Here is a 243,761-nt window from a genome sequence, read left to right as displayed (position 1 = left end):
ACCAAAGTCAGCCACACAGAAGCGTGAAATGACCCTTATCGACTCGCAGACCCGGCGCTCTCGGCCCGCCTGACCGGCCACGGAAAGAACGTTCGGCTCTCGTTCTACTAAACAAACGTCATATTTGTCAGTTTAACTGTCCACATCGCTATTAAAGTTATTCAGGATACTTGTGAAGAAAATTCATTGTTCTACTTGATTTACAACATGCTTTAATTTACATTTTTCTTATACAAGTTTTGTTCCATCCAGCTGCGCTCAGTCCCCGCGCAAGGGAAGTGAGCGGGGTTTCACTGTCAGAGGCTGTACTGGTGACAGCTGCTCGGCCGTGCGACCGGTCAAAGGTTACCCTGCCCCACCGGGCGCTACCCCCACTCCACCCGAGCTGAGGCCGGTACAACCTCTGACATTTCAGCGCGGCCAATTTTCCTTATATGGGCATGATACCAAGCACAATTGAGCAAAGAAGACATGAACAAATGTAAATTAATGCATGATGTGAAGATGACAGAGCAATGAATTTTCTTCACAGGTATCCTGAATACATTTAATAGCGATGTGGACAGTTACACTGACAAATATGACATTTGTTTAGTAGAACGAGAGCCGAACGTTCATTCCGTGGCCGGTCAGGCGGGCCGAGAGCGCCGGGTCTGCGAGTCGATAAGGGTCATTTCACGCTTCTGTGTGGCTGACTTTGGTCCATCGTGACACTGAGCTGTGTAATTGCGCCTTATTGTCGGCTGTGGGAGACGCATATTAATGTTTGGAAATATTGCTCCGCTAGATATTGTTCTTTTGGCATTCAGCTTTCACTGGAACTCAAAAATACATGTTTATATTTTCAAGAATGTCTGGGACAGCCCGTTGAATAAAAAATTATTAAGTTTTTACAAAAACGCAATTTTCAAAAAAGGCCATCGATCGATTTTGATAAAAATTACATTTTCGGATTCAGCGCATCGTCAGCTTTCGAATGGTATAAATCGTTTCTTTTGAGCCTGAGATGACCTTCCGACGAACCGTGGTAGCTAAGAAAAACCTCAGGGGGGGGGGGTTGCACCAACCCCCCCCCCACATGGGCGAGGGTTAAACGATAATTTTAGTTTCAAAACATATTTTCACATGTTTGTGCATTTCCATAGTCATTTCTCACTGCAGTGTGCACTAAGACAGTGCCTTCAGATGACTTCAACTGAATGGACCCAACCCATACAGAGCCAATCGTCTGTTTCTCTCCAGTCTTCCATCCCCAAACGCCCAGTCACACCCACCCTTTCCCGTCCGCACACGCAGTAGGCACTGTACATATGTATGCTGAGGACTCGTGTCTGGACGCTCGGCTCCCTGGGGTGCTGAGTGATCCATTAGGCACGACCTCCCTGTGTTCGACGGGCCGTCCGATCCCTCCTACACAGATCCGGTGCCGACGACAATGTGTGGGATATCCCCTCAGGGCATTGATGCATAGGTAGGTAGAGCTGCTTCGGACATAGGTTACACGGGAGTGTTAGTTAGCTGCTAAGCAAGGAAAAATTCGGCTGCAGAGATGTGGACAATGTTCCAACAAGTAACAACTGAAGCTGATAGGTACAACACAGACACTTACGAAAGCCCTTAGGCGTATCAAAGCTTTTTCTTTTTATAACCCTGGCATATAGTTTTGTTTGCTCCATTGCCTTTGTTGTTGAAAACATGTGGTGTACGATATAAGGCAAATTTGCAGTCACTTTTTGGGCTCTAAAGGCTAAATATCAGCCTGGCTGGACCATTGTTGAAACTCATGATCCCATTCTCTAATTGGAGCAATTTTCCGCATTAGGGGAGAGTGGGGTAAGATGCCCAGGGTGGGAAAGACGCCCCACCCCCTCTAGCGGCGAAACAAAGAATCGGACCTGGAAATTAATGTTCTTAGCGTAAAGCGGAAGCCTGCCTTGTTAACTGCACAAAAAATTGCGAAGCTCAGTTGGGCAACGGCTGGCTGATGATTGTATGTTTTTTATTTGCTGCTTTCAAAAAATATTTTGGTGTCAGAACATTGTAAATATCAAATAAGGTAAATAATTTTTGCGTCCCTTGCTATAGTCGTGATACATTAGCATGCGTGTACTGTGTCCCAAACAGTTTGTTTCAGGGTGTAGTTTTATGGCTAACAAATTGTACTGATTTAATGTTACTTCGGTACCTTGGGGTAAGATGCCCCCTGACCTGATGGGGAAAGACGCCCCCCTAAATCCGTAGGCTGTCCTTCAAACAGCCCGTCAAATAATTTATTACGTACTTGTGATGTAGACAAAAGCCGACCTGGGACTATTGAGAGTCCAGTACGGTCGGGTGCTCCCCATGCCGGTCTCTCGGCCCACATAGCGACTTTTTGGGCGGCATGTGACTCTGAGAGCCCTCACGACGGCCTCTGTGGGCCCCTCACGACATCCTTTGAGGGCTCCCACGTTGGCCCCACGGGCCGCGCTGGCATCGGAGGTCCCCACAATGGGCTCGAGGGCCCTCAAGCATCATGAAGACCTATAAGAGCCCCACAGTGGTCTCCGAACGCCACCACGGAGGCTTGTTTGGCCGCGCTGGACTATGATGGCCCTAACGATGACCTCTGAAGCCCCTTACGACTACTTTTGAGGGCCCTTATGATGACGTTTGGTGTCTACTGCAGGCTCGAAGGGACTACTGATTCGTTCAGGCGATTCACTTGCCCATTTATGTCACTTATAGTGCAGGGGGCATCTTTCCCAACGTCAGGGGGCGTCTTTCCCACCCTGTGGGGTAAGATGCCCCCTTTCACTTCTTCAAGAAAATGCTTAATAGCAAAAAAAGTTATAATATTTCAGGCACGAAAGTGTGATATGTTTGGAGAAAAATGATGTCGGCTTCTGTTGAAACTCCAAGTTTTTGCTTTCCCATCGTCATTTTCGAATAATACATGACATAGCAAAACCCTGGGCATCTTTCCCCACTCTCCCCTATTTGGTGATTGACCTCGATTCCATTGTGGATGATGGCTAACCTAATTCAGTTCCCTAGATTGAGATAATGGTGCGCCACTGATCCATTGGCATAGGCGACCGGAAACAATTATCTTTATTCTTATCATTATGTATCTGCAGTCTATAAAACTGTTCACTGTTAACGATGTTTTCTGAAAACGTTAATGTATTAGCCTGCATTACTATTCTTAATTATGTTTCTCACAAGAACACAAACATGTAATACCAACAACACTTATACAGGTACGAATAAACAAACAAACAATGTCATTAAAGTTTACTAATAACTCAATAGCAACAAAACAAACATGCAAACATTCAGTTAATCATCATTGTAATTTTGTTTTTAAATTTCCGATTCATCATGATTTCTACCTCCCTATAGGGGTGAAGAAATTAAACCCTATTAGTGGCAGGCCCTGGCTACACAGCTGTTCCGGTAGAGTTGTTTTGCGCCTTTGCGGTTTTTCCTTGGCGAGAAAAATAAATTACAAGTATTTTTGCATCAGCGGTCTGTTGGCACCTCATGAACACATAAACAGCCATCCCTAGCGTGTAATTTTTTGTTTCGTCTAGCCGCCACACCTGCCGGTAAACTTGGATCAGCTAAACCATGGTGCCGGAACAGGGCGGTCCTTTGAGAATGGGTCTGGTGTGAAAGGTGGGAGGGGTGGGGTGGGGAGGTGGGAGGGTGAGTCGTCTGACGACACCTCAACAGCCCTTTGTTAGTGATTGTTTATGTGCTGTGAGTCAGGTTAGTAAGTCAGTGTGAGTTGATGCAAAACAAAATATAAATTTAAAAAAAATGCTGGCTGGCGATTATGATTTATGGTAATTTGGTTAACATTAACCCGCGCACCGACGGGGGTCTGCTCCAACTTCGTACCGACGGGGGGCGGATGACCCCCCCCCCCCCCCCAACTGAGATCTCGAGAGCGAAGCAAGATAAGCGACAAGCGGTATACGGGATCAGATAGGTACGGACGGACAAGGTCTACAATTTTTACTAGGGTCATTTTCAGGTCAGGTCAAAGATGACGTCACAGGGGTCAAAAAAGTCAAAATGGCGGCGCTAGCTATGGAGAGTTTTTCTCGAATAACTTTCGAACTAGTCAATATAGGAACAAACTAAGGGCATCATCGTGACCCTCTCGTCAATCCACATCGCATGATATATATGTTGACCTCGAAAGGTCAAGGTCAAATGTTGACCTCAGGTCACGTGACCTTGAGGTCATCATGCATATCATTCGATGTGCCTTGACGAGCTGAACACAATGAGACCATCCGCTCGGCTGTATCTTATTCATGTACGGATTTATTGGCAAAAAACCTTTGGTGACCTTTGATGACGTCACATGACCTTACAGTTACAGCTGCCCAACAGCAAAAAAGACCTCAAGATAGTGAAGGTTGATCGTATATGAAGTCATGTATGGTTTATGGGGCCATGCCGACCCGTTTTAGTGGTAAGAACAGGGAGTTGATTTTTCCCCCATTGACTTATACCTAATATGGGAGGTCGAGAAATTGACCTGACCTTAGGTCATCGATATCAAAATTCCGAGATATACGAATTGTAGCTATAATTGACTTTATAGCATTCTGCGACTTTCAAAGGCCTCCGACATCTACTGTAGCTCTGGCAAGGTGACAAATTTGTTAAAAAGTGACTTGAGGTTGCGTCATTCAAAGTGACCTGGTGAACTGACCTTTAAAGTTAGGAGGTTTAAACTTGCACACCATGTGTAAAATTGATGAGAGAATAGTCGTACAAAATTTCGCGGCGCTACGCGCCGCGGTTTTTCCGCCATCTACGAAAAACCTCAGGGGGGGGGGGCGGATATTCGCCCCCGTCGGTGCGCAGGTTAAGTACTCTACGATTATAACACAGAACTCACATTTTTCGTTATTTTTGCTGTTACTTTTTACTGAGTTTAATTTTAAGGAAATTCCAAAGAAACACTTAAACAGGAAAGCCATTTACATTCGTAAAATGTAGTCAGTTAAGATGGCAAAAATTCGTTAGAATGCGTAGCTTTAACGAAACCGAATATACCATACCGGTATTAATTAAAAATTATATACCATATCGGTATAATAATTATATACCATAAAAATTATATAATTATATAATTATATAATTATATAATTTTATGGTATAAAATTATATACCATAAAAATTATATACCATACCGGTATTTATAAATCTGTGAGATCCTAGCATCATGGTATTATTCACTAAGATATCCCTAACGAGTTATTTTAATTAAGAATTGTTTCGCTTTCCAACCAAAGCCCACAATTTTGTTCACTCATATACCTGACCTCTCGACGGGGCACCAGCTTCCCTGTTACAGCAAAAATATTACACGTATCTTTCCTTGACCCTGTCCATCAGTCTGCAGCTCACCTGTCAGCGAATAAATCACCCTAACTGCTCAGTTCCCCAAACACCCCTCCCGTACACACCTCAAACAAACCTGCGTTGGACTCCGTTCTTGCTCCAGACGTCAGGCCTCCCTTACGTCACCAGTGTCAGGAGCCACCCGGTTCGCGTGTCACGACGTACCGCCTCGGGGCACGGGTCAGGTCACCGTCCCGCGGGGCCCGTTCGCCGACTGCGGCGAGCCGTCCGTCGGCGTCGACGAGGCTCGCCTTAGTGCGTCATCGATTGCGCGTGCCCGGTGCCGCGCACGGGCGTTCATGGATACCCATTGTGTAGCTCCGGCGATATTACATACCGAGATGAGGGTTCAGCGTATAATACCCGGTGTTTTATACATTTACATGTTATTGCATTTTTATTTATCATTGACGGATGCCGTATATGAGGATGTGGCAATATGTATTCCCATAATGGCTAGTGACCCTTCGACACATCGATGACAATGAATGAAACAAGGTTGTCTAATGAAAAGCCGGAGCTTTCTATTCTCAGAGCATATGTTATCAAACCTAGGTTTTAACATTTTCCACCAAGAAACTCCCGGCTAAAATCGGTGGCCATGCTAGATCTTCGGCTAAAGTCAGAGGTCATACTGAATCTTCATTCACCACAATAGCTCCGCGGTGGCCATATTGTCAGTGATGGTGCCGAGATCTGGGACAGGCCACCCTGGCCAGATTGTCCATGGTGAAGCGCTGATGGCTATCTCGGATTGCCTCGGAGCTCTGCTGATTGTCAGCACAGATTGCTTTCCAGAACCGGTACCGTTTTGTTAGAGCGTTCTAGGACGCAAAGGCATATAGTCATATTGGTCAATAAACATATGATTTAGAAGAGCGTAGCAGTTCTGATGCATGATCATGATGTTCCTCTTCGTGAGGAAGCATGCACATAAGAGATTGTTTGTCGTTTGACTGAGAACGACCATAGCTTACCTTACCGGATGGCTGGTGTTATATCTGCGGAGTTCTGTTGGCATTTGCCTCAAATGCAGATTTCAAATAAAACTTTTGATTTGTTTCATCTTTCTTTGGGAAAAAATCAGAAACCAACGACATTCGTAAGAAAGCAACGTTTTTTTTTTTACATTTGTCTCAGCCTTTCCCCTCCCAATGACCTTAGGTGACCTGGGGTCAAAAATTGTACACACGATGCTAATTTGGTGTCTGATAAAGTAAGAGTTGCGGCGTTGTGCGCGGCGTATTTTACCACTAAACGGAAAACGGAAGAGTGTGGCAAAAGGGGGGGGGGGCATCTACGCCAGGGCGAAGGGTAAGAAAATGTTCGAGTAAACGTCAGTCCAGTTTTTTTTCTGTTTAACGCTCATCGTGCTCGTATTTTCATAAACCGGATACGACCACCCGTCTCGCTCGCCTCATCTCACGACTGTGTGATTATGTACCTAAGTTGAATAGCACAATGTAGTCTCGTATTGCTCAGAAGGACAGCACCCAATGTCTCCCAATAATTTCTCTCTGGCATGCGTGACAGTGTGACACCTAACCTGACGCAATAAGCACGCACCAACGGATCTGGGAATACCGCACGTGCGTATAGGTAATTAGCCCACGGAGAATGCTTATAAGGCTCTTACTGTGAGAACATATTGATGCATGCAAGCTTAGCACACAATAGGCATATGAGAGGGGACTCGTTCCACTTCGTTGCGTTTTCTTTTCCGACCAAAGATCTAAAAAATTGATTATAATCATTGCGTCTCATAGCATTGCATGTGCTTGTTTCTTTTTTAGCAAGTTTCGAGCCCAGGAGCCTGCCACTAATAGGGTTAACTAATGAGAAAAACGGCAAGTGGTGCTGCTATTCCCGCATAAGTGAGAAATTTCACCACCTTGCTGTGCGAGACTTTCCTATGAGGGCACTGAAGACGATGTCGGCAATAGTTTTAGCAATCGGCGCTGAATTGCGGGTAAAACAGCAAATGAGCAGTAAGGTTGTTTATTTCATTTCCGCTCGAAAATGTAAGTGCGCATTAGTGTCAATTGGCTAGGTAACTTTTCATGAATTCCAAGGGCAAACAAATGTTCACGTGTGATGCATTCACCTCAAATGCTCCATTTTCTTAGCAATGAGTTATCCAGCAAAACCTACATTATCATCAACTACAGTGCTCACGAAGAAATACCTCTCTACATGACGTCGGGCACTGGCTTCCACAACCCACACTGTCTTCACGCGTCAGTGCGGCCATATCGCAGCACGCTGCTTCACAAGTGACAACTTCAATGGAAAACGTGAGCTTGTGTCGACAGTGGGCTGACAAATACACCACATAATGGGCAGAGAAGTTGAAGGAAACAGACGCCATATTTGAACAGCCTAAGTGGTGTCGTTCTCGGTCGCAGACTTCTTTTGACTTCTGTTTGTGAAGTTTTCTGAGGTGTGTCGATCAAATTAGCCCGTAAACTTGTGAAGTCGTGCACTTATTAGTTATTACCCTCATTGACAAGTTCCAATGTGAGAAATGTTGGCCAATAATTGGATTAGTGATATTATAAAGAAATCCGACACAAACTGTTCGAGTTGCTTCTTCAGGACATTCTGTAGGGCATTGAACCCTGTTCATTCTTCAAAAAAGGAATTAGTGACTAGTGAGAGAAGGTACTAGGACGAATATCAAGCGAAAGACATCGACGAAATGAAATAAAGCGTGTCAATTTAACCCGGCAGGCGTTGGGCCTCCCGGCCACCTTCCGTGCGGTGGAGGGGGAGGGAGATTTTTTGCCCCCCCCCCCCTCTCGTATCTCCAAAGCTTCTGGACGGATCCGGAAAATTCAAATGGCGTTCGATAGCCCTGTCAGATTTGTTGACGAAACTCTAATTTCATTGACCTCGGGGTCACCGATGACGTCAAAGGTCAGGTCAAAGGTAAAATGTTTCGCCGTTCACGAGTCTTCTAGGGAATGCGCTATAACATAGAGTAAAACGCATTTTGTGGAAAATCAGCGATAGGGCGCACGCTGCCTAGTACATATTTTGCTATTGGAAGTCACTGATAGTACCAGGTCAGGTCACAGGTCAGGTCACACAACACATGAATCCAACTTTACTAGGGCTGTGCGATGCATGTTTTATGGCCAATTTTTCATTTCCAGCTCAAAGGTACTGGTTATAAGACCATCAGGTACGGTTAAGGTCACTTTGTGGTGGAAGTCAGGTCAATGTCAGGTCAAAAAAGGTCAAATTTCAAAGTTGATAGTTTTGCATAAAATGAGCATTGATTCGATACAGCTCGTCACGGGGGTCTAATGATGGTCTTTGTTTTGCGATACAGGGTCAAGAATTGCTAAAAAATTGAGTTTGAAAATTTGACGTCATCAATTTTGAACAGTTTTTTTTTTCGCTATAACTTCGCCAAAAAAAGAGGTATCGATGTCAAATTTGGTATGTGAACAGAAGGTGGTAGGGACTATCACATATAATCCGTTGTTTTTCCAAATTCTAAAACCTTTTGGTATTTTTTGCTTATAATGTTTATTTTTTTTTTTAATTTTTAGGGCAAAATCTAAAAATTTCAAAACCGTGAGATAGCAATTTTGTGGCCCTGCCAATTCTACATGTCCTATTTCTAAAGCATTTTTCTGCACCTCTAAAGCTGTAGACCTGGGATGCTGTAGCTGTAGCTGTCGATGGGAGCGGGTGGAGCGGCTGGTCGAGATGAAGGACGCCATCAAACTTCACAAGTTCCGGGTCAGCTCGGACCACCAGCAGTCCGATCTATGTTCGTGGACCGATCGGCTGTCTCCCACCGCTCTACCCGTTCCACCGAGGCGTCCCGCCTTGAGCTGCCGCGGTGCCGGCTGGTCGGCACCCAGCGCGGATTTCGATATCGTGCCGCGGCAACGTGGAACATGTTGTCACCAACGGTCACCAACATCAGATCTGCCCGAGAGTTCAAACGCGCTATTCGATAGAAAGTGCCATAGAACTGTCGCTACTACTCGTCACACAGTGCATTCATTTTGTGTTTAAATTTCATGCAACACATTGTGCGAAGTCTTCGCTTTTAGCCTCACATCTTAAACCTTCACCTTTTTATGTATTTTATGAATATGGCGAGTGTCTGCTCTAATGCCTCGTTTTATTCCGTCGTTCCATGAGTGTGCTATCTTGTATTGACGCAAATCCCGAAAAGCCATCATGTGGACGGATTTTAGATGAATACATACATACATACATACATACATACATACATACATACCTGACAGCTCTTCCCGCGAAACCTTTTTTAGGTCGAAAATGGCAGAAGTGACGTCACTCCGACGTCATTAGTGGCCAATCTATCATAGTCTTTGGAAAAATTGTTTGGTCAGAATGTGTAAAAGCTATTCCCAGGAGGGTACTGAGTGTTTGGTGACGATCGCCGTAGCGATTCTGGAGATATACCGGAAAAAAAAACTAAGGGGGCACCCCCACCACCTTGAAGGTTAAGGCTTAGCAATGCAGCGCTCAAAACAGGCTGCTTCCATTGCCAAGTTTATTTCTTTTATAGGAAAGCAAATTAACTCGTCTTTCGTCTAAGTGAGGTAACCAAAAGGAAGAAAATATTCTAAGCAATCGATTGGTACTAATCGCAGTTCGAATAAAAGCGAGATGTGCTTCACTCTGGTTATCCGTGCTCACTGCCTAGCGACCATTTCCTGTTAGGCAGTCATAGTCACCGAGGTTGTCACTGAACAGTTACGCTACAGACTACACAAATAACCTCGGCAGAGTGAATGACGACGAATGCCAGTAGTGACAGTATAGGGGATAAAAATAACCTAGAAAATTAAGAAACCTTAGTCAGAATTATCGTCTTGGAACTGTGGCTTCCTCACGTTACCTGAGGACCATATACCTACCTACCTCTGTCAGGCAGGAATGTGGCAAGAAAGGGGGGTCATGGAGGGAGGGGTCACCACCACACCGCACCGGTCCCAATCAGCGTAATGCCTGCTCACGTGAGCCGGCGTCACCCACTCAGTGCTCGCCCAGGGTGTGACCCAGCCGTAGCCTGGGGCGGTCACGGCCGGTTCGTGTCTGTCGGCACTCAATACAGGTGTCCGAGGGCAGAGCCAGGGGCGGCAGGCAGTCTGTTTACGAGGATGATGGGACGCAGCCGCCGGTAGAGCGGCTGGGGTGAGCTGGGAGCAGTCAGTCACTGGTTTGTGGTGGCGGTTTCCGGTGTCAAGAAGATGCGGATGGGAAGAAGAACACTGTGGCATTCACACTTTTGGCAAAAAAGAAGAAGAAAAACACTGAATCTAGCAGCCAGCTCAGCCAGCTGGGTTCTGCTAGGTGCGGAATAGATATGCTATACTTTATAATGCAATCACGGTTGAACTGGGATATCTTTTGTATCTATCAAGAAATATTTTATATGACACATTTTTTGCTCCGGTAATGCTGTATTATGCGCTGGTTTTGTGATGCCGTCTGTTGAAAATCAGATATGCGACATAAATTTGAACCGGCGGCGTCATCCAGTGAATCACGCCAGAAGTGTCCACTCTTCACGAAGTACTGATCGTCGCCGAGGCCCTACCCGCGCCTCTTTTGGAACTCCTAACAACTCTCCAGTTGGAAAAAAGCTGCCACATTTGTTCTGGAAGCACCGTTTACAATGATTATTTCAGCTCGGGATTTCAAATCCTTTCAACAGCCCATGACCAAAGTGTACTCAGACGTTGCATCTTATGAAATCGGATCATGGCATGCCGTGCCATTTTCCTTCGTTTATCCAATGTAGAAAGTGCAATGGTCTGACCTTTCAAAATGGCGCCTGCCGAGAACGATAAGACGGTGTACGGAAGTCGCTCTCAGATTCGCCATTTTCAACACGATCAAACGAGGGAGCTCCCATGCTATCCCGGATAAATGCAGCGCCCGTTTCTCTAGTCTTAAACGCATAAAGATAAAAATGTTTTTTTTGCAGAAGCTTATTCATACTTTTCCGATACTTTTTAGAAGAAGGAAATAACGCAGAGCAGACGTACGCACAGGACAGCCAACGACGGGAGTTACATGGCATCATCAGTGCTACTGGCCACTGTTATCCTTCCATTCCATCGCTGTGGGAAACCGCCAGTCGCGGCCCTATCGCGTGTCCCCTCTGTCCTCCGACCGACGATGAGCGAATGGTGAGTCGGAGTCGGAGTCAGAGTCGGGGTCGAAGCAGCTCGTAGTCGTGATAACAAGCGGCGAATCAAAGACGGAGTTGGCAGTTGGTCGAACATCATTCTCTTGACTCTTCGACTCCACATCGCTTGAAAATGTAATCGTTTCCGAATCGCCGTTTCCAGGCTCATGTTGTAATTGTTGTAGTGTCGAGCGATTTGGATAAAACGACATACACACTGATTAACCCTCGCGGGCCCGGGGGGGGGGCGTTTTTCGCCCCCCCTGGCGAATATTTGCGATAGCTCCCGAACGCTTAGGCATAGGAAAGCGAAACTTTCAGTACCTTTTCTCCCATCAATTTGACATCTTCTGAAGTAAAAAAATTGGACCTAGCCCCATTGATGACGTCACAAGGTCTATTTTTCTAGACCCCTGCACGGCAAACTTCGGCGTCACAGACGCAAACTTCAAATAACTGCTAAAAATAGAGTTTTAGAGATAAAGACAAATTACGAGCACGGTTGTGTAGCGTTTGACCTAGAGAAAAATAGAAAAATAGTTTTGGTGACCTGAGGTCAGAGGTCAGGTCAACGACCCCGAAATGTGGTTTTAGTTTTTCGAATAACTTCGACAGAAATGGTCCTAGAGCTACGGCAGTGGTACCATCGCATTCGCCTTGTCAAGCCGCGTCGAATGATATATATTTTGTTCGGAAAAGGTCAAGTTTTATGTTGACCTCATGTGACCTCGAATGACCTCTGGTTGACCTTGACACATGAAAGGTCGTTAATGATGGATTTGTACCCGCTGATCACGAATCTGGCATCTATTTTCCTCTTAGCCTTCATTTAGAGCTTCCGGATGGCAAAATTGTCTTATTTATTATTACTAACTTGAATTAGTGAAATAGCCTCTAGCAGGGATACTCTTCAGTGACCTTGACCTTTGAGCAGCCTTGTATCGTAAGATGAACCACAAATAGGAAACTGATAAACCTCAAAACATTTCAAAACATCTTGGAAGTTAGCACGCAAGATGTGCGAAAAAGTGCCAAGTTTGAGGTCAATTTTGAGCGTGACCTTGACCTTGACCTTTCTTTTTGAGCACATTTTCAGAATCCTCAGATTCTCTTCTTTCGTTTGACACCCAATTTTGCCGGTTTGATGCCGCCTACCGTCTTCTAGAAGGCTTACTTTGAGATCACTACACATGTGCCGGTTTTTGCCTTTGACCTTGACCTCTGACCTTGAAAATTGACCTGAGGTCAAAAATTTTAGGTGCTTTAGAATCGTCTCGTAAGGACCTTTCGTTTGGTATCGCTTTTGTTTCCGTAGCTCCCTTATTTACGGAGTTAGACAGGGGGGGGGGCGAAAAACGCCCCCCCCGGGCTGCGGTGGTTGGGATTACCCCCCGGGCCCGGCCGGGTTAACCCTCGCATGTGTGCGCGTTTGCCAGCTTCTAATGTGTAGGGGGGGGGGGTCGGTTGGACCCCCCTTGCCGTTTGGCCCCTGATCGAGCTAGAGCTTCGCGGAAAAAACGAGCGTGTTGCCCGTGACAAGAGGAAGCCGATGATACCCAATTTTAAGGTCCTAGGTCATTGGTTGACCTTCCAGGTCAGGTCAATGACCCAAAGTCGGGAAAATTGGGACCTATTAGAAAGTCGTGAAGTGTGGCTGCTAAGGGGTTTTTCGGGGTGCTGATCACGAATATCGTGTTAGTTTTGATCACAGATGATGTCTTTAAGCATTTAGACCAGGTCGGGTCAGGTCAGGTCAGGTCAACCAGTAGGCGTCGTGACGGGTATTCGTAGTACGTGTCAACCGCCTCTGACAGCTCCGTAACATGTTACGAAGGCACCAAAACTGCTTCGTAAATGTTCAAATGGTTGCTAAATTCGAATTCAGCTCCAAAAACTAGCCTAGAAACATGTAAAACTCGAAAAAGTGAACCGAGGTCACCCGAGGTCACCAAAGGTAAATGACATGACCTGACCTTCAGGTGACCTTGACACCCACCCTAATGCATGGGAGTAACATCAAATCACATGTTTGAACGTTTGAAACCACGAAAAGCTTGCAAACGCGCGGCTAATGCGTGCCGACGTACGCGGAATCGCGATTCCGGCCAAACATGGTCTCGGAAAAGAGGTCACAGGTCAAAGGTCATTTGGGTCAGGGTCATGAAATTTTCAGGGTCGGTGTAAAATTGATCAATGCGAAGGTACTGAAAGTTTCGTCGCGATCGGCTGCTTTTTACGCGAGTTATTCGCGAAAAACCATGGGGGGTCCATCCGACCCCCCCACCCATGCGAGGGTTAAGATGTGGTATGACTTTTCAGATAAGGTCATACCGTAACCATATCGCCAAATTTTCAAACTGATCTTTGCAAAATTCTTCGGCCTGGTATATTGTGGCAAAATGCTTTTTTGCCACAATATACATGTTTACCAATGTAGAGAAAATCACGATTGGAAAGCGACGCGAAACTTGATATATTTTGTCTCACGCATCAATGCTTGCATTGTGTATAAAAATTGTTAATTAATCTCGGGCTATCAAAGATCAGGTCACTGGGCATTGCCAAGTAGCATGCCTCTAAAATTCGAGTTTTACGATCCTGTTATGCCTATAGCTTATCTCTTACCTAGAACTTAGAAGTTTGAAACTCTATGCATTGAGAAAAGTCAATAGCCGTTTTCAGGACGGGCTATCTCGTGAAAATACCGAACTTGACCAAATCTTACCAAATGTAATTTACAGTAAATAATAAATTTCTTCATATAATGAATTTATTTCAACATTTTCATCGAAAATAAGGTCTGATAATTTAGTTGATAATAGGTACCTTACTCAGGAATATAAGCATCTAGGGTGAACCAAGCTGGAAATTAATAAGAATCAACAACTATGAGCTTAAATTGACCAAATTGCACCATATGTGACCAAATTTGTACCAGTTATTAGTCGTGAAACAGAGCATGCCAACAAATCGAATATCTCGAATTTTATAAGCTTTTGACCTGACCTCAGGTGAGACTTGTGACCTCACGAATAAAAACAATGAGGGGACAGTGCAAATAGTTCATGCATTTATAAGTACGTCCAACGATCACTAACATATCCACCCATATTCCATGAATAGGGTGCAGCTGGTTACGGTCAGGTCAGTCTTCACGGTAAGCGCCCGACGGTCAGTTCTGACGACAAATACGGCTTTTGACAGCTGGACCCCTGGACGTTGAGCCCCTGGACCCCTTTGATCGAACGTTGTTGTCTCTGGACTGGCCTAGGAATGGCAAAGGCCGGAAGTATTTTAGTCATGGTTTCGACGCTTTTCGCAAATCGCACACCGACACCGACACGGAGACAGGAGATGAGTTATAGAGCGGAACACGAGACAGCCCGTTCCCCAGCCAAAGTTCACTGGCGTGACCGGTGCTACATTCCGTAAAAAAAACATCGAATACCTACCTACCTACCGCATAGATAATTTCCGAGATGAGCAATGCCACCCGTTCTTTATTGGTTTACCGATGCAACACTACAGCGCTTCCCTTACCAGATGGGAGAATCTCGAACCACTAGTTATGCCACCCGTCACTAGATGGCACTGTATGACCCCCCAGCTGGCCGTAGTAGTTCTTTACTTTCACCGACCGTAGTAAACGCAGAAGGTCATTGATCGGTGCCGGCCGGCCGGCATTTAAACCGATGTAAACAATCAGTATTTTCTGAAACCCATTGAAATTTTCAACTGAAACTTACAGTAAAACGTAGTCTATTCGTTAGTTTTCTCATGTCGTCTTAAAAATCTTATCAAAAGGCATAAAATACCTTGGTTTTCTTTGTTCCTAGATGCCCCTACCGGCCGGCCGGGCGTCAGCCAATGAGAAAAATGGGTCAGCTGAGCGGCGGCCAATGAGCGGCCGGCGCGCGGTCACGTGGTTTTGTTATTGTTGGTCAGCTGATCGGGCCGGTGCGCCGGCTCTCAGCTGATCGGGGGCGGGGACGCCAGGCGCCGGCTGCGTGCCCAGCAGACAGCCGGTGACCGTCGTGCGGTGAGGGCGTGTGTGGGAGCTCCGGGGTGGCGCACACGGCCTGTGACCGGCGTGGCATGTGAGAGCGGTCCGTGACGCGGCCAGCAGCACCTCATCGTGTAGAGAGAGACAGATCCGCCAGCATGTCGACCGGTAAACGTATCGCCAAGCGCTCGATTCTCGGCACGCGCGTGGCCGCCTGCCGTGTGGATGGACTTTACCACACGGGTGTGATCTGCGGCACAAAGGTGGTCGACGGCTTCTCGTCACCCCGCTACTCGGTGCGTTTTGACGGCACGCGCTACGTGGCCGAGTTCGGGCCGGACGATCTGGTGGGGCCGGGCTTTTTGTCCGTGTGCGATATTGAGCTGCTGCCCGAACAGAAGGTCCACGTGACGCACAATGGACGGGAGACGGACGGCGTGGTCATCAGCCACAGACCGGACCTGGACGAGGTCTGGGTCGAAATCAAACAGGGATTCGGAAAGGTATGTCAAATTCGTGGCTACCCGTGTCTTCATAATGCAATTGGTTGAGTGGCAATTGACCATTGTCCTGCAACTAGTGTAATGTGTATCATCGCATCATCTTGCCCTGTATTGTTCCCACCTCGAATAAATCACTTTTTTCTTGGCTGTCGCATGCGTTAAAAATCCAGTGTTTTTCAGAACCGTAGGTACTCTTCTTTGTTTGGCACCTCATTCCCCACCATTTATGGGGTGACTTACGTTGGTAATGAACGTGAACTGACCATTTGAGCTTGATTTATTTATATTTAGAATCTGCTTTTCATGAGGGATTTAGATAAATATATTGCATTTGGCGCATTCGTCACCTCGTGTCACAATCTTCTATTCTGCTATTTACATTGTCATGATACCTATGTTCATGTGTTACTAATATTGGGCTGCCCCGTGTCCGTCTGTGTTCTGGGTGTTCAGTTCAGTAGCCAGCTGCAGGTATATCGACCGCAGCCCAAGTAGCCGCCGCCTTATCAGCCCCCCCGACTCCCCCCCCCCCCCCCCGCGGCGTGTCACAGACCCAGCTGTGGCGTCATGAGAGCTCTATCTAGGTCGTCCTGTCGTGGTTAGGGACCGTTAGTTATACCATACCCTGACCAAGCAGTTCCCGACTGTACCACGTAAACAAAACAATCACATAAAGGACCAAACGTTCAGCCGGCAGACAGGCTAAAAAGTGACTGTTCGGTGTTCATTCTTTATCGCTCACGAAACTACTGCCAAGGCCGCGCGAGCGCAACAAGTTGCAATCGAATGCTCCTGACCCAGTCATAACGCCCGTCTGACCTAGCCAATTCATGTCCGAAACGAGCCTCATGGCCGTCTCTGGTGAGCCCACTGGGGAGTGGTAGTGCGAGCTGCGGTCGCGTCTGACCACTAAGTTACGCTAGCTCCGGTACCGCCGCGGGCCATGCGAATCGGGGTCACGCCGACTCTCTACTACGTAGTAAGATCGTATCCCATGAGCTGCGCCAGCCCAGTGAAAGTTCGACCGCCGGCGGATGGACGAGTCGAGCGGTTGGACGGCGCGCGGCCTCTGAGGGCCCCTCCTTGAGTCGTGCTGTGACCGAGCGGCGGGCGACCCTGACCTGGTCAGGTCACTGGGTTAGCCGGCCGCCGCTCGGGCCGCCAGGAAATGGAGCACGCCTCTCACTCTCAGTGGGAGATAAGGTGCACGGGCCCGGCAGTGACCCCGGGTAGATCGTGCTGGAGGTGATTCAAGTCAGAACTCGCCGTCTGATTCAAGTCGGATCGCGTCGGACGGGGTCAGTTGGGACGTGAGCGGACACGCGCCGGCCTTTGCACGCGCGCCGCGGAGCCGGTTCGAGCTTGATGACGAAACTGAGCCGCTGTGCACCGTTATCCGATCGGTAGCCGACCCGGCCGGGCTGCCTGCCCGGCGACCGTCTCTGGGGGAGACGCGTGACACCGACTGTTGCCACTGCTGAGTGCTTGGGCAGTCAGGGGTTTGGATTTGATATTACCCGACACCCGACGCCTGACAACTGCCCGGTGATCTAGCGTCCGCTGCGCTGTCTAATGTGTGCTGATCAATGAGCAGCGAGGAGCACATTGATCAGTGATCAGTGTTCATTGATGTAGGTACCCTCGGTGACAGTCGATTGCTAACTATTTAACGTCCTACAATCTACAGTAAAACGTTCGTGTTTCGTTACGCGCTGTCCAATTCCATTGTCCGTCATCTATGCTGCATACAGCGCTCGTTTTCCAATGTCTCCTGTTGCTATGCGTTCTCCGTATTCATTGCACACTTTCCTCCCCGTTGTCTGATTTTCACCTCTGCACCGTCCACCGCTTTGGACGCCAGAGACACGCAATTCAGACTGGATATGCGTGTCGCAAAGCCAGGGACAGCTAACGGACGCCGTGCAGCGAGTCGAACAATTCATGCATGCACGCGCCGCCCAGTGCAGTGGAGTGACGGCTTAGCGGCGCCGGGTCAGTTCGAGGTCACCCTCAGGTCACGGGATGTTGAATTAGACACGTGACGGGAGAGCGTCACAGGGCGTGGACCGTCACGGACCGAGGAAGTGACGGCGAGCGTAACGCGAGGCACTATAGCGTTACTACGCGTGCGTTACGAAACGCCACTTTCTCGGTGGAGATGTAGTTGAATGCGTAATGACGCCTGCTGCTGACATGAAGCATTGTCTGTTTTCTCGTTTTGGTCCTGTTGGGTTAGATTTTTTGTGGACTTCAACCGTTGGGAAACTTTTAGGATAAGATAAAGTATAATATTGATGTGATGTTCGTTGATAACGTAACCACGCCCAAGCTGTTTTATCGATTGCGTATCTCCTTTGTTTCTCAACAACTGGGCCGGTCTCAAACCATGGGACTGTCCCTGCATCCTTCCTCAGAAAGCCCTGCCCTGAATTCCCGCTCCCAGCAGCCATGACGCCGAACCGGCGACGGTGCAGGTTCCGTTTTCGTCCTTGCAGTTTGCATCACCCGCTATCCGCCTGGCCCTCGCTCCTGTCCTTGCCCCGGCCCTGGCTATCGCCTCGCCCTCGCTCTCGCCGCCTCGCGCCGCCGTCTGCGTGTGTCAGCCTTCTCTGGCGTTACGCAACCGTCCCACATGTGCGTGCGGCGACCGGCTCGAGCTCTCGCTGCTGGGACTCGACAGCGAGCTGTCGCTCTCCGTGGAGAAACCGGTGCCGGCCGGCCGGCGGCCGCGCGTGGCTGACAGCGGCCGCGGCTGCTGCGGCTGCGCCGTCGGCTCCGCAGCTGGTGCAGCCCCGTATAGCTGCCAGCATGTAGGTCATGTGCGCGCCTGGTGCGTGCGCCCCGGCCTCTGCGCCGGGCCGGGGCCGGGGCCGGGCCGACCATCGATCGCATGGCTCCTCTCGTCGAGGCCACGGCGACCGCCTCGGCCTCACGCACAAAGAGACGTGGCGCCGGTGGGCCGACACAAAGACGGAAAAAGATTGGGAGCTCGGCCTGAGTGATGGCTGGGCGAGGCGGGATGCGGTGAGAGAAGAGAGGAGGGGCCGCCGGGGTGGGGCCAGGGATAGGTCGGGGAGGAAGAGATTGATGGAATGGAGTTAATGAATAAGGCGGTGACGCTTGTCGCGCCTTTCTTTATCCGCCTCTTTGACTACTGAGTTTGGAATTCAGATAACATCATTGCCAAAATAAAAAATGTCCCTTAGTTTGCCTAAAGTGCGTTGCTTCAGCCGACAAATCTCACGTAGCTTCGCGACAAATAAACACCTGAGCTGAGCCTTGATGGGTCGTTGTGCCGCTGCCCCTGATGCCATCGCCACAGCTGGGTTCACTGAAGTCGTGAGAGAGGTGCAGGAACGGCCTCAGCCTCGTCCCTGGGTGAAGGTGCACGGCAGGTAGGGATGCCGTGCAGTTGAGGGAAAGGGCCGGACTAGGACGGGTTGGTTGCCGTAGTTCGATCCTAAGCCCCAGCAGGTATCCTCTGCCAAACCTGATACGCAAAAGCCGCACTTTGTCTTGTTCCGATCACCATTCACCTTTACATCTCGAGAAGCCACTTAGAAGAAGTCAGTGCTCTGTGCTCTCACCCACTTGGGTGCAATGAACCCTTCTCTTTCTCCGGGTGTACCCTGTAAGTCGACTCCTTGCCCTTTTGTGACGTAAATTCTTATCAGAAGCGATTGCATGCGGCGTGCTCCAATCGCCAGTCACCCCGGCAGTATCAACAGTAGACCGTTATCCACAAGACCGCTGATGCTTATATAATAGGTAATCGGTGTCTGTCAGAACCGCTAATACTAATTGGCTCTACACAGGATCAACGGTCATTCGACAGATGAGGTCAGAAATCCCAACAGACCACCGAAGCAAGATCTGCAGAAAAAAAATTGTTTTCTGTGCCGCTGACGATTTGCAGGGGTTCGCATTTTTACCGGCTTTCGAGCGGCCGGCCGGCACGTGCCGCGTCCTTCGTGACGTCACTGGGAGAGTTGGTGACGTCACGACACCTGTCTGTTCCGGTTGGTCGGCAGTGGGTGGAGTCAGCCTCGCGACCTTCGCTGGATCCAGTGATAGGCGGTCACTATCGGCTGGGCGCAGCACTGCGGGTGGTGGCTGATTACTGAACCGCCCGCGGGCGGGGCGGGGGCGACTGACGATCATACTTAACGGGCCAGGTGCGAGTGCGGGTCTCCGCTCCCTTCCCCCTGTAATCTATCTCTAACGTTCTTCCCATGCCCAGGTGGTACCTCGTCATTGAATACCTTGGTAACGCCCATACCATTTTCAGTCGCCGATACCTTATCAATGAAGAGCAAACCGTCACCGGCCTAACCTGCCTGATTATGAGGCCTTCGCTGCCTGATTTTAGTCGTGTTGATCCGATAGTAAAGCGGCCGATTAGCGCGATGCGGCTGATTGCGACCCACGCTTCCAAGTTCAACTGCTCATGCACCACCCTGATATAGTATGACGCGGGCCTATTTTAGGACATTTTTTCAATAGTTTGTCATAATGTGTGTCTAATTTGCTCCAATCGGGTTACAAAAACCGTCGAGTTGGACATTTTAACCCAGTTTATGCTACTATTGAGACATCTGTCTAACAAACTTGGAAACATGGAGCTGCGAAACATGCATGAAGACTTGCAAACTTGAGGTAGCCGCAGTAACAAGAGGAGGTCGCAATGAACAATTTGTGTTCCACGCGCGTTCATTCCATGTTTAGCAGCAATTACGGTACACGGTCTCGCAGCGGCTGTGTCAGTTAGCTTTGGGCACACGGCTGTTAAATGTAAATATGTGATTTAGTCGCCATTCTCTTGTCCCGTTGCGGGTCCGCCGAGGTCCGGTAGTGCCACTCCCTTTCCTTCAATTTTCACCTGGGCACGGGGAGGGGCCAGGTTTGGGAAGGAGCAAGGGAAGATGGTGAGGGGAGGGTCTGAGGACACACGGACTGCGGCCTCTCGGATGGGCGCAGCCGGGCGGCCTTGTCAGTGACCAGAGGGCCTTGAGAGCTGCGGCAGCTCGCAGCCGCAGTGAGCTCTCAGCCGCAGCCATAGCCTTGGGGGGAACCAGCTGGTCACCTCCGTCCCTTCCCTGCCCGTCCCGTCCCCATAGACGGCCTTCATCTCCCGTGCAGACTGGTTTTGCTCGGACCGGACACCGACGATATACCGGGATCATGTCAGATATGAGGTATGACCTGGAAGCGGCCGTCCCACCTGCCTCCAAAGCAACCGTCCAAATTGGATTTAGATGAGCAGGTTATGACGTTATTTATATTTAACTTTCACGCACAGCTGCATTTTGCGCACGGTTTCTTTCATGAAAGTACGCAGAGGAGCTCAATGCAATTTTCCTGCAGCCCCAATTACCTTTGTATTACCAAGAGACCGTTCGGGAGAGGTTTTTAAATTCCGGGTAGCGCGCCTGCCTGGCTCCCAGGTGCATTGCGCTCACTGGTGAGGAAAATTGACGCCAGCCAATCACCGGACGGCGCACGTCGACCCGAAGTAGGTCAGCTTCCGCAGCCGCCGGCAAAGCTGCGGAGCTCTCGTACCCACTTCCCTTGAGCTCTCTCTCTCTCTCTCTCTCTCTCTCTCTCTCTCTCTCTCTCTCTCTCTCTCTCTCTCTCTCTCTCTCTCTCTCTCTCTCTCTCTCTCTCTCTCTCTCTCTCTCTCTCTCTCTCTCTCTCTCTCTCTCTCTCTCTCTCTCTCTCTCTCTCTCTCTCTCTCTCTCTCTCTCTCTCTCTCTCTCTCTCTCTCTCTCTCTCTCTCTCTCTCTCTCTCTCTCTCTTCGTCTCTTTCTTTCTTTCTCCCATCCCATCCTCCTCTTCCGCCGTCTTCTTGCGCGCCCCAGTGCTCGTGTCGTTCACAGTTGGGGAATATTGCGTTTGGTAATCTCGACGGGCCCCATGCGGTTCGGTCATTTGTCACAGCGTTCGATTAGTGCTGCTGGCTCTGTTTAAATTCCTGTGACGTAATTATCCCCGAAGCGGACGGATTTTCGGATCATTAGCTCTCGGGATTGTTGTGAGGATCCAAGGCCGGCGCTTTGTTTACTTTTTACGTAGTAGTCGTCAGTGCCATTACCACTACTGTTATTTTGAGTTATCGGGATATAATGTCCTTCGCAGTAATGTTTGATGGTTTGTTGCAACAGAGCATCGTGATATTTTGACAAAACACTTCTAATCACGACAAAATACAACATATGATTGTGTTGAGTGATTTGCACAGCTCAGGAAGGACATCTTATGGTCTTTCCCACTCAAAGTTTGACGTTCGTTGACTGCAGTGACCACACAGAGCTTCCTCAGTAACCCTCAGTGACACCTCGTGACCGTTGTGTCCCTGTCTCCCCAGTTTGAGGTGAAGAAGCGCCTGGACGAGGTCCGTCTCTGGGAAAGCCGCAAGTCGCCGCGACTGATCGACTCCGACACAGACTTCGCCCGGCTCGCCGACGTCGGCGTCGAGAAACGACGATCCCCGGGCGTCGATATCCCGTCGGCTTCGACAAGGTGAGTAACTTCACCTCTTGGGGGTTGCCTGGTGGAGGTCAATGGTCCCAGGTTGAGGTCAGCCCTTAGTTGGCCTCTGTTGATATCTGCTGATGACATCATCTTTATTGGTATGTAAATTTTGTGTTGACTCTTTCAGCATTTTATTACGCGGTTATGCGGGATCTCGTTACCTTCCTGACTGATTCATGCATCCTCACTGTCTTTGATCTTGTGTTCCCTCAACCTACTGATCTATGTTACTGCAACTCCGTACGCCGCGGGTTGCATCACGTACATGGCGGCCTGCAGTGGAAATATTGCATACGCAACTTGATATCTGTGGTCGCAGACCGGCGTAGTGCGGAGCGTGGGACCGTCTGATGCAACGGTTACACCACTATAGCGAACTATTATCACTGCCACCATCGCCGCTGTGGTTACTCGCTGCTGTTATTTGCCACTGTCACTGCTGCTTCTGCTACCGTGCAGTGACCAGGCAAGTTTGAATGGACGGCGCACAAGTGCTCATCTTTCATAATGACATACTTTGCAGGCAATGAGCAGTCAGTTAGTTCAACTTCATACACTCGAGGAGTCACGCTCTCTCAATACGCGCACACTGAAGATTGGCCGAATTATTTCGTCATAACTCTTCTGGAGAGATGGTTAGACTGAACGAAGGATCTCTGTTCCATCATTCACCACTGCTGTAGCCCCATCATCACTAACAAATATGACTAGACGAGAGTCTCTGTTTCCATAGCGACTCGCCACCATTTCCGTCACCATCACTGACATATATGTATCAACTATATGGTCACTGGGTCACCGGTCACACACGTGACCAAGCACCGGTCAGTCTCGGGGCCGCGCGCCGCGAACCACTCTCGCCGTGAGTTGCAGTGTGCAAATCAGTGACCTGGCCAGCCACTGTGACGGGGCCGTCACGTTCAGAATTTCAATCGGACTTTCGAATGGTGTTGAATACTTTGACTGACCGTGTCAGATTTGAGAGTGAAGAGAAAAGTACTCACATAAGCATGTGGTAGACATTAGTCGAGACCGTGGCTGATAACCAACGAAATCAGAAAAAGTGGACAGCTGACTGACATCAGAACAAATAGCTGCGTGAAGCTTCCGCTGGCACAAGTGTGGCAAGAAGCACAATTTTAGGTCAGCTGGCGGCACTTGCGCCATAATTTTGAGATGGGGGGATTTGGGGGGTTGGTTTGAACATTGGGCCCACATGCTTTATTTTGTCAGCTTTTACTAACAGTGGCGGATCCAGGGGGGGGGGCAAAATGGGCATTTGCCCCTCCCAAACGGCATAATTTTAACATTAGGCCTATGGACGAGGCATGGAAAGAATCGATAAATTGTTATGATTTGCCCCCCCCCCCCCCCCCCCAAAAAAAAAAAAACTTTGAGCTGGATCCGCCTCTGTTTACTAAGTCCTGATGGAGTCATGGACACAGTTACTGTTCTCCTAGCAGTTGCTCCCCTGTTGCCGTACAAAAAAAACGTCATCAGTTATGCCAGCTGACGCTGCTCCCACGTCTGATGACGTGCTTTGTCATTATTATTGGCCTGACGTCGACATCAATTTCAAATATGTCTCCTGATCAGATCCTGCTCGTTGTCGTTGTCAAAGTTAGATGTAGCAATATTGACTGTAGCAAGCATAGCAATAAATACACCTCCTCTCCTCTCCTCTCGTCTCCTTTCCTCTCGTCTCGTCTCGTCTCCTCTCCTCTCCTCTCCTCTCCTCTCCTCTCCTCTCCTCTCCTCTCCTCTCCTCTCCTCTCCTCTCCTCTCCTCTCCTCTCCTCTCCTCTTCACTCGTCATTGAACCTGACCCCTGCACCGAGCGACGCTGACCTCCGCTATAGGCTCCGGCAAATAGATCCCGTTTGCCCTCTCCCCTCCCCTCCCTCGTTGCACAGTGCACTGCACGAAGAAGCGGACCTTCACCCCCCCCCCCCCTCCCCGCACCCTTGAAACCACCGACAACACAGCCGTAAACAAACACCGTCATTGTGCAGCAAAAACTCAGCGGTGTGCATAGGCGCGGGAGCCGGGGGGGCAGTGGGGGCAGCTTGCCCCCCCAACTCTGGGGCCGTGGGGGCGGTGCCCCCACAGCTTTGAGACGGAATACCACACTTTTTTTGCAAATGTTTTCTTTTTTTGTTGAAAAAGCCGAGGGGTGAAAAATAAGTGGCCTAAAACCGGTGAGAAAACTAGATTTGGGGGTACCCTAGGTTAATCTCTATTATGGTGTGCCCCCCCAGTCGGAAAGTAGTTCCCGCGCCCTTGGCGGTGTGTGTGCGTGTGTGGTGTGGGATAGATTGGGCGTAGGGGGTGGGGGATGGGGGGAATAGCCGCGGTCCGGCACCACTAACGCACGCGGAGTCGTGATCAGGGAAGGGTGAAAGGGCTCGGTGAGTGTGTGCCGCTGCTCTGTGAGCTTGGTGAGTTGTCGGTGAGTTTGAGGTTGCCCGATGAGAGGCGGCGGAGGCTAATCAGAGAGACTCACTCGGTGAGCGTCCGTTAGCACCTGGTGAGAGCTTGGCCGGCGCTCGACGGCGCCTCAGGGCCATATGCGTGGTCTGTATGTCTGTGTGTGTGCGTGCGGGGTGCATGTTGCGCAACCTTCTACCCCGGGGCGGTTCTGAACGCACGGAGCACACGCATAAAGACCTGCCTCAACAAAGGCTGGCGTGGCGGCAGGGGATGTGTGCTGGTAAAATACGGCCCGTGCAGCCGCCCCGTCCAATTCCGCCGAGCGGAGGGGCGCGGACGTCTGCGCGGAGCTGGGCCGGAGCGGTCGGAACGGCTGAATGTTTGCGACCCTCCTCGGTGAGACTCATTTAGCTAAGGGCTCTTGGCGGAAGGAGCCTACTAAGATGGTTATCGCTGGAGTGATGTGGCATGGGAGGATCGTACAAAACGGCTGAGATGTTTTTTAGGGAAGTAAGAGCTAATTTACTTATGTTGGAAATGATACAAGATGTATGTTACCTGTTAATGATAGGCATGCGCATATATGTGCTTTATACATTTTCACTAGAAATACTCTTCATGAGCGTGGCACAATTATAGCAAAAATGGTCAGATCTCTTTGGCTCGTTTGATTTCCACTCGCTTCTTCTAATTGTTTCATCGCAGTGGATACATTTTTGATAGTTATATAATTGATAAGCACCAGTATAGCGCCTTTTGGGGCGACTAACGGAGCGAGCGAGGGGGTGAGTCTTGCACGTGCGAAATTTCGAGGGGGTACCTCCAACTGACTTGTGCACGGCACCCTACTAACCGGTCTCTAGCGATGTGCCAAATTTGAGCACAATCGGCCCAGCCATTCTCGAGATCTGGAAGCGGCACCCTGCACGTGCGCACGTGCAAAATGGGTCCCGACTGGCTTTTGCACGGCACCCTACTAACCGGTCCCTAACTGTGTACCAAATTTGAGCGCAATCGGTCCAGCCGTTCTCGAGATCTGGAAACGACCCCTGCACGTGCGCACGTGCAGCAGCACCCCAACTCTGGCACATGGATATGCAGTGCCTAGTGGGTGCCTACCTACTTGCCAACTTTCAGCGCAATCGGCCAAGTAGTTACCGAAATATTGCAACAATTGCAAAACTGACACCTCTTCGTTTTGCACGTGGCACGTGCATAAGGGGTCACTCACATGCATCGGGAATAGTCCAATACTTGGTAGAAGGAATGAAGCTACCCTATAAAAATTACCGCGTGTAAATCGGTCAAGTGGTTGCTGAGATATAAGCCTCGCAAAAGCGTCCGCACGGCCGGCCGGCCGGCCGGCCGGCCGGCCGGCCGGCCGCTCATACTCAGAAATTTCCGTTATTCTACGTAAGACTCCGCTCGCTTCGCTCGCTCCGTAACAATATTGTTTCGGTATGGATCTTGCATCGATAATTCAAAGTTGTAGATCAAATCGAAAATAATGCTGTAAGAGTGAATATTCAGTTAAAAACTAGGCAATGTAAAATAGCCTACCTATTTGTCAAATGCCCCCAAAGCATATTTTTTATCCCCGTCCCATGAACGGATGTCGACGCTGCTGTCGGTTACGGCGTTTGTACAAAAACGTCCACCTGTCGTGGAAAACACCTGTGATATGTAGCCTCCCACCCCTCCATGTTCCACCTGCCCCCCCCCCCCCCCCCCACCTTCGCTCAGGCGGCAGGGAGGGGGCTGGGTCACGGCCCATCGTTTCCGCGTGCCGCTGCGGCCTGCAGAGGCCGACCGATTGTGAAACCGGCCAATCTGGGTAACTGGGCTGCGGCCATGAACGAACAGTCGTCCGTCCGCCTGCCTGTTGCTCAAAGCTCCGGACTTTTACTTTTCCGAGCTGCGCCGTCGGCGGCGCGGCGGCGGCGGCAGTGGGAGGAACGTCATTGGTGGAGGCGGTGATGGCGTCACTCTGACGTCATTTTGCTGTGACGCCGCACTGGCGGTGACGTTGTACGTGCGTTGAAGGCGGCGGGGAGGGAGGAGGCATAGGTCATTGTCACCCTGCGGCGGGGTGGGGGGAGCAGGGGAGGCGACAATATCTACGCATTGGTATAGTTCTAGGTATGTGTGGTGCAAAAAAGATCTGGGTGGAAGCTAACGACAAGTGTCAGCATAGTAAATACTCTACGTTAAATATAAATCAATAACACGTTATAAAATAAATTATATAAAACGACGAGCTTCCCCGAAGCCTGGCTCAGTAGACGTTCCTTTTGTCACACAATTCGACGACCTTACTTTCCATATCTGCTTCACGGGTTTTACGCCAATTGTCTCGATTCAGTGATGTTGGGGACCTTACATAATGTTTTCTGACGACGTCGCGGTGTGTCTGGCTTCCGACGTACTACGGAATTCCGGCGTAGTCGGCCGGCTGACGTCATTGGTGACGTCACTGCCGCCAGGTTTTCCAGTCGGTAGATCCTCGGCTGGTATCAGTGAACGGAGATGGTGGAATATCTCGTGACTGCAGTTGACGAAACAGACAACAAGCCGGACAACGGGGTATTTAAAAAGACATTACACCCATCATTTTTCGTAGATGCCAACGCATGCTCGATTGGAATGAATCTGAATCGTATGTAAATATTTTCCTGATTGAAATGCTAGGAAATATTCATGAATTAGAACGCCTTTCCTATCATCTTTCCGTCCCAAACGCCCCTCGAATTATCCCTTATAATGACCGCACTCCAAAGAGCCAACATCATCTCCTGGTGCACCATCAGAGCTGTGCACTGCAGCTGGCGGCACTCCGTGCAACTGCACACGTGCAATGCGCATCTCACACAGATACTGGCCTTGCTGCAGGGCCTTCGGGTCCTACGCAGTCCTAACGCCGCACTTCTGCGGTCTGATACGTTGGAGGGCCAATACGTTGGAGGGACGGTCGGCTGGTTTTTACGCATCGATGTCTGGAAAGATCCCTTTGCGTAAGACCAATCTACGTAGCTGCAAAATTCGTGCACGTCTTGCGAACGGTGCCAAACGAATATTTGGCTTGGTGAGCGTCATGTATTTACCCCAATGCGTTTCCTATAAGAGAGGTAAAAACAACGAATTGGGCTTCATGCTTATGTCTTTAATTACCTATTAAATGTAGGTCATTTACCTAGCATGAGTGATTTTTACGAGCGAGCGAGCGCAGCGAGCGAAGTAAGTCTTTTCAATATAACGGAAAAATCTCAGTATGAGCGGCCCGGCCCGGCCTGTAACGCTTTTGAGAGGCTTATATCTCAGCAACCGCTGGACCGATTGGCCTGCGGTCTTTTTTGTTGGGTAGCCCCATCCCTTCTACCCCGTAATTGACTACTTTTGATACATCTCAGTGACCGTCGTGGCACGTGCCACGTGAAAAGTCAAGGGTGTTCAAGCTGTTTTGCAAAAGTAGTGATTTTGAGAGGCTCATATCTCAGCATCCGCTTGGGCGATTGACTTGCGGTAATTTTTGTAGGGTAGCAGCATCCCTTCTACCCAAAATAGGATACTGTCGATGCATGTGGGTCACCCCCAGTGCACGTGCAAAATACAACAATAAGAGGTGAAAAATTTGTTCCCATTTCAGTAACTCGGTAATTACTGGGGCGATTTCGCTGAAACTTGGCATACAGGTAGGCACCCACCAGGCAATGCATTCCCATGGTTGCGGTTAGGGTGCTGCTGCACGTGCGCACGTGCAGGGGGCGTTTCCAGATCTCGAGAACGGCTGGGCCGATTGCGCTCAAATTTGGTACACGGTTGGGGACCAGTTAGTAGGGTGCCGTGCAAAAGTCATTTTGGACCCCGTTTGCACGTGCGCACGTGCAGAATGCCGCTTCCAGATCTCAGGAACGGCTGGGCCGATTGCGTTTAAATTTGGCACACCGCTAGCGACCGTTTAGAAGGGTGCTTTGCGCAAGCCCGTTGGAAGCACCCTCTCGCCCTTCCGCACGTGCAGGGCTCACTATCTCGCTCGCTCGTTCTTCGCCCAAAAGGCGTTTTACTGGTTTTACGATTTTCAAACAAGTCGTAATACCTGTTGGCCCTTCCTGAAAGCTGACAAGACTCGAAGCTCAATCACTTATCATTCCGAGCTCTATGAGTTGACGGGTTAGAAGACCCTCGGCCCCCCTCAGTCTCTTATGGCCATCAGCTGCCCCTCCCAGCCCCGTCCTAACTTAGGCGGCCGACCCACCCTGCCTCGCGCTGACTAGTATACTGCGCAGTTAGACCGAGGGACGCGCAGGACCGCCACGCGCGCGCTCAGGCAACGGTCCAAGGTCGGCAGCGGCGCCAACGAGGATTTTTACACAAAGAGACCATGGGCCGGTCATGAATAGGGAGGGTATCGGGCATCCACATCCACGAAAAATGATGGGTGTTGTCTTCCACCAAATCACCAAATTTGGTGATTTGGTGGTTAATTGTTGGGCTTTTCAGGTAACCCCACCGCCCACATAGGTGTACGGATGAAGATCTATGCAATTGCTGTGGAGAAATGGTAGCCGGCTGTTTTGGCGGGACAGCGATTGGGCTGAAGCTGAGCGACCAGGCCCAGCATTTCTGGTCTCAGTGCAGCGAAGTAGTGGCACCGTTTATCAGTGGCGGCGGAAGGTATTCTAGGATAGGGGTGCAAACGATATTGAAGCGCCCCTTCCCGCTGGGCGCCCCTTACCATTGCCGGGCGCCCCAGGAGAATGAATGTTACACATCAACACCAATATGCCTCCCAGTGAAATGAATTATGAATGTCGCCTTTCGACGCCGGTAGGCGCCCCAGACACCAGTGGATTTACTGCCGCCTTAACCCTCGCATGTGTGCGGCGTTTGCCAGCTTCTAATGTGTAGGGGGGGGGGTCGGTTGGACCCCCCCCTTGCCGTTTGGCCCCTGATCGAGCTAGAGCTTCGCGGAAAAAACTAGCGTGTTGCCCGTGACGAGAGGAAGCCGATGATACCCAATTTTAAGGTCCTAGGTCATTGGTTGACCTTCCAGGTCAGGTCAATGACCCAAAGTCGGGAAAATCGGGACCTGTTAGAAAGTCGTAAAGTGTGGCTGCTAAGGGGTTTTTCGGGGTGCTGATCACGAATATCGTGTTAGTTTTGATCACAGATGATGTCTTGAAGCATTTAGACCAGGTCGGGTCAGGTCAGGTCAGGTCAACCAGTAGGCGTCGTGACGGGTATTCGTAGTACGTGTCAACCGCCTCTGACAGCTTCGTATCATGTTACGAAGTCACCAAAACTACTTCGTAAATGTTCAAATGGTTGCTAAATTCGAATTCAGCTCTAAAAACTAGCCTAGAAACATGTAAAACTCGAAAAAGTGACCCGAGGTCACCCGAGGTCACCAAAGGTCAATGACCTGACCTGACCTTCAGGTGACCTTGACACACACGGGAGTAACATCAAATCACATGTTTGAACGTTTGAAACCACGAAAAGCTTGCAAACACGCGGCTAGTGCGAGCCGACATACGCGAAATCGCGATTCCGGCCAAACATGGTCTCGGAAAAGAGGTCACAGGTCAAAGGTCATTTGGGTCAGGGTCATGAAATTTTCAGGGTAGGTGTAAAATTGATCAATGCGAGGGTACTGAAAGTTTCGTCGCGATCGGCCGCTTTTTACGCGAGTTATTCGCGAAAAACCATGGGGGGGGGGTCCATCCGACCCCCCCCTACACATGCGAGGGTTAAAACACCGATAGGCACCTCAGTGAAGCGAATGCCGGCCTATACCACCGATCAGCGCCCCGGATGAATAAATACCACCCGTCAACGCCGATAGGCGCCTCAGTGAAATTAATGCCGCCCCCATCTCCGATAGGCGCCCCAGGTGATACATGTCGCCCATCAACACCAACGGGCGCCCCATTGAAATGAATACCGCCCTTCAACACTGGCAGACGCCCCAGTGGAATGAATGCAGCCCCACAATGCCGATGGCCGTCCCTGCACTGGAAAATCAGTTTCGCCCCTATACAGGCGCCCATAGAAGTTTGCAGAGTGCTATTCCTGGTCATAATCATCTCCCCAGTAAAAAAAAAACGAAAAATACGCCCTAGCACTAGGGGTGTAACCGCCCATACGGACAGTGCAATTTTACAGGCCCCAATCTCGGACCTCCCTTAACATTCATATGTTGTAAACGGCAAACCGCCCCCAATAAATGTTACACAAACTAATTTCCTCTCACATATCGGCCATCAGGCGCCCCTTTTTGTCGCATGGAGCCTGCAACGCTATAAGCTCTCATATGTTCGTGTTGGCGTTCGGAGGCTATCGCCTTCAAAGACGTCTCCATAAATGTTTCTTTTTCGTCCCACACACAGGCGCCCCTCTTTCGCATGCAGGCGCCCCTCTTCCGCATGGCGCGCTTCTCGAGTGGCTGCGCCCTCCTAGCCTTTATCGCCTGGCAAGATTATATTCGACAGGGTCGGCAGCATCTGCCTTTGTTTCAGATATGCCCTCCACTCTTCAGCATATCAAAAGATACTTTTCCCACGTCATTGCCACCCTCTTCGTGTCACAAGTGCCTTTATCAGTTGCGGTGTCGCACTGCTCAGCTTTATGGCTGCCGCACCTCTTAACTTCCTGTCTTCTCTACAGATTTTCGAGGCGCCCCTTTCCATAGCTTTAGGGTGCAGCTGCCCCCCTTGCCCCCTGCTTCCGCCGCCACTGCCGTTTATAGCAGCTGTCAGCGGTGGTCAGTCTTCAGGACCCACTCAAATGCAGATCAGCCTGTATTCCAAGGCCGTAGCTGACAGGTTTTCAGCAGCGGACAGGCTGTCCGCCCACCAGCACCAGGCGTGAAGGCTGGGTCTATCAGATGCCCCCGTTAAAGCCCCGAAACTAGTTCACCGCTGCGCAAATTTCGACTTTGATAGAAACGAGGACACGCACATTGCAGTTGCAGTGGCTTGAATTTTGCTTCGTAAGTTACTCTCGAACCTTGGAGATAGCAAGAAATGAATAAAGTCGCCACTTGCAAGTTCCATTTGCCTTTATTAATTATTGGAATACAATCAGCAGCTCTCTGCAGTTGTTCTTTATTGGAAATCGGTAGATCATTTAAACTTTTGCACGGATCAGCATTTAGCTTGCTAAAGTCGAACGAAAACATCAAAATAATTAGCAACCGTTCATAACTGCCCACCTTTAATTATTACCGTGCTGGGCTCTGTTTCAGTGTACCGTTACCCCACTGATATATTCGTTCCGACAGTAATTGCCATTTATTTACAGTTACCTTCCCAGCTCAACCACCCGTAAAATAATCAATAAATTAGCACGCGCCCTTGGTCTATCCCCGTCCTCAAAGCGCAGGCCGTCACACTTATGTGCTCTACGTTCCGAGAAGGTCCAGATAGTCACCGTCTTTAATCACTGACAATCTACTGACCCGCGGTCGTGATCGGGGCACCTGATGTACTCGAAACGGCTCACTCCCTCATCACTGCCCCGATTTCCTCGACACCGTGAGAGATTCGCTATAATGATACCACCAATCGACCACTGATATTCTATTTAAATCCATTAGCGGGTCATCCCACGTCTCCATGTGTGATGCTTTGCGTCGACTTTCGCCGCACCTGTGCCTTTTTCTTTGTAAATGATGGGGTCAACACCCTTGTCAAAAGGTCTTGCTCGCTGCTGAAACAGCGAGCAAGGCAGTAGGTGTGATGGACCTCGCCGGCTGCCCCGGGCCCCAGCACCGTTAACGAAGTGCGTTGCACTCGTTGGGCCCTGGAGGGGTCCAGCAGTGGTCAGCCGTGCCAGCGGGACAAGATCAGTCCAAAAGACCAGCTCCGGTCAGCTGGGGATCGCCTTTGTGCTTTCCGCTGCCGTTTTGATTTATTATATTCAATTACATACATTCTCGCTCAGGTGATGGTTTGTAGGTATCTAGATTGTTCCAGTTCTCCAGTTGCATTCGATTATCTCATTTATTGGCAATGTTTCATGCATATGTATGCTTTGGATCAACTTCGACACAGTTTTATAAGCGCGGCTGGATTTGATCTAATTTGCTGTATTCACTTATTGATCAGGAATCAGGATGTTTTGACTACCCCGGCTTGTCTCGTTTCTGTTTAACTCTTTTTCACCATTTTTGGAGACTGCAAACAGAGCTATTTACGTATACAGCAACATCCCCGGAACGATGAATCATTTTCATCATCCACCACGCGCAATTTCCCGACCCACTGCGTCTCAACTGCGCCGAATATTGCGTCGCCGTCGACGCAGAATAGAGGGGGCCAGCGCTCGACGGCGACTGAGGGGGGGGGGATAGTGCGTCGGCCGACTTTCCCGGGTCGCTCCCGAAGCTGCGACGACCTTGAAGCGCCGATCGATGGGCTGAGTTCACTCACCGGGGCGCCGTCGACCGTTGGCCGTCGGCTCCGACGCAGCTCGACGCCAACTCTACGCACATCGGTCGTCGCCGCCCGGTCACCGCCGGTCAAGGTCGTCCGACGCCGGCGGCCGCGGCGGGCAAGGCCGTTCGACGCCCGAGGCGACGACGGAAGGCCGGCCGTCGGCGGAGGACAGCGGTGGTGATACGTTGGGAGCTCACTGCTGATGATGACAAAGAATGATAGAAAGTAAGACAGAAACAACGAGAGACCCAGGAAGACATGATAACAGTAAAAGGTAGGGGAAGGAGGTAGAAAATGGAAAGGGAGGGATGTCCTCCGCCCTCCGCACCGCGAGTGGGAGACAGAGAGGGGCGATTTTTCTTCATTCCTCCCCTTAGTGCCAGTGCCTGCGGCGATGACTGTGGGAGGGTCCAAAGACCTCCGCTCACCGGGTTATTTATGGGCTCCTGGCGCGATGGGCATTCAGCGGGGCCAGCTGTAAACGCAGCGGCGGCGGCGCCGAGGAACTGGGGTCGGAGGACAAAGGCGGGCGTTCCATAGACGTGGTCGGAAGGTCGCTGGAGCTTGAGGTGCAGCGACTCAGGTAGTCGTGTGATGGAAACCTGCAGCTGGAGTTGAATCACAGGGGTACCGTGCTATACAGCACCCTGCTAGCTGACCTGGCTAACCATGGTGTTAAAACTGGGCGATGGCCGATGCCACAAGATAATGCTTTTAATGCTGCATTTGCTGATCCTCACAAAGGCAGTGTTTTGCCGGCTGGGTCATAAAGCAGCGCATTGCGGAGCATTGTGTGCTCCAATAGCCTTCATTGTTCTCTTGTTTCTGGATAGCCCCCATATACGCATAACAACCAGTTTGGTATGCTGCAGCCAGCATGGAATGAAAACAACGCCATTAACTGTAGTTGGAAGCACAATGGTAATCCAATTAGTGCTCGTTAAGTACATCAACACATAAGCTTGTTTTTGGTCAAGCGTGATTTTCATGTGTAAGATTAGTGTAGCGGCGCCGAGGCGCCGAAGATGCGCACGACTCCGGGCTGCAAGCGCCATCATTGACAAGCATGTGCATTTTGCATTTATTATGTCATTTAACAGAAAGTTGTTTTTGTTGTTCTGCTAAAAATGAGCAAAAGTTGTTTTCATCAAGTTTGCATTGTATATTGTAATTTCTGGCCTCATTTCACTTAAAATGTTGACAAAACAAGTACCGTAAATATGTTCGTTTTTGGCCGATTCATTGTTTGGCGGTATCACCACCTGTCTGCGCTGTGATTGCGATACAGTCGGTAAGGACTTGTTTTTATTTACTAAAATTATTCATGTGTATTCATGCTGTATCACTGCATTGACCGACTCTTGTTTGATTTACTCTCGGTCTGTTTGATTTGTCGGACATTTCATTTATATCTTTTCGTAACGATTGTCGTAACGATTGTCTTTTCCAGAAATCATTGCATTGCATAACATTGCATTGCCACATCGCATTACAAGAGAATATAAATTGGCATCACGAACAGGCAGCGATGCGTTTGAGACGACGCGAGGAGCGCAGGCGGGAACAGTTTCGACTCTGTCGACAGTTTGGACTGTCGTGCACTGTATCGACAGTTTCGACCACCGCGCATTGAAGTGACTGTCATCTGAAGTGACAGTGTCGACTGATCGTACGTCGAAATCACTTTCGACTGTCGAACCCGGGACCCGTTCGACTTCATTCGTCTCGGCGCCAGTGGATCGTCGTACCGGCGGCTGTGTGATATCGGTATGGAATCGCCGCCGCTGCAGCGTCGAGTCAGGGAGTGAAAGACGTTAGTCTCGACTTGCCGGTACGTTGGCTCTCGAGCAGAGAGCTGAATGGGGTCAGTGACCCTGTTGTGCTTGATTAACTTGTGTTTTGTCATGTAGTGTGCCGGCATTGCCAATCGTATTGGTGTTTGAAATACGCGTATTCCTGGTACTGATTACCGTTAGAACCATGAACTTGTCGCGGCTGACAGTGCCATTGTTAAAGGCACAGCTTTTGGCTAGAGATCGTGATATTAAAGGCGCTAAGGCTGTACTTGTAAAAAGGTTAGAGGAGGCTCTTCGAGATGAAGGTATTGATATTACCCTATTTGTTGCTCGTCTCATCGGTAACTCTGTGACCGGGGAGGGCCAGAATGATGAACGTCAGGTAGGTCAGTCAGCTGCTTCGGCTACCAGTCCTGTCGTGGCCAGTCTCGTCGACGGAGGCTCGAGACCCAACCAACCAGATATAGCTATTGACGCTTCAGCTCCTGAGGTTTGCTGCATTGAGACATCTGGTGCTGGTGCTCGTTTGCGGGCCTCCGCTGCTGGTCAGGACGTTGTTCGGGACCCGGTAAATCAGCCGGCTGTCTGTCCTGATGAAGATGTGCAGCCAGCTGACAGTGCTTCCCAGGCCGGTGTGTCCGTCTTGTCTCGGGGAAGTACAAGATCATCGCTGGCTTCTAAGAAGGCCCAGGAGTCAGCTAGACGAGCTGCTTTGAAAGTGAAAATGAAGTTTCTTAAGGAAAAGCAGAAGTTGGAGCTTCGTGAGCAGGAGCTGAAGATGAAAAGGGAGGAGTTGAAGCTGCGTGAAGCCATCGAAGAATCCGAAGCCTTTGAGATCGCGCTTTCAGAGAGCGAGCCCAACTCGACTGTTTCAAGGACTGCGACCGGCAACAAGAGCCACGAAAGGATCCCGTCCGCTTCGAGGCCGGTCACTCTCCCGCCGGCACCAGAAGCTAGACTTACCGGGAACGAGGATCCTCAGGCGAGTTTGATGAAGAAGCTGCTCACCTCGTGTATTCTCCCGAAGCCTGACATTCCCGTGTTCGCAGGCGATTTTACCAGATTCCACCAGTTCCTGAGAGCGTTTGATGGACGAGTCGCTAGCGTGGTCGTTGATGAGGAAGAGAAGCTTCGCTATCTGGAGCAGTTTACTTCTGGTACACCAAGAGACATCGTACGGGGGTGCATGTTTATGAAGGCTGGTGGCTATGAGGAAGCGAAGAGGCTGTTGATGAAGAGGTATGGTAACCCTGATCGGATGGCCGAGTCATTCATCGACCGTCTAGTGAACTGGCCACTTGTGAAGGCTGATGATGTCACCGGACTCGACAAGCTCGCGGTGGAGATGAGGACCTGTCAGAACGCGGTGGACAGTCTGATGGGAGCCAGCCATGAGCTGAACCATCCAAAAACAATGAAAATGGTTTTGGAGAAGCTTCCCTATGCGATTCAAGAGAGATGGCGAAGAGAAGTTGACAATCTAGCAGAAAAAGAAAAAAGGTCAGCTCTGTTCTCCGACCTGGTCACCCTGATTGAAGTGGAGGCTAGAATCGCTTCAAATGCTGCCTTTGGTCGTCAGGTATACACCAAGAATGACGCGCCAAGAACTGGGAAGCCTCTTAGGGCTGAGAAGCCTCACGAGAACAACAAGGCCAGGTGCAACTACGTTGCTAGCAAGAACACGGAAGCAAGGAAAAAGACATGTGTTCTCTGCAAGAGGGATCATGATCTGGATGTATGTCCAGTGTTTGCTCAGACGCCACTACCAGAAAGAGAGGCGTTTGTTCGCCATCAAAAACTCTGCTTTGGATGTTTAAAGGCGGGTCATCGGTCAAAGTGGTGTAAATCCCGTCTGACCTGCGCCGTGTGTGAGAAGGGCCATCCGTCTGTGCTACACAGGTACCAAGTGGCAGCCAATCATCCCAGCGAGCCGTCGATGTCCATGACCTCTGCTGAACAAACACCACAAGCAGCGGTTAACGTTGTTTCCGCAGGAACTGGAGAACAAGTGGCAATGAAGATGCCGATTGTTCCTGTAAAGGTCAAGTACCGGGATGGGCCGTCCGTAGAGACATACGCTTTCTTGGACAGTGGGAGTTCATCGACATTCTGCTCTCAGTCTCTGTTAGATAGTTTAGGAGTTTCTACACCTCTGAAAACCAAACTATCTGTCGCGACCATGGCCAAGGACCCCCTGAACATTCAGACGGCGGCAGTCGAGGGCTTGTCAGTATGTGACATCGACGAAAATAATGACGTTCGTCTGCCAGTTGTATTTTCGTTGGACAGTATTCCAGCCAGCAGCGAGGAGGTATGCAGAGTTGAAGACCTCTCAGACTGGCCGCACCTGCAAGACGTGATTCCGCCAGAAATAGACGCTGAGGTTGGACTATTGATTGGAGTAAACGTGCCCGCCGCTTTGGAGCCTATCGATATTATCCAGAGTCGTGACGGTGGCCCGTTCGCGGTGAAGACTAGGCTAGGTTGGGTGATCAATGGCCCAGTTCGTTACCTGAAATGGACGCAGATGAGGAACACCGCGAACCGCATCAAAGTGGAGCTCCAACAGCTTCAGCTGAATGAGAACCTGGCTTCGGAAGAGCGAGGGTGGTCAGTTGAAGACCATCGCTGGCTGGAAAAGGTGGAAGCCGGGCTGAGAAGGTCAAGTGGTCATTACGAGCTACCACTGCCGCTCAAAACTGAAGCTTCACTGCCCGATAACAGCGAAGTCGCTCTCAGAAGGCTTCAAGGTCTGAGGAAAAGATTCACTAACGAGTCCTTCAAAGATAAGTACTCGGAGTTCATGACAGACATGTTCGTTAAGGGATACGCCGAAAAGGTCCCGGACCAAGATTTGAGACGATGTGATGGCAAGGTCTCATACATTCCACATCATGGAGTGCACGGGCAGAAATCGGACAAAATGCGAGTTGTTTTCGACTGCTCCAGCTCGTTCCGGGGAGAATCACTGAATGACTCGCTCCTACAAGGACCCGACCTAACGACACCTCTAGTGGACGTTTTGGTGCGGTTCAGACAGGACCAAGTCGCTTTCATTGGCGACATTGAGTCCATGTTCTATCAGGTGCGTGTCCCTCAAGGCGACAGAGACATGCTACGATTCTTTTGGTGGCCGGACGGTGACACGGCTAGGCCGCCAGACATGTATCGCATGACAGTCCATCCCTTCGGTGCTAAGTCATCGCCCAGTATCGCCAATTACGCTCTGAGACGAACTGCTGAGGACTATGGTGACAGATACACAGCCGAAGCGAGACGATCAGTAGAAGAAAACTTCTATGTAGACGACTGTCTGAAATCGGTTGGTTCTGTGGAGAAGGCCGTCGAAATCGCACGAGAACTTCGAGAGCTGTGTCGGGAAGGTGGGTTCCGTCTCACTAAGTTTGTGTCAAACAGCAGGAAGGTTTTGGACTCCGTCCCAACCGACGAGAGAGGGAAACAGGTTCGTGACTTAGTGCTTGATGCAGACCTTCCCTCAGAGAAAGCTCTAGGAGTGCGATGGCAGGTTGAGCCTGATGTACTCAGCTTTGCAGCGCTACCACTTCCAGAGAAACCATGCACCCGCAGAGGAATGCTGGCAGTGATCGGGTCTCTGTATGATCCTCTTGGAATGGGCGCTCCGTTCGTGCTTCACGGCAGACTGGTTCTTCAAGAGATGACACGTCGACAGCTTCGTTGGGACGACGTAGCTCCAGGCGACTTGGCTGCCAGGTGGTCGGAGTGGCTGAAGGGCATTCCACTTTTGTCCGAGATCAGTCTTCCAAGATGCCTGAAACCACACGGATTCGGAACCGTGAAGTCGAGTCAACTGCATCACTTCTCAGACGCGAGTAGCATTGGCTATGGTGTTGTCACTTACTTACGCTTGACGAGCGACGAAGGCAGAATTCATTGCTCGTTCATTTTCGGCAAGTCCAGGGTGGCTTCACTGAAGGGGATGACGATACCTCGTCTTGAACTGACTGCAGCTGTGCTGGCGGCTCGAGTGGACGTCATGCTACGACGTGCTCTGCAGATCCCTATCGACAGATCAGTGTTTTGGACTGATAGCACAACAGTCCTTCGGTACGTGCGAAACGAACACACACGCTTCCACACTTTTGTGGCCAACAGGATTGCTGTCATCCGAGACACATCCTCGCCAGAACAGTGGCGATACGTCGAGTCGGCCAGAAATCCGGCAGACGACGCTTCAAGAGGTCAAAATGGACCATCTTTCGTGTCCAACAGTCGGTGGTTCGATGGACCGAGCTTTCTATGGAAAGAAAAGACCAGTTGGCCAGCGTTTCCCCAGGGACTTGATGGTGGACCAGAAGAGGATCCAGAGGTGAAGAAGACGGTGAGGGCTGTGTTGGTATCGGATGATCGCGATCCACTGATCACGCTGTTCCAGCACTTCTCTTCTTGGTATCGTCTGCGTCGAGCCGTCGCATGGATCCTCCGAGTCAAGCAGAAACTGAAAGAGAGGGCAACAACTAAGGCATCATCCGCTGATAATCATCCCGGGGTCGCTGCTGAAGGCAAGACTGAGAAACTGCGACTCTCCGTAGCCGACTTAAGAGACGCAGAAGAAGCAGTTGTGAGACACGTCCAAAGAACGGCTTTCTCAACAGAGTACAAGGCTCTGCAGGCAGCGGGGAGAGAGAAAATGCCAGCGAGCAGTCGCTTGGCTCGTTTGGATCCGTTCATTAACGATGATCTCATCAGAGTGGGGGGACGACTCACCAACGCCATATCTCTCCGAGGACGCAAGGCACCCTCTTGTACTACCAAAGCGCCACCACGTGGTTGACCTGATCATTCAGCATATACACGAGAAAGTTGGGCATGCTGGACGAGAGCACGTGTTGGCGGAGCTCCGTACTTGTTTCTGGGTCTTGAACAGTAGCTCAGCGGTGCGTCGTGTCCTGAGTCGTTGTCTGAGATGTCGGCGCCGTCGAGGGCCACTCCTAGTACAGAAGATGGCTGATCTGCCTCCCGATCGGGTTACACCAGAACCTCCCTTCACGAACACTGGCATTGACTTCTTTGGGCCTTTTTTCGTGAAGCGTGGTCGTGGACAGGAGAAGAGATATGGCGTCATTTTCACTTGCCTGGTGATCAGAGCCGTGCACATAGAAGTAGCAGACTCTTTGTCCACAGATTCATTCTTGTGTGCGCTCAGGAGGTTTCTGTCAAGGAGAGGTCACGTCAAAATGATTCGCACAGACAGAGGGACAAACTTCACGGGCAGTGAGAGGGAGCTGGCATCAGAAGTAGATCGCCTGCTGAAAAACGAATCAGTGTGCCACGACGCCATGCTCAGGAGAAACATTGAATGGGTCCTGAACACACCGAGCGCGTCCCACCATGGGGGTGTTTGGGAGCGCATGGTTCGCTCCATCCGCAAGACTTTGAACAGTTTGTTAACGCAACAGACTTTGACAGATGAGACGCTGCGGACTTTGCTTTGCGAGGTAGAGGCAATACTGAACAGTAGACCTCTGACCTTCGTTTCTCTCGACCACCGAGATCCACTGCCACTCAGCCCTAACGATTTGTTGCTGCTCAACGGTGTCGCTTCACCTCCAGCTGGATTGTTTGGACCTGACGATCTGTATGCTCGGAGAAGGTGGCGTCAGGTACAGTACCTGGCAGACATATTCTGGTCCAGATGGACCAAGGAGTACATTCCACTACTACAAAGCCGACAGAAGTGGCTCAAGCCAGAGAAATCACTGGAGGTTGGAGATGTTGTAGTGATCGCCGACAGTGGCCTTCCAAGAATCCAGTGGCCACTGGGTCGCGTGGTAGAAAGGCGTGCTAGCCAGGACGGACTGGTGAGAAGTGTTAAGGTGAAAACGAAAGGAAGGGAGATGTGGCGCCCAGTCACGAAGCTGGTGTCATTGTGCTAGGCGCCAGCTGAGCGAGGACGCTGTGCCAGATGGTCTCTGTGCCAGTTCGATTGAGGCAATCTTAGCGTTGCGCAATTAGGTACTTGTTGATTTGGGGAAATGCAAACGTGCGCACTGCCTCGACATGTTCCCCTTGTGTTCTCGTTTTGCATGTTCGGCCTTGAAGACCGAACGGGGAGGGTGTAGCGGCGCCGAGGCGCCGAAGATGCGCACGACTCCGGGCTGCAAGCGCCATCATTGACAAGCATGTGCATTTTGCATTTATTATGTCATTTAACAGAAAGTTGTTTTTGTTGTTCTGCTAAAAATGAGCAAAAGTTGTTTTCATCAAGTTTGCATTGTATATTGTAATTTCTGGCCTCATTTCACTTAAAATGTTGACAAAACAAGTACCGTAAATATGTTCGTTTTTGGCCGATTCATTGTTTGGCGGTATCACCACCTGTCTGCGCTGTGATTGCGATACAGTCGGTAAGGACTTGTTTTTATTTACTAAAATTATTCATGTGTATTCATGCTGTATCACTGCATTGACCGACTCTTGTTTGATTTACTCTCGGTCTGTTTGATTTGTCGGACATTTCATTTATATCTTTTCGTAACGATTGTCGTAACGATTGTCTTTTCCAGAAATCATTGCATTGCATAACATTGCATTGCCACATCGCATTACAAGAGAATATAAATTGGCATCACGAACAGGCAGCGATGCGTTTGAGACGACGCGAGGAGCGCAGGCGGGAACAATTAGATCATTCAAAGTAAATCCAATATTATGCATCCACTTTACAACAACGCTTGAGCACTTTTACAAACAAATTCATCATAAAAACACGAAATCACTTGCCAACCTCTATCTGCAATTCTAGCCGACCGAGCTTGAGCGTGTGTGCGTGTTTGTGTGTTTGCGTGCGTCTAATGCGTTTCTGGCTCCGGCGCCACTCTCTAATTGACCCGCCGTGACCGGGCCCCGTGCGCCGACATGTTTGCTTTGGCCAGTGCCGGCAACCACCGAGCTCTAATAAAAACGGGCCCGCCTCGGGCCGGTCAGGAGAGGGCATCGGGAGCTCACGGCTGGCTCAGGCGGGGTATTCAACAATATCCGAGGATTTGTCCACGGTCCCTGATGTCAGCCAGTACTGATGATATGATGGGCGGTCAGTGCGTGCGTCACAGGCTATGTGACCTTGTGACAGGTAGCCGTCAGAGCTGCCAACTGAGCTGCCAACTGAGCTGCCAACTGAGCTGCCAACTGAGCTGCCAACTGAGCTGCCATCGGGTGACGGTCGGTCAGCGGTGGTTGGCAAAAACTGACGGCCTGAAAGATGAACTAGCCGATGACGGTCAGTGAGTCTAAAAACGCGACGTAATGTGACAGCGCTGGAATTGACGTCAGAAGGAATATTTTTTTGTCGTTTATCTTCCCATTTGCCAGTGACGAGAGTTTAAAGGGACTATCTCGCATCGAAACAAATGCCTATCGACATCGCGCGGCGGTTCAATGGTGCTCGGTAACGATATTTTAGCTCCTAGATGGCGTTAGTGGTATACGCCTGCGCGCATACTGCACCGCATAGCATGGATGACGTCTCGGCTCTTGTTCTCCGGGCGAATCGGTGACAATAGCGCTGGGGACAACGACATTCGCACGATCTAGCGAAGGTGGGGGTGGTTTTCGGCACTTATTGGAAATTACCTAACACCTTATTAGAAGGTTCATTGCAAGGCCATGTACCGGTGCTTAGCGCAGTCACCGGCAGTGGGCAGCGCGCGGCCTTCACATAAGCTGCAGCCCGCCCCCGCCGCCGCCCCCGTCCGCCGCCGCTCGCCGGCCGGGCCGTGCAACTGGGTCACTCGAGCGGCCAAGGACGTGGTGCCGGCCGGCCGGTGCCGTGAAAAATTGTCACGCGGCGGCTGCAGAGACGCACAGCTCCGGCGCCGGCGCAGGTCGCCAGGGCTAACTGCGGGGAGTTCCAGGAAACACCGGGTCACGTGCCAGATCACGTGATTGATTGGTTAACCGGCCGGTCTGCGTCGCCGATGGCTTGGATATCGTGGTATCGGCTGGAAAAGAGAGCTGGGAAGGCCATCAGCATCCTATCTGCGCAGCCGCCGGGTATTTTTAGACTAGGTTCCTGCAAATCTCTCTAGCTGGCTGCTCCTTTTTGCAGTCTTTGGCTAGTGCTCCATGGCCTAAAGTTGAATGGCAAGGCCATGACCTTTTACGGTATTATGAATAAGATAAAATGATGCTAGCTGTTGATTCGTATTCCAGCGGAACACGGCACGGCAGATATAGCTGAAAGGAAAGTAAATAGGAGGCGAGCCAGATATTATACTTTTACTCAATTATAGACTTAACGTTATCGACCTTCCGTCATCCGTGACTGACAGATGCTTGAGACAGCAATACCATCACATAACTACATGGAAGGCTTTTCAAAATTCGCGTATTGTGGTGAAGGATACTTATAAACGTAGCAACTGGCAATTCCTCATTGCAAAATGACCTCGTCAATGGTAAAAGGCGTTTGAGCCTTTCGTCACGACGCTGCAAAACTTTTGCAGAATAAGCCCAGAATTACGACATTTGCTGGCCACGCCCGGTTGTTCGTTTTTTTTTTTCATGCAGAAAACTTAAACGCCTGATGAGTAGCCGCAAGTTTCTAAATCTTCCCTGCCGTCCCTACCCCTCTAGCTTTCTTAGTCCCCTGTCGGCCCCTGACCACCCCTCCCGCGCTCCGGCCGCTCCTTTGGCTATGACCTCGCAGGGACGACGGTCAAACCTGTTTGCCTTGGACAGACGGACAGGGACAGGCCGCTAAGCTGCCTGCCGCGAGCGGCGGCGCTTTAAATTTCAATACCGGCTCGAAAGCGGCTCGTGCGCTATCACCTACGCATCTAGATACCGGGCGAATGGTGCGACGCTTGAGTCTCCGCTAGAGAAGAAAACAAACGCCCAGGGGGTGAGGAGGAATGTCCGAGAAGTGAAACGGCTCCTGCAGATCTGGTTTGTGGCTTTCTGGGCCCGGTGTGCGCTGCACTTCCGCGTTAAGCTCATCAGCTTAGAAATACCGTGCTCACGTAGCCGGATGCTCTAGTTATGCTTTACTCTGTAGGTATTTCGCTTGCTGAATTTCATGATGTTTTTGCCTTATTTTTAGGTTTGTCCAACAATTGGAACAATGCCACCTCTCGCCTAGGTGTAGTTTGCAGCGTAATTAGTGAGCTGGTTATCAATATCATAGCCTTTGAGGACATGGTCTTACGTCAAGGCCTAGCGCATTATAATCCGAGCAGCTGCGCCATAATCCGTCATCTTGATCCGACTGCTTTTACCATGCCTCAGAGAGCCCCAGCCCGGAACTGTACTGCGCGCACACTGCAGTCCATAACGGCTGCACTGGCAGTGCCATGGCGGAGCTTTGCAACTGACTGCGTAGAGAAACCGCTTCTGAACTGAATGTAGTAAGTGCAGTACTCTACCCGCTGCGGCAGGATTGATGGAGGCGCAGGCAGTCTTAGCTACGCGATTCAGAGCCGATTGGTGGCGCAGTTCGGCGTTTCATGGCGCAGCGAAAGTGGATCGCAGCAGGCGCCGGAGGGTGGCGTCTAGACGCGCCACTAACGCCGCACGCGCCCGCCGCTGCATCACTCTGACGCCGTGCAACATTGCAACAACTCTGCAAGGCGCGCCGCCGCCGACTGCGATAAGCCGACATGGACTCGAGGTCGCCGCCGCCCGCCGCCCGCAGCCCACCGCCCATCGCCTGGCCACCACCCACCACCCGCCGATGGCCGCCGATTGGCAGCCCGACGTCGGCTTTGATTTGGCAGCTGGACCTGCGCGTGTGTAAACTGGTGCACCTTGCACGAGCTGCCCTGAGCTGCCCACGCGCGGACGGTGAACACACCTCCACCTGACAGCCGACAGTGCCGGCAGGACGGGAGCAGTGGTCGGGGGGGGGGGGGGGGTCGGCACGTGCTGCTGATCCCCTCTCCCCTCCCTTGCTGGACGCTTTCCCCACCGCGACCGCAGCCGTGGAGCTGGTTTCGGGTGTCACAGCGCTGGGAGTTTAGTTTGCGCAACAGTCGGACATCCCTGAAGGCAGCGGCAGTGGACGGCAGAAGAGCGAATACAGCGGCGCCGGGATTTTGCAAAAAAAAAAATCGTTCAAACTATTTAAGTTTCTTTTTTGACCGACTTACGGCTCAATGATACGATAATTACGAGTCCGCATGTAACTCCTCCTTTATCAATGCTTGAGTTATTCAGTTTATGAGACTTGTATATCATTTCACTCCTCTCTCACCACTAAGCTCTGGCCTAAGTCACTCCATTCTAATTCTGAAGTCGTGTCGTCCAACTCCGACAGTCTTCCTGACTATGGACCGTTAGCTCGGCGCTGGCTGGCCCTGACACTCCCGAGGCCCCCATTAGCTGGTGAGGGCGGGGCCGCGGCGGCTGCCCCAGGGTCCCGCAGCGCCTCACGATTGCCGGGGCTTGGGTAACGCCGCGCCGGCCCCAGGGCGGCTGTTGCACCACCGCGTGTAAGGAAGGTCCGACGCAGTGACGGCGGCGGTGGACGGTATTAGTTAGTCGGCCTGCCGCTGCCGCTGTGACACGCTTTGACGGGCGTCGTCGTCACACTGGTTTCACCACAAGTTGAAATATTCAACAAGCTTCAGTCTGAGAGTGTCCAGACTTGATTTATTCTGCCAAATCGTTTGTTTGACTTCTAGTTTAATGATGATATGTATCAGACATGGAGTTGCAGTTTTCACAGCTGTGTTTGGGTAAGACGCTGTCGTCCCCCGCTGCACCGGTCTCTGTATCCGCCCTTGCGCCGCGCCGGCGCCTCGCCGAGCTGCGCCAGCCTTTCACCGCGCAGCTGGCGCAGCTCATGGACAGCTGGCTGGTGACGTCAGTGGCGGATCCAGGGGGGGGGGCAAAATGGGCATTTGCCCCCCCCCCCCAAACGGCATGATTTTAACATTACGCCTATGGACGATGCATGGAAAGAATCGATAAATTTTTATGGTTTGCCCCCCCCCCCCAAACCTCTGAGCTGGATCCGCCTCTGGGTGACGTCATACACATAGATGACGTCACGGTCGGAAGCGGCGGCGGAATGCAAGGCCGCTCGGTGCAGGAGTCCTTGAGCGGATAGATCCCGCCCGGACGGGCGGGCGGGGACGGGCGGGGCGTGGTGTAAAGCGGCCTTTAAATGCCGGGCGGGCGTGGCGTATGAGACGACCTTACGGTTACTTAGCATGGGTCGTGCACGGGACGGGCACTATCAATCAGACGTTGTGTAGGTGCTCTCCCAAGGTCTTATTGTTGTGGGTTGCGGTTTGGTATGATGGGCCGGTGAAACATCAGAAGGTTGCGTACCCGTGGCATATTGTTTCGGTACATTGCAACGGATTATATGGCGTGCAAATATTGGCATGCCATTTCTGATGTCTTTCTTATCTGAGAATGATTGATCTTCGTCTTGTCAATGTGATTTTTTTCAAGCCACGCTCATAAACATTTACATTGGGATTCCATGTGCCATGCATATTACTAATAGCAGGATCAAATAGCCATTTCTCAGGCTTATGTGTTTTTCCTCACGAACGTTTAATTTTAGCGGCAGCTAGGCATCATAAATCGATGAGACTTTGGTATACGTCAGTCAGGGTGCGATGATGGTTCGTTTCATAGAGCGATTCAGTGCACTGCTGGCTGTCCATTCATTTTGACGGCAGCGTTCGGCTGTTGTTGACAGCTGTTGACGCCGCCTGCCTCAGCCCAAGACTCCGCCGCCCTCTCTGTCGTCCTCGCGGGCTGAAAGTGCCGGCAATATTGTCGCTCTAGTGCGCCACAAAAAGACGTTTAAGACTCGTCGTAAACGTCCCTCTTTTGGGGACAGTTTTTGTGGAGTGTTCGGTAACGACCTGCGGCGCTGGCACCGTGCCCTCACCCGCATCCAGCCGGAAAACTGGCGTAAAGATCCGCACACGCACCCGCTCTGCGCACTCCAACGCAACGCCTACCTTTCACGCACCCGCGACCTCGCATTGGATTCTGAGTCGGAAGGGATAAGAGCGAGGCTAAGTAGCGTATTGAGGCAACCTCCTCACCGGAATGAAACGCATCGGCGCTGGCCTGGGTTTTCAGCAACATAAAGTGGTTTATCCCTAAACGTATTGCGTCGTTCCGGCGATAGTTATCACAGAGTCGAGAAGGTTACGATCGAGGTTGTTAGGGAGATAGATGGTGACTCATTGTCACTTGGTCTGGAAGGCTGGCGATCATTTTCTGGAAGGCGTCTCGCAAACTGGCGCTCCGTGCAGCCAAGGTGTTCGAGGTTTGGGGCTCATAATTCGAGCGCCTTTTGGAGCCAGGTGTTCGAAGGCGTGCAATAATGAAAGGCCTTGAGATATAAGGAAGCTAAATTTCTGCTCTCAATATGCTTTTCATCTATTTTTCAATAGCATGGACCTTTTATTAAATGCTCAGACAGACAGTGAACCAGTGCTTTAGGGATGAACCTTCCATTCGCTATACGAACTTCCCCACTTTGCAGGCAAAATCGAACACCAAATCGGGTCCCGGAACTAACTGCGATGACCAATGAGCGTGCTGTCCTTGGTCGGCTCGGTCAGCGCTGAGCACCCATCGTGCACGCGACGCCGGGTACAATCGTACCGTCCATCTGCTCAACATAGGAACGTGCAAATCACCCACCCCACCTCACCGGCCAGCCCGCAGTCTGACAGACAGACCATGGGCGAGCCGGAACGAAACCGGTTCTGCACGCATCCGCCTGTCAGGCCGGCGTGCGACCTGCGTGTCAGCCCAGGGGGGGGGGTGTCAGTGACCCCCTACACTGACACCCCTGGCCGGGCTGGGTGTCCTCGGGGGTTACGCGTTGTGCGTCGAGCACAGGGTGGCTTTGACGGGTTGTGTGTTCGTGTCATTTTGCAGCCGTGGGTTCGCGCTTTGACAAAGGAGGTTGAAAAGAAGTTTTTTTTCAAAAAAGACATGCGAAACCCGAGCTGTTCAGGTGTAGCATACTGGCACATCGTCCTGTGTTGTCCGGGAATATCGCCCTGTGTTGTCCGGGTGCACCGCGCTGTCGCCCGGCACCTGTCAGCTGCTTGCAGACGATGACCTTGGCAACCGCACAGAGTGGGTGTCCTCTGCGTGGGCCGCGCGTCGGCAGGTGACGTGACCCTGCGCGCGTGACCTTGACCCGGGACACGCCCGGTCGCTGGGGGGGGGGGGGGAGGAGCGTTCACTGCTCCCGTCTGATGTTCCTCTGATGTTGCCCAATCGGACGATAGCGTGACTGGAGTGAAACATGCGTCGCGCTCTGCGCTCATTGGAAGTGACGGCTGACTGAACTGAGCTACCACATCAAAACAACCCCGTCCCGATGGGATTGAAACGGATTAGACTGATCACAAACGCATGGAAAACAGGACCACCGGTTGAACGCCTCGCATGATTGTCGAGCGTGTTCTCGACGACATTCACCAAGGATGTCCCTTGTTTTAATCCCAAGCGTCAATAATCTAACAGTGACATTGTGTTTACTGACTTCGTGGATGTCTGATGCGGCACACCGACAAATTTCCCCGTGGCAGCTGTCGACTTCGGTGAACGACACGCGTCCTGATTATTACAGAGGTGAATCGAACCTCGGTGCTCAATATGCTCGGGCTATATTGACAGAAGCCCCGGCTATAAGGGACTTATCTATAAGCATCAACAGCTGATAAGAATGTCAGTGTTTGATCTACAAAGAAAAACTGAGCGGTTACACTGAAATATGAAGAGCCGATAACGCATGCTGTCTACAAAATAAGAATTCGAGTTTACCCTACCCTTTCTCCTTCCCCACGCATGACAACTGATGCAGGTTTTGTGTTAACCAAACTGGTTACTCCGTTCTTAATTGTGAATTTGTCTTTGGAATCAGTCTCACCAGGGCACGCGTCCATACTAAAACCAGAGTTCCTTCATTGAGAAAAGGGCTGATACTGCTCCCATTGCCGCCGCATAAGACTGCTGAGTCCGCGCGGAACGTCAGAGCCCGGAGCTCCTCAGGCAGTGTGACCCAGCGCATGCTGACGATAGGACCGCTGACAATAGGTAGTGCTGATCTCAGCGTCCGCACAGAAGGAGGTTGTTTGTGTGGTCAGCACTGACCTGTAATGGCATTCATTGAGCGCATTGATTTCTAATAACAATGACCTCATAGCACAGTGCAATACTAAGCAGACACTTGATCGCATGTCACCCTTTTACAGATGACGGTCATCAAACAGTTTAGACAACTGCGGAAGACTAAACCATTTTTTTTCTCCCCTTCGCCTGCCTATTTTTATTTCCCTCCTCTTAACCGATTTCTCTCTTTGTTTCAGTTCGCGCAAACGCCGCTCGTCGCCGGACGGGGCCGAGTCAGGTCAAGGTCACGGTCAAGGTCGCAAGAAGGGCGAGATGACCGAGTGCACTGCCGCCATGGTTCTGATGTCACTCTCCGCCAGCCCCAAGAGCCCAAAGTTCTCCTACGACAGTGAGTACCCAGTTATCCGAGAGGAGAGGGAGTGGATGTGGTTTAGGGCTGGATGCGTGGCTTTGATAACACGGTATAGTGTTTTGTTGCGTGCTCAATTACAGGTCTTTGCAGGCAGAATGACGCACGCAGAAGTGTACCAGGTGCACTCTGTTGCTACCTGGGGTCGCGATGAATAATAATGCACATTGCACATGGGGTCAGGGAAAGTTCATTGTTCACTGGAACAGTGCCCTTCGCTTAACTACCTGTCGAAGGTTAATTTCAACAGTGATGACATGCGAATGTAACTACACTGTATCACAATAACATAACAGTACATGCGCAGTGCAGTGTGCACCTTATAGCTGTTCCAGTAGACAGCATTGTTCTTGGCTTGCCTATATCAAGAATGATATAAATTAAAGGCAGTCACTGTTCGATATAAAATAACAATGTTTGATATAAAGTTATTACAAGTCGATGTTCATGTTTTGAATTTTCACGTCCATTTATTATCTTTAACTCAATGCAGTTATATACAATATCATCACACTACAACAATCTCCCCATCATACTTCAAAACCCAACCCACAATAACCACCGGGTGACCATGCCGAACTCATGACGTCATTTGGTACCATATTGCCGCTGCAATGCTCAGCCGGCCGCTGTTCCGAGGGTAGCTATTTTGGCCCGGGGGCAAGGCACGGAGCCAGATGGGCGGCCGGGTCGGACCCCCCCCCCCTCCCCGTGACCTTGATATTGAGCGTGCACCTCATTCCCTGTGGGCGGACTTGGCGCTCACAGACGTTGAACTGCAACAGCTAGACATGCCCCCTGCGGTACCGGCGCGGCCGCTGACACCCACACAAGGATTGAAATCACTGGCTGCGTGAGAGCGGCAAAAATGTATGTTCCGGATGTACTGCGTCGCATTACTGTATTGTCAGATCGTGTTCAATAACAACTGTGACAGGACAAATGCGTCGCGGATGGAAAAAGTCACGGCTGAGCCAAAACGAAACGGCGGAACAAAACGGAACGGAACGGTGCGAGTTCGTTGTCTGTGTCATTACCGACTGCCCCGCCCACCCCACTGACGTCATCACCGCTCGCCCAGTGACGTCACTAATGACGGCGATTGCGGCGCCGTTGATTGCCGTGTTGTTGTCGCTGCTCGGTGGTGGCGGGTACGTTTTTGTGGCTGCGTATGGCTGTGCCGGATGGTAGGGTTTTAGTGTGCCGCTGACAGCAGTCGGCCGGTAGTCAGAGATCCAAACACGGTGTAAACAACAGTCGCACATGCACAGTGTTCGACGCGGCACGTGAATGGTGCAAAAACTGACAGGCGACCGGTGAGGCGGGTGGCGAGCGAGCTGAGTGGTTTCATACCGGATGCGCAGAGAATGAATCATCCCGGGTGGAATGAACTAGCAAACCCAGCTCGGGATTCGCCCTGCCCGACACTTACCGACAGCACACCTGTTCAAAGTTTTCCAGAAATGTTGTGAAGAGCGGTTTGGAGGCTCGCTGTAGCCGTGGAGGCTGATGAACTTTACCAGCCTGAAAATGGACCGTGTTCAATGCATCTGCTGTATTTAGAAAATTGCCTGCATTCCGCATGCATGTTCTCAGTAAAACCCAGTAAATGCGCGGTTGATATTGCACGCGATCACTGAACCTTATTACGGCTCGATGCAAATGGCCACGGCCTAGGTAAATGACAAAATCAAGCGAAGGCCTTTGCTAATGTGGATGCTTTATTGACCGCTAAAAATTTGCAGTGGTACAGAAGTAAGCCCCTTGCGATAAGGTCAATTAACTTGAACAAAAGCAAAAAAAAATCGCTAATTTATTACAGGTTTATAATGGAACTGCGCTATTTCACATTTGTGCGTCGTTATATTTCCTTTTTTGTCATAATATGTTATGAGAGATATTTGAGTAGTACGCCATTTCCAAGAATGAAACTTTGCCGGCTGTGGAATTTACTGATACTGCATTCGTTCGGTAGAATCCAATTTTCCATAACCCGCTCCTCGGCTTTTACCACCGTCCATAAAACGAAAAACGGCCGGCCGTGCTGCCCCGGCACAACGCACAATGTCAGCAGTATCCGCGGTACGCACTGCCAGCGCTGCGCACTGTCAGCACTGTCAGCAGTATCAGCGCTGTTCACTGTCAGCACTGCCAGCAGCGCGCACTGTCAGCGTTCGCCGTTCGCCGCCGCTCTGAACAGGCGTCACGCCCACAGTCGAACCGGCACATAGAGGGCGTCCCACCCCCGCCACCGGTCACATTGGACCCAATGTGTCACGGCCCGCCCCGCTGCCACCAAACAGACACAGTGCTCTCTTGTTTGGCGCGTCATTATGGTCGCAGGTGAACCGCATCGGGTGTGGTGACCCCGCGCGGGAGGGAAGACTCGACCTCCGCTGCCGCCCTGTTTTACGCAGATATTTGTTGCTGATGAATGACCGGGAGAGGTTATGGGGTCTCAGAGACAGCTGGCGCACAGCTGTGGCCCAGCTGAGGGTGGTGTTCCGTTTCGTTGTGCCGGGCGACCGCTGAGGGGACGGGGCGAGGCGGGGGAGTAAGCGGCTGAAGGAGTTTACAGGTGGGTAGGCTGTGCCGCCGTGCACCGCTGCCGCGCGGCGCAGTCTGTCTCCAGGCAGACGTAGCAGCGCGCAAACGCGTCCTTTCCCAGTCCCCAGCCCACACTTTCACTGGCTGAAGAAGAAAATATAAGAGCTCATTATGTGCGTGTTGACTTAGGACAGCATTTAGTGATGTTCGTAGTAGTTTACGGTACTGGTGAAACAATCTCATCTTTGGTGTAAATTTCAGCGTAACCTTTCCTCACGCCCATTGCGCTGTCAGCCGCCGAGAACGGTAAAAAAATTGCAAATCCGCTCTTTGAACGTGCTACATACGCTTATTCTTATTCGGCTCGATTGAGCAGAACATGGCCGACTGGCGACTGCTTCTGCTGCGGCTGGTGTCCTTGAGGGGGCGGCCATATTGGATCTGCGTGTCGGCCTCACGCAGCCTCGCTGTGTCCTTGAGCTGCAAATTACAGATACGGATCTTCGCTGAATACGGACCGCGCCCGACCCATGCGATCTCGCGCCTGGATGCAGCTGTCAGGCCGCTGAACACTGAACAGTCGTAAATTGGGGGGGGGGGGCAGTGCGGGTCAGAGACCGGCTCGTTTTATCTGTCAGGACGGTTGACGCAGGTTCCGTGACAGCCGCGCCAATATATGAGAGGTTGGCAGTTTACCGTGATACTTGGAAATGCCGCTCCGGAGACAGCCAGCAGTGTTGCGGGAATGAGTTCCCATCGCGGTATTTTTTTTTTCAAGTTCTTAGCGATTCCGCTGTCAAACGGTAGTTTTTTCTTGCGTAATAAAAGTGATTGGTAATTAACCGTTGCTAAACTTGAACTTCACAAGGGCGTTCGTGCGTATTGTTCATTAGACATTATATTTTGGTCGTCTTGTTTATTGTTCCGCAGAACTGGTCTTACTCTTATCCTGGACTGGCCGTCTTTCCTGTCTCACCCATGCTCACGGTTGGACAACACAACGGTACCTTCAGGCAGACCGGCCGTAAAGACCCCCGACCGGCCAGTTGGCGCAAGGACAACCTTCGCACGCTCGGGTGGCGTTATTTATGAAAACCGTAGCGTCCGGGATCGGCGCGCTACGACCGCTGATTGGTCCACCGCGAGGCGCAGTAGTTCTGCTGTCCAAGGTCACTCGTGTTTACTCGCTGCCAGTCAGCTGAGCGGTAGAGCAGCGGGTACTATCGCACGTTCCGATCGCAGTGGCGGCGTCAGGGAGTGCCATGAGGGAGGTCAAGGAAACGCCGTGACGGTTTACCGAACAATGCCGGCGTCGTAAAACGATATTTTTTCCTATATTGCTTCGTGACTAGAATACAACTTTCGCCATAGCTTATTACTAAATAATTTGCTGAATTCCTTGACTTCAAAAATGATCGCCTTTTTGCGTTAAAGTTTACAAAAAAAACATCGCTACCTCCAGCCGACAAGCCATCAGCCGCCACTGTCAAACGGAGGTCATGTGCTCCACACAGATCTACGTGACAGAGCCCACGTGACCATGTGCACCTGACCCTCCTACGTAGCACGTGAAAAACCGGGTTCACGTGTGTGCCTCCCCCCCCCCCCCGTCCATGGATCCCGAGCAAGGCAAGGTCCGTTATGCGCAGTAGAATGTTTCCAAACACCAAGCCGTTTTTTAAATACTTTTTTCAAACCTAATCGATGCTATTTATAATAAGTTTCTTAGTGGTTATTTATAAATAAACGAGCTATGCTGTCTAAGCATTGTAATTCGCATCATCTTTGGTAGGTATACGTGCAGATAATGGTGTTTATTTCAAATGATATGCACTCGACATTTCGCAAAAACAAGTGAAACTGGTCCACCGCTCCCCTTTACAGTCGCCGATTTGCACCAAACGACGCTGTCGAACACAGACGTGTAGCCATTCGGGCTAACGTTTCAGTGTTCAGAAGCAGAGAACGGGCGGTCTCAAAAAATGCATTGGCTCATGGCTGCGGGTGGCATGCAGCTGTTGCAGCGGCACATCTTGTTCAAGCTGAAGCTGTGCTTAGTGTAGTCATCCTATTGCCCGCTGTCACTCTACGCCACCCACCGTCCACCGTAGTCCGTATACCGCCGCTGCCTACCGCCCGCCGCCACCGCCCATCGCCCGCACCCCGCCGCGACCACCACCCACCGCCGCTGCCTACCGCCCATCGCCCGCCGCCCATCGCCCATCGCCCATCGCCCGCGCCCCGCCGCGACCACCGCCCACCGCCGCTGCCGGTCTCGCCGGGGTTTGGCGTGCCAACGCTGCCGTGTCGGTCAGCCGGTCGGTCCACACGTGTCGGCCAGCGAACTGCGCGCTGGCCACTCTGACACCAGAGTCATGAGCGCCGCTGTGCGGCTGACAGTTGTGCGCAGCGGGCTGCTGTCGGCCTTGAAGGCCCGGCCCGACCGCGGGGGAGGGGGAGGGGAGCGGCCCCGACCCGTCGCTGCACCGCTGGGCTCGCAGCCAGCCGACGGGAAGCCGGATTCAAACAGTCATGGCCTGGGCGCGTCCCTCATGGACGCCCTGCACGATGCAAAGCCCATGAGTTGCGCACTGTTGTGGTCCGACGGCTGGAGAGGAGCATCAGTCTTGCTGCACCTTCGGCAGATTGTATGCAGCTCTGCGTGCAGGCGCCAGGGGCCTTATTTGGCAGCGCTTGTCTCATTCGAGCCCGTGAGTTTGCGAAATCGGGGTTGCGGGTCTTGCAGAGCGTGAACATATCTGTTGCACGCCGTAGATATTTTGTGAAGGTACCTACTAATAATCAATGCGTCACGTTTAAGTCCCGTATGAGTTTTTTACTACATGGGTGGGTTATACGTTCATTTGCCTTACATTCAAGTAGCCATCATTGTAGTTATTGTTGGTCAAGGAGAGGCGAACGGTTCCTTTGTCCACGGCCTTGACACAGGGTCCGCTCCATCGTTCATTGTTCGACAATCGACTTTCTGTTACCTGCAAATTCCTTCACGAAGCCATCAAGGGACACATTACTGTTAAAACGTTATTCATGCACCAGCTGTTGGACTGATTACTGCTAGCGCCTGCTTGGTGATAATTGCAGGACCTCATTTGGCGTGTTTAGATTGTGCTTCATCATTTATCGTGTAGGAAGCGTATGGAAACCAAACTGAGTTTATGGAGCACATGTCGAACAAATGTATGTACTAGGTAAAAACATTGATGCATCCTAGTGCGCTATCAAACTCTTGCGCCAAGCAGCAATATGCGACCGCTCTATTCCAATCTCAATAAAACGAGTAAAAACCAGAGCGAATGCTGCCATAAAAAGAAACACCCAACACCGGCACAGTAGAGACTGCCGCGAAGTAGTGGAACGATGCCACCCTAGCCAGATCCGGCGATAGCACACGATTGTTTACACACAGAGTGCTTTTTAGGGTGAACTGACTCGAATATCATCGGTGTGGCCTGACACAAAGAGGTCTGACGCTATTGGAGTCGCACGAAACGATATGAGCTGTTTGTTTCACGCGCGTTTTTGTCTGAACCTACTGAAAGGAGAAGCTTATGTGATAGGCATCATGGGAGCTCATGATTTATTATGGGCTAATGTGTTTGTGTACTAATAAGTAAAGAACTTCTGATGGGTGCTCTTGACAAGTATCGCAGCTAAACAACTACCTCTGGTACGGTCTTTGTTCCTCGGTCCCTTACCGCAAGCCCTCGTGCCCACACCATTTCCTGTTTGACCCAGGCGCTATTTTACCGCCGCCACCGCCCGTCGTGGTCGTGCCGGTGTGACAACGGCGGCCACAAGTGGCTCCTTCCTCGCTCTAGCACATCCGCGGCTGTTTCCCACGAGCAGGCCAGCAGCGGTCGTCCTCAAACGACTCCCATCAGCTCCGCCGCCCCGGGCGTCTAACGGTGGCAAGCCCGTGCAGCGGCGCCGCGCCTCCGTGTCGGACGCTCGGCGAGACGGCGTCACTCACATGAGCCTCCACTTCGTCAGGCAGATGTCCGATGCCGGGGAGGCGCCCGTTCCCACTGTGGTAATGCACCTGTCCGCTTATAGCGGGAGCACTGGTGACCGAGTTTTGCCCAACAGTGGTTGAGTTGCAGCTTCGAGTCGTCTGTCCGCTCGTGTGTCTATAATGAGACCCCGTCCACAAAGTCCATGAGAGCGAACGTTACTCGGCTATCTTGCGTCACGTTTCCCTCGAGGCTGATCTATTTCCGGAATGCTGCATGGTCGACATCAACTCACTATGGACAGCTTGAATTAATTGTTCGGCGTTACCGACGACACAACACGCTTTCTTTGCGCCGTTGTCGTTATGTTTCTACTGACCGAGTGCCGAAAGCCGCGGGCGCGAAAGCCGATTTCTCCGTGGCAGCGGTGGCGCGATGCGTCTCCTCTCCATGGATACGCCATACACGGCTGGTTACTCACGCGTGACGCGGAGGCGATCTCCGAGTACTGAATGGCGCAGGAGCAGATGCGGATGCCCATGATGACTGGAATTCGAGTAACGTAGAACGATGTAATGTGTAGAGGCGTGCGACGCAGTAATAGCTAAAATACGACACAGTTGACGTTACAAAAATGTGCGCACGTGCTATAGCGCCAAAGAACTGCGTCGTCGGTTGCGTTGGAGAAGTTCCATTCGAACAATCGGTCATGGATGCATGCGGTCGTTTTCTGTGGCAGCCGGCAGCTTTGTTTTGATTGTGGTCACATTTGTGGTCGTGGAAGCTTCTTTTTAGACCTTCCCCGTCCATTTGCGGAGGCGATGAGGTGTGTGGTTTCTCTGTTTTGCAGAGGGATTCGTACCGCTCGCCTTGTGTCGTGGTCAGATGTGCCTGGCCCTTGTGACCTCGTTGTGCAAAGCTTGCATTTTCCAGTCACGTCTGCATCCAATTGTCTGCCCTCGAGATCACTGCACCGCTATGTGAGGGGCTTCCAACGGTTCCACTTCCACACCATATGTATCTTTGTCACATTGTGATACATTGTCCGGGATCCCTGTTCAGCTCTGCAGGTCTACTGCAAATGCACCTCACTTAGCACTTATGTCAGCCAAGTCATGTGTGATTGATACATGTATATCATACTATGGCGCGTCTTTCGTCTCCGTTCCCAAACTCGCTGCGCTCCTATTCCTTCGGCGTGTGTATTCGGTGTTTTTTCTCCACTCAGTCTCGATCTGCCTGCGTCAGCGATGTCGTAGTGCAGTAGCGTCCCCTCCGACCGGGCGCGAGATGTCTTTGTCGTAGGATAGCGCAAACAGAGTCATCTCTCTGTCACCCAATTGGGCTCAGTTCCGTCGCCTCGAGCGGGTGTCAAAGGAAGACGCTGGTGCCTGAGTTATAGTCTGGAGGGCAACCAATTCAGTTCAGCGACACTCGAACGAAGAAAAACGAAGCAGCGTGTTCGAAAGTGACAAACAAATTGAAGATTCGACTCAAGACCGGCAATGATTACTTTCAATTATGCGACGACTACTTGGTTCATTTATCGTCCCTTCCATATTTACTTGAAGTTCAAGGCACAAATCTTTCCTCGCATTAGAAACGTCCCTGAGAAAAGATGTTACTCTTTCTTATGGTTGGTTTCGATGTCACTATGAGAGGCGCACTTGACGAGCCTCGTGTTTGCGTTACACGCTCTGTATCATGTCAACTTCGTGACGACGTTCACTGCAACAACATTGGTCGGTGCTATGCAACATGGCGGTGCTATGCAACATGACTCGCCTTCATGTGGTCCAGTTTCTGGTGATCTTCCGTACACTTGTCTTGCTCTTATGCTCATTATTTACTTTCATTTACCATTCCACCACATTCACAACAGCCCTGACCCCACGTTTACGATAATTAGGAGTTGTTCATTGTGCAAACGCTGCATTTTTCTTCCGAACAGCCTCCACCGTTTCGCCGATAAATCTGTGATACAGGGTGCAGGCGGCTACACCGGAGAAGTGCTCTGTTTTCTGGCGTTCGATCCGTATAATTACAGCGTTCTGTGGCTGTAATTATCGATTGAGAGGGCACCGGCCCTACGTCTCAGTGTCGATTGATGACGTGCTGTTCGAACGTCCCAAAGCCGGCAGTGTTTCGCAAGCGTGTTTGTCGCACAATCTAGTGAACGTTTGATGTTCGGTATTGCGCATAACTGAGGATTCGCGCAGCAATAAACACAGGTGACGTCTCCGGCAGTTCACTTGTTTGACGTGCACGCGATGTCATTGCCCGCTGATGCACAGAAGTGCGACGGTGTTAATATGATCAAGGTCAGTGCTGACAACCAAAGCAAAAACAGGCGCGGTGTGACTGTTTTGTATGTAGTAATTAGTTTGTCATTAAGCACTGTAAAAAGTGGTGCCACTGGGCTTTGTTGAGTGCCGACGCGTTGCCGGGTCAGAAAGCTTCGTGGAAGGTGTCGGTTCCGCCCAGTCCCGCTCACAGTTTGCGCACACAAAACAGACGAGCGCCTCGCACGGGACACGGTCCGCCCTGCGTCACCGATATTCGGGCGCCCTAACGTCGACCGTGAGGGCATTGACCCCGACCGTCGGCGACTGTGGCCGGGCGCGGCCCTCGCGAACTTACTGCGTCATTGCAGGCGGCCCTGCCCCGGCGGGGCCGGGGGCGGAGGGGGCCGGCTGCCAGTGCAGCGAACCGGTCGGGCAGGTCCGCCGTCGTCTGCGCCGACGCGGCCGCCGGGTCCGCGGCGGACCATGGGCCGAGGGCCGGGGCGAAACAGGTCCGTGCGCACTGACCGGTGCCGGGCCGATCTTACTGCGCAGTTACAGCGGTCAGTGGAGCAGCCGGCGACCCCGGGCGGCGGGCAACGAGGAACGCTGAACCTGCTCTCGGTTGGCAGTGATGGTGGTGTTTAACTGGAGCTTGTACCGGAAGAGGATACTTTGTCTCCTTAATTATTGTCAGTCGCTGATACGTTGTGAGGATGTCGGAAGGAAAAAAATCGATTATCAGAAATAATGATGAAGTTCCGAACATTCGCGAACATCTGTTGCATCTTCTTCCCCTTCCCGTAAATGTTTTATGTGTGTTGAGTCGTTTTGGCCAACAGCTTGGTTACATGTTGCGTAGGAACTCTGAGGAACTTTGAGGAAGGACGTTCACCGGCATAACCGTTTGCCTTGCCCCAAGCCGCCCACAATATACACATCAGTCCGACCCTTGGGCTCCTTTGATGGCGACTTGCCCCAAATCACGAACACCTGTGCTCTATCGCTTGTCACGTCGGTCCAACCGATCTCGGCGAACCGCTGTCAATTCTGAAACACCGCGCAGCTGGCTTCCTTTGACCGGCTCTGTTGCCCCTCCCCCGCCCTGACACCCCTACCCCGTGTGCCCGGGGCGTTCACCCCTGACCTTGATCGAGCGACCAGCCCATTCGAACGTAAACACGACAGCTGAGATTTCCTCCGGTGGCATCCCGCAGCCAAACTGTGTCTGCATTTGCTGACTAGTGCTGCCTTTCAAGAGGCGCGAAGACTGCTTAGAAGCTCGGCTCGCAATGTGTTTTGCGTCGTTCAGATTAAGTCAGCTACCTGGAAGTTCTCAATGCGGAGTGGTGGGGTGTTATGACGGCTAAATTTGATAAGAAGTAGCCGGACTCCAAACCCAAACAGAGATACGGTCTGAGCCTTCGGGGAAGACAGTCCTGGTTCATGGACTTATGGAACGATGACCTCAAGGATATGCTCGAACATGTAGGCGTGTTCATCTTGCGCATACGGCATATCATCAATCTGTTCTCATCACAGAAGGCCATTTGCGTTCATATTTGCTGAAACAATCTGGCCAATACCAATTTTGATGAATTCAAATCCCGATTTCTTACAGTAATCTTTTCTGGTCGTATTATTTCCGGTGACACTTCCCTTCACAGCCGAGCACTGGTGATCATCACCCCTGCTTATTGCTTACTATGCCTACTGACGCCTCTGCGACATGACCCACTGACCTGACCCGTGTCCCGGCAGGCGGAGGACCCAGCTGGAGCGACCAGATGTCCATAGGCTCCAGCGGCTCGGAGACACCCTCGCCGCCCCTCAGCGAGGTCACTGGACCTGTGGGCAGTGTGGATGAAGGCATCGACATGGATGACGAGGGTGACGACAGGAAACGACAGGTGAGGCTCGGGTCACGGAAGTGGCTGTGGCTTCACCAGATAACGAATATGAGATTCGCGGTACAAGTCGGCAGTCGCTTTGGAATTCAGCACAAATACATAGTGCAAACTTTAAACATGGTCATCGTAACAGCCTTCGAGCCTGGCGTTGTGAATCAGTGCATAACCTCCAGTTTTCGCCTGCTGCCATAATTGCGTTAAATATCCCACAGCTATTATCCCGGAAACGTAAGGGAAGGTCATGCCTGCCATATGTTTCTGGATTTGAACTCTCAGACATATGTCATTGAAACGAGTCACCTGCAGATAGGTCACGCCTGCAACCCCGAACCGCCCGGAAGTGGGGGTTTGTAGTTAGTCTGTACGGGTGTGGCCCGCCCAGCTCTAACGTTCCGGTCCGAGTTACCGCTACCTGGACACCCGGTGTTTTTGTTGTGTTGTTCTGATCAGAAGCAGCTACCAATACTAAGTGATCGAAGGACCCGCAAGTCCAGAGTTGGCGTCTTAGGAAGTGGCGGACAATTGATGGGCCGTTTGATCCTGCGCCCGTCCATCCGACTCATTTGGAGCCGGACAGTGTGATGGATGCCCGGAAACCATCGTCGCTGCGCCGGTATCGCCGCACCTGCTCCGTTAGTGCGCCAGGCTGGCCGCCAGCGAACAGGATGTAGCGCCGAGCAGCGCGCACTGAGTGTAGGTACTGGCTGCCAGGCATAACGGTGTCGCTCAGGTAATGCGCGCCGTTCGGTGTCCTGAGCTGAAAGTGACAAGAGACTGGCGCAGAACGGGCATGGAATTTCCGTACCGTTCAGAGGCGTGAGTCGCTGCTTAGCTCATACTCACGCATAGCTGCACAGGAGGAAAGTCTGGAGGTAGTTGAAATAGGAAAGTTGAGCTGACAATCACCGTTCCTCCATGATCTACGCCGAAGTTCTTTCGTTGTGTCCTCCCCTCCGACAAGTGTGACGATCTTCCCTTGCCGACGGGACCCCGGTGTGCCGGTCTCGCCCGCAGCGCGCAGCGTTCGGTGCAGCTTTGTCCGCGGCTCCCCGTAGCGGAAAGCCGCCGGTTGCTGCGCGCTGTCATTACGTGGGGTAATGGGCCATACCACCGCTGACCGGGCGGCGAGGGCCGGCGCGGCGCACCGTCGCACACGAGCCGCCGCCGTGCAGGGCGATGATGCACCGGCCCGTCAGAAGGCACGCCAGCGCCGTGTACCCTCTGTCCGTCGCCTGTGTGGGTTCGGTGGCGGACCACCTGTGGTTTGCCAGGCCCGCCGGCGGGGCGGTCCGAAGGTCGCGCCGCGCGCCGTGCCAACATATGTTCCTTTCGCACGATTGCCCCGAAAAACCGAGCACGCTCCGCGCTCCGGCGATTGGTGCGCGCGCTTTTTTGCACGTGCTAATGGGCACAAAAAGAGAGCTGCTTCGCGGTTGACGACACCCGGGGGCGCAATCGGTGGCAAAAACTCACGCAAAAACACGCCATGAATGCCTTAGGCGCGTCATCGCTCACTGCTGGTAATTTCTGCTCTCGACACAAAATGACAGAAGGCCGTCGAAATAAAACGACTGGGAGTCGTCAAGGATTCGACAGCATTTTCTCTTTTTTTTGTGACCCGGCTGTTGGCAATGCTGGTGACCTAGGCTGAGTCTGTGACCGCAGGCTTCTAATCGAGGACAGGAGACTTTTTTCGTCTGGCGGGTGGGCGGTGACTCGGGGCCGTGAGGGTTTCTGGTCTGTCTGGAGGCCGGCAAGTGAATGTTGTTCTGTAACGGCGGCCGGTTTTATCGTGCTGGGTCGGGCTCCGACGTGTGTTTGACCCGCGAAGAAAAGACGTTGGAGAGAGTTATATTTTCTTGTATTTTCTTGTCGACAGCAGAGCAGAGCGAAGATCAGGTTGAAGAGCAGTTAACAGTCACTGGGCCACTGGTCACAAGAGTTGAGTTTCACTGGAAGTGCACAGTTTGAGAGCCAGCCGGAGACTGCCTCTGCACTCCCGGGAATGTCCCGGGCTAGCCTCGGGCATCCTACGCACTGTGATCTTATTGGTTAGCGATGGACGGAAATAAAACGTTACAGTACGCTAGTGGCTAGAAAAAGGGGTACGGGGCGGAGTTTACACCGATGTACTGCCCGAGGCGCACCTGGCATTAGCTAAGTGTGACTAAACTATGATGGACAAGTGTGTAAACGGTAGATCTAAGGCTCTGTGCAGTAACCGCCGGAGTCGAGATAGTTGAATAGCGCGCGCCGCTAAATCCTCCTAAGATGGGCACGCGTGGCATCGTGACTGACGTGCCTTGGGCGGCGGCGCGTGCCGGCACGCGGGGTTGGCGCAGCTCAACCGGAGCTCGGGAGAGTCGGCAAAGTCGGCAAAGTCGGCCCCGCACGGCCGGCGCTGAACGAGAGACATGGCAATACGATATGAAAACGAAAAAGAGGCGGTAAAATAACATTGACATTACAAGCGGATGAAGACGGTAAAATTAAAGTGGGTGTTACAGTTCATGAGGTTGTCGGTTGTGCACGGTGGAGAGTCTTAGCTGTAGCGTGACGGTTATGCAGGTCATTGTCGGCTGTATGTGCCAAATTGCGCCTTGATTAGAGGAAAACGGCACACTGCGATGGTTTTTGTCCTTTGTGATAAGCGCTTGATTAGCTTCACATGTCCACGACTTTTATGAACAAGCTCTGTTACAAGGTTTGTTACTCAAATATTACAGAACAAAATATGATCGGACTGGCAATTCTATCAGTGATCTTGCCGCGTTCCCTGGGCCATGTATCATAGTCGAGGTATCAGTTGTCACTTGATCCGACCCAGTGACCTCCTGGCGGCCCGGAAGCCCCGCCAAAGCCCCGCTGTCGCTTCCGACTGAGCTGCCGCAGCTCACCCGAGGCCAAGGCTAACCACCGCGCCGGCAGCCGCCTGATCACCACTGAAAGTGCCGGGCCGCTGCGGAGTTGGGGCAGGCACTGCAGGGTGGACGAGGAAAGTAGAACTGGGTGTGGCTGAGGTGGAGCTGTGAGCAGCGAGCAAGGTCGTTGCAACGTCGGCCATGAGGCCCGAATATACATTGCAACATTGCAGCGGACATGTTTATGTCTCTTTTTGAGACTCTGTGACTTGCCAGAAGGTGCAAGCTAAGAAGCAGCGAGGTTGAATGAGGTCTTGAGACCAAGATGGGGCGATGACATCTTTGCGATGTTCGTCAGTTAATCAGCCTCTGCGTAGGCTGATCCATTACGGTGTATTATAGAACCGCAATGAGCAGAAACTGTTTGGAGACACAATGTTGTTTCTTTGTCGGCTGTCGCGTAATCAAAGCGGCAAGCGCGTTGATGTGTCACCAGCCGTCTCTGTGTCGGCAGTCGTTGACCATGGCTGTTGAAGTGGGGCGCTTATAAAGTGAAGCACCGCGATAATGACCCTTTGTGACGTTTCTGTCTCAACAGTCCGCCTGATCTCAAAGTCCAGCCTGACTCACATGACCCGTGTGGCAAGTTCAGTCGTGATCCGCTCGCTGCCCCGGTGACCGCGATCCTTGCCCACTAACCGCGACCTGCGGGCCCCCGCCGGTGTCCCTGTGACCTAGTGGGCCCCGCGCGGACAGCGGGACTCTGAGTCAGGTCATCCTGCGACGTGGTAGTGTCCGCAAGTAAACACGACACCCTGGCCTCCCTGGCTGCCTGCCAGGTATGCCGCGCTACCCGCGGTGTCATGGTCCTAGCCGACCCAAGCCGACCAGCTCCTGAACTAGCGGCCGTCGACGCAGGTGACGTCGGTGGCCCATCGCCCGGTGATCCGGTGCCAACGCCACGCCGTCCCTGCTTTACTGGCGGACTGTCGAATCGTCGGTTTCACCATATCATGCAACAGCACGGCGCGGCGACCGTGGTGGCGTGGCGTGACGTAATGTCAGACCGTACCCGACGACCCGAGGCATGGGGCAGCCGGCGGCGGACAGACGGCGGGTGCACCCTGCGCATCCCGCCCTGAACTGCTGCCGGCGGCGGCCTCGGTGCACTGTTCTCGGGTCATGCAGGGTTCAGGGAGCGCTGGGATGGTGAGATATGACTGTGAGTCGCTAAGGACGGCCGAGGCTGCAAGGAAGGTAACTGTGCTGGAAGGGCTTAGCAGCTGTGCTGCAAATACTGCGTGATGTTCCTAAGTGGTGATCCTGGTTGGAATACCCAAAGGCAAGTCTTGAACTTCCAGCTGACCTGTTGCTACGTGAGAGGTAACCCATGTGAACCGGCATGGTCATATAGAGAGGCGCATGCTTCATCCATTGGCCCTGACCGTCTGCGCTGTTCGACCGGTATGAGGTCAGAGGTCACCTGAACCGTGACACGGACCAGCTCTGGGACGATCGGGCTGCGAGGAAAGTGAGAGTGACCTGGTCCTAACTGTGGTGACGAGGCTGGCGTTCAGCCGTTATGAGTCCTGGACCGCTTTCGTGAGTGGGGATGCTTCTAAGTTCTCTGCGTCAATATAGCTTTTCGATGGAGAAGTGCAGGAAGCTGGATGCAACGATGCTATTTAGGTATTTTTATGCAACGAGTTTCAAAAGCCTAGCTGTGTAGAGGCTCAACCAGTATTGGATATGCCTCGAGACCTTGTATCGTCGGTCCATGAGAGGGCCAGCGCTGCAGTTCGCGACCAGGCCGATCGCGTATGGCTCCGACAGCCCGATGCCTCGCCCAGTTCATGCATAATGCAGCAGTGACCGGGCAGGCGGCGTCGCCCGCTATCTGTACCCCAGGTGTCTGGAGTTCATGTTAGCAGTGTTGGGCCGAGTCGTCCGCAGATATAGGCGTATGCGGCTCTGAGAGAGCTGCACTCAGGCGCACAGAGTTTGACATGAAGTCGGGACGAGGAGTCTTGTTCTGGCGAAAGTATGCGCAGCTGCGCTATACAGCCAAACACTTGTTGCTTCTAAGATAAAAATACATTTCGTTATATGATCTGGAGTCTATCATATATTTGTCAGGTGAGATGTCCTTGGCATAGCACCAACCTTCGGCTGACATGTTTGCTAAGGTCACGTAGGTAATTGTGAGTTTTTATTTACGTGTACGGTGTAAGTGGTAATTCAGTGAGTCGGTCTCGCCCGTCCGCCCTTGCCCCAGCCTGTACCCACTTACTGTTGCAGCTGGGGCGTCTCAATGTCAGGCCAATTACCACTGAATTATCGTTAATTTGCGTTGCATTCCGGTGGGGCAGCTTGAACTACGGAAGGTCCAAACCGGCGAGCAGAAAAGTTAGCTGTTGGCTTCTCAAAGGCGGACGTGCAAGTTGCCCCTGTGGTTCTCTGGGATGGGTTATGTCAATCATCATGGCTTTGACTTTGTATGAATTTGTACCTAAGTACAGCTAGGCAGCAGGAAGTTTTCCGTCCATGGCGGAAAAAGGGACATGCGTCCGCCCCTGAACAGCTTACTAAACGCATTGCTATATGTAGAATTGGAGGGCTTTATCTGAGATAATTTTGTGTATGCCGTTAGCGTCGATTCCTTTCAACAGGGACGATTTCTTCGCTTTTTTATTTCCGTGGCAAGTGCTTTTAGTGTTATTTTCGTTATCTGCATCGTTTCTGCATTGTGTCTGATTATGGCCCGACCACTCAGGGTGATTGCTTGGGGAACGTCCTGAGGCAAATCCTATCTTAGTGCCCCCCGGAGGATTCCATACATTCTATGTCGGAGTACCGGTTTTCATAACCCTGCAGACTGTTGAGTGGCATGGGAGCACGGGAGTAGTTCTTTACGCTCCCCGCCGCCCCTCGCGGTCGCGATGGTCCTGTGCCGGTCCGGACCGGGCACCGCCCCCTCCCCGCTCTGGAGGGGTGGGGGTGGGGGTGGGGGGGGTGGGGGCACGCACAGGCTCGGATCTGGCCGTCGGCCAGCGCACAGCGCCATCGACCACGGCGCGAATCTGTGTCAGTGGCTCCGAGTAGCCTGGGGCGTCCAATCAGGTCAGCGCCGGGACGGCCGACCGCTGCCGGCGCTCCGGACCGGCCCGCGGGGAAAGTTAGTGGGTCACCGGGCGAGTCATTACGCAAACGACGCGCGCCGCGGCGCCGCTTAGCGTCGCCGGCGATGCGTCGTTGATGACGCTGGCGCTGGCGATGGCTGTGCTGTGAGGGGTTTGGATAATGAGAGACCGTCACGGGTTGTTGGTTTTATTGAAGGAGCCAGCGTCGGCCCTCAGCACGGAGTAGCGGTTGGTAGTGGTGGTAGGCCGCTGGTGTGATGATGGGAGATGATTGAGGACCTTGCATCAGGCTTTTCCTGTCACCGACACTGGATTACTGGCACTGAACATGTCGCATAACAGCTCAGTAAAACGTTAATCGAATTATATAGTAAATAATCGTGGGCCCTGACCTGCCATGACATCTAATCCTCCCCCCCCCCCATCCAGCGGCTCCGATGGCCGCTGTCCTCGCCCGCCGCTGTCGGCGGCGACGCCCTGTCCTTGGCCGGCACCCCATGACGCCTGCGCAGCGATCTACGCACTTTGTCCGCCCGCCATGAGCGAGCCACGGCCGGCCGACCGACCGCGCAGCCACGGATCACCTAACGGATCGGCAACTCTCCCCGCTTCCCATTGTTATCGGTGTACCCGCGGAGCGGGCTGCCATCTAGCGGCGCGGATATCTTCACTAAGGAGGGGAGCCGGCCGCCCGCCGCAACCAGTGTTAAAAGGCACGGGGAAACGGGTGTGAACGCAACACCCGTCCGTCGTTTCCATCCTCAGGATGTTCAGATCAAGTTCAAATCCTTCTTCTCCACGCAGCTACTCTCGATCCGGGCTGGACAGGCAACTTTATCTCATGCGGGCTGCTCCCTTGAAGCGCACCACTGCTCTCAAGGGAGCACACCCGGAGCCGGGTGCAGAGAGTGCTTGGGGGGCTGGTCGGCCTGTCCATTCGGACGGGCTCAGCCCCGGTGACTCTCTAGGGTGCCTGTCCAGACCAATGTTTCCCCCAATTCCTATAATCCTTCCGGCTCTGCAATGGTCTCAATGGACCGAAAGGGCCTAACCCAACAAAACAAAAACAAACAAAGGTTGTGAACGGATTAAATTACAGAGTCTCTCTAACAGCTGGAATGTTACCATAGCATGGAAATGTTAACCCGCGCACCGACGGGGGTCTGCGCCAACTTCGCACCGACGGGGGGGGGGCGGATGACCGCCCCCCTGAGATCTCGAGAACGAAGCAAGATAGCGACAAGCGGTAAACGGCATCGGATACGCACGGCCAAGATCTACAATTTTTACTAAGGTCATTTTCAGGTCGGGTCAAAGATGACGTCACAGGGGTCGAAAAAGTCAAAATGGCGGCGCTAGATATGGAGAGTTTTTCTCGAATAACTTTCGAATTAGTCCAGATAGGAACAAACTAAGGGCAGCATCGTGATCCTCTCGTCAATCCGCATCGAATGATATATATGTTGACCTCGAAAGGTCAAGGTCAAAGGTTGACCTCAGGTCACGTGACCTCGAGGTCATCATGTATATCATTCGATGCGTCTTGACGAGCTGAACACAATGAGACCATCCACGCGTCTGTATCTTGTTCCTGTACGGAGTTATTGGCCAAAAACCTTTGGTGACCTTTGGTGACGTCACATGACCTCACAGCTGCCCAACAGCAAAACAGACCTCAAGGTAGTGAAGTTTGATCGTATATGAAGTCATGTATGGTATATGGGGCCATTCCGACCCGTTTAAGTGGTAAAAACAGGGAGTTGATTTTCCCCCCATTGACTTATAATGGGGAGGTCGCGAAATTGACCTGACCTTAGGTCACCGATATCAAAATTCCGAGATATACACATTGTAGCTACTAATGACCTAATAATATCCTGCGACTTTCAAAGGCCTCCGACATCTACTGTAGCTCTGGCACGGTGACAAAGTTGCAAAAAAGTGACTTGAGGTTGGGTCATTCAAAGTGACCTGGTGACCTGACCTTAAAAGGTAGGAGGTTCAAACTTGCACACCATGTGTAAAATTGATGAGGTTATAGTCATACTAAATTTCGCGGCGCTACGCGCCGCGGTTTTCCCGCTATTCGCGAAAAACCTCAGGGGGGGGGCGGATATCCGCCCCCCGTCGGTGCGAGGGTTAACATACTTTATTCCCTAATCAGCTGGAGCATGCATAATGATCCAAATGTTTCTAGTTATGCTTCAGTTGTTTGAGCAAGAAACACGTCCTCGCAACTTTAACGTCGTTTTTGGCCGTGCACGAAGACCTTTCCTCATCCGTCTGCCCATAGTACGAGTTCGTCCCCTGTTCCTATCTAGACGGTCACCGGCTACCAGTTGGAGTAGATAACATCGGAGCAAATCCAACGAGCTGGCCATTAACGTGACTATAGGTGGATCTCGGCCCCTGTTTCACGATACGACTCTCCCCGCCGCTACAAGGTATCGAAACTTAGCCGGTTTCCATAAAGACGTTGGTAACATTGTAAAGTTTGCTTACGTTTCCATAGGAACGGAGGCACCCATACCTGATGATGTGAGGTACTGGGTAGCAGCGTGCCGCTAAACAGTGACTATAGCTTTGGCCCCAAGGCTGGTTTAGCCACGTGTTACATCTCAAGATATCTGTGGCTAAGAGCCAGGTCAGGTCATTTTACACCCTATATTATGTATATTGCCTGTATATTGGCTCATACTCAATACTCAATACTCTCTCTATCTCTATATATAATGATATATAATACTAATGATAAGTCAATAAGAGAAAATTGAAAGTCGTCTCATTTGGTCTGGGCGGGTCATTCTTAACACCCTCAAACATCGGGTTACATGTAAACAGTGACATGAAAACGGTCACCACTTCACCAACAGATTTTTTACTATAACTTTTGATAGAGACGTGCTAGAGCGGTGAAAACACGTCAGATGTGTTCAGCTCGTGCTCGACGATACGGATCGACTGATATGCAGCATGACCTTTTCCGGTCAGGTCATGACCTCGACCTGACGTAAAATTTTCAAAATGACCTTTCAAGGTCAATCTATAGTTCATTCGACGCGTCTCGACGAGAGGAACACGATGCTGGCAAAAGTAATGTCGTGGCTCGTTTGAGGCAAAAGTTATTACCGAAAAAACGTCTTTCGTAAACACGGCTATTTTTGGAGTTTTTGCCCTCTGGAGGCTAAACCGTTGACCTGAGGTCAAATCTAAGAATAAAACTCAGAAAGACCTGTGAAAGAGCTATCGAATGCGCTTTTCCGCGGCGCTGTAGTTCTATTGGTTCCCAAGTTATGCGTCGGGTGTTTCGAAAGTTGTTGAAATAAACAAAATTTGTCTTTAATGACCTCTAGTGACCTGACCTTTGACCTGACCTAAAAATGACCTAAGTATATCCGCCATTAGTTTTTACGCTTTTTGGAATGTCGCTTACCCCGTGTGGCTACGTGGCCCAGAAGCCGAGTTTGGGGGGGGGGCGGTGGTTTCATACACTCTCGGCCCGGCGCGGTTGGTACCGTGTACCGTCCCGGCGTGGGTTTATACTTTATGCAAGTATATTTGTGAAAGTTACAGGTTTAATTTAATCGTCAGATGAATATTTATCAAAAATATACTCATGAAATATATGTAAGAGATGACAACGATCGGAAAATTACCAATTTCGCGATGGGCGCTAGGTCGCCCACGTGGGTATGAAAACAACGATTTTCATGACAAAGGATACAATCTCAAATACTTAACCTGTCTCTAACGATTCTTGCCATTCTCATTTATACCATAGATATCTTCTGAGCTAGCTGAGAAACCACGTTCCGCAGAAAAATCACTTAATTAGCTCCGACACGACGCCCTCAACACGCACGAGGCCGGCCGCGTCCTTAGTGAAGATAGTTCACCTAAATGCCCACCAGGTGGCAGGGGATACAGGTCGCGGGGGGAGTTGCCGATCCGTTATGTGATCCGTGGCGCAGCCGAGCCGAATATGGCCGCCCTCTGGCCGGCGCAGATTTGGCAGCACGCACCTGACACGGCCTGAGTGCGCCTGCCAGATCTGCCGGATCGAGATCGCTGAGGGATTGACCTTGTGACGTGTGGAGCAGCTCGGTACCTGTGTGGGTTGGAGATGATTGGGCTGATGTGTCATTACATAAGTGGGACTAGGGTGTAGGTGGCTTGAGATCAAATGTGATTTATGAAGTTCCGGGCAATATCTTCTGCATTACTTTTTGCTGATTGCAGAGTGGTGTGATTCAGAAGGTAGGAAACGAGGCATCAATGAGCCAGTGCGCAAAGTCCGAAGGAACTAGGAAGAAAGGCAGGGCCAGCTTCAGGTCAAGGAATCAGTCTTCGAAACGTTGCTTTGCGCTGCAAACAATGCCGTAATAACGGTGTTGGTGTTAGGCTGCGTGATGGTTATACTACAGCATAGGCTCGTCAATGTTTTTGTCATATCAATATCCAATGCTTGCTGCTGATACCGATGTATTTTAGGCGAAACGACGTCAGCTCAGCTAAATTACAGCATGGGTTTACTTCACATAACGCGTATTTCCGCTATCGTTGTCGACAGGATAATTTCGGTGCTGGCGAGTTCGTTCAACTGACGGTCACCTGAGCCCAATCACAGTCTGTATCTCATTATGGTCGGTTCGACGAGTGCTCGGGCCGCCCCGCCCCTCCGCTTCCCTCCCCTCCCCACCACGGCAGTTCTCTGTGCGCCGCAGCAGAGCGGCCAGCCGGAGAGAGCGGAGAGCAGGAGAGAGGACGGGAGGCAGCGCGCTCGATGCCGTCCACGCAGGATCTGTAGTTGCAGCGCACTCTCCCGTCCCTACTTCCCCTGCCCACCAAGGCCCACCCTCGGTTATAAGGCGACACCGCACGGGCACCCTCTCCGAGGGCCCGTCAACCTAGCTCTCCCCATGTCGTTAAATGCTCTCCCTTTGTTCAGATGTGTTGCCTAGCCATCTTAGCTCTGTCTCAGTGAAGCTTTGAGTGCTGACCTTAATTCGGAGCCCACAGCGACACGAGACGAGCTCATGATCATAGCTCATGGACGTGTTACTTCCTTTGTCGGCTTGTTGAGTTTGCCGCTGAATCGACTTTATTACGGGCGGCTAGCAACCAAGTAAGACTTGCCGCTTTGTTCGCGGCACGCGTCCAGGCTCTCCCCGCCTCCGGTCCCGCTCACTGCAGCGGAAATGCCAGCCCGTGGGAGCGGCGCCCGAACGCAGGTCCGGGTGGACCCGGTCCGGACCCGGACCGTCCGGAGCCGGGCCGGACCCGACCGTCCGGAGTGTGTACCGTTCGGTGGTCGACCGGCGGCGCGGCGGCGACCGGCTTTGTTTGGACCCAGAGCCCAGCCGAGGCGCCCTGCGTCGGCTGATGCGAAAATCGAACGGGGAAGGGTGTGCGGGAGGGGTGTGGCAGCCGGCAGGTTGGAAAGGCGGGGTAGGGATCCTAGGGAGCTCACTGACGCCTGACAGTCGGCTCCCAGCTTGGGTTGTACCGCCACCGACCCCGCTGCTGCCGCCTTTGGCACCGGCCGGCGGCAGTCCTTTGTTCCTAATCCTGTCTGCCGGCCGGCGCCTGGGCAGCAACCGGTCGGGAGGGCGGGGCAGGTGCTACGGGGTAGGTAGCATCAATAAGTCACTGAACCTACGAGATGAACCTGGTTCATGACGCGATAGGGTTTGCATTCAATAACACACCGCGGAAGAACGGAGTTTGTTTTGTTTTGAACAGCTGATCGCCGGCTCACAACAGACCGTATCGCCAAGGTCGCTAGTGGGCGGGGCTGTTGTGGCAACAAACGGATCTTATCCTACCATCTAGCGACAGGTTTGGTAACTACAGCTTCTCTCGCCCGCCGGTCATATCCTACACTAGCCGTTGTGCATAGCACGGCGTACAGAACAGCTCCCAGAGGGCGCTGCTGGCAGTACCGAGCGGCGCAGGACAAAGGCCTCGCCGAAGGGCGGGCCGAGCCGGGTTGGATGGCAGTGGGACCGATCTTTAGCCGGTACCCGGCGGTCACTGGCCTGATCAGGGAACGGGACATGATATGCGCAGTTGGTCAACTTTGGCCGTTGGCGGACACCGGCAGGTCACATCAACCATCATTTTATATTTGTAACCACCGTTATAGCGCAACAATAGAAGCCGCCAAGGGCATAGCACGCTTACGTCACTGCTCGCGCTGGCAGTGACCCAGGCGTCCTGACCTCGGTCTGACTGACAACGCGTGACCCTGACGCGTCCCTCGCGGCCGGCCGGTCAACAGCCTCCGTTTTTGTCAACCACCTCCGCCTGTTTGCAAGGTGGTTCTTGGCGAGCAGATATACGCAAAGCTGGCTTTGGCAGACCTTTGATGTGTTTTCATCGGCTGGGTTTCGCTGACGGTGTTCGGAATTTGGCCCGATGCCTCGAGGGGAGAAAGAATGACCGATAAAGACAGTAACTGATAGCCGTAACGGAGAATGGTTGGCATTCAAACTTTTGGCAGGCTGAAATTGTCGAGCAGGAATAGTGGAATATTGTAGGACTGTTGAAATGCAAACGCCTAATGAACCCTGCGTTGTAGACACTAGACAGTGCCTTTGACTTTACAGAGTTTTGATAACTTGCCGATTCGTGTACGACCGGTGACTATGCGAGGCCTTTCTCACTGGCCCCGGTCCGCTCAGGCAAGTGCAGACTGTGACCCTTACGCATATTTTACGTAACCCGAACACACCTTTGTCGGCAGGTTTCCACCCAGACTGTGTACAAATGCACCTGGCCCGGCTGCAGCATAATCACATCCACCTGCTCTGCCATCGAGAAACATGTGCGCAACGTCCACCTTGGGTGAGTGAGGGCCGACAATGGCCGGTTCAAACGCGAGCGTGATGTTAAAGTTGACGGCCACAAACGACAAATTAGCGTTGTTTTGAACGACTCATCATTGAGCATGTGTTGTATTGTGAGCATAGCGAAACATAAATGCCTTTTAAAATCGCAATGTAATAACGAACGTTTCTTGCCAGAGCTCTTGGCAATTGCAGAAAAGTCGCAGATCTAGGAACGTAGTCTATATAAGACATGCTTTATCATTTATATTTCTATCCCAGTGTCTGAAAGGAAAAGCACGGCGACACACTGAAGCGGCCAGCATCCGACTCGACTGAGCCGTCCCAGTCCCCTGACACCCCGTACCGTTCCGTTCTCTTCAGGCCGCCGCGCCAGCAGGACTCGGACCTCAGCGACCACGAGGAGGAGTTCTACTACACCGAGTGCGACGTTGCTCTGGAGACGATGGAGAGTATCAGCGACGGCCTGGCCGGCCTGTACGCCAGCTCGCCGCCCACGCTGTCACACATGGACATGGCGCGTCCACCGCACGAGGACCCGCAGTACCAGAGGGAGTTGGCGATGAGGGCTGCGGGAGGAGACCCCGCAGCGGCAGCGGCGGCGGCGGCAGCGCCCATCCCGATCCCCGGACCCAGACAGTCGTGGACGACGTCGCTGTGGAGCACGGTGAGTGAGCGGGAGGAACGAAGGCTGGGAGGATAGAGTAAGTGGGAGATGGCAGGCAAGAGGTGGAGGAGATGTGGCGCATTCCCAAAGTGATTGCACGAAATGAATAGAACGGTGCCATACATCAGGCCATCACATGTTGCGTTGTACCTACATGCTTTCATACACCTGCGTCTTCTTGCATGTAGCAACTTTGCTGTTCTTTATCTTCCCTGGTTTGCTTTGTATCGCCATTCACCACAGTTCATCGATACCGGTCCAATTCACATCGCATCCTGTCTCGTTTTGCCCAGTGCCCTCACCCTTGCGCGCCCACCCCGGCCCAGCACCTGTTCCCCTCTCCCAGTTCATGAACTGTAGCTGAAGGTGTGAGAGGCAGGCGCACCCGCCACGTAACGACTTGTAATGACTGCAGCACACCGAGAACTAATTACCCCGTCATTACACGGGGTGGGGACGGGTGACGGCACTGTCACTTCCGCCACATGAACTGGGTAGAGGTTACTGCCGCATAACGGACAGGCTCAGTGGGCGGGACATGGGTCAGGTGCGGGAAAGTGTGTGTAGAGGAAATCAGGGTGACTAGATGTTGTCCATGTTCATCCAGGGTATTTACAAGTTCTGTAATAACATCTCGACTTGAATGGAGCTTGGTGACTACTGACTGAGTTTTCTTCGCTTTGCACGTTACCTCTGCTTTTATTGTATCCACGGCTCCTTTTGTGCAGCATGTTCATTGTCTCGCCTTCTGTGCCCTCAGACTGGCTCCAGCAAGTACATCCGACTGGGCACCAAGGTGATGACCACCAGCCCCAAGACGTCGCCCCACCACCGGCGCATCCGCGGAGACGTCAAAAAGTGCCGTAAGGTGAGCAGTCGTGAGATGAATTCAGTGCAGTTGAATGATAATGAAAAGGGAACACACTTTGTGATGTTCCAAAGAACGATCCAGAGAGGAAGTGCCTGTAGTGCACAAGTGAGCTTCACATACGTAGCAAAGGCAGAAAGAAAGGTTTACCCACACGAGCTCAAACCGGTCAAACGATAACTTTGAAAGCTGAGGAGGCTTTTTCGTCTGTATGAAGCTCTGATAACAAAACGCAGACTCACATCCTGCTAGAGCTGATGATTTTCGTGACATCACTATGGTCGATGCCTCTTTGTCAGACTTTGAGACCTGGCTGCGTATATTTCAGGTGTACGGAATGGAACACCGCGAGCAGTGGTGCACTCAGTGCAAATGGAAGAAGGCCTGCACACGGTTTGCAATGGACTGAGGGCGCGCTGCACCGGCGACCGTGGCGCCGCCAAGCGGAGACATGCTGAACCACACTGCCTGCCTCCTGCCGCCGCCAAACGATCTTTCCCATCGGGCTGTTGGTCCGTGAGCAGCGCTTTCCAGTGAGCGACACTGGGACTGAAGCTTGGCGCCTCGCTCGTCAGAGTGGACGTCCGAGCGTCACAGCGAAGTGGACCTACCCCCGACCCCGGCTGCCAAATGCCGACAACGGCGTATCTCACAGACTCTCCAGTCACACTCGCGCAGTTTTGAAGCTTTATATGTTGTCTGGTGTGCCGAGTACAAATAACTGGAACCGTAGATGGCTATATTGGCGCGCTCGCGCCCCGCCCGCCGCGTCGCCCCACCCCACCCGCCACCTCCTCGCTCCCAGCTAGTTAGCCGTAGTCTCATCCACATCCCCAGTGTCGTGAGCGCCAGAGGTCGTCGTTTTTGCGACGCGCCCGTGCGTCGCGCACGTGCCGAGTTCTTTGATGTCTTTCAGTCGTGCAGTGCGCCTGCTAGAGGTCCCGTCGATCCGGTGTGCCTAGGTTAGCCGTGTCTATGGGACGCGCAGTGCCATCATCGCCCGAGTCTCAACGTCGAGTCACCGGAGACCGAGTCAACCACCGTGTCAGCTGAGTCAGCGGAGTCAGCCGCGGCAGAGTCGCGGACTGAGGGCAGAGGGCAGGGCCCGGCCGCCCGCCGAGAGGACGCTCTTCAGAGGTCCAGCAGTGTCCAGTGTTTGATCTTCAGTGGCTGGTCTCGTGTAGTGGTCAGTGAGACGGCGCCGGTCGCGGTCAAGGTCAAGGTCATTCGGACGAGGTCAAGGTCACGGTGCCGATGACTGTCCAAGGGACGATAGTACAAACTCCGACTGTAAATACCATATATATGCAGACGCGCGTGTGCCGGGCATCGCTTGGAGGAGAAAATCGGGTGTGCCGGCAGCCGGCTGCTGCCACATGCAAAGGCAGTGCCGCACTTGGACTTGAGCAGCTTGCTGCTGCGAAGATTTATCGATGACTTTTGTTGACGGCTTTGAGAGTTTATTTCGAATCTGATTACTATTTGCCGATGTCTGGTATTTGAACTTATTTGTGTGATTTTAGAGACTGACAGTAGCATTTTTGAGTGGTGGATGATATGTGTGGTGGAGTGTTTTGAGCGCTGGCGAAGTGTGTACTTGCGGTCGTGATGGGTGGTAGTTTACAGCACGTGCTGGCAAATTGCAGAATCAAACTCGTCCTATATCTTCCGAGCGATTTTATCATCATCAAATGAGCTCATATGAGAATATGTTCATTTACCTATCTCCAACTTGTCCAGTCATAGCAAGTGTCGCATCACTGCCAGTACTGTGATTCGACTCACAGTGAAAGCTCGCTCGTGATTGGTCCCTGGTTTGACCCCGTGTGGGTCACTCAGTCCGTTTGCCAGCGTGTCGCTGCCTGTATGGAGTGTGATGAGTGCACCAAGTACAAACTCCACATATTGTGCCAGAACAGGCGTCCCGATGAAGTCTCTTCATTTGAGGGGTCTTGACTCGCTTGTTGCGCGAGGACAGCATCAGATTAGCTGGTGATGTCGATAAGGACGATCTCCGCACTGAGCTGCGTGCAAATGTGGCCTTTGTTCATTTGAACTTGGAACTCTCATGTTGCAGGTTTATGTATGGAAGTATGGCTTGACGAAATGTTCACAATGCTGGCTTTAGTATTACGGGAACTGAATGTGTGCGTATAGCGACCATGGATGGCGAGAGAGAACGGTTGGAACTTGGAACAAGTGAGCTGTGCTTTAACGGTGATGCCGGTCGAGACTTCGAAGCGAGCATGATGGCTGGTCATGTGCTCCAGACCTCCGCAGTGGATTTAGGAGAGCGTGAGCCTGCGCTGAGTCTACATGAGTCGCCTGAGATGAGAGGCAATCGAGGTGAACCGCGCCGGTCATGAGCTGAGCGAGTTTTAGTTGAGGAGGGAGGAGAGGAAAGAGAGAGGAAGAGATATCGGATTTGCAGTGGTTGAAACCGCTCCGAGTTTCACCCAAGCATATGTATATACAGGTGTAAATTATATTTTTAAAATAAATTTTATGTGTCCGGTATTCTCGTGTTTAAAACCGCGCTGGATGGGAAATGATCTACACGGCCATATTCGCAACAAAAGGGGTGTAGCTATGTTTGCTCACCTCCAATTATCTCATTATGTGAGAGCTATGAAGAGTCGGACACTTCCATTTTGTAATGCTGCAATATTTTATTAAATAACACATTCACAAATCACATCACATCAATCAATCCCAATTCCCTAGTGGTGGAGCATTTCGGATTTGCTGCACATCAAGGCATCAAGAATTTCCAGACACTATTCGGACAAAACACAACAAATAAATACACACGAGCATATCATAAAACATCACATTCACATTAGGAACACACGTAGGCCATGTTTCTTTGAACGTTGTCAACAGAAAGAATGATTCTGCCCCAGTTTACTGGTAGCGGGGCCTGTAGCCGACGATGACGCGCTCATACTGGGGCTGGTAGTAGCCGGCGGGAGCTTCGTCATCATCGTCCTCCTCCTCAGGAGCCTCGTAACGCTCCTCCTCCTCAGCGTCATCATCATCAGACGCCTCCGGGGTCGGGTACTCGGTGGGCACCGGGGTGGGCAGGTGGGCGCCCTGCGGCTGGAAGCCGTCTCCGTCGGCCGTGTAGGTGACGGAGTAGGTGACCCCGTCGTCGCCGAGGTAGCTGAACTGGCCGCTGACGCTGTAGCTCTCCTCGTCATCGCCGTATCCCTCAACCGGCCGGCCCGACTCGGAGGCGTAGATGCCGTTCTCAGTCTCGAAACTGGAGGACAAGAAGACGCGAGACGTAAACGGCTTAGCATGAAGGTAGCGATGTTAGGTATCGATAAAGAATTAGGCAGGTAAACATTGACAGCGCGAAATGTCCGTTATGTTCCGTACCCTTTTTTGATTAGGGCTCGGCTATGAAAAGGAGTCGGATCCTACCAAAACCTATAGAAGGACACCCATCTATAGGTTTACTACTAGCGCGAGTCGAAAGTTAACCCTCGCCGGACCTATTGGTTTTCTACATACGCGCCGGCCGAGGGGGGGGGGCGGGTACGACCCCCCCCCTCGCCGTTTCGCCCCTGGTGGAGCTAGCGCGTCGCGGAAAAAACGAGCGTGTGCGCCGTTACGAGACGCAGAGATTGGTACCCGATTTTAAGGTCCTAGGTCAACCGGTGACCTCTGAGGTCAGGTCAAGTGCCCCAAGGTACGGTTCAGTTTTTGGTGAATAACTTCGCAAAAAACGGCCGCAGAGCGCCGATTTTGGCAGCATCGTGTTCGTCTCGCTCAGGCGCGTCGAATGATATACTTTTTGTCCGGGTCAGGTCAACTTGGGGTGTTGACCTCAGGTCAAGGTCAGGTCAGCACCCCCAAGTCACGAAGTTGGTCGAAAGAGGTCATGTCGCATATCATTCGATTCGGCAGGTCTTCCTGAGTCCATTGGTGGCTTTCCCGACTCGCTAGCTCAGTTTGATCGAGAGTTATTGACGAAAAACTAATATGACCTTGATGACGTCATAAATGACGTCACGGAAGGTCAACATTGCAAAAGTGACGCATCTAACCTTGCAAGGAGTGCATCAAATCACGATTCTGTGTGCTTGAGATAGTTGGAGATCGTTCCCGGCGCCAGAATAGCAGTTTGAATTTTTCCCCATTGACTTATAATGGTGAGGTCACGAAAATGACCTGACCTCATATGACCTTTAGGAAAAATCCGAGATATACAAGTTGTGAGACTCATAATGGATACTAGATCCTGCAAGTTTCATTTCCCTGTGACATCTCCTCTGGCAGTGAGGGCGTTGCGAAGTTGCGACATCTGAAGACCGTGCAGAGGTTCACTTATGACGTCATAGGTCAGTGACCTGACCTGACCCAAAAATGCGGTTGGTATCAAAAGATGCGGCTTGGATCAAAGGTCAGGTATGCCAAGTTTCAGCTCTCTATCGCCAGCGTGTTCGGAGCTATCGCGAAAAAACCCTATGGGGGGGGGCGGCACCCGCCCCCCCCCCCTCGGCCGGCGAGGGTTAAACTTTCACGGCTGCCACCAACGTCTACGATCTGCTACAAAGTTATAGAGCCGCAGAGCTACAGAGAGCCGAGTGGCCAGTACTTACTGCGAGTCGTAGGACTGGTCGTCGCGGAGCTCCGACTCCTGCTTCAGAATCTGGTACACCTTGGGGGCGTACGTGGGGGCCGGCGCCGAATAGCCGCGGTCCGGGGCCGGGGCGGCGGCGGCCACGGCCAGAACGGCGGCAAACACAAACTGAAACAGCAGACAGGGTGACGGTTATAGTGCTGGTAGTTATTGAATAGTGGGTTTTACTGCACAAATAGTTCCACTTATTAGTGCAGCTTAGGAAAAGGCAGCAGAGTAAATAAATTTTAGAATTGAGCAAATCTAGATGTTACAAGACAATCTGCAGCAAATCTAATAGTTTAGCAGGTATGATTCGCATTATGCTTGTATGCATATGTAGCATTATAGCATATGCTTCGCTGAAATTGCCAGGAACAAACGCCATAATAAGAGAAAATGCAAGTTTTCCAAGCAGTTCACTTTCCTTCACCAGCGTCTTACCAGCTTCATGGTGCTCTGAGTGTCTGTGGATGTTGTCTCGATGTGTGAGAGCTGTGAAGATCTGATGCCGGTCCGTCTGGGCCGGTCCGTTTTATACGGTCTCTGCGGACCGGTCTGGATCTGCGGTACCTCGTCACGGTCAGCCGGGGACAGTTGTTCTCTCGTCCTGCGAGGACAGTTGTCCTCTCGCTGCTGTCCTCTGGGGACGCTCCGTGCAGACCCGGCGTCCCTAATTGGGTCAAGACGATAATTTGGACCGGAACGACCAGCTCACTTGGTGTAGCAGATAGGGATTACCCGAGCCGTGCTGGGAGGCGTTTTTATCCCCCCGCCTCCTCAGGTAAATAAATATCTCAAAAACGGCTTGACACACCTTTATCATGCAACTTTTTAGTATACCTACATCTTGTTGCTGAATTGTCAGACCCGCGTCGTTCAAGGTCAGGTCACCAGATCACGTGAATTGGCCAAATCTCAGAACCATGGTGTGTCAAAAGTGGAAATAGCCGCCCGGCTTTAGTTCGCCAGCCTTGCCAATAGATGGCAGTACAACAATGTGGGCAGCGGATCGTGCAGTTGACGTCAAATCTTCGTTATCTGCTAAGAATTGAATGTCGGATCTTTTCATGCAAGAATCAAGTAAATCGGTCCACAACTTTTCTAGCAACATAGATATGAAGTCAAACACCCTGCCAGAGCGGCAGCGCGGCGGCCGGCGGCGCCCGGGGAGACTGGCGGCCCTGAACGGTTCCGACTTGACACTGCACTAAAACCTGTTAACTGCTTGGAATAGTTATTATAGCAAAATTTTCATTCAAGTGAGGGATAACCAAGGGCAGGAAGTATGTATGCTTGTGTGCGTACTGTGTAAGCCAAGAAACTGCATTAGCAGACACTCGCTAATATTAGATCCAGCCAAGTCCAAACGCATTCCAGGGGATGTGTTCCTGATGGGTCAACAATATTTATCGTTCGAGGGCGGATACAGTTTTAACAATACAAAAAATATTTTTGCACAGCTCTATTCCTTGAATAATTCTCTTCAACGCCTCATTCCTAGTTAAGCGAATTAGCCCACCCTGGTTGAATAAATAAGGCGATTTCGCCACAAGGTCGCGGAAAACCGACCGAAAACGGCCGCGCTCAACGTTAATTTGGGCATGCAGACTCTAAAAAACTCGCATTGGGCGGGTAGGGTTTCCCAGGTATTGGCTCCAAAATACCGTATTCGGCTCCCGAATACGTCCAAGTGACCCGCCTCGTTCCTAGTTAAACTCTAATTAGATCAAGTGACTCATAAGGAGCGAAAAAGCGACAAAAAGCATGAATTTCCCTATGGCGGCGGGCTGCAGGGTTGCCAGACGGCGCACCGGCTATTTCCACTTTTGACACACCATGCTAAGTTCCAATGCTCGATTAATTAGAGTAACAGAATGCAAAAAATAAAATATCAATCCCGGAATGCTGATATCGGTGACCGGTTTTTCTTATTTTTGGTCAGAGCATTTCACCGACCTGTCCATCATAATTTAATGGGAAGAGTTAAATGCGTCTCTTTTCGACATATGCCAAAATACGAGTAAACATTATCAACCCGCGCCCCAGTGTCAGTCTGGATTTTCCACGACCTGGGCCTCGTTTCATAAAGCTCTGCCGTAACTTACACCTTTCCGTAATTCACACCCTTTCAAACTACGGAGCGCAAATGAAGCCGTTTCACAAAGCCACAACTGGAATTGTTTACACCTCCGTAACTATAAGCACATTTGCGTAGTTACCGTAATTTATCAAGCGTCCTACAAATTACAATTTCATGTCAACACTTATTTTCTCACAAGACATTATAACACAATTATGTTGAATTTAAATAGTAAAAATTATTTATGAAAGAAACAACATCGATTTTGCTGACCATCCTTTATTAAATCAATCATTGAAAACAGCAGAAAGCCAGCTAAGCGGAGGTGCCTAACTACGAAAGTGGCGCGGTGCGCCGAATAAACAAAATTCCGACAGTGGCCACAAAAAGTGACTGGTACAGAAGATTTGCAGTTTCTTTTTCTCATTTTGGCTGTTCTTTCTTCATCACCGGGCTCAACATTATAAAAAAAGATAAAATTAGCTTCGAATCTTAACATTAATTCAAAATCACGCAACTTTTTTGTGCGTAGTTTACATCACTGATATCAAGAACTTGATAAAATATTTGGCGTTAATTACGTCGTTTTATGAAACCCAATTGGCATCAGCCCCCGTTCACGAGCTTCAGAATTCCTTTACCGTGACGTCATCACGGCGCATGAATTTTCCTTCACCCATAGAAATGCATGCAAAGCATGGTGTGTTTCAGGCGGGCTAAGGAGAAATCTAAGGCCTACATGTGTTCAAAAGACGTACCACTAAGCCAATGGATTCGTCTCATTACGATAAATGGGGTTGAAATCGAAACATTCGGCCTATATTTATCTAAAATGGGCCAATCAAATGGTCCCTGCAACTCATAATGAAGGATTTCCTCTGCGTTGAAAAATTTGCTTCAAGTGTTTTTTCATCAGCGACAGGGGAAATCCTTCATAATTGCTACCAGATTACTACCATATTCCCTCGCATTTCTGTTGCGCATTGCCTCACAAATAAGAGTTTTGTGAAGTTTATATTAATTAAATTGTCATATTTTGACTGATTTTGGCGATTTTCAATTATTTCAACGCAGCATGGATCAGATAGCTCTCATAGTTTGCTGAAGAATGTGGCTTTTGCTTGGTTATTTTCAAGTTATCTGTGATTTGGTGCGCCGTGATCGTAGCATTATACAAATTATATAAACTTTAAAAATTAATCAACTTTTGAAGTGAAGTTCACATGAAAAATCAAAAGTTCAAGCATAATAATTGTTTAGATATAATGATGCAACATGTGTCTCCCAGATGGAACTTATATTTCAATTGAAAACTGAAAATGGAAAACAGAAGATGGATCTGCGGAGTTACTGAGATCACAAGGTGCTCTTGATTGTTGGTAATTGAAGATGTTGAGAGAACTTGTGAATCTGCATAGGGGAGAGTGGGGCAAGTCGCCCCCGTTAAGGAAAAACTGTTTTCACGAATAAGTATGAAGGCACAGATCTCTAAGTAAAAGATTTTCTGGAAGCACATTCAATTTACCACTTAATGCATCGCACATAAGTCCAGTCTATTCTAAATGTGTTAAGCAATTAACGTTTTTCTCGAACAAGTCATTTCGAGCATCTTACCCCGTGGGCGGGTAAGATGCCCACTCTATAGGGGTAAGATGCACATAATGAGGGCGTCTTAACCCACAGTGGTGAAATTTATGTTTTGATGTGCTGGGGCAGGAAAACGTATTGTTACTGTGTGAAGTACGCAATTTGGCAGGTCTTTGATCATTTACCAACGACTGAAATGACATATTAAATCAGTTTATAGGCAATATATCTGCATATGGCGCTGATACATCGGACGATCTCGCAATAGATAGTTTTATAAACATCGTTCTTGTATTGAACAAATGTAAAAACAAACTGCGTTTGAGTCAAGTACCGGACCTCCCTGCTGAACATAAGCCCATGTCTTCAGCGTAAGAAACTCCATATGACATGCCATACTCAGGCATCAAAGCTGCAACTATAATGGGGCAAGCCCCGGTTTTGTGACCGGTTCGCGTCACGATACCCGTAGTCGCGCCGCTCAGTTGCGGCAGAAGTCACACGTGTAACTTTCCCTCATGTCATTTGCATCTGTGCAGGGCACACACGCCCATCCTGAGCACCTCCCGCACTGAATCCATTCCTCACACGACCTTACAAAACGCATCCCACAGATGATACAGTTGACATCACTGTCTTTATCTGCAGCCATGCTTCCGGAGTTTGCTTCTTTCTTAGCCTTTAGTCGCCCTGTGTTCTTCCCCTTTCTGGCCGTTTTTCTTTGTGTGCACTCGAGCATCCTTTTCAGTGGCGAAGAAGTTAAAACGGCTGCCCGCTCCGCCCTTCGCGACCTCTTCCTTTTCGGCCCGTGAGGAGTTGGGCATAGCGAGTTCAGCGTGCTACCGGCGCATACACCGGCAGCGGCAGCGGCCTCACCATCAGCGGGCGGCGCCGCCACGCCGCTGGGACCAGCTCCTCCACCATCAGTGCGCGGCGCCGCCACGCCGCTGGGCCCGGCTCCTCCACCATCAGTGGACGGCGCCGCCACGCCGCTGGGCCCGGCTCCTCCACCATCAGGGGGCGGCGCCGCCACGCCGCTGGGCCCGGCTCCTCCACCATCAGTGGACGGCGCCGCCACGCCGCTGGGCCCGGCTCCTCCACCATCAGTGCGCGGCGCCGCCACGCCGCTGGGCCCGGCTCCTCCACCACCAGCGGGCGGCGCCGCCACGCCGCTGGGCCCGGCTCCTCCACCATCAGGAGGCGGCGCCGCCACGCCGCTGGGACCGGCTCCTCCACCATCAGTGCGCGGCGCTGCCACGCCGCTGGGACCGGCTCCTCTACCGTCAGTGCGCGGCGCTGCCACGCCGCTGGGACCGGCTCCTCTACCGTCAGCGGACGGCACCGCCACGCCGCTGGGACCGGCTCCTCCATCGCGCTCGGGCGGCACTGTCGTGCGCTCCCCGCGGGGCCTGAAGCCATCCACCATTGGATTTTCATCTGGCTCTTCCTCTGTGAGACCCGCTGGTGCGAAATCCTCTTCTGTGAAGAGCATTTCGCACGGCCAGATACCAGACGCTCTGAAGCCATTGATAGCTCGCTCCATCGTCGCTGCCCTGGTGTAGGCGGTGCCAAAGATCTGTGCGACCTCGTACTCCGTCACGCGTCTGCCGGGATGGGCCCTCATCCAGCTGTCGGCGGCGCTGTTATAGCTGCTCTTAATAGCTTTGAACACCCCCACATCCAATGGCTGCATCCTGTGCGATGAATGTGGTGGGAGCGCGTTATGATCGTCACGCCGTGCTCTCGCGCCAGGTCGATCACCTCGATAGATTTGTGGCTATGGTGGCCGTCCAAAATGAGGATGTGCTTTTCCTCAACCCGTGGTTTCACTGACTTCAAGAAGTGCTGGAACCACTGGAGGAACACTTCTCGATCTGTCCAGCCTGATTTGGTGCAGGTTCCAACGGAGCCCGGTGGTGCCCCGTTCATGAGACTTCCGACCATCCTCGTTCGGCCGAAGACAAGGAGAGGGGGCAGGTAGCCTCCCGCGGCGTTTGCCGCGCACAGCACTGTGACCAACTTCTCCCGCTCTGCACTCGTGATCTTGCCCACCCGCTTCACTCCCTTCGAGGCTACGATCTTTACAGGTGTCTGCACTGTGGATATTCCCGTTTCATCCATGTTCCACACCTTCGCCGGACCGTAGTTATCCGCGTCGAGAACTTCCTTGTAGATGGTGAAGAACCGCTCAACTTGAGGCCGATTAAAACCGACGGCCCTGGCCATACTTGTGGCCTCCGGACTCCTGATAGAAAGATCAGGGTGTCTCTTCAAAAAACCCTGCAGCCAGTCCTTGCCAGCCATACGTGAGTCTTTGGAAAAGCGTGTCTTCAGGCCCATCTTCTTTGCGAACTCATACGCGATCATCCGGACATTCTCTGCCGTCAGGCCGAACAGGAGCCTCTCCATTTCCTTTATCTTCCCTACCAGGACATTTTCGAGGGACAGAGGTATATCCGTACCCCTCCCAAGGTGCCCAGGGATTTGAACTTTGCCGTCCCGGTGGCGTCGCAGAGTCTTTCTGGGCACGCCCCATTCCTTTGATGCCTTGTACAGCGTCATTCCTGATTGAACGGCTCTCAGCGCATTTCTGAGTGACACCTGCCCATACGAGGCTCGCGCAGTTGTCCTTTTCCTAGTCCTCATAGTAAGGAGCCTGTAATTAAAGTCAGAATACGATATTAGCAATGACGAAATGACAATTTCTTTAAAGGGCTAAGATGCCCACATGCATTGGGGTAAGACGCCCCGGGAGCCTCTTTCCCCGCACCCATTATGGGCATCTTACACACCAGCTTCCGGTGGCGCAAATGATCCGACTAAAAAATCCGGCGATCATGACGCACTGTTTTGCAGTGTTTTTTTTATGAGCGAAATGTACTAAATTTCGCCGGAAAATAACAAATTTCACGTACTCGCGGAATTATGGAAATAATTACCGTTTTTCAAAGGCACATTTAATCTAAAAAACAGCATAAAATGCAATAATGCTCACCCACGACGTGAATTCCAGCGGAGCGGCACGATTTTTTGGGGAGTAAACAATCCTGGCTTCTGCTTCAAACAAAAACTATAAAAAATACTTTACAACTGTTGGTGTTGCAGCTAAGGGGTAGTGGGCGTCTTACCCGAGGGGGCGTCTTGCCCCACTCTCCCCTACCAGTCCTGACTTGCTTGATTGTTTAAAATTATTTTAATTCTCATAATTGTGTAATGTGTAGTGACTGTGCACACTGCGCAGCACATGTGCGCAGAAATGTGCAGGTGGCTGGTGGTAGGTGGGTTAAACTTCGGAGATGCGAATTCGGATGTCAGTTATAAAATTAATGGTTATGCCTTGTAGAGTAAGCTCTGCTGTTTTTTTGGAATTGTCTTTTTTATAATTGTAACCTACAATGCTGTTAGTTTCATTTTTATTAAAATGCTCGACCAGAATTTGCACTTGTTCATGCATGAATGGCTAAGTTTTTGGGGTGTTTATTCAACCCTGACTGCTCAAGTTTTTCAAAGGCACATGACACAGCACGGCTAGATCAGCTGGTACCTACCTGTTGACTATTTTTGTTTTTGGCGGTGATGTGTTCGCTGTTTGTCTTTTGCAAGGTGGTCAATGAAATAAAATAATGCATTATTTTGGAATGTTTCCTTGACGGAAGCCAGGAACCGGATTGATGTGTGCTGGTGAATGAGATGGTTCAAAAGCATTATCTGATGTTTTTCAATGTGCATAAGCCATAACATCCCTTTCATACGCTGAAGTTTTAACCCGCGCCCTGGTGGGGTCTGTTTATAACGCGACCTGGTGGGGGGGGGCTATTTTTTGCCCCCCCTCGTATCTCCGAAACTACTGGACGGATCCACAAAATTCAAACGGCGTTCGAAAGGCCTGTCAAATTTGTCGACGGAAACCAAATTTCATTGACCTCAGGGTCACCGATGACGTCACAGGTCAGGTCAAAGATGAAATGTTTCACCGTTCACGGGTCTTCTAGGGAATGCGCTATAACACCGAGGAAAACGCATTTTGTCGAGAATCAGCGGTAGGGCGTCAGTTGCCTAGTAGATATGTTGCTATTAGAGGTCACTAGCAATACCAGGTCAGGTCACAGGTCAGGTCACCAAGGGTCACAGGTCAGGTCACATGAGCCCAACTTTACTAAGGTTGTGTGATACATGTTTTATGGCCAATTTTTCATTTCCAACTCAATGGTGTTGGTTATAAGACTATCAGGTACGGCTTAGATCACTTTCTGGTGAAGTTCAGGTCAAGGTCAGGTCAAGGTCAGGCCAAAAAAGGTCAAATTTTAAAGTTGATATTTTTGCATAAATTGGGTATTGATTCGATGCAGCTCGTCACGGGGAGTCTAATGGTGATCTTTGTTTTGCGCTACGGGGTCTAGAATTGCTAAAAATTGAGTTTGAAAATTTGACGTCATCAATTTTGAACAGTTTTTTCGCTATAACTTCGCCAAAAAAGGAGGTATCAATCTCAAATTTGGTATGTGGATGGAAGGCGGTAAGGACTATCACATATATTCCGGTTTTTGCGAAATTCAAAAAACTTTTTGGATTTTTCGATTAGTATATCCAAAAAATCTATTTTTTGATTTTTGGGGGTCAAAATCCAAAAATTTCAAAAATCCGAGATAGCAGTTTTGTAGCCCTGTCCAATCTACAGCTTTTATGTCCATATTATTTTTCTGTTTTTCCAAAGCTATAGGCCTGACAGCTCTTCCCGCGAAACCCTTTTTTGGGTCGAAAACGGCAGAACATGACGTCACTCTGACGTCATTTCCGGCCAACCTATCATAGCCTTTGGAAAAATTTTTGGTCACAATGTGTAAAATTGATGTCCGGGAGGGTACTGAAAGTTTGGTGACGATCAGCGCAGCGGTTCTGGAGATATATCGAAAAGTCTGGAGGGGGGGCAAAAAATAGCCCCCCCCCCACCAGGGCGCGGGTTAATAGCTTCTCAGTCTCTGTCATTTTCCTGAAATATTGGTGTAGATAAGAGATATCAGTACCTTCTCAGAGGTACATACCTGCCTTCTGCTGGATGAATATTTAATTGGTTGGACGAAATGGACAGGTAGCCTTATGATAATGTTATTGTTATGTGAAATCTTATTTCTATAAAACTTTGAAAATGAAGTTCTAATTATTCATATGTGCATACATTTTTGATGACTAAGAAAGTTTTCCACAAGAGTAGAAAATGTGGGAAAGTCTATCAAATAACACATTCTGAAGGCTCAATGCTGACAGAGTGCTGCCTCAAAGAATAACTGACTTGCTGGGTTACGAATATTTTTTTATTTTAATTTTCAAATGTAATGTACAATACATTGCAGTGAAATAACAAAATAGTGCAGTAAAATAGTATTGGCGACGATCAAACAACACCTGCGCCATTGATGTCTGCAAACATTGCTACCAGATTGCTACCAAATCCGTGACGTAGCTACGGCGCCTTTATTTCCCTAGTGAACCAACCTGAGTAGTAAAGTAATCTTGATTGGCATCACTTGGTCCGGAATCGAGCATTTGCCGTAAACGATGCTCCGTAATTTCGATGGCGTGAATTACTCCGGTCTTCGGCTTTGTGAAACCGAATTGGCATCAAATACGCCAAATCTGGCATTATTGACGGAACGCCGTAAGTAATTCCTTTTATGAAACGAGGCCCTGGTGTGGGGGGTGTTTGAACATCCCCTCTTCTAACTCGGCTCCTGGGCCACGTAGCGACACGCGGTAAGCGGCAATCGAAAGAACGTCAAAAACAAGGACGAAAACACTCAGTCATTTTTTGGGTCAGGTCAAAGGTCAGGTCACCAGAGGTCACCAAAGGTAAAATGTTGACTATTTCAACATTTTGGAAACTGCCAACGGCTATCTCGGGAACTGATAGAGCTACAGCGCCGCGGAAAAGCGCATTCGATAGCCCTTTTATAGGCCTTTCTGAATAATGTTCTCAGATTTGACCTCAGGCCAAAGGTTTAGCCTCCAGAGGGCAAAAACTCCGAAAATAGCCGTTTTTTACGAAAATCGGTTTTTCGGCGATAACTTTTGACTCAAAAGAGCAATGGCATTACTTTTGCCAGCATCGTGTTCCTCTCGTCGAGACGCGTCGAACGAACTGTAAGTTGACCTGGAAAGGTCAACTTGAAAATTTGACCTCAGGTCAAGGTCATGACCTGACCGGAAAAGGTCATGTTGCATATCAGTCGATCCGCAACGTCGAGGCAAACACATCTAAGGCGTCTTCAGCGCTCTAGCACGCTTCTATCAGAAGTTATTAGCGAAAAACTGTTAGATTCTTTTCGTGACCTGAGATGACCTCGGGGACATAACGAGGGGTCACAGTTGCCATTTTCCGGTTCAGTGTGTCAATTTTACCTACATATCGATGTTTGAGAGTGTCTAGAATAGCGTTCGTGCAAAACAGACGCTTTTCAATTTTCTCCCTTTGACATATAATGGAGAGGCCGCAAAATTGACCTGACCTTAGGTCACCGATATCAAAATTCCGAGGTAAACATTTTATAGATACTGTTACCCTCATCAATCGCTGAAAGTTTCAAAGTGATCGGTCACTCGGTGTAGCTATGGCAGACATTGAAACTTTTTATGAGGTGAGGTCACTTCAAGTGACCTGGTGACCTGACCTTGAATGACCTTGGTCTGAAATTTTGACAACATGTGTAGAATTGATGTTGAGATATCTGCGAAAAACCGGAGGGGGTGTTCAAACACCCCCCCCCCCACACACACACACACACACTTGGTCGCGGGTTAACCCTCGCCGGCACAGGCCATTTTGCGTCCTTCGGCGGCACAAGGGGGGGTTGGTACGACCCCCCCCTCGCGTTTGGCCCCTGATCGAGCTAGAGCTTCGCGGAAAAAACGAGCGTGCTGCCCGTCACGAGATGAAGCCGATAATACCCAATTTTAAGGTCCTAGGTCATCGGGTGACCTTCCAGGTCAGGTCAATGACCCGAAAACCGGGAAAATCGGGACCTGTTAGAAAGTCGTAAAGTGTGGCTGCTATGTGGTTTTCCGGGGTGCTGATCACGAATATCGTGTTAGTTTTGATCACAGATGATGTCTTTAACCCGGCAGGCGGTGGGCCTACCAGCCACCTTCCGCGCGGTGGGGGGGGGGGGCACTTTTTTGCCCCCCCCCCGTATCTCCGAAAGTACTGGACGGATCCGGAAAATTCAAACGGCGTTCGATAGCCCTGTCAAATTTGTCGAAGGGAACCAAATTTCATTGACCTCGGGGTCACCGATGACGTCACAGGTCAGGTCAAAGATAAAATGTTTCACCGTTCACGGGGCTTCTAGGGAAAGCGCTATAACACCGAGTAAAACGCATTTTGTCGAAAATCAGCGATAAGGCGTCAGTTGTCTAGTACATATGTTGCTATTAGAGGTCACTGGTCATACCAGGTCAGGTCACAGGTCAGGTCACCAAAGGTCACCAAGGGTCACCACATGAGCCCAACTTTACTAAGGTTATGCGATGCATGTTTTATGGCCAGTTTTTCATTTCCAACTCAATGGTGTTGGTTATAAGACCATCAGGTACGGTTTAGGTCACTTTCTGGTGGAGGTCAGGTCAAGGTCAGGTCAAAAAAGGTCAAATTTCAAAGTTGATATTTTTGCATAAAATGGGTATCGATTCGATGCAGCTCGTCACGGGGAGTCTAATGGTGCTCTTTGTTTTGCGCTACGAGGTCTAGAATTGCTAAAAATTGAGTTTGAAAATTTGACGTCATCAATTTTGAACAGTTTTTTTCACTTTAACTTGGCCAAAAAAAAAGAGGTATCGATCTCAAATTTGGTATGTAGATAGAAGACGGTAGGGGCTATCACATATATTCAGGTTTTTTCGAAATTCGAAAAACTTTTTGGATTTTTTGGCTATTTTATTCAAAAAATCTATTTTTTGATTTTTGGGGGTCAAAATCCAAGAAATTCGAAAAACCGAAATAGCAGTTTTGTAGCCCTTTTAATTCCACACCTTTTATGTATGAAACATTTTTCTGTATCTCTAAAGCTGTAGGCCTGACAGCTCTTCCCGCGAAACCTTTTTTTGGGTCGAAAATGGAAAAAATGACGTCACTCTGACGTCATTAGCGGCCAACCTATCATAGCCTTTGGAAAAAAATTTTGGTTACCATGTGCGCTAGCTGCTCCCGGGAGGGTGCTGAAAGTTTGGTGACGATCGGCGCAGCGGTTCTCGAGATATATCGAAAAAACTAAAGCATGGTGTGTCAAAAGTGGAAATAGCCGCCCGCGGCTTAAGTTCGCCAGCCTTGTCAATAGATGGCAGTACCACAATATGGGCAGCGGATCGTGCAATTGACGTCAAATTTTCGTTATCTGCTAAGAATTTAATGGCGGATCTTTTCATGCAAGAATCAAGTAAATCGGTCCACAACTTTTCTAGCGACAGAGATATGAAGTCAAACACCCTGCCAGAGCGGCGGCGCGGCGGCCGGCGGCGCCCGGGGAGACTGGCGGCCCTGAACGGTTCCGACTTGACACTGCACTAAAACCTGTTAACTGCTTGGAATAGTTATTATAGCAAAATTTTCATTCAAGTGAGGGATAACCAAGGGCAGGAAGTATGTATGCTTGTGTGCGTACTGTGTAAGCCAAGAAACTGCATTAGCAGACACTCGCTAATATTAGATCCAGCCAAGTCCAAACGCATTCCAGGGGATGTGTTCCTGATGGGTCAACAATATTTATCGTTCGAGGGCGGATATAGTTTTAACAATACAAAAAATATTTTTGCACAGCTCTATTCCTTGAATAATTCTCTTCAACGCCTCATTCCTAGTTAAGCGAATTAGCCCACCCTGGTTGAATAAATAAGGCGATTTCGCCACAAGGTCGCGGAAAACCGACCGAAAACGGCCGCGCTCAACGTTAATTTGGGCATGCAGACTCTAAAAAACTCGCATTGGGCGGGTAGGGTTTCCCAGGTATTGGCTCCAAAATACCGTATTCGGCTCCCGAATACGTCCAAGTGACCCGCCTCGTTCCTAGTTAAACTCTAATTAGATCAAGTGACTCATAAGGAGCGAAAAAGCGACAAAAAGCATGAATTTCCCTATGGCGGCGGGCTGCAGGGTTGCCAGACGGCGCACCGGCTATTTCCACTTTTGACACACCATGCTAAGTTCCAATGCTCGATTAATTAGAGTAACAGAATGCAAAAAATAAAATATCAATCCCGGAATGCTGATATCGGTGACCGGTTTTTCTTATTTTTGGTCAGAGCATTTCACCGACCTGTCCATCATAATTTAATGGGAAGAGTTAAATGCGTCTCTTTTCGACATATGCCAAAATACGAGTAAACATTATCAACCCGCGCCCCAGTGTCAGTCTGGATTTTCCACGACCTGGGCCTCGTTTCATAAAGCTCTGCCGTAACTTACACCTTTCCGTAATTCACACCCTTTCAAACTACGGAGCGCAAATGAAGCCGTTTCACAAAGCCACAACTGGAATTGTTTACACCTCCGTAACTATAAGCACATTTGCGTAGTTACCGTAATTTATCAAGCGTCCTACAAATTACAATTTCATGTCAACACTTATTTTCTCACAAGACATTATAACACAATTATGTTGAATTTAAATAGTAAAAATTATTTATGAAAGAAACAACATCGATTTTGCTGACCATCCTTTATTAAATCAATCATTGAAAACAGCAGAAAGCCAGCTAAGCGGAGGTGCCTAACTACGAAAGTGGCGCGGTGCGCCGAATAAACAAAATTCCGACAGTGGCCACAAAAAGTGACTGGTACAGAAGATTTGCAGTTTCTTTTTCTCATTTTGGCTGTTCTTTCTTCATCACCGGGCTCAACATTATAAAAAAAGATAAAATTAGCTTCGAATCTTAACATTAATTCAAAATCACGCAACTTTTTTGTGCGTAGTTTACATCACTGATATCAAGAACTTGATAAAATATTTGGCGTTAATTACGTCGTTTTATGAAACCCAATTGGCATCACTTGGTCCGGAATCGAGCATTTGCCGTAAACGATGCTCCGTAATTTCGATGGCGTGAATTACTCCGGTCTTCGGCTTTGTGAAACCGAATTGGCATCAAATACGCCAAATCTGGCATTATTGACGGAACGCCGTAAGTAATTCCTTTTATGAAACGAGGCCCTGGTGTGGGGGGTGTTTGAACATCCCCCCTTCTAACTCGGCTCCTGGGCCACGTAGCGACACGCGGTAAGCGGCAATCGAAAGAACGTCAAAAACAAGGACGAAAACACTCAGTCATTTTTTGGGTCAGGTCAAAGGTCAGGTCACCAGAGGTCACCAAAGGTAAAATGTTGACTATTTCAACATTTTGGAAACTGCCAACGGCTATCTCGGGAACCGATAGAGCTACAGCGCCGCGGAAAAGCGCATTCGATAGCCCTTTTATAGGCCTTTCTGAATAATGTTCTCAGATTTGACCTCAGGCCAAAGGCTTAGCCTCCAGAGGGCAAAAACTCCGAAAATAGCCGTTTTTACGAAAATCGGTTTTTCGGCGATAACTTTTGACTCAAAAGAGCAATGGCATTACTTTTGCCAGCATCGTGTTCCTCTCGTCGAGACGCGTCGAACGAACTGTAAGTTGACCTGGAAAGGTCAACTTGAAAATTTGACCTCAGGTCAAGGTCATGACCTGACCGGAAAAGGTCATGTTGCATATCAGTCGATCCGCAACGTCGAGGCAAACACATCTAAGGCGTCTTCAGCGCTCTAGCACGCTTCTATCAGAAGTTATTAGCGAAAAACTGTTAGATTCTTTTCGTGACCTGAGATGACCTCGGGGACATAACGAGGGGTCACAGTTGCCATTTTCCGGTTCAGTGTGTCAATTTTACCTACATATCGATGTTTGAGAGTGTCTAGAATAGCGTTCGTGCAAAACAGACGCTTTTCAATTTTCTCCCTTTGACATATAATGGAGAGGCCGCAAAATTGACCTGACCTTAGGTCACCGATATCAAAATTCCGAGGTAAACATTTTATAGATACTGTTACCCTCATCAATCGCTGAAAGTTTCAAAGTGATCGGTCACTCGGTGTAGCTATGGCAGACATTGAAACTTTTTATGAGGTGAGGTCACTTCAAGTGACCTGGTGACCTGACCTTGAATGACCTTGGTCTGAAATTTTGACAACATGTGTAGAATTGATGTTGAGATATCTGCGAAAAACCGGAGGGGGTGTTCAAACACCCCCCCCCCCCCCACACACACACACACTTGGTCGCGGGTTAACCCTCGCCGGCACAGGCCATTTTGCGTCCTTCGGCGGCACAAGGGGGGGTTGGTACGACCCCCCCTCGCGTTTGGCCCCTGATCGAGCTAGAGCTTCGCGGAAAAAACGAGCGTGCTGCCCGTCACGAGATGAAGCCGATAATACCCAATTTTAAGGTCCTAGGTCATCGGGTGACCTTCCAGGTCAGGTCAATGACCCGAAAACCGGGAAAATCGGGACCTGTTAGAAAGTCGTAAAGTGTGGCTGCTATGTGGTTTTCCGGGGTGCTGATCACCAATATCGTGTTAGTTTTGATCACAGATGATGTCTTTAACCCGGCAGGCGGTGGGCCTACCAGCCACCTTCCGCGCGGTGGGGGGGGGGGCACTTTTTTGCCCCCCCCGTATCTCCGAAAGTACTGGACGGATCCGGAAAATTCAAACGGCGTTCGATAGCCCTGTCAAATTTGTCGAAGGGAACCAAATTTCATTGACCTCGGGGTCACCGATGACGTCACAGGTCAGGTCAAAGATAAAATGTTTCACCGTTCACGGGGCTTCTAGGGAAAGCGCTATAACACCGAGTAAAACGCATTTTGTCGAAAATCAGCGATAAGGCGTCAGTTGTCTAGTACATATGTTGCTATTAGAGGTCACTGGTCATACCAGGTCAGGTCACAGGTCAGGTCACCAAAGGTCACCAAGGGTCACCACATGAGCCCAACTTTACTAAGGTTATGCGATGCATGTTTTATGGCCAGTTTTTCATTTCCAACTCAATGGTGTTGGTTATAAGACCATCAGGTACGGTTTAGGTCACTTTCTGGTGGAGGTCAGGTCAAGGTCAGGTCAAAAAGGTCAAATTTCAAAGTTGATATTTTTGCATAAAATGGGTATCGATTCGATGCAGCTCGTCACGGGGAGTCTAATGGTGGTCTTTGTTTTGCGCTACGAGGTCTAGAATTGCTAAAAATTGAGTTTGAAAATTTGACGTCATCAATTTTGAACAGTTTTTTTTTTTCACTATAACTTGGCCAAAAAAAAAAGAGGTATCGATCTCAAATTTGGTATGTAGATAGAAGACGGTAGGGGCTATCACATATATTCAGGTTTTTTTTCGAAATTCAAAAAACTTTTTGGATTTTTTGGCTATTTTATTCAAAAAATCTATTTTTTGATTTTTGGGGGTCAAAATCCAAGAAATTCGAAAAACCGAAATAGCAGTTTTGTAGCCCTTTTAATTCCACACCTTTTATGTATGAAACATTTTTCTGTATCTCTAAAGCTGTAGGCCTGACAGCTCTTCCCGCGAAACCTTTTTTTGGGTCGAAAATGGAAAAAATGACGTCACTCTGACGTCATTAGCGGCCAACCTATCATAGCCTTTGGAAAAAAAATTGGTTACCATGTGCGCTAGCTGCTCCCGGGAGGGTGCTGAAAGTTTGGTGACGATCGGCGCAGCGGTTCTCGAGATATATCGAAAAAACTAAAGCATGGTGTCAAAAGTGGAAATAGCCGCCCGCGGCTTAAGTTCGCCAGCCTTGTCAATAGATGGCAGTACCACAATATGGGCAGCGGATCGTGCAATTGACGTCAAATTTTCGTTATCTGCTAAGAATTTAATGGCGGATCTTTTCATGCAAGAATCAAGTAAATCGGTCCACAACTTTTCTAGCGACAGAGATATGAAGTCAAACACCCTGCCAGAGCGGCGGCGCGGCGGCCGGCGGCGCCCGGGGAGACTGGCGGCCCTGAACGGTTCCGACTTGACACTGCACTAAAACCTGTTAACTGCTTGGAATAGTTATTATAGCAAAATTTTCATTCAAGTGAGGAATAACCAAGGGCAGGAAGTATGTATGCTTGTGTGCGTACTGTGTAAGCCAAGAAACTGCATTAGCAGATACTCGCTAATATTAGATCCAGCCAAGTCCAAACGCATTCCAGGGGATATGTTTCTGATGGGTCAACAATATTTATCGTTCGAGGGCGGATACAGTTGTGACAATACAAAAAATATTTTTGCACAGCTCTGTTCCTTGAATAATTCTCTTCAACGCCTCATTCCTAGTTAAGCGAGTTAGCCCACCCTGGTTGAATAAATAAGGCGATTTCGCCACAGGGTCGCGGAAAACCGACCGAAAATGGCCGCGCTCAACGTTAATTTGGGCATGCAGACTCTTAGAAAATCGCATTGGGCGGGTAGGGTTTCCCAGGTATTGGCTCCAAAACACCGTATTCGGCTCCCGAATACGTCCAAGTGACCCGCCTCGTTCCTAGTTAAGCTCTAATTAGATCAAGTGACTCACAAGGAGCGAAAAAGCGACAAAAAGCATGAATTTCCCTATGGCGGCGGGCTGCCGGGTTGCCAGACGGCGCACCGGCTATTTCCACTTTTGACACACCATGAGGGGGCAAAAAATGCCCCCCCCCCCCACCGCCTGGAAGGTTAAGCATTTAGACCAGGTCGGGTCAGGTCAGGTCAGGTCAACCGGTAGGGGTTGTGACGGGTATTCGTAATACGTGTCAACCGCCTCGGATAGCTTCGTAACATGTTACGAAAGCACCAAAACTACTTCATAAATGTTCAAATGGTTGCCAAATTCGAATTCAGCTCCAAAAACTAGCCTAGAAACATGTAAAACTCGAAAAAGTGAACCGAGGTCACCCCAGGTCACCAAAAGTCAATGACCTGACCTGACCTTCAGGTGACCTTGACACCCACCCTAAATGTACCTAGTGCTTTTATGACTTCGCTGAAAGCTTAACCCGCGCCCCGTTGGGCTCTGCCGAGCAACGCGCCCGGTTGGGGGGGGGCCATTTTGGCCCCCCCCCCTAAGATCTCGAGAACCACGCAACATAGCGACAAGCGGTAAACGGCGTTGGATAGCCCCAACGGGGAACTACCTTGTGACCCAATTTTATTGACCTAGGTCAAACCGATGACGTCACAGGTCAGGTCAAAGGTCCAATTTTCACCGTTTACAGGCACTTCAAGAAATGCGTTGTAAAATCGAGTAAAATGCATTTCATTGAAAATCATCGATGGGGAAATGTCCTTCAAACACATATTTTGCTATTTGAGGTCACTGATACCAGGTCAGGTCACAGAGGTCAGGTCACGGGGGGGTCACAATATGAAAGTGTCGTGTGATACATGTTTTATGGGCCATTTTACATGACAAATGCGATTATATGGGTCAGGCAGCCTTTGGGGCCAGCTTAGATCACGTTTTGGTCAAGGTCAGGTCAAGGTCAGGTCAAGGTCAGGTCAAATTAGGTCAAATTTCAAAGTTAATATTTTTGCATAAAATGGGTATCGAATCGATGCAGCTCGTCACGGGGAGTTCAATGGTGGTCTTTGTTTTGCCGTGCGAGGTCTAGAATTGCTAAAAATTGAGTTCAAAAATTTGACGTCATCATTTTTGAACAGTTTTTTCGCTATAACTTGGCCAAAAAACGAGATATCGATCTGAAATTTGGTATGTATATAGAAGAGCGCTGGGACTATCACATATATTCCGGTTTTTCTGAAATTCGGAAAATTTTTGGATTTTTTCAAAGTTTTTCTAAAAAAATCAATTTTTTGATTTTTTTTGGGTCAAAAACCAAAAATTTTGAAAATCCGAGATAGCAGTTTTGTAGCGCCGCCTTTTGTCTACTAGACCATATAAAGAACTTTGAAATTGCTTGATAACTGTAGATTTGGTGAGCGTTTCAAGATTGCATGTTTTTTGCTCATTTTTGCTCGAACATGACCTCAGTTTGACCTCAATAACTCCTGACCTAAGGTGACCTAAGACTTGAAATTTGGTGTGAAGGTGTCAAATTGATGCCCGGGAAGGTACTGAAAATTTGGCGGCGCTGCGCGCCGCCGTTTTCTTGCTATTCAGGAAAAACCACAGGGGGGGGGCCAAAATGGCCCCCCCCAACGGGGCGAGGGTTAAGAGCGATCGGTCGCTCGGTGTAGCTATGGCAGGCATTAAAACTTATGGTGAAAGGGAAATATATGGGGAAAGGGGTGCTAAAACATCCCCAGCAGGGTGCGGGGCAATGCTTCTTCAACTAAGCTCAAGATGAAGTGTACACACTGCCTTCAAAGTAAGCATGAAAATATCCTTTAAAGAGGCATTGCAACTCTTGTCGATTGTTGTCTCAATGTGACTGTTTGTGACCTGACATGACGTAAGACGTCGACCTCAAACCTTGCTTGCTAAGTATGATACTTATGCTCACAGGGTGTCTTCACAAAGCATTGAGATCACTTAAGCGTAGTTTCGGGCAGAAGCTGATGATTCCGCCGTTCATAAGCCTCGTCATTATACAGATACCCCAGAACTTGACTTTTGACCTGATATTCACTCGAAAGCTGATCACCATCTTGAAATCTTAATTCCTGGGAACATCTCGTGGAGAGCTTTCAAAAGCCGCCTGGCTGGGCCCGATAAGGCCATTGGTTCTCGAGATAGCAAGGGGAGGGGTCGAATTCGAGCAAAACCCAGACAGTCATGGGTACGGAAATAGCCCAGGCGGTGCCGGGTTGAGCACCAGCTGGTCATCGCTTGGTTATCTAAGGCCAGATGTGAAGCGGTTTCATCACGAGGAAGCACGTCCAACAGCTGGCGGCTCTGCTATCTCCCCACGTCCGGGGCAGGGTTCGGTGACCTTGGCGATAGGCGCGATGACTCAGCGTCGGGTGCCGGCGCGCCGCCGCCCCGCCGCCGCGGCACGGACCACTGCAGTGGGAGAGGGGCTGGTGACGGGAGCGTCACACGCCCTGCTCATCTAACTATTGTGCAGAAGAGAGAAGTGCAGCGCTGTGTTCTTCGCCAGACCTGTCTGAAACTCGTGTGACCTGATCACGGTGTGTCAGCCATGTTGTCGACGGTTCTCGGCTGGCTCGGCTGGCTGGCATCCTTGGTGTTCAGCCCGGTTACGATAGGTCTCGTGGTGCTGCTCCTGACGCTGATCTACCGCTATCTGACGCGCCACAAGAACTTCTGGAAAGGGAAGGGTGTCGCCAACAAGCCGTACCGCTTCCCCATGGGAAATGTCGGATTCGACTTCTACAAGTTTCAGGAAGGCTGTCAAAACCTGTATGATGAGACAAAAAGCGCTGGAGGATGTATGGCCATGATTGACTGGCTTGGACCTGCGCTTTCGGTCAGCGATCCAGAAATGCTGAAGAACATTCTGGTCAAGGACTTCGAGACATTTCCAGTGAGACAGCCTACCTCGTTCAACTCAAGCCACGGGATTTTCTCGAGCATGATAACCAACCTGACGGGTCAGCAGTGGAAAGATGTCAGGAGTATTTCCACTCCCACCTTTTCCACAGGCAAAATTCGTGGCATGACAGCTATTTTGGAAGAGCTCTCAAACACCCTTGCGGACCAGATGTTCAAGGAGTCCCAGAAAGACGGAGAGATCAACGTCAAAGACGTGTTTGCGAGATACACCATGGATACCATAGCATCGGTAGCTTTCGGACTGGAAGCTGACTCAATCCGCAATCCAGAATCAGCCATCGCAAAGAAAGCTGTGCTGCTGAGGACCCCTCCATCCTTGTTCAGGATTATTCTTTTCATGAGCATCATGTACCTGCCGTCCTTTATAAAGAATCGGTTTGACCTCACCTCTATGATGCTGTCGAATGACGCCCTGGACTTCTTCGTCGACATCGCAAAGCGAGCAATCAAGGAGCGAGAAGAACACCCAGAACGTCGTCGCAATGACTACCTTCAGCTGCTTATCGACTCGCGCAGCGACAAAAGTCAGACACGGAAGCTCACCGACGACGAAATCACGGCTCAGTGTCTTCTGTTTTTCTTCGCCGGGAACGACACCACATCAAACTCTCTGACGTGGGCAGCGCGTGAGATCGCTTTTCACCCGGAGGTGCAGGAACGCATCCAGGCTGAGATAGACGAGGTGCTGACGTCCGACGACACCCCCATCGACTTTGACAAGGTCAACAGCGGCATGCCGTACCTTGAGAGCGTTGTCATGGAGACCCTAAGGATGTATCCGGGGATGCAGTTGACTCGCGCCTCGACTCGTGATTACACCATCCCTGGGACGGACGCGGTTCTGCCGGCCAACAGCATGGTGTACATGATGCCGTACGCCATGCAGCGCGACGCAGATCTCTACCCGAACCCGGATTCCTTCGACCCGGAGCGGTTCTTGTCTAATGGCAAAGAGCTGCGCAACTCGTACACCTACCTGGCCTTCGGTCAGGGACCGCGCAACTGCATCGGCATGCGGTTCGCGCTGCTGCAGGCAAAGGTGGCACTGGTGGCGCTGCTGAGGAAGTACTCGCTGGTGACGGGCCCCAAGTCCGGAGAGGTGAAACCGGTCCTGAACCCTGGGTTCGCGCAGACCCAGGAGAAGGATGGAACCTGGCTCAAGATCGTTCGTCGCTGATCAGTGGAAGCTATGAGGGGCTGTGGCCGTGGGTGAACATAACATCATGCACGGTCAATGGGCTGTGCAGAAAGTGATTCATAAAGTTTTCTGATTAGATGATAGCCCTGTCAGCTGGTATCATTTGCTAAGCTGTCTTTCTTGGGTAAAGGATTGGGGGTCATTATGGCGATATTCCTAATCAAGGAGTGGTTGACGTAAAATGTTTTTGGGATGATGCACATGTAGTGCATACTGCATATACAATGAGAGAATACAATGTATGTAAAAGAATGTTGGCTTCTTTTTAAGTGATGTTTTTGTTTCTTTCTTCACTGACCCTTGCCGGCATATGCTTTTCTGCATCCTTCGTCGTTGCCATGGGGACAAGACCTCGTCAGTTTGCGTTTGACCCCTCATCAAGCAGAATTTTGCAAAATAAATGGTTTGCTGCAGTGCACTAAGCCAAAGAAACCAACGTAATTGTCTCAGCTCCACAGGTGGCTCGAAATTCATTTTTATAACATCTGGAAGTGTTTTGTAACAAAGATACCTACTTGCACCAACATGGTTTCCGAGACGAAATCGGAGTCAGCATTTCCCGAAGTCGTGGCAATGAGCCAGAAGCGCTGTCGGAGTCCTAATCGATATGTATTACACGCGGTTTGTGACAATCTAACTTTGATGTGCTCCTAGCTTGCGTAACATCTTTATTCTAAGCAAGGTAAATAACCATAGTGACTATTTGACATTTCGATACACGCATTGCATCGGTGCTGTGCGCCCTGTCACCCCAACTCATCATAACCCGCGCCCTGGTGGGGGGGGGGGCTATTTTTTGCCCCCCCTCCAGACTTTTCGATATATCTCCAGAACCACTGCGCCGATCGTCACCAAACTTTCAGTACCCTCCCGGACATCAATTTTACACATTGTGACCAAAAATTTTTCCAAAGGCTATGATAGGCTGGCCGGAAATGACGTCAGAGTGACGTCATGTTCTGCCGTTTTCGACCCAAAAAAGGGTTTCGCGGGAAGAGCTGTCAGGCCTATAGCTTTGCAAACACAGAAAAATGATACAAACATAAAAGCTGTAGAATGGACAGGGCTACAAAACTGCTATCTCGGATTTTTGAAATTTTTGGATTTTGACCCCAAAAAATCAAAAAATAGATTTTTTGAATATAATAGCCAAAAAATCCAAAAAGTTTTTTGAATTTCGAAAAACCAGAATATATGTGATAGTCCTTACCGCCTTCTATCTACATACCAAATTTGAGATCGATACCTCTTTTTTTGGCCAAGTTATAGCGAAAAAACTGTTCAAAATTGATGACGTCAAATTTTCAAACTCGATTTTCAGCAATTCTAGACCTCGTAGCGCAAAACAAAGATCACCATTAGACTCCCCGTGACGAGCTGCATCGAATCAATACCCATTTTATGCAAAAATATCAACTTTGAAATTTGACCTTTTTTGACCTGACCTTGACCTGACCTCCACCAGAAAGTAACCTAAACCGTACCTGATGGTCTTATAACCAACACCATTAAGTTGGAAATGAAAAACTGGCCATAAAACATGCATCGCATAACCTTAGTAAAGTTGGGTTCATGTGGTGACCCTTGGTGACCTTTGGTGACCTGACCTGTGACCTGACCTGGTACGACCAGTGACCTCTAACAGCAACATATCTACTAGGCAACTGACGCCCTATCGCTGATTCCCGACAAAATGCGTTTTCCTCGGTGTTAAAGCGCATTCCCTAGAAGACCCGTGAACGGTGAAACATTTCATCTTTGACCTGACCTGTGACGTCATCGGTGACCCCGAGGTTAATAAAATTTGGTTTCCCTCAACAAATTTGACAGGCCTTTCGAACGCCGTTTGAATTTTTCGGATCCGTCCAGTAGTTTCGGAGATACGAGGGGGGGCAAAAAATAGCCCCCCCCCCACCAGGTCGCGTTATAAACAGACCCCACCAGGGCGCGGGTAACGTACGCATTGCAACATTTTCGGCTAAAATAGTACCTATGCGTTTCTTACGTGCGCTCTATATATACCTAACTTTTCATCAAGAAGATATTGTCAGATAAAAAAGACGGCTTTTAATCTTACACATTAGCTCCGACAGCTAGTGGTGCCATCGGTAAACATCCAGTTTGTGCTGACTAGTGTCGGTGTTGTGTCAACATTCACTATACTACTGGCGCACCGTAGCACACATGCATCTTACAGTACCAGTACTAACTCCAGAACAATCAGTCGGAGGAGGTTTGGTCAATCGTTGTCATTTGTAGCACATGCCATTTTTGGCAACCATGTGCCAAAAATGACAACGCTATCAGCTATTTTTTGGCAACGATGAAGCCGATTTCACTCCTCAGCGAGGAAATCACGATTTTGGAAATAGGAAGGTACAAGCAATGATTTTGGAAAAGAAGTGCTGCCACCTGGTGCAAGAAGAATAAACCAGCTTTAATATGGCCGTTGTTTGTATGGTAGTCCGACGTTGACGTAGGTATACCCTTTTTTGTAGCCTGAAGTTGGAACTTCAGTTTGCTGCATTCGAAAGTGATCAATATTGATTGAAAACATAATTTTGATGAAAAAAGAATATGTTAAGTTGAAAGATGAGGCGATTTCATCCAGAAGCGGTGGTTTACTTTTTGAAATTATTTTTGTTTATGACGACCGTCATGCAATGACGGATGATGCGCGGCCGTCAATTAGCAAAAATAATTTCAAGAAGTACCAAAACTACTGCATCTGGATAAAATGACCTACTCTCTCAACTAAACGCATTATTTTTCATCAACATCATGTTTTCGATCAATATCGATCATCTTCGGATGCTTCATTTTAAGTTTCAACTTCAGGCCACAAAACAAACTACCATACAAACAACGGGCATATTAAAGCTGACTTCTTCTTGCACCAGATGGCAGCACTTCTTTTCGAAAATCAGTGCTTATCTCTCCAAAATCGTGATTTCCTCGCTGAGGAGTGAAATCGGCTTCATCGTTGTCAGAAATAGCAGAATCGTTGCCATTTTTTGCACGTGCCACAAAAATAGCACGTGCTAAAAATGACAACGATTGACCAAACCTCCCTCGACTGCAATGCTGCATAAAAGCACTGGATCTGTTTGAGAGTCCCGCAGCGCAGCTGCGTCTCAGAACTGTTCGCGTACCTCAACGTTCACCACGAAGTCCTCGGGCTGCCGTGCGACTCCCGGCTTGAAGTTCATCGTCGGCATCCGTCCAGGAACAGGGGAGAACCGGAACCTCTGCAGCAGGCACGTGAACAGCATGAACGCCTCCATGCGCGCCAGCGTCTCCCCCAGGCAGAACCGCTTCCCGACACCGAAGGGGATGACACGCTCGTCGCGCCGGAAGGTGCCGTCAGCATTGATGAAGCGCTCTGGCCGGAAGGTGTACGGATCTCCCCAGTAGGTGGGGTCCATATGCACGGCGTCGAGGTGCGTGAGCACTATCGTGTCCTCAGGGAACGTGTGGCCGCGGAACGTAACCTGACGGGTGACCCGGCGCGGCACACCCAGCGGGAACACGGCCGTGCGTCGGTACAGCTCTGTCAGCGTGGCTTCCGTGTATGGCATCCGCACCCGGTCAGCGTATGACGGGCTGCGCCGGCCGACCACCGAGTCGATCTCACGCTGCACGCGCGCCTGCACGTCCGGGTGGAGGACCATGAGCAGCAGCGCCCAGGTCAGTGTGCTCGTGGTCGTCTCCACGCCGGCCACGAAGAAGTCCATGCCGATGATGGCCAGGTTGCGCTCGGTGAACTGCCGCGCCTCGGCGTCTGGTGATTCCATCTCGATGAGGAACTGGTCGATGAAGTCGCGCGGGCTGGAGCGCTCCAGGGTACGTCGATGCTCCTTGACCAGGGGACCGAACATTGCCGCCGTCGACTCCCGGTGACGGATGATAGTCGAGTAACCGCTCTTCTCCGGCAGGAAGTGCCTCAGCCACGGAGCCACGTTCAGTGGACAGCGAGGTCCGATCGCCTGAAAGAACTCGCTGACTGTGGCCACGTGATCCTGGGTCTTTGGGTCGTTCTGATCCAGTCGCTGATCAGCCACTAGTTTCCAAAGGATGTTCAGCACGTACACGCCAAAGCGCCCATTGACTTTCATCGGCGCCTTCATCTCTTGCGTAATCTCGTCGGCCAGTTCCTCGAACTCGTCCAGGACGGTCTCTTCCAGCGACTTTTTACCGAAGCCGAAGTCGCGCAGGTTGCGCAGAGCGAAGCGTCTGTGCTCTGCCCAGGAAGAGCCCTCGTTGAAAGCAATCCCCAGCTGTTGCTGGTAGCTCCGCAGTAGCGTGGCGAACGACTGAGGCCTGCCGGCGAACTCCGGCATAGCGCACGCGTCACGGATGTCCTCGTACTTGAAGAGGTGTGCAGCAGTCTGGCCGTTCGGGAGAACGAAGCCCAAGATATCTCCGTAGGTTTGGCGATATCTCTTGAGCTCAGTTTTCAGTTGGCCTCTGAGTGACTGGATCATGAACCAAACGTTTCCGAAGATCAGGAACGTCGGAGGACCTGTCAATCAGCGACCAGAGTAAGGTCTTAGTATGGATAGCAAAACTAAGCATGGCGTAGCCCTGCTATACCTACTTAGTCACCTAATAAAAATTGTCCGTATGAAATTGGAACACCACTTAAGTTTTCAATAGCCTGAGACGAGACATGCATGAATCCAGACATACGCACTTGAAGGGGATCGGACATAAAAGATTACTTTATTTACTGGTGCACGGATCACGGATGAGAAGCTCAACAAACTTTGTGGGAGCATAGGGCGGTCGTTAACTATTTCCCATAAGAATCGAAAGCTAAGCACCGTAAAGCGAAGCGGGAAACAAGATTGATGAGCTTTCACCAAAAACCTACTTTTCCAAATCCATGAACTATCCCTAATGAAACATACATAACCTATGATGGCACTAAGTCGTGGTCAACATGCCCATTATTGCTGTAAATTACCGAAAATGAATACCGTAACAGTATATTTAACGTTAGGTTTTACGCCGTAGGAATGCCGCCCTGAATCTGTTACGTAACCGCTTTGTCCTGTCTGTCTCACCTGGTGGCAATCCTGCCGGTCGCTGCGGCCTGCGAACCCATAAAAACACCAGCACAAGCACCACCAGCACCAGCACGAGCACCATGTCTGCACTGAGCACCAGCGAGCGAGGACTGTCGCCAGGAGCCTGTGACGCTCAGTACACAAACACCCGCCCGGCGCGGCGCAGCGGGGCTATCTGGCTGAACTGGCGTCGACCCACATACAGGACTGGGGAGGGGGAGGGAGGGGAGGGAATCTGCTGCGTCATGCGGCAAGTAGGTACTTTACGCATGCATACGTACACGCCCGCGCAGGGTGCGCTTCAAGCGATGGTAGCTGTCAGTTGAGGTAGTATGCTTCACTTGCTTTGAATATGAAAGCATTTGAATAACAGGAATTCAGGCGATTTATTCCACTCGTTTGAATGGTAAACCGCAAAAAAGAGACTTGCTTCAAGGGAGGTGTTGCTATGTTTTGTAATCTTTAGTAAAATATGATGGGTTTAACGAACATTGCGAGTGAAATCTAATGTTTTCTGAGTCATATCTTCTTAGTTCTTACAATTGCACATTGCACACCCATAAAAATGTCTCATTTTAGTTGCAAGATTCAAACCCTATGGGACGGTATTTATTACGGAGCGAGCGAAGCGAGCGGAGTCTTTCCTTAGATTAACGGAAATTTCTGAGTATGAGCGGCCGGCCGGCCGTGGGGACGCTCTTCAAAAGCTAATATCTTAGGAACGGGACATCCGATTGACAAGCGGTCTTCTTGACTGAATGTCACTTGGACGTAAAAGTTCTGTGGTGTGATGGCCACCATGCGTTCTTGCCAACCACCGCACGTGGCGCGTGGTAAAGTTGGACATTTTTTAACCCGCGCCCGGCTGGGGGTCCTGGATTTCCACGCCCTGTTGGGGGGGGGGGGGGTGTTTGAACACCCCCCCTTGTAACTCGGCTCCTGGGCCACGTAGCGATACGCGGAAGGCGGCGTTCGAAAGAGCGTCAAAAATAATGACGAAATCGCTTCGGTCAATTTTTTGGTCAGGTCAAAGGTCAGGTCACCAGAGGTCATTGAAGGCAAAATTTCGCCGATTTCCAGGTCGAATGTCGAAAATTTCCAAGAAGCCAACGCATAACACGAGAAGCAATAGAGCTACAGCGCCGCGGAAAAGCGCATTCGATAGCCCTAATAAAGCCCTTTCTGAGTAATTCTCTCAGATTTGACCTAACGTCAACGGTTTTGCCTGCAGGGGGCAAAAACTGCAGAAATAGCCGATTTTTTCGGAAACAGTTTTTCGGCAATAACTTTTGACCCAAGCCTTGTACGAGCTTACTTTTACCGGCATTGTGTTCCTCTCGTCAAGACGCATCGAATGAACTATAAGTTGACCTTGAAAGGTCAACTTGAAAATTTGACCTCAGGTCAAGGTCATGACCTGACCGGAAAGGGTCATGTTGCATATCAGTCGATCCGTATCGTCGAGCTGAACACATCTAAGACGTTTTCATCGCTCTAGCATGCCTCTATCAAAAGTTATTTGCGAAAAACTGTTAGATACCATTCGTGACCTAAGATGACCTCAGGGCATAAACAAGGGTCACTGACACCATTTTCATGCTCAGTGTGTCTAAACTACTTGTAATTCGGTGTTTGGGAGTGTTTATAATGTCTTTTGTCCAAAAGAGGCGCATTTCAATTTTCTCCCATTGACTTATAATGGGGAGGTCGCAAAATTGACCTGACCTTAGGTCATCGTTATCAAAATTCTGAGATATACATTTTGTACATGCTATTGCTCTTAGCAATCGCTGAAAGTTTCAAGGCGATCGGTCACTCGGTGTAGCTATGACAGACATTGAAACTTTTTATGAGGTGAGGTCACTTCAAGTGACCTGGTGACCTGACCTTGAATGACCTTGGTCTCAAATTTTCACAACATGTGTAGAATTGATGTATGATAAGGTGTACCAAAAACGGCGGCGCTCCGCGCCGCCGTTTTTGAGATATTCGCGAAAAACCACAAGGGGGGGTGTTCAAACACCCCCCCCCCCCAGCAGAGCGCGGGTTAAGAACCCCCAAAATTGCAACCTCAATAACGGCACAACGGTTGGGCCGATTGAATTGAAACTCGGTACACAGTTAGGTCTCCATCAGACAATTCATCTGCATGTGTTAATGTTGGGGTGCTGCTGCACGTGCGCACGTGCAGGGGTCGTTTCCAGATCTCGAGAACGGCTGGACCGATGGCGCTCAAATTTGGTACACGGTTAGGGACCAGTTAGTAGGGTGCCGTGCTTAAGTCAGTTGGGACCCATTTTGCACGTGCGCACGTGCAGGGTGCCGCTTCCAGATCTCGAGAACGGCTGGGCCGATTGTGCTCAAATTTGGCACATCGCTAGAGACCGGTTAGCAGGGTGCCGTGCACAAGTCAGTTGGAGGTACCCCCTCGAAATTTCGCACGTGCAAGGCCCACCCTCTCGCTCGCTCCGTTAGTCGCCCCATAAGGCGTTATACTGGTTGTAGCACTACACATAGTTAGGGATGAAATACGACTCTTTCTCAAATACCAAATCCATTCCATTGTATTCATTTGCGTTGGATCCGAGCCCCAAAGCCTCTCATACAAAGAGCGACTGCAGAGTCTGAAACTCCCGTCCCTCCAGGCTCCAGTAATGCAGCTGCCGAGGAAATACGGTAATGGCGTTGAGCATATGGTAATGAATGACGCACGGTCGCTCCGGCGCGGTCTCGATACGCGTTCGTCTTCACCCAGCCCGTGCAGCCCTGCAAGCCCTCAGCCCAGCAAGTCTCACCTTTAGTGCACACGCTCAGGCTCAGGCTTCCAGGCTCTACGTGTGGCGTAACAGTTGGTGTGTGGTGCAATCCCTCCCCTCTCCCCCTCTCTCCTGTAGTTGTTGGTATGCAGTATGCACCCAGGCACACAATGCCGCGCCGTACAGCGAGCGGCGATCGACTCAAGGACGTATAAGGAAGAACACCTTGGCATTTAGGCATGCCCTGAGCGGCGGAGGCGCCTGATGACGGTCTTCCTCGGTTGAGCCCGGTGAAAATAGGCATGTCTGTGCCGCGCTCCTATTTCAATGCGGTCGGGAGCTCTCGCAAATATTCGTTAGGAAAGCGGAATGAAACGCCCATTCCCTACGCCCGGGTCCGCTAGGTCTAGTGACTAGAGAGTATATGATACCGGACCTTCACGTGACATTACATCCGCCATAGTACATAAGACAAACATAGTTTTACATGTTATCTTATCACATTTCTTTCTTTTCACAACAGCATGAAAACGTAAGTGTGTACGGTATAGGTAATGTGCGCTGATATCCGTCTCGCAGCATTCTAGCGCAAAAACTGATATTCCATTTTGTTTTGAATGTATGTACCTATAGCGCATTAGATAACGCATTTATTTTACTATTAATTCTTATTGTAAATCGGGCTCCAATTTGAAGTGTGGTATATAAAATAACTAAGGCATATATTTATAAGATTTTAAATTAACATGACTTTGGGAAAATGCCGCAGTTCGAAAGTCGTGTAGGTGAATGTCATTAACCCTCGCCGGCACAGGCCATTTTGCGTCCTTCGACGGCACAAGTGGGGGTTGGTACGACCCCCCCTCGCGTTTGGCCCCTGATCGAGCTAGAGCTTCGCAGAAAAAACGAGCGTGTTGCCCGTCACAATAGGAAGCAGATGATACCCAATTTTAACCCGCGCACCGACGGGGGTCTGCGCCAACTTAGTACCGACGGGGGGGGGCGGATGACCGCCCCCCCCCCCCCCGAGATCTCGAGAACGAAGCAAGATAGCGACAAGCGGTAAACGGCATCGGATACGCACGGACAAGGTCTACAATTTTTACTAAGGTCATTTTCAGGTCAGGTCAAAGATGACGTCACAGGGGTCGAAAAAGTCAAAATGGCGGCGCTAGATATGGAGAGGGTTTTTCTCGAATAACTTTCGAAGTGGTCAAGATAGGAATAAACTAAGGGCATCATCGTGATCCTCTCGTCAATCCGCATCGAATGATATATATGTTGACCTCGAAAGGTCAAGGTCAAAGGTTGACCTCAGGTCACGTGACCTCGAGGTCATCATGCATATCATTCGATGCGTCTTGACGAGCTGAACACAATGAGACCATCCGCGCGGCTGTATCTTGTTCCTGTAAGGAGTTATTGGCAAAAAACCTTTGGTGACCTTTGATGACGTCACATGACCTTACAGCTGCCCAACAGCAAAACAGACCTCAAGGTAGTGAAGGTTGATCGTATGTGAAGTCATGTATGGTATATGGGGCCATTCCGACCCGTTTTAGTGGTAAAAACAGGGAGTTGATTTTTCCCCCATTGACTTATAATGGGGAGGTCGCGAAATTGACCTGACCTTAGGTCACCGACATCAAAATTCCGAGATAAACAAATTGTAGCTACTAATGACCTAATAACATCCTGCGACTTTCAAAGGCCTCCGACATCTACTGTAGCTCTGGCACGGTGACAAAGTTGCAAAAAAGTGACTTGAGGTTGGGTCATTCAAAGTGACCTGGTCATAGAGATCTTATATACATAGAGATGACATGCACTTAACCCGCGCCGTGCTGGGGGGGGGGGCGTTTTTACGCCCCCCCCCCCTCAGGTTTTTTGCGAATATCTCAAAAACGGCGGCGCGCAGCGCCGCCGTTTTTGGTACACGTGTTCCTACATCATTTCCGCACATGTGAAAATTTCAGACCTAGGCCGTTCAAGGTCAGGTCACCAGGTCACGTCAAGTGACCTTACCTCAGAAAAAGTTCAAAGGCTCGCTATAGCTACACCGACTGAACGATCACTTTGAAACTTTCAGCGATTGATATGAGTAACAGTATGTATAAAATGTATATCTCGGATTTTTGATATCTGTGACCTAAGGTCAGGTCAATTTTGCGACCTCTCCATTATAAGTCAATGGGAGAAAATTGAAATGCGCCTCTTTTGGACGAATATCGTTCAAAACGCTCTCAAACATCGGTTCATAGGTAAACATGACACACTGAATAGGAAAAATGCACCTGTGACCCCTCTGTGTGCCCCTGAGGTCATCTCAGGTCATGAACGGTCGCCAGCAGTTTTTTGGCTATAACTTTTGATAGAGACGTGCTAGAGCGGTGAAAACACGTCAGATGTGTTCAGCTCGACGATACGGATCGACTGATATGCAACATGACCCTTTTCGGTCAGGTCATGACCTTGACCTGAGGTCAAATTTTCAAAATGACCTTTCAAGGTCAACGAATAGTTCATTCGACGCGTCTCGACGAGAGGAACACGATGCTGGCAAAAGTAATGTCATGGCGCTTATGAGTCAAAAGTTATTGACGAAAAAACGTTTTTTCGTAAAAACGGCTATTTTTGGAGTTTTTGCCCTCTGGAGGCTAAACCGTTGACCTGAGGTCAAATCTGAGAACATTACTCAGTATTAGTTCCGGCATGTCTCCGTCCCAAAACAGGTGTAGTCAAATACAGGACCTTGTATTCATCTTGTCTATAGATCCGTTTCTGCAACACGTCAGAACAATCGTCACATATAGCAGCAGTGAGCTCTTCCCTAACACAACAACTGAGCCACACTCGATCTGACGATTAGACCTTGACATGACCCATACTCGTTCGTCCTTGACACATTTCGACTGCAAGTAGCACATACTAGGCACATACTATCATAAGACTGAAAACGACCAGTTCAATCGGTTAAACTTACTGACTGTGTGCACCTCATGCCGGACTAACTGGGGGGCTGATTCCCTCTGACACACGGTCGAAACAGTCTCTTCATATTATTCCTGCAGAAACAAAGTTATCAGTTTGGTACTCAAACACGGACAAACCTGAAACACCTTTGGCTTGGCTATTCACAGCCTTAAACAAAATAACATTCTCAAAATACTTTCTAGTTTCTAGGCCTTATCGCGGACCTTTAGCTCTACATACATGAAATGCGGCAAACAAATACAAATCCAGCGCAGAGTTCAAGTGCTGATATCAGACAGAGATCACGGTAAATCTGCTAGTTTCATATCACCATCAACAACGGGCATTTATCTGATTCAATCCACATAGAGTTATGCAAGATTTCACTTCCTAAACTCACTCATTAGCGCCAGGGAAATCAAACCATCCTCAGAAACAATCCTGAACAAGAATGTCGGCCGCACAAAACGGGCGTGGCAGGAACACGACAGTGCCCACCACTATCATACCGAAACTGCTGACACGTCACAATGTTTTAGGTTCTTAGATTCGAAAACGTGAAACACAAAACGCAGAATTATTTGTTTCGGAAAACGTTGTACAAAATATTGCTCATAGCATTCAAAGAAAACCGTGGAAATATTCATCAGAATGGTATTCGAGTATTTAAAGTACCTGCCACATTCGAGTACTTGTAAATACCCACGCGTAATCACACTCTGTCAATATAGATGTCGCGACGATCGAACGCCAAACTGCTGCTATAGCGTGACTATCGGCGCTTAACTAATATAGATGTCGCGACGATCGAACGCTAAACCGCTGCTATAGCGTGACTGCCGGCGCTAGACTGCTGCTATAGCTAGAGGGCAACTACACCCGCCCCCTTGAAGCCACCACGCAACACATGGCTTCAACCTTAGTCTACGACACGAACATGACGCACAGGAACATCTTCCATACAGAGTACACGATCTCGCCTACAGCTTGATCAGCTTAGTCACCGGTCGCTGAAGCGTGACGCCTCTGGTCTTAATCTCTACCGAGCGCACTAATCCGTCTGCTCCGACTCGTACTCGCTCCACTACTCCTAATGGCCACTGGCCTCGCGGCACAGCATCATCAACAACTAGAACCGCGTCTCCTACAACAAGGTTAGTCATTTTCCTTGTCACCCTATACGGTCGTTCCTGTAACAACGGTAAGTATTCTGCTCGCCACCGCTTCCAGAACAGATTCGCGAGATACCTCGCCTGCTTCCAACGTTTGACACTATCTGAGTCACTCTGGCCTACAACCCCGAACGGCATCACCACGCTGCCGGTACCAATCAGCAAATGGTTGGGAGTGAGTGGCTCGTGATCAACCGGATCTAAGGATACTGGGGTGAGTGGCCTACTGTTCAATATTGCCTCTACTTCACACAATAGAGTCAACAGAGTTTCTTCCGTGAACGTCTGCGAGTCCAGCAATGATCCCAGGATTCTTCGGATTGAGCGTATCTGTCGTTCCCAGACACCTCCGTGGTGGGACGCTGCGGCTGTGTTGAATTTCCATTCTACTCCTTGATTCAACAGCGTACGATGCAGCACATCTTCATTGGCTCGCAGTTTCTCCAACTCCTCTCGAAGCTCGCGACTGGCACCAACAAAATTTGTCCCCTTGTCTGATCTGAGCACCTTGACGTGACCTCTCCGTGCGACGAATCTACGTAAGGCGCACAGGAATGAATCTCCTGACAAATTTTCGGCGACCTCGATGTGGACGGCCCTCACCGCCAAACAAGTAAAAACGACTCCGTACCTCTTCACCTGCTTCCGTCCTTGTCGGACAAAAAACGGTCCGAAATAGTCGACTCCGGTTCGAGTGAATACAGGTTCTTCCGCTGTGACTCTGTCACTCGGCAGGTCCGCCATCTTCTGAGATTCTGGTGGGCGATGTCGTCGGCGGCATCCGAGGCAACGTCCAATCACTCGTCTGACGATCGAGTTCCCTTTCACGATCCAGAAACGTCTCCGTATCTCAGCTAACACATGTTGACGTCCAGAGTGTCCGACCTTCTCATGCACCTGTTGAACAGTTAGTTCGGCGAAATAGCAATCCGGGAGTACAATTGGGTGCTTCTGGTCCAGGGTGACATCAGCATTCTTCAAACGTCCGCCAACTCGGAGGATCCCATCACTCAGGAATGGATTCAGCTTACTGAGAGCTCCCTTCACTTCCTTCCCATTGCGGAGTGTCTCCAGCTCATCAGGAAAACTCTGCTCCTGTACCCACCTAACGACACAGTTCTCTGCTTCTTCGAGATCTATCAGCTGGAGTCGAGATGGACGCTCCGTTTCTCGACCCTGCGATTTTGTCGCTCTTTCCTGCAATCTCTTCTTCACCTTCAGCAGCCAAGCCACTGCCCTTAGAAGAGCCTGCTTCTTACTGTAATGACGAATGAGCACTTCGATTGGATCCTTCATCTTCTCTTCTGACACCTTCATTGCACAGACCTTCACCTTCTTCACTTCAGGGTCTTCTTCCGCTATCTTCACCTTGGTTGGAGGCATCATGGGCCACTGCTCCTCTGGAAGCCGAAGAAAAGCCGGTCCAGAAAGCCACCTCTCACTCTGAACACCTCGTGAACTGTCATCGGCCGGGTTTTCTTCACCTCTCACGAACCTCCAGTTCTCAGTCTTTGATCCATCGTGGATGATGGCCAACCTGTTGCTGACAAACGTGTGGAATCTAGTCGCAGTGTTCTGCACGTATGCGAGAACGGTAGTACTATCCGTCCAGAAGAAATGTTCTGTCTCCGAACCGAGCTCCATCGCGTCCTCTATCAGCAACCGAACACGTACCGCCGTCACTCCAGCCATCAACTCCAGACGAGGAATCGTTATTTTCTTCAGTGGAGCCAGATGTGATGTACCTTTCACGAAAGCGACATGGACATCTCCCTGCTGGTCAGTGAAGCGAGCATAGGTGACTGTACCATACGCCCACTCACTAGCGTCGCTGAAATGATGCATCTGGAGCGTCGCCATTCCACCGAATTCAGCTGGCTTCAGATGCCGTGGGACACACAGATCTTGAGTAGCATCCAGATGAGATAGCCATTTCATCCAGTCGCTGCGCTGTTGAGCTGGAATCTCCTTGTCCCAGATTTCTCTCGTCCTGCAGAGATCTTGTAGGATCTTCCTGCCACAGATTATCGTTGGCGAAACGAGACCGAGCGGGTCGTAGATAGAACTCACTGCTGAAAGGATGCCTCTGCGGGTCAACGGCTTCGCCCGCAGACTGGTCGCGTTGACAGATACCCTCAGCAGATCGTTCTCTGTATCCCAGACTACGCCCAGAGCGCGCTCTTCTGGTAGACTTTCACCGACTCCTGTACATGTCTGCATCGCCTTTGACCTGTCGCCTGTCTGGATCGAGGACATAAACGCCGAGCTGTTGCTGGTGAACTTCTTGAGACTGAACCCACCTTTCTCCAGCAGCGTCTTCAGGTCGTGAGCCAACGAGATGGCCATGTCAGCGTCGTCAGTGCTCTTCAACACATCATCGACGTAGAAGTTGCTGTTTACAGTCTTCACTGCTTCAGGTGATACCTCTTCTGCGAAGTCCGTCGCCGTCTCTCTCAAGGCGTAGCACGCCACACTTGGCGAAGACTTCGCTCCGAAGATATGGACAGTCATCCGATACTCTACCACACCAGAGTCGGGGCGCCCGTCTCTCCACCACAGAAATCTGAGGAGATCGCGCTCAGACTCTGGCACCCGAACCTGGTTGAACATACTTTCCACGTCAGCCATGAAGGCGACTCGTTCCATCCTGAAGCGCATCAGGACATCGAGTAGCGAGTTCGTCATGTCGGGGCCTTGCAGTAAGCAGTCATTCAGACTGACACCGCCGTACTTCATAGCACAGTCATAGACGACGCGGATGCGGTTCTTTGACGCGTGGCGCACTCCATGGTGCGCCAAGTAGTTCACTCTGCCGTCGTCACGATGAATGTCTGCTACTGGTACGGGCTCAGCGTATCCCTTGTCGATCATTTCTTCCACAGAATCTCGGTACTGCTCAGCGAACTCAACATCGTTCTTCATTCGGCGACCTAGACTAGTCAGTCTTCTCTCTGCCAGGACGCGGTTGTTCGGCAGTACGACGTCTTCATCCTTCAACGGAATGCTGAACTGGTAGTGTCCTCTGTCAACTTTCTTGGACGCCTCCATCACCGTGAGCCACTTCTTGTCCTCCTCAGACAGGCCTCTCTTCATTGAGTTGAGGTTCTCTTCGTATTCCCGATCATACATTCCTTGTATCATATCTTCGATGTCATTCACCGACGTTCTGTAGACCTTTGTTCCGCTGTCTGTGGCTGAGGAAGACGTCACCCCACTCAGGATCCAGCCGAACCTCGTGCGCACAGCATACGGGCTTCCGTTGCGACTGGGTATCACTTGCAGCGGCTCCATGCTGAGAAACGCGTTGGCGCCGAGGAGAAGTCCAACGCATGTGGCGTCTGCCTGCTCGAATTCTACTCCTGTGAGATGTTCCCACCTACTGACATCGAGCTGGTGGCTGGGGAACTCCTCTGGGTCCACCGGGATACGCTCCAATTCGAACAGCGGAGGCAGCCGGAGCGCGTGCCGCCCACGTAGGTCCGAAACCGTTACTCCCTCTACTACATGTGTTTCCACCTTCGTGCTTCTGTCGACTGTCGTCAGTGAAAGCTGTTTGCGTGGCATGTTGTCAATGTTGAGCTCTTTGATCAACGCTGAGGAGATGAAGGAATGTGTCGAGCCGCTATCGAGAAAAGCGTATGTTTGACACGTACTCGTACCAACACGAACAACAACAGGCACAACAGGGAGAACTGGCTTGCTAGCCTCAGACTCACCCGCTGTTTGACATGTTGTTACTCTGGCGGTGTCGGTAGGCCCCTCTCGTTGCTGCTGCTGGGTGTGATTCAGCTCATGTCCACGTCCATGCTGATGTTGGACAACATGTGATTGGTCATGCTGACGGCCCTGTTGTCCTTCTCGTGGCTGTTGTTCCTCCCTTTGATGCTGAGTGTCGTCTCGATCCGGGTGCTGTCCACTCTGTTGCTGATATTGCCGCACGTACTGTTCAGATCGTTCCCAGTGTAGTGAGGTTGGATGTCGCCTTCCACATGTCCTGCACGACGCTCTTCGCCTGCAGTCGCGACTTCGATGTCCTTGCTTCAGACAGCTCCAGCACAGAGCCTTCTCCCGGACGAAGTTTTGCTTCTGTTGACTCGTGACTGCGGAGAGACTCTCACACTCACACACATCATGACCTCGTCGGTTACAAAATACGCAGTGACTCTCCTCGGGACGCGGCGTGACATGAGTCGCCGTTACCACTGCTCGACCAGAGCTCATCCGTGGACTCGTTCGTGTCACCGGTGTCCTACTCATGGGGTTCCCGCCAAACATGTCCCTACCGTATGTGGGGTTAGACGCAACTCTCGCTTCCTTTGTTACAAACGCGACCAAATCGTCAAAGTTCGCTTCTCGACCTCCAATCTCTTCGATGTCATCAACTTTGTGTCTCCATTTGTTGATCAGTAGCCCAGGGAGCTTCCCCACGATTGTTCTCAGTGTCCTGGGGTCGCGAAGAGTCTCGTGTGTGCCGCAACTACTCAGAGCGTTCCTGCACTTGGTGAGCAAGATACCAAAAGAATCAAGTCCTTGTACATCATCCGCTCGAATCTGACTGTGATTTTCTAGACGAGCGATGAACGCCGCTGATACAGTACTAGGCCGTCCGTATCTACTATCTAGCAACCGTCGGGCTTCGTCATAGCCCTCCTGAAGATACATACAAGCAGACACGATGTGGTGCGGCTTTGTACCAGGAACCATGTACTGTTCTAAGTAGTACAACTTCTCATCAGGGTCGTCTAACTTGGACGCGATCTTCAAGTCGAATGCTCGGATGAACTGGGGATATTCAGTGACGTCACCTTCAAATCTCGCTATCTCCACTGATGGAAGACGCATGAACCCGGCGAGAGCACGCTGAGCGCTCTCCCCTGACGAGTGTGAAACTGTGTGTGCGCCGGCCGAGCGGACGACTCGTTCGCCGACCTGGTGATTCACTGGACGCGAGGTAGTTTGATGGATGCTCTGTTCATCTATCGGTGGGAAGTGTGGAATAGCACCATGTTGAACGACATGTTGACCTGCTAATTGTGATGCCTGTGAATATGCAGCATACTGATCCGGGATAGCGTCTGAAAACCTGTGCTGGAACACCAAAGACTGTCCTACTGAAGTGAGTGGTTCCTGACTGGCGACCTGACCGATAACTGGTCCTCTAGCGCTCACCGAAGTCGGAGCTCCTTGAGCTTCCACGAACTGTCTTCGCTCTCGCATCTGCGGCTGTAGTACTCCATGTGGAGGCTGGGTCGTCAGTACCTGCTGTTGTTGCTGACAGTGCACTCCGGACTGAGGTTGAGTGATGTTCGCCTCTGCTTGCACCTGTTGAGAGCGTTCAATCATTTTCACTTGTTCAGACAAGGCAACTTCTCGAGCTTTGGACACATCAAGGGCTTCATTTATCTCAAGCAGCTCCTTTTCTTCCTGCAATCTGGCTAACTCCCTGCTCAGCTTTTGCTTTTCTGTCACACGCTTGAGCTTGACCTCCAACTCAGCTCTGTTTGCTGCTTCTTTAGCTATCCTAGACCTGACCGAGGAGGTAGAGGAACGGGATGCTCTGGATACATTGGATGCACTATCCTGGGGATGCACAACCTGTTCGTGCGAAAGAACATCACTTCTCACACCTAATTCAACTCCTATACTCTGACCATCAACATCAGTGACAGATCTACCACTATCAACAGCAGCAGGACAACCATTGGTTTTAACACCTGAATCCTTATCAGTCATGTTTGAGTTTACATTGGCTGCCACTACGACATGAGCACCATCAGATTGCTGTACACCTTCCACATCACGAGCATCAGGGTCAGCACCAGCATCAACAAGTTCATCCCCAACTGCAGCTTCTAGTCTCTCACATAGTTCAGCTTTAGTCCCCTTAGTGTTAAGACCCCGCCTCTCCAGCTCAGCCTTCAACTCACTGGACTTCAGTTTATGCATTCTCAGTTCTTAGATGGCACTCACTGCGTTTCATTGAGTAGTCTCGTGGCAGGTGCACTCACTGCAGTCGGATGAGCAGTCTTGTGGTAGATGCACTCACTGCAGTCGGGTGAGCAGTCTCGTGGTAGATGCACTCCAGTTGCAGTCGGATGAGCAGTCTTGTAGCAGACAGTCAAAACTATTAGTTCTGGCATGTCTCCGTCCCAAAACAGGTGTAGTCAAATACAGGACCTTGTATTCATCTTGTCTATAGATCCGTTTCTGCAACACGTCAGAACAATCGTCACATATAGCAGCAGTGAGCTCTTCCCTAACACAACAACTGAGCCACACTCGATCTGACGATTAGACCTTGACATGACCCATACTCGTTCGTCCTTGACACATTTCGACTGCAAGTAGCACATACTAGGCACATACTATCATAAGACTGAAAACGACCAGTTCAATCGGTTAAACTTACTGACTGTGTGCACCTCATGCCGGACTAACTGGGGGGCTGATTCCCTCTGACACACGGTCGAAACAGTCTCTTCATATTATTCCTGCAGAAACAAAGTTATCAGTTTGGTACTCAAACACGGACAAACCTGAAACACCTTTGGCTTGGCTATTCACAGCCTTAAACAAAATAACATTCTCAAAATACTTTCTAGTTTCTAGGCCTTATCGCGGACCTTTAGCTCTACATACATGAAATGCGGCAAACAAATACAAATCCAGCGCAGAGTTCAAGTGCTGATATCAGACAGAGATCACGGTAAATCTGCTAGTTTCATATCACCATCAACAACGGGCATTTATCTGATTCAATCCACATAGAGTTATGCAAGATTTCACTTCCTAAACTCACTCATTAGCGCCAGGGAAATCAAACCATCCTCAGAAACAATCCTGAACAAGAATGTCGGCCGCACAAAACGGGCGTGGCAGGAACACGACAGTGCCCACCACTATCATACCGAAACTGCTGACACGTCACAATGTTTTAGGTTCTTAGATTCGAAAACGTGAAACACAAAACGCAGAATTATTTGTTTCGGAAAACGTTGTACAAAATATTGTTCATAGCATTCAAAGAAAACCGTGGAAATATTCATCAGAATGGTATTCGAGTATTTAAAGTACCTGCCACATTCGAGTACTTGTAAATACCCACGCGTAATCACACTCTGTCAATATAGATGTCGCGACGATCGAACGCCAAACTGCTGCTATAGCGTGACTATCGGCGCTTAACTAATATAGATGTCGCGACGATCGAACGCTAAACCGCTGCTATAGCGTGACTGCCGGCGCTAGACTGCTGCTATAGCTAGAGGGCAACTACACTCAGAAAGGTCTGTAAAAGGGCTATCGAATGCGCTTTTCCGCGGCGCTGTAGCTCTATTGGTTCCCGAGATAGCCGTTGGCAGTTTCCAAAATGTTGAAATAGTCAACATTTTACCTTTGGTGACCTCTGGTGACCTGACCTTTGACCTGACCCAAAAAATGACCGAAGTGTTTTCGTCTTTATTTTTGACGCTCTTTCGATTGTCGCTTACCGCGTGTCGCTACGTGGCCCAGGAGCCGAGTTAGACGGGGGGGCGTGAAAACGCCCCCCCCCCCCCAGCACTCGGCGGAAAGTTCAGGCCACCAGCACGGCGCGGGTTAAAATCGTGGCGATTCAGTGGGTCTTTTTAAGTAACTTATTTTCAGCCAGTAGCGTGCCAATATGGCTGAGGCATTGTTAGTCTGAAGAAATTATTACGTAGCAAGCGAAGCAAGCGTAGTCTTTCGTAGATTAACGGAAATTTCTGAGTATGAGCGGCCGGCCGGCCGTGGTTACGCTTTTGCGAGGCTTATATCTCAGCAACCACTTGACCGATTTACACGCGGTAATTTTTGTAGGGTAGCTTCATTCCTTCTACCAAGTATTGGACTATTCCCGATGCATGTGGTTGACCCCTTATGCACGTGCCACGTGCAAAACGAAGAGGTGTCACTTTTGTAATTGTTGCAATATCTCGGTAACTACTTGGCCGATGGCGCTGAAAGTTGGCTAGGCACCCACTAGGCAATGCATATCCATGTGCCAGAGTTGGGGTGCTGCTGCACGTGCGCACGTGCAGGGGTCGATTCCAGATCTCGAGAACGGCTGAACCGATTGTGCTGAAATTTGGTACATGGTTAGGGACCAGTTAGTAGGGCGGCGTGCAAAAGTCAGTTGTGACCCATTTTGCACGTGTGCACGTGCAGGGTGCCGCTTCCAGATCTCGAGAACGGCTAGGCCGATTGCGCTCAAATTTGGCACATCGCTAGGGACCGGTTAGTAGGGTGCCGTGCACAAGTTAGTTGGAGGTGTCCCTTGCAAATTCGCTTGTCCAAGGCCCACCCTCTCGCTCGCTCCGTTGGTCGCCCCAAAAGGCGTTTTACTGGTTAAAGATATTGCTGTTCTTTCCTGGCTGATTTCATTCCTGAGGTAAGCAATGGAATTTGTAGCATGATTTTATTTTGTGTTTTTATTGAATTCCTTAAAAGCTCGCCTAAAAACATTCTCTTTCAATCAGGCTCTCATCAACCCGGCAGGCGGTGGACCTCCCGGCCACCTTCCGCGCGGTGGGGGGGGCATTTTTTTGCCCCCCTCCCGTATCTCCGAAACTACTGGACGGATCCGTGACATTCAAACGATGTTCGATAGCCCTGTCAAATTTGTCGACGGAACTCCAATTTCATTGACCTCAGGGTCACCGATGACGTCACAGGTCAGGTCAAAGATAAAATGTTTCGCGTACGTTAAAAATAGGGCGTACGTTGCCTAGTATATATGTTGCTATTAGAGGTCACTGATAATACCATGTCAGGTCACAGGTCAGGTCACCAAGGGTCAGCACATGAACCAACTTTACTATTTACTACATAGGGCTGTGCGATGCATGTTTTATGGCCCCCTGACATGGTCCCCCCCCCAAAAAAAGGTTACAGGTCTAAGGTCATTTGGGTCAGGTTCATGGAATTTTCAGGGTAGGTTCCTTGAGATTTAGTCCAGTTTGGCGCTTTCGGTCAACCGTCGTGAAAACGGCTGTTCTGAACCTTTCTGAGCACGGTGCAAGCTCAAATATACATATGTTGCATGTTCCCATTCAATGATACATTAACCCTCGCCAGACCTATTGGTTTTGTACATACGCGCCGGCCGGGGGGGGGGGGTTGGTTGGTACGATTTCCCTCGCCGTTTCGCCCCTGATGAAGCTAGAGCGTCGCGGAAAAAACAAGCGTGTGCGCCGTTACAAGCTACGCAGGGACTGGTACCCGATTTTAAGGTCTCATGAGGTCAGGTCAAGTGACCAAGTACCAGGGTTCAGTTTTTCATAACTTCGCAAAAAAAAAAAACGGTCGGAGAGCCGCGATTTTGGCATCATCGTGTTCGCCTCGCTCAGGCGCGTCGAATGGTATACTTTTTGTTCGGGTGAGGTCAACTTGAGGTGTTGACCTCGGGTCAAGGGCAGGTCAGCTCCCCCAGATCACGAAGCTGGTCGAAAGAGGTCATGTTACATATTACTCGAATCGGCAGGTCTTCCTGAGTTTATTGGTGGTTTTCCCGACTCGCTAACTCAATTTGATAAGGAGTTATTGATGAAAAACTCTAATGACCCAAGTATATAACTGCAATGAAAACCGTAAGCCTCATGCTAATAATTATATTCAAAATAGGGCCAAGAAAATAAGACATGTTGGCCAAACTGACAAACTGACATTTGTCAAACCGTCTTACGGTTTTCATTGCAGTTTTATACGAGTATGTAATCATGAGCCTCAAAACTGCGCTTTCTTTAATCAATGACCCAAGTGACCATAAATGACGCCACGCAATGTCAACAATGCAAAAGTGAAGCATCTGACCTTGCAAGACGTGCTAGAAATCACGATTCCATGTGCTGGAGACAGTTTGAGATAGTTCTCGGGGCTAACATAGCAGTTTTCATTTTCCCCATTGACTTATAGGTACCTAATGGTGAGGTCACGTGGCCGACCTGACCTCATGTGATTTTTAGGAAAAATCCGAGATATATGTACAAGTTGTGAGACCCCTGGATGATACTACATCCTGTAAGTTTCATCTCCCTGTGAAAGCTCCTCTGGCACTGACGGCGTTGCGAAGTTGCGACATCTGAGGACTGTGCAGAGGTTCACTTATGACGTCACAGTTCAGTGACCTGACCTGACCTGAAAATGCGGTTGGTGTCACAAGATGCGGCTTGGATCAAAGGTCAGGTATGCCAAGTTTCAGCTCTCTATCGCCTGCGTGTTCGGAGCTATCGTGAAAACCCCTATAGGGAGGCGGCACCCCCCCCCCCCTTCCGTCGGACGGCGAGGGTTAATGATACATGCAGTACCTGATACGAGCATAAGGTTAAAACATGCCTAATTTCATTTCAATAATAATGCTCGAAAGCGTCACAGCTAGACAAAAAAGAAAAACTGTACTTAAAAATAAGCGGATGTGAACACAATCTCCTTGACCGAATCCTTACAAAATGCAAGTCACGGGCCATGGCACCCCAGAAAACCTTGCTTAAAAAGACCCACTGAATCGCCACGAAATCAAGTGCTTTAACATAGGCGTGTCATCTCTATGTATATAATATCTCTATGGACCTGGTGACCTGAGCTTAAAAGTTAGGAGGTTCAAACTTGCACACCATGTGTAAAATTGATGAGAGAATAGTCATCCCAAATTTCGCGGCGCTACGCGCCGCGGTGTAGCGCCGCGGTTTTCCCGCTATCCGCGAAAAACCTCAGGGGGGCGGATATCCGCCCCCCCCGTCGGTGCGCGGGTAAAGGTCCTAGGTCATCGGGTGACCTTCCAGGTCAGGTCAATGACCCGAAAACCGGGAAAATCGGGACCTGTTAGAAAGTCGTAAAGTGTGGCTGCTATGTGGTTTTCCGGGGTGCTGATCACGAATATCGTGTTAGTTTTGATCAGAGATGATGTCTTTAAGCATTTAGACCAGGTCGGGTCAGGTACCAGGTCAGGTCAACCGGTAGGGGTTGTGACGGGTATTCGTAATACGTGTCAACCGCCTCTGACAGCTTCGTAACATGTTACGAAGGCACCAAAACTACTTCGTAAATGTTCAAATGGTTGCTAAATTCGAATTCAGCTCCAAAAACTAGCCTAGAAACATGTAAAACTCGAAGGAGTGAACCGAGGTCACCGGAGGTCACCAAAGGTTAATGACCTGACCTGACCTTCAGGTGACCTTGACACCCACCCTAATGTATAGGAGCAACATCACATGTTTGAACGTTTGAAACTACGAAAACCTTGCAAACGAGCGGCTAATGCGAGCCGACATACGCTGAATCGTGATTCCGGCCAAACATGGTCTCTGAAAAGAGGTCACAGGTCAAAGGTCATTTGGGTCAGGGTCATGACATTTTCAGGGTAGGTGTAAAATTGATCAATGCGAGGGTACTGAAAGTTTCGTTGCGATCGGCCGCTTTCTCCGAAAAACCTTAGAGGATGCAGCATCAACCCCCCCCCCCCCCACAATCCCTGTGCCGGCAAGGGTTAACCCTCGCCGGCACAGGGGGGTTGATGCAACCCTCCCTAAGGTTTTTCGCGAAAAACTCGCATAAAAAGCGGCCGATCGCGACGAAATTTTCAGTACCCTCGCATTGATCAATTTTACACCTACCCTGAAAATTTCATGACCCTGACCCAAATGACCCTGTGACCTCTTTTCGGAGACCATGTTTGGCCGGAATCGCGATTCGGCGTATGTCGGCTCGCATTAGCCGCGCGTTTGCAAGCTTTTCGTGGTTTCAAACGTCCAAACATGTTATTTGATGCTGCTCCCACACATTAGGGTGGGTGTCAAGGTCACCTGAAGGTCAGGTCAGGTCATTGACCTTTGGTGACCTCGGGTGACCTCGGTTCACTTTTTCGAGTTTTACATGTTTCTGGGCTAGTTTTTGGAGCTGAATTCGAATTTAGAAACCATTTGAACATTTACGAAGTAGTTTTGGTGCCTTCGTAACATGTTACGAAGCTGTCAGAGGCGGTTGACACGTATTACGAATACTCGTCACAACCCCTACCGGTTGACCTGACCTGACCTGACCAGACCTGGTCTAAATGCTTAAAGACATCATCTCTGATCAAAACTAACACGATATTCGTGATCAGCACCCCGGAAAACCACATAGCAGCCACACTTTACGACTTTCTAACAAGTCCCGATTTTCCCGGTTTTTGGGTCATTGACCTGATCTGGAAGGTCACCCGATGACCTAGGACCTTAAAATTGGGTATCATCGGCTTCCTCTCGTGACGGGCAACAAGCTCGTTTTTTCCGCGAAGCTCTAGCTCTATCAGGAGCCAAACGCGAGGGGGGGGGGGTGTCATACCAACACCCCGGAACACCCCTTGTGCCGTCGAAGGACGCAAAATGGCCTGTGCCGGCGAAGGTTAAATTTTGAGGGTGGATGTAAAATAAACTAAAAACCTCTCGAGGATATTGAAAAGTTCCATCGCGTTGCAGCGCTTTTGCGCAGCCCGTTCGTGAAAAAAAAAAACGGAGAGGCCTATAGGTAATATCGATGGAGCGTCGCTTAGTGTTCGACGCTACGTGGTCCAAGACCGAAACTACATAGACGGTAAGGATTTATCCCCCGTCCCCCCGCCTTGCAGCTTGCAGTGTGGAAACCCAGAAGTCTCAGCTTGGCATGTGGTAGCACTAGGTGGCTTACAAGTACAAAAACGTTTCCTCCTACTAGATGGCTGAAAGTTTGTCAGCACGATTAATTGAACAACATCGTTGAATTTATATTTTTATTTTAGATTGGGCCCCAATGTGGAGTCTAAGAAATAATCAAACGACACCTTTATTCAAAAATTCACAATACATAAGCCGAATGAACTATAAAGTGAAGCAGGCCTAATCCTCGTCCAGTTCTCTTCATTTTACAAGCATCGGGTGTTCAGTTTTTCCTAACGCAGTTGGCACAGTGATGAGGGAGTGTTAGCGAACGATAGTGTATTTATTGGTCGATATATCGATAAGGCATTACAGCGAGGTTGGCCCACGCAGCGCACTGTCACAGCGTCCTATACATTCTCTCTCTCTCATCATCATTGGCTAGTTCCACTTCAGACATTCTGTAGCACAGCTACACTCTTTGTGAAAAGTTATCAAACGCACAGAAATCGTATAGGTACGATGAGTCAGCGCGCAGTAATCGGCGACTGACTCGTCCCAGCAATAGGTGGTTCGTTCAAAATCACGCCCCTACCATTTTCAGACTTGGGGCCTTATGGGGACGAATCAGACGCCAGATGACATTCTGGGTCGCGAGGCAGCGGCGGGGGATAATTCCTACAGCTGCCGCCAGGCGGCTTTGCAGGAGGCCCGCGGCTGCCTCGCGACTCAGAACGGTGGGCAAACTCCGCTGGAGTTCTATTCTACCATTAGCGGTGTTAGACGGACACGAGGGTTGACGACCAGGTGCCACTGCTGCCATCTGCCGGCGGGCTGAGCGGCAGGTAACTGTCGATGACCGCGTTAACCGGCTCTCAGCGCCGCCTGGCGATGACCTCAGCGGCACGCTGGCGTCCTCTTACCGAGATCATTAGTACACAGGCAGTCGGGTCCACTCGCGCCGACACTGACGCCGCAAAGGAGAGCTCATTTCAGGGCGCGATAATGACGCCATCTATCGCCTCAATCGTGACGTCATCTATCGCCGCAGTGGTGGCGCCATCTTTTCCACGCCAGTGGTGCCATCTCTCATTGACACAGACGCTCGTAGTTTCCACGCGTCCCGCGCGTTATCACAGTATTAGAAGCGGCGTGAGGCGGCCCCGCGGTCAGTCCGGCGCCGGTGCGCACGCGCGGGCCGCCACCACCAAACAACCTATCGAACACTCACATTCCAGCTTTCTACGCCAAGCACCGGGTTAAATTGCGATTAGTACGAGACGGCGAGTCACCGCCAGATGGCGTGGTTATAGTTGGTTTGCCCGTGCGCTGGGCAGCTCCGACCGGTTCCTGCCGGGTTCTCCCGACACTTCTTCCTTCTCCTCACTTTTTCCCATTTTTGCGGCAGTTCCTCAGCTGCGGTGAATGAACTCTAATTTCGCCTCGCTCCTCCTTCATCCGCCTCGAGGCTTCCAGCCTACCTCCTCTGCCAGTCGACGTCTGTCTCGGCCATCGAGTAGACCTCCTCGCGGTCGCCGATGGTGGACGGTGCGCCGCGGGCACTGACCTCCTGGTGGCTCTCGAAGTAGCGCCGCTGGCCGCCGCCCGGCAGGTCCACCTCCTGGTGGCTCTCGAAGTAAGTCCTCTGAGTGGCACCCTGCAGGGGCCCGCCGTCGGACGGGTCGATGGAGAGGGGCCTCGGAGCGGTGTCTGTCTCAGACCACTCGTCCGGCTGGTAGCGGTGGAAGGAGACCATCTCCTCTGTCATGGAACGAACGTCGCCGCCGTAGCTCGACCTGGGGAACCGGAGGGAGGAGGGTCAGACATAGCTCTCACCAGGTGAGGGTCATTTTGCTCTCACCAGGTGTGATGGCATAGCAATTCGGAAAATGACGTCAAATAGTGTCAATCATTTCATATTTGACAATGTATCAGCCATGAAGAAACAGTCGTCAAGTGATACTCAGCATGGCCGAGCCCTGGCCCCTGTGCAGTGTGCACCCTAACTGTCAGCGACCCATAGCTGCCCCTCCACTGACCTTGTGGTGACGTGAGAGCGGGTGCTGCCGGGTCCGGAGCGCGGAGGGCGACCAGGCCCAGTCTCGTACTCGTACACAGGCGGCAACTGCTGCAGCTGGTTAGATGTCTTGCGGTATCTGCGGAAACGCGGAGAGGACGTGATGATTGGTGTGCATGGAACACGTTTTAGACACAGCATGCTGATAACATTTACTGACAGCGTTTCCTCGCGCTGTGTTTAGCAAGGCATTGAAGTGGGATTTGTCTCTTGACTACGCAAGATCTGTTTGCTTTGAGAGACCTGCGATGCAAGTCAACTGCCATGCATGCGATCAAGCATCACTGCTATTTTGCTAATCCAAAGCATTTTCTCATACCCAATCAAGTGGCCTTTCCCTGTATATGGACTCCGCTCCCTTCTATCTAGCACCCAAGAATGATGAACTATGTGAACCTTGCAGAATCTGTATCCCTACTGACCTGTGGATCCTGGGCTCCGGTGGCGGCTCGGGAATGTCGGAGAAGTCGGTCACCTCGGACGGCGCGCGCGTCGTCTCAGAGAACTCGGACGGAGTCACTTCGAGAGGCGGCGGAGCCAGCACGCGAATGATGACGTCCCACTTCTGTGCCGACAGCACGCGCGCGAACCGCTCGTCCTGCCGGATGCGCTCAAAGTCCTGGTAGACGCGGGCCTCAGTCAGCATGGTGCGGAACGTCTCCTCGCGGGTGATGAGCTGACGCAGCGTCTCGCGGTCGTCATCAGTCAGCACGCTGAGGCGATCGTCGAACTCCTGCGGGGCCTCCAGCACGCGGATCAGCACGTCCATCGAGGGTGGGTTGCGTCGTGGCGGGGTGATCTCGCGGCGCAGTGGGCGGATCGGCTCCTCGGGTCCGTCAGCGCGCTCCAGAGCCGGCGGGCTCGGCGGCTGCGGCGGCGGCGGCAGCGGCGGAGCGGCCACGGACGTGGCCGAGCGCGTGACGTCCACACCGGTGCGCGAGGTGGTCGAAGTCATGAAGGTCTGGTCAGTGCTGGAGAAGTGGTGGTCGGTAGTCTCGAAGGCGGTACGGGCGGCGTGGAGTCCCGGAAGAGGGGGTACCTCTGTGCCCACCGACGAATCGTCCCAGTGGGAGGAGGCGGTGTCAGGGAAGTCACGCTCCGGCGGCGGGTACTGGCGGATCTCCACGTCCCAGTCGGGCGGCAGCGCCTGCTGCTTGCGCTCGTAATACTCCTTGACGGCGCGACGACGACGCTCGATGTCTTCGTACACCTGTGACGGGAAGGAGATAACAAGTGAGCGTTACCGGAAACTGCTGGGATGCGCTGAAACCCCGTAATTTATTAACTTCTGGTTTAAATGTCCCTTTCAAAGTGGATTCCTACCACAAGACATCTGTGGCCGGAGCTTAATACCACTGATGGTCATACAAAATCAGCTAATCACCTACCCGGACCCACGTGCCTGCAATACTTTGTTCATGTTCTTAAAGTCGACATATGACGATCAAGGTAAGATAGCCTTTTAATGAAAACAAAAGGAGGAAAACCGTCCAAGTAAGCCACATCCTGAGTAACCAGTTTTCCTGAATAACTTTTCGTCATAGTGAACTGTTTGAGTCCTTACAGCGGCGCAATGTCTAATTGAGGATAATTCCATTGTCGTTACTCATGTCGTTGCTCATAATGAGCGGTCGATAGATGTGAAGCTTTACAACGTAATTACAGGATTCCAACCTGCTGGGTCGAAGCAAAATCACTCTCCTATTAGTCACAGCCATTGGATGTGTCTGTCTGTGCTACATACTCGTGCTACATTATAAATGTCATTTGATCTACACGTCCTTAAGGACTTGCACGATTCCTACATGACCTCTCTAAGAAATATCAGCTGACCTCCCCGAAGACCCACCTTAGTCTCGGTGATGGTGGACAGGATGCGGTCGTCTACAGTCTGGGAGGTGAGCACCGGCTTGTGTGGCGGCGGAGGCGGCGGTGGCGGCATCTCCAGGGTCTCCAGCTCGGTGTGGTCGATGACGTCCTGTGAGGCCACCGTGTCCGGTTCGGAAGGCGGCGGCGGCGGCAGCGGCGGCTGGTGCACGCGGAACTCGCTGCTGATGGTCGGCGGCGGCGCGGTACGTGGCGGCGTGTGCAGCTCAGCCTGCACGTGGCGCACGTCGGCCCGCGCAGGAGGCTCCGGGGACTCGCTGTAGCGCCGGTCGGCTGTGGTCAGCATGGTGGTGAGCTGCTGTTCGGCGGCGTGCAGCGCCTCCGGGTCTGTGGAGAGGAGACAGAGACCGGTTAGAAACTGGGCAGCCGGGGACGCTGGAGCTTGAAGGATTTCTCCAGCTTTGCTTCATACGTTTTGAAGCTTCGCCTACCAATCATCTGAACATTTAGTAGCCCTGTTTCACGAAAAACACACGTTCGAACATTGAACAGACACCTAGCAATTGCATCTGACATATCCGTCGACAACACTGAAGGACAAGCTAAGCTATGATATTCAAGAATCAAGTTGTGCTGATCCTAGACGACAGGTGGCGTCTGGCGACCTCGTCATACGTACTCGGCTGTTTCTTCATCAGGTTGGGCTGCCGGTGGATGTCGACCTCCTCCCTGACCATTTTGTCCGTGTAGGTGGTGTTGAGCAGCTCCTCCGTCATCAGGTAGGCGTGGTTGGGCACCCCGGCGGGCGGCACGCCGGCCGGTACCAGCGTCTGCTGCGGCGGACCCACCGAAGGCGGAGGGATGATTTCCACATCGTCGATCATGGAGTGAGCTGTGCTCGGCGACTCGGACGGGTAGTCGGACGGCAGGGTCTCCGAGCTGGTGACCTGAGAACGAGGGTGGGAGGTCAGACAGTTGTAGTCGGAAGGCACCGTCTCAGAGCTGGTCACCTGAGAACAGGAGGCAGGAGGTGAGCCAAACGCGATGTGGGTACCCCAGCATGTGTCTCTTGAGAAGTTATCAGGGAAAGGTGTTAGGATCTAAATGTATGGCATTTTTAAAATATCCTATGTTGAGAATCGTTGACACGCTTCAGTAGCTCATAATAACAGAGAAATGCTAACTCTATGAATATGAACACTGCATCATTCGATGTTTCTGAACGTCCCGAAATCGCGCCATCACTTACGTCGTCCACGATGGGCACTGCGTGCGCACGCGGGATCTTGAGCCCGTCGAAGATGGGCATCACACTTCCCGGAGAGTAGATCGACGACTCGGAGGGCGGCGCCGTCTCCAGCGGCACGTTCTTGATGAGGCTGATGCGTCTCTTCTTGAGGCACGCATAGCCGAAGCCGAGTCCGAGCAGCAGCAGCGCCAGGAAGAGGATGGCGCAGATGATGAGGATGATGTCGGCCTCTCCGATCTTTTTGAGTGGCGTCAGTGGCGTCTCGGGCGGTCCAGCGACAAACGGCAGCCCGGCCACGGGAGGCGCGGCGATCGGCGGCGGGTAGCGACAGACGATCGTCACCACCTCGTCACCGGCCCACTCCAGGTGCGGGTGGAACCGCATGATGATGTTGTTGGTGAACACGCGGGCCGGGCCCTGATGGCACGAGAGGAGGGCTGTTAGCACGACGGAAGGAATTCGCTCGAGTGGCTAGTGAGCAGATAGCCCAAAGCGTGTGGTGATTACACCCAGCGGAGAAATCTACATTTACAGTGAATGACCGTAAGGCTGCGTTATCGTACTACGTGTAAAGTGTAGTCACTGTCGTGTATATCTCAAGCAAGGTGACCACGAACCTGTTTGGTGCCGCAGCCGCGAAGGGGCAGCTCCACGTGGTAGCTGGTCTCGCCGTCCCCCTGCCACGTGCACGGAGACGTGCGGTCGAAGTTGGCGTAGATGATGCCGTTGAAGGGCTCCTTGAAGTTGACGTCGATCTGCATCTTGCCCTCGGCGCAGTTGAGGTTGGCGCTGCTCCGGTTCAGGTAGATGATGTCACCCAGTTCGTCCAGTTCGACCACCTTGCCGTTTAGCCTGTTAAACGGATCGGTTGGCCATTAGGGTATGATTCATGCTCAAGTGTCAGCTGAAGGCAATGTTGAGGCTAATCTGAGGCTTATCTACCGATTAGGGTGAAAACAAGACACTAGACAGATAACCCTGATGTCATTCCAAGACATTGATCGAGTCTACTATCGGCACTTTTAGGGCTGTTATCACGATTCTGTACCCCTTCACTTTTCATGGGACCGATTGGGCACCATTGTTACATTTTGGACTACTGCGAACGTATACTCGTATGCAAACCTAAATATCGACCTTTTCGAGGTAGCAAACATTTTTTTTTTCTTGGGTTAGGCCATTTCGGTCCAATTAGACCATTTCAGAGCCGGAAGCATTATGAGGATTAGGGGGAGACATTGGTCTGGGCAGGCACAATAGTGAGTCATCGGGGCTGAGCCCGTCCAGAGGACAGGCCACCCAGCCCCAAAGTACTCCCTGCACTCGGCTACGGACCGGGGTGCGCTCCCTCGGGAGCAGCGGTGCCGCTCCAAGGGAGCAGCCCGCATGAGATAAAGTTGCCTGTCCAGCCCGGAGGGGGACTGCGTCGTGGAGGAGAAGGATTTTTGTATCCTGAGGATGGAAACAGGGAACGGTGATTTAGCGAACAATTTATCGAGACAAAATAGCTTTTTCGATGTAGCCAAGAATGGAAGGGGTGTGTCTAATTTCCCGAGAACATTGCCCATAGTTTTGTCAACTGAAGTGTGAAGCGGCGGTGATTTTGATGCCGCATCAGGTCACCTGTATCTAGGCTTACTCACAGTGCAGTCTCGGGCAGCGGCGGCTTGCCCTCCTCGCCGATGTAGTTGGGACCGAGCTCCTCGGTCTGGCCTGCCACCTGGTGGCAGAGCAGCAAAGCTGCAGCTGCCAGAAGGCGGACAGATGACGCCATCTGTAAAACAGAGACCCGACCGTCAGTTTCCCACCGGCCCGAGTTCAACGGAACGTCAATGACGTAAGTCGGGAACGACCTTAGTGCGGGGTGATGTGAAAGTACACCACCGGCAGTCATGATCGGAGCATTGATACCGTCATCGCTGGCGCCCGCGCATACCTACCAAGCGGGAAAATAGCATTTCATGACAAATTTTCCAAAGAAAGGGCATCATATTCGTACTTGCTCTGGTCTGGACGCATGTGCCTTCATCGACGCGCTACTTGCAGAAAACGAGGGAGATACCAAAAGAACGTTTGATCACTAGCAAGCAATCGTTCGTATAGGCTATAGTTATATTACCTGCGCAGAGCATAAGTGGCAATAGCCGTCTATATCGGCCATCGGGAAATGTACTTTTGCTAACGGCAACATAATCAATGTTGTGTTCACTTTAAAATGCCGTTTATTTATTATTGCGCCAATGAAATATAATTGGTCGGTAGGCTTTCTGTGCCGGTGAAATATCAATCCCGTTATCGACAGCGATTATTGGTGAAACCAGCCTGTCTGCTGCACCAGGAATGTCGCCGGTCTGCGAACGTTTGTCGATTTTCGATCACGACATTTTCACCCAAACCAGTCGACTCTGAACTCCGACCGGTAGTTGAGCATATTTTGAGGCCTATTGAGAACAGCAGCAACACATGCGTCAGGTGATTGTGCTAATTTGCACGTGTATGTAGATCGACTGTACCGCAAGCTAACGGGGTGGTACATCATACCGCCTATAAACATGAGTCGAACTGAGTGCAGAGACTGACCACCTGCCTGTGTGCTGCGCAGTGCACACCATGGTTACAGTTTGCAGTCAGACCGGCCTGAGCAGTGGACAAGGAAGTCTGAACGGGGAAGTTCGGCGCCAGGCCGGCAGCGCCGGTCTGCAGAGGCGGTATGTGGCAGCGCCATCGGCTGCTGGTGCGCTGCCAAATCCAGCCACTCCCCCAGCCGCCGGCTGCCGGGGCGGCTGCAGGTTCCAGGTAGGCTCGAATGACGAGATGATGGGCCGATACCGCGGAAATACCACTCGATCGGGGCAGCGAGCGAGCACCCTCTCCCTGGAACTCGCTACTGGGATGCAGATTGATCGACCCTCCCCGCCCGTATACACCTGGGGTGTTCGGAGCGGTCCCTGCATGCGGGCGAGGCTGAGGAATGATCACTCGCCCGACCAGTGCATGTAGGCGACCCTGGTCCAGGAACACGACAAGTCCGCCCTCGAAACCGTGTTCATGTCCGTCGACTCGGTGCAGCGTCGCCGGCGCCCTCGGGCCTTTCACCATCGCAGGGGCGGCGCCAGGCGAGCGACTACCTCTCCCACGCTCCGGTCCACCCTGCTGCCCTGGGTGACCCTGACCTCTGCCTACCACCTCGTGTCTTCCTCACCCCTCCTTCCTCCGCTTCTGCCTCCATACCGTGCCGTCGCCCTCCCTGTCGACCCGCCTGGCGCCGCCACTGGCGCGGCGAGGTCAGCGGCTGGCGGCCTTGGCGGCCCGCCGCCCGCTTGCACAGTCTAGCGGATTGCGTCGTGTCCGCTCACCGCCCGGCCGTCGAGGACCGGCGGCGGCGGTGGCGGCGACGGCGGCGGTGGCGGCGACGGCGGCGGCGGCTAGCGAAGGCGGTGGCGGCGTCTCAGGAGGGATGGATGGGCGGCTAAACCAAACGTCGTACAAATTGACAGTCGAGAGACTTAGGCAGCCGGTCGTTTGCAAACAGACCTGAAGGGCCGGAATGCCGGAGCGTTGGCGGTGGTTGGCAGGATTGACTGGTATGAGCGTGGGAGGCTGGTGACGCGAGGCTCCGATGCAGATGGCGGGGGTTGTTTGTGATTCAAGTCTGGTCACTCTTGGCGCACCTGTTGAGATCAACAGCTGCAGTCGACGCAGGTAACTTCCGACCGAAATTTGGCGACATATTTAGCTTATAGAATCAGGAAACAAACGTGCTCATGCGAGTGCGACAATAAATATTTTATCATCCTTTTGTGTTGCTCCAGGCGGCCAAACGCTGCTACAAAGACGCTGACAGCTGTATGGCGAACGAGATCATCTAGCGAAGGCAAGGCTAATTAATTGTTGGCGAAGGCCGAGCTCGACACTTATGATGTGGGGAACATAGAAAGCCATTAAACGTAACGCAGAAGCGATGCAAAGTCGCGTAGAAACTAATCAACATCAATAAACCAACCGTTCCTAAAACCGCACAGGCGATTGGGTAAAATACGGCTAATCTCACTCGTGTAAAGGGGAGGCCTTCGAGCGTGCAACCACGCGTTGCAAATGGATTTAGCTGTGAGATTGGCCTTCGATAGTGGCTGGAGCACGCCTTTTTCGCTCCTAGCCGGCCCGCGGACCGCTGTGGCTGACAGCTGAGGGGTGTAAAACACGCACACTGAGGGGGAGGGGAGGGGCGGCCGGCTGTCGCAGTGGCGCGAAAACGCCCATTCACCTCCACCGTGACACGATCCGTAGACATGACCGGAAGCAGAAGCGGATTTGTCGTGGGAAAAATCGACATTCATTCGTGCGTTTAGCATGAAAGAAAAGTGTGTGCGTTTTCACGGGCGTTTGAAGACAAGAGAGGAATTCAATAGAGACGAGAAAAGACTAGAAGCTAGTATTGCTCCGATACGTCAAATGATATAAGATGACCAATAAGCACTGTCATTAATCAAAGTAAAAAAGAAAATAATCATAGGTGGAAATGCAAGAAGAAAACGAATTCCAGGCCGTGCGTCATAGTCCAATGTATCACAGCTCTTCTTCTTAGTCCACATGCACGCACGCATGACTCAAAGCAACTCACCTTAGTTTTGAGGCCTTGTGTCACTATCTGATCGAAGACCCTCTGGGTGCTCCTTACATAATATGAAGGAGCCCTGTAACAGACAGAAAAGAGGAGTTAGCGGTAGAGCGCAGGAGGACGGCGGCCTTCGTACCGGCCGTGACGACACCCACACAGGGGAAGGGCCGCATCTAGCCGGGTCGTAGGGTCAAACTGGGGTCACCGGAGACGGACAGACAGAGACCGAAGATACGAGAACATGGGACTGACAGACTGACAGTAGTACAGGTATACTTAGTTAGACAGAAACGGAGTTAAGAGCATTCGATACAAAATTATATCACCTAATGGTCGGAGCGGAGCGAGAAGCTCTTTCTACCATTTCTGCTCCAGGAACCATTCAGAACAGGAGTGGCACCTCTCCTGAGGATGCCACTCGAAAGAGGAGCGTCTCGGCTCCAGAGGTGCCACTCGGAGCAGACAAGGTCATCTGCCTCTCACACCACGCCAGTCCCGCATTATGATAATACGGTGACGCCTCATCAATTCACCCCCGATGGATCAGAGATGGATGGCGGAGCGCTCGCCACGTCACGTCACGTCTAAACCACGTCACGTCAGGTAGCCAGGTCACGTCAGGCGAAGGGCGTGATGCGTCACAGCATGCCTTGGTTTGTGACGTAACGGCTCATGGCACGACACAGCAAGACGCTTTGAGCCGGAGCAAGATTAGAACGAAATGACAGGGATGAGATCGGAATATGACGGTTCGGGCTAATGGGAGCTGAAGAAGAAGCGTCGGACTGGTGACGTCATGATTGGTATCGATTTGTGGTTTGACACCTCATGGTCAAAGGAATATTGGATGAGAGTGTGCTCAAGAATGTGAAATATCCCGGCACCTCCACCGTCCACGCATACAAAATCCAATCGAGTCAGACGGTGCAAATCACTTATGAGTCGACTGCTGATTTCACGCCCTCGAGTCCCCTTCTTAGCAGGATTGCTATTGTTTGTTATTTTTCTTTGTTATTTTTGCCAATAAGTGCTTTATTTTCTTCTCATCAATTGACTAGTTTGCGTAATCATAAGCATGAGTTTGATATGGGTCATAAATAGGAGATTCTTGGGATAAAAAATAAAGGAGGATATAGAGATGGGAAAAGGAGTTTGAAGGAGGGCAAAGTCCCACAGATAGTCTGATACTCTTTCTGCTTGAAATGCGTACATGGCAATGCGTGTAAGCACAAAGGCAGTACATGAAAAAGGAAATGTTACGCAGTCTCTGTCATCCAATGCTTCATAGTATAAATCAGCGTAGAAGACATTGTGGCGTTGCCTTTTCTAAGAACAGCCGATGTTTCTCAGTCCTTCTCTCCCACTACCCTCCTCCTCCCCACACACACTCAGCCGACATTCCGCGGTTTTCAAACACGCGTCCCCCCCCCCCTTCCCTGACCGGAAGTCCTCGTCTCTGCCCTCCGGATACTCATCAGGGGTCAAAACTGTACCACCGGCCCAGTTCATGGTGGGGTCATTACCCCTGAGCACTCCCCCGGCCCACTGATGACCCGGGGCCGCGCAGGGGTGCGATATAATACCAGGTGAGACGAGTTTGCCGCCAATGACGTCACCAGAGCTGCGTCCGAACACTGGGTGACCGTGAGTTACCGGTCAGGGCCATATATGGAAGGTGGTTGGCGGACGGGCGCCGACGGCTAGGAGACGGCCGTTGGAGTGTGCCAGGTTACTCGCGTCTCAGCTGGGTCAGTCGCAGGGAATTTAAATTTAAACGGCTGCTAAGCAGAGTCGAACACTGGCAGGTCACCGTATTGTGAACAAAAGAGAGATTTGTTAACACCAAGAACCAAGAGCTGAAAGAGCAGTATGGCACACACTCCGTTTCGGCTATTTTGAGAAATGTTTGCATAATGTGTTTTTCATGATCATAACGGCTTCGCTTCAAACGTCACGCTAAGGACTGTTTTATAAAGTTATCTGAAGCGGCACTCCTTAACAACTGGTCTAAATTTAACCTGACGTTTAAAACCATTTTAATAACATACAAAGCTTCGTAATCTCGCGATTTGGTGGTGAAGTACACGATTTGGTGGGATTTGCGTTGCACTAGAACATTACCTGAAGACCACAGGTATTGTGTTAGCTGGTCAGACACAATTCAAACAGCGGAGCTCAGCCTTCTAGGCCGGAGACGGCGTTAATTGCTCTTTTCACAGCTGAGATCACCGTTGTCCCGTTCAAAGAAGTATAATACCTTGCTGTAAGTGTTCCACTTGCGACTCTTCTGAGCACAGTTTAGAAGCGCTAAAATACTTATTAAATCATTACCTTTATCATATAAGTCCTGCTTTTTGTTAATCTAACATCTTTAGAGTATAGATCAATATATTCAAAACCATTACAAGCATTGAAACAAAGTTATTACTTCGTTTTTTTTACGTAGGAGGCTCTGATATTAGTGCCCAAGAAATGTATGCATGCATCAGCAAGTAAATCGTTAAACCAAATGAATCGAATGAAGAAGTCTTCGGCTGCCAAATTCCACCTACATCGCAAAGCTGTCCATCGGTAAGCAATATTCTTATCAGCGTAGCAAACGGGCTCAATGTCAAAACCAACATCAGGATATGAGATGAACGTCAAGATCTTCATCAGGATCTTATTCTACCGTCTACCCAGCCAGCCGAGCTCATGGGAGAGCCCAAAGCGCCCACAAAGAGATTCCCGACCCGTCCCGTTCCGCACTCCTGCCTTAGCCCGCCCTCTGCACAGGAGAGACGCTGAACATTGAGTGAGCGTGACTGGGGATGGGGTGGGAGGTAGAGGGTGGGAAGGGTCGACCACCTGAGCAGCCGTGGGTGCATTCATACCGGGGGTCAGTCAGAGGTGAGCGGATACCGGTACTCTGACGAAGGACACACGGTCAGGCGGCGGACGCCGACGCAGGATGTTTGGTTTTGTTGTTTGGGGAGTGGTTAGCGGGTTCACAATTGAAGTAAGGCTGTTTGAGTTCAAGTGATGGTAAACTTTGTTTGGATAAGTGGAATAAATATTGGTCCTTAGAATATAAGGGACTAATTCGTGTAAAGCAATGTGTGATTGTATGAATGCCGCTATGTGCATGTGTCAAACTACGTGAACAGCTGTTCAACGCAATACGCATGGACGGTAGATGCATCACAGCCAATACCTTATCTATACATTATTGAGCCTTTACCTAAAATATTGCCAAGCTTGCGATTTGAAAGGAAATACTTTACTTCGGTGGCACTTTCAAATAAGCAGTGAGCTCTGTGCGTCGCCAGGAAAAGGAACAAACAAACGACCTCAAGACCAGAGTCCTTCCGCCTCCCAGCAGGAAGAAAGATGGCGGCCTGTCTGTGACGTCATCAGAACACACAGCGGCGGCGTGACGTCACATTTCCGTCATCTGTTCTCAGAATGCTCTCACGCGGCGAGGTAAACACTCGATTAAAACGCAAACTCAGTGGAAAAGCATACTAGAATAACAATGTTTCAGTGCCGGCTCCGATCAGTATGTATTGCAAATAGTGAATTTAGTATAGGTAGGTATATGCTGCATTATATCTGCATTGGCAGGCACCAACGATCAAGTTCGATCTAGTGCGTCATGGTCTCAGGCAGAAAAATGACTACCTAATCGGAGTCTATGAAGAGGCCACTGCACTGGCGCAAATTGGTCATGGGTTTGTCACCGAAAGAATGAATATGCCTCATGGTTCGAAGCATACCTGAAAACTATAAAATGTTTGATTTATCGAGAATTATCTTCCTCTTACCGTCCTTGCAGTTGCCAAATAAGATTATCCGTTCAATTTTCACAGAATGGAAGCCTAGTCAGTGAGCACTCGTAACAATGCATACGCAGTCGGCATATGAAGAGAATGAACCGCTGCTGCGATGACGCATTTCCTCTAGCCGTGACCGCATTCCGTATTCGATACTGCACTGGCCGACCGCGCCAGCTCACCACGGTGCGGGACACAGAGCTTTCCACGCAGGACACAGTTTGGTCCGCAAAGAACGAGGCGGTTTCCACGCAAGAGCAGTTGTGTCCCTCACGCCGCTGTGCCCACGCACGTCATTGCGGTTATTTCCGATCAAGATACAGCTTCTCAGGAAGCAAGTCTGACACATGCTCATTGAATTCGATTCGACTCATAGTTCGTCCGTACATGACACTGGAGTGTTTGGCCAGGACAAGAGGCCGCGCAGGGTACAGCTTCATCCATACGGGGGTCTCAGGGCCCAATCTTATCAGCCCAGGAGACAGGAGTGTCCGCCCAGGTCACCATTTCATCCGCCGGCAGGACACTACTGTGTTCGCGCTGGACCCAATATGTCCGCCCATGACCCAGCTATGTCCACCCAAGACGCACTGATGTCCGGCCAGGACACAGTCTTGTCCGCCCAGGACACTGCCGTTCTGTGCTGTCCTGATAACTACATGATGATATGATGATACGTCCTGGGCGGACGGCCGCTGCCGTTCCGTGCAGCCGGCTGCTGAGCCGGCCGGTCGTCCGGGACCATGATTGCACAAACCGATAGCCGTGGCAGGGCGGTAAAATGGCCGGCCAAGGCCAGGACGGCTCTGCAGAAAGATGGCCGGCGAATTCCTCGGCACGGACGGCGTCCGGCCACGGTTGTCATAGCAACCGCCGAGAGTCGTGACTCGTAATGGTGAGGATGGGTTTGGATAGCGGTGCAGTGAACAAACATGGATTTGGAGATGTTTGAGCCTTCACGCGAGGCTGGGTGCTGACTCAGAGGAATAAGACACTGAGACAGCCTCCTCGGTTGAGATCAGGCTGGCAGCCGGACCTCCTGTGGTGCTGATAATCACTCCTTCAGTGCTGTTGTACACATAAACAACCACTAACTACGGCTTCCGGGTCGACCGAGAGAGGAAAAACACAATCCCGGCTCAGCCGCACAATAACTGAAGGTCGGAATGGACCGTCGACTGATTCACATCAGTCTGGGGGAAGTCAGTGATATTTACCTAATGGCGGTCGATGGCCAGATAAAGAAACAGACAGAACTTAGAAAATGTCCAACAATTTCGTAGACTTAGTTTAGACATAGAGAAAACAGCACTAGATCGCGCGCAGCCACGTTTGAAATATCGGTTCAGCGGAGACTGCAACGTCAGATAAGAACATAGCACCAAAGGGCTGGGAGGCTGCAGTTAGACATAGCAGCATAGCACCAGAGACCGCGACGCCAAGACAGTAAACACCAGTCGCTGAGAAGAACCGCGCAGGTCATTCGCCGATCCAGAAAACTAGCTTATGGGAGTATTTGGCAATATTTCTCACCAAGTTGAAGGCAAATGAAAGTGGTAGAACTTGCGCTGGTTTGCAGTGCTATCCAAGCCTCAACTGTGGAATGTCTTTATCCTCTAGAAAATTTAGTATCTACTCACCTAAGTGACAGGACCACTACTAAACGGGTAAGAATTCGGATGGCAGGCATATTTTTCTCACCTATTCATCCTGCAAAGACGATTTATGTATTTTGACGCTGTAAAAATGCCTGTTAGAATTCATCCATTCACTCATGCGTGCAAACTACCAACGTAACAACTGCATGCGTCACGGCATCATCGGATAAAAGGAACGAATGTATTATCCCCACTTCAAATCATCCCCAGATAATATGCGTATTTGTTACTTTCTTGAGCACTGAACAGGCTTTCAAGATCAAGATCTTTCTTTCAAGATCTTTCCGCTTTATGATCTGAAAGAAAATACACTTTTTAATAGCTACTCCAGTCAATCATCTCGTCGTGACGACCCTCTGTGTGAACCACGCGCATCACTACCGCCCTGTGACGTCACTGTCGCAGTAAACCGGCCCTGGGGACGTCACTAGCCCGAGCTGCACGTGTGCGTGTGTGCCAGTGTCTCGTCCAGAACTGACGACTCCTGATCGGAGGATTAGAACTCTCCGGGGGATTGATGAGATAAGGTCAGACGGTCTGGAAATGCGGCAGTGTGGTAGCTGTCGCAGATGGAAGGGCAAGGTGCAGGGGAGTAGGAGAAATGGTATCTGATCTCAACGGTTGGCAAACAAATAAAATTGAGCGTCAAGGACTGGGGGTTGAGGGAGGGAAATCTTTTATCAGGAAGTAAATTTAGGCTTGGGGTGAGAGTTGCTGCAAAACAGAAGCTAATGGTAACGGAAAAATTTCAGGCCATCAAATTTGAGCCATTCTTGCACGCAAGCAGTATAGGTTTTATCTGGATTGAAAAATGAAAACACCGTAGTGGTTCTTGACTTTCATTTGAATAACAGCACGCTCAGGTACCTACTAAAGATGTGCAAAGACTAGTATTGCCAAACAGAGAACCCAGCAACTCAACGCCAAATGCATAACAAGATGTACAGGACGAGATAAGTGGTGTGTCGTGCAATCCTAAAGCAATGAATGACAGGATGTTTTCGGGCTAGGTGACTCATGTTTAGGTTATTTTTCTTTGAGTGAGTGACTGTCAAATCTCTCAGGGAGAGAAATGGGGAACGTCAAAACAATGACACAATAAAAAATTGCGAGAATTCGCCAGAGGATTTAGGATCACTACTCCTAGCAGCGCCAATTCGTGTTATCGTATCTATCCCTGCAGCGCATCCATTTAGGCGATGTTTCGATTCCGGGACGTTAAAAATCACCCGCCACCTCGCCCCTCCACTTCCGCCACTGAGCTGTCTCTACCGCGGTTGCAAGGAAAACTCGTTTGTAGTCTGACTGTATTCCGTCCGGCTGGCCATCCCATTCACACGATTCGAAGCCTAGAGATGCAGTTTTGCGGGTGCATTTGATAAGGCAAGTCACTTGGGAAAATTTACTCGATCTATTTGTGATGGTTATGCCTATCTCTGCGCTCTGAAGTACATAAATTTGTCCGGTCAAATGTTTTCGCCGACATTTTTCCTTCAAAATAGGTTCCAAATAACGTCAATGTAATTTGCACCTCTGTCGCTTAGACACGCGCTGCGACCGAAAACAAAGACGATGCCAATCGCCGGTCGTCCGTACACGTTCACTGACCATTGACCATTGTGTGGGAAACGGATTAAAAACTGCTGTCTCTATAGATACGCTGGAAAGTGAGACTATCGAAAACATAAAGAGGAAACTCCGGCCAAAGAGAGCCATTAGCAAATATACAATGCATATGCTGTAAGCTAACGGCAAAATATCGGCTTTGGCTGAAGGTTCAGCAAAAGAAGTGCTATCCTGATTCCTGACACCTGATTACATTCCTTTCGTAAGTGCTGATTCCTTTCTCGTCGGCCCCGTGATCGATGCAACACGTCACGGCAGAGTTTTTGCCCGAAATGGATTTGCAAGTCAAGCGTTGGGCTCAAGGGCGGCGCGAGGGACAAAGGCTCGTCCCCATCCCCAGCGGTAGCAGCCTGGCTGACGTGGCTAGCGACTGGAAGCTGGCAGTGAATTATTCAGAACGCATGCTATTTTCATGGGCTAGATGCCCCGGACAGCTTTTGTCGGATAGATAGAGAAATATGCTGCACAGAGTACCACGCAGCCCGCTACTCCGGAGGTTGACGTCCTCGGGTTTATAGCCGGCGGACATTATCAGAGTCTACCATCGCGATCAGTGCAGCTTCGGTCACGGCGCGCTAATTTTACAGACACCACCTGACACTGGGTGTCTGGATTTGGCCGGTCTGTTGCTGCCAGTCGAAAGACTGACGCCGTGAGACGGAAAACAGGCTCTGGACTGCAGACTAACGGTCCTGATCGGAGCTCTGTGCCATGTGGACCGCCGCGCGCGCCGGCCGGACCGGGCTGCGCTGTAATTCTAGACGGACATTAGGGGCTGATTATAAACACATTAGCTGGGCGAAGGACCAGCTGGGAAAGGCCCGAGGGTGGACGGAAGCGGGATGGACAGCTGACAGCAGTCGGCTTCTTCAGGGAGGTGGAACTATACAATACGTGAACGGTTGTTCAACTGGCTAATTGGTAAGTTTTCCTGAGCACAGACATAGTATTTCCGCACTGTTCGCTAAGGAAAGTCATAAGCCGCAGTTTCATTTTTTGCTGGCACGATGAAATGAATTGGTTCATTATTAGGTGATGTTTAAACCTTCTGAAAGATCAGTAGAACATCAGAGTTGTGTGATTTCTCTCTAAAACACACCGGTAATCTTCAGTAGAATGTTGCCAAATTACCCACCCTTAAGTCAGAATGCAGAATTCATGGCATCGAGCTTCTTTGTTCAGCTTTCAGTGCAAACCTATGACTATCAACATGCAATCGATTGACCGATCCCCGCAGTCCTTTTACAGACGCCAGTCGCAATTGATATCCAGGAACGCCTCTATTCTACCATGCAACAGTAAATGGAGAGTTCAGGAACACGGCGTCATGGGTTTCAGAAGACAAAGACTCTTGCGTCAGCACATGTGTGACTAGTTGACTTAAAATCACTGACATAGAGCACTGATAAGGCGCTTACGGAACTGTCCGATTCAAGTGATTTTGCAACACACATGCATGATTATTTATCTATTGCAGCGCCTAGAGTCAGACATTTTCTTAAATCTGACGGACTTCCGTGAATTGCTTTCGTAACCTTTTGTATGAGAATCTTTAGGCGTGGCATAAATTGCGGTAACATTTTCCTCATAACACCACTTTCGTTGGCGTGAATAGATTCGTCACGCGACAAAGAAAATCAATTTAACCTCAAGAGCCCCGCCAGAAAATAACCCTCCACGCTTTCGGCCCACGAGCATGCTTTGATCTCATCTTGCCACGCTGATCAGACCATGCCACAACCTTTGAACGCCGACCATTGCGCCACCAATTTCCTCCATCCGGCTTATCCAAACTATCCCCAGTCTACAGTCGACCACTAACACAGCCTAAAATCTCGGACAGAGCTGTTTTGAACCTGAACTGCTTCTCTTCTCTATCATCTGTCGTAGAGTCGGAACTGGACTGTCGTGTGCTATTGCAGACCCACTTGATCATCATGGTCAAGTCAGGGAACCAAGGGTCAGCCGGGGTTTTGAGCCAGTGCAGGAGCCAGGGCTAGAGGTAGGGTCTGCAGCGGGGCTGGGTTCGGAGCTGGGACAGGGGGCTGAAGGGCGTGCAGCGGGCGGCCAGCCGTTCCAAGCTGGGCCAGGGCCGTCGCGTGGGCCTCCGACATGGCTATCAGCCGGTCTCGTCGACAGCCAATGACCGCTCCTAGCTCCGTGTTGGGCGCGGGAACCGGCCCTGGGCGGCACGGCACGAAGCAGCCGCCCGGCCGCCCGGTCCGCCGCCCGCCGCCGCCCACTCGCCCCAGGCTGGAGCCAGCTGCACGCGAGCCCAGCAGCGGCCAGGGACCCAGCGAGCGACGGCCAGCGATCCAACAGACCAGCGAGCCAGCGACCAGCGGCCAGCGGTCAGGGACCAGCCCTCGCCAGCAGGGCGGCAGCGGTGATGGATACGATAACCCGCGGCAGCGACAGTGCATGGCGGCGCAGGGAAGACGCTGACGGCGCAGCGGAGACAGTAGCGCCCTATGACGTCACAAGGGTGGGAACATCTCCCACGTTCAGCGTCGCGAAAGTGTTCCCAGCTGGGTGCCGTTTGTCGCCCGGTGTGTGCAGAAAGTGTATCCGGGGTGTTATATTGAGGAGCGCATATCTGATTAGGGTGGCAGGCCGTGAAGGTTGTGTTAGATCAGGAAAGCAGTGTCACACCTTGTAGTACCTACTAGAGGCAACGTTTTTGATTAAATCACACTTGCTGCAATTGTGCTGAAATGTGCAAGCAAGCAACAAAAGGCATGTAACATTTTGTTAACAATATGGCGCACTGATTGGAATCTTAATGATTTTTCGCATTTCCCCAACCGAATATGAAAGATATGTACGTGTTGTTTTCTTGGTGTTGTTATTGACAATAAAACACGCGTTGCTATGGTACGATTTATCCACTGAATTTCTGCTGTCACAAAACAGCGTATGTTTGTTCAAATTATTTCTCACAGACTTCAGACGTGACCCCATGCTTAGTACTTTCCTCTAACATCTGTCGGCTCACGGCCCTCGTGACCAGCAAATCACGCGCGGGGTCACGGCCTGGATTCGCCCTCTGGTCTGCCCTCTGATCTGAAGGCTATGACCTCAGCAGGTCGGGACTGTCCAGATCCCCTGATCAGGCTCAGATCGTCTGGGACGCCCCGCCACTGAAGCTCTACCGCTTTGACCGCTAAGCAGTACCCTGCCCCGCCGCCTTGACCGCTTTGACCGCCGTTGCAGAGCCGCTCGACAGACGGCGATTATGCATACTGACCGCTGCAGAGAGGCCGCGCGGACTCCATGGCGCCGGTCCGACCCGGTCCGGTCCGGTCCGGGGACGCGGGTACCGGCCAGCGTCTGCATACCGGTCAGCGTGGAACCGCAGGAGACGCCGCCGCCCGGCCGGAGGAGCCAGCACAGCGCGGCGGTGGAGAGCGACCAGCAGGCGGCGGAGTCTGCACGGCTGACTCCAGGCGAGGACCGGCGAGTCGCCGGGGGAGGACGGTGAAGGTGCGGTGTTGGAGGTCACCATAGACAGCCGCCGGTGGAAATTCCACAGCGGTGCTCCGACCCACGCGAGGCGGCGAGGATCTGAGGTGAATGAGGAGATGCCGAGTACGATAAGTGTGGTAGATCATACCACAAGAAAGGTCATGCACCCTGAGATGACGCAGTGCAGTTGTTATGGCAACACATAAGCCGATTCTGCTTCATAAGTAAATAAAAGGATTAGCTTAGATAGCGTACCGAAGATTATACCGCAGTACAGGATTTATTTTTATTTCTCTGCCCTCCCCTCCTCTATTCTCCTCTCCTCTTCTCTCCTCTCTTTTCTTATCCTGTCCTCTCCTCTCCTCTCCTCTTCTCTCCTCTCCTCTCCTCTCCTCTCCTCTCCTCTCCTCTCCTCTCCTCTCCTCTCCTCTCCTCTCCTCTCCTCTCCTCTCCTCTCCTCTCCTCTCCTCTCCTCTCCTCTCCTCTCCTCTCCTCTCCTCTCCTCGACCCACACCGCTCGGTCGCCAGTGCCCGTCTCTTTAAGGAGGCCGAGGTCACTGGTTGGAGCGCCGCTCGGCAGTCCGGGAGGTCAGCTAGGGGAGGAAGGGATGGGAGGGGTGCGGCTCAGGGCGGACCGCTCCTGAAAGCTGCCGTGACTGTCCGATGGCGGCTGTGCCGAGTTTGGTGCGGCTGTGGGCGGCACAGAGGCTAAGCCGGTGGTGTTTCGTGACAGAGCTTCTGGCAGAGGCCCGAGAAGGGTGCGGTGGAGGGCAGACGAGGTCGGAAGGGGGACGGGGGCGGGCCGAGATGGGCGACGCCCAGATTTGAGGTCGGTTGCATGACTACTGTTGCCAGAAGTAGTCGGATTTGGTCCGATCCAGGGCGTGGCGCCATGATGGCTTGGATTGCTCAGATGGACTGAGTGAAAGAGATCCGCTTGGTTCTCCGCGGTTGATTTTTTACGTTTGACCTGCGGGGTAGCGAACATCCCTTGTAAATGAGAAGCGCCTTCAAAGCATTCTACAATTCAGAGTAATTGAGGAGCAAAACGGATTGGTGGGTCCCTGGTCGCCACAGTGTCCACCTGGCCACCTTCCCTATCTGCAAGTGTCACCTTGGCACCAATGGCATATGTTTTCCGGATCGAGTATGACCGGACAGCAGCGGCAGCAGCAGCAGCAGCAGCAGCGGCACCGGTCGGGGCGCGGTTCCAGCAGCACGCGAACCAGTCCTTTGTCCTCGGATTATCGGTGCAATCCGTCCTCGCCGTCCGTGCCTTTCGGAGGCGGCGCCAGGTGTCCCAGCCCCTGACGGGCTGCAGCCAGACATGTCTTTGTTCCGTATAAGACCATACGCCGCTGTACGGCGAGCAGTAGCTGAATGGACTACACAGAACAGCACAGGTGGATCATGCTAGGGATCGATATGGGTTATGGTAATTGGGCTTTGTCGCATGGAACACAATGCCGACGGAAAACCGTAACAACTGGATGAGATCATTCGCTCATGTCACCTTGATTTTCTTGGCAATACCTCGACTTATCATCACGCAAAGCATTTCATTTTACGTATCTGTGGGCGATTCAAACAGATGACAGTGGGGAGCGCATTCCTCTCCCGCCCACACAGCAGGATGCCTCCTGAGTGATCCGCAGAAATAAGCTAATGAGCCACTCTGCCTCTCTGATAGGGCTCCTCCCGTAATTACCGCCCGCAGAATCACAGCAGCAGATATCAGAGAGTACGCAAAGACGCTGATTTGTCCCTCAGCTGCCGACAACTCAGATGACGTCATCAAATTGCGTCACTGCTCGCTGGTCACCGAGGGCACCGCCGCGCTGGGAAACAATGAAGACAATGGCGACACGGCACCTGCAAGGTCAGACAGGTCCCACAGACCGGGTCTGTCTCTCGGTCTGTTACGCCTAAAGCCGCGCCCAGGAGGCAGCGACACACCAGCATGACACGGGGCGCCTAGGGGCGTGTGATGACGTCATCTAAACTGATGCGGGCTTGTGCGTAGTGGCTCTTCCCTCCCCTCCTCACCGCAGCAAGCAGAACATGCTCGGCCCGACTTTTGACCAGCATTGTCTAGCCAAAATCATTCATCAAAATCGTCAGCATCGCTGTCATCACCACTTTGCCACCACTTTAGTCGTCGCTGTTAATCGCTACCAGCATTTCCGATCTCCATTCGTTGTGACCCCTCTCCTATCCTAGCACCGACACCTCCCTTCCGTCGTCGTTTCCAGCGTCGCCGCCGCCGCGGGGCGTCTCCACGGTCCGTCGCCGGGTCATCGCTCTCGGTGCGTCATGTGCTCAGCGCAGACGCGCCACTCGGCCGGGCTCGTCTCGCGCTGTGACAGGAAGCGCGACGCTCATTGTCTGAGCGAGCGGCGATGATTAGTGCCGAACGGGCCGCGGAGAGGGGAGAGGACAGACGAACGGATAGACGGACGGACGAAACGAACTACATACATAGGTATAGGCGGAGGGACAGCACAGGAGGGCATACGGACGGAGAAACGGACGGATGGACCGATGGACGAAACGAACTACATAGGTAAGCGGAGGGATTGAACAGGACGGTATACGGACGAAGAAACGGACGGACTATGTACAAGAACGGACGGACAAGATGAATCAGGTAGACGAGGAGACAGAACAGAGGGAAACGATGGATTCCACGTCTGGAAAAGGAACTGATGGATTGGACGAAAGATCGACTCTTCATGCAAACTAAGTGCAGGATATGTGTTTAATGTGCCAATCTTGTGACATTGTGCTATACCATCTATAAGTAAGCTTTTAAGCTGTCAGTGCAAATAATCACTTGTGATGCGCACTGATTCAGATGATCTTGATTGGCACTTAGCGCAAACAACGATGCTGTTGTTAGCATTGTCTAATGCGATGCGAGCGGTCACTTATTCCATAATGCAGTACCAAAATTCTGAATTGTTATAGCCATCATACCACCTGACACTAAATAGGATCAGGACAGGGAAGATCGCTTTGCAAAACGAGCCTAGTTATAAATATTTATAACACGGCTTTAGACATCACTGATTTGGTAACGCATGCTACCGCATCAAATTTTAGGGCAATTTGGAATAGCATTGTAGAAGATTGTCTCCCCTTAATGCATATTTAACCACACTTAAAAGCAGGAAACACGAGATTATAAGCCCCCCGCAACAATCGGTCGTAAAAAGCACTGCGAAACAATGCTCTTGGAGCTGGTGTGTGGTCCGGCCCTCACACGTCAGAGCTGTAAATTTTCCGCCGAGACAGGTGTCACTCTACAGGCAGTAGATTAGTCTTTGCAAGGTTTGCCGCCGTTATCCGGAGGCATTCTATAGAAAAAAGAGCCGCATATAAACTGCAAATAAAGAATGATAGAAATTATCAAGAATATCTTAAACAAAACGTAGGTACCTATATTTGACTAGTCCTAAACCAAAATGCACTTTAGGTACACTTCACTGGTGCAATACATAGGTCGCCTAAAAGCTGTGGCCTTTCAAAACTTAGCCATTTTCAGAGTCCCATTTATTTCAACACACCAGTTTTGGCGGTGCCCGTCCTCCTGCCTATAGCCGCAGCTCATGGGGCTTATTATTCCCCCCCCCCACAGCTCCTTCCCGCGGGGGTGACACGCGCACATCCTGTGTGACACCGCCCTCAGACGAGGCCCGGGGCGGTACCCGGGGCGACGCCCCAGGCCCTGTCGCGGAGGGCCCGGCAGCTGCCAGCCTGCTCCGCCATGTGGGTACAGTTACGGTCAGGCTATTTGCTTGGTCGACGAACCGAGGCGGCGGCAGGGTCAACGCTTCGACGGCGGCGGCGGAGGCGGCGACGGCGGTGGCGGGGAGGACCGGGGGAGGCGGGGAGGCGAGGCGTGATGAGGGAGGGGAGCTAGAAATGGAAGAGAAGGAAGTGGTGAACCAAAACGGACGCTCAAAACTGGAGTTACGAAGCGGAAAAGACAATGGATGGATGAGCATTACGAGGAAATGCGACAGGTAATTCGTGGGGCTGTGTCTATGTATAGAGGGCGAAACGTAAATGATTGGGAAGGTCAATGTGCTAATAGCAGGATGCGAACAGCAGTGGCGGACGTCCCGTTTACGGTGTCGGACAAAACTGGTCCTTGCGGGTTTTCCAATGCACGCCATTTGCCACAAAATGGCCACTTTTTCATCGAGCGTACAGTTTATCCGGCATCATTCAATGTCACAGCTCCAATTGGCCCATTCATAAATCAATGCTGAAATTCACCAGCGCTGGTATCCATTCACCCCTTCCACCAATACGACAATAAGGGTCACTTCTCTTTTCAATCGACCAAAGCTGTCGACCTTCGTGAACGTGACGTGACGGGCCGACCGGCGACCAGCAATATCAGCCACCAACGCCCTAAAAATCCATCAGCGCCGCCCCCATCCACCCCTGTGCCGTGCTGCTGCTGCCTCCTACACTGCTTTCGCGGCCACCAACAGTGAGGCCAGGTCCGGTTTGGCGACGGCGAGCACTGACTGCGTCACCGGAGGTTTACACGGGCCATGATGCCAGGGACACGTACCGCTATACCTGGGTAGACGGACCGAGGGGCTCTGACCTCGAGTGTAATTGGCACTGTGGCTGGCAGGGAGTTGTAGAGCAGACATCAAGTCATAAATCTGGCCGGTGACTTCACAGTGCTGGTTGCGTGCTGGATAGGCATATCTTGACAGACAAGCATGCGTCACACAAGCGTGCCGCATGCTGCATCCAGGAATAGAGAGTCATCCTCGGCGAATGAACGCTACGAGAGAAGGAGTCATCCAAGTTCCGAATAAGTCACCCCTTCTCATGACTTGAATCACCGGAATAAAAATGGGAAATATTGCGTCAGGTTAGCATAAGACCTGTTAAATCCAGCAGGCATCCAAACTGAGAATGACTTTAGGCACTCATGCCACGTTTTTAGTTTTGCAGTTTGCTGTTCCAAATACAACAGCAAAGTTCGACTTCCCCTGTTTGTTCAATAATCCAGTGAAATGCAACACTAAAACACACAGAAATAGGAAGGCACAGCTATGAGACAGTAAAAAGCAGTAAAAAGGAAGTTGATGCCATGGACCGGCACCACATTGTCAGCAGCAGAGGTCCGAGACTTCATGCTCGGCTGCTTGTTTATACTCGTGTGATGAAAATATGCTAATGCAGTACAAACATGTCACAGCAGCAGGAAACGCTGCATACGACGGGAGGGCCCGGCTGTTTGTCGTTCACTAACATACAGCACAAAGCTCTGCTCTCTCCTCTTTTTATACGGGGATGTGGAGACATGAGCACATTATCTCGTACTTTTTGACAATTAAATGTATCTGACAAAAATAATTTAAATAAATTGTTAGGGTAAGAATGTACGCTTATGACATGGATTTCAGTGATCATGAAACACGGATAAGTATATCTCGTTATGACATCAATCCCGTGATCACGATCAATAAATCCTGCAGGACGGGCTGAAAGATCCTGCATGATCCCAAATATCATAGAAGCGGCTGATGTCTGTGCGCTTTCCAAGCCACCATGTCTAGCTCCCTGGCAGGTGTTTGACACTGGCTCACACACAGACAGACCAACATACCGTCGAGCCATGCCCCTACACCCAACTCCGACCGATCACACCACTGTTGCACAATCTCCCCATTCACATCACCACACACTCACACTCCCATCTCTCCAGGTGGCTCCCTGCCCCGCGGCGGTCTCCCCCACACCGCACAGGTCAAAGGTCACGTGACCCGCGGGTCGCGACCCCTGGGTCGTGCCCGGTTGGTACTCACCGAGAAGGACTCCGATTGAGAACCGCCTCGCGCGGGCGCACCACTCGCACTGACGGCCCCGCATAACCACGAGCGTCGCGCTTCGGTGAAAGTGAGCGGTAGGAGCCGGCCGCGAAACAGATCAGAGCGACGGTGGCGCCTCGAGCCGGGGGCGCGAGGTGCAAAACGGACTGGGTGTGATGCATGTAGAGGAAAAATTGTGAGCTTGCCAGTTGCTATTTGTAGGAGTAGTGTCATGCCGCGGATAATGATCATTATCTATTACAATGCGTAAGAGATATTGAAAATGAGCCCACCAACAGAAAAATCGTCATCAGGGTAGTTTTTATCCCCAAAATTTGCAAACAAATTTCACCAGGCGCGAGAAAATAACCGCTGACGTAGAAATAGGGCATAGGCTGCTGACTGATATTATGTGTCCTTTTACCGTTTTTTTTTTTTTTTGCCTGGCTGGCTTGGCTCGTAGGCAACTGCAGTACCTATATCTGCAGTTGTATTCGGTAAATAATTGCAGCCGGTGGTAACTGTTGGTAGCTCTGTTGGTAAAACTGGCTTTTAATCCATTTTATTTATGAAATACACGCAACATAGCCCATAGCCTGCCTTTTTATAGGTATCGCTCAAGAGATTAGACCACGTAGCATTCAGCTGTGATAATGTAGCAATTTTACGAAATGAACTTTGCACTTTGCATGAGCCTTATCAGTTTTTGATTAAACTCATCTGTATTTAGTTTTTCATGGCTCCGAGTGGAAGGTGTGGGTATCGTTTCCAAGTGGGTTACTGCCGGGGCAAGGGGTGAAGTTTACAACAAGCACGGAAACATATCCGAAACTGTTACCCCATCTGCAAACAGTCGGGGTTGTGAGGAAGTGGACGTGATACTTCGTAACTACGAAAACAACAACGAAAACAAGTTTTCGATTTCGAGCTCTTTACAGATTTGTTACCTAAACATTTGATTCAAAACTTTGGCATGCGTATAAACTACGGGCCTAAGATTGTATATACAATAAGCGTAGTTACTTCTAAGTAGTGTTCTACTTACCAAGAAGTTCCACTTAGCTTTTGCCTTCCATTTCTTTTACCTTCCATCCTATTTAACCCGCGCCCCACTGGGGTCTGCGTATAACACGCCCTACTGGGGGGGGGGGGGGCTATTCATAGCCCCCCTCCTAACTCCAAAACTACTGGGCCGATCGTCAAAATTCAAACGACGTCTGATAGCCTCGGAAAAACTGTCGAGCGAAACCTAATTTCATTGACCTCGAGGTCACCGATGACGTCACAGGTCAGGTCAAAGTAAAAATTATTAGCATTTTGGCTTCTTCACGTTTTGGGCTCTGGCCGCCGTCTTACAAGTCAGATCAGGCTCATTTTTGGTTCACACACTCGTGAACAGATGCTCTAGATACTCTGAGGGTACCAAACTTGTACTTTGATTTTCAGGTCAAGGTCAGGTCATCACAGGTCACGAAAATATGATATCATCCGTCGGTCACGTGACACATGTTTTATGGTCCATTTAGGTCAGAGATTTCGAATTTGATGTCGTTTGTGTCATTCGAGGTCATTTTGAGTCAAATTTAGCTCAGGTCAGGTCACTTTCAGGTCAAAAAAGGTCAAATTTTGAAGTTATCATTTTTCAACAAAAAAGGTGTCTATTAGATGCAGTTTGAGCTCAGGAACACGATGGTGCTATTTATATTGGCGTAAGATGTCAAATTCATGCTAAAAAATTGATTTGAAAAATTAATAATTGTTAATTTTTTGCAATAATGCGTATTACTTGGCCATTTTTGAAGATATTTAGCTAAAACTTCCTAGAGTTAGTCATAATAATGCGTGCTATTATGACATATATTCCGGTTTTTTCGAAAAGTCAAAAAAAAAAATAAAAAAAATGTAAAAATATAAATTTTGAGTTTTATTATATGAAATTTTCGAAATTTTCAAAATTTCGAAAATCCGAGATAGCAGTTTGATAGCGCAGTCTATTTTGAGTCCTCTCATGCAAAGAAATCGGATCTAGCTTAAAAACTGAGCTCTTGGGAGCGATTGCCGTGGTTCAATGTTTTGCGTCGAAATCGGCCGAACATGACGTCACTCTGACGTCATTTCCGGCCGACCTATGGTAGGTACGAAGTTCAAATTTTGACACAAGGTGTCAAATTGATGCAGCCGAAGGTAATAAAAGTTTGGCGTCGATACGTCAAGGGATTTGGAAGTTATTGCAGAAAAACGGGAGGGGGGCTATAAATAGCCCCCCCCCAGTGGGGCGCGGGTTAAGTTAATCACTGCTACAAGAATAAGCAGCACTAGGGGTCGGTGCATAAGATGCAATCAATTTTGCCTTTATTCACTACTTCGAGGCGTTAGGCGATATTCTAGCTTTTTCAGTTCTTATGCCGGTTTATTGTTTTCGTGTGTCCATTTTGATGATCTCATCGTTATCATATAGTCTGCAGGCGATCAGCCTCAGTCCGCAGCTTGCATGCTGCAGTGGGCCTGGGCCTCCCTTCAGTGGTAGCCGCCTTAGAATCGCCAATCGAAATTGGGTCGATTTACCGGCGACACGCGAATTTTGCAGTTGGAAGAGGCCGACCTGTCTGGATCAGATAGCTCCTCAGGTGGAGCGCTATGTTGCAGGCCAAAGGATTGTTACAGGGAACTACGTCACCATGCATGGAGCAGAGCTGCTCGAGTCATGCTGTTAGATCATGCTTTTCTGTATTGCTTTCAGGGTGGACACTGGACACTGGACAGCCAAGTTCCCTATAGCCTGTCGTCATGTTATGCTAGTCGACTTCCTTGTAGGCTGACGCCTGTTGTGACGAGTGATCGTACAGGCGAACAGACCCTTTCCTCCTCCTCTTTGTCAGCACGATAGAATCAATAGGATCGAACGATATTTGGTGTGATTTACATATGTGTAGAAACTTACACATTACATTTTCTTAGACAATAGGCATACCTAGGTTGCACAACTGAGCATGCTTATCAATCACTAAATATTTAGCAAAAAAAAAAAAAGATTTAAGACTGCCCACGTTGTCGCTGAGTAAATCCACCAATTGTCTGGCAGTCTCCAAAAAATATTGCATGGGAGAGCCGTGCTTCAACGCCCAACAAACCGCCTGATCTACTGCCATCTCTGACCGTTGTACGGGCCGTCGTTCCGTCTCATCAACCCGCTCTATCGTACGGCGTCACCGATAGTCCGGCCGGTCCGCCGGTCCGGGAGCCCGGCCGACGCCAGGTCACCGACCCTGACCTGCACGTGCATACAGACAGACATACAGACGGCCGGGCGGCGGCCGGCTCTGAAGATGTCGTCCCGATAAGGGACTGCTCGTGTAGATGGCTGCAGACTACTCTAGCGAACACGTGTTGTGTGGTGGCCAGTGGCCATCCAGATAAGGCTGCGCTGCAGGCAAAGCGCGTTCTGATGTCGGTTCGGTTTTATTGGGTGACGCGCGTGATTTGGAGATCGATCGGGAGGCGAGTGCGCGTGTGTGCGTCTGTGCTGCATGTTGCCAGTGAAGGGCTTGAGATTTATTGCCTGGGTGTGTGGGAATAATGGGTGTTGAGAGCTTCAAGTAAAATACTGTGAAAAGATGAGAAACAGCCACTGCTTTACATAGAGATAGGCAATAACTAATTGGTATTTATAAGCTTATATCTCTCCAACTAGTCCCAAGCTCGGGGATACAAAGTTCTTTTATTGGAATGCGGAAATTGTGTTTAGGCACTAATTAGACGGAATAACATCTGGATGTTGTTTACCCTCGAACAAAAGTCATAAGGCAAAACTGATGACAAAACGGGTCATTAGCAGCTGACTTGATGCATACCTACAGCCGCCTACGACTCAACGAAGCTATTGCAAGGAGTTGATGAGCATGCAACAATGAGGTCACATGAAGTGCTGTTTCATGTCCATACATTACATACCTCCCTAACAACAGAAGGCTTCTTATTTCAGGCTGGATATCCTCCCAGGTTCCGTGGATTGCAATGGGCTTTTGGTTGGTAGCCAAGCCGTGCAAGAATGCGCTTACTTGTTGTTCAGAAGCTGCTTACAGACAAGCTACTGTGGAATGCAAATCCAGCTTGCATGAGATTCTGTAAAACGCTGTAAGTTAGGTAGCGTAGCACCAAGCCTCATTGCATCTCTCACAGCAGACATCGTGTGCAAAGAGGTAACAAACAAAAAACTTCGTCTGCTGTTGAACTGCAAGGTTCTGCCGAACTAGCTGGTGGTGTTGAGGCGATTGCTACAGTTGGTGTGATATATTTGTGCATTTTTCAACGATGTTCAACATTCAAAAATTCTAGCAATAGCAAGTTACGATTTATTTCCATTTAACCCTATTCCTGGCGGGCTCCGCCGGGACAAGAAACTGGTGGGGGGGGGGCGATTCGGCCCCCCTTCAGATCTCAAAAACTACACATCGCAGCGACAAACGGCAAACGGCGTTTGATAGGTCGTTTAAAGATCTACAACTTTTACATGGAACATTTCCAGGTCAGGTCAATATTGAGGTCACCAGAGGTCATCAACGATAAAATGTTTTGGAATTAGGTACCTATATAACTTTTAAACAAGAAACATAGAGACATAAAACCAATACATTTTTTGTTGCTCTCGCCGAGGCGATGCGAAATAAGTATGTGATGACCTTCACAGGTCAATTTGAAATTTGACATGAGGTCAAGGTCAGGTCATTCATCAATGAGGTTGTGGGGTATGGTCATGCTGCATACCAAACGACGCGCCTTGACCAGGCGAGCAGTTTGGTACCACTTACAAGTCTTTAGCATAATCATGTCGTGATTTATTGACAGAAAAACGATTTATGACGTCACATGACCTCAGATGACCTTTGCCGGTGCCCCTGTCAATAAGCGGCACCAGGATCATCACCGATGAGATAATCTTCCATAATACTGAAAGAATTGGGTGGTTTTGACTCGTTTACACAAAGCAGGAGGCGTTTCAATATTTTGCCGTAGGCTTGCAATGTAAAGGTCACGAGTCTGGCCTGACCTCAGGTCACAGATATGAAAATTCTGAGATAAACAAATTGCACATACTGGTACCCTAACTAAAACCTGAAATTGATCGGTCAAAAACTCTAGCTCTGGCGTGATTGCAAACTTTTCTGAGGTGGGGTCACCAAACCGCCTCTGGTGACCTGACCTGACCTGACCCGGCAACTTTTTTTGTCAAAATGTGCGCAATGAATGTTTAGAAAAAGTCACCGAGTATGAGCTTTCAGTCTTGCGGCGTTTGGCAATGGCACAAGAAAAATCTGAAGGGGGGACCTTAAAGCCCCCCCCCCCCGCCAGGAATAGGGTTAAGTGTTCAGGCGTAACGGAATGATGTTTCGACTTGGGAACAACTTCCTTCTGACCTTCTTGACTTCTTGGCACTTACTGGAAATAGGCGCACCCTATATTTCCATGTAAAGTGTTTCACGCAATTCGTATCTGACACTTAGGTACTGATTGGGATTTATAGATTCATCAAAAGAAAGGTAGTATAACGGAACGATGCTAGCACGTGATGAGCAGTACAATTGGCTTTTGCAAAGTCCCATTTCTAGGAAAAGTCAAAGTTTGACATAGTAGGTAATTGACCCTGCTCAGTCATTGTTATCTTCCCCAAGGCATTGAAATGCAATGTGGCCATCTAAATCGTCCCTAAGCAGACTGCCACTCTGCATTCATCGTGCACCTTGACGCAGCAGGTGCTCTATCATAACCCTTTGACTCTCTTCATCCCCCAGCCAGCCGGGCTCTGCGGAGTTCCCTGGGCTTTCTGCAGAGATGAGCGGTCGGCGCAAAGTCAGCAGGTTGTTAACCCCTCGGAGTGGGGAGGGTGGATACCTTCACTGCAGTGGGGGAGGGGTGACTGTACGGAGAAGGAGGGTGCAGTCGCGCGGCCGGGCGCTACGGGTCGTAAAATGTCCGGCAAAGTGGCAGGGTGACGGCTCCCGATAGGAGACTGGCGTAGCGGTAAGATGCCGTCCGATGATCCCCGCGTCACTGCTTCGCTCGCAACCGTCGGACGACAGTACCGACTTTGAGCAGTAAATGTCGAGATATTAATCTGGTTTAGGTACTTTGTGAATACAACGGCAGATCGGGAGCTATTCGGTTAGCTTTACGTATAGAATGATGAATTTTATCGTTTGGAACCAACTCACATAAAATAAGGACCAAGAGGTGAATCTGTGGAGCAGTGAATGGTTAAACCTTACCTGTTACGCATAATTGCAGTAGTTTTCACACAAGCTAGACGAAACATGCCTCATTACCTTTCACAATTGTTCATATGACAGCTGTAAAACGCATCATTCAAACATTCTAACATTTCCCCTATGGAAAAACGAGTTCACTAGTCACAGAAATCACTGCCATCGAGCCGGTCATTACTCCTCCACTGACGGGCGATCACGTTCTCCCCAAGTACTCCCCCGCGCGACGGACCCTCCCAAATTAGCCCCGGTCGGCGGGTCTTTGTGTCCGGCCGAGCACAAAAAGTGCGGCGTCTCGCCTTTTGACTCGGTGGGGCGGCCGGGACCTGAGTTATGGTACACGAGGCGGTGCCTTTCTTCTTGTCCAACCGCCTCTGCGCAGAGGTACGATCGGCAGAAGTCCCACGGGGTGGTACTGAGACCAAGTGTGAAAGGCGGACGGACTGGAAATGGGGTGTCGATCAGCTATAATAGTGTCACCTTCCACGAAATACATAAAGCAGGACGTTAAAATTCATATGCATTGCATGCTCAAGTTTCGGGGAGCTCAGCAAACTCCAGCACCAAACTGATGGCTGTTATTGAATACATGATAAATTGAAGAAATTTGATCTCCAAGTCACGCACCTGCACATTGTTATCTGCACACCACAACACACTAACACACCAAAACAGGGCTTTTGGATTCCTGCTATCTCTTGATGAGCAAGATGGTAAGCCGATGGCTTAGCGACCTGACGGCTGACCTCGAGTGTTATATGTTGCATGTTTGTACATACTACATAGGCCTTCATCGTGCTTGTGGTTATTCCACTATGATTCCAACTTTCGTATTATTGTCAGAGCTATTACGGACTCACGAAACTGCAATTTTAGGTTCAGTTTTCTCAGCGCTTTGATATCAAACACATGTCATAAGCTCCGTAATGTTATTTAGCGATTCAATTATTTTTTGCTAGATTAGGCACGAGACTAGGCACGCTTACTAAATATAAGTAAGACGAGAAGAGATATAGGGAGAAAGTAAAAGAGTGAAAGATAAAGACAGAGACAGAAAAAGACGAAAAGATACGGAGAGGGAAAATAGAGGAGAGGAGAAAGAAGAGAGAAGAGGAAAAGGGATCGATGAGAGTGCAGAACTGAAAATGGTAGATATGTACGTAACTGATAGGGAGAAGGCAGACAGACAGACAAATACCGTGCACAACTGACCATTTCGGTGTGGCCGGCCTCACCAAAGCAGGGCGTGTCTGTAATTGTGTCGCCCCATCCCACCCGTTCCGCACCCACTCCTGAGGTTTGCAGAGGATAATACATATATTACAATGAGGCACGCCGTCCAATGCGGGCCGCCCGGACTGATAACGGTATCGGTCTTTATCACATGACTCATGGCGGTAGAGCTTTGTGCCAAGGGCGTAACCTGGTCGGAAGATAAACGGTGCCATATTCTGAAACTGTGGTGGTGGTAACGTCAGTCTTGTTAGTTAGAGACATACGCGGTGGGACGACGATAGCAGTGCCAGGACAGATGAAGACGGTCGTCGGTGGCAGTCAGAGGGAACGTCCCGTCTCCGTCCCGTCTCCATCCCGTCTCCGTCCCGTCTCCGTCTCCGTCTCCGTCCCGTCTCCGTCTCCGTCTCCGTCTCCGTCTCCGTCTCCGTCCCGTCTCCGTCCCGTCTCCGTCCCGTCCCCGTCTCCGTATCCGTCCCATCTCCGTCCCGTTTTCGACTCGTCTCCGTCCCATGTCCGTCCGCTTTCCGTTTCCGTCCCGTCTCCGTCCCGTCTCCGTCCCGTCTCCGTCACGTCTCCGACCTGTCTCGGCTATTCGGTCACTGAACGCTACGGTCCCCCTGTGCCCACACTGCGCATTGTTCAGTGGACCAACAACATCAGAGGCGCCTGTTAGTGTGGGTAACCACTGGGTAAGGACAGACTAAGAAGCGGGAAAATCAACAGCCTCAGGGTGCGTGAAGACAACCGCAGGGGACGGGGGGGGGGGGCAGAACCTGGAACGGTGGAGCTTGAATTGTCTCCATGACTAAAAAGCGTGGGCGAGTTTACAGGCGGATGTCATGCCGTGTATTGTGTCGCGGCTCGAGAAGCATTCGAAGCAGGTACTGCAGACTGGACCGAACGCGGCCATGGTCAAAGCGTGGGGCTTCAAAGGGTTAGAAAAACTGGGGCTATGTATGCTTCTGGTATGTTCGTAAGGTAAAGGAAAATTGACGACCTTTGACTGATTCTGAGACCTTGAACGGATTTTTGTTAAAAGATATACAATTGTCTGGATCACATTAATTGTGTTTTTACATTACATGCACTAGAAAGGTTGATCTGTCCTTCACCAAATCACAAATAATTTGTATCGCGATGGCCATTGTATTACCGGACAATGGGCATAAACCTTCACTCTTCGCTGCGTAAAATGAGCAATGATTTTTAGTGCAGAGGAAGACAAAAACCTATTTTCAATTATCGGCCGGCGCCGGGAAGTTGACTAACAAAGTACTTCTCACTAGAAAAGTAATGGCATTGTGTGCTGGTCAAACTTGAGTGGCCAGTGGTCACCCCGTGTCAACAAAATGGCCAGTGGTCAACTAGCTAGCAAGATGCATAATTCCTCATCCGTTATATAGCGTGGTGGTCTGATACAATTCAGGCGGAAGCGGATTCAAAGTGTTCATACACAACAGCTTCTATATCCATACATAAGGTAGATCTAGAAATATGTCATAGACCTACCTGCATCGAGGTTTTGCGGCCATCGTTTTGCAGAATAGTTTAGAATCATGTATGTAATCAAAATGAGCCCGATCCTTTACTACTCCAAAACAGCGATCAGGACATGCATTAGGATATCACTATGCTCTCAATGTGCAATATAAAAGATGTTGAACTTGAGCTGTGCCAGATATGTGAAACTGAATTAATAGGTAATTGACTAATTGACTAAATCACCCTCCACCAATATCGATTGCAAATTAATCCATATGAATGAGATATAATTCAGTGATAAATAAACAAGATGTTCACTGGCGTTTTTAGATTTCAGTTATTGTAAAGCATCTGAACTACCCTATGCTGGACATGGCCCTCAGTTCCACTCGTATTGACTGTCGGCTACCCATTCGATCCTATGAATTCCGGTCTGCGACCGTGGCAGCCATCCAAATCGGGTGGAGCTTCATGTCAAGAAAGGAGCGACCAAGGTCGATTTGGCCAGCTGCCGCCCCCGCCAGGCACCGCTCCGCCGCGTCCCGGGTCCGGCCCCTGGAACGGCCGTTTTCGTGTGGGCGGCGGCGGAGGTCAGCGTCACTGGTACCGGAGACATACGGACGGACGGACGGACGGACGGACGGACGGACAGACGGACAGACATACATATAGACAGACAGACAGATAGACAAAGATATCGAAGCGACAAGTTTCTTTTTAATGAGTTTGAAGTAATTTGAATGAATGCGTCCAATAAGAAATTACAGTGGGTACAGATAAATAACAGAAAGCAATTATTTTTTTATTTCAATCAACGCTGATATTCCACAAACATATTTCTGAAGAGAAAAGTATTAACCCGCGCACCGACGGGGGGGGGGGCGGATATCCGCCCCCCCCCCCTGAGGTTTTTCGCGAATAGCGGGAAAACCGCGGCGCGTAGCGCCGCGAAATTCGGTATGACTATAACCTCATCAATTTTACACATGGTGTGCAAGTTTGAACCTCCTACCTTTTAAGGTCAGGTCACCAGGTCACTTTGAATGACCCAACCTCAAGTCACTTTTTTGCAACTTTGTCACCGTGCCAGAGCTACAGTAGATGTCGGAGGCCTTTGAAAGTCGCAGGATATTATTAGGTCATTAGTAGCTACAATTTGTTTATCTCGGAATTTTGATATCGGTGACCTAAGGTCAGGTCAATTTCGCGACCTCCCCATTATAAGTCAATGGGGAAAAAATCAACTCCCTGTTTTTACCACTAAAGCGGGTCGGAATGGCCCCATATACCATACATGACTTCATATACGATCAACCTGCACTACCTTGAGGTCTGTTTTGCTGTTGGGCAGCTGTGAGGTCATGTGACGTCATCAAAGGTCACCAAAGGTTTTTGGCCAATAACTCCGTACAGGAACAAGATACAGACGCGTGGATGGTCTCATTGTGTTCAGCTCGTCAAGACGCATCGAATGATATACATGATGACCTCGGGGTCACGTGACCTGAGGTCAAACTTTGACCTTGACCTTTCGAGGTCAACATATATATCATTCGATGCGGATTGACGAGAGGATCACGATGATGCCCTTAGTTTATTCCTATCTTGACTAATTCGAAAGTTATTCGAGAAAAACTCTCTCCATATCTAGCGCCGCCATTTTGACTTTTTCGACCCCTATGACGTCATCTTTGACCTGACCTGAAAATGATCTTTGTAAAAATTGTAGATCTTGGCCGTGCGTATCCGATGCCGTTTACCGCTTGTCGCTATCTTGCTTCGTTTTCGAGATCTCAGGGGGGGCGGTCATCCGCCCCCCCCCCCCCCCCGTCGGTGCGAAGTTGGCGCAGACCCCCGTCGGTGCGCGGGTTAAGGGGAGACACCAAAAAACATATGTTTAATATTTACAAGAGCCAAGAGCCAAGAGGCCACAAATAAAACCACGTCCCAAGTTTCACTAGGATCGCTGGTTTTACCGGGCCCCCTCTGCCTCTCCCCGATTCCATCCGGGGCATTCCACGTCAAATCGAACAAAAATCGGCTGTTTTGCACCTTACCATCAGCGATTTCATTATAAATCTGTGAGCGAGTTCCTGTGTCGCCCCGGACATTACATTGATGTTTTTTGCACATTCTGACCACAGGTCTTCTAAATATAGGGCATCAAATTTTTACAAAATGTTGCATCTTTATATTTTTGAACGACCATAACTTTGGTTGTACTTGTTTGATTTGAATGAAATAAACCTTACTGTTTAGGTAATTTCTTAAGCATTTGTTTAGAATTGCATCGACTTAAATATATGACCTTGAAATTTGCTTAACTCTGTTCTTAAGCACAAAAATTGAAATAGCAAAAAACACGCCACCTTCGATTTGGCTCATTTTCATATATTTTATTGCCTACCATATTCTTAACAACCTGTGAAAAAATTAGAGTGGGCCATTCATAAGTTTTGAAGAAAATGGCACATATGCAAACGTATGTTAGCACGCGCAGTGGAGGGGGAAGAGTGAATTTCGCCCCACCCCTCCTGTTTTTCGCCAATATCTCATAATATTGATGCGAAATTACTTATGGCTACCTGTCCAGAATTGAATTGCACATCTCATCGTGCAAGCAATAAGAAAATCGGTTCACACTTGTTCTAGTAATAGCGGTGTAAAGTGAACATCCTGTCGCCGCGGCGACGCGGCGACTCGGCAGCCGGCGCCGACCGCTACGTTCCGCCTGAATTGTAGACTGTGCCGGGACGGAACGGAACGGTTCCGTCTTTACATCGCGCTCCTTACCGCTGATTACGTTCGATTCGCGTCAAATTTTGTGAGAAGACTAAGAAATGTACAGGCAATCTTATGGTGAAAGAATTCTGAAAATAGGTTGGTAAACAATTGAAATATGAACGTGTAAACACAAAATTGTGACTGCTGCGTTTCCCGCGTCGGCCGATCCCGCCTCAGCCGGCGACATGTTACTCTTAGCAGGACTCTAACTGCCATATTTATCATCGGATGAACTAGAAATTCCCCATACATACTCAAAAATGTATGTTCTTTCGTATAGTGAAGATCAAAAGACGTAAAGATATCGTTGCGTGATAATGTTTTCGTTGAATTTATTTCATGATGCATTTCCACACGGCTCAAAATTCACCGCAAAATACCGTTTGCCTGAGACACTTTTACAATGGAACGTGAATGCTTGACTACGATGACTATGCATTTCCATTCTCGCAGAGTTTGGGATATCACTAATCAGCAATCATTCATTTCAGAAAGTGTACACAAGCAAGCATGTCTTGACTCTGTCTTTCAAGGTCACGCGCGGTTGCGTGATGTTGATGCATGAAAACGGCGTTTGCCGCGAAAGTTATGAATGGCCCACTCCAATTTTTTCACAGATGGTTAGGAACATTGTGACGGACATAATATGTAAAAATTACTCAAATCTAAGGTGGCGTGTTTTTTGCTATTTAAATTTTTCTGTTTTAATTCAAGGTCAAATGCATTTCAAGGTCACTTCAATTTAATTTTATAATTAAAAATCAAAGCCTTATCAATTGCCTCCAAGACCCTGTTAATATCATTTTGATACCAGAAAAGGAACCAGAGTTATAAGCATTTAAAAAAATGATGTGTGGCATTTTGGGCTATATTCGATGACCTATATCTCGGCGATACGTTATCAAATTTCGAAAATATTACACGTACCTAACTCAGTTTTGAACCATGCCCAGTCTGCCTACAAATTTTCAGAAAAATCGAAGGGGATGACGGATTTCGGTGTTTGATTTGACGTGGAATGCCCCATCCGTGACCGGACCACTCACGGAAACCATCCACGTTCATAGGGTGCATTGAACCGGCCGTGAGCGTTCGTGACGTGTGTCGTCAGCCCAGCGCCTTACGGGTACTCATCGCCTGCTGCACACTGAACAGCCAGTGGTGGCACGTGCAACTCATCGTGGCACGTGCAACTCATGGTGGCACCTGCCGTGCTGCCTGTCCTTGCAGTGATGAGAGGCTGCGTCAACGTTTGATCACGCTAGTGCGTCTGAAGGTGCATATTAGCCGTTTTCACGACGGGCTATCCGGCGAATGCACCTGATTTGACCAAATCTGCACCTAATTTCTTTTACAGCAAATATCTTCATTTTAGCCGTTTTCACGACGGAACTTTCGCAGAGGAACTTATTTGATACCTGAAAAGTACCTACTCTTTGAGGCCTTAACATCCCTCAAACTGAAATATTTTATGTTCAAAATAATTTTAGAAGTTTAAATCCGGGCATTCTTTGCCCTCAAATCACTTATTTATTTACAAACACAGCAATTTTCGGTTCTAGTAGCCCACCTTTCGACTATGAGGTATCAAATCAGCGTGGCAACTTGCTCCCTCTTTGCTCCCTCGGGTATCTAATTCCGGAATTCTTAAAAACAATGAAAGTATTTATCGAGTTCTCTTTTATACCTATTCAGTTATGTTTTAATGGTGATTAAAATATGACAAATTTTTTAATTACATTTCACATAAGAAAAACACGCAAAACAATGAAACAAAAATAACTACGGTGGAAATAACCAATCAGCACCTCAGTAGGATATGACGTCATACAAGAATGGTGTTGAAGGCCGTTTGCAGTCCCGGCCGGTAGGTCACGTGACCGCCGGGAGCCTCGGGTCACGCGGCGGTCGGGAGTCGGACGCGGGATGTGGTCGCGGGTGGACGCGCGGGGCATCATGCTTTGCTTTGCTTGCTTTGTCAACTTAACCCTCGCATGTGTGCGGCGTTTTCCAGCTTCTAATGTGTAGGGGGGGGGGGGGTCGGTTGGACCCCCCCTTGCCGTTTGGCCCCTGATCGAGCTAGAGCTTCGCGGAAAAAACGAGCGTGTTGCCCGTGACGAGAGGAAGCCGATGATACCCAATTTTAAGGTCCTAGGTCATTGGTTGACCTTCCAGGTCAGGTCAATGACCCAAGGTCGGGAAAATCGGGACCTGTTAGAAAGTCGTAAAGTGTGGCTGCTAAGGGGTTTTTCGGGGTGCTGATCACGAATATCGTGTTAGTTTTGATCACAGATGATGTCTTTAAGCATTTAGACCAGGTCGGGTCAGGTCAGGTCAGGTCAACCAGTAGGCGTCGTGACGGGTATTAGTATTACGTGTCAACCGCCTCTGACAGCTTCATAACATGTTACGAAGTCACCAAAACTACTTCGTAAATGTTCAAATGGTTGCTAAATTCGAATTCAGCTCCAAAAACTAGCCTAGAAACATGTAAAACTCGAAAAAGTGAACCGAGGTCACCAAAGGTCAATGACCTGACCTGACCTTCAGGTGACCTTGACACCCACCCTAATGCATGGGAGCAACATCAAATCACATGTTTGAACGTTTGAAACCACGAAAAGCTTGCAAACGCGCGGCTAATGCGAGCCGACATACGCGGAATCGCGATTCCGGCCAAACATGGTCTCGGAAAAGAGGTCACAGGTCAAAGGTCATTGGGGTCAGGGTCATGAAATTTTCAGGGTAGGTTAAAATTGATCAATGCGAGGGTACTGAAAGTTTCGTCGCGATCGGCCGCTTTTTACGCGAGTTATTCGCGAAATACCATGGGGGGGTCCATCCGACCCCCCCCCCCCTACACATGCGAGGGTTAATATAACTTACGATCGCATACGTGTGAAACCCAAACACTGCTCAGTGCCCTTAGAAATTGAGTTTTGGAAAGCTCAAGTCCCTATAGCTCCTCAGGTCGGCAACAGTTGAAGCCTCATCTGGACTAGTGAAAAAAGCGAGGGTAAGGAACCTTGTGTTGCTTTTTCTTTTACCGTTATAATTATCTCAAACCATCACAATTTTGAGTTGCCACATTGTCTGGTTCACTACATTCGTGTAAAACTTGGTGAAGGCTGGTGGCTCAAAGAAAGGTGAAGATATTTCTTTAAGTGCCTAATCCGTGAAATATCCCGGCTTTACAAATCTACACTTTTCATTTTTTCCACGATATATTTTTTAAAATTGTTAAAATTTATTCAACATTTGTTAAAAGGGGCTTTGGTTTTGTGTAAACTAGATCATAAAGTTTACTATAGTTTTGTGCAAAACCTGGTGGCTGAAGAAAATAGTAATTTTGCTAAAATGATGTGCGGAAATTTGTTGCTTTCCAATTTCCAAATCAAATTACTCATACCTATATTTCATTCAAAATTAGGAGGCATTATTACTGTTTTTTTCTTGCAACATGAACTGAGTTTGGGTACAGTGCTCCGGAAACGTTGTGGAACTTTAAGCTAGCTAGAGCAGTTTCCATAAAAATTGTTTAGATAGTTGACATGGCATGTTGACAACGGTTTTGCTGTTTCTAAAAAAGTGAAAAATATTTTCCTGCATTAAACAGACAAGGCATGTTATTCTCATAAGCTATCGAATGTGTGTGCGTGTGTGTGTTTTTTTAAGCTGTCAATTGTAACTTCAGTTACTTCACTTTAGAACATATTGCCCAGAATGCGTCACTGATCATGAGCTGGTACCTATATCATATCATATGTAGCAAATACATAAATGGGAATAGTGTGTTATGAATTTTTGTGCATGCTTCTGGATCATCTGTAATTACATCAAAGGCTCGGCTCAAGAGTGTCCTGCCGACCAGCTTATGCCCAACCCTTTCTGTCCGCAGAACGTCTTCCGTCGCCTGCGACTCCCGCACGCCGTTTGCGCCCCGGCCGTCCGTACCGGTCTTCGCGCTGCGAGCCGCGCTGCTGGAGTTCGCGGCGGCGTCGTGGAGCTCCCATCGGGACAACGTGTGATGCCTGCGTCGAGCTTATAAGCCGTGAGCTTCGATTGGCGGCTCACGCGGTCACCAGCTGTATGTACAGCCTTGGCCCCGACGACCCCGCTAATGGCCGAGACCGGCATACCCCCTGCATGGGTCCGCTGTCCGGCGCAGCGCTGGCCGCCCGCATGCTATGCTACTTTTGGCTGTATCGCTGCCCAGCGGGAGCGCGCTCCACGCTGCGGTAGAGGTACACGTTGCGACCCGACTGAGGACCGCAACCGGATAGTGAGACGTCGGCCTCTGCGCCCTGGTCGGGGTAGGCGTGACCGACGTCACAGTGGAGGAACACCCAAACAAGACCAGCCCACCGTCGGAGCAGCATGGAAATATCATGTTCTGCCTGGACGTCGGACCCGGCGGCCGCAGAGCACCTGCACACGTGCGGAGAGGGGCGCTGGAGGCGCGGCTTCTGACATCCCGCGGCGCGGCTGCTGGCAATGCCTGACAACGGCGGCAATGGAGGCGGTTGGGAACAGCTGCAGCAATGGTGATGGCGGTGATGGCGACATGGCGGTTTGGGACTTCATCTCAGCGCGGCCGCCGCTGCGCCCGGCTGCTCAGCCACCTACCGGATGGCGGGGTGGCCCTTACGGCCCTCACGCCCGTTCGGTCTGCGACCACGTTCTGGGGTGGCGGTCGCGGGGTTAGCGGCGTTGGACTTCGTCCTTTATCCAGACTGCACCGTACCATCTGAACGGATGGATCTGCCAAGAAAGATGACATCCAAGGCGGCTATGAGGCGATCACAAAGCTTCAGCAAGAGCTTCTCCTTCATGGGGCCGGCCGGCCATTAAGTCACAACACCGGCTGCCGAGTGCCAACAGCTGCGTGCGCTGGCGCCGACGCGTTGTGGGCCGCGCTGCTGACGCTCAAGCTGCGATATCAACCATCTATGAATAAGGTGGCGGCTTGTCAGTTGTTAACGTGCCTTTGCAGACGTTGTGAATAGCCTGCGTTGGAATCGCATGGTTGGCAACACCACGCAAGCTAAAATGGGCTTCCTTGATGAACCTACTTTTTAAGCATTGTAGCCTTTGTAATTTTTTATGTTTTGCTGTAGGTATTATTTTCTACATATATACTATATAGGCACTCACGTGCTTTGAATCGCGCAATGCAATTGAACCATGGTAAAGACAATGATAAATGAACTGAGAGCTGACATGCCCCATGCTTTGTGTGTGTGTGTGTGTGTGTGTTTTTTTTTTTTTTTTTGGCGAGTCGATAAAAGTGGTTTTGGACACTGGATGAGTTTTTAGGGGTGTGGTGAGGGGGAATGTAATTCCACAGACCTTTTGTCAGATTCACCAATGCAGTAGGTCTGTGCGGTATTTAGATATCGGAGCATTCTTTGAAAGTCGTGAATAGGGCAACTGAGTACCTACCTATAGCCGTGATATCCCCTCACAAAAACTTCTTTTAAATAACCGGGGATAAGTACATAAGCAGAGTAATTGCTATTACGAACACCTAGGTATCACAATGCTGAGCGAATAGGAAAATCTATAGATGGAGAATTGTGCCGCGTTACGGGTGCTCGGGCGCAGCCAATCCAGCGTTACCCCAGCGGTGACCTTGACCCGCATCGTCTGTCTCGGCTCCAAAGCCAAACCGGCGTGGAATTGGGAGCGCTCGAGCACTCATGGTCCAGCGCAATTCTCCACCTGAATCCATTCCTGATACACATTTGCTTGCTCATAGTCATGTAACCCCGGTAAATTCATCTAACTTTCATATTGGTCGCTCCATAGACAGATGGCCACAGATATCAACTTAAAAGGCCATTGTTGCATTCATTTAGTGGAGATCATTAAAGAGCCGTGATAGGCCACAAGTCGCGTGACATCATACGTGTAACAACCAATAACGTCGGCCTGCAAACCCCAATGGAAGCGGCTAGCAGCGTGCAATAAAACAGGGCGCTGCTTTCTAAATGTCTGTCGTGCGCCATAAATGAATATATCTTTTGTAGTGTGGCAACTCAGTATCTTTTTTTAACTATTGTACTAGTATTTAATAATTTCATAATTTTATAATTGTGCTTACGCTTTATGTTGATGTTAGTGATAAATCCTTAGATAAAGTAAATCGATGTGATATTTAATAGAAAATAGCAAACTAACGCGCCATTCATTCGAAAGCTGGTAAACCTACTAAAAAGAACTACTAAAATTCCTGAGGAACCAAAGGATTATATTGGTATCAAATAGATGCCTGCTATTCCGTCGTGAAAACGGCCTTTATGAATTTATTTCAGTGCTTTAATCGATGATGCTCTCTGATAGTATGACAAAGCAGGCATATAAGCAATAAGTGCAACCCTAGCTGATAGCTGCTAAGAGACACACTGAACCTGATTTGACCAAATCTGCACCTGATCTGTATCAGATGTGCACCAAATGTGTACCAGATGGCCGTCGTGAAAACGGCTAGTACCCGCTCGGGTCACTTGCAAGCGACCTGAGCTTGGTAGGTTATCTGCAGATGAGTGCGTCACAGAAAATGAGGTAATTTATGTGAGCTGAGCGTGTGGTTAGTTGCCGAATTCGATGTGGTAAAAATGCTTCCATGCTACATAAACATAAAACACACTAGCGTGAACGTCATACCTACCTTTGCTTCCGCGTGAAGATATCCAGATTTAGGTAGGCATAAACATCACCGCTGCTAGAATCGACAGACAAGAATGTCGACGACGGCGGCGCCGTGACCTCCGCCTCCCTCTGAACGCTTATGAAGTCAAACATCGGGATGGGTTCATAGGAAGAGAGAAAGACGATGAGAGAAAGAGTGTGAGAGAATGCGAAGGAGGAAAAAAAGTAAAAAGCCTGCTCTTCTAAATGCAGCAACGGCATCTCCATCTTCAGCATTCTCCATCTCCATAACTAGCAAAATGAGTTTTTTTCCTCTAGCATAACAACCTATTAGCCAAAAAATTTGTAATCCTGCCACAAAAATGTTATACCTAATATGGGCGCTGAATCTGAGAAACGTGAACGATGTAGGTCGTATAGTTAGGAAACGGGAAACGTTTGAGATAGTGACACATATTTCAGCACCCTCTATTTGCTGGGCCAGCTGGCTGTTTTACCACTGGTTCTTTTATTTCCAAATCTAGGACCCAATTTCAACATTGATGTGCATCTGCTAGATCGCCATTATAAACAAAATGATATTTACACCAAAATCAGGGCATTTAATCAGAACCTTAACCCGCGCACCGACGGGGGTCTGCGCCAACTTAGAACCGACGGGGGGGGCGGATGACCGCCCCCCCTGCGATCTCGAGAACGAAGCAAGATAGCGACAAGCGGTAAACGGCATCGGATACGCACGGACTAGGTCTACCATTTTTGCAAGGGTCATTTTCAGGTCAGGTCAAAGATGACGTCACAGGGGTCAAAAAAGTCAAAATGGCGGCGCGAGATATGGAGTTTTCTCGAATAACTTTCGAATTAGTCAAGATAGGAACAAACTAAGGGCATCATCGTGATCCTCTCGTCAATCCGCATCGAATAGTATACATGTTGACCTCGAAAGGTCAAGGTCAAAGGTTGACCTCAGGTCACATGACCTCGAGGTCATCATGTATATCATTCGATGCGTCTTGACAAGCTGAACACAATGGAACCATCCGCGCGGCTGTTTTTGTTCCTGTACGGAGTTATTGGCAAAAAAAACCTTTGGTGACCTTTGATGACGTCACATGACCTTACAGCTGCCCAAAAGCGAAACAGACCTCAAGGTAGTGAAGGTTGATCGTAACTATATGAAGTTATGCATGGAATATGGGCCATTCCGACCCGTTTTAGTGGTAAAAACAGGGAGTTGATTTTCCCCCATTGACTTATAATGGGGAGGTCGAGAAATTAATCTGACCTTAGGTCATCGATATCAAAATTCCGAGATATACAAATTGTAGCTTCTAAAATCTAATGTTTCTTATTTGCTTCTTATTCTAACCAATAATTCTAATTTGGGAGTTTTGAACCAAGAATGACATATGTTTGAAAAATCATATGAAAGCACGAAACAAACGTACAGACAAGCGGTAAACGCCGTTAGAATCAACACCATACAATTGCCTGTCTTCGATTTTTGATTATCGTTCTAAGTTTTCCACAATCTTGATCTGAATCTTGGCCGTTTCTAGTAACTACTTCACAACCGACGCATGAAGGTTCAAAATTGATCTTTTTCGACCAAGCACGTACTCTTATGATAAAATGAATGTCACCATCGTGTTCTACGCCCAAAATTACCCAAAAACATATTATGTCACAGGCTGCGAATAAGTAGCTAAACGACATGTGTCATGTGCTGCGAATGCCAACTTCAATTTTAGGGGATATGTTCCTGCCTGGTTGACCTGACTTTGACCTTTACATATGCTTCACTTATCTCGATAGGGGTTTGACACTCGTGTAGCACTTTATGAAAGACTGTGCACAGTCTTGACATAGTTTTTGTCGAGAGACGCCCAGCACGAGGTTATAAAGTCCATGCTACTGAAAGTCCAAGTTCAGGCGTTTGACCTGACCTTGACCCGACCAGTGACCTCGAAATTAAGCTTTTAAGTGCTTATTAAAAGCGTCTCGTCGCGTTTTTTTTTTTTCGTTTGCCGCCTCACGCGTTTCGCTGCGCCTAATGGTTCTCGAGTTATCGGCTGGGGGCGTTCAACTCTCCCCCTTTCCAGCAAAATACCCCAGCAACTGCCGGGTCTCTTTCCCTGCTTTTGTGGTCCTTATATTGGACTTGCACCACGGAACTGATGCAATCACGATTAAATATTCAAGCAATTTCTACCATCATTCCGTTTGTATGTCGGGCGTCGGCATGAACTGCTCGTCATTTATCATTGGTATCCAGCTGGACACGGACTTCATTACACAGCAAAGTCCAGCGCTCCACATACCATTTGAAATTGTGGTGCTTTACGGTAGCCCTATTTTAGGAGCCACCAAGGAAATTCCGGGGAACGCCAGACATTACAAATCTGACGCTACCTGTCAGAACATAGTTTTAGGCTCACTCGCGTTATCGCATTCGCAATTGCAGCCATGGCCCGGCCGGGGGCGGTACTGCTGCTGCTCCTGTTGACTTCAGCGGCCGCGGCCCGGTACCGCTGGCTGGACCCGGTGTCCCTCCACGGTCCGGCTGTGCAGACCGTCTCAGCAGTCTCAGCAGTCGACTGCGGTCGCCGCTGTGAGGCGCAAACCCCTCAGGAATGTAGCGGTTTCATCTACGGACCAGATGACGGCACGTGCCGGCTGTTCTCCGGCGACTGCCGCGGTCCGGCCGCCAACAGCTCTCAACTGATCACCGAACGCTACATGGCTCGTTCCGGATGTCCCGGTGAGAAAACTATTCCATGCCTTGTATGCACAGTAATATCTAGCAGGTTGTCTTCTTTTATCAGAAGTGTGTAAAAAAAAAATGAGCGAACACATGCCCACTATCCAGTATCAAGATGCTTTCAGCGCATCGAACGCTCATTTCTCTAAACGTCATTCAGGTAGGAAAATATCTTACGGCTTTTTGCAGGTATAAATTCACCAACTCTCTGGCGGGACCGGGAGCAATGGGCAGTTGGGCGTAGACTAGTTGCCCCTTCCGCGAGAGAACTGTCGGTGAGGCTCCGTTACAAAATGCCCCCTTGTGAGATAGCTCGCTATACTTGAATGAACAAATCTGTTGAGATACGACTTAGTTATATCCTATCGCTCGCCCTGGCAAGGGAGTGATGCAACTCCCCAAGGTTTTTCAAAGATAGCGTAAAAACGTCGGCGCGCAGCGTCGCCAAATTTGGCACAGCCTATGGGGCAACCATTTTACATATAACTGGAAAATTTTGTATTGTATTGTATTGACGGAGGCAGACAACTCCACAGTACACCGTGGCTATTCCGTGTCTTAAGTCATGGCAAGTAAAAACGCGTACGTCGGGGTTAAATGGGAATAAAAAATGTCAGAAATCACACACCTACACACGACACGCACACAGACACACACACGCCACGCCATGCGCAACCAAACCATCGTCAATCACAGCCACTCGTTACTCCATCAGAAAAACGCCTTCACCGCTCTCTTAAAACTGCCCGGGCCGAGATCTAAAAAGGCAGTAGGCAGCTGGTTTAAAAGCGCGGTCGCTTGGTACGAAAAGGCACGCTGCCCAGCCGCAGTGCGCGTTACCGGTGGCCGTAGGCGACGGTCGTTCCTGGTTGTGCGGTCACCACCGGCCCGCGACCCCGCGTTCGTGGTGAACAGCGAGGCGAGGACGGTCGGCTCACCGCGCGCAATGGCACCGCGCGCGACAGTCACCGCTGCGACCCGGTACATATCAGAGGCCGATGTGAGGTGCAGGTCATCCCGCGCGCGAGACACGTGGTCGTACTTTTTGAGGCCGGTAATAACTCTTGTAGCGAAGTTAATAATTTTGAGAAGTTTGATGCAATTGTCGGCAGAACCGTTTCCGTAAACGGATATGCAGTATCTCACGCGCGAGATGACCAGCCCATCAACAATAGTTTTTAGGTCGTGCTGCGGGAGGAAATGTCTCAAGTGGCGGAGACCGATCAGGAGCAGGGGTGAAAAATTGTATCGTTTTGTCGTTGTCGACGACAACCGAAAAGACGATCTTATGGCGACCACGCGCAGCGCCTGAACTGATTCAGACCTCCCGCCTAGTGCGGTTTGAAGCGCGCAATCCATTCGTCTCTGCCCACCCAACCCAATCGCCTCTGTCCACGCAAACCATTCTCTGCCCCTCCCCCATCAAATCGACTCGCAGTTCTCGAGTCCGTTATCACCCTACGCGGCGGCATCTCAGTGGAAAATTTCCTGGTAGCTACAGACATATTCCAAATCCCCGTAGCTATTTAGTATATACTGCGTCGTTCGACCATCGTTCGGACGGCCGACCGGCGACCCTTATAAAGGCGACCAATGACATACCAAGTGGTCGCCGTGGTTGTCCGCTGGCAACACGTGTCTGGCAAATCTAGTACCTTCCAGGACTCGGCCGGCCCCTGCCCGCACCCTTCAGCGCCGCCCCCCGGCGGGCGGTCAGTTAGCGTCCCCTCCAATCCGCCGGGGCTCCTTTTGTGACGTCATACGCACCCCCGGCGGCGCCTGAGGGTAGGGCCACAGTGGGACCGCGTCAGTGCCGATAATATTTTGATGCGGGGAGGGCACGCCATGTCATGCCCACGAGGATACGGTGTCTCGGGACTTCCGAGGTCGAGGAATAAGGATCGTCGGACATTTGAGCCTCACAGCTGAGAGCCCTGCGCTTTCAAGGAGAGGAATAAGAATGTATTCGCACGCAGGGTCCGTGGCGTCTGCACGACCAAAGTGCATGTGCTAACTTGAGCACGTTTTGTTCAAAGGTGAGTGGAAGTCGACCAGGGACACCGTGAAAGGGTCACGGAAAGGGTCAAAAGAGCTATAAAATCTTTTCCGCGGCGCCGTAGCTCTATACCTAATTGATTCCCGAGTTGTGTGCCGGTGTTTCGAAAAAAGTTGAAATAGGCAATATTTTTCATTTAATGGCATCTGGACTCTGGTGACCTGACCTTTGACTTGACCTAAAAAATGAATGACATATTTTCGTCCTTATTTTGGACGTTCTTTCGAATGCCGTTTACTGCTTGTCACTACTTGTCCCAGGATCAGAGTTAAAAGAGCGGGGTGTTGGACCTCCTCCCCCCAGCAGGGCGTGGAAATCAAGGACCCTCAGCGGGCCGCGGCTTAGACCTCTTTAGTCGACAACCAAATAAGCCCGTGTTCCTTCGGACGACAACCACCGAAACACTTTTTCAGCCCTGATCAGGAGGCCGGTACAGTGGCGAACCACGGCACTGACGTGTGCGTCCCAACTCAAGTGACGGTCAAACTTTGTTTGTTTGTTTTGTTGGGTTAGGCCCTTTCGGTCGACAAGACCATTGCAGAGCCGGAAGGATGATAGGATTTAGGGGGAGACATTGGTCTGGGCAGGCACCCTAGTGAGTCGCCGGGGCTGAGCCCGTCCGAAGACAGGCCGCCCAGCCCCAAGGCACTCACTGCACCCGGCTACGGGGTGCGCTCCCTCGGGAGCAGCGGTGCCGCTCCAAGGGAGCAGCCCGCATGAGATAAAGTTGCCTGTCCAGCCCGGAAGGGGGTTGCGGTGTGGAGGAGAAGGATTTCAGTATCCTGAGGATAGAAGCACGGATAGGTGGACGGTCAAACAGCACGCCTAGGTTTTTAACTGTCCGGCTCTCCTGGACGGTCCCGCCACCGACCCGTACGCTGACAGGGGGGAGGTTACGGGTGTTCTGACGGGTGCCGCGGTGACAGCCGGCGCAGTGGGGTTCCGGATGGTAGCGACTCTAGTGTCGGGGCATGCCTATCTAAAACAGATAACAAACGATCCGTAAAGTAAGACCACATAAAAGAAACCGGATGACTGCTAAAAACGCATGACCAGTCTACGTTGTACAAATCACTAAACAATGCATCACGTGAAATACGTTTGAGCGGTCTCAAACGCAAACGAGACGGTTTTCTTACACGTTTAGGCAAAGATAAAAGCAAGCGGACGACATGATGAGGGCTAAAAGAGCACCTTGATACGGCTAAACGTCCAACGAGGTGTTCACAGTTACAAATCACTACGTCTAAAAGTGAACCGGTGTAAAAGGTGGGCTGCGTCACACTCTGGTGTAGGTCAAAAGTCTGTAGCATTTCACGGAGGCGGTCCCGGCCAGGGTTTGTCCCGTGTCCAACAGGTTGCAGTTCAGATCACCCATGATCAGGAAAATTTGAGGTCCGGGTGACGGCGCACACGCTCGTTTTTTTCCGCGACGCGCTAGCTCCACCAGGCACGAAACGGCGAGGGGGGTCATACCCGCCCCCTCCCCCTCGGCCGACGCGTATGTAGAAAACCAATAGGTCCGGCAAGGGTTAATCCTCGCCCGTGGTTGCCTTTTTACAGCGTGCAACGCAGGCGCTCATTCAGCCGTTTGGTCCCTGATCGAGCTTGAGCTTCGGGGAAAAAACGAGCGTGTTGTCCGTGACGAGAGAAAGCCGATGATAGGGGAGAGTGGGGCAAAGCGGCCACCCTAACGTTTCTAACGATGCCGACGCTTGATTTTAAACTTGGAAAGATTCTTTCTATACCAATGTGATCCCTATAAAATTGTCTTTTATTCCAACTGCGTTTCATTTCCAAAGGCGTTCACATATGGGAGATATTGACAAAACTTTAAACCTATAGCATATTGGCCACTTTGCCCCATCCCTGAGGCAAAGCGGCCACTGGCGACTTCTCAAGTCCCGATATGAGAAACAGAATAGTTGCCTCATGCACGACTAGGGTATTTGATGGTGACAATGTTTAAGGGAAGATGGATGTTTACTTTGTTATCTTCCCACCTATTGCTAAACAAAGAAAGAATTTTCTTGGAAAAACATTTAATTGCATAATTTGGTAACTCATGTAACCGAAAAGTGGCCAAGATGAATGCATGACGACACATTTGAATATAAATAATGTTTTTATCCAGATGGAAACAACTTATGGCCAATTGGGGGCTGGCCACTTTGCCCCGGCCGCTTTGCCCCGCGCATACCGTCCGAGACAAAAATATTCCAGCTTAGCTATTAGTGGGGTAAAAAAACATTAAAATTGGTAGAATACATGTACGATAACCATGTAATGCGTGGACAAAAACGCTTATAAAAATTCCAAACGGTTATGGAATAAAATAACATTTAAAAATTGTAAACATAATTGGTAACCTGGCAAGAAATGCTTTTCCGTGTTTCACAGAACAATGGCGATGGGCCTGAAACCCCGGTCTGGCTCATTCAAACGACCGCAAAGAGAAGTATAACTGGAAATCATAAATTGGAACTGACGCCAGCTGTGGAGGGCTAAAACGATGGATGGCCGCTTTGCCCCGGGTGGCCGCTTTGCCCCACTCTCCCCTACATGATTTTAACCCTCGCCCGCACATGCCATTTTCCCATCCTAGAACGCACATGGGGGGGGGGGGTTGCCACCCCCCCCCCGCGCCATTTCGTTCCTGTTGGAGATAGAGCTTAGCGGTAAAGACCAAAAAGATTCTTTGGGAAGAGACGAATCCAATGATACCCAGTTTTACCTTCTCAGGTCAGTCATTGACCTTCCAGGTCAGGTCAAACTAAAAAATGTTGCTGTTTTTTGGTCACCGTTGGATATCAAGTGCGCTGCTTATCATATACCGATGACGATGCCGTTTTCTGGTGCCAAGCCAGCTAGAACCTCTTTGTCACACTACCCGACCAGGTTTTTGCTGCTGAGGTCATTTCAGGTCAAGTTAGGTCAAGGTCAATGATATGTGGTTGTATGTCTGTGTGTGTCTGTGTGTATACTGATGTGTGCACCGATTGTTTATGTGTCCATATTACATGAAATCATGATCTGAGAAGATTTTACCAAAAATGCAGTCAAAAAACTTCAAAAAGTAAATTCCGCTTGCCTAAAACGCAATTATCTTAGATGACCTAGGTTGACCTTGACCTTGACCTTGACATCTGTACATCGTCGAACAACATGTTCCATGATAGGTGGGAGGTAAGACTGGCAAAAAAGGCCGAAATCAAGGTGTCAAAAGCTCACAAGGCCCATAGCCAACGCAAGATGTTGAGAATTGGCCATTTGGGTCATAACATGACCTGAAAAACAAGGTTATATCTCCGAAACCGAAAACCACAGAAACTTGAAATTTTCAGTGGACATCAAGAAAGAATAGAGGAGCAGCTATACGAAAAATCAGCCTTCTAGCTTTAAAAATGTTGAGTACAGAGCAGAAAGACTACCTGGGGGGGGGGGGTGGTGGCAACCACCCCCCATGTGCGGGCGAGGGTTAAAGCCGCACGTCACTGGTTGACCTTCCAGGTCATGAATTCATTTATCTAGAGTAGGTCGGGTCAGGTCACGTTAGGCCACGTTAACCAGTAGGTGTCCTGCCGGGTATTCATAGAAGGTGTCATTCACCACCGACGGCTTTGTAACATGTTAGGTACCTAGAGGAATCAAAACTACTTCTCAAATGTTCAAATGGTTCTTAAATTCGAAATCGGCACCAAAAACTACCCAAGAAACGTATAAAACTGGAAAAACACAACAAGGTTACCGATTACCGAAGATTATGACCTTGACCTGAACTTCACCTCTACGCCCACTATAATGCACGGAACAAACTTGATCTCATATGCTGGAACGCTTTCAAGGCATGATGAAAAGTGGAAACGCACGGATAATGTGCGCTACATGTCATACGCTGACACACGAATATTTATCATACGCCGCACTGCAATTCTGGCCTAAAATGGTCTCGAGAAACAGGTCACAGGTTAAAGGCCATTTGGGTCTGGGTTAACCCGCGCCCTGATGGGGGGGCCATTTTGGCCCCCCCTGTGGTTTTTCTTAAATAGCGAGAAGCGCCGCCAAATTTTGTGTACCTTACCGGACATCAATTTGACACCTTCACAACAAAATTTCAAGTCACAGGTCACCTCAGGTCAGGAGTTATTGAGGTCAAACTGAGGTCATGTTCGAGTAAAAATGAGCAAAAAACATGACATCTTGAAACGCTCACCAATTCTACAATTAACCCGCGCCCTGATGGGGGGGGCCATTTTGGCCCCCCCTGTGGTTTTTCTTGAATAGCGAGAAAACGGCGGCGCGCAGCGCCGCCAAATTTTGGGTACCTTACCGGGCATCAATTTGACACCTTCACACAAAATTTCAAGTCACAGGTCACCTCAGGTCAGGAGTTATTGAGGTCAAACTGAGGTCATGTTCGCGCAAAAATGAGCAAAAAACATGGCATCTTGAAACGCTCACCAATTCTACAGTTAACAAGCAATTTTAAAGTTCTTTATGTGGTTGTGTAGAGAAAAGACGGCGCTACAAAACTGCTATCTCGGATTTTCGAAATTTTGGGATTTTGACCCCCAAAAATCAAAAAAATTGATTTTTTTAGAAAAACTCAAAAAATTTCCAAAAATTTTTCGAATTTCAAAAAAACCGGAATATATGTGATAGTCACTGCGCTCTTCGATATACATACCAAATTTTAGATCGATACCTCTTTTTTTGGCCAAGTTATAGCGAAAAAACTGTTAAAAGTTGATGACGTCAAATTTTTGAACTCAATTTTAGCAATTCTAGACCTCGTAGCGCAAAACGGAGACCACCATTGAACTACCCGTGACGAGCTGCATCGAATCGATACCCATTTTATGCAAAAATATCAACTTTGAAATTTGACCTAATTTGACCTGACCTTGACCTGACCTTGACCTGATCTTGACCAAAACGTGACCTAAGCTGGCCCTAAAGTCTGTCTGACCCACATAATCGCATTTGTCATGTAAAATGGACCATAAAACATGTATCACACGACACTTTCATATTGTGACCCCCCAGTGACCTGACCTCTGTGACCTGACCTGGTATCAGTGACCTCAAATAGCAAAATATGTGTTTGAAGAACATTTCTCCATCGATGATTTTCAATTAAATGCATTTTACTCGATTTTACAACGCATTTCTTGAAATACCTGTAAACGGTGAAAATTCGACCTTTGACCTGACCTGTGACGTCATCGGTTTGACCGAGGTCAATGAAATTGGGTCACAAGGTAGTTCCCCGTTGGGGCTATCCAACACCGTTTACCGCTTGTCGCTATGTTGCGTGGTTCTCGAGATCTGAGGGGGGGCCAAAATGCCCCCCCCCCCATCAGACCGCGTTGCTCGGCAGACCCCATCTGGGCGCGGGTTAAAATTTTTTTGGGGGGGGGGGTAGATGTAAAATCAATAAACTCGAGGGTACTGGAGGTTTCGTTGCGATTTGCCGCTTTTGCGCGAGTTATTTGAGAAACACCGAGGGGGTCTGATCGCCCCTTCTTGCTCCACCTAAAAGTGCGATGGATAAAGTAAGAAAAAGATTGTGAGTCAGTTTCATATGGCGGTTATTTGATGTATTGCTCTTTTAATTGTTGCAGCTGTTTATTTTTTCAGGGAGTAGTTCGGACGCCTGCGCCTGTCCGCCTCCCTTCAAGCGCTGTGGTGGCCGCTGTCTGTGGCTCTACGACTCTTTTGTCGCCCCGACAGTCAACTACACCACAGCTGAGAGTAGGTGCACCGGGCTGCGCGCCCATCTGGCCGTGCCGCGCTCCCACGAGGAGCAGAGCTGCGCCCTCCAAATGATCGGCGACCAACTCGCCTGGCTGGGCCTCACCGACGTCGACAACGACGGCGTGTTCATCGGCGCCGACGGCTGCGGGGTGGCGACGGCGTCGTCACCGTACTGGGCGCCCGATGAGCCGGATTCGCTTCCCCTTCAGTACTACGCGGTGCTGGCGGCAGCGCCCTCCGGGTTCGGGGAAGGCTGGCACGATAACGTGCCCGACCAGCTGCGGTACCCGCTCTGTCAGCTGCCGGCCTGCTACCGGCCCGACTGCATGTGAGCCGGCGGGGCCCTGCAGCTGCCAGCGAGCCGAGTCGTCCCTGCAGCTGCCAGCGCGCCGACAGCCCCTGCAGCTGCCAAGGAGCCGACGCATTCTACTCCAGAACTGCATCGTCGCCATTAAAAGGGAGCCGACGTCACAACCTGCCAGATCAGACCGTTTAGATAAGAGATGTTAAAAGTCGCATTTTCACCGTGTACAGACACTCCAAGAAATGTGTTGTAAAATCAAGTAAAAGGTTATTGAAGATCATCGTTGGAGAATTGTTCGTCAAACACATATTTTGCTAGTTGAGGTCACTGATACCAGGTCAGGTCACAGAGGTGAGGTCACTGATGGTCACAATATGAATGTGTCGTGTGATACATGTTATATGGTCCATATCACATGTTAATCTGATAGGAATTTGGGTTATGCAACCTTAGGGGCCAGTTTAGGTTACGTTCTGGTGGAGGTCAGGTCAAGGTCAGGTCAAATTGGCACGAATTTTAAAATGGATGTTTTTGCAAAAAAAAAAAAATGGGTACCGATTCGATGCAGCTCGGCACCGGAAGTCTAATAGTGGTAACAGGTCCCGATTTTCCCGACTTTTGGGTCATTGACCTGACCTGGAAGGTCAACCAATGACCTAGGACCTTGAAATTGGGTATCATCGGCCTCGTCTCGTGACGGGCAACACGCTCGTTTTTTTCCGCGAAGGTCTATCTCGATCAGGGTCCAAAAGGCAAAGGGGTCCAACCGACCCCCCCCCCCCCCTACACGTTAGAAGCTGGCAAACGCCGCACACATGCGAAGGTTAAGACAGCAAGACTAGTGCTAAAGGTATTTGGTTTCTCCTAATATGCACGAGAGCTTAGGGGATCGCCATTCCCCCACCTTCTCCGACGAACATCTGCCTACGTCGGTTGATATGCAAATTGGTCCACCTACACATCTAACACAAAAACGCAGGACACACGTGTGGTGCTACAGCCGAACATAAAACGCAAAGCTGATACCATCACTCTCAGAACGAGAATAAACAATAAATGCCTTATTCATATCCGATACAGCGCCCGGCCCGGCACGGCGTTTCAAAGCGGCTATCCGGCGCGTATGGCCGCTGGACCAGAGCAGACGATGGTTTTTGTTCGCCTCCAGGTTGACTGCGGCAGGTACATACAGCAATCTGCAATGTCATCAGAGCAGGGAACAGGCGTGGTGGCGGACGGCAAACGCACCGTATCCGTGGGGAAGTATGATGTCTACACGGGGGGGGGGGGGCGATCTTCTCTTAGCGCTGTCGCGTAATATGTACCTAATACGTAGTACAGTACCTAATACGGAATACCTATATACCGTATGGCTAGTGTCCACTAACCACAGTTCGCTAGTGACCGATCGAAAGTTGTAACAATCAGTCATAAAACTGACAACTCTCCATTCCATCAAAGAAGGCCTTTAACCCGCGCGGGGCTGGGGTCTCCAGCCGAACGCGCGGGGCTGGGGGGGGGGGGTAAATTTTACCCCCCCCCCCCTGTTATCTCCCGAACTAATGGTCCGATTTGGAAAATTCAAACGCCAATCGAAAGATCTCATCACGAACAACTAAAAACATGTACTTAATTTCAAGTTTGAGGTCAAGGTCAAGGTCAGGTCAAGGGTACAAAATTGCAAGTTCCTACAGTATCGGCCTTGCACCGTAGTTGCCGAAGAATGGAGTCATGGACTGAGACTGATCGCCCAAAACGTGTTCTTAGACTACCAAGACAATATTCGTTGCATACAATAGTCATTCAGAGGTCAAGGTCAAGGTCAGGTCAGGTCAGGTCAGGTCACCAAAAACAAAATATAGAAAAGGGCATGTGCGACACATGTTTTATGGGTCATTTTACTCATAGAATTCAATAGGCACACTCAATAAGTGATATGGACCACCTCTGGATGAATTTCAGGTCGAGGTCAGGTCAAGGTCAGGTCAAGTGAGGTCAAATTTTGAAGTTGGTTGTTAAGGCCTAAAAAGGTGTCTATCTGATGCAGTTTTTCACGGCAAATCGAATGGTGCTATTTTTGTTTCCGTACGAGGTCTAGAACTTCCAAAAAAGTCATTTTTCAAAAAAATTGTGTGTCGTGACGTCATACAATTTTGAATAACTCCCACATTTTTGAACCGATTCTTCTAAAACTTGGTGTGTAGGTGCACATAGACCACTTCTCTGACATATATTCCGTTTTTTCGATACACTCAAAATTTTTGATTTTATAGCTATTTTCCCAGAAAAGTCAGTTTTTTGAAAAAATGGGCCAAAATCCAAAATTTCAAAAAACCGAGATAGCCATTTGATAGACAAAGTCGAATTACGTATATCCTTTTTTGTTACGTCTTGATTCCTTTAAAAATGAAGATGTTAGCGGCGTTTGAACTTTTGCCGTTTTTGAGGCGAAAATGGCGAACATGACGTCACTAAAACGTCAATTTCTCAAAAATTTTCCGACGGATTTCGCTCAAATTTTCAGGGAACGTGTCAAATTGATGTAAGAAAAGGTACTGAAAGTTTGGCGGCGGATATTGCAAAAATTCGCGAGGGGGGGGGGGGTAAAATTTACCCCTCCCCCCAGCCCCGCGCGGGTTAAGTGATGCAATCATGCAGCGACCACCATGCCCAAGCATTTAACTTTATAGCATTTGAATTCACCGTCAGTGGCTGTCAGGCTGATCGATAGGGCGTCGGTGTGAGTTGTGACGGTACCGTATTTACCTACTTCCCTGCAGCCTCTGCCCGACCAGCGAACAGTCAGAACCGTGCCGCATGACTCGAACTGACCAGCGCCTGAGATGCAACCCTGAATGGACATATCTACCAGCAGTGAGAGACCTGTGTCCCTCGCCAGACTTTTTGCTTTTCTACATACGAGGCGGCCGAGGGGAGGGGGCGAAGACAGACCTTTCTAAGCCCTTATTTTACCAGGGCCCTATGTTGTCAACGCTTCCAATATCGCATTCAAGTAGCGACTGCATTACATTTGTAATCCCAGCTGTCAATGCAGCACGTCCTATTCGGTATAGCACATGCCTCCGAGGTCCGAACGGGCGTCCCACCGGTCGATGGTCCCACCGGGATACCCTGTGCTCCGAAGGTCAGCCGGCGAGCGGACCGTTAGTGTAGAACACATCGCGTTCTGGCACTGGAACAACGGCATCGCCCTATCGGTTCCCCATTCATCGCCCTATCCATCCAACCAAAAACAGCGCACAACGCCCGCGCGCCGCTCCGTACGGTGTTGTAACTTGTAACCAGTGAGCTGGGCAGAATAGGGGGAGGGGAGAGTGGCACGCGTGACCCTGACCTCGGCACGGGCGATCCGGGTAGCTTTTGGCTAAAACTGGGGCGGACGAGAGGTGACGCTTGGTGACGACTGAGGTACGGGAGAGAAGAGAGGGAGAGAGAGGGAGGGAGAGAGAGAGAGAGAGAGAGAGAGAGAGGAGAGAGAGAGAGAGAGAGAGAGAGAAAGAGAGAAAGAGAGAAAGAGAGAAAGAGAGAAAGAGAGAAAGAGAGAAAGAGAGAAAGAGAGAAAGAGAGAAAGAGAGAAAGAGAGAAGAGAGAGAGAGAGAGAGAGAGAGAGAGAGAGAGAGAGAGAGAGAGAGAGAGAGAGAGAGAGAGAGAGAGAGAGAGAGAGAGAGAGAAAGAGAGAGAGAGAGAGAGAGAGAGAGAGAGAGAGGGAGGGAGAGAGAGAGAGAGAGAGAGAGAGAGAGAGAGAGAGAGAGAGAGAGAGAGAGAGAGAGAGAGAGAGAGAGAGAGAGAGAGAGAGAGAGAGAGAGAGAGAGAGAGAGAGAGAGAGAGAGAGAGAGAGAGAGAGAGAGAGAGAGAGAGAGAGAGAGAGAGAGAGAGAGAGAGAGAGAGAGAGAGAGAGAGAGAGAGAGAGAGAGAGAGAGAGAGAGAGAGAGAGAGAGAGAGAGAGAGAGAGAGAGAGAGAGAGAGAGAGAGAGAGAGAGAGAGAGAGAGAGAGAGAGAGAGAGAGAGAGAGAGAGAGAGAGAGAGAGAGAGAGAGAGAGAGAGAGAGAGAGAGAGAGAGAGAGAGAGAGAGAGAGAGAGAGAGAGAGAGAGAGAGAGAGAGAGAGAGAGAAAGGAGGAATAAACTAGGGAAAAAGGAGATGAAATAATGTAAGGCAAAAAACGGCCTATACAAATATTGAAAGACAAGGAAGAATAGTTATAAAAATGTTTGTTTATGGGAGCTTTAGGGCGCGCCGAAAGGTCCTTTTGCGCCCATGCGCCCCCCCCCCCCAACACCTAAAAAAAATGTAGAAAAAATAAACCTCGTGGGGTAATCAGCGTAAAAGAAAGGTCATTTAGGGAAGGAAGAGCAACCGAGCATCATGACAATGCTGCACATTACAAGGTCACAAAAGCTAGGCGCGATTATTTGTTTCAATCAATATCTGTTATGAATTCATATTTCATGGTAAATATAAAAAGTCGCGTCCAAGCAGAGCAGGATTCCAAAGAAATATTTTATTCACTACTTGGCACGTGATACAAACGTCAATGATGCTAAAGCTCATGGCACAGGAATGACGCCATTAGGGCGTTTTTTTCCGTAGGAACTACAAATCAAACTGGCCCTAACACAACACTAAACGAATTGGCGAGCGGTGTCACCGGAAATGGCTTATGGCAACATATCCTCCAAACAAGAAAAGTCAGTTGCTTGATACACAACATCGATGACATAATTTTGTGCAAACGATCTACACTTCTCTAGAAGACGTCTATAAAAATGGAATCATCGGCGCAACTGGAAGCATCTACAAACCTTGAGCAATACATCGAAACTACACAACATTGGAGGCTAAAAAACACCATTGAGAAAACACACGACGGTCAAAACGCCACATATGCACTTGTTTCATTACATACAGCTGATCCGTCGAAAAAAGAACATTAAAAGGTTCCACAAATAATCGCTAGACTACACGGCGTAGATGGCAGAAGTGAACAATGTCGTACCGTGTCCGTGATTATTCCAATACGGAAGGTCACAAAAGGTGCAGAGTACAACAGAATCGGCGGTCTCTGACTTCACAATGCCACGGATGGAATGGAACGGTTGAACAGCGATTCAACTAACCGGGTCACCCGCGAGGAACATCTCTCGATAGCAGGCAATGTGGAATCACACGATAGGCTGACCTGGGGTGGGGCTCCGTCCATTGACTGAACATGAAAACATCATCAAAACACACAAACACACGCACACACATCCACGCAAGAGTAGGAGCACACGGGGTGTCCACGGAGTCGAGGTCAGGTTGAAATGAGGTCGGTCGCCCGTCCCGCCCGCCAGAGTACAGTTGGGGCCGGGCCGGGCGATCGCAAGACAGCTGATGTAGGTACGACAAACTGGCGAGGTATGTTCCCAGTAAAAGAAGGGATACATTACAGACCCTCCTCGATCCTCATATATACACTGCTAGTAGAGTCATAGCAGGAGAGAGAATACTACGAGTGTGTAATACATACTGGAGAACGCGAAACCGACGAAAAGTGCGCAAATAATACTGATATTCCCCGAGCAGCACGGTCAACTACTACAGGACAATATGGCAAACGATATGGCAGAAATTGGAGATCTCAAAGAGGTTCACAAGACACAGAACATTTCACACGCAAAGAGCGATCATAGTGATAAGAACAACCACGCAACTGTGACATCGTGAAAAAGGATAAGGGAAACAGCAACTTTCGCAAACAAGTTGAGCTCAGCTAACGTCGGCACAAAGTATCCTTTGTGAGCCGAGTTAGAGGTTTACTTTGGCACATTAGGAAGTCTTATCACCCGCCACTGGCGACGAAAGCCGGCCAGATGGCAGTAGCTCGCATTGGCACGATCATAAAAAGACGATGAAACAATTTGGCACACGCAATACCACCGGCTGGTACCTTCGGATCTGATCCTGTAACACACACAAACTACCTCTGAGCGGCTAGGGATACTGCACATGGGTTAAAAAGGTCAATATGCATGCCTCCCGTCACAGAGCTAGAGATCAGAGCTTACAGGAGGCTAGAGTGCCACGGAACAGCCCATCTAAATGACACAGGTCGAGCATCACAGACAATTATGGCGACATCTGCAAACTGACGACAACGACATACAGCGGCTACCTCGACAAATTTGACATACAGGGTGTTCTCAGGAGTCAATGGAAGTCGATTGAAAACAGTTTTACACTTACATCGAAATAAGACCAGCTGGATAAAAATTCGTAACTTGTGGTAGCTTCATACAAGAGAAAACATTGTAATTATGAAAGTTATTCCTCCTGTATCAAAGAACAACAAACAGTAATTGAGAGTATTATACATGGGCGAATAAAAGTCAAATAAGCATGGCAAACATAAAACCTCAAAAATAGGTATAAAAACAAAGCGAAAAAAATATTCTGAACTGAGACTCAAAGAGATCACATTTGTAGATGAGAAAATATCAGTAAATTGTAAAATAATACTGATAACCAATGGCTAGCCGTACCAGGATGTTTCATAAGAGCACAACCTCGGGCTGTTCCGAACACTAAATAGAGTAAAAGGGTCTTCAGAGCCTACTTCCACGTCAGTACTTTTCCCATTCTAAAAACATGCCAGAAAAATCCACTGATGGAATGTGCTTGGCCAATAGGTCCCTGACAGATGGGGAAAAGAACACTTCTGAAAAGTGAACCAAACTAGCCACATGTTTTTAAAACTGTTAGGTCATCCACGACACATCAAATGCAAAGTGTGGTCTATGCAAAGTCATGGTCGTTCAGTCATGACTTTTACATCGCAGCCGCGCGAAAAAAAATCGCTCTTCATTGTTATAAGAAAACAATAACTTCCGAATAATCAAAACTCGTTAGTGCAAAAGCCTTGCACTGACAGACACCACTCTGTCCCACTTTAGAATTCTGGAGTTGTCATATGCCTCAAACACATGGGCAAGAAGCGCACATTTACTTTGCTGATGTGTCTGAGGTAATGGTCCTTCTCCAGTCCTCCTGCAGTGGTCCTGATGCTCTTTGTTCTCAGAGCTGTCCTAATCCTTCTTCTTGGGTTTCTTGGGGTTGCGGCTGCGCGATTTGGCCTTACAGAGCGGGCAGATGGGCGCGTTACGGTGAATCTGCTGGTGGCACGACAGACAAGACTTCATGGGCGGCGGCTGCTGCCTGTGAAACGGGAGAGAGGAAGTCAGTGTATGAGAGAGTGTCAGTGGGGGAGAGAGGGCGTCAGTGGGGAGAGTGGGGGAGGAGATAGGGGCGTCAGTGGGGGAGGGGCTGGTGCAGGGCGGGTTCAGGAGTAGTTGAGAAAGTGTCAAAGCAAGACAAAAATCGAAAAGTTAAGCTAAAACGTATATCGTCTAGCAAACGAGAACCAATAGCAGCTACCTCATATAAACCGATGCCATACAAGCATCGGTTTATCACATGTCATCGGTGTCACACAAGAAGCTGCGACCGCAACCACTCGTAACAAAATCAAGCAGAACACAACCAAGCACCAAACAACCAAATGTCCTTCACACCTATAGCTAGTAACCTCAGATAAATTTATCGCCATGTTCCCATACCAACCCTTCGTTTTATTCTCCCTCCGCGCACCAAGGCTTAATCACCTCTCCTCCATAGCTGGCACCCCCCCCCCCCCCCCACACACACACACACGGCACACACTCACCTGAACGGGGTGGGTGACGGTCCTCCGGCGACCATCTGCGAGGAGCGAGCCTCCGATTTGGCCAGTACCATCACCCTGTGCGGCTGACCGGCCGACAGGCCGCCGTACGAGCCGCCGGAGCCGGAGCCGGAGCCCACCACCGGGTGCAGTCCGGACTCCGGACGCTCGGCGGGCCCGGAGCGACCCGGAGCCGGCGGCTGCTCCGCCTGCTGACTGCCCTGCTCCAGCAGTCTGTCCGGGGAGAGGAGGGGTGTAATTAGTGACGGCGAAGGGTGGGTAAAGAGTCGGAGGGTAACAAAAAAAAATGAGGTCGTTTCGTATCAAAGGCTAAGAGACATTGACGCGTCACAACACATCGCTAGACTATCCAATTTTATGACCAATTCACATTACATGTGGAGAGAATATCACCATGACATTTCAACTTTTTGGCAGAAAAATAACAGCACAAAGGACATGGAAAGTAACTTGTTATCAGGTTCGGTAAAGTCTGGTTCAGTTAGTGATCAGAGCACACCCAGGCCAAAAGTGACAAAGAGATGCTCAAAGTTAGGAACAGTTGTCACCAGTCTCCGTATGCCGACTGACTTCCTATACGACCCCAGGGTAAGTCAGGTCGGATCAGGTCAGGTCAGGTCAGCTCAGCCCAGCCCACCACTGACTCATGAATGAGCAGGTCGGGTCAGGTCAGGTCAGGTCAGGTCAGGTCAGGTCAGGTCAGTTCTGCCCCAGCCCACCACTCACTCGTTGACGGGCAGGTCGGACTCGAGGTAAGGTAAGGTCAGGTCAGGTCAGTCCCCCCCCCCCACTCACTCGTTGACAGGCAGGCCAGGTCAGGTTAGGTCAGGTCAGCCCCGCTTCCCGGCCCCACTCACTCGTTAACGGGTAGGTCGGGCTCGAGGTCGGCAATGTCCACCAGCGGCGCCAGTCCGAGCTGCTGCCGCATTCGGTCCAGCTGTCCCTTCAGCGGCCGGTACTCGGCGTGTAGACGGCGCGCGGACTCCAGACTGCGACTGCGGGCCTCCTCAGACTGCTTCACCACCTCCTCAATCTACCGCAGACAGACACACAGACTCCAGACTGCGACTGCGGGCCTCTTCAGACTGCTTCACCACCTCCTCAATCTACCACAGACAGACACACAGACTCCAGACTGCGACTGCGGGCCTCTTCAGACTGCTTCACCAACTCCTCAATCTACCACAGACAGACAGACTAGAGACAGACAGACAGACAGACTGCGACTGCGGGCCTCCTCAGACTGCTTCACCACCCTCTCAATCTACCACAGACAGACAGACAGACTCCAGACTGCGACTGCGGGCCTCCTCAGACTGCTTCACCACCTCCTCAATCTACCACAGACAGACAGACTAGAGACAGACAGACACACAGACAGACAGACTGCGACTGCGGGCCTCCTCAGACTGCTTCACCACCTCCTCAATCTACCACAGACAGACACACAGACTCCAGACTGCGACTGCGGGCCTCCTCAGACTGCTTCACCACCTCCTCAATCTACCACAGGGGCGTTCCACGACAAATCGACAAGTGCCCTGCACCCTCATATTCTATTTTTTGCTTAAAATTGGTCTAATGGGTTGTGATGGGCGGGGAAGCCAGCTGTGGCAAGGATTTTGTTCTTCGAACAACGGTTTCCGAGATATAGCCTCGGGCAATTCCTGGAGTTTGCGCTGCAACCCTATGTTTGGCGGCTTATAACTCAGAAACTATTGGTTTTCTATGTTAAAAACTTTATATGGTTCAACTCACAATTAACCAACAAACATTTTGGCTATCTCGGATTTTCAATTTTTGAAAATTTTGATCACGTGACCTTTTGTCCTATTTTTCGAAGAGTGACCTTGATATTTTTCCCACTGAAAGTTGCAAATTTATCTGATGACGATTAAAGCGTTATCAATTGTCATTCATATGCGATAATAAAAAAGGTGGTTATCGCCCTGCGTTGACCTCAGGTCAGGTCATTTTTATGACCTGTCCATTATTACGAGCGGGAGCGACAGCGAGATCTCGAGAATAATGCAAGATAGCGACAAGCGGTAAACGGTACAGGGTACAAACGAATAAGGTCTAAATTTTTACTGAGGTCATTTTCAGGTCAGGTCAAAGATGACGTCACAGGAGCAAAAAGGAAGTCAAAATAGCGGCACTATACATATATATGAGGTTTTTCTCGAATAACTTTCAAGATATCCCAGCTAGGAACAAACTAATAGCACCATCGTGATCCTCTCGTCGATCCGCATCGAAACATATGTATGTTGACCTCGAAAGGTCGAAAGGTCAAAAGTTGACCTTAGGTCACGTGACCTAAGGTCAACTTTTTACCTTTCGACCTTTCGAGGTCAACATACATATGTTTCGATGCGGATCGACGAGAAGATCACGATGGTGCTTTTAGTTTGTTCCTAGCTGGGATACCTTGAAAGTTATTCGAGAAAAACTTCATATGTATGTAGTGCCACTATTTTGACTTCCTTTTTGCTCCTGTGACGTCATCTTTGACCTGACCTGAAAATGACCTCAGTAAAAATTATAGACCTTATCCGTGTGTACCCTGTACCGTTTACCGCTTGTTCGTATCTTGCTTTATTCTCGAGATCTCGCTGTCGCTCCCGCTCGTAATAATGGACAGGTCATAAAAATGACCTGACCTGAGGTCAACGCAGGGCGATAACCACTTTTTTATTATCGCATATGAATGACAATTGATAACGCTTTAATCGTCATCAGACAAAATTTTAACTTTCAGTGGGGTAAATATCGAGGTCACTCTTCGAAAAGTAGGTCAAAAGGTCACGTGATCAAAATTTTCAAAAGTTGAAAATATGAGATAGCCAAAATGTTTGTTGGTTGATTGTGAGTTGAACCATATACAAGTTTTATCATAGAAGACCAATAGTTTCTGAGTTATACGCCGCCAAACATAGGGTTGCAGCGTAAACTCCAGGAATTGCCCGAGGCTATATCTCGGAAACCGTTAATCGAAGAAAAAAATCCTTGCCACAGCTGGCTTCCCCGCCCATCACAACCCCTTACACCAGTTTTCAACGAAGAATAAAATATGAGGGTGCAAATTTAATTTTTTATTTGTCGATTTGTCGTGGAACGCCCCCACAGACAGACACACATACTCCAGACTGCGACTGCGGGCCTCCTCAGACTGCTTCACCACCTCCTCAATCTACCACAGACAGACACACAGACTCCAGACTGCGACTGCGGGCCTCCTCAGACTGCTTCACCACCTCCTCAATCTACCACAGACAGACAGACTAGAGACAGACAGACAGACAGACAGACTGCGGCTGCGGGCCTCTTCAGACTGCTTCACCACCTCCTCAATCACCTCCACCATCTCCTCAACTTGCCGGTCCCGTAGCTCAGTTGGTTAGAGCGTTAGACTCCGCGTGGTGAGAGCACGCGTTCCCGGTTCTGACAGTCCGGGTTCGAAGCGCGACGGGCGCTCGACATTTATGGGCCTCCTGACAGGTATGGTTGCGGTTGGTGGCAGGCCGTAGCCAGGCGAAGTCAGCGAGGGGACCGGCCGTGCGCGGCTTTGTGCGCACGTTAAACTTTGGACTCTAAATTCTGCCATAGAACTTGAATTGCGCGATCGGAGGGTAGAGGGCAGGGTCATCGCAACAAGCTTTGCTTTTTTTTGAACGCGAGGTTAGTGCGCTAACCACTACACCACGCAGCCAGATAACAAGCTTTGCTTAGCGGTGGGTCTGTCCTTGTGAATCCTTCCCATCAAAAGGTTCGGTCTAAATTTATAAAAAAAAATCCACCACAGACAGACAAATTAACTAGAGAAAGACAGACACACAGGCTCCAGACTGACTGAGGGATAGCTCAGCTTCACCAATGTCTCAATCTACCACAGACCACTTATCACAAAAACACGCGACTGTTTCAACCTAAATAGGCGCTGAAAACCACGAAATGCGTAAACCTCTCGGCTCTCACCAACACACATAATGAAGCTGTGAAGCGTATTATTTATATTTTATAGCGTATTATATTACATTTCCTGAAGCGTCTCCCTCCTTTACCCCTTCTCCCATCCTCCCTCTAAAGCAAACTCACGGCGTTCATATCAGCGTGGATCTGTCTCAGCTCCTCTACGTGTGCCATTTTCTCCTGGAGCAGCAGATCCATCTCACGGCGATACTCGAGCAGCGAGCGGCCCTCGGCGTCCGACACCTCGAGCTCGGTCAGCAGACGCTGGCGCACCCGCTCCAACTGCAGCTGGCCACGTCTAAGGGAGACGGAGGGAGGGGTCAGTGGCCGTTGTGTTACATACCCTGGTCAAGTCTGAGGGACGGAGGGAAAAAGGGAGGGGTCAACAAACACTGTCACGTACCCTGACTGCGTCTGGGGGTTGGAGGGAAAAGGGAGGGGTCAGCGCCAAACACTGTCACGTACCCTGACCCCACTCTGGGGGTTGGAGGGAAAAAGGGAGGGGTCAGCAAACACTGTCACGTACCCTGACCGCGTCTGTCTGGGGGTTGGAGGGAAAAAGGGAGGGGTCAGCAAACACTGTCACATACCCTGGCCCCGTCTGAGGGGCGGAGGGAGAGATCAGGAGTTCAGGACCCCACCGACGGAGGGAGAGATCAGGACCCGGCCGGAGACAGGCGAGTCCAGGCTCTGGTAAGACGAGGGTTCGGTGACGGTTAATACCATGCATAACAGATGTAGATACAGGAAATAATACGAATTAGAGCCATGCCAACAGTACACTCACATTGTAGGAGTAGTGAAACCACCCAACTTTGTCATTTCAATATACTATTCAAAAGATAATGTGAAATAATCTGACATCTGTACATATGCCAGTCATGGTAATTCCACTAACACAGTATCAGCAATTCTGAAGGACTCATTGAGTCTAGTATCAGGCAGAATATGGCCATTGCTCCTTTACTCACCTGATCTCATTAATTGTTTGCAACTTGCCAAAGGCGACTCGGTCATCCAGATCCAAATCCATGATTCTGCTGAGTGCTGATATAATTGGTGAACCTCAAACCTGAAACTCAAAATATGGATCAGCGTTGTGAGAGGTTGGAGAAAACCTTTGCTAATGTCCGCCCTCCACATCTGTTTTGATTTTCAAAATGGTTTCCATCTCTTCTTAACCCATGGGCCATGGCATTACCATTTTCCAATCCAGCCTTTCCTTATCAACCTGAGTGATGAACAAGTACCTACTCCCAATAAACAAAAAATGTTCAGACTAAACTGGCAGTCAGCATCAGCTTTTACTTTTTTGCTGAAGTTCACTTATGCATTTTTTCATTCCAAGCAGTTAGCGGCCTCCAGCTGTACAACCTTCACCAAAGTATAGTTGGTTTCACCAAACATGTGCATGGATCCGAGAAAATGGATCTGGGATCTGATCCCACGGATCCTGATCTCGGATCCGACGGGATCATAGATCCACCTCTATAATTTATCGAGAGATCCGTAGGGATCACAGATCCGAGTCTCATTTTTTTTTTTTTTTACTTGAGATCCAGTGAGATCATAGATCCTCACTTATTTTTTGTCAGCACATGTATCCCAAAAAGCACTTGTTTCAACTCACAAACGTTCTTTTTTTAGTGATTTTATGTGATCTCACGTCAGTATCCATAGTTTTGTGTCACTTATTGGCAAAGAAACCCTTTAAAACATGATTTCAATTTTTTTTTTTATAAATTTAGTCCGAACCTTTTGATGGGAAGGATTCACAAGGACAGAGCCACCGCTAAGCGAAGCTTGTTGCGATGACCCTGCCCTCTACCCTCCGATCGAGCAATTCCGATTCTATGGCAGAATTTAGAGTCCAAAGTTTAACGTGCGCTCAAAGCCGCGCACGGCCGGTCCCCTCGCTGACTTCGCCTGGCTACGGCCTGCCACCAACCGCAACCATACCTGTCAGGAGGCCCATAAATGTCGAGCGACCGTCGCGCTTCGAACCCGGACTGTCATAACCGGGAACGCGTGCTCTCACCACGCGGAGTCCAACGCTCTAACCAACTGAGCTACGGGACCGGCTGTGGTGCATGGTGGGATCCACTCAGATCATAGATCCATGTTCTTAATTTATCGTCAGATCATATGAGATCATAGATCCAAGATGTATTTTTCACGCCGGATCCGGTGGGATCATAGATCCCAACTTGTATTTTGCTTCGAGATCCACTGAGATCATAGATCAATCACTCGGATCCATGCACATGTCTGGGTTTCACCACATTGTCAGTAAGTACAAACACCAGGGCGCTGTTGGGTCGCAGTTTTTTAACAGCAGGCTGTGAGCATGCTGCTACTTCTTGGCTCCTCATTAGTCGAATTCAAGTGGTCTATTCGTTAGACCAGTGGTCGGCAGGTCCTCCGGGGTCGTGCCCCCTTTTTTGGCGCCAGGCAGGGCCATTACCCCCACCTACCACTTACTAGACCCCATTGGTGATACAACCAAGGTTACTGAAATTCCATACTTTTCCGTGACTCTTTGGGTACCATATCTGCGAGAAACCGCAGGCCCCTCCCCTGCGGTTCTCGCAAATATATCAAAAACGTTGGCACGGAGCGCCACCATTTTGGAACATTTTATCATACATCGTTTCTGCACATGTTGTGAATATTTCAGACCAGAGTCACTCGAGGTCAGGTCACCAGATCACGTCAAGTGACCTCACCTCAGTAAAGACTGCAACGCCTGCTTTAGCTGCATTGAGTGACAGATCTCTTTCAAGCTTTCAGGAATTGATAAAGGCAACAACATGTACAAAATTTGTATCTCGGAGATTTGATGTCGGTGACCAAAATTCAGGTCAATTTCACACCCTCTCCCATTATCAATGGGAGAGGGCGCAAAGTCAATGGTAGAAAATTGAAAGGCGCCTCTTTTGGTCCAGTGTCATTCCTAACACTGTGACACTCTTATTTACAAGTAAACATGACCGCTGAACCGGAAAATTGCACCCGTAACCCCACTGTATGTCCCTGAGGTCATTTCAGGTCATGAATGGTATCTAACAGCTATTCGCTAATAACTGTGATAAAGGCATCCCAGAGCGATGAAAATGCCTTAGATGTGTTCAGCTCGACGATACGGATCGACTGATGTGCAACAAAACCTTCGATGCTTCTCGACGGGAGGAGCACGATGCTGATAAAAGTGAGCTCTTGCAAGTTTTGAGTGAAAAGTTATTTAAGAAAACTATCAGCAAGCAACGTACATTTTTAATTTTGGCAGCTTTTGTCTCCTGCAGGCTAAACCATCTTCGGTTGAATCTGAGGGCAGGCATCAGAAGAAAAAAATGTTAAGAGAGCTATCGAATGCGTTTTTCCGCAGCGCTGTAGCTCTATCCTTTCCTGAGCTATAGGCCAGTTTATCGAAAACTGTCAAAGGTTGACCTGGAAATTGGCGAAATTTTACGTTCGATGACCTCTGGTGACCTGACCTTTGATTTGACCTAAAAGGTGACCATAGTTTATTCTTCATCATTTCTTACGCTCTTTCGATCGCCGACTACGGCGTTTCGCTAGTGACCCAGGGGCCAAGTTAATAGGGGGTGTTCAACCTCCATTTCCAGCAGGGCGTGGAAGTCCAGGAGCCCCAGCGGGGCGCGGGTCAACCTCCATACGTATAGGTGTAGCGGGTATTTTTCGAGAATAGATCACATTAAAAGGGTCGGATTACGAAAAAAAAACTGTACCATCGAGCCGATCATTTTTATCTGTCCTGAAAATGGCATGACCTTAAAGGAAAAGGGCCACCTTCGTGAAATATGAAGATATCGTTGTTTTTCATTTTGACATTATTATTTTTCATTTTCTTTTTAAAACTGGTGCCAGAAGTGCACAATTCGCGAAAAAGTATTTAAAACTATTTAACATATTGGTACTATGTTGATACTCTCTACGGCACCTACTGTATGATGGCATAGCGATGACGTCACACTCAAGCCAATCAGCGTTCAGAAGACAGACTCGTCGGATTGTGTCAGATAAGCTGATTGGTTAAAGCTGAGCTGGTTGGAGCTGATTGGTAAAAAACCAAACCCTCGCCGCGGGTGGCTGTTTTGTCGGATAAGAACGCATTCCTGGGATAAGGACGCATTCCTGGCGTATTTTCTTTTAAAATTGCCGAGAACTACGAATGGAGGCCGAAATCGGCCGTAAGGAGGTAGACACATAGGTTTTCGGACACGGGCTACAAGATGGCTATCTCAGTTTCAATCCCCATGTTAAAGGTGGCCCTTTTCCTTTAACCCGAATAACCGTTGATTTGTGAGATCCTTCTTGAGATCATGGCAGGCCACAAAATCTCACTTCAAGAAGTTACAGCAGGACCCGATTAACTCGGCAGTTGTTATTGACCTATGGAAGGTCACCCAATGACCAACGACCTTTAAATTGGGTAGCAGCGGCTGCTTATCTTCACGGGCAACACGCTCAATTTTTCTGCAAAGCTCCAGCTCAGAGACCGAGATGCTCAGATCAGGGTGCAATGGACGACTCCTCTCCCTTGCGTTAGTGACTGTGAAAACGCCAATAGACGAGCGCCGGCTAGTACATGACAGTTACTTTCCACGACTGTACGGAATGGTGAGCAGCTACATGAAAATTGGCATGCGCCAGCTAATCAGTTCATGCTTTGTGCGTTTGACCTCGACTAATCTTTGAATCCTGGGGCACAAAAGTTGCGATGTTTGTCCACATCCATCAAGGGAGCCATTAATTCTAAAAAAGATGAGGCTTTCTCAGAGGCCCTCATTACCCCCCGCCGAAGGGCGCCATTACCCCCAAAGGGGGCATGCCCCACCATTTGCCGACCCCTGCGTTAGACCAATGAGAGGCCAAGAAGCGCCAGCAATAACTTCCTTATATGGGGAAAACCGACAGCACGCTGGTATAAAAACAGCGAACGAGCAGAGCTCTGATCCAGCAGAAACCTAACGACAGCATTACAATTTCATGCGGGCGTAGCTTGACCCTCGCCGGACCTATTGGTTTTCTACATACGCGCCAGCCGAGGGGGGGGGAGGGCGGGTACGACCCCCTCGCCGTTTCGCCCCTGGTGGAGCTAGCGCGTCGCGGAAAAAACGACCGTGTGCGCCGTTACGAGACGCAGAGATTGGTACCCGATTTTAAGGTCCTAGGTCACCCGTGACGTCTGAGGTCAGGTCAAGTGCCCCAAGGTACGGTTCAGTTTTTGGTGTATAACTTCGCAAAAAACGGTCGCAGAGTCGCGACTTTGGCAGCATCGTGCTCGCCTCGCTCAGGTGCGTTAAATGATATATTTTTTGTTTGGTTCAAGTCAACTTAGGGTGTTGACCTCAGGTCACAGTCAGGTCAGCGCCCCCAGGTCACGAAGTTGGTTGAAAGAGGTCATGTCGCATATCATTCGATTCAGCAGGTCTTCCTAAATCCATTGATGGCTTTCCTGACTCGCTAGCACAATTTGATCGGGAGTTATTGATGAAAAACTCATATGCCCTTGTTGGCGTCACAAATGACGTCACGCAAGGTCAACATTGCAAAAGTGACGCATCTAACCTTGCAAGGAGTGCATCAAATCACAATTCTGTGTGCTTGAGATAGTTGGAGATCGTTCCCGGCGCCAGAAGAGCAGTTTTTATTTTTCCCTATTGACTTATAATGGTGAGGTCACAAAAATGAACTGACCTCATATGACCTTTAGGAAAAATCCCAGATATAGAAGTTGTGAGACTCGCAATGGATACTAGATCCTCCAGTTTCGTTTCCCTGTGAAAGCTCCTCTGGCAGCGAGGGCGTTGCGAAGGTGCAACATCTGAAGACCGTGCAGAGGTTCACTTATGACGTCATAGGTCAGTGACCTGACCTGACCCGAAAATGTGGTTGGTGTCAAAAGATCTGGCTTAAATCAAAGGTCAGGTATGCCAGGTGTCAGCTGTCTATCGCCAGTGTGTTCGTGACCTCAAAAAACCTATGGGGGGGGGGGCGCCATGGCACCCGCCCGCCCCCCCTCGGCCGGCGAGGGTTAAGCTTTGGATGTTGTAGCCTGTAGATGCTGAGTTTGGTTAAATTTCACTGCTTTTTCAAAGCAAACAAAATAACTTTCGTTCTTATGAATGCACGTACCAGCTTATATCCTTTATTAGTTGAAGCTAACATACCATATAGGGCAGGAAGCGACTGTGACATTTACGGCGCAATCGGACTTGCTTAGGACGGATTATTTTATCGAAGTAACCTATTAATTACCTGTCTATTGGCTGTGTCCCTATCCAATTTCCCTTCACGAAGGACTGATGCAATAGATGCATAAAGCAACACAAAAAGATACCTATATCTCCGTCCTCGCGCTAACGGGTGAGACTAACCCCGCGTTCGATGTCTCTCGGACGACGAAGATTCTACGTCGTCCGGCCAATCCCGTCCAAGGTCAGCGGGGGCTCGGCAGCGGTTATGGAACGTGATTGGCCGGACGGCGTAGAATCTTCGCCGTCCGGGAGACATCGAACGCGGGGTAAATGCTTACTTCGAAATCAAAGCTGCGTTGCGGCATTGGCGGTTGTGTGCGGCGTGTATGCCGCATGATTAGTAAGCGGCGACCACTAAATTAAAAACTTTATAGCTTTGACCTGTTTTCAATGGATAACACTGCATACCAAAAATGTCCATCGCTCTCGTCATAGGATATTTAGATTTAAATAACTAACTTATCTACGTAATGACATGATGTGGAGATGGAATTAAATTGATGAAATACCAGGACCTACTCCACAAGGAGATCGAATGGGTCGGAGCGCTTTCAATATGTATTATACATATCGTCGTCAGCGAATCAATAACGGGTCGAATCGAGTCGGGTATCGAAGAGGTGCAATATATCGATATGTATAATACATATTGAAAGCGCTCCGACCCATTCGATCTCCTTGTGGAGTAGGTCCTGGTATTTCATCAATTTAACTTATCTACATCATTGTTTTGAACCAAATCAATACTCAGCCGCGAACGTATAAGGTATAACCCCTTGCCGTTTCGCTCCTGATCAAGCTAGAGCTTCGCGGAAAAAACGAGCGTGTTGCCCGTGACGAGAGAAAGCCGATGATACCCAATTTTAAGGTCCTAGGTCATCAGTTGACCTTCCAGGTCAGGTCAATGACCCAAAAGGCGGGAAATTGGGACCTGTTAGAACGTCGTAGTGTGGCTGCTAAGGGGTTTTTCGGGGTGCTGATCACGAATATCATGCTAGTTTTGATCACAGATGATGTCTTCATTCATTTAGGCCAGGTCGAGTTAGGTCAGGTCAGGTCAACCAGTAGAGGTCCTGCCAGGTATTTGTAGTAGGTGTCAACCGCCTCTGACAGCCTCGTAACATGTTACGAAGGCACCAAAACTACTTTGTAAACGTTCATGTGGTTGCTTAATTCGAATTCAGCTCGAAAAAAAAAACTGGCCTAGAAACATGATAAACTCGAAAAAGTGAACCGAGGTCACCAAAGGTCAATGACCTGACCTGACCTTCAGGTGACCTTGACACCCACCCTAATGCATGGGGGCAACATCATATCACATGTTTGAACGCTTAAAACCACGAAAAGACTGCAAACGCGCTGCTAATGCGAGCCGACATACGCTGAATCGCGGTTCCGGCCAAACATGGTCTCGAAAAGTAGGTCACAGGTCAAAGGTCATTTGGGTCAGGGTCATGAAATTTTCAGGGTGGGTGTTAAATTGATCAATGCGAGGGTACTGAAAGTTTCGTCGCGATCAGCCACTTTTTAAGCGAGTTATTCGCGAAAAACCTTAGGGGGGTTGCATCACCCCCCCCCCCTGTGCGGGCGAGGTCATGTTTTGATAGCAAGACTGAAACATACTTTTTTGGGTGGCCAGGAAATAGCATGCCAGAGCCTATTCAAATTCTTTTATCGGCCTTTATATGCACCAGTCGCATACAGGTACGGGATTTAGCATACGATTTCCAGACAATCGAAAGACTGTTTGGAGCCAACAAAGGAAGGAATGAGTGAGTTAAGTTGAAAGTATTAATTTGGTTCAAAATGATGATGTAGATAACCTAGTTATTTAAAGCTAAATATCTTATGACGAGAGCGGTTGGCATTTTTGGTATGCAGTGTTATTCATTGAGAACCGGTCGGAGCGTTTGAGTCTTTAATTTAGTGGTCGCCGCTTACTAATCATGCGGCATACACGCCGCACATAACCTCCAATGCCGCAACGCAGCTTAGATTTCGAAGTAAGCATTTAGTCCCACCCGCGCTAACTGCTTCGCTACAAAAGGATCAGCCCTAAGGATGATTTGGAATAATGAGCTGTCTGTTGTTTCTCTTTTTACGTCACAAGACCTTTGGCTTTTTTGTTCTTTTCATTCTTTGTTCCTTATTTTGTTTATTTTTGCAACAAATTAAAAACGCAGTTCTATCAGTTATAATAGTAAAGAGCTAGTAAAGATGAACTTTTATGAAACTTCTCTCAAGTTTCAAACAAGTTGAATATTTTTATATCATTGGCTGTTGACGTCATAAGAGAAGGCAATATCTCTTAGCGCAGTAAACACCAAACACCTTTATGCGAGTTATTTTCCTCCTTGGATAGGTATTCGGGTTTTTCTCCACGTTTTTCTCAAGGTTGTTTTTCTCCATTGCAATTGGGGTTTTTTGAGCTTTTCCTTCAATTTGTACAAGCTCTCTACAGCAGGCTGCCCAGGAGGTCTAAGGCCGGAGGCCGGAGGAGCTGAAAGCAAGCCACAACACAAAGGCAAGCATCCATTGATTCGGTCTTTCTGATTCAGATTCACTTGACTACGAAAATCGCCTCTATAAAGACTACCTACGCTTTAGTTTCAGCAATTGTACGCTTTTGTTTTAGCCATGTTGTTGTGCTCAGTTGCTCTTAGATTGGATTTACCTTGAATTCATCTTTGGATCCTTTTGTATTCATTCCAGATCCTACCTTACCTTACCTTACCTACACTTATCGGGATTTAGAAAGGCACAACGCCTGAAGGTCCCGATCTCGTCGAGTAGGTTCTGGATACACTAGGTTAAATCTTGGGTTGGCACTGAGTAATGGATGGTCTGCCAGTGCTGGTCGAGTCGGGATTTGAACTGGGTTAGGGTCTCAGCGAGGACCACATGACGAGGAAGGGCGTTCCAGTCATTGATGGCTCGTACGCAGAGTGCGTTCCTCCGCACACGAGACGCTGCTTGAGGTTTCGCCAGCTTCCAGCCGTGCCCTCGAGTTGTAGTCATTGAGCTCCTCGCCAAAAAGTCATCAGGGTCCAGGTCGACTCCCGCGTGTAGCAGCTGGTAGATCGTTAGCATGTCTCCGCGCCGTCTTCTGTAGTAGAGCGAAGGTAACTTGAGTTTCTGGAGACGCTGAGGATATGGCAGGTTCCTGATACCTGACACCAGCTTGGTTGCTCGTCTCTGGATGCGTTCTAACAGCCTCTGATCGTGTCTGTTGAACGGTCCCCATGAAACGTTGCCATACTCGAGGAGTGGACGTACAAGAGACTTGTAGAGCAGCGTCAGTGTCTGTTCATCAAGGTGAGCGAACGACCTCCGAATCACGGCCAGGACCTGGGTGGCCTTGGAAGCTGCAGATGCTGCCTGTTTTCTAAACTTGAGGGATGAGTCGATAAAGACACCCAGATCTTTCTCTTCACTGGCAGATTCGAGACGGTTACCTCTGATTGTGTAGTGGTGCTCCTGGTTATTTGGGCCGATGTGCAAACTCTTGCATTTTGCTTCATTGAATGGCAGTTGCCATCTATCGGACCATTCAACTACTGAGTTGATATCCTGTTGGAGGTCCTGAATCTGGGATGGCTTAGATACACTGCGATAAACTTTTGTATCATCAGCGAATATCTTGATTGATGAGGTCACCACATCTGGAATGTCGTTGATGTACACCAGGAATAACAGTGGGCCAAGGACAGAGCCCTGCGGCACCCCACTAGTGACCGGTGACCACTGTGAGTGGCAGCCCCCCACCAAAACCTGTTGTTTGCGTCCAGAAAGAAAGGCTGCAATCCACCTCAGCAGGTTTCCTTCAACACCGTAGGCCCGGAGCTTTCTAAGCAGGCGCTGGTGAGGCACTGCGTCAAACGCCTTCCTGAAATCCAGGTAAATGGTGTCAAGGGGCTCACCATCCTCAATAAGTCGGCTCCACTCGTCAATCGTCTCCAGTAGCTGGGTGGAACAGGATCGCCTGGGGCGGAAGCCATGCTGGTGTCTGGATATTTGATCAGTCTCATTTAGAAAGTTCATCATCTGGTCGCGCACAATGGATTCCAGCACCTTGCAGATTATTGATGTCAGGCTGATGGGCCTGTAGTTTTCGGGTAGACTCTTGCATCCTTTCTTGTAGATTGGAATGACTGTCCCGAGCCTCCAGTCCTCAGGGAGACAGCCTGAATCCAGTGACTGCTGGAACAGTGTGGCTAGTGGGGCAGCAATAGCACCAGCAGTCTCAACCAGCACCCGGCTGGGGACACCATCTGGGCCAGGAGAACTGGTTATTTTCAGCTGCTTCAGCTTCTGGTGGACAACGTCAGCTGATATTACAATGTCCTCCAGCTTGGAGCCCTCATACTGCCATGTAGGCTCGGGGATGTGACTGGTGTTCTCCGTGGTGAAAACGCTACTGAAAAATTGGTTCAGTACCGCAGCCTTTTCACTGTCGTCACTCCTCAAGGTCCCATGTGAGTCCTGCAGGTCGTCTACACCCGACCGAGTCTTCAACCTGGACTTCGAGTAATTCCAGAAAGCTTTCGGATTGGTCTTTATGTCTGCCGCAAGCTGGCGTTCAAAGTTCTGTCGAAGGTCCCTCGTGAATGCTCGCAGCTCATTCCGGCAACGTTTAAACCGAGCAAGATCAATCGGGTTTTTGGACGCCACGTACTGCCTCCAGAGGAACTCCTTTCTTTTCTTCAATTGCAGGGCTCTCCTGTTGATGTAAATGTTCCTCTTCCTCTTCACTGGACATGACATGGGGATGGTGTCCTGGATACATCTGAGAAGGTTAGCTTTGAAGAACGCATAACCACTCAGGAAATCCATCACCAGTAGCTGGTTCCACTCCACACTGAGGAGCATACTTTTCAATAGCTGGAAGTCAGCACGTGCAAAATCTAACTTTTTACGCCCTTGGTCTTGGTACATGGAGTAGCACATGAGGTCAAATTCCAGAATCACATGATCACTAGCTCCCAGACCAGCTGAGTACCTGAGGTTCCTCACCATGCCCTCTTCATTTGACATCACAAGGTCAAGAACACCTGGGGTTTCACCATGCCGGTACCTGGTTGGCTGTCTGATGTGTTGAAACAGGTAACACTCATTCACCGCATCAACAAATGAGTGTGAATAGTGACCCACTGGAGCCGATGAATACCTTGCATCCCAGTCAATGTTCGGCATATTAAAGTCTCCTGTAATAAGTAGGTGAGATGGGTTCATATGGCATACATGGCGGAGGAGGTCACACAGGTCATCAGTGCTAGCTGCAGGTTCCTTTGATGGACTGCGATAAATGCCACCCACCAGCATGCTGTCAGAGTTCTTAAGCTGTAGTCTCAGCCACAGTTGTTCTTTGAAAACGGTTGCTGGAAATTTCACCTCAGTAGCGTGTAGCTGGTCACAGACATACATACAAATTCCGCGAAGGCCACTTGCGCCCAAATTTGGCAGAGTGCAATCAAAGCTGGTATATAAGAAGTAGCCTGGGATTGCCAACAATGCAGGGGAAATTGGAATGGTCTGCGCTTTTGGGATAACTTCTGTCAGAATGATAAGATGAGGCTCCTTTCCAGCTATTCTCATACATAAGTCATCCCGCTTATTCAGGAACTGGTCGGCGTTAGTATATACACATTTCAAACTGCTTGCTGGGGACAGCGAGTCATTGATCAGTAGGTCTAACTTGTGAAGCAGTGACCTTGTGTTGTTCGACACCACCAGCTGGTCTTGATTGTCCACCTTGCTCTCTGTCTGTCCTGGGCTGACCATCAGACCTAGCCCCAGCATTCAGCGCGGCACACACAATTTTCCCCCTTCGGATGACAAGATTTTTCTCACCTTTCTGCCTTCGGACTGCAAGCTCCTCACGCAGCTTTCTCCCCTGCTCTCTTTCCTTTGGCGTCAGGTCGGGATTGATGTAGATATTGGCATAGGTCTCGCAGCACCGAAGTTGAGGTGCCAGTCGCACAACTTCTTGCCGGATACCAACATTTTCCAGGGTCACTATTAGCAGTCGGCCCTTGTCAGGCATCTTTTTACCAGCTCTGAAGGATCTGACACATGTAACTCTCAGGTTGAATGCCTCCCTGATCATCATCTCAAAGGACTCTGCATCATGCTTTGTTCGCTCCTCAAACGTGTCACTTGATGATTCCTTCAGGTTGTGGACGACCACGTTCAACTTTCTTTTCTCCTTTTCCTGATAGTCATCAAACATTACTGACAGTTCCTGCGTCGCCTTGGCTGTAACTTTAGAGCTACTGTCCGTAGTGGTAGGAAGGGATGCTATCTGGGCACTGACTTTGCTAAGAACCTCATCACAGGATCCCTTGACCATATCAGCGTACGTAGCCTTCTGCTGATGGATTTCCTTGATGGAGTTCTTAACGAGCCTTCCGTTTTCCACAGATGCTCTTTCCTGTTCTTTCAGGCATTGCTCTACAGTCCGGATATGCGCAGTGACGGTCCGCATGGACTCAGAGACGGAGTTGGCGAGCTTGTCAACTTTTGCCTCGAGGGCCTGCAGCTTGACCGGGTTTCCTGCATCTTTGTGCTTTGGAACTGCCTTGCACTCGGGGCACAGCCAGCTCAGGACAGGGTGCCACTGTTCGATGGCTCGAAGAGCATCCTTGGAGATAGCCTGGCAGCCCGAATGATACCATGCCAAACAGCCGTCGCATCTAACTCCCATCTCTCCATCCAACACTGGATCTCCACATGTTTCTTTGCCTGGACCACCCTTGCAAAAATAGGTTTCGCTTCCACTGCTACCAGTGTCACTGGATGACCGAGACATGGACACGGAACATCCTCCCCAGGGTTTAAATGCATTATCATCAAGCTTACGTGATACTCTGCGGGTTTTCCGGTCTCCTGTCAGGTCTTCATCACTTTTTTCACAATCACTTACATTTTTCTTACCTTCAGTTACTCCACCGACTTCACTTTGTTCACCGGAAACACATCTCGACGGGCTCCTATCGCAAGCTTTGCTAATTGCTATGGTCGGAGCAGTCGGTATCTTCGTCGGCTGATCACCGGGGATCGATCCTGATCCCAATCCAGACCTAGACTGAGACTGGAAAACATCCATACACTACGCCGGACGCCCGTGAGACCCTCTTGCGCCGAAATTCGGTGCAAGTGATTTTGCGCTGAAATTTTTGCATGATTTGCGCCAAAAATTGGGTGCCATGTGTGTGCCAAAATTAAGCCACTTTTATGTAAAGCACATGTGCTCATCTACTAATCAAGGCCATTACAACCAGACAGGGCATTCCGGAGCCTTGGACGCTCTCCCATGTTTGAGCGTCCAAAAAAGTTTTTTTTTATTCCCACGGAAACCCAATACCTCAATACGCGTAGCGCACTAGCATCAGAGGCTGAAGTTTCAGGGCCATAAAAATCGGTGAAGCAAGCAGTGTGGAGGCCAGTGTTGGAATTTTCATTTTCTGTCTCGGAGAATAAAATCTGTCTGGAGAACAGACCAGCTTTAAGAACAACCAACACCAAAATCATATGCTTGGCCTGCTAAATGTGAGAACTGAGAAACGAAATGTGTCGCTGTCAAAGCTATTTCTGCATGGGTTTGATGCAATAATAGCAGTTTTCTGTCATACATAATGGGAATTTAGATTATTCAAGGTGCTGGAGCATAAATTTGCAAGGGAGAACAAAATCTTTTAAACCTGACTGGGACCAGAAAAGGGTCTTATTTTCCACACTGTGAGGCTGGCGGTAGCCAGCAAGGGCCGGGTAGCGGAGCAGCATGTGCTCCGGCACATCAGCCTCTTCTAGGCACACAGCACAGAGTGCTGTGGGGCACTGCTGGCACGCCGCAGAGTGGAGACAGCCGATTCGGTGCACGTACTGGAGCGAGCGGCCCCAGTGGCCCGCCCTCATCTAATGCACCAAAACGGCGTCCTCTCGGTCCTTTCCGGGGATAGGGAGCGGCGGTGTACTCCCGAGGAGTGGCTTGAATAGTGACTCTGACCAGTTGTCGCGCCATTGATGTGAGGCCGCACAATGAACCACCCCGGGTCTGAGCGAGCGGGCGTCCGAGGGCAGGACGGCCGATCCACCAGGTCGTCCGTGCTCTCATTCCCCTCGATAAAGACGCTCGGCGATGTTCAACAGGGTCTTCACTCTTCCATACCTATCCCCACGCCGAGGGTTGAGGCCTCACCTGGGCGGCCGCTCCACCGCTGAGTATAGCTCAGTGTGGCTCGCCACTCGCCAATTCGAGTACACGACGAACGGGGCAGGGACGTCTCGTCCCGAAATCTTTCCAGAGCTGCCCGCAGGCAGCTATAGATGGCCTTGCCTGCAAGGCAAATCTGCTGCTAGATTGACCAGCATGCCAACTAAATTCGGTGACCGTCTTTCGCCAAAGAATTCTTCAGCTGCCTTGCACCGAAAATTCAGCCGCCACCGTGCGCTGAATTCGGCGCATGCGAAGTTACGCCGGACGTACGCTGAAATTTTCGGCGCAATCCCGCTACTACGCCGGACATATTCGGCATAACGTGTATTTTTCCAGTCTTGATCCAGACTGGAAAAATAAATGTTATGCTGAATATGTCTGGTGTAGTGGCGGGATTGCCCCAAAAATTTCAGTGCACGTCTGGCGTGACTTCACATGCGCTAAATTTGGTGCACATGGCGGCTCACGGCTGGTGAACTTTTCGGTGCAGGGTGGCTGCATAATTTTTTTTATTCACCTGGCGGGGGGGGGGGCTCCGGAGAGGGGTCCATGCGAAACGTCCCCTGGCCCGCTCGTCGCATGCTCTGACTCGCAAGCTGCCCTGAGTCTTCTTAGGATCGGGAGCGGCTGCGCAGGAGAGGCCTTTATACTCGGCGCAAAGATAGGTATGGAAATTGGAAGACCTTGTCCTGCCCTCGGACGCCCGCTCGCTCAGACCCGGGGTGGTTCATTATGCGGCCTCGCATCAATAGCGCGACAACTGGTCAGAGTCACTATTCAAGCCACTCCTCGGGAGCACGCTGCCGCTCCCCATCCCCAGAGCGGACCGAGAGGACGCCGTTTCGGTGCACCAGATGACGGCAAGCCATTAGGGCCGCTCGATCCTGTACGTGCACCAGCACCGAATCGGCCGGCTCCCCTCCGCGGCGTGCCAGCAGTGCCCGGACAAGCGGTGCGCCGCGCGCCGTGTGCCGACTGCCGTGAAGAGGCCGATGTGCCGGAACACGTGCTGCTACGCTGCCTGGCCCTCGCTGGCGCCTGCTGGCCTCGAACACACCGCTCCGCTGATTTTTGTAGCCCGGGAACTTCCGGCCGGGCCTTGTTTCACCGTACCAACTTATTCGGATGCTCAAATATGGGAGAGCATCCAATGCCCTGGAACGCTCTGTCTGGTTGATATAGCCTTTGCCGGTACATTGCACATGCGCTGGATGTAAAAGTGGCTTAATTTTGGCGCAAATAGGTACCTAACTTTCAGTGCAAATCATGCAGAAATTTCATCGCGAAATCGCTTGTGCCGAATTTCGGCGCATGGGGGGGGGGGTCTAACGGGCGTCCGGCGTAGTGTATGGGTGTTTTCCTGTCTGGTTCCAGGTAGGTACATAGGTAGGAAGGTAGGTACTTATATGGGCAAGCTATTTTCTTTAGCCCTAATTTATTGTTATGTTAGGAATTCACCTTGTGAAGATGGCGGCTGCCTAACTGCCTTACACAAAAGCAAACTAATTGGTCTAGATGATTTAGGTGGCCACCTTATTACGTATTGTTGGAAGGCAACAGTGAATATACAGTGTCTGCCTTTTTTATGGACACTCAATTGTGTGGATCCCTAACTTTTTGATCACTGGCTTGTTAACATTGTTAACATTGTCACAACTTTGTTGGCTTATTATTCCACTGGGATGTCACCAGAGGCATTATTTTAATGCTTGTCCAGTTCCACGTGGGCTTTCAACTGGTATAGATACTTTTTCGAGCCACAGTGTGAGGATTTCTTTCATTTCAGATCAGTAAAACTCACTAAGCACTAAGCAGATTGACTGGAATGGACATAAAGTCTAAGTGGCCTATCAATAGTCCATACTAAGTCTAAGTAAGTGAATACAGTGGGCACACTTCTTGCTTACTTATTCCCTCTTATGAGAACACCCTTGCTCAGGCTGGCTTCATTTGGCATTAGGGTTTCTGTTTTGATAGCTATGGATTTCATATTCTGTTTCTGACTTTTTCTGTTGGCACTTGGCAGACTATGAAAAATGGGTCTGCATTGATATAATCATGATGTTTTATTAATGTCGTAGCCCCAGTAATGTTAGAGCTTTTATCAAATCAAAGTTTCCATTTTCAGAAGCGAGTCCATGATGGAAACAAAATCACATGCTCCTGCCTTGGTATGGCCACCATTCCACACAAAGGCCAATCTACATTCCACTATCTACAGTTAATCTACAGCACCCAGTCTCATAGCCCACCCCGACCACCCCTCACTGACCCGCTGTGTTTCAGACTGTCAGTGCCGCCGGGACCGAGCCGAGTGACCGCCGCCGCCATGTCGGAAGAGCGCGGCTCCGACGACGAGCTGTACCGCTGGGAGGCTGCCTGTTACAGTGAGGTAGACTCTCAGCCCGACTACGAGCTGCAGCTGCACCAGGAGCGCGAGCTGACCGCCCAGAAACTGTGGCACCTCTTCCAGAGCAGTGCCACCTGTATCGCCCACCTGCATAAAGGTGAATGGCGGCACGGACACGAGAACCTCTGGTTCCCAAAGCGTAGGGATCAGAGGTAAAGGGACTAAGTTAGACTGGGTTTGAACAAGAAAAGCAAATGAATTTAAACTTGTGTGAACCTAATGGAGAAAGATGAATAAAACCGCGTGTAAATCAGAGCACACCACTCAAATCCGTCTTTTTATTGCGGAACGGTTTTATTTTTCCTCGTTGTTGACGTGATGTCGCCCGCCTGACTGATCTCCCCCATCTATTGTCCAGGCGCCTACGGAGGGACAGGGGGAGGATGCGGTACCGAGCGGGGCGGGTCCCGCTGGATGCCGTTCCAGACGGCCGCTGGGTCCGTCACCGCCCTCTATAAAGGTGAGCCAATGATCTGTCACTGCTCTTTACATGGGTGGGTAAATGATCTGTCACCGCCCTCTACAAAGCTGAGACGGCACTTTGAGAGACACTTAAAGTTTTTTTTTTCAAGCTACTAAATAGTTAGACGAGTTAAGGTCGTGCTTCCTGGGTCTTTTTATCTTCGGCAATATGTCGTTCTCCGATCCCTCATACTGCAGTGAGCCTTTGAATTTCTGTGCTCTGATTCCCTGATCTGCCGTTATCTACTGTATCCCTCCGTGAACGCTGCGGTATGACTCGTCATGACCTGATATGACCCACTGTCCCCTGCCGTGACACTCAATGACACGCTGTGACCCTGTACAACCTTGTGTGACCCGGCATATCCCTCCATGACCCCGTGTGATCCTGATGACCCTCGTGGACCCGATATGACCCTCTCTGACCCGGTGTGGCCCTCTGTGACCCGATATGACCCTCGGTGACCCGGTGTGACCTTCTGTGACCCTCTGACCCGGTATGACCCTCTCTGACCCGGTATGACCCTCTCTGACCCGGTGTGACCCAGTATGCCCCTACGCGACCCGATATGACCCTTGGTGACCCGATATGACCCTCGGTGACCCGGTGTGACCCTCTCTGACCCGATATGACCCTCTCTGACCCAGTGTGACCCTCTGTGACCCGCAGAGTCCGTGGACGGTGTCCGGCGCTGTACCGAGTTGGGCATCCTGCACGGTCAGCAGCGGCGTACCCGGGAGCTGCTGGCGCTCACCCGGCGCCGCCGGCTGCTCCGCCGGGAGGAGGTGCTCTCGCTGCTCTGCGGCCGACCCCCGCCGCCGCCCCGGAGCGGCCATAGGTGGGTACTGGGCCGGGCGGGAGATGGGTTTTGTGTCACAGAGCTGTACATGTTAATATTTGTTGCCGTTTAGTACAGCCGTGTGGATTTCAAGTGCGGCAACACTGCACTGCTGAGAACAATAAGGATTTGCTGTAGTTTATAGTATTTTTGTTATGGTTAATCCGTCCTTAAGTTTTATCTGGAAGGTGTATGGCTTGATATTCCTGTTGAACTAAAGTAAAATGTCCTCCATCCTCACTCACTTTCGACATTGAAGGGTATCCGTGTGACGCGTCAACTTGCTGTTTAACGTCCCAACTTGTGACGTCCAATATATGTGTAACACCAGCCTTGTACCGCCACCTGTGATTCGTCCCGCCCTATAACTCCTGTAATGCCCAGTCTGACGCCCGTGTGTGTGTGGTGTGCCACCTTCAGGTCGTCGAGCCGCCACCAGAGTGCGGCGTGGTCGTCCGCCGGCGGCCGAGAGAGGGAGTCACCGCCGTCCCGGCCAGGAGCGGATAGTGCCGTTTGGAACGGTGAGAGGGAGGGAGGATAGGGAGAGAGAGGGACTGGGAGTCCCCGCCATACCCACCACCCACCCTTCTGGAATGGTGAAGGAGGGATGGAGGAAGTCCACTCTCCGCTGACAGTTTTGTGTAAAATGGTGCGAGTCTAGGACTAAAGTCCGAGGCTGTGCTATTTGTCTACGACATTGGATGCGCTAGCGCTGGTCAAGGTAGAGCACAGTCTGGCATGAGCTCTTGGCGCAGTGGTTGTTCTTCCATGAACAGCAGGCTCTGTCGTGGTGGCCCCTGGTAGCGCTCTGTCGCTTTGAACAAGAGTATCTTACCAAACGTTGTCAGTTGATGCACATCACAATATTTCTTCCTTGTTTCCTCGCCACCCTTATTTAGCATTTTTATTTTGTGAAACTAGAAATAAGACAGCCCTCATGCTGTACGTACCATTCCAACGCTACCCTTGCCTTTCGGCAACTGATTGCGTCGCCGTGCCCGTGTTTCAGGCATATCTCCGGCTCTGGGCGGGTTCCGGCCGCCATCCCCAGCCGCCGCCGCCGCCGCCGCCCCCGCCCCCGCCCTGCTGCGCCGGTCGCCGAGCCGCCGCCGCGCCAGCCGCTCGCTCTCACCCCTGGATCTCACAGCAGGTGAGATATTTACCGCCAGGGGATTTACCGCCAGGGGATTAGTACGGCCAGGGGACATGTTAGAGCCCGCCCGCCAGTGGTACAGGGACGTGGGGCAGGTTAGAGAACGCCCTGGGTTAAGCGGAGAACCAACTCCTGGCCAATATCCAGGATATTGGGTAGCATCTCATCTTCATCAGTAAATCAGTAGGTACAGCCCACCGCTAAAGTAATGTAGGGTTTTACCAATCTCAACGGTTGGCTTTGACTGGCGATTGTTTAATGCGGAGTGATCGAAAAGAAGATGTCAATAGCTAAAGTTGTAGCTGCAAGGGTGACGATACATATAAGCTACATTCAAAGTTTCATTGTAGTCTGGCTAATCGTTCCTAAGCTTCAGAAGCAGAACATACCCATGACCTAAACCCCACATTACTTCTGCTGTGGACTGTACTTATTTGCAGTTGAATTACCATTCGGATCTGAACGTGTGTAGCTTTTGACATAGTCTCCGCACTGAGCATAATAGGTCTCTTTCTCGAACTAAATGCTTTCTGACGACAGACGGCAAACAGGATGACTTGCAGCCATAGGCCTAGGAACGGGGGAGGGGAGGGTGGGGGCCATGCCCCCTTTCAGCCTTTTTTAAGTAAAATATTTATTTTTTATTTAAATATAAAACTAAGAGCAGGTAATGGTTCAGCGAAGTCAGATGAGCACAAAGCTGCAAGTATTTTTTGGGGTCCCACAAAGTGACATTGAAGTTTCGCTGCCCCCCCCCCCCCACACACACTTTTCGTGAGGCTCCTACGCCCATGCTTGCAGTGAAGATTGGTTCGAAGGGGCTGTAGGTTCGCAGGGGCCGTGTGTTCAACATAATCCTCCATAATGGGGGCTTTTGAGGAACATTAATGATTTATGTTGGCTCTAAGTAATGAAACGTATGCTATTTCTAAGGAACGTATGGAAACAATAATAATTTAAAAAAAAAACATGGAGAGCAATGATGTAAAAAAAAAACGGAGAGCGTGGCCGAGGAAGACACAAGCTAGATAATCATATAATATGCATCATGAAAATCAGGAAGGGTTAGATGAGAATGGGCTTGTTTTCAGTAAAGATACATTTTTATGAATGATAAGTTTTACACTGATCAGTAATATCCGGTGTTCTTTGTCGACGCTGATTCATCGTATATTCGATTGCAGTGAAGCGGCCAGCGACGCCTTCCTCCCCTTGCGATGTGGTAATGGACTCGCCCACGCACAAGAGACCACGTTACACGTAGCGGCCGGTCGATCCCACTTTGAGAGACGCAGGAGAGGTCGCTGCTGGCTGGTGCGTATGATGTGCCTTGCGTCGTGCGATGGTGACTTGTGACGTCACATTCAGCTGGTGCCAGTGCGTTACGCTGTGGATTACCGTGTTCCTATCGTTTGTCCTGACCCCGCGCCGCGCTATGACGTCAGAGTGACGTCATTGAACTAACACGAGGCTTATCGCGCTGCCCACTGTATCTCGCCAGCGCGGCAGTGGAGGACGTATACTGGTGCGAGTTCGGAGTGCGTGTAGCACTGAGAGTACCCCACCGATGGTGCGCCGAGCCGCTATATCGCGTTGATATCGCGTGTGATGTCTGATATCGCGTGTGAGGCGCTCACTGCTCAGACTGCCCGGCAGGGAACGCGCTACTGAGCCGTGGTAACAGGGTCGATTACAGGTGCGCCTGCCGGCCACCCCAAAGGCATTGACTGTATTATCGTGAAAAACATTTACCGACAATATAGATCCTTGTTTCACGTGATCTTTGCAGAACAAAACGGGCGTAGTTTGATCAGGACTTAGGTGGCTCGCATTTGATCTTTTTTTTTAAAGTGTATCATGCCGTCCCGAAAAGTTCCGATATGATTCAACAAGATGTTTGACGTTTTTTTGCCTACTTGTAATAATTTAAAACGGTACCATAACTTTGAAATAGGTTTCCGAGGGTTTAATGGGATACCAGTTGCTCATCACATAATTTATATCGTGCATCCGCCCGGCTCCATTATCGAATAGGTTTTACACGAGGCATGCTCGAAACACTGTCTTTGTATTTAAAAACGCTCTTCACTTTTTCTATCCCTGGACCCTGATTGTTGTTTTTGTTGTTTTTGGCTTTCAGCATTGGTTTGTGATTTAGAGATGGATGTTTGTTGTCTATGGTCAATTTTGTATGCTTGTCTGCATACAATGCATTCTTATTTTTTATTTGAAGTCTTAACTTTTGAATAAATTGTAGCCATATTTTCAGAAGCCTTCACAAATGAATATTTCTTTTCAGCTCGGATGACGGTGAACCTATTATAGTCACCGTAACTGGATAACACCAGGTTCCAGCGCCAACCGCAATTTCAAAATATATAGGTACAGGTTCCCCGTACCGTTACCTATCAGGCATTTTTTTCTGGTGTCCTAAGGCCGTCAACTCCAGCCAAATGAACAACGGTCATCAATTTTAGTAGTTTCATTCTATTGCGGTTGTGTACATACATTATACCAGTTTTGCCATGGCGGCTTTGCTGATGAGCCCAGACAGTCATCGGCCTGATAAGGAATATCCGGTATTGAACGGTGTTATCCTGACGAGTTCGAACGGGACGAAAGCCGCTTTGTCACATTATGCGACTTATTGGACCGGTAGTCGGATTTATCCTGTCCACCAAGTGTTTGGCTCTCGCCCTGCCGTCTGTCAGGTCACTCACCTAGTCGTGTCAGACGCATCAGGCAATTGGGCGAAACGGCAAGGGGTCTACCAGCCGAGGGCAGTGGTAGGCATGTGGAACACTGATAGGCTCGGCACGGGGTAACCGTCGCCAGGCCTACCGGTTTTCTACATGCGTCTTGGCCGAGGGGGAATGAAACTCCCTCGCCGTTTTGCCCCAAATTGAGCTAGAACTTCGCGGAAAAATTAGCATTGTGCTGTTACGGGACGAGATGACTGGAAAACGAGTTTGAATTGGATGCTTCTAAATTCCAAATTTAGAAAAAAGAGGGTATGCCTACCGTAATATGTAATTGATAAGCTTTAACCCTCGCCGGCCGAGGGGGGGCGGGTGCCGCCCCCCCCCCCATAGGGTTTTTTCGCGATAGCTCCGAACACGCTGGCGATAGAGAGCTGAAACTTGGCATACCTGACTTTTGATCCAAGCCGGATCTTTTGACACCAACCGCATTTTTGGGTCAGGTCAGGTCACTGACCTATGACGTCATAAGTGAACCTCTGCACGGTCTTCAGATGTCGCAACTTCGCAACGCCCTCACTGCCAGAGGAGATGTCACCGGGAAATGAAACTTTCAGGATCTAGTATCCATTATGAGTCCCACAACTTGTATATCTCGGATTTTTCCTAAAGGTCATATGAGGTCAGGTCATTTTCGTGACCTCACCATTATAAGTCAATGGGGAAAAATGAAAACTGCTATTCTGGCGCCGGGAACGATCTCCAACTATCCCAAGCACACAGAATCGTAATTTGATGCACTCCTTGCAAGGTTAGATGCGTCACTTTTGCAATGTTGACCTTGCGTGACGTCATTTATGACGTCATCAAGGTCATTTTAGTTTTTCGTCAATAACTCTTGATCAAATTCAGCTAGCGAGTCGGGAAAGCCACCAATGGACTCAGCAAGGCCTGCCGAATCGAATGATATGCGACATGACCCCTTTCGACCAACTTCGTGACCTTGGGGAGCTGACCTGACCTTGACCTGAGGTCAACACCCCAAGTTGACCTGACCCAGACAAAAAGTATATCATTCGACGCGCCTGGACGAGGCGAACACGATGCTGCCAAAATCGGCGCTCTGCGGCCATTTTTTGCGAAGTTATTCACCAAAAACTGAACCGTACCTTGGGGCACTTGACCTGACCTCAGAGGTCACCGGTTGACCTAGGACCTTAAAATTGGGTACCAATCTCTGCGTCTTGTAACGGCGCTTACGCTCGTTTTTTCCGCGACGCGCTAGCTCCACCAGGGGCGAAACGGCGAGGGGGGGTCGTACCCGCCCCCCCCCCCCCTCGGCCGGCGCGTATGTAGAAAACCAATAGGTCCGGCGAGGGTTAAACATTGCATCTACCTAATTTCGATTTTTATATAAAACCATTAGCTGTCTGGGCCGTGCAGATTACCGACGTCCGATAAGGTCGGACACTGACCTGATCAGAACCGGCTTCGCTCCCGTGCGGTTCTGGTTATAAGCAGGTACCTATTTAGTATTTACCGCCACCACCACACTGGCGATTGGCACCAGACGTTCCAGCATTCTAGTTTTCTGGACGACCCGCTACTCCGCATGAAAAATGTGACGACGTGATTGATCTTACAGCCGCAATCGGCGAAAAAAAAAAGACATGACACCGTATCTCGCGCTGTGGTGGTGGGGGGGGGGTTACATCCCCCCAGTTTTTGTGAGTATTTTACGGTACGTAAACAAAAAATGAGACTGATCGCCGATCGGAGGTGTCAGCCAGCGCGGCGGTCAAAGCCTAAATTGTGAACAAGCAAAAATGCTGATAATTTTTACTTTGACCTGACCTGTGACGTCAACGGTGACCTCGAAGTCAATGAAAATGGGTTTCCTTCGATCAGACGCCGTTTGAATTTTGATGATCGGCCCAGTATGGTTTGGAGATAGGAGGGGGTGGGGGCTCTGGAGAACCCCCCTCCCCCTCCCCTCAGTCACTCGCGTTATGGAAAATGCCCCAGTCATGAGCGGGTTAAGGTCAAGGAACAGTTTTGAAGGCGCTTAGGTGAAAATTGAACCACAGATTCGGATTCAGGACCTCAAGAAACCCCACTAAACACAGCTCATATCACGGAGGTCAGCGTGTGAACATGCGAGGTCATTGACCTTGGTTGACCTTAGGTCAATATACAGGGTGTCCGGAAAGTTCTGGCGCCTCTTTTGGACGTCATCTAACGCGCGCTGTGGTTATTGGACTTTCAACCAATCACCGCAGATATGACCCCTCGTTCACCGTTCAGCTAGGGGTCGCGTAATTATGACCTTGAAACCGTTTTCAGTGCTAGGTATATGGGCGAAGATGCGCCTTGTCGCTGAGAGCCCGCGCGAGGGGGCCCGGTGCGGCTTGAACGAGGCGCGAGTTGCAACGCGATGCGGCGTTTCCCGGCGAACGGTTGAGCAGGCAAAGGTGCACTCCAGATCGGAAATGTCTTAGAAAATATTCTCACTCAGCTACAACCACGGTATGCCAAAGCTGCTGAGACTGAAGCAGCATTTCAGCGGCAATCGAAGAAAATCTTGGGTCTGATGGACACAAATGTCCCATCATCTTCGTCAAGGTCAAATAAATGACTGATAGGCTGGTCCACGAGGGGTTCCTGGACACGACAATCAAGGCGACTTGCCCTAAGGGTCATGTCGCACTTCAACAGCACGGAGCGCCCTCCAACAACGCCGCTGCCGTCCAAACCAAACTGACAGAGGAGCTCGGCGGACCAGATCACCGTGGTGAAATGAGATTAGGCCACCTTATTATCCCAGCCTTAACCCGCTCGACTAAGGCATGCTACGCGTTTTGCAGAATAAGCTCTAGGCCACCTCTCATCCCAGCCTGGAGTCCCTGAACACTCGCATCATGACAGCATGGGAGGACAGGAAATGTCCTGCACCGTCGAAACCCGCAGGCGTTTCCGCCCTTGCGTCGAGGCCGTCGTCGGCACAGACGGTGGTTACAATGAATGGGCACTTAGCAGAAGGATGTGGCTTGGTGTTCCTGGTCATTGTTTCGTTCTATTGTTGAGTATCTATGGACCAAAGGCATTTATCTTAACCCGGCAGTTGCTGGGGTATTTCGCCACCCACCGTTTGCTGGGGGGGGGGCGTTAAACGCCCCCAGCCGATAACTCGAGAACCAATAGGCGCAGCGAAACGCACGAGGCGGCAAACGAAAGAGCGCGACGAGACGCTTCAGATGAGTACTTTAAAGTTGAATTTTGAGGTCACAGGTCGGGTCAAGGTCAGGTCAAACACCTGAAATCGGGCTTTCAGTAGCATGGACTTCAGGACTTCGCAATGGGCGCCTCTCGCCATAAACTCTGTCAAAACGGTGCACAATCCATCTTATAAGGCCTACAAGAGTGTCAGCTCCATGTAGGGATCAGTCAAGCATAGGTCAGGGTCAAGGTCAGGTCAACCGGGTACGCACATATCCCCGAAAATCAAAACTGATATTCGCAGCCTGTGACACATGTTTTATAGGTAATTTGGGGCGTAGAACACGATGGTGACATTCATTTTATCATATGTGTACGTGTTTGGCTCAAAAAGTTCAATTTAATAAATTCATGTATCATGGTCGTGAAGTAGTCACGAAAAATTGCCAAGATTCAGTTCAAGATTATGGAAAATGCGGAACGATAATCAATAATCGAAGATAGCCATTTGATTGATCATGGTATTGGCAGTCGAATGGCGTTTACGGCATGTCTGTATGTTTATTCTGTGATTTTATATGATTTTTTGAACATATGCCGTTTTTGGTCGAAAACTCAGAAATCATGACGTCACTAAAACCTCGATATCTCAAAAAAATTTCGACCGATTTTTTTTGAAATTTCGTCACAATAAACTTCAATCAATTCCCTGCAGGTACCCAAAATTTGGCGCGCCTGTGGCGCGCCGTTTTTATGCTATGGCCCGGCGAAAAAAGTGGGGGCGTTTAACGCCCCCCCCCAGCAACTCGCGGGTTAACAATGTTGAAAAGCGCCAGGACTTTCCGGACACCCTGTACAATGTAAAGGTTCATGTCCAGTCCAATTCTGACATAAATCAGACGGAATAGCTTGGTTCTTGTCGGTAAGATCAAGTCCAGTTATGGTATGCACGATTTTGTCAAAAACGGTCGGAGGTTGTACCAATTATGACGTCATTGCTCGGTGACCTGGCATGACCCGAAAATATTTTTGTTACCAAAAGTTGCACAAAGGATGCCTCAGAGGTTAGGTATTGAAAATTTCAGCAAGCTCCGACTTACAGTTCGGCGCGCATCGCAAAAAAAAACTCGGGGGTCGCATCGACCCCCACCCCACCCCCACCCACACCCCACCCCCTACCCCCTCCCAGGGCGAGGGATAAGGATCAGAGGGCGCGGCGGCGGCTTTATGCGCCAGTTGTATGCTTTTGTTTGTTGTGGACTGTAATTCAATAATCATAGAAGACGAAAAAACATTATACGACCTACAACCGCAATCACTTTATGAAACTGTTTAGGTGTAAAATGGAGCGGAATGGGTGGAAAACTACGCCAGTCGTATTTTACGCCTTTTCATTACACCACACTCGCCGTTTCGCCCCTAATGGAGCTAGCGCGTCGCGGAGAAAACGAGCGTGTGCGCCGTTATGAGACGCAGAGATTGATACCCGATTTTAATGTCCTAGGTCAACCGTTGACCTCGTAGGTCAGGTCAAGTGCCCCGAGGTACGGCTCCGTTTTTGGTAAATAACTTAGAAAAAACGGCCACAGAGCCGTGATTTTGGCAGCATCGTGTTCGCCTCGCTCAGGCATGTCGAATGGTATACTTTTTGTTTGGGTGAGGTCAACTTAGGGTGTTGACCTCAGGTCACGGTCAGTTCAGCGCCCCCAGGTCACGAAATTGGTCGAAGTAGGTCATGTCGCATATCATTCGATTCGGCAGATCTTCCTGAGTCCATTGGTGGGTTTCGCGACTCGCTAGCTCAATTTGATCGGGAGTTATTGACGAAAACTAATATGACCTTAACCCGCGCCGGGCGGGTGCTCTGAGATTCCGCGCCGGGCCGGGGGGGTCTGAACAGTGAATACCCCCCCCCCCCTTTCTAACTTGGCTCCTGGGCCACGTAACGACACGCGGTAAGCGGCAATCGAAAGAACGTCCAAAATAAAGACGAAAACATTTCAGTCATTTTTTGGGTCAGGTCAAAAGTCAGGTCATCAGAGGTCGGGTTCCGGACGAAAAGTCAAATGGTAAAAGGTAAAAGGATGATTAGTCAACAGACATTACGTCAAAAGCAAGAAGTCAAAAATCTTAAAAGTCAACAGGTAAAAGGTCAACAAAGAGGAAAGTCAAAAGGCAAAAAGTCAAAAAGGATAAAACGTCAAAAGATAAAAAGTGAAATTGCCAAAAAGTCAATGAACAAAAAGTCAACTAGCATAGAAGTCAAAAGACAAAAAGTCAAATGGACATTAGGTCAAAACACAAAAAGTAAAAACGGCAAAAAGTCAAATTGCCAAAAAGTAAAAAGGACAAAAGTCAAAAGACAAAAAGTGAACAGGACATAAAGTCAAAATAAAAAAAACAAAAGGACAGAAAGTCAAAAGGACAAAAAGTCAAAAAACAACAAGTCAACCGGGCATGAAGTCAAAATAAAAAGTCAAAAGGTCAAAAAGTCAAAAAGACATATAGTCAAAGTCCAAAAATTCAAAAGGACAAAAAATCAAAGGGACAAAAAACTCAAAAGGACAAAAAGTGAAGAGGACAAAGGTCAAAAGACGAAAAGTCAACAGGACATAAAGTCAAACTACGAAAAAATCCAAAGGAAAAAAGCCAAAATCCAAAAACTCAAAAGGACAAGTCAAAGAGACAAAGTCAATGACACCTGGATCATCAGTCATTACATATGTACATGAGATAACATTTACAAACAGCTGTACACAATTAAGCAGGATGCTGCACAATATAACCTGCATCATTGGACATTGAAGCGAGACTGCCTCCATTGCGCGACTGATGGGGATTCCCATGGCCCGCAACCGCGACTCAGCTGGTCACACAGGCATGCTTGGCTGAAATCTGACACACATCCGTTGACACTTACGTGCTAGGTGGGAGCTCGCTCGCATCGTAAGGTTGTCATGAGGCAGCGTTACATGATCCTTCGAGATAACTGGCTGTTCCAGGCGCAGTTTACTGGAATTATTTCAACAAATATAGTAACCCGGAATGTTATCGATACGAAAAGTTTGCTTGTTCAAATTTCCTATATTGTGTAGGGAGACGTTTCTCATCAATTCATTCCGTCACGGGTTCTATTGGCGATTTCACACTTTTATTATAGTTCAAGGGTATTGTATGGTACAATTGGTACAATAGTAAAGCGCGTCATTTCTTTTAGATAGGTGGAAATTGGAACGAGAGGCAATTGTGTGATTGTCGGATTGTCCTGCCTTGAAAGGAACGCTCATATCAGCATCAACAGACAACAACCTGGTAATATTCACGGACTGCATACAATAAACCAGCGCCCCGTAGGGGGTTGGGCCGAAACGGCCCCCCCCTGTCCTTTTCGGTCGATATCTCCTAAACGGCTGGAGATATCGCCACCAAACTTTCAGGACCCCTCCGGGCATCAATTTTACACATTGTGACCAAAAGTTTATCCAGAGGCTATGATAGGTTGGCCACAAATGACGTCAGAATGACGTCATGTTCTGTCATTTTCGACCGAAAAAAGACCTTCGCGAGAGGACCTGTCAGGCCTACAGCTTTGAAGATACAGAAAAATCATCAGACATAAAAGGTGTAGAATTGACAGGGCTACAAAACTGCTATCTCGGATTTTTGAAATTTTTGAGTTTTGACCCCCAAAAATCAAAAAAACGATTTTTTGATATATTAGCCAAAAAATCCAAAAAGCTTTTTTTGAGTTTCGAAAAAACGGAATATATGTGATAGTGCCTACCGTCTTCTATCTACATACCAAATTTCAGATCGATGCCTTGTTTTTTTGGCTAAGTTATAGCGAAAAAACTGTTCAAAAGTGATGACGTCAAATTTTCAAACTCAATTTTTGGCACTTCTAGACCTCGTAGAGCAAAACAAAGACCACCATTAGACTCCCCGTGACGAGCTGCATCGAATCGATACCCATTTTATGCAAAATATCAACTTTGAAATTTGACCTAATTTGACCTGACCTTGACCTGACTTTACCAAAACGTGACCTAGGCTGGCCCCAAAGGCTGCCTAACCCACATAATCGCATTTGCCATGTAAAATGGACCATAAAACATTATCACACGACACTTTCATATTGTGACCCCGGTGACCTGACCTCGCTGTGACCTGACCTGGTATCAGTGACCTCAGATAGCAAAGTATGTGTTTGACGGACAATGTACCATCGATGGTTTTCAATAAATTACCAATTTACTCGATTTCACAACACATTTCTTGAAATGCCTTTGAACGGTGAAAATCTGACCTTTGACCTGACCTGTGACGTCATCGGTTTGACCTAGGTCAGTGAAATTTGGTCCCAAGGTAGTTCCCGGGTGGGGCTATCGAACGCCGTTTGGATTTTGAAAATCGGCCGGTAACTTTCCGAGATCTTAGGGGGGGGGGGACGAAACGCCCCCCCCCCCCTACGGGTGGTAGGGTCCGCCGGTAGCCCTACGGGGCGCGGGTTAAGGTGACCAATTTTCATCGAAAGGTACGGACTGCATCCAATTAAGGTGACCAATTTTCATCGAAATGTATGTATACTGTATAGGTCAATTAACCCTCGCCCGCACATGGGGGGGGGGGGGATGGTTGCCACCCCCCCCCCCCAGGTAGTCTTCCTGCTCTGCACTCAACATTTTTAGAGCTAGAAAGCTGATTTTTCGTATAGCTGCTCCTCTATCCTTTCTTGATGTCCACTGAAAATGTCAAGTTTCTGTGATTTTTGGTTTCGGAGATATGACCTTGTTTTTCAGGTCATGTCATGACCCAAATGGCCAATTCTCAACATCTTGCGTTTGCCATGGGCCTTGTGAGCTTTTGACACCCTGATTTCGGCCCTTTTTTGCCAGTCTTACCTCTCACTTATCATGGAACATGTTGTTCGACGATGTATAGGGGTCAAGGTCAGGGTCAAGGTCAACCTAGGTCATCTAAGATAATTGCGTTTTAGGCAAGCCGTATTTACTTTTTGTGAAGTTTTTTGACTGCATTTTTGGTAAAAGCTTCTCAAATCATGATTTCATGTAATATGGACCCAAAAACAATCGGTGCACACATCAGTATACACACAGACACACACAGACATACAAACACATATAGGTAATTGACCTTGACCTAACTTGACCTGAAATGACCTCAGCAGCAAAATTCTGGTCGGGTAGTGTGACAAAGAGGTTCTAGCTGGCTTGGCACCAGAAAACAGCATCGTCATCGGTATTTGATAAGCAGCGCACTTGATATCCAACGGTGACCCAAAACAGCAACATTTTTTAGTTTGACCTGACCTGGAAGGTCAATGACTGACCTGAGAAGGTAAAACTGGGTATCATTGGATTCGTCTCTTCCCAAAGAATCTTTTTGGTCTTTACCGCTAAGCTCTATCTCCAACAGGAACGAAATGGCGCGGGGGGGGGGGTGGCAACCACCCCCCCCCACCATGTGCGTTCTAGGATGGGAAAATGGCATGTGCGGGCGAGGGATTATCGAGATGCGATTGCTAAAAACACAATCATTTAGGACCTTGGAGCTGTGACGTCCAAAGAGAGGTGACAAGTATAGCGCATTGTGGCCACCAGTTACTGTCCCCTCTCCTTCATCTTCGCCTCCGCCCTACCTACGTCTCCTTATCGGAACTGCCCCCCCCCCCCGCCACTAGCAGGCACAGTACGCCAACTTTATATATATATAAGTTCACATTCCCAATATACTTTTTAAAGCAAAGTAAAAATAGGTAGGAGAGTTCTTATCGGTAGTGTCGGGGCACGCACAGGGACGCGCCGAGACGCGCTATGCGGTGCAGCCGGCGCCCAGCGGGCGGCGGCCGGGGATCATGTGGCCCGGCGCGTGTCAGTCGCCGACCGGAGACGCGGGCTGCGGCGTACTTGTACCGACTTAGTTAACGACTGCTGTTAAAGACTACTTTTTGCTGTTGACTACATTTTGCGCATCAACTTTTCGCGCACCTATTAACTATTTGCTTGTTGACTTTTTGTGTGTTGACTTTTAGCGTGTTGACTTTTGAGCATGTTGACTTTTAGCGTGTTGACTTTTAGCATGTTGACCTTTCGCGTGTTGACTTTTAGCGTGTTGACTTTTAGGCGTGTTGACTTTTAGCGTCTTGACTTTTTGCGTGTTGACTTTTAGCGTGTTGACTTTTAGCGCGTTGACTTTTTGACATGTCGGCTTTTTGTCTATTTGACATTATGTCTTTTGACTTCTTGCGTGTTGACTTTTAGCTTGTTGACTTCTGGCGTGTTGACTTTTTGGCAGGTTGACTTTTTGTTCATTTGACATTTTGTCCTTTGACTTCTTGCGATGTTGACTTTCTGTCTGTTGACTTAATGTCCTTTGACTTTTTATCCGTTTACTTTTAACGTTTTGACTTTTCATCCGGGAATCCCAGAGGTCACCCAAGGTAAAATGTTGACTATTTCAACATTTTGGAAACTGCCGACGGCTATCTCGGGAACCGATAGAGCTACAGCGCGGGAAAGCGCATTCGATAGGCCTTTTACAGACCTTTCTGGGTATTGTTCTCAGATTTGACCTCAGGTCAACGGTTAAGCCTCCAGAGGGCAAAAACTTAAAAAATAACCCTTTTTACGAAAGTTTTTTTCGGCAATAACTTTTGACTCAAAAGAGCCATGACATTACATTTGCCAGCATCGTGTTCCTCTCGTAGAGACGCGTCGAATGAACTATAATTTGACCTTGAAAGTTGAAAAGCCAACTTGAAAATTTGACCTCAGGTCAAGGTCATGACCTGACCGGAAAAGGTCATGTTGCATATCAGTCGATCCGCAACGTCGAGCCGAACACATCTAAGGCGTTTTGAACGCTCTAGCACGCCTCTATCAGAAGTTATTAGCGAAAAACTGTTAGATTCTGTTCGTGACCTGAGATGACCTCGGGGCAGGGTTGTGCTCGACTAAAAAAAAAAATGCCATTGGACTCATCATTTAACTTCAGAAAGCCCTGACTCAACTCTGACTCAAACAAGGAGCTGATTTTTTTCCCGTGACTCGACTCATGACTCAAGCGGCTCGATGAAAACATGGGTCGACTCAAACTTCACTCAAATTTTTTGTTGAGTCAAGTGAGATGACTCAAAATTGACTCAGATAAAAAAGTTGTTGAGGGGGGGGGGGTGAAAAAATCCGGCAGCAGGGTCAGGGCTAAGCACATATTATAAAATTTAAGGTATGTATTTATAAATAAAGCAAAAGCATCAACAAGCCGTACAGGCGTACACCATATGCGCTGAGCAATGCCACCTTTCACAAATGCCTACATATCGTATCATCAATAAGGTTTTTGAAAGCAAAATAATGCGTAGCGGCATAGCGCTTGTCAGCTCCATAGCATGGCAGCCTAGAAGCCTTCCTCGGGCAATTCCAGAGACTCCAGAGGGACGAATTCGCACACAAACTGTTTTTCCTCTCTGCACGGCCTGTCAACCACGGAGTTCTGTCGGTTCTTTCTGGACGCCGCGGCGCAGTCGTTCCTGAAGTTGTTCAAGGAGATGGAGCTGAGCGAGCTGACATCAACATCGTCCTCGGCGGGTGAACCGTCTTGCCACACCCAATTGTTGAAGCGATCCTTCTGCAGTCCCATCCACATCTCGCCTCTGTCTGACTTGCCAGCGAGCTCGAAGATGGCCTCATCGTCCTCAGATCTCAGTGTAGCCAGGACGGCTTCGTCATTTTCGCAAGTCCTCTTCGCCTCATCGAACGACTTCTTTTGGGATGAAAGTTTGAGGCATCGTGTATCGAAGGCTTCGAACCCTCTTGGGCAGCTGCGACACCGGTCACCGTCGAAGATCTCTCCTCTTGAGCACGGCTTCGGCGGCCGGTACTGACCACAGCAGCTTCTGCAGCACCGACACAGCTTCCCAGAGAGGGACCTGACCTCTCCATACAGACTGTATAGCTTGTACAGAATGTAACGCTGACCTCTCTTCAGCATGCTGGTGTCTGAAAGGACCTCCTGCCTAAACTCCCTCAGGAAGCCATCCTCCTTCTTTTTCCAGCTGACCAAGTCGCGGACTCCTCGCTGGATTTCTTCCAGCGCGTCCAATTTCCATGGGTCGTCTCCCACCACCCACCTGTCCTTCCCATTTCCAGAATCCTCCTCAATAAGCTCTTTGAGCGTCTCGACCTTTTGCCAGAGCGCCGTCTGCAGGTGCTCCAGGCGGCCCAGGATGGTCTGCTGACCGTCGCGCAGCACCGCCTGCGTACAGCCCACGGCGCGCAGCACCGGCTTGTTGCTGCTGCCGCGGTCAGAGCCGCCGTCGCCGTTCTGGGCCGTGCACTGGCGCAGCGTGTCGGTGGAAAGCTGCAGGAGAGGTTGAAACGAGGACGACGGAGGCCAGCCGGGGACCTTCCATCCGCTGCTGCGCTCGCCCGAGGTCAGGGCAGGGTCAGCAGGTTGTTCCACCGGATCGGCCTCAACGTCCTGTGGGCAGAGCAGCGTATCATTCATGGGGATGTCCAGGAACTTATAAGGAAACGATTTGTGTTGAGCCGTGAATACCTGCATAATTGACCACTCAGTCACCCTCTTCACTGGAGCTGTTTGTATGTATCAGACACACAACGAGTGTCTGCTAATGATTTTTTTTAGCAACTATTGTCTATTGAGTGCGTGACATCAATGAATCAGTGATACTTTTTCACTCTGAAAGTTTGTCCACCTCGTTACATTAGTGATATGGTCTATGGCGCATCACCATGGAAACCCAAGTTTGATATTCGTCAGCTACAGGAACTTTCGAAAAGCAGGACGCAAGCGGTATACAACGCCGGTAGCATCTTGACCCGTCTAGGGGCCAAATGACAACTGACGACGGCCCGGGAGAGGCAACTGGCTGAAACGTCGTGCATCTGACATTTCAACTTCACTGAATGCAGACTTCGCGAATACGTGGCAATGGCATGACAGTGCACACACGCAGTTTTTGCAATCATAGGCTGTTTTTGTCTATATAGGTCTATTTTAGGTCTATGTATTTTATTATTTTAAATATTTGCAATCATAGACCTTTGCAATCATAGGCTGCCGAGCCCGGAGCGTCTCTCACCTTCACGACAGCGCGCTGCTCGACATCCAGCGGTGTGTCGACGGCGGGAGTGTCCCCGGGGTCAGCGGCCGAGGTCACCACCGTGTCACCGACGACTGAGGTCACGGGGTCAGAGGGCGGCGCGGCCAGGGCGGCTCCTGCCAGCACCTGGAGACATAGCGATTTAGACGATGACGTCAAGACAGTCGTGAGAATAAATATTATAAATTATCAAGTAATTTAAGATGTAATATATTCACATCACAAGTAACAACTTATACATATGTAGGTAAGGGAAGATGAAGTTGTTGGTAGAGCGTTTGGAATAAGTTTTAGTTGTTTAGCTTCAACTATCATTTTTAGAATGAATACTTAAAGTTGGTGACTTAGGTGTCCAATTATTTGAGATTCTTGCAGTTTTATTTTCAATTCTTACCACCAGTGTCGTCACGGGAAGTCTCCAGCCAGTTATCATCGTGGCTGACGTATGATCGCTCCGCTGACCGCGATCTGCTGTGCTCTGCAGCGTCTGGCGGGGTTCTTATATAATCGATGACGCTGCCGCAGGTCATGATCAGGTGCCACCAGTGTCAGCGACCTCACCGACCCGGCCTGGTCAAACTGGTACCCGATACTTTTGGGCATGATTTAATGGCACAGGTATTATCGTGATATATTGGGTGATTGACGCGATGAGATGCTGTCAATTTGCGGTGATGTGACATCTAAAGTGGCATTATACTATCTCGGTTCGAGACAGGCCATTTTATAAACGATCTTAGGTGTTTTTCCGTTTGGTTATTTATAGACGTTCCAAAAAATACCGGGAGGCTTGACTGTAAGTGCATTGGTAGATGTTACCGGTTGATGCAAGAAAACCAGGAAGCGATCTTAAAAGTTGTTTGTGCAGGAAAATAGCTTCAGGCATTCAACTCGTAATGGAAATAAACAGATGGCTTCAACTACCTCGCTTGGCCGAGGGCATGTTTTCACACTCCCTCTTCGTTTTTTTTTCTCGCAGATATGTTTAAGATGGTGGCACGGAGCGCTGCCGCCATTTTTGGCACACCTGTTTGTGTTTATGCGTTTTTTTCTGTACCTATATGTTGTAGAAATTTCAGACCAAGGTCTTGGTCAGGTCATCAGGTCACGACAAATGACCTCACCTCAGAAAACGTTCTAATGCTTGCCATAGCTACACAGAGTGACGGATCGCTTTGCATTTTTCAGCATGTGCATTTTTTTGGGCAACAGTATGAAAAAATATATACCTCAGAATTTTGATATCGGTGCCCTAAGGTCAGGCTAATTTCGCGAGCTCTTTATGAGTATAAATCAATGGGAGAAAATTTAAAGTCGCGGGCAGGGGCGTCGCCGACGGGGGGGTCGGGGGGGGGGGTCGCGACCCCCCCACTCGTCAGAACCGGGGGGGGGTCGACCCCCCCACTTTTGGCGATGCTGAGAATGCTTTTTTTAGCTATCATGTCAGGGAAGTTGGCGTCAGCAACATCAACAAATACAACGTCAGATTCAGAATCGCTTCATGAGCTCCCTAGTCCCTATTGCTTATAGGTCAAGAAGCTGTGGGCTAGAACATCAGCATGACAATATGATTTTAGTCCCTTTTTATCCCTCAAATGAGCGAGCACGTCAAAACTGACCCAAGCGTTCGTCTAATTGTCAAAATAATGGTTGCAGTCGATTCGTCGGATGACGTATCAGTAACTACGAGGTACCTGGCTAGCCTCAGCCCTGCTACCCTCGGACCTGCCTGCATAGGGGAAATGGGGTCAGATGGTGGATCCCTCTGGGGTAGGGTGGCACTTAAAAATCAATTTTTGATTTTAAATGCGTGCGGGTGGTTTTCCAGTTCCTTTCCCGTAAAAAATAAGGGAGGCAAATTTTTATGGGAAAATATTGATGTTTAGAGGTCGCGAATCAAGGTCAAAATTCGAATTTTGGTGGCAGATTTCAATATCATTAGAATCGTTTCTGACTTTCCTATTACGCTGTAATCGGATGATAATGAGGCATTTCCTAGTCATTTTCATATTGTTTTTTGATATTTCATGCAGCTTCGGTCACACCAGAACGCTGGTCTATGTACTCCACTACTCAAGTTCCTCCTCTCTAGTAGATTATTGGCGCCTCATTGGAGGGAGGGGTATCATGGGCAACGGGCACCCAGATCACTTTGTTTGTAGCCTGGTTAGCAATTGCAGTCGATCTTCGGGTGTCAGGTTAGCGTTTTCTGTGATCTTTTCAACGGCATGGAGGAAGAACTGACGCTAATCTTTGTCTTTCATGAGTGCTAGTCCTACATCAGCGCCATGCCGCGTCTGGTAAAGTCATTCACCAACCGCAGCTCCCGGACTACACGAGCTGCGGTTTGGTAGCTGCTGTCCTCCCAGTGGCCTTGGTCATTGATGATGAGCCCCGCGTCCAGGTCGTGGATCCTTGATAGCTTTTTGAACGACGATGTGAGGAAGCTCACCAAGGTCTCGGTCGCGAGAGCGGCGTTCAGTGTCCACTAAGGACTTATGGGGAGGGTCCTCCCTCTCCTACAAGTCTATTGCCCGCACCATGTCTTGATTGAGCCCGAGGGTCGGGGTCTAAAAGCTCCAGAGTCACCAGGCAGCCGATCACTCAAGTACTACAGGTGACGGCCGAAGACCGGGACTGTCGCCTTCGACAGCTCCTTGTCGGGGTAGGTGCAGAACGAGTTCACGAAGGTCAGGTCCAGAGCCGGCGCAATGGCAATATAGTCCCAAACCAGGCGGCGGCGGCGGCGGCAAACTTGCAGGCAACGGACAGCGCACAGCGTTTGATGACCTGGGCCTCGGCCGCCGTCAGCCGGAGCCGCTCCCTGAAGAGGAAGGCATCCATAGTGCAGATGGTCTTTGCCATCCACCTAACTCAGTGGAGTACTCTGAGGCGGAGAAACGGATGCCGTGCTTGGAACTCCACCGAGAGCAATTACGCAGAGCTTCAGAAGTTTTCGGTAGTCTTCCCGGAGCTAGGCATAGTCCAGCGATGGAAGCGATGGAAGCTGAGCAACAGGTCGTCCCACTCCGGAACGTCGTCGACGGCGAACGCCACCGGTGTGATCCTGTCAATGAAGTATGAACTCCCACCCGCCTTTGAACCTCTTAAACAGCCGGATGTAGAGGCCGCTCGAGATTCTAGGGCAGGTGGAGAAGGCCTTCTCTAGGCCCAGCTCTTACACGTGGTGCCGGCAGGCCAGCTGAAAGACGGGCCGATCCAGCTTCTGCTCGATAAGGGCTAAAGTACCGTTCACCAGCATGCTGTTCGCCGTCGTGGCGTCGAAGCAAAAGGCCGCAGTTCTGCTTCTCCAGTTCCTAGCCCCCCAGCGCTGTGAGCATGGCCTCCTGTGCTTGGATGGAGGGGAGGTTGGGAACGGCGAGGAGCTTGGCCACCCCAATCCCTCCCCCCCCCCCCCATCACCAGGACCTAGAATCGGTCGACGCTCCTTCTCTCGCGGTTCAGGATTCGCGGTTCAGCCGGAGTCGTATCAGAAGTTCCATGCCGCAGTTGATAACAGGCTCACGTGTTCTTCACACATTACGGTTGGGCAGTTTGGCCCGGTCGAGGCCAGTTCACTGTTAGAGACGTCCGCTCGCCCGCATGCGCTTGGGAGTGTGCGTCGACGTTTCTCTCTCATGGTAGCCATCGTCAAAGACGTTCCCTTCGTGTGTGCGCCGCAACGGCCGGGTAAGTCTGTTGCTGGCACTGACACTAGAGTCGGAAGAAGCGCCCACGGAAGAACATCCCGAAAGCACAATAAACCAGTGAAGCTCAATGCACACTCTCGCCTCTGCTTTCGCCCGCCGACGATAGGCTGACTCCAACTTCTTCACATTCTCTTCGACAGAAAAGGAGCATGTCTCAAGAACCGATAGAACCGTGGGGCTCGTCCTCCCTTTGGAACAAGGGAGACCGGTCACTCCTCACACTAATCAGAGGATATATATGATGGATAATCAGAGGATATATGGAGGATATGACCTCCACTGTGAGAAGGCACCGGTCGCAGGCCAAAACAGGCCTGACATGGGTAAAACAGCCCAGATCAGACCTGTCTTGGCCTGACCTGGAGTGGCTACGATCGGCCGGAAGTGATGGGATAAACAATTGTTATACAAATAAAGGTCAAAATACGTCGGAAATGACGCTTAATGACCACATATGTCATTCCAAATAGGTTTAAAGCAGTTTCCAAAAAGTTGATTTTTCCCCCAAAAATGTCAACTTTGACCTCAATTCGCGACCCCTAAATATCAATATTTTTCAAAATCATTTTGCACATATTATTTTTTACGGGAATGGAACCAGAAAACTACCCGCACGCCTAAAAATCGGAAAACATAAAATTCACCCTATTGCTAAGTGCCACCCTACTCTGGGGCTTTCCTAATAAGACGCGCAAAAAGGAGTATATTGCAACGAAACTTCCAGTGACCTCGAGTTAATGAATTTTACACCTATTCTAAAAAAAAAAAAATTGGCCCTGATTCGAATATGGATGACCTTGGTTAACTTTCTTGAGTTTTATTTGCTTCCACTTACAAGTGTGGTTTTTGGGGCTGATTTCGAGTTTAGCGCCCGTTTGAACCGTTTGAGGTAGTTTTGATAAATGATGGTTATGTAACATGTTACGAAGCTATCGTTGGTGGTTGTCAGTCACCCACTCTAGATGGCCGGCAGGAAGCCTGCTGGTCGACCTGACCTGACCCGACCCGATCTACCCAAAATGCATGGAGTCATCATCTTTGTTCAAGACTAACATCGAACTCGTACTCGGGACCCCGATAACAGCTACGGCTCACTAAGTTCTAGCAGGCGGCCAGATTTTTCTTCTTTTGGGCGTTGACCTAAGATGACCCGGCCAAGACCTTGAAATTGGGAATCATCGGCTTTCTCTCATCACGGGCAGCATTTTCGCTCTTCCGCGAAACTCTACCTCGATCAGGGGCCGAAAGCATGCCTTATGCGTTACGTTGGTAAACGTTTTACCTTAGCGACCCGCAAAATACGAATAAGAGCTACAGCAACACAGAAAGCGTATTCGATAGCTTTTTAAAGCTCTTTCGCCAACTTCGCCTCAGATATGACTTCGGGTCTATGGCTTGTGTACCATAGAGTCCAAACAGCTAAACGGACGGATTTTGCCGAAACATTTGTTCTGTAACAACCTATGATTCAGTAATTGTGTATGATATTCATGTTATCACCATCGTTTTTGTTTCGTCGAAACACGTCGCATGGCTTACAATTTGAACTTAAAAACTTGAATAGAAAACTTGACATCAGGTAAAGGTCATGACCTGACCGGAAAAGAACCTGCTGCATATGGATCGATCTGTGTTACTGAGCTGAACACACTCAAGGTGCTGTCATCGCTCTACAGCGTCTCCATCAAAAGTTGTTGTCGAAAATGTGTTAGAGACCTTTGATGACCTAATGACTGACCATTTCAGTCACCACTGGTCATTAGCTGCACCTTATCTCTAAAATGAACAAGGTGCCATGGCTACAAAAGTATCTAGCGTTTTTAGCATATTCTTTCAAAGCAGAGGGCATCGTGCTTTTTCCCATATCTTATCATGATTGGTGAGGTCACATACCTATTTGACCTGACTTCGCTTCAGTCAGATGTAAAATCCCAGATTCATGAACTGTTGGCACTTATGATCCCATTCATTACACCAAATTTCAGACTTATCCTTCGCCCCAGTGGGGGGGCATATGTTACCACCCTGTCGCGTTTTTTGCGTATAAATAAAAAACCGCGGCGCGTAGCGCCGCGCCGCTTGGAGTACCTTTTTGTACATCAATTTTGGACAATGTGTGAAATTTGTGACCCCAGGTCATGTCAGGTCAGGTCACCAGGTCAAGTTAACTGACCAGGCCTAAAAAAAGTTTGCAATCATGCCCAGCCAGCAGTGTTTGTCAGAAAGGTTTTAAACTTGGTGGATTGCATGATGTTATGAGCGCCTACAATTTGTATGTCTCGGATTTTTTATATCCGTGACCTAAGGTCATGTCAGTGGCGTGACCTTACCATTATAAGTCAATGGAGAAAAATGAAAATGCCTCTAGATCCGTGTGTACGCATAGGAACAGTCCAAATATTTCAGAATCACAATGATTTGGACCACCCGTGACGACCAAGGTGTCTTTTTTGCTGATAACCTCTAGAAAGGTCATCCGAGGTCATTTGAGGCTACAAACAGATTTTTGCCAATAACTCTCGATTGGAAAGAGATAGGACGCTGGGGATGGCCTGATTGTGTTTGTCTTGTTGAGACGCATCGAATGATATGCAACATGACCTTTTCCGGTCAGGTCATGACTTTGACCTGAGGTCAAATTTTCAAGTTGACCTTTCAAGGTCAAATTGTAGTTCATTCGACGCGTCTCGTCGAGAGGAACACGATTCTGGCAATAGAAGTGTCGTGGCTTTTTCTAGTCAAAAGTTATTGTCGAAAAACACTTTGCGAAAAAAGCGCTATTTTGTTAGTTTTTGCCCTCTGGAGGCTAAACCGTTGACCTGAGATCAATTTTGATAATGACCTTATCAAAAGAAGAGTCTAAAAGCTATCGATTGTTTTTCCATGCGTTTTTCTAGCTATCATAGTTCCTGAGATAAATGCATGTTTTCTGAAAAATATAACGACATTTGGCAAATTTTGACCTTTGATGACCTCCAGTGACCCCAATATTGCTCCAAGATGAAAAATGACTGAAATACTTTCAAACGTACGCATTCAGAGCTATCGACTGCTTTTTACCGCGTCTTTCTAGCCCTCTTAGTTTTTGAGTTAGAGGTGGGTGGTAACATATCCCCCCCCCCCACTAGGGCGAAGTTGGCTGAGACCGCCACTGGGGCGCGGGTTATAGGAGTCAGGAGATAATCTATAGGAATGACAAGATTGCAGTTTTAAGAGGCATTAAAACTGAACTTGACATGACATTGTGACCTGACCTCAGGTGACCTCTGCTTGATTTTTATGCACGATGCAAAATTGATGTACAATAAGATATACCGCTGCTTTCGCGGCGCTGCGCGCCGAGGTTTTTCTCCGGGCACACGAAAAAACCGGGAGTGTGGCTAAAAACACCCCTACCCATCAAGACGAAGACCGGAAACCCGACCCCCCCACTCAAAAATCCGTGGCGACGCCCCTGGTCGCGGGCCTGGAGACATCTTTAACCCTCGCCGGCACAGGCCATTTTGCGTCCTTCGACGGTACAAGGGGGGGGGGGTTGGTACGACCCCCTCCCTCGCGTTTGGCCCCTGATCGAGCTAGAGCTTCGCGGAAAAAACGAGCGTGTTGCCCGTCACAAGACGAAGCCGATGATACCCAATTTTAAGGTCCTAGGTCATCGGGTGACCTTCCAGGTCAGGTCAATGACCCGAAAACCGGGAAAATCGGGACCTGCTAGAAAGTCGTAAAGAGTGGCTGCTATGTGGTTTTCCGGGGCGCTGATCACGAATATCGTGTTAGTTTTGATCAGAGATGATGTCTTTAAGCATTTAGACCAGGTCGGGTCAGGTCAGGTCAGGTCAACCGGTAGGGGTTGTGACGGGTATTCGTAATACGTCTCAACTGCCTCTGACAGCTTCGTAACTTGTTACGAAGGCACCAAAACTACTTCGTAAATGTTCAAATGGTTGCTCAATTCGAATTCAGCTCCAAAAACTAGCCTAGAAACATGTAAAACTCGAAAAAGTGAACCGAGGTCATCCGAGGTCACCAAAGGTCAATGACCTGACCTGACCTTCAGGTGACCTTGACACCCACCCTAATGTATGGGAGCAACATCAAATCACATGTTTGAACGTTTGAAACCACGAAAAGCTTGCAAACGCGCGGCTAATGCGAGCCGACATACGCCGAATCGCGATTCCGGTCAAACATGGTCTCGAAAAAGAGGTCACAGGTCAAAGGTCATTTGGGTCAGGGTCATGAAATTATCAGGGTAGGTGTAAAATTGATCAATGCGAAGGTACTGAAAGTTTCGTCGCGATCGGCCGCTTTTTACGCGAGTTATTCGCGAAAAACCTTAGGGGGGTTGCATCAACCCCCCCCCCTGTGCCGGCGAGGTTTAACCCGCGCCCTGCTGGGGGGTGTTTGAATACCCCCCCTTGTGGTTTTTCGCGAATATCTCAAAAACGGCGGCGCGAAGCGCCGCCGTTTTTTGTACAGCTTATCATACATCAATTCTACACATGTTGTGAAAATCTCAGACCAAGGTCGTTCAAGGTCAGGTCACCAGGTCACTTGAAGTGACCTCACCTCATAAAAAGTTTCAATGTCTGTCATAGCTACACCGAGTGACCGATCGCTTTGAAACTTTCAGCGATTGCTAAGAGCAATAGCATGTACAAAATGTATATCTTAGAATTTTGATATCGATGACCTAAGGTCAGGTCAATTTTGCGACCTCCCCATTATAAGTCAATGGGAGAAAATTGAAATGCCCCTCCTTTGGACAAAAGACATTATAAACACTCCCAAACACTGAATTACAAGTGGTTTAGACACACTGAACATGAAAATGGTGTCCGTGACCCCTGTTTATGCCCTGAGGTCATCTTAGGTCACGAATGGTATCTAACAGTTTTTCGCAAATAACTTTTGATAGAGGCATGCTAGAGCGATGAAAACGCCTTAGATGTGTTCAGCTCGACGATACGGATCGACTGATATGCAACATGGCCCTTTCCGGTCAGGTCATGACCTTGACCTGAGGTCAAATTTTCAAGTTGACCTTTCAAGGTCAAGTTATAGTTCATTCGATGCGTCTTGACGAGAGGAACACGATGCCGGTAAAAGTAAGCTCGTACAAGGCTTGGGTCAAAAGTTATTGCAGAAAACCTGTTTCCGAAAAAAATCGGCTATTTTTGCAGTTTTTGCCCCCTGCAGGCAAAACCGTTGACGTTAGGTCAAATCTGAGAGTATTATTCAGAAAGGGCGTTAATAGGACTATCGAATGCGCTTTTCCGCGGCGCTGTAGCTCTATTGGTTCCCGAGTTATGCGTTGGCTTCTTGGAAATTGTCGACATTCGACCTGGAAATCGGCGAAATTTTGCCTTCAAAGACCTCTGGTGACCTGACCTTTGACCTGACCAAAAAATTGACCGAAGTGATTTCCTCATTATTTTGGACGGCTCTTTCGAACGCCGCCTTCCGCGTATCGCTACGTGGCCCAGGAGCCGAGTTAGAAGGGGGGTGTTCAAACACCCCCCCCCCCCCCAGCAGGGCGTGGAAATCCAGGACCCCCAGCCGGGCGCGGGTTAACCTCCCCCCTCCCTACCCGGCGAATATTTGCGATAGCCCCGAACGCTTAGGAATACGAAGGAAAACTTTACCCTTTCCCTCATTAAGGTGACATCTTTTGGAGTGAAAAAATTGACCTAGCCTCCTTAACCCTCGCGGGCCCGGGGTAGGTAGCGTTTTTCGCCACCGCCCTGGCGAATATTGGCGATAGCTCCCGAAAGCTTAGAAATAGGAAGGCGACACTTTCAGTACCTTTTCCCCCATCAATTTGACATCTTCTGAACTAAAGGTTTTTCACGTAGCATCCTTGATGACGTCACAGGGTCGATTTTTCTAGACCCCTGCACATCAAACTTCGGCGCCAGAGACTTTCCCCTCAAACAGCTGCCAAAATAGAGTTTTAGAGATAAAGACAAATTACCAGCACGGTTGTGTAGCATTTGACCCAGGACAAAAATGTAAAAATAGTTTTGGTGACCTGAGGTCAGAGGTCAGGTCAACCAACCCAAGCTGGGTTTTTAGTTTTTCGCGAATAACTTCAACAAAAATGGTCCTAGAGCTACGACATTGGTACATACCATCGCATTCGGCTTGTCAAGCCGCGTCGAGTGACATGGGTGAAACTTTGACACCACCATTGGGGTCCCAAATGTCCAAGGGGCCTCCATTTAGTGGGGGGCCTCCGAGCAACTAGGGGCCTCCAATTGCAGAAGCGCTAATTTACGAACCACGCCAGGGCCTCCTCTAAGGAATTTTCACTGAGGGGGCCAGAGGCTAAGAAGCGAAACCTAGAAGCCAGAAGCCAAAAACACCCAAAACCGACTTTCTCATCGGATTTAGGCCACTTATTTTGCGTCACAGCCCTGATGCCATGATTGTATTTATTTATTTTTGGAAAAAAATAATGAAATGGTAGGTCACCTGACCCTGCTGGTGGACCCAGGCCAGCAGGGTAACATACTAGGTAAATATCCCTCGCGGCGTTCGAAATCGACGAAAGTTTCTGTTTTTATTACTTTCAAAAAACAAATTGCCTTTATTATAGAAAAATGGTAGTTAACGGCACAGCATTGCGTAAGGAATCTAGCCGACCCCAGAAAGTGTGAGGGTTAACCCTCTCCCGCACATGGAGGGGGGGTTGCCACCCCCAGGTAGCTTTTCTGCTCTGCACTGAGCATTACCTAGTAACGATTATAACCTGAGCAGCGCTAGTAACCTGATCTTTTTTCAGCGTCTATTGAAAATTTCAAGTTTCTGTGGCTTTTGGTTTCGGAGATATGAAAAGGGTGACTCCGACTCCGAATCCGACTCCAGCTCCGACTCCAGAGACCGGACGTTTCTCCTAATTATCCAGGGAGCCTCCTTAGGTGAAAGGGGCCTCCTGTTTGTCTAGGTCTAGGGCCTTCTATTTGTCCAGGGGCCTCCTATTTTTCCAGGGGCCTCATATTTGCAGAGGGACTCCTATTTGTCCAGGGGGCCTCCTATTTGTCCAAGGAACCTCCTATTTGTCTAGGGGGCCTCCTATTTGTCCAGGAGGCCTCCTGTTTGTCTAGAGAGCCTTCTATTTGCCCAGGGGCCTCCTATTTATCCAGGGGGCCTCCTATTTTCTGAGGGGCCTCCTATTTGTTCAGGGGCCTCTTATGTATCCAGGGGGCCTCCCATTTATCCAATGGTGCCTCCTATTTGTCCAAGGGCCTCCTTTTTATACAGAGAACCTTCTATATGAACAACGGACCTCCATTTGTAAAGTAGTTGGTGCGTTTCGGGGGCCTCCACTATTGGGGTCCCAAAATGACAATTGGGGTCCCAAATGTTCGCATTGGGGTTCCGCATGGGACCTCAAAAGTATACAAAGTTACACCCATGTCAAGTGATGTATATTTTGTTTGGAAAAGGTCAACTTTTTATGTTGACCTCATGTGACCTCGAATAACCTTTGGTAGACCTTGACACATGAAAGGTCGTATACGATAAATTGGTAGCCGCTGATCACGAATCTGGCATCCGTTCTGCTCTAGACATTCATATAGAGCCGCATGATGGCATAATTGTGTTACTTGCTATGGCTGACTTGAATCAGTGAAATAGCCTCTAACAACAAGGAGACGGTGCGCGGGTTAAGTGAGCTTAACCGTGGGGGGGCGGTTATCCGCCCCCCCCCCTGAGGTTTTTCGTAGATAGCGGAAAAACCGTGGCACGTAGCGCCGCGAAATTTGGCAAGACTATTTTCTTATCAATTTTACACACGGTGTACAAGTTTGAACCTCCTAACTTTCAAGGCCAGGTCACCAGGTCACTTTAAATGACCCAACCTCAAGTCACTTTTTTGCAACTTTGTCACCGTGTCAGAGCTACAGTAGATGTCGGAGGCCTTTGAAAGTCGCAGGATGTTATTAGGTCATTAGTAGCTACAACTTGTTTATCTCGGAATTTTGATATCGATGACCTAAGGTCAGGCCAATTTCTCGACCTCCCCATTATAAGTCAATCGGGGAAAAATCAACTCCCTGTTTTTACCACTAAAACGGGTCGGAATGGCCCCATATACCATACATTACTTCATATACGATCAACCTTCATTACCTTGAGGCTTGTTTTGCTGTTGGGCAGCTGTAAGGTCATGCGACGTCATCAAAGGTCACCAAATGTTTTTTGCCAATAACTCCGTACAGGAACACGATACAGCCGCGCGGATGGTCTCATTGTGTACAGCTCGTCAAGGCGCATCGAATGATATAGGTACATGATGACCTTGATGTTACGTGACCTGAAGTCCATAGGCGTAGGAACAGGGGGGGCCAGGTGGGCAAGTGCCCACCCACTTTTCGAGGTGGGGGGGGGGGGCCAACCATGTGTTTTGGCCCACCCACTTTTTACTCGAGGCCCCTCGTCTCGATTTGAGAGGACGTCGTCACCTTCCAGAATAAACAAACTCGGTAAAAATAAGTTCCACGAATCCCCATGCACGGACTCCAAGGGGCCGTGATGGATCCAAGGAGGCCCTCTGTTCATACTTGTCAGTCGAAGCCCCTGAGACTGATGGCCTGAGAGGCCCTAGTGGATCTGAGGAGGCCCCAATATCCACACTGGTCTGGGGAGGCCCCTGACACTGGCGGTCTGGGAGGCCCCTGTATCCACACTAGTCAGAGGTCTGAGACTGGTGGTCTGGGAGGCCCCTCCATCCACACTAGTCAGCATAGGCCCCTGACACTGGCGGTCTAGCCGAGGCCCCCTACCCACACTAGTCAGAGGAGGCCCCTCTATTCTCAATAGTCAGAAGAGGCCCCTGTGACTGATGGCCTTGGAAGCCCTTATATTCACTGATTCACACCAGGCAGAGAAGGCCCCTGAGACTGATGGTATGAGAGGCCCTCATATTCACACCAGTCAGAAGAGGCCCCCGAGGCTGATGGCTGTGAGGCCCTTCTGTTCATATAACTGGCCACTGGAGGCCCCTGAAACCGGTGGTCTGGGAGGGCCCTCTATCCACACCAGTCAGAAGAGGCCCCTGAGACCGATGGTCTGAGAGGCTCTTATATTCATACTGGCCACAAGAGGCCCCTGAGACTGATAGTCAGAGAGGTCCACTCCTAATGAATCTGAGGGGGCCCTCTATCCACATTTACACTTTTCTAGGGAGGCCCCCGAGACTGATGGTCTGAGAGGCCCTTCTATTTATACTGTCCACAGGAGCCCCCTGAGATTAACCCGCGCACCGACGGGGGTCTGCGCCAACTTAGTACCGACGGGGGGGGGGGCGGATGACCGCCCCCCCCCCCCTGAGATCTCGAGAACGAAGCAAGATAGCGACAAGCGGTAAACGGCATCGGATACGCACGGACAAGGTCTACAATTTTTACAAAGATCATTTTCAGGTCAGGTCAAAGATGACGTCACAGGGGCCGAAAAAGTCAAAATGGCGGCGCTAGATATGGAGAGGGTTTTTCTCGAATAACTTTCGAAGTAGTCAAGATAGGAACAAACTAAGGGCATCATCGTGATCCTCTCGTCAATCCGCATCGAATGATATATATGTTGACCTCGAAAGGTCAAGGTCAAAGGTTGACCTCAGGTCACGTGACCTCGAGGTCATCATGTATATCATTCGATGCGTCTTGACGAGCTGAACACAATGAGACCATCCGCGCGGCTGTATCTTGTTCCTGTAAGGAGTTATTGGCAAAAAACCTTTGGTGACCTTTGATGACGTCACATGACCTTACAGCTGCCCAACAGCAAAACAGACCTCAAGGTAGTGAAGGTTGATCGCATGTGAAGTCATGTATGGTATATGGGGCCATTCCGACCCGTTTTAGTGGTAAAAACAGGGAGTTGATTTTTCCCCCATTGACTTATAATGGGGAGGTCGCGAAATTGACCTGACCTTAGGTCACCGACATCAAAATTCCGAGATATACAAATTGTAGCTACTAATGACCTAATAACATCCTGCGACTTTCAAAGGCCTCCGACATCTACTGTAGCTCTGGCACGGTGACAAAGTTGCAAAAAAGTGACTTGAGGTTGGGTCATTCAAAGTGACCTGGTGACCTGACCTTAAAAGTTAAGAGGTTCAAACTTGCACACCATGTGTAAAATTGATGAGAGAATAGTCATACCAAATTTCGCGGCGCTACGCGCCGCGGTTTTCCCGCTATCCGCGAAAAACCTCAGGGGGGGCGGATATCCGCCCCCCCGTCGGTGCGCGGGTTAATGGTCTGAGAGGCTCTTCTATTTATACTAACCAGAGGAGGCCCCTAGGATTGATGGTCTAACAGGCCCTTCTATTTATACTAGCCAGAGGAGGCCCATGAGACTGATGGTCTGAGAGGCCCTTCTATTCAAACTAGGCAGATGAGGCCCCTGAGAATGATAGTCCGAAGAGCCATGCGGCGGCAACTGGCCGTGGCCATATTTCGGCTCGGTAGGGCCCCACAGAGCTCATGAGAGCACCTCAAGGGCTCCTAAGTAGACACGCTTATCCCCATAAGGGTGCCACGCCGGCTTCTGAAGGCTCCTTGTAGGCATCTAAGGGCCCTTTCCGGCCTCTTACGGCTCCACCCGCCTGTGATGACTCCACACCAGTGTTAATGAGTGCCACACAGCGGCGCCTTTGAGGGTCATACTAGTGTCTCTTAGGGCCATATATCGGTGGCTCTGGGGGCCCCACACCGGCGCCTCTGTGGGCCACCACACCTGTGCATCTCAAGGCTCTATAGGTACATCTGAAGGACCCACACCGACACCTCTGAGGGCCCCACACCAGTATCTCCGAGCTCTGAAGGCCCCACACCGGTGACTCTGAGGACTCACCGGCTCCTGAGAGCACCATGTTGATGTCTAACGGCTCCCCACAAGGCCACTGAAGGCACCACACAAGCTCTCACTTAGCTCTAATGTCCATGTACCGGCCTCTGAGGGATTTAAGACAGCGCATTCATAGCTCCACACCAGCAATTGTAAGGGCTTCACACTGAAGTATCTGAGGGTTCCACACTGGTGTCTCTGAGGGCCACATACCGGCATCTCTGAGGGCCCCATACCGGCGTCTCCGAGGGTCCACATCTGGCAGGCACCAATCAACGACTGAAGGTCCCACACTGTCGACTCCGAGAGCCCCATCTGCGTCTGGGAGCACCATGCCGTCTCTAAAGAACCACAGCGGCTCCTCCGTACGAAAGATGGGCGTCTGCATGCCAAAAGGGAGCGGTTCTGAGACAGTAGGGCACCTACGTGCAATAGAGGGGCGCCTATGATGCCCATAGCGGCGCCTCAATGCGAAAGAGGGGCGCCTGTGAGGCCTACATATATGGGCGTCCACATGCAATAGGGGTATGCAATGCAATTGATCAATGCCATGGGAGTGCATTCATAACAAACAGGGGCGCCGGCATGGCAAACAGAGGCGCCTTCAGGCTTCAAATGTCCATAAAAGAGAGACGCCTATGATAAGCGCACATTGTATGCGACTGTGGGACATATAGGGATGTCTCTGATGACTATACATAGGGCGCTTATATGCCAAAGAGGGCGCCTATGAAGCTAATGGGGGCACCTGGGAAACGAGGAAGACATTTGTGTAAGGGTTTTCAGGGGTCATGCGCCGTTTGCGGCAAATAGATTCTAAAAAAAATCGGAGGGGGAATAAGTTTTAAAAATGGTGCGGACTTTCCGCTCTGTTCGCTTAAGCGGTTACGCCCCTGGGGCCTGGGTACATCTGCCCGATCTCAGTAGCTAGATTTGGAGGTCATACCTATTTGAAAGCAGCCAGCAGGACGAGGCAAAAGTTGGAGGCCCCTGAAAATAGGAGGCCCCTGGAAAATGAGGCCCCTTGACAGGGTGGCCCACCCACTTTTCATGACGTTCCTACGCCCGTGCTGAAGTCAACCTTTGACCTTGACCTTTCGAGGTCAACATATATATCATTCGATGCGAATTGACGGGAGGATCACGATGATGCCCTTAATTTGTTCCTATCTTGACTAGCTCGAAAGTTATTCGAGAAAACTCTCTCCATATCTAGCGCCGCCATTTTGACTTTTTTGACCCCTGTGACGCCATCTTTGACCTGACTAGAAAATGACCTTAAATTGTAGACCTTGCCCGTGCGTACCCCATGCCCTTTACCGCTTGTCACTATCTTGTTTCGTTCTCGAGATCTCAGGGGGGCGGTCATCCGCCCCCCCCCGTCGGCTCTAAGTTGGCGCAGACCCCCGTCGGTGCGCGGTTTAAACTTGTAAGAAAGCATGTCGTTCGATGCGCATTGACGTGCTGAGTTCACTGGCGCTTTTATTTTTGCTCTATCCTTACTAGAGCAAAACATTTTAAACGATTTTTTTCTAGCGCGTTTAGCGAATTTTTTACATTTATACCTCCCCCTCCCTTAAATATTGACCTAGAGCCACCAAATTCGTACATGGGTGATGATTCCTATGGGTCCACCTACTCTCTAAATTTGATGTTTCAAATTGTCATAGAAGCCGATCGCCAGGGGACCCCTCCCTCCCCCGGTCTTCTGAGCTATGACACAGGCCCTGGCCTGGGGCGAGGCGTATAGAAGCTATTTACAAAAAATGCCGAGGGGCAGATTTTCCAGCTCACCCTCCCCATGGGTGCGGGTGAACCACCCATAAGTGTATAGTAAATTGCCCTAGGGGCGTATTTACATTAAAATTCCTTACCTTTTAGAAATTGTTGCAAAGCCAGTAAGGATGCTATCGCGCTGCTTGCCAACCGCTGCACACTTTTATTTCAGCTGCTCATTTTTGTAATCGTACAGCCAATTTCATTAATCTTGGTCCGGACAGGCCCGGTCCATGAGGCTGCCGACCCCAGCGTGTCCAGTGACATTTGATCCTCCATATATAAGCGTCCTCCGGGTGCTGATGAGCA

At 49.8% G+C, this 243,761-nt stretch overlaps 8 protein-coding genes across 18 annotated transcripts; 4 read left to right on the top strand and 4 right to left on the bottom strand.

Moving 5' to 3' along the window:
• Positions 1 to 15,551: 15,551 nt before the first annotated feature.
• Positions 15,552 to 77,401, top strand: LOC122386413 (zinc finger protein 704-like). The gene is made up of 8 exons (XM_043375589.1): positions 15,552 to 16,093; positions 22,458 to 22,612; positions 49,618 to 49,769; positions 60,352 to 60,500; positions 73,247 to 73,347; positions 73,713 to 74,016; positions 74,777 to 74,884; positions 75,213 to 77,401. Exons 1-8 carry the CDS (start codon positions 15,749 to 15,751, stop codon positions 75,291 to 75,293), a joined length of 1,395 nt encoding a protein of 464 aa, XP_043231524.1. The 5' UTR covers positions 15,552 to 15,748; the 3' UTR covers positions 75,294 to 77,401.
• Positions 37,501 to 41,904, top strand: LOC122386414. The gene is made up of 2 exons (XM_043375590.1): positions 37,501 to 41,670; positions 41,830 to 41,904. Exon 1 carries the CDS (start codon positions 40,000 to 40,002, stop codon positions 41,197 to 41,199), a length of 1,200 nt encoding a protein of 399 aa, XP_043231525.1. The 5' UTR covers positions 37,501 to 39,999; the 3' UTR covers positions 41,200 to 41,670; positions 41,830 to 41,904.
• Positions 77,402 to 77,534: 133 nt separating the features above from the next.
• On the bottom strand, positions 77,535 to 106,135 carry LOC122386412 (methyl farnesoate epoxidase-like). Its single transcript, XM_043375588.1, has 5 exons — positions 105,979 to 106,135; positions 104,065 to 105,434; positions 79,956 to 80,075; positions 79,492 to 79,640; positions 77,535 to 78,146 (listed from the first exon to the last, which is right to left on the bottom strand). Exons 1-5 carry the CDS (start codon positions 106,061 to 106,063, stop codon positions 77,789 to 77,791), a joined length of 2,082 nt encoding a protein of 693 aa, XP_043231523.1. The 5' UTR covers positions 106,064 to 106,135; the 3' UTR covers positions 77,535 to 77,788.
• Positions 98,975 to 101,164, top strand: LOC122386415 (cytochrome P450 3A31-like). The gene has a single exon (XM_043375592.1). The coding sequence runs from the start codon at positions 99,341 to 99,343 to the stop codon at positions 100,889 to 100,891; it is 1,551 nt and encodes a 516-aa protein (XP_043231527.1). The 5' UTR covers positions 98,975 to 99,340; the 3' UTR covers positions 100,892 to 101,164.
• A 5,318-nt stretch (positions 106,136 to 111,453) lies between the features above and the next one.
• Positions 111,454 to 120,154, bottom strand: LOC122386410. 7 transcript variants are annotated; one of them, XR_006257377.1, is made up of 4 exons: positions 119,682 to 120,154; positions 119,292 to 119,373; positions 118,853 to 119,089; positions 111,487 to 111,802 (listed from the first exon to the last, which is right to left on the bottom strand). XR_006257377.1 is itself a non-coding variant. In XM_043375587.1 (3 exons), exon 1 carries the CDS (start codon positions 117,155 to 117,157, stop codon positions 112,691 to 112,693), a length of 4,467 nt encoding a protein of 1,488 aa, XP_043231522.1. In that variant the 5' UTR covers positions 117,158 to 117,453; the 3' UTR covers positions 111,454 to 111,518; positions 111,721 to 111,802; positions 112,111 to 112,690. The 7 variants fall into 7 exon arrangements, 2 of the variants coding, with proteins under 2 accessions (XP_043231522.1, XP_043231521.1); XM_043375587.1 differs by lacking the exons at positions 118,853 to 119,089; positions 119,292 to 119,373; positions 119,682 to 120,154 and adding an exon at positions 112,111 to 117,453 and having other exon boundaries at positions 111,454 to 111,518; positions 111,721 to 111,802; XR_006257375.1 differs by having other exon boundaries at positions 119,292 to 120,154.
• A 5,681-nt stretch (positions 120,155 to 125,835) lies between these two features.
• LOC122386423 (verprolin-like) lies at positions 125,836 to 151,784 on the bottom strand. The gene is made up of 10 exons (XM_043375601.1): positions 151,681 to 151,784; positions 135,286 to 135,358; positions 132,308 to 132,438; positions 131,282 to 131,516; positions 130,665 to 131,081; positions 130,095 to 130,362; positions 129,438 to 129,802; positions 128,011 to 128,798; positions 127,551 to 127,667; positions 125,836 to 127,307 (listed from the first exon to the last, which is right to left on the bottom strand). Exons 3-10 carry the CDS (start codon positions 132,436 to 132,438, stop codon positions 126,989 to 126,991), a joined length of 2,640 nt encoding a protein of 879 aa, XP_043231536.1. The 5' UTR covers positions 135,286 to 135,358; positions 151,681 to 151,784; the 3' UTR covers positions 125,836 to 126,988.
• Positions 151,785 to 185,480: 33,696 nt separating this feature from the next.
• On the bottom strand, positions 185,481 to 199,117 carry LOC122386407 (zinc finger C4H2 domain-containing protein-like). Of its 4 annotated transcripts, none has more exons than XM_043375582.1 (6): positions 198,969 to 199,117; positions 193,658 to 193,758; positions 192,813 to 192,984; positions 189,572 to 189,747; positions 188,697 to 188,927; positions 185,481 to 188,188 (listed from the first exon to the last, which is right to left on the bottom strand). In XM_043375582.1, the coding sequence occupies exons 2-6, from the start codon at positions 193,717 to 193,719 to the stop codon at positions 188,059 to 188,061; spliced, it is 771 nt and encodes a 256-aa protein (XP_043231517.1). In that variant the 5' UTR covers positions 193,720 to 193,758; positions 198,969 to 199,117; the 3' UTR covers positions 185,481 to 188,058. The 4 variants fall into 4 exon arrangements, with proteins under 4 accessions (XP_043231517.1, XP_043231515.1, XP_043231514.1 ...); XM_043375580.1 differs by having other exon boundaries at positions 199,051 to 199,107; XM_043375579.1 differs by having other exon boundaries at positions 193,658 to 193,764; positions 198,969 to 199,083.
• A 1,894-nt stretch (positions 199,118 to 201,011) lies between these two features.
• Positions 201,012 to 213,787, top strand: LOC122386406 (UPF0472 protein C16orf72 homolog). Of its 2 annotated transcripts, none has more exons than XM_043375577.1 (7): positions 201,012 to 201,048; positions 209,469 to 209,689; positions 209,951 to 210,052; positions 210,725 to 210,893; positions 211,314 to 211,414; positions 211,903 to 212,043; positions 213,231 to 213,787. In XM_043375577.1, exons 1-7 carry the CDS (start codon positions 201,029 to 201,031, stop codon positions 213,308 to 213,310), a joined length of 834 nt encoding a protein of 277 aa, XP_043231512.1. In that variant the 5' UTR covers positions 201,012 to 201,028; the 3' UTR covers positions 213,311 to 213,787. The 2 variants fall into 2 exon arrangements, with proteins under 2 accessions (XP_043231512.1, XP_043231513.1); XM_043375578.1 differs by having other exon boundaries at positions 201,025 to 201,491.
• The last annotated feature ends 29,974 nt before the right edge of the window (positions 213,788 to 243,761 follow it).

This window comes from Amphibalanus amphitrite, unplaced genomic scaffold (genome assembly GCF_019059575.1).
Source record: "Amphibalanus amphitrite isolate SeventyFive unplaced genomic scaffold, NRLGWU_Aamphi_draft 000250F_arrow, whole genome shotgun sequence".
Classification (NCBI taxonomy): domain Eukaryota; kingdom Metazoa; phylum Arthropoda; class Thecostraca; order Balanomorpha; family Balanidae; genus Amphibalanus; species Amphibalanus amphitrite.
The sequence above is the reverse complement of the archived record's forward strand: the minus strand, read 5'-3'. Positions and strand labels throughout refer to the sequence as shown.

Coding starts and splice junctions, on each gene's coding strand:
- LOC122386413 (XM_043375589.1), top strand. CDS start 15,749: ATGTCGACCGGTAAACGTATCGCCAAGCGCTCGATTCTCGGCACGCGC. Junction 22,613..49,617: donor ATCCCGTCGGCTTCGACAAG/GTGAGTAACTTC, acceptor TCTTTGTTTCAG/TTCGCGCAAACGCCGCTCGT. Junction 60,501..73,246: donor GTGACGACAGGAAACGACAG/GTGAGGCTCGGG, acceptor CTTTGTCGGCAG/GTTTCCACCCAGACTGTGTA.
- LOC122386414 (XM_043375590.1), top strand. CDS start 40,000: ATGATCTCATCAGAGTGGGGGGACGACTCACCAACGCCATATCTCTCC.
- LOC122386415 (XM_043375592.1), top strand. CDS start 99,341: ATGTTGTCGACGGTTCTCGGCTGGCTCGGCTGGCTGGCATCCTTGGTG.
- LOC122386412 (XM_043375588.1), bottom strand. CDS start 106,063: ATGGTGCTCGTGCTGGTGCTGGTGGTGCTTGTGCTGGTGTTTTTATGG. Junction 79,641..79,955: donor CTCAGAGCACCATGAAGCTG/GTAAGACGCTGG, acceptor CTGCTGTTTCAG/TTTGTGTTTGCCGCCGTTCT. Junction 78,147..79,491: donor GACCAGTCCTACGACTCGCA/GTAAGTACTGGC, acceptor CTTGTCCTCCAG/TTTCGAGACTGAGAACGGCA.
- LOC122386410 (XM_043375587.1), bottom strand. CDS start 117,157: ATGTTTGGCGGGAACCCCATGAGTAGGACACCGGTGACACGAACGAGT.
- LOC122386423 (XM_043375601.1), bottom strand. CDS start 132,438: ATGGCGTCATCTGTCCGCCTTCTGGCAGCTGCAGCTTTGCTGCTCTGC. Junction 131,517..132,307: donor CCGCTGCCCGAGACTGCACT/GTGAGTAAGCCT, acceptor TCCGTTTAACAG/GCTAAACGGCAAGGTGGTCG. Junction 131,082..131,281: donor GCGGCTGCGGCACCAAACAG/GTTCGTGGTCAC, acceptor TCGTGCCATCAG/GGCCCGGCCCGCGTGTTCAC.
- LOC122386407 (XM_043375582.1), bottom strand. CDS start 193,719: ATGGATTTGGATCTGGATGACCGAGTCGCCTTTGGCAAGTTGCAAACA. Junction 192,985..193,657: donor CAAACAATTAATGAGATCAG/GTGAGTAAAGGA, acceptor CGTCTCCCTTAG/ACGTGGCCAGCTGCAGTTGG. Junction 188,189..188,696: donor CCGTCACCCACCCCGTTCAG/GTGAGTGTGTGC, acceptor CCCGTTTCACAG/GCAGCAGCCGCCGCCCATGA.
- LOC122386406 (XM_043375577.1), top strand. CDS start 201,029: ATGATTTGGAATAATGAGCT. Junction 201,049..209,468: donor ATGATTTGGAATAATGAGCT/GTCTGTTGTTTC, acceptor GCTGTGTTTCAG/ACTGTCAGTGCCGCCGGGAC. Junction 210,053..210,724: donor CGTCACCGCCCTCTATAAAG/GTGAGCCAATGA, acceptor TGTGACCCGCAG/AGTCCGTGGACGGTGTCCGG.